This window comes from Amyelois transitella, chromosome 11 (genome assembly GCF_032362555.1).
Source record: "Amyelois transitella isolate CPQ chromosome 11, ilAmyTran1.1, whole genome shotgun sequence".
NCBI classification, from domain to species: Eukaryota; Metazoa; Arthropoda; class Insecta; order Lepidoptera; family Pyralidae; genus Amyelois; species Amyelois transitella.
In genome coordinates, this window is record NC_083514.1 from 1621647 (window position 1) to 1845778 (window position 224132).

Consider the following 224132-nt stretch of genomic DNA (forward strand, 5'->3'; position numbering starts at 1 on the left):
GAGTAGAAGACGAGATCAAGCAACATGACCAAGGCAGCCAGGGGGAGAGTTCACGCAGTTCTCTCCTCCAGCCTCCCCCTGAGGACGAAGCTCGGGATCTTCCAAACGTACGTCAGATCCCGCCTCACGTACGCGGCCCCGGCGTGGTACGCATACTGCTCTGAGACCAACACAAGACTCAGAGCCCAAGAGAACCAAAGTCTCAGAGCAGTTCCGGAGCCTCGCGCTACGTGAAGAACTCGACGATCCTCAGGGACCTGAAGTGGGAGAACCTAGACGTTCGAGAGGGCGGACGCGTCATCGCACGGCCACCTGCAGGCGCGCGGTATCGCGCCGCTCCACACCCGCCCTCCGGATCGTTGGGTGAAACCCTCCCCTCGCCTTGCGGCAGACGTCGTTGACCAGTGACGACGCCGCCGCCGATGGGAACTCCCAGTGTATGAAGACGCGAAGACTCAGGCCGCAACGGCCGCCCCATCGACCTGCCTACAGTCGTAGGCAGCGATGATGCCATTGAAGAGGGCCAAAAGCCCTGACCTACTCCGACTCCCCTAAGGGAGTATGGCAAGACCCGACGACGGCAACATAGTTCGAATTGAAAAATTATTTTTGTGTTGAATAGACCATTTATCGAGGAAGGCTTTAGGCTATAATTATAACGTCTAGCTGCAACTATTGGGAGCGAAGAAATAATGGAAAATGTGAAAGAAATCGGGGAAGGAGCATCCTTAAGGGCTTCAATGATGCCCAAAATAACTATTCCACGCGGACGAAGTCGCAGGCACAGCTAGTATATACATATAATCACGTCTTTATCCCTTGCTGAGTAGACAGAGCCAACAGTCTTGAAAAGCTAGTTGGCTTAACGATAGAATTGAGATGCAAATAGTGACAGGTTGCTAGCCTATCGCCTAAAAGAAGAATTCGAAGTTTACAGGCCTATCCCTTAGTCGCCTTTTACGACATCCATGGGAACGAAATGGAGTGTCCTATTCTTTTTTTTTATTAGTGCCGAGAGCCATACACCATACTTAACTTACACAACAACGGCATACTTACTTAACTTAACAACATACTTATTTAAATAAATATTTAGCCGGATATACAATGATATTGATTTGGAATTCCCTCCCCGCGTTTCTCTTCTTGTATACATAATATATGTAACTTGGGGATTTTCAAGGCAAGAGTGAATGGGCACTATTTGAGCTTGCATGTACCACATTAGGCGTCATCTTGCTTAGATTGTGGTCAAGCGCAAATCAAATCTATTGTACAAAAAAAAAATATTTTACCGGAAACTCAGTATATAATTTAATTTGAAAAAAATATTACTTACAACTATAACATTTTATAGGTTTATTTCTGGTATATTTTTTGAAGTATTAGGTACGATTTTTTTTAAATACTACTGGACGTCCGTGTAATATGACAAATCATCATAATTCCCTTTCCCGCGGGAATTTTGGGAATTCCTCTCTTGTCAAATTTCAAGTCCCTAGACCCAGTGGTTTGAGCTGTGCGTTGATATAAAATAAATAAACAATATCTCATCAACTTACTCAAATTCACTACAAATTCTTTCTTTTACCGAGTCATAGAATTCCATACAGACAAGGTAACTCGATATGCAGTTGACTGTACTAGCTAAATTAGCTAACAAACTTTTCAACTTCCTACTTTTATTTATTTTAAATATTTTTAACATAGCTTTGCACGTAGATCGAGCTCGAAGTATGCAGCGACCGTGCCAAGTGGAAAAAAATGGTTTCTGCCATACCCTCCAGGGTAGAAACGTGATCACATATAATGAAGACGTGATCATATATATAGTATATGTATTACGAGTAGAAATACGTAAAACAACATTATTTTTCCTTTTAAATCTTGCAGATTTCCCTTGACAGTTGTTAAAATGTTTCATGTCGTGTTGTTCTCGGCATTTTAGAATAGGACCACTCCATATACATATTTTCGATGGATGTCGTAAGATACGAGTAAGGAAATTTTGACTAACTTGGGATTTTTGGCATCTGTTCACTTTTTTTATCTCAGTTCCAGAACGTGGCTTTCAGTCTTCTTAGGACTGTTGGCTCTCTACCCCACAAAAAAAAAACCGAACGAACAACCCTCCTTTTTAGAAGTCGATAGAAAAGAGACATTATAATACACTAAAGTGATATTGGTGATTAATCACTGTTACAATCAGTAACCCCTTATCAAACCTTGATCAAACTCGATCAAACCCACATCAGTCCGGCGTCATCCTGTGTCAATCAATGTGAAATTATAATTCCTCGTCGTTATTAACTGAAAGTATTGATTGTCACTTTGTTATTATACTAATTGCAAACGCCAGCCGATACCGTAGAAATTGTAAAAAAAGATAAAAAAAATATATTAAAAAGAATTTATTCGCGAAACACCATTACAAAAAAAAAACAAAGATAAAAGGTTATGTACAAGTTTAATTTTTTTTTTTATAAATAAATATATACAAGACGAATTACATATATTGAGTTAGCCTCTTAGTAAGTTTGAGACTTGTGTTACGAGATACTAACTCCACGATACTATATTTTATAATAAATACTTATACAGATTTTACTTTTCTCATCATGCCCTGGCCGGGATCCGAACCCGGGACCTCCGGTGTCACAGTCAAGCGTACTACCGCTGCGCCACAGAGGCCGTTTTGAAAAATTGCTATAGATGATAGCTGTTGCTGTTGAATTTTGCGTGGAAGAGTTAGTAAAATTTCAGGTTAGAAGTGACGTTGATAAACCTGATGTAAGCCACGTCACGTCTATATCCCTTGCGGGGTAGACAGAGCAAACAGTCTTGAAAAGACTGAATGACCACGTTCAGCTATTTGGCTTAATGATAGAATTGAGATTGAAATAGTGGCAGGTTGCTAGCCCACCGCCTAAAAAAGAATCCCAAGTTTGTAAGCCTATCCCTTAGTCGCCTTATACTTAAATACTAAAACAGTTTCGTATATCAAAGTTGGGGTCCTTTGAGCTCTGGTGTCAGACCCTTCTCCAGACTGCTTAATGAACTTTAATTCCGAAAACATTAATTAATAACAACTGTTCATACTCTTTGTGTTTAAATAAACTTGCAGAAAATATCGTCTCCCTTCTGTTCTTATGAGTTTTTCGTGAAAACTAGCCAAGGGTGTGTCGATCCGAATGCAGTTAAAGTTTCACAATAGTAGATTGCATGAAAACAGCGTACTATTGTAACAAATATTTTATAACTGATTCTGTATATTCAGAATCAGATTTTTTTCAAATAATTTATACATGACATTTTAAAAATAATGTTGTTTTTATTGTTACTGTTATAGTTGTGTTATAACTAGGATAAAACTAACAGATTTGGTTTTGCGCGGATATCCCTTGCGGGGTAGACAGAGTCAACAGTCTTGAAAAGCCTTAATGGCCACGTTCAGCTATTTAGCTAAATGATAGAATTGAGATTCAAATAGTGACAGGTTGCTAACCAATCGCCTAAAAAAAGAATCCCAAGTTTGTAAGACTATCCCTTAGTCGCCTTTTACGACAACCATGGGAAAGAGATGGAGTGGTCCTATTCTTTTCTGTATTGGTTCCCACACGGCACAAGATATACCCATTTATTCTATATCTTCATACTACATATATTCTGTCATACTTTTTAATGTTTGCGGAACTCACTTCTCTGGTTATAGCTTAAATTAAGGAAAATAAATATTTTCCTCAATTTGAAGGTTTCTTTCTCCACGATGTTTTCCACATTTTATGAGTAATTTGAGTATCAACCTATGTCCATTATAAATTGAAGCAAGCATTTGCTTGATTTGATTGTAATATCAAAATAAAACATTAGGAGAACATTTTATAGATAGATATAGATATATAGCCTCGAAGTAGGTAAGTTCGAGACTGGTGTTACGAGATACTAACTCAACGATACTATATTTTATAATAAATACTTATATTAATAAACATCCAAGACCCAAGATAAAAATAAGAGTACCTAAAACATACAAACTGATAACATTTATAGAAACTGGAGCAAATAGAAGTGCCAGATTTTTTTTAATAAAAATTAATTTACACCTAAAACTTCCAAAAATAGGCCATGTTTTTCTATCTCAAAACAAAAATTTTATCACAATATTTATCTCGTTTCAAACGGGGCAGTTGGGTAAAAACCGTTATCTTTTTTAACCCTTTATGAACTGCGGGCCGATTGGCGTCGTGAAATATTAACCCGTTTCGGAACATTTCCAAATAAATCGGACTCGAACCCGTTTCAATTAAACTGGAATCGACTTGGGACCCAATTGATACCTTTTAGGCACCCTCGGTGGTGATAGGTGATCGATAACGCGGCACAGTATTCAATAAAAACGTTTGCTATCTGATGATAAAGCGATCATTTGTTGGAAAAATCATTATTTTTCGGTGAATATGCTAATGAATTTAAATCAAAAACTCCATTTCCCATGTATGTCGTGAAAGGCGATTAAGGAATAGGTTAATTAACTTGGGATTCTTCTTTTAGACGATAGGCTAGCAACATGTCACTATTTGAATCTCAATTCTATCATTAAATCCATCAGTTGAACGTGGCCTATCAGTCTTTCAAGACTGCTCAAATCTATACTAATATTATAAAGCTGAAGAGTTAGTTTGTTTGAACGCGCTAGCTAACCTCTATCAACTCCGTTTAAAGACGTAATTATGTTCACAATGCAATACAATTTTGGACTATTTTGTACACTTACCTACCTTGTACTTGCTGTCGCCTGTCGCAGCCTTGAGGTAATATTATCCATCGATGTGGTTTCGTCCAATGCCCAGGGACCGGTCCTGTGAGCCGTACATTAGTTATTAATAAAATTTCGTGAGGGGTGTTGACGTTGGTATACTTTTAGCATAATTATTTGACGTTTCACGTGAGAGATGCCGTGTGGTTCCCGGCACATATATAAAAAAGGATAGGACCACTCCATCTCTTTTTTCCATGGATGTCATAAAAGGCGACTAAGGGATGGACTTATAAACTTGGGATTCTTCATTCAGGCGATGAGCTAGCAACCGGTCACTATTTGAATGAATCTCAATTCTATCTGAAAGCTGAACGTGGCCTATCAGTCTTTTCAAGACCGTTGGCTCTGTCTACCCCGCAAGGCATATAGAAGTGACTATATGTATGTATGTTCACGTTAGATACTTGGCATAAGTTTGTTTGTTTATTTGTAATATCTTTAATGCATAGAAATTTACACAGTAACAAGAAAATAATAAGTACATATGTAGTTATTATAAAAGAAACAAATCACTTGCCATGGCGGACTTATCCCATAAAAGTATATGGTGACACCGTTTTCAAGGAGGATCATTTTAAGAGCGTTGATGATCGAATCGGTAAGGTGCCCGGTTAAAACGCGCGCGCGCGTATAGGTATTAAAACCGGTAATTTAATTACCGGTTTTAGACCCAGGCCAATCAGTAAAAGTTCTTTTCTCATCATGCCTTGGCCGGGCCTGGATTCGAACCACGCCAGAGAGGCCGTCACCATCACGACCATGTACCAATGGCTAATTTCGAAGTTATTTTCATTAGTTTAAATACTAACCTATGCTCTTATTGTGAGGGAGGGCAGCGGACATCGTGGGGAAACCTGCACATTCAGGCAACTAGATGTGATGATAAGATAGTTAGCCTCGAAGAAAGTTCGAAGCTTGCGTTACGAGATACTAACTCAACGCTACTATATAGTATATCTATAGTAAATTACATTACTATTTTGAAAAGTTTCATGATGATCCATCTATTAGATTTTGTATGTAATTATGTATATTAGAGACTTAAAGCTTCTAAATTAATTTATTTATTTCGTCAAAATCTAACAAAATTTCATCAAACATTACAGACAGACAGACGGACTTTTGCATTAATAACATTAAGAAAGTATAGACGTAGATAAGGAGAAACCCTCCGAATCTATCTACGGACTACTGACAATGCTTAATGTTCGCAATAAATTTAGAAGCCCCAGAAGATCTCGTAGAAGGCACTAAGGTGCGGAATTCAATCCTTTTAGGATTGATCCCTGCCGAAGTTATACATTTTTACACTGAATCCTTGTTGGCTTGTTGAGTCTTTTCGTGATAGTTGCCTCTGTCTACCCCTTAAGAGGTAAAGACATGTTTATATTTAAGTATTTACATTTTACTTTGTTCTTTTACTCATACTTTGTTTTTTTGGTTTTAATTTTGATGTGTAAAATTGTCAAGTTACTGTGTTGTCATTAATTGTGGCATGAAATAATTTTTAACATGTTCATATAACACAATTGTTGGTTATTCTTAATAAATTAAAAAAAAGTAAAAAAACAGCATACATAGGTATTAAAGAGTTTCCTTCGTACATACATACGTACATAAAATCACGCCTCTTTCCCGGAGGGGTAGGCAGAGACTACCTCTTTCCACTTGCCACGATCTCTGCATACTTCTTTCGCTTCGTCCACATTCATAACTCTCTTCATACAAGCTCGGCGATTTCGGGTACTTTTGACCTGACCCTTTACCAGGACGTCCTTAATTTGATCAAGATACGTTCGTCTAGGTCTTCCCACTCCGACCTTTCCCTCCACACTCTCCTTGTATATCTGCTTAGTCAACCTGCTTTCATTCATCCTCTCCACATGACCGAACCATCTTAACATACCCTTTTCTATTCCTGTAACTACATCTTCTTTCACATCACAACATTCCCTTATCACGCTGTTCCTTATCCTGTCACTCAATTTCACACCCATCATACTCCTTAACTCCTTAATTTAAATTTCCTTCGTAACAAGTTCAAATCTATCCATCTTATTCAAGGTCATCGGTTTAAGCTACACTTGACCTGATCTTCCATCAGAACATCCTCAATTCATTGTTTTACCCAATAAGTGTATAAAATATTAAAATTTTGCTAACAAACATACATACACATCGTCACGACTATATCCCTTGCGGGGTAGACAGCGCCAACAGTCTTGAAAATACTGATAGGCCACTTGATGATAGAATACACACTTACTGATTGAATTGATATTCAAATAGTGACAGGTTGTTAGCCCATCGCCTAAAAGAAAAATCCCAAGTTTAAAAGCCTTTTACGCCTTTTACGACATCCATATTCTTTTTTTATTGGTGCCGAAAACCACACGGCTCTTTCCCTAATATTAAACAAATAAGTCGAAACGACCAAGGGCGTTTCAGTTTGTCACGAGCCAAGCCCATGGTAAAAGTGAGTGGAGCTATCAATATACACAGTTTCGTGTACAAACATACGGACAAGCCTGTCAATGACGATATGTACGGCCTGTGGCCTTGTGGAAATCGATCTGCTGTGTGGCTTGAGAACAAGCGAGTTTAACTGGTTCTTGTCACTTTTTATCTCAGGTTAGACGACAGACCTAGACGAACGTATCTTGATCAAAATAAGGACGTCCTGGTAAAGGGTCAGGTCAAAAGTACCCGAAACCGCCGAGCTTGTATGAAGAGAGTTTTGAATGTGGATGAAGCGTAAAACTAGTCCTAATAAAGGTTGTAGTTATTCTATAGATATTTAAATCATCTCACATTTCTCTCACCTGTGACGTTTCATCTAAACGACGCAATTTTTTTATTTTTTATATTTTTTTTAAATTAATTTAAAAAATGTAGGAATTATGTCTTGCAACGCACGCGATTTTCTCCGCAGATATAAGTTGTTAAATAATATGGCGCATCTCGGGCTACTCAAGAGAGGAGCTGAGGAGTAAAGTAAACCTTACCACTTAAAACATACATGACACATTTCTAAATCACGCCTCTTTTCCGGAGGGGTAGGCAGAGACTACTTCGTTCCACTCACCACGATCCCTGCATCATTCCCTTTATTCACATTCATAATTATCTCCATAAAAACTCATCATTTTAGGGTAATCTTGACCTGAGCTTAAAATACTCCGTCAAAAACATAAAAATCTTAAATTGCAGTTGAGTGTGATGAAAGTTAACATTACTCAGAGGCTCGACCTTGCCTTACCGGTCGATCGCAGAAAGTCACACTAAACTTGTGGCCACTAAACTTGCTTATACAACGACAATATTACCCGTTCATATGTTTTAATGCCAACTAGAATACTTATGCTGTGTGGTTCCCGGCTCTCCATCTCTTTCTCATGGATGTTGAGAAAGGCGACTAATACGCTTATATACTTGGGATTCGTATTTTAGTCGATGGGCTAGCAACTTGTTACTATTTGAATCTTATTTCTATCATCAAGTCAAGTAGCTTAAACCATGCCTTTCAGTCTTTTGATGACTGTTGGTTTTTCTACCCCGCAAGGGGTATAGACGTGATTATATGTATAGAATAGTATTGTCATGACTTGGTCGCGTATCATAAGTAATATACTTATTATTTTCGTATTAGATATTCAAACTTCAAAAAAAAAAAAATTGTGAAAAGTCCGCCATTGTACATATTCAACTAAATCCAATAACTGTTTTGTAATTTGTTATATTTTTATGTGCAATAAAGAGTATACAAACAAACATACAATAATAACACAAAAGAGACAGAGATGGTACAAAACAAACATAAAATAACAAAACAAATGAGACAGAGATGGTACAAAGACGGACTTATCGCTAATGCAAACTCTTCCAGTCAGCCTTTGGTTTTATGATTATTTCTTGACTGTACTTTATGACATAATGAAATTAAAATCATGCTTACCAGTGGTGGCATGTCATGGCAGACTTCAGTGGAAAAATAAATTCACTGTTTCTACTTAAATTCGTAGGGCTATTCCACTAATCCATGCTAAAGATTTTGTTTGTCTGTTTGTTTGAACACGCTAATCTCAGGAACTACTGGTTCGAAATGATCACGGAACCACACTTTCGGAAATTTTTGAGGAAGACAGAGACTAAATCAGTTTTATTGTCACGAGGTTCATCGATTTAGGGTTTCGGGTACTCACTTATGCTTATGTTTAGATCTTTCACTAGAACGTCCCCGATTTGATAAAGGTACGTTCGTCTGGGCTAAAATAGATTGTTACGAAATGAGCTTTAGATCAATTGATACAATTTAAAATAAATTAAAATGACATGTAAAGTATTCGTATATGTAATATTAAACGATGTAGGTGAAGAAATGTGCGTGTCAATCCTTTATTAATTACTAAATAAGTTGATATTCAATACTAGTTTTAAACATTAAATAACAATCCCAAAACATAACAAATGAATGTCTTATTCACTAAATGAATCATTAATTTTACTTTAGACAAAGTCAACACTCTTTAAAAAAGACTGAAAGGAGTGACAGATTGCTAGACTATCGCCTAAAAGAAGAACCCCTTTTATTAGCCTTTCCCTTTATTGACTTTTTTTAATCTGCATTTAATTTTTTCTCTTATATAATAAAATTTTATCTCAATTCTATCTTAAAGCCAAATAGCTGGATGTGACCTATAGCCAACAGTCTTGAAAATACTATTGCCTCTGTCTACCCCGCAAGGGATTTAGATTTAGTGATAATATGTATGTAACTATGTACGTACATACATACATACATACATATAATCACGTCTTTACCCCTTGCGGGGTAGACAGAGCCAATAGTATTTTCAAGACTGTTGGCTATAGGTCACAGTCACGGTCACAGGAAATGAGATTCAAATAGTGACAGGTTTCTAGCCCATCGCCTAAAAGAAGAATCCCAAGTTAATAAGCCTACCCTTAGTCGCCCTTAACGACATCCATGGGAATGAGATGGAGTGGTCCTATTATTTTTTTATTGGTGCCGGGAACCACACGGCACACTATGTATAACAAACACATATAACCTACAAATAACCCCACTCCATATAATCATGTACGACACCCTCCAATCTTCCTTTCAGACGCTTATCCGTCTTGAATTGCATATCTTTCGCTGGTTGCTTGGAGAAATCAGGTATATCTTCGCCGTCCACTAAAAGTATTGGCAAAAACCAAACAGCCAACAACAAGCCATAGTCAAGTCGTTCTTTGTACAACCTATCAAAAGTTTTCCTTGAAAAATACAAATTTACATCCATGTCGAAATATTTCAAGAATTTCGTGAGGGAGTCGTGGTAGATATTCTTCAAGTCTTCCAGATGGGCTCGTCGGAATTCTCGGTCGGTCGCTCCGAAGATGAAGTAGAAGAAGTCGTTGATTGGACAACCATATTGTATTAATTGATAGTCGATTAAGATAACTTCTTCTATTGTGCCCTCCTGGAACATAGGCAGTCATTAATTAATTTATAGATATCGTGACCGGAGGGCTGGAAATTATCTGGCTCAGAGAATCAGCATTGCCATTCAAATTGCCAGCCTTCTGGGCACATCCCACAGCTAAATGATGGAATTAAGATCAAATAACGACAGTTTGCTAGCTTATCGCGCAAAGAGAGAATCACAATTTTTTAAAAAGTTTTACCTTTCGCCTTTTGCGAAATCCATGAGGAAGATATGGAGTGGTCTTATTTTACATAGTATAATTAATACAGTAGAATAGACAGACAAAAGTACATTTTAAATGTTTTGTGTTATGTCTTCATCTTTGCGTAAAATAATTATGGTCACCACTTAGCTTCGTGGCTAGGGATCTGTGGATTAAACTTGGACGTTGTAGTTTATGCAAACTTAATCATATAATGTTTAATAATATGATTATTAAATTTATATAAATTTTGTAACTTTTCCGATGGTAGAGATATTTTTAAACAGTAGTAAGATACGTATAGCGTTGTCTCTGGGCAAGACAATAACGACATTTCAAGAGTTGGAGTCAAATTACATAGAAATATACGTTACTTAGGCGAGTAGCTTGCATCAGCTCATTGTTAATGGCTACATGTTTCAAAACAATAGGTTATTCACTTAACAATACTTACGTTCATTTTCATCATGACATTATTAGCTCGGAAGTCACCATGGCTCAAACAACTCACTGTATCAGTTTTTAGATGATATTCAGGATATTTTTTTAATACTACTGGTATTATCTTCTCCACTTTATGTTTCATTTCGTCATCTAAACATTGCATAGAAATTTGAATGAAATTTTCAATGAATTTGTTCCACTCATCGTCAAAAGTAAAACAATGTTTTTGGCATTTAATTTTTCTGTCATAATATTCGGGCTGTTCTCTCTGAAGGACAAAAGATAGGGCATGAAATTTTGCCATCTGTTCAACGGACAACCTCGCAAAATCATATGATATCGGTTCCAATCGATTCAGAGTACTGTACCCATTTTTGTTCATATTCTCCAGAATAATAAATTCGCTACTACTTTCTTCATAACTTTTTACAATTTTGAATCTTTCCTTGTGGGGAACTTTTGCGTCAGTTTGTAATTTATCGTAAATCTTGAGTAGTTCGGTATAGGCGTATACTTCCTTTTTATAAGCGTCAGTAATAGAAATGATGGTAATCATTTCATCGGGCACTATATGCTTCACGAAAATATCTAAATTATTAAAGCCACTTTTAGTTGTTCCATAAATATTTATTTCAAACAGTCTAGCTAAGTAATTGCCTCCGTCCGTAGGAATAACTTTAACCGTAATTTTGAAGTTCGTGAACCCTTCCCTTTTGACAATATCTTTAATACATAGTTTAAGGTGTGGAGATATGTCTTCATCCTTCTTAACTTCAAACCCCTTCTCATAATGGAAAGTATAGTCACACTTCTCTTCAAACTGCATATTGAGAACGTCTATATGTTCTATGAGTTTACTTTAAACAGAATCTTGTTTAGTTTTCTGTCCTTATATATCTTCGATTGCTTTATTGACATGAATTAGTGTTCTGTATTATTAACTTACTTCAAGTCATTCAGCTCTGTCTGTGTCATTGTGATAAAGTGACAGGGTTAAGATAAACATATCTTCATATAACAATAGAACACATGTACAAACTGACCAAAAGTGTTATTATGTGTTGTTAAAACGAAGTAAGTATAAAATGAATTTATGGTGATTTTAATCTTAAAAACCATGACAGTGTCATTTACCATACGATTTATAGTGCTTCATTATAGTTTTGCTGGTTTCATGACATTCTTAGATGCAAGATTTTTTTTATTAGCTACTTCCTATTCCTCCATGCTGGTCAAGTTGCGCAAAGATTGAGAAAGGGCATATAAACTTGGAAGTCTTCAAATCTTTATTTAGACGATGCGCTAGTAACCTGTCACCATCTTTGGATTTCAATTTCTTTTTAACTTATAAAAATATTATTAGGTACCATAGGTCCATCTGTCTACCCCGTTAAGGATACAGAGGTGATATTGTATTGTGTTTATCACATTCTCAGTAAACAATCCTCTTCAGACTTCCTCCACATTTATTATTCGCTGTATTTAATTTTGTCTGTTTGCTTTTGCTTTTGTTTTTTTTTACGGGACAAATTACACAGATTGAGTTAGCCTCGAAGTAAGTTCGAGACTTGTGTTACGAGATACTAACTCAACGATACTACATTTTATAATAAATACTTATATAGATAAACATCCAAGGCCCAGGCCAATCAGAGAAAGTTCGTTTCTTATCATGGTTCGTTTCTCATCATGCCATGACCGGGATTTGAATTGAACCCGGGACTTTCGGTGTCACAGACAAGCGCACTACCGCTGCGCCACAGAGGCCGTGAAAATTTTGTACAATTTTGTACTTTAGCATATTTCCCCCTTAATGTTCCTTTGTCCCAGTCTCCAGTATTAGTTGTATTTTTGTATGTTTAGGTAACGGAAAAACCTTATGTGAAAATATTAAGACGGTAAATGTCACGTCCAAATATAAGGCAAACATTGACGAAAATAAAGGGCTAAATCCAGTTCGTGACCGATTAAAAGCAGTTGAGAAAAGGTCAGGGGGCTCTCTTTTAAGGAGATGATACCTAAATAAATACATGTTTATTGCGTTTAGTTAAGTTGTAGTCTCTGACATTTATGTTTTTAATTTTTTTTTCTTTTTTTTTTCTAGTAGCGTCAAACTTTACGAATGCAGACCGCGATATGATTTGAACGTATGCCAGCTTGTGCTTGTGTTTTTATTCGTGCATATTAATTTAACGATATCTATCCCAACTGTGTCGTAAAAGGCGACTAAGGGAAAGACTAAAAAAAACTTGTGATTCTACTTGTTGACGGTGGGCTAGTAATTGTCACTATTTGAATCTCAATTCCGTCATTAAGCTTAAGCTGAACGTGGCCTTTCAGTCTTTTCAAGTTTGTTGGCTCTGTCTACGCCGCAAGGGATAATGACGTGACTATATGTATGTATTTATGTGCTATGTGGTGAACTTTAAATATGATTCCCACTTGGGAATTTTCGGGAGACTGCGGGAATTTGGTAATACTATACGAACAATGAGTATTATGTTTTACTGTACTTTACTATATATTTTAGGTTATTAACGGTTTGACTGTAAACTCTAAATTTTTTAAGTCATCTGTTGAAATTATTAATTTTGATAGCTGTACATAATATAATATATATAAATAATCAAACATACGCAAGCATTTATAACAATAGGTTTTTGTGTAACGTAGAAACTGATAGTGCACTATATTGTGGATTGTTACAGAAAATTCCTTTGACAGCATTGTTTGAGCGCAGATGCAATGTATATAAATACAATTGTTTGTTTTACTATGTGTACGACCATAGATATAGATCAACCTAGATTTTAAATTCAAAATAAGTAAAGTTTTTTTTATTGTACAAATTGATATTTTTATAATTTTTTTTCGTGATCTCTTCTTTATCATCATAATTTAGATCTTATCAAGCTAAACTTCTTTATATATGAAAACTAGCAATAATAATAATGTATGAAAAAACTTTTTCTTCTTTTTATGTCCGTAACCATTCAAAAGTAGAATAATATTATGTCTAGCTGTGCCCGCGAGTCCGTCCGCGTGGAATAGTTATTTTGGGCATCATTGAAGCCCTCAAGGGTAAATAAATTTCCCCGTTTTTTTTCACATGTTTATTATTTCTTCGCTTCCAATAGTTGAAGCGTGATGTTAATATAGCCTAAAGCCTTCTTCCATAAATGGTCTATTCAACACAAAAAAAAATTCAATTCGAACCAGTTGTTCCTGAGATTAACGCGTTCAAACAAACAAACTCTTAAGCTTTATAATATGAGTAAAGATTTGCGTTGTCGTTATAACAAGAGTTTGTGAGCTCTGTCTACCCCGTAAGGGATAAAGACGTGACTACTTAAATGTACGTACATTAGCCAAACGGGTATTTCTTGAAATAAATTATCCTCATTGTGTGAGGCGCAAAATTACACATGATTAATGAAATGTCGTATGTATGTACGTATTATATTTGATGACAGACGTACTTTAGCTAATTCCTGCAGTACACTCTATTTACAATGTATTATATATACTTAACTGTTATTTGAATGAGTTACAATTTATGTTGATGGTTATTTTACGCTATTAAGCGGTATTCCATTTGCTTATATTTTTAATGCAACGTGTTTTTTTATCGTTTTGTTACGTTGGAAAGAAAAGTCGTGGATCAAAGGAAGTGCTTGGATTAAATAAGGGATGTTTTGGTGAAAAGTCGGATCAGGCTTACTTACTTTAAATCAACAAGCTTGTATTAAAAGACTGAGGAATGTGAATGAAGCAAAATGGTTAAAAAACCCTATTAGGGTATCTACCTACTTAAAATATTATATTGTTCTTATAGGATTTTCGATAAACGACAATGCGCGCGAGCGAAATCGCAGGCAAAAGTTAGTATCACAATATAAATTTGTATCTTCGAAAACTTACGTCGAATCACGTAGAACAAACAAAGTCTAGGCTACTTTCCAAGTATTTCTAGAACAAATTTTCGTTGCAACAAAAGGGGTAACCGGGACGTGGGAGCATGCCAAGAGCAATCTCTTAGACTTGCAAAATATTTTTTGAAGGGGGATCTCTTTGAAAAACATGTTTGCGTAAACTTTGATTGATGTTATTGCCTGATTCGAGAAGTATTTTGGGGCAGATTTTTTATTTTTACTAAACTTTGTATACTTAGACGATATGTTCAGATATGGTTGCATTGTGGATGTGTAGGCGATGGGCTAGCCACGTCTCTATTTGAATCTCAATTCCATTATAGTGGACTCTGTCCACCCTGCAAGGGAAATAGACGTGATAATATGTATGTATGTAAGTTACGATAGAATCTTACGGTGAGGGAAAACATCGTGAGGAAACCTGCACATTCAGGCAACTGGATGTGTAACCATGATAATCCAATACGGGTTAGGTTCTCATGCAAAGGTTGCGGCGGTCAGATGGGAGTCACTTCTTGTTACAACTTGACACCCAATCCAGAATCCATGGTCAAAGGCATACCCCGGGCTCCCCTCTAGGGTGGTGAGGATGCAATCAGGCCTAAAGCCAGGAGGAAGTTTGAAGAAGGATGATACGATAGAGAATAAGATGGAAGATACAATACAATTCGATGTTCATGACTCCCTTCACGCAAGCCCAGAGTATCACCTACAAAATATCAAGCATCTCTAAATGACAGGCGTTTAATTGAATTTAGGCGTTCGCTTGGGAGAGGTAGCTCCCGCGGGATAGGTTTTCTTATTACGCCCGTGTAATTCGGATTAGGCCGTGATTTATTATAATTATTTTTACGCGAAATTAAATTGGTCGTACTTTTTTTTTATCTATTCAATACACGAAGGGAAATTGATTATTTTTTTGCGTTTCATTGCGTTTGGATTGTCTTTAAAAATAGGTATATTCCTTCTTGAGAATGTTGATACATTTTCAAAAGTGGATTCCTGTCAGCCGAACAATGGAATAGATCCAGAATTTATTTTTTAAGATGGGATGTGATTTCTATGTCTTTTAATCACCGATTTAAAAAGTAATAATTCATTTAGATAAATATGAAGCTATGAATGCAATTTTACGAAAGGAGTAGTAACACATTTCTTTTTTTTCAGGTCTTCGGTCATCACAATGAACACACAAATACGAATCATTACTACAAAAGGCAGCAGATACAACTGACCATGGCTCTGAACCCGCAACTGATGTTCTATATGAAACCAATAAGAAAATGGCAACCCCATTTGAAACAAAAGAAAAACAGCCTGAAATCCAAAAGGCGATCTCTCAGTATAATTACAGTGATCATACTAGCTTCACTGCCTTATAGTTCAACTTTGAGTTTACCGAATGGTGATCCCGCCCCTGGCAGATCTCCAGGACCACCTGATGATAATAAAGAAGTAATAATTGATGATGGAATTGATAAATTAACTAACAAAACGCCAGACGAAGTTTACGATGAGACTACTACTCTAGATGAGGTTGAAGTGACAACAGTGAGTGACGTTAGTGTAGAAACTGGTGATGCTTGTGCCTTTGCGAGGATCCCAAGTGACAGTGAAGAGGTGGTGACGGTTAGTGCTGTGGATAGTGATGTGAATTTGACGGTGGTCCACCCGGCGTTTGAGACTGATGAGCTGGTCAGAGGAGTCGTTTATGATGGTGAGTTTAAGATTGGTTTATGTTTTGTTTCAGTTGCAAGTCACCCCGACGTTTGAGGAATTTCTATTGTAAACTTGAGTAAATTTTCAATTCAATATAAGGGTCTTAGCTTGCGAATGCAAACTTTAATATTGCCTTTTCACCCATGTCTTGAAATATCCGGGAACAAAGAGGTAGGGAAGTCTAGGGTTTAGTAATTCCTCAACATTCTTTATCAAGTGTGTAATATGACTTACCTACTCCTAAATAAAAATAAAGACGAAGATGCCGTACTTTTTCGGGGTCATTTTGGTCTTGATGAGAAGAAATCTTTGTTTTGCTTGCATTTGTTCCATATATATACATGAAATCACGTCTCCCCAGAGGGGCAGGCAGAGGCTACATCTTTCCACTTTCCACCATCTCTGCATACTTCTTTCGCTTCATCCACTATGGTTGTTTCTACTCTCTTGTCAGAAGTGCATGGTCCTGATATTTTCTATGCAATCAATGTTGAAGATTTTGAAATTAACATCAAACCATAATACCCTAGGTGTAAAGAAAACACACAGATGTTTGTGGAACAACAACTTTCCGAGGAAGTTCTGTTTGTTTTTGATTAAGCGAGCGATTATTCTGGAGGATTACCTCAAAATTTAAATAATCCACGCAGACTATGATTGTCGTGTAAGGTAACGGGTGGGATTAAATGGGCGTTGAAGCATTTGTAAATGCCATTTTAATAGTTTCATATTTATTTAATGTGACTTAAACTTCATATATTTACCTTGCATGAAGAGTGTGGATGAAGCGAAAGAAGTATGCAGAGATCCCAGCAAGTGGAAAGATGAAGCCTCTGCTTATCCTTTAGGAAAACAGGCGTGGTTTTATGTAGGAATGAACTTTTAAAGATTTTGCCTGATACTTCATATGCGCAAAGAATTGTTTTCTCCAATTCAGTGGTAATGTTATTAAATTTTTCTTCCTCCTGGCTTTAGTCCCGATTTCATCCTCACCGCTCTGGAGAGGAGCCCGGGGTATGCCTTGACCATGGATCCTGGATTGGGTGAGTGAGGTTTCTACACAAAGCTACTTCCATCTGACCTCCGCAACCTTTGCAGGGGAACTTAACATGTATTGAATTATATCGTTGCACATCCAGTTGCCTGAACGTGCAAGGTTTACTAACGATATTTTCTCTTACTGTAAGAGCATCGGTTAGTATTCAAACTATTGTACATAACTTCGGAATATTCCCATATTAATTATAATTTGGTAAAAAAGTTACGTAGTAAGTACTATTTATAAGGTACTCAGAAGCCCATCCTAACTCCAAGGGCCAATGCTTCACCGAAGCTTTGTATAAGAGCTTTTGTCACGAGTGTCAATTGCCTACACTTAAAAAACTCTACTTAATGGTTACTTTGAGATAAATCTGACGTTGATAATTCATAGATTCATAGAAGAATAAGCTTAATTAGTGCGTACATACATATAATCACGTCTATATATCTCTTGCAGGGTAGACAGAGCGAACAGTCATTAAAAGACTGGTAGGTCACGTTCGCCTGTTTGGCTTAATGATATAATTGAGATTCAAATAGTGACAGGTTGCTAGCCCATCGCCTAAAAGAAGAATACCAAGTTTATAAGCCCTTAGTCGCCTTTTACTACGTCCATCGAACGAGATGGAGATGTTCTATTCTTTTATTTATCGGTGCCGGGAACCACACGGCTGTGATTAAATGTTCAGTTTGAAAATATTCCGTCAAGCGAACTCTGATTAGGTTGTTAGTTCGTTTAAGTATCGAAGCGACCAACCCGATACATACTTACATACTGAAAATCGATTGTAACACATCACAAATTAATGTTGAACTAGCATTGGCGCTTTGTAAAATGTTGCGTTTTTTAACATGCATACATACATATGATCACGTCTTTATCCCTTACGGGGTAGACAGAGCCAACAGTCTTGAAAAGACTGATAGGCCACGTTCAGCTGTTTGGCTTAATGATAGAATTGAGATTCAAATAGTGACGGGTTGCTAGCCCATCGCCTAAAAGAAGAATCCCAAGTTTATAAGCCTATCCCTTAGTCGCCTTTTACGACATCCATGGGAACGATATGGAGTGGTCCTATTCTTTTTTGTATTGGTGCCGGGAACCACACGGCACTGCTTTTTAACATGCCGTGTAATTTTTTTTATATAATACATACATATGGTCACGTCTATATCCCTTGCGGGGTAGACAGAGCCAATAGTCTTGAAAAGACTGTATGGCCACGTTCAGCTATTTTTTTATAATATACATAAATTCACGCCTGGGGGCGTCGGTGGTCGAATCGGTAAGAAGCTTGCTTAAAATGCGTGCTGCGCAGAAACACAGGTTCGAATCCCACCCCGGACCGGACCGGTACCAATGACTATTTTAGAAAGTTATGTTCATTATTTTGAAAACTAACCTATGATCTTACGGTCAGGTATAACATCGTGAGGAAACCTGCACATTCAAGCAACTGAATGTGCTACCATGATCGATCCAATACGGGTTGGGTTTGCAAAGGTGTCGCTTCGTCTGAAAAACCTGATTCATCCAATCCAGGATTCATGGTCAAAGGCATACCCCGGGCTCCTCTCCAGGGTGGTGAGGATGCATATTTACATACATATGGTCACGTCTATATCCCTTACGGGGTAGACAGAGCTAACGGTCTTGAAAAGACTGACAGGCCACGCTCAGCTTTTTGGCTCGATGATAGAATTGACATTCAAATAGTGACAAGTTGCTAGCCCATCGCCTTTGAAGAAGAATCCCAAGTTTATAAGCCTATCACTTAGTCGCCTTTTACGACATCCATGGGAACGAGATGGAGTGGTCCTATTCTTTTTTGCGACCGAAACTAAAGTCAGGTGGAAGAAGAAGCACTGCTTCTGTAACTTTTATATTTTGTGATCACATCCATGGTCAAACAATGGAATCAATTTACTGGTTTCATTGTGCCCATCTGCTTGCTCTTTGTTGTTCGATGAGTCATCACGCCTACCGAATAATGGAGAAAATTTCGAATAAATTATGAGGAAAATTTGAATGTTGTCTAAAATACAATTTACTAAGTATAGTAAGACGATAAAATGCCTTAGTTATGGAGCCATATGTTACTTGGATACAAAGATACATATAGTCACGTTTATATAGACGTGACTATATGTATGTGTCACGTCTATATAGACGTGACTATATGTATGTGTCACGTCTATATAGACGTGACTATATGTATGTTTGTATCCAAGTAACTGTAAGCCAAACAGCTGAACGTGGCCTTTCAGTCTTTTCAAGACTACTTCACAAGGGATATTCCTTTGCGAAGTAGAGCCTACAGTCTTAAAAAGACTGAAAGGCCACGTTCAGCTGTTTGGCTGAATAATATAATTGAGATTCAAATAGTGATAGGTTGCTGGCCCATCGCCCAAAAGAAGAAACTAAATTTTATAAACCTATCCCTTAGTCAACTTTTAAGACATCCATGAGAAAGTGATAATTCCCGGCACCAATATTAAAAAATTGGACCACTCCAATTTTATTTATTGGTGCCGGGAACCACACGGCACATTTACTTGGATACTATACTATATAGTATTTACCATCAACTTGACTTTCGCCTTGACTTATTTAGTCATCATACTTAGATTAGTCACCGTAATCTAGATCTTAGAAAAACCTATAAAAAAATTTTGTAGTGTTCTTTTTTGCCACGACAAAGAATTTTCTCCTTAACAGCAAAGTACAGACAGACGTCTCCCGTTCTCGATTAGTTCGGTGTTGCAGTTTTAATGTCATTCTAAATTAGACCTATTTGCGTCTGACTAGACCTCGTAATTGACTAAGGAGTAACAGACGAACACGTTTACTTTAAATACTTTTTAAATAACGGCTTGTATGATTATATTAATGTGGTAACGATCGGTGTAACCCGGTTGAAACGTCAGGGAAAAACGGACAAATAAAGCTCTCTGTCAGACAAAATGGTTGACTGGTAGATAATGCTTCTAGCATTAAGTCCGCCAATTGTGCTATACATTTTAGTTATAGGGTGCTAGCTCGCCCAAAATAAGAATCCCAATTAAGACATCCATGGGAAAGAGAAGGAGTGTTCCTATTCTTTTTTGTATTGGTGCCGGGAACCCCACGGTCCTACATTATTATCACGTCTTTATCTCTTATTATTTGGCTTAATCTCAATTCTATCATTAAGCCAAATAACTGAACGTGGCTATTCAGTCTTTTCAAGACTGTTGGCTTGCTCTTTGGGTTGTCACCGGGTAGACAGAGCTAACAATAAGTGTCACTAAGACTGATAGCCCACGTTCCGCTGTATGGCTAAATGTTGGAATTGAGAATTGAGAGAATTGTCAATTGTCCCGTTTTTGATGTTTTTTTATTTTTTGTTACAATCGGCGAAATAATAGTAGAACGTGGCAAATGTAACATATTTGTTAAATAAATGATCAATAATACAAATTTATACAGAAAAATCTAATCCCAACTAATATTATAAATACAAAAGTAAGTTTATTTGTTTGACGGGCCGGACGACCACTTCACGGGCTACCTCGTATATTTGCGAAAAACCTTTAATCCTTTTTTAGTGGCGCTAAATTCTTCGCTTTTTATAGTTGGCATTTGATTCGTTGTTTTTTGTAGGTAGTCCTAATTTCGTCGTTGGTAGATGGCGCTGGATTCACTCGGGCGAGGCCACGGGAAGAAGCTGGTAAGTGTACGAATCTACGCGTACTTACGTGTTACATATTTGTTAAATAAATGATGGCCAATACAAGTTTATAAAGAAAATGTCTGAGATAATGATCCTGAAATAATGACGGCCATTAAAACATCTCCAACTCTGAGACAAATGACCGCTATTCACTTTGTATTTTCTTTTAACAAATAAATATCACTGATGGAGTCATTAGTTATTCTCCATTTCGCGTTGAAATTCAATATTTTGTTATTTGTCATTGTGAAAACAAAGATGATTCACATTTTTTGGATCCTCTTAATAAAAACACGATTTCTTATCAATATGTAGTATGTATGTCCGCGTGGAATCAATCCCGCGGGAACTCCAGGATAAAAAGTAGCCTATAGGTATGTTATTCTGGGTCTTCAGCTACCTACATACCAAATTTCATCGTAATCGGTTCAGTAGTTTTTGCGTGAAAGAGTAACAAACATCCATACTGACATCCTGACATACTCACAAACTTTCGTATTTATAATATTAGTAGGATAGTAGGATTCATATAATTAGAAGTAAAACTAATAATTCCGAAATTTAAGGTTGAAACTTTATTAACCTTATGTCATTAACCGTTTAGTATTTTAGCTCCAAAAAAGAAAAGATAAATACCTACACATAATCACGTCTGTATCCTTTGGGGGTAGACACAGCCAACAGTCTAGAAAAGACTGATAGGCCACATTCAACTGTTTGATTAAACGAAAAAATTGAGATTCAAATAGTGACAGGTTGCTTGCCCATCGCCTAAAGGAAAAATCCCAAGTTTATAAGCCTATTCCTTAATCGCTATTTACAACATCCATGGGAAAGAGATGGTGAGGTCCTTTTTTCTTTTGATGCCACCGGAAACCACACGGCAAAAATATATAACTAAACTATAAGCTTAATTAAATTTCGCATAAAAGGATAATCCTAAATTAATATAGCCTATTTTTATCTTCAATTATTATTATTATTGTGTCATATATAGGTACATACGACACAACAATACGTCGCACGTAGCTTTATATGAAAACGGATGCAGTTTCAGTGTTAGGGTTTAGGAATCCTAATTATCTCATAACCAGCCCTTGTGGGCAAAGCGTGCCATACCAGCCATGTTTGTCATACCCGCCTGTACTTCTGTGGTATTGTCATATAGCGCGATATGTAGATGAACAAACATACTTGCATTCATAAAAAATAATGGTTAATCAGTTGCCTCTCCATGTCCTTTTATTTTTATTCGTTTTTAAACATACATACATACATACATAAAATAATACATAAAGCGCCTCTTTCCCGGAGGGGTAGGCAGAGACTACATCTTTCCACTTGCCACGATCTCTGCATACTTCCTTCGCTTCATCCACATTCATGACAAATATATATATATATATATATATATATATATATATATATATATATATATATATATATATATATATATATATATATATATATATATATATATATATACCATGAGTTATTTGAACTATAAGTGGCGAGAGGCTGTTGTTTCTGAGATACAAGCATCTGCTTAGTTCAGACACCAGTCTCTCAGATTCTTAACTATGTAATGTACTTACTACTTAAGATTTAAATAAAATATTTGATTTGATTTTGACTTGACTAGATATTGAACACGGGACTCTAAAATCACAGGCGAAAACGTTGCAACTGTGTGAATCGGCAAACAAATACAAAACGAAAAAAAAAATTACATTTTTCTCTATCTGCAAAGCAAACATTCGATAAATCTATTCTCAATGGGAACCTATTTTACCATAAATTGCTTGCTTTATTAAAAGTTACCCAGAGACCGAAGAGTACTGTTCTCGACTTCTAATGACATCAATGAGGGCTTTCGAATGAAAGCGGAAAATATTCTTTGATTCGGTTTATTAGCGGCTATTGAGCGGATTTATTTAAGCCGGAGTTGAAGAAAAAATAAAAATACTTACCTATCTACAGAATTGTGGGGCGCTATTTTTGAACTGTACGACTATAGTAGAATTGAAATAGGCGGAAGTGAACATATTATATATATAATCACGTATTTATCCCTTACGGGGGGGTTACAGAGCCAACAATCCTGAATAGTACGGATAAAATATATCTACCTCATTGTACCGACTCTATAATTTGACTATAAATTGTGTGTGACTTGTAATGCTTTAGATTTGTTTTATGTTTGTAACGATTTTGTTAAACTATATTAAGGTACACATGAGATGGGAAGTGAAAGAAGTAAAAAAGAAGAACTGGAAAAAAACTAATATAGTGTTCTGATCCCAAGTAAAGACAGAAGTAAAAAAGAAGAAAGAAGTGGAAAAAAACTAACATACTGTGCCGAACTCACGTAAAAAGTGGGAAAAGGTTACGCCAAATAAATAAATAAATATATACGGGACAAATTACACTGATTGAGTTAGCTTCGATGTAAGTTCGAAACTTGTGTTACGAGATACTAACTCAACGATACTATATTTTATAATAAATACTTATTTAGATAAACATCCAAGACCCAGGCCAATCAGAACAAGTTCTTTTCTCATCATGCCCTGACCGGGATTCGAACCAAGGACCTCCGGTGTAACAGACAAGCGTACTACCGCTGAACCACAGAGGCCGTCAAAAGAATATAGAGAAATAAAGAAGATGTATACACACTCCAGTAAATAAATCTTTTCATTCTTTTATTTTTTTAGATAAAAATGTAATACTTCCCCGCCTTTGATTGATGATTTCCAGTGGATTCACAACAAAGCGAATTAATTTAAACACTGATAAATTATGCATGAATTTATTAAAATCAAAACGTTAAGCAGATTACAATTGGTAATTTGCTAGAATATGGTAATTTAACACGCAAGGGAACTTGGCGGTAACGGAGCGAAGTGACTTACTTATTTTCAACTTGGGTCTCCTGTGACGTATAAATTTGAAAGTACAGACACTTGCAAAACACCATGTACACTTTTTTTTAGCATCAGTGCCTAATGTTGTAACAGGTTGCAAAAAGTTGTGACAGGTTGCTAGCCCATCGTCTAAAAGTAGAACCCCAAGTTTATAAGCCTTAGTCGCCTTTTACGACATCCATGGGAAAAAGAAGTAGTGGTCCAATCCTGTTTTTTATTGGTGCCGGGAACCACACGACACTAAGCCTTATACCTTGAAAGTAAAAAGTGATTTACCTTTGCCATTACCAGATTAGGTATATATGAGATTGTAAATTAAGATACCATGAGTTATTTGAACTATAAGTGGCGAGAGGCTGTTGTTTCTGAGATACAAGCATCTGCTTAGTTCAGACACCAGTCTCTCAGATTCTTAACTATGTAATGTACTTACTACTTAAGATTTAAATAAAATATTTGATTTGATTTTGACTTGACTAGATATTGAACACGGGACTCTAAAATCACAGGCGAAAACGTTGCAACTGTGTGAATCGGCAAACAAATACAAAACGCAAAAAAAAATTACATTTTTCTCTATCTGCAAAGCAAACATTCGATAAATCTATTCTCAATGGGAACCTATTTTACCATAAATTGCTTGCTTTATTAAAAGTTACCCAGAGACCGAAGAGTACTGTTCTCGACTTCTAATGACATCAATGAGGGCTTTCGAATGAAAGCGGAAAATATTCTTTGATTCGGTTTATTAGCGGCTATTCAGCGGATTTATTTAAGCCGGAGTTGAAGAAAAAATAAAAATACTTACCTATCTACAGAATTGTGGGGCGCTATTTTTGAACTGTACGACTATAGTAGAATTGAAATAGGCGGAAGTGAACATACGAGTTGTTGTCGTTCGACACGAAATTGAAACAGCAACTTGTCATTAAGCCAAGCAGCTGAACGTGGCCTATCAGTCTTTTGAAGACTGTTGGCTCTGTCTACCCCGCACGGGATATAGACGTGATCAAATGTATGTACTAGAAGAGTCGCCTTTTTAGTTTTAAGGGACAGCCGTATAAACTTGAGATTCTTCTTTTAGGCGATGGGCTAGCAACCTGTCACTATTTGATATTCAATCTATTATTAAGCCTTACAGAACGTGGTATATTGGTCTTTTTGAGACTGTTGGCTCTGTCTACCCCACAAGGGATATAGACGTGATTATATGTATGTTAGAAGAGTCTGAATGGAAACGGTGGAGTGGGAAGGGCTAAACGAACGTACCTTAATCAAATCAGGCACGTCATGGTTTAGTGGTCAAGTCAAATAAAGAGTACCTGAAGAGCTTGCATAAAAAGAGTAATGAATCTGCATGAAACGAAATAAGTATGCGTTTCGTGATATAATATTAGATTTGATAGGTACAATAAATTCGTTTTGGATTAATTCATCAAAATAGGTCCCTTAGTTGAACAAGTTAACAAGTTATTCCGCTCCGTGTAGAGAACGTACCTGCTCTCCGAATAATATTTATTGGATTTTTCCTATATAAATTCCTTTTTATTCATTAATATGCTATTCATTGCGGGTTATTGTGTGTGCTTGTTACGCGGTTACAATAGAAAAAAGGCTTTGGTGAATAAAGATTATTTATAAAGAAAATTCTATTGAAAATATTTGATTAGGCACATAATAAGAAAAGATTATGATTTATTGGGAAATTGGGAAACTCAATAAAATTATAATATACATTTTGATGTATACTGAGGGATAGATCTATAAACTTGGGATTATTCTTATAGGCGACGAGCAAGCAACCTGTCACTATATGAATGATCTCAATTTTATCATTAAGCTAAACAGCTGAACGTGGCCTATTAGTCTTCTCGAGACTGTTAGCTCTGTCTACCTCGCAAAGGATTTAGACGTGACTATATGTATGTACATAAACTGAATTATTTTGAAAATTTTCATTTTGCCTCCTCGACTTTTCGAATTTTTTGGGTATGCCCAAAAAATTAAAAGAAATCAGGATTTTAAGTAACAAGTAACACTTTTTAAATGTAGGTATGTATCCTGTATGTACGTCACTCATACGTTATTGCCGTCATTTCCCGAATTTGTAACAGGACTTTGATCAATCACTAATACGTAACATTTTCAATCCAAAAAATGGTTCAAAAGATGACCAAACGAAACCTTGCGTCCATGAATTTGTTTAATCCCCATTCATGCCTACAAAAACTTCTCTTAATTCAAATGGTGAGGAAACTTTGTTCACAAATTTTGTGAGTATGTCAGGATATCAGTATGGATGTTTGTTACTTTTTCACCCAAAACTACTGAACCGATTACGATGAAATTTGGTAAGTAGGTAACTGAAGACCCAGAATAACATATAGGCTACTTTTTATCCCGGAGTTCCCGCGAGATTGATAGGGTTTCCATGCGGACGAAGTCGCGGGCGGCCTCTAGTATAGAAATAAATGTTTTTCTTGTAGGTATGATATGTATCTGCCTGATATTGGGGTACATCGATGCTTACCATTAACATAATTATTGTTTGTTTGTTTGAAAACTCTTTATTGCACATAAAAATAAATATAACAAACAAAACAGTTATTGGATTTAGAAGAATATGTACAATGGCGGACATATCCCTTACCTTACTATTTATTTTTATCAGTGTTTACTTGAGACCATTAAAAAGAACAAGAGACGGCCACCTAAGTAATTCATCTATATTTTCATACAAACCTTTTTTAATCGATTAAAATCAAAATCAGAAATCTTCTGGCGTTTCTATATTTTTTACATAGGCCAAGTTATCGGCGGCCTTGTTCCATAATTCACCCTGATGCCCGAGTGTAGGAAAAATTATGTGTAAGTGTGAAACTTTGGAATTGGGCTCTGTCGTGACAAACAGTAGCTCGCGTGCGAGAAAAATGTTCGGGAATCGTGATTGCTGGTTACTTCGTTTTTGCCGGCACCAATGTAGGTAGGTACCTATGTATTTTTAAAGTATTATAATAGACTAAGCAGGTGCAATTTGTGTCCTTTACCATTTTTTTAACCCACTTAAAAATAGGAGGTTCTCAATCTCGGCGGATTATTTTTGTTTTATGTAGGTAGGTATGTTTCAAGGGACATTGGAAATTTGGTTTGAGTTCAAGATGTTGAAATTACATTATTTGAGCTCATAATAAAAATACATTTTGGGCAACGAGATTACCAGCTTTTATAAATATCTCTAAGTGAGTCAACAAAAACAACTAAAACCTGTTAGAAAGCCTTATTGCGATTAAAATTACCTATTATATTTTCGTCGAATTCCGAAGGTGCTCGAGAAATAATCAGGAACGAGAAATTTAATTAATTAACGTGAACTTTTGATCTCTTAATGGCTGGGTTTAATATTACATGAATTGAAATTATTAGCCCTAATTATTTCTTAATTAATAAATCGAGAAGAGGTCGGAAATAGTTCTTAGATAACCTGGCGTAGGTATCTAGGATATTTTTTGTTAAATATTTTAATCAGTAAATACAAAAATAAATAATTGTAAAAGCATATTTGGGAATCTTACATGGAGTCACTTAGTACGTACGCAAATATAAATAGCTAAAACATTAACCGTGTGGTTCCCGGTACTTTAGAATAGGATCAGTCCATATTTTTCCTACTCCCACGGATGTGAGGCGATTAAGGGAAAGGCTAATAAACTTTGGATTCATCTTGTAGGCCATGGGCTAGCACCTATTTAAATTTAAATTCTATCGTTAAGTTGGGCATTGCCTTTCAGTATTTTTAAGACTGTTCGCTCTTTCTAAGGGATATAGACGTGATGATATGTATGTATGTGCATGTTTGACCATGTTTCTCATGGGAAAGGCTAATTGACTTGAGATTACTATCTCAATCATAATTCCATCATTAATTCATACAGCTGGCGTGGTCTTTAAGTTTTTTCAAGTCTGTGGCTCTGCATACTCCGCAAAGTATAATAAACGTAACATGAAACCTGTAGGTTAAGCAAAATTAAAAGTGGATGAAAATAAGTACAAATATCTCTTCAAATTATAGCTTATCTTTCATTGTGGTAACAGATTTCAGTACATAGGTTTTAAGGTGACCTGCTTTGTGCAGTCACAAAAGGGAAGAGCGGCTAAAATGGTCGCATTCAAAGGTCTTTACAAAATGGACGGCCTTTGGCCTTTGACGGGCACTGGCTCCCAAACTTTATTGCTTTGCTTCTTTTTTTTCACTTAAATAAGTTTTTTTTGTCATCGGCTTTTGCAAGTGAAAGAGTTGGTGAAATATATAACCTTTGTGTGAAAGCCTGTCTGTTTGTACCGCCTTTGGACCTACTTGACTAGTTTTAATCAAACTTGAGCAACTAACAGGGTTCATTTGATTTGAACACCTGTCAATTCGAAGACGCAGAGTAACTTTATACTTTGTTTTGAAGTGCTAGCATGATTTGATTATAAAACAAATTTGATTATAAGCTTTTAGTATAAATATATATAAATGTCATTATACTATTTATAAATACTACAGGTATTAAACGCGCTCGAAACTTACCATCTTGAACGTTATGTTACAATGATATGTGGTCACCGAAAACTAAGTTCGCGTTATACATGTTGCGTTTATAAATAGTTTATTGCAACGAAAAAGTTTAAAATCAATTAAACTTCATTAATACCTTGTATCTTATTTTGAAAAATGAATCTTTTTCTATAAAAGATGACACTGTCTGAATGATTGACTGATATAAACGCGGATCTTGAAATATGGATGTAGGTTCCATATGAGGCAACGAGTATAAATTAATAACAAATTCGCGAGAACAGAAATTAACGGTGTTTTCATTTTACGCCTTCGAAATAGTGGGCGTAATCAAGTATGTAATTACATCATGTTGCGGTTAAATTTGAAACTGACAACAGTTTGAACGACTCTGGTTTCAGCTCGGTAGTATAAAATAGGTGATAAATAGAAGGTGTTGCAAACCGCAATGTCCTGAGCGAACTACAACCTTCAGACGATGTTTAGGATAGATTTGGCTCTGAAAAGATTAGTTTCTATTTGTGTTGTTGACTGATTGCTACATAAAATGCATTTTATTTTATTTTATTTTTATTATAAAGTTAAATCACGGTTGGAGTCAAAAATATTTACGGTTTAAATGAAAACTACTTAAAAACAGTATAAATAATAATAAATAAATATATAAGGGACAAATAACACAGATTGATTAGCCTCTAAGTAAGTTCGAGACATGTGTTACGAGATACTTCTCAACGATACTATATCACTATCACTACAAAGTATAAAACAAAGTCGCCCATTTTGTCTGTAGTCCCTTCGTATGCATAAAACTTTAAAACTACGCAACGGATTTTGATGCGGTTTTCACTAATAGAAAGAGTATTTTCTCCGACAGGTTTTAATATATAATTGAAATACATTGAAACTATATTAGCTGAGTTATAGCGATTTATGTCCAAGAAGTCAGAAAAAAAATCTAATTGAAGATTGCATTTGTGCGTGCGCCGCTTATACCGTTGGATTGTATCCAAGAACAATGTATAGCAAAAACATTGGTCTTTATTAGTTCTACAAAAAAGTCCGCGATGACATATATCCAGCTTTTTTATTTAAGTCACAAAAACTACTTTTCTGTATTAAAAAAACATTTAATTCATTGGGTGATGTTTAACTGGTGATATAACCAATAATACATATATCCTTATCAAAATAAGTAAGTTCATCATCACGAGCATTTAATTTAGATTATTTTTGCAGTTTACAGTGTGTTATTTAGACATATAGTTTAGGAGATATCACGATATTAGTATTGCGGCACGGTACGGGCCGGCCGCGGCGGCGGGGGCAGCGTCCCTATAAAAACGGTACATAAAAAATAAATAATATTAAAAAGTAGGTACTACGACTTTGATCTATACATATAAGACAAAAAAATCTGTACATTACTTAAATATTTTTTCCAAAAACTGATAGGGGGGGGCGATCAAAGAAGAGTCACAGAAACCAAAAAACATTTTAATATTTTAAACGCGGTTAAGGGAAAGAGAAGTTATTGTGAATTGAAAATTAGTATCCAATATGTGTTGGTGCGTTGACTGTATTTGTCGAAGTAGCGGGATATACGCAAACGAAGTTGCGCGGGTCAGCTAGTTTTATAATAAATACTTATATAGAAAAACATCCAAGACCCAGGCCAATCAGAAAAAGTTCTTTTCTCGTCATGCCCTGGCCGGGATTCGAACCCTCCATATTTCCATCAGGTACTTTTTATTAAAAGTAAGGACAGTATATATATTTTTTATAAAAGATTTTAGTGCCTTTGACCTCAATCTGCATGGTGGTAAGCAAGATGATTCCCTAAATAATGACGCTGTCAAACTACGGTAATACGTTTAACGCACAATTTCAAATACCTACAACCTAGAATATAAAAGAGGTGAATCGAGAAAGTAGGGTTCGAATTCTACTTCACGATACAAGATTAGTAGGTGGGTACTTCTCAACTTTATTACTTCTGGATTGTGACACACAACCCCTGGATTCTCCCCAGGGTAAACACGACCTTGCCACGGGAGTGATAAATTTACTTATGTCCCAACTAAAATTATAAATGCGTGTTGGAATTTCTAAAATTATAATGGCAACACTGCTATGTACTATTTCATCTATTGTCTATGATGGTTCTCTATTGCTCAGTTAACGTTCATCCGCTCCCGCGTCTTTCAAATTTTTTTTTTATATGCTTTGTACAGTGTAGTTACTATTGTTGCAGATAAAAAAAATATTGTTCAGATTATTGTGGTTTCCAACTATCCATTATTACTACAGTCCGCTAAATACAACCAATACGAAAGCAAGTTTTTTTGTTTGTTAGTTACCTTTTCACGCGTTATCCACTGAAACAATTTACTTAAAATTTCACGTAGATATAAATAGATAAATAGATAAAACTTCATATTGCACCATAAGAGTAAAACATACAAAACAGCACAAAACAGATAGTGATGGTACAAAGGCGGACTTATCGCTAATGCAAAGTCTTCCAGTCAACCCTTGCGTTATATATAATTAAGAGTCTGGAGAAGCATAAAATCACTTTCATCACTATAATTCTTCTTTTGTAGGTTGCACTAAATTCGCGCGGGTGAAGCTGCGGGCAAAACGTAGTTTCTTCATATCTCGTGATAAACTATTATTATTATTATATATATAAGAAAAAAATACCATATTTGCTTCAGCCATTATGCTACCGTAAGAATTTTTAAAACTGAAATTTTAAGGGTGGACAACCCTTACCACTAAGGGGTATGAAAAATAGACGTTGGCCGATTCTCAGCCTTACTCAATATGCTCAAAAAAATTCATGAGAATCGGTCGACCCGTTTTCGACGAGTACGGGAACGTACATTGTGACACGAGAATGTTATATATAAGACGAGAATTTTATATACAAGATAAGTGTAGATCACGTACAAAATGACAGCATGTCACGACGCTGACATATGGTTCCCAATCTGTTGTGACAGACGCTAATCAAGTGATTGCAGAAGTTGCCAACTCCCGGCTTCAACATTAATTTTGTAAATTGAACGTAAGACGCCGGGAGATATAAGTTATGCCTTCATTACGTTCCTTGTTGATCACTGTCACTTAGAACTGTGTTAATTTGGTTCTTGTTACTGTGATACAAAAGTTCATAATTTATGGAAATTATATTGTAAGGGTGGGTACTGTTTTTAAAACTCGATTTTTTTCATGGCCCTTTATTTCACCTTGTGCTTTTAGAGAGTCCGTCATTGAACGGGTTAGGTTCCCGAAAAAAGTGTATGAATGTACCAGGTTCACATCAAAAGTGAGTTATTGCTAAGCTGAAAGCTACTTCTGTACTTAATTTACTTAATTATTTAAGTATGAAAATGTCTTAGCAAAGTATATAACTATATACTTGTGTTAGCAAAGTTAAATTGTTACAAAAATACGAAATCTTGATTAAATTCCGTAAAAATAAGGAACATTCGTTGCTTTTAATTAATATCGTCGCCGAAAAACTCTGATTCGCTTACAAAGGGGTTTTTAAATTCTGTTAAAAAAGTCACCCTGCACCATGATTTTACCCATAGATATTATCTAATTAATTTACCATTATCCTTAATTTGGAGTCCCATTTATGCTTTCGGAAGCTCTTGATAACGCCCTACAGATGATTATACCTAAATGATATAATAACAGTTAATGCTGTTGGAATCCAAACGCGCTGAAAAGAGACAAAGATATCTGTCAGGTGTAAGTTAGAAAGGGACTGTTAATAATGACGAAAAGGTCTTAATGTAAGCACCAATTTTATTTGCACTCACAAAGCCGTACACGAGTTGAGAACCATTGGCTTTATTGGGAAATATTAACATTTTGTTGATCTCCATTGGCAATGGTTATGGTATTTTTTTTTTATTGGAAATCTCAATTTGCTGTACCTATGGTAAGCAAGATAAGTCCTAAAGCGGTAGCTCAAATAAAATGACTACGTACTAATAAGAAGCAAATTCGCTTTGAATTTGGGTAAGTTGATGAGTTGTTGAATGTACAAATAGCTTTGTACGCTCTCTCTATAATGGATGTTTAGCAAACTTTGTGGAATGAGTTCAGAACATGATTCTGAAGTATCAGAAGCAGCTTTTCTGAAGTCGAGATAACAAAGTTTGATATAACGACAAGCATTAACATATTTAATTAATAAATTTTAATATAATGGTTCGTATTAAAAGTTCATTGTTTCTGTGCAGAATTGTTTTGTTTTAACTTATGTAACTTAATATTTGTTTTTTTTTATTTTACTTTGTAAGTTCAAGTACTGTTTCATGTGGCAGCGTACTTAATTTTTGTTATATGTAGTCATGTCTAAATCTCTTGCGGGGTAGATAGAGCCGACAGTCTCGAAAAGATTGAAAGGCTACGTTCAGCTGTATGCCAGTGTATGTATATATGTATGGGTTTTCGATCAAACATTGGTTTTATAGCCTTAACCGTACTTAACGCTTACAACATTTAGGTACCTACAGACTGTCAATTTTTGATGATCATCGGAAATCAAAAAGTGATTGGATGATTTTCATAAAACTTATCCAAATTCCAAGTAATAACTCTATATAAATAAATAATGTTAACGCGAACGTTAAGTACTACTTCTTCAAAGTCACACTGAAGGTAGGATTTTCGACGGCCTCTGTGGCGCAGTGGTAGGTAGGGCGCTCGTCTTGTGACACCTGAGGTCCCAGGTTCGAATCCCGGCCAGGGCAATGGGAAACGAACTTTCTCTGATTGGCCAGGGTCTTGGATGTTTATCTATATAAGTATTTATAATGAAATATAGTATCGTTGAGTTAGTATCTCGCAACACAAGTCTCGAACTTACTTCGAGGCTAACTCAATTACATTTAAGGCGATATCCTAGCAACCATTTAATATTTGAATCCCAATCCTAACCAGCTGAATGTGGCCATTCAGTCTTTTACACACTGTTGTCTCTGTCTACTCCGTATTTGATAAAGAAGTGATCTTTGTAACATACGTAGCAATACACCGCAACGTCTCGGCGGCACGTTTTATGAGATAACATTACATAAGCAGGACTTATACAAGCAATCAATACAGTTTGGATGAGAGCCAATTCGCCTGAAGAAAAAATACTCCTTTGAGCCTAGTATTGACTAGTGGTCGCCCGCTGGTTAGCCTTGTAACCCTGAAAAAGATTGTTACTTACGCCGCTTTTTGGCGGCCTCTGTGGCGCAGCGGTAGTACGCTTGTCTGTGACACCGGAGGTCCCGGGTTCGAATCCCGGCCAGGGCATGATGAGAAATGAACTTTTTCTGATTGGCCTGGGTCATATTATTAGTATTTATTATAAAATATTGTATCGTTGTGTTAGTATCTAGTAACACAGGTCTCGAACTCACTTCGAGGCTAACTCAATCTGTGTAATCTGTCCCGTATAGGTATGTTTATTAATTTTTTATGGTTTTATTTTTGTAAAAAGGTAAAAATAATTTTTCAAATCAAAATAAACTAGAAGGAATCGCTTATTGACGTCAACATAACTGATTAAATCTATTACATAAATCCAAAGCCTAAGTGTAGAAGAAGCGACGGAATAAACTACACTGCAGCATTTTCACAGGACGTCAATTTGCAAATATATTCCGTGGACGATTACATTGATTCAAATCAAATAAATATTTTAAAATCTTCTATTTTTACCTTTAAACTGTTCAATATCAAGTCAATAAAATCCTTCCAGCCTGGGTAAAGCCAATTGATTCGAGAAATAGGCAAAGATTCTCCTGAATAAATTCGCTTGAAGGCAACTGAGGGTCCTTGCGGTCTTGCTTACCATAATCGACTTTCTCTGTCAGCGATATCAATACGGGAAATGGGATTATGCCGCAGAGATTTCTTTACATATGGGATAGTGCCGTGTGGTTCCCGGCACTAATAAAACTATAATAATAGGACCACTCCATCAGGTTTCCATGGATGTCGTTAAAGGTGACTAAGGAGTAGGCTTATAAACTTGGGATTCCTCTTTTTCAATCTCAATTCTATCATGAAGCTAAACAGCTGAACGTGGCTCTGTCTACCCGCAAGGGATATAGATGTGATTATATGTAGATTTCTTTAGAAGAAAATAGTACCTAAATGGAAACTATTACGTATATTGCAATTATAATAAAATGTTGAATTAATTACTTCTGTTAAACTTGAAATTACGTAAGAAGTTCCTATATTCCATCTTTTCCATGTAGTTAACAGTAGTAAAAAATATATAATACTGGTGTATTATAAAAAATATAATACAAATAAAATAATTTTTTGTAGAATTTTTCAGATCCTTATTAAAATGTTCTTGCTATTACTTAGTCAGTATAATTTATTAATCTCACTAAAGTTTTCAACCACAACTCCAAGTACCTTTTATATTTAATACTACTAGGTGTCCCGGCAAACGTTGTTTTGCCATGTAAATAAATATTTGTTAAGTAATTTCTAGTTAAAAAAATGTGTTAAGGGTGAACAACCTTTATCACAAAGAGGTTAGTGATAAAGCTTGTTCACCCTTAACTACGAGATAAATAGATTTCGCCCGATTCTCAGATCTACTCAATATGCTCACAAAATTTCATGAGGCTCGGTCAAACCGTTTCGGAGGAGTACGGGAACGAACATTGTGACACGAGAATTTTATATATAAGATATTGCTTCTAGTCTTACGAAGTCAAATATCAAGGGTGTTGTAGCCAGAATTCCTCTTTTTTATGACTTGGGCAATAAAAACCTACTCGCAGATAGAGGCTTGCCAAAGTGCTGTTTTATAGTCCAGAGTTGACTTATGTTTAGCATAACTTTAATTGGACTGCGGGAAACTGTTTAAAGACACAGAATTAATTAATAACAAATTAGAACTTAGAGATTACTTAGAGGTTGCCGTATGGTTCCTGGCATATATGTATATGTATGTATATAAAAAAGAATAAGATCACTTCATCTCTTTTTCATGGATGCCCTAAAAGGCGACTAAGTTATGGGTTTATAAAATTGGGATTCTTCATTTAGGCAATGGGCTAGAAACCTGTCACTATTTGAATCTCAATTATATCTTAAAGCCAAATATCTGAACGTGGCCTATCAGTCTTTACAAGACTGTTGGCTTTGTCTACCCCGCAAGGGATATAGACGTGATAATATGTATGTATGTATGTATGTGGGAAGGTTTATATACTTGATATTCTTCATATAGACTGGCAACAAGTCACTATTTTAATCTCAATTTTATCATACAGCTGAACGTGGCCTTTCAGTCTTTAAGACGGCTGACTCCGTCTACACTACATGGGGATGTGGACGTGATTATATGGATAAACTAGCCGTGTATTTTGGGTATCATTGAAGCCCTCAATGATGAATAATTTTCCCTAATTTTTTTCACATTCATTTCACATGTAGCGTGAATTTTCAATTCGAACCACGAGTTCCTGAGATTAGCGCGTTCAAACAAACAAACAAACTCTTCAGCTTTATAATATTAGTATAGATTAGTAAGACCGCTAAGTTCCCGGTATTACGTAGGTCGTCGCCCCCGTATCGATGGCGGGTCGTTGCCCGCCCCGGAAGTGACGTATCTGTTCTAGATTCAGGTTTTGCATTTAGGGCGTAGCGGTAGGTTTTAGGCATAGAAATCGAAATAATTTACCTAAGACTAATTCTATATTGTAGGTATTTGAAACCTTTTATCGATGAATTATTTTAGGAGAGTGTGGAGGGAAAGGTCGGAGTGGGAAGACCTAGACGAACGTATCTTGATCAAATTAAGGACGTCCTGGTAAAGGGTCAGGTCAAAAGTACCCGAAACCGCCGAGCTTGTATGAAGAGAGTTATGAATGTGGATGAAGCGAAGGAAGTATGCAAAGATCGTGGCAAGTGGAAAGAGGTAGTCTCTGCCTACCCCTCCGGGAAAGAGGCGTGATTTTATGTATGTATGTATGTATCGATGAAAACGCGAGTAACTACTGCTTATATTCATCCCTCACGGGTAAGACAGAGCTTAATGACGGATTTAATAACTTGAAAATACTAATGGATAGGCTTATAAACTAGGGATTCTTCTTTTAGGCGCTGCGCTAGCAACCTGTCACTATTTGAATCATAATTCCATCATAAATCCAAACAGCTGAACGTGGCCTATCAGTCTTTCCAAGGCCGTTGGCTCTGTCTACCCCGGAAGGGATATAGACGTGATTATATGTATGCATGTATTATCTTTTGGTTTCACAACATTGGTTGACGTCAAATAAATTACTTAAAACTAAGTTTACTGCCGCTTCCGAAGCGTCAGTGCAGAAGAATGAATTCTCTATGATGAAAAAAATAATGTAGATTGTGACTGCGCATCGATATTTTACAATACAATACAACAAATGTTGTGATACCAAAAGGAAATGAGAAAAGTTGATCTCTGATCTTCGAACAAAATTAATTTCCTAGCTTAACGGTGGTTCAACTTACAATTAGTTCGCGAGCAAATCTGAACAGTTTGTACTACTGAGAGTTTGTTTAATTATTATTTTGCATTAAATATAATCATTCGTGTGGTCTCTGCATGAGTTACGTGTTCTTACATACATACATACATATCGTCACGTCACGTCACGTCTATATCCCTTGCGGGGTAGACAGAGCCGACAGTCTTGAAAAGACTGAATGGCCACGTTCAGCTATTTGGCTTAATGATAAATTTGAGATTCAAACAGTGACAGGTCGCTAGGCCATCGCCTAAAAGAAGAATCCCAAGTTTGTAAGCCTATCCCTTAGTCGCCTTTTACGACATCCATGGAAAAGAGATGGAGTGGTCCTGACTGACGGACTCTGTGGCGCAGCGGTAGTGCGCTTGTCTGTGACACTGGAGGTCCCGGGTTCGAATCCCGGTCAGGGCATGATGAGAAAAGAACTTTTTCTGATTGGCCTGGGTCTTGGATGTTTATCTATATAAGTATTTATTATAAAATATAGTATCGTTGAGTTAGTATCTCGTAACACAAGTCTCGTACTTACTTCGAGGCTAACTTAATCTGTGTAATTTGTCCCGTATATATTTATTTTATTTATATTTATTTATTCCTATTCTTTTTTGTATTGGTGCCGTGAACCACACGGCACTTACGAGTTCTTTTTACGGTTAATACCTCTTTCGGCAGTCTCTGTAGGCCAAACGGAATATTTTGTTTAAAAAAATACGTTTCAGTTTAACGTGAAATACCACAGAACTTAAACCGTAGTTAGTAGTGACGTCACGCAGGAGTTCGCGAGGTCATCGCCCTGCGAATCGGACTGCACCGCCAATGCAACGGATGTTATGCAACAGTTTAAACTAATGTACAGAGAGACTGGTCTTGGAGAAAATTTCTAGGTTAATTTTATTTTAATTTTAATATTTTTGCAATGAACGTTGTAAAAGTCGACTAAGGGTAGGCTTATTAACGAGGAAACTCCTCGGGATTTCTCTTGTCGGCAATGGACTAGCAACCTTTCGCTATTTGAATCTCAATTATAATGGAATTGAGATTCAAATTATGACAGGTTTGATTTGTTTGAATTTGATGAAGCCACAACTAAACGTGCTCTTTCAACCATTTTAAGGCTGTTGGCTCTGTCTATGCCGTAAGGGATAGGATTGTGATTATATTATTATGTATGTACATATTCATCAAAAACTTTTGGGACACAAGACTCAATGTATCCCGTATACATTGAGTCCTTGTGTGCTGGTAAAATATTTGGAAAAGTTTTGACAGAAGTGATTTGACAGATGATTGGGGACATCTTCAGACAAACAAACCCAAAATATTTCAGACAATCTTCGTCTATCATAATTACTTGAAAAGTCCCTTTGGTAAGGCGTAATATACACAAAGTCTACAAAAGCTCTCAAGAGGACTATAAATCAGGTGGTAGTCGAGAGCCATAATGCGCTGTAACAAATAGCCGGTAGACAGCGCCTGAAATTAGTATAAATAGTCAAGATCGAATTATGAAAATGAAATATGTTAATCTATTATTTAATTAATAGTGCCGTGTGGTTCCCGGCACCAATAAAAGAAAAGAATAGGACCACTCCATCTCGTTCCCATGGATGTCGTAAAAGGCGACTAAGGGATAGGTTAATAAACTTGGGATTCTTCTTTTAGGCGATGGGCTAGCAACCCGTCATTATTTGAATCTCAATTCTATCATTAAGCCAAACAGCTGAAGTTCGCTCAGTCTACCCCGTATATTTAATTAAAGGTTATAACTTATTCGAGACACGAATATTTTTAACAAAAGATTTATGGAATTATTTAAATCGAATTGCAATAATTAATCACTCAATTGACTAAATACGAAACAACCGCCATCTTGTCTCATTCGTTCATTCGTACACTGTGCTATAGACGGACATATAGCCTTTTAAAACAATATAATTTTTTAATCTACGTTAACTCCTTTGTTTAATTTCGCCAATAACCGTATTCCCGTGCCGTGTGGTTCCCAGCAGCAATAGAAAAAATAAAAGAACCACTCCATCTCTTTCCCACTGATGTGTAACCATTCTCCAAAACGGGTTCAGGTTTCCCTGTAAAGTAAAAACCTGATTCACCCAATCCAGGATCCATGATGAGGAGGAAATCTCAATTCCGAAGTGGTGAGGACATGAGCGGGACTAAAGTCAGCAGGAAGAAAGTATATTTCATGATGACCACTCGAACAATTCCTCAGACAACAGATCAATTTTAGTATACATATAAGATAAAACCGTGCCTTGTGGTTCCAGGCACCAATAAAAAAAAAGAATAGGACCACTCCATCTCTCTCCCATGGATGTCGTAAAAGGCGACTAAGGGATAGGCTTATAAACTTGGGATTCTTCTTTTAGGCGACGGGCTACCAACCTGTCACTATTTGAATCTCAATTTATTCATCATTACGCCAAATAGCTCAATGTGGCCTATCGGTCTTTTCAAGACTGTTGGCTCTGTCTACCCAGGATATAGACGTGAATATATGTATGTAAAATTTACGGATATGTTACCTTAAGCTTGGAGTTCATACCGCAAGTGATGTATGCCTCTCAAGAGATTGGTCTGCGCCATGCAATGCAATTAGCCTTGGTCTGGTCTTAGGATACCTAGGGACATATTTGAGTAATGAGTGTGGCTGGCAGTGCATTTATTTCAATTAGCATCTACGTACATATAATCAAGTCTATATCCCTTGCGTGGTAGACAGAGGCAACAGTCTTGAAAAGACTGATAGGCCACGTTCAGCTGTTTGGTTTTATGATGGAATTGAGATTCAAATAGTGACAGGTTGCTAGACCATCGCCTAAATGAAGAATCCCAAGTTTATAAGCCTATCCCTTCGTCGCGTTTAACGACATCCATAGGAACGAGATGGAGTGGTCCAATTCTTTTTATTATTGGTGCCGGGAACCACACGGCAATTAGCATCTCTCTCATCTTTGCGTCTTACGGCCGCCTGTACTCAAGACTACGCTTCGAAGCCCTCGTCCGCTTTCCATCACGATTTAGGAAAGGAAACACAGGTTTTTGCGAAAATTGGATTCCCGCCTGAGATGTCCCATTGTCCATACAAATTATTAATAGCAATTCTTCAACAAGAACCACTCTATATCTTTCCCAAGGATGTCGTAAAAGGCGACCATGGGGAGCTTATAAACTTAGGATTGCTCTAACAGGCGATGGGCTAGCAACCTGTCACTATTTAAATCTTAATTCCCTCATAAAGACATGCAGCTGAACGTGGCCTTTCAGTCTTTTTAAGACTGTTGACTCTGTCTACCCCGAAAAGGATATAGAGGTGACCGTATGCATGTATTCTTCAACAATACCTCAGTCAAATGTTAAAATAAATATCTACCAGGGTGAAGCATGCAACGCAGGTCGAGCCAAAGAATAGTTAACAAATTATTTTAATCTATAAGTACTAATATTATAAAGCTAAAGAGTTTGTTTGTTTGAACGCGCTAATCTCAGGAACTACTGGTTCACTGTGTTCAATAGACCATTTATCGAGGAAGGCTATATAACATCACGCTGCAACTATTAGCAGCGAAGAAATAATGGAAAATGTGGAAAAAAAACGGGGAAAATTATTCATCATTGAGGGCTTCAATGATGCCTAAAATAACTATTCCACGCGGATGAAGTCGCGGGCACAGCTAGTCATTAATATTATTTCCATCGAACACGTGACCATTTTTATAATAAAGAATATCTATCAATTCTGTACACAATCCGAAATAATAAAGATGCCAGACCTTTTTTGGACCAGAATTATCAGTTCCAAAGAAAATTTCTTAACTTACCAACAAATTCATTAAGATTAGGTTGTTCAAAAGAAAAAATATATAAAAACGTGAAACCTTACCTTCTTATTAAAAGGCAAGTAATTACTACCATTCTTCTTGTATAATAAAACAAAAGACGCGAAGTGTACCTCAGAAGATGTTTTATAGCTAAAGGCAAATGTAAATCCATATTTGAAGAGGTTGGGGTTGCTATTTGCATGCAAAATTAATAATATCTGTGACCTAGTTAGGATGCACCTTTGTAGTAATTGGACATTCTTCATGCCGTGTTTCCGGCACCAATAAAAAAAAGAATAGGATCACTCTCTCTCTTTACCATGGATGTCGTAAAAGGCGACTAAGGGATAGGCTGATAAACTTGGGATTCTTGTTATTGGCGACGGGCTAGCGACCTGTCACTATTTGAATCTTAATTCTATCATCAAGCCAAATAGCTGAACGTGGCCTATCAGTCTTTTCAAAACTGCCAGCTCTGTCTACCCCGCAAGGCAAGACGTGATTATATGTATGTATGTACATTCTATTCATAAATTGTCTTCCTTGTTAAGTGATTATAGCGATTGCTTATGACATTTAGGACGTGGGTTCGGATACCGCTGCTCTAGTCTACCGGTCCCAGGTTCGATGTCCGGTCATATCATCATAAAAAAACTGATTATTTATAATCCGCCTACATATTTTCTGACCTGATTTTAAGCTGTATTTGCTCAAAAAATATTGTCATGGTGTTTATAAAACCATCGTTTTCATTTATATTATACTAACATTCCTGATTTCAAATACAAATTGAATTGCAGTCACGAAGCTTGTATAAATTCAGTAGCTATTCAAACTGTAGAAATGTTTGCGTACGGAATTTTAATTTCTCCAAAACAATAGTTGGCGCGAACGCTGACTTTAATAGTTTAATATTGCTAGACTGAAAATGTTTTTACCCACACCCGTCTGATCTCCGAAGCTTTACAGGAAAACCTAACCCCTTGGTAATAGTTAAAGTATTTTTGTAGTTATTAAGTAATATGTGTGTCGTGCGGTTCCCGGCACCATTACAAAAAAAGAATAGGACCACTCCATCTCTTTCCCACGGATTTCGTAAAAGGCGACTAAGGGAGCTAATAAACTTGGGATTCCTCTTTTAGGCGATGGGCTAGCAACCTGTCACTATTTGGATCTCAATTCTATCACTAAGCCAAACAGCTGAGCGTGGCCTATCAGTTTTTTCAAGACTGGTGGCTCTGTCTACCCCCCTAGGGATATAGACGTGATCATATGTATGTATGTTATTAAGTAATGGTAGTTTTCTTGCTTCTACCACATATAGACGTGAAATGTAGTATTGTTGATTAAGTATCTCATTACATTTCCGTTACATTATATTTACTTACATGTTTAATCCAGGGCATACAGCTTATTATAGTCGATGTCATACCCTATATAAAAACGATCAGGCTAACCAAATGTGACTAGGAGGAACAATAGAATTTTTTTTCCACGTGAATTTCTTTTGGATCACTTCACATAATTGAAATGTCGAAAACAGGTCGCTGGGAATATAAGAGGTGGTTTTATTCAGGTCAATTTAACCTTTTGTGTTACAGTTTATATTGAAACTGCGGAGAATTCATATTTAGTTCTAAGTTAGTCATCATTATTTTTTTTTTATTTTGATATACCTATATGTTGTGATATACTATACAATAATAAAATTGATTATTAAAATTTCTCAACTATTCTAATAATAAATCTACCTAATTAAAATAATGTAAAATTTTAAATTACAAATTAAAAAAAAAAGTAGGTATCTATTATTATTATTAGTTTGGACCCCTTGTTTCCCATCGCGCATGCGCGCTGTATAGCCACAGCAATACGCTGTGCAAGAATGGACTGAATTAGAATTTTAAATTCAAATATGGAATTTTTTTCCCCACAAAAGCGGTGCCGCGGAAAATCGCTAGTATCAATTTGAAAATAGTGCAGATTCTGTGTGCCGCTGGAATACTTCTAAAAAAAGTGTACAAAGAAAATTTTCACAAAATTCCACAGTGACTTTAGCTCAGCTGACTCAGAATAACGCTAACAAAGTATAACTGCAGTACCGTTGTACTAACCGGGGAACTCTGACCAGTAATTAAATGTAAATATTGCAGGTCCACGGGTTCAGGAAAGGTTTGATTATTTCTTTTTTCTTTCAGTATTAGAGTTTGTTAATGTTTATGTATATAATACAATATCTAAATAACTTAATGTACGTAATATAGTAAATATACGCGGGCGAAGTTGCGGGTAAACACAGCGCATAAAGAAAAAAAGACCCCGTAATTTTTATTACCGTGGGAATTACGGAAAATTCTCTCTTAGAACACTCCTAAGCTACGGAACTTAGATGCCAAAGTTCAGGAGAATTATAGCAAAATATTTTGTAAAATCAGTAGAATGCAAGAATAAGGAAATCACAACCTACTTTCTAGAAAGATCACATTCTTATCATATAAAAATATTAAACAAAAAAAATAATTAAAACATCCAATTAAAACCTTTATTTTACGTTCACACTTTTGTCTGTCTAATATATCCTTATGAGACCTAATATATCCTTATGAGAACTAATAAATCCTTATGAGACCTAATAATATCCTTAAGAGACCTACTTACTGTAAGGTTAAAATTTTCAGGTGAAATCACCAAGACACATTAAGTTCTCAGATTCATTAACTTCCCTAAGAAATGGTTATTTTTTTCATAAACCAGACTAGCGTTATAGCCATTAAAGTACAAACCTGATCAAACTCTCGAAACTAGACTTTATCTACTGTAATCAGCTAGAAGTTCTCACATTTTCCCCGGGACTTTCCCGACCGTCGTCTGATCATATCGTGTGATGGCGCGGACAAATTGGCACTTAGACTTTCACCGGGTAAGCGTATGCTTTCATCGCTCCAAGAACATAATTCAGGATATCATTTTGTTAGGAATTGAGGTCGAGACGTCGACTTTTAGATTGGTAATTATTTATGAGATTTCAGCGCGAAAATTCTCTGTCATCTTTGTGTTATTTGCATTTCGGAGCACGGGAGGCGCCTCGTAAAAAATAATGGATCTCAAATTTTGTGGCAAAATCGTATGTTAGTAAAGAAAACCCTGTCCAATCCACGAGCGTGAAAAGCTTGAGTAGGTATTATATACAGGGTGTCTGGTAAATTGCGTTATATATTAAAGGACAAATCATGAACCCGCTTAAATTAACTTTATCACTACATTTTGTAAAGTTCCCCCCTATTTTCCCTTGTTTTTTTGGGTCTGCATCTTTTAAAGTTCTAGTAAAATTGTGGACGGTTTTTGTTCCTGTTTCAAAATATTGGAAAGAAGGCTTACTGATGAGGGTTTATATCTATAAATACTAACCGTGCGAAACCAAGGCATGTAACAATATAAACACTAACTATAAACACTAGCTAACAGTAACTGGAGAATCAGATCCATATTTAACGCGATGTATTATGGTTGTTCTTCTTGCCAAGGATAACAACTGTTAAAACAATTGAAATTCATAATTTTTATTACTCGTACATATTCTGACAGCGGTAATACGCTGCGACACCGGAGGTCCCGGGTTCGAATCCCGGTCAGGGCATGATGAAAAACGAACTTTCTCTGATTGGTCTGGATCTTGGATGTTTATCTATCTAAGTAGGTATTTATTATAAAATATAGTATCGTTGAGTTAGTATCTCGTAACACAAGTCTCGAACTTACTTCGAGGCTAACTCAATCTGTGTAATTTGTCCCGTACATAGATATTTATTTATATATATACTTACCTATTATATTTCCTTTGTAACTTAATCGGCGACACCACTTCAAACTTAAGCAATTACTTACAAAGGAACGTATTTTTGTTACATTGTATTTTATTATTTGAATTTTAATTCCATGATAGAAAATATTCAACTTGTTAAGCGTGGCTTTTCAATTTGTTCAAGATAGTCGGCTCTGTCAAACCCGTGAGGGATAAAAACGTTATATAAATGCTCTTGTTTACAGGCACAACGACATTTTTGACTTGCAAACATACCTAGATACATGTATCCCTTTCGGGGTAGACAGAGCCAACAGTCTTGAAAAGACTGATAGGCCACGTTCAGCTGTTTAACTTAATAATAGAGTTGATATTCAAGTAGTGACTGGTAGCTTGCTCATCGATCACAAGAGCAATCACAAGTTTCTAAGCTTATCCCTTAATCGCCTTTTACGTCATCCATGAGAAAGAGATGGAGTGGTTCTATTCTAAAGTGCCGAAAATCACACGGCAAACATTTTTAACGTATTGCTTTATTTATGAAACTAAATAATTTTATGCAAATAACAAATGTTCTCCCAAAATGTGGGTCATTGTGAGGGAATAAAAAGAGATTTGTGCTTTACATTCAAAGGTTAAGCCTCCTCAACATTCCAGCGGAAATATTTTAAAAGCCGCCTCATTACTGCAATTCATGGCTTGGCCACATCGGTGCGTTTTCTTTGAAAATTCTCCAGCACGTCACATAGTAATACATACATACATATGGTCACGTCTATATCCCTTGCGGGGTAGACAGAGCGTTCACGACACGTTCAGCTATTTGGCTTAATGATAGAATTGAGATTCAAATAGTGACAGGTTGCTAGCCCATCGCCTGAAAAAGAATCCCAAGTTTGCAAGCCTATCCCTTAGTCGCCTTTTACGACATCCATGGGAAAGAGATGGAGTGGTCCTATTCTTTTTTGTATTGGTGCCGGCAACCACACGGCACATCATCATCACATCACATAGTAATCAGTATTTAAATGTTGAAAACGTCGCTCACACTCGTTAGTCCTTTTGATCGAATACAATTGAAGAGATTTTATCAAATGGCATGAAGAGCATGTATGCTACATGAATTATATGTATTGAAATATTTAGTTTAACATTCATGTTTTTTAATGTAGACAATGTGCACTTGTCCACGATTTAGATTTAAGAGATATTTTTAAATTGACGTCAGGTGGAAATGCTGCAGTGCAGTTTGTTCTACCGTTTCTTCTACACATGCGCTTTGGAAGCGGTAGTAGTTATAATTAGATATAAGTGATGTGATTAAATATATTATTAAATATTTATATAAAAAAATCTTTTCACGAATCAATAAATAAGCTGTTTTATTACTGCTTTGTTTCTGTCTTATTTTCAAATTCTTTACAGTTATATATATTATAATATGCTTACTCTTAAATATAAACTACGGCAACTACGGCAATGTGCCCAAAAGTCTAGAAACATAACGTTGAATGGCAAAAAAGACAAAACAAAATCAACTGAAACATGAATTTAATATGGCTTACACTCTTACGGGATGGACACAGTCAATAGTCCCGGAAAGACCCGAAGGCTTCGTTTAGCTAGATGGCTTAATAACAAAATTGAGAAAATACATCAGCTAATTAATTTTTCACGCATCATTTCAGTCATTAACTGCGCGATTTTCAGAAATTCGTTGTGCACGCTATTTTAAATGAAATCGTACAACACAAATCAATTATTTTCAATTTCTTTCGAAACGCAATACGCATTATGTATCGATACGGGTATGTGATGTTATTTATCTTGAATGAAAAAGTTGTTGCTAAAACCGTTAGTGTTATACCTATTGTTTCTAATGGAATTTTGGGTCCAACGCCTAATCAAAATGATGTCAATCAAACACATGATGATATTCGTGTAGATATTATTAAAAATAATGATAAAGTTTTCGAAACATATGTTAAGGAAGATGATAAAGATAATTTGGCAGATATATCGAATCCTAACAGTCCAGAAGTCAATAAATTCGCAATAGAACGGGCAAGTGTTAATGAAACAACAGGAAATGAAGAAATCGCATTTAGGAAAGGTAAGTATTTCAGAATCTCTTGTGTTAACAAATAAAACTGGAAGACGACTATTAGATTTGACCAGGATTATACTGAAACGGTTTGATGATGTTTTAAAAGATCAAGAGAAAAGTGTAAAGAAAATATCGCGAATGGATGGTTATGTACCATTTGTGGACGAATTCTCAAATTTTGGATAGAAAATTGTATTCAGCTGTACAACTAGTGAGTTTTATTTAGCCTAGAAATTCAAAGAAATCAGTTAAATATATGTAGGTAACATAAGTGGAAAATCCACAAAATTTCGCTCCAGCGGCATACTATGATGGGACAGTGAGAGTTTTGTGCTGAGTTCAATTATATTGCTCTTCTTCTTTGCTATGTTATCACGATCGCCAGGTTCTGAGTGGGCAGCAGGCATTTCTGTCACTGCCACCTCACTAGACAAACAATCCACTCTTACGCATGGCCACATTGATATTGTCAAAGAAAGTAAGAAAGAAAATTATTTTAAATTTATGACTAAGTTCATTAGGCTCATAAACTTGGGATTCTTCTTTTAGGCGATGGCTGGCACTATTTAAATCTCAATTCCATAATTAAGCCTGATAGCTAAGCTGCACGTGGCCTGTCAGTCTTTCAAGACTGTTGGCTCTGTCTACCCCGTGATTATATAAATAAATGACTAAGTTTATAAGTTAATAACGACAATCACTACATATAGTTAGTACATATACACTATATATACATAAAAAACGTACTTAGCCTTATATGTAAATGCTATAACATGTCCTGGCTTAGTGATACGCCGAGCACATTCAGCCAGTATCTATTGTGGTATCACGGACATAAACGCCTTTGACACAGAAAAAACAAAACAAAAAAAGGCCGCATGTCTCTCACCCTTTCTGAATTACATCGTATTTCTTAACCAGCTCTTTTAATGCCTTCGTTTCTTAATGTCCAATTTAATTTATTCATACCAGCGAAAACAAAAACACGATTTAAAGTGCTCACTCCAAATTAATGCACAAAACCACTCCAAAACGTTCCATTCCACCCAAACAGGCATGTTTTAATAACGGAATGCTACCTGCAGCGAGTTTTATTTTAAATGATTCGACGACCACACGTGGCCTATATGAACAAAACATACTAGACAGAATATTGACTTAAACATAAAAAGGCTTTTTTATGAACCTTGAAAAGGCTTATAATACCACGACTCTCATTTTTCCTATCTTTGAAATTAAGAAAGAAATGATAGAAAGAGAGAAGAAACTTAATTGTTACAAGATGCGAAGGCCGCGTAAGTTTGTGGAAAATCAATCAGGGTTATCAACATTATTCTCATTAGTCATATGACTAATAGCATTAACTTTGTACCATTTCATTCATTCATTCATGTAACCTCTAAAATATACTATCTAGTGACAAAATTCAAAACGTGATCAAAGAATCAAGCACGTATATTTACATTTATATTATTCCATCCAGCGAAACTTATACCCAGAGGTCATTGCCTCCCTGAACCGGTATAAACTTGACAAACACCCCTTTTTGGGGCCATTTCATATCGTGACTCTGTCTCAATTTGTCTCCGCCAGACAATATCCATTTGAAGTAGAGTAACATACAAAATGTCGGCCAATCCAGACATTTTGGATGCATTCCAATTTAACTGGGAGCATCCACCGTATCCGATGTTTTGTTAAAACACTGCCAATTCTCCTGGCTTTGATGTAACATGATGTACTGTAAAGATATTTGCTAGACAAAGCTGCGTGTATTTTAGCCTTGTCTAATACTAAAACGAGAAACTGAATCGTTTCTTCATTGTGATTTACTGATGAAATATCATGAAAATAAGATGTAATTTTTCATGAAAAAAAAAGAACAAATAAATTTTTTTACAAGGAATTTAATACCCTACAACCCTCTTTGACTGAATAAAAATTATATTAACTAAACTATATACTCTACCGGTAAAGGTTAGTTAATATAAATTAATCAATAAATTTTAATGGGGCAGATTTTACATATTGAGTTAGCCTCGAAGTGAGTTCAAGACTTGTGTTACGAGATACTAACTCGACGATACTGTGTTTTATAAAAAATACTTTTATATACAAACATCCAAGACTCTTTTTTTTCCGAGGCTTAACATTGGAAACTTTAAAGGCTTCTCTCTAAAGATAAGTTATAAAGTTGAGGCTCCAGATCACTTTCCAAGTTAAACGCTTTATGAAGTTAGTTCGCAAATGTGAGGAAGTAGAACTCAAACACCTATTGGATATGCTAATGGCCTTCTTGAAGTTGTGCCTTTGATTGGATCGCACCATATGAAGACACTAAGATAATACGATGAGAATTTAAATGAAGATTTATTTATTTAAATGTCATGCAAGTAAAATGTGTAACAGGTGAACTTAATGACACAAGGTATTCTCTACTAGTCAAATCTTTGGACCAAACTGAGATGTATGTACGGATGGTGTGATAAATATGGTTAATAAACTTACTTATTATAATAGTTTACACTTTAATAATATGGCTATCAATTTATACTTTGATAATTTTATTAATTTTTAAGATAAAACTTGTAGTAAAAAAGTTTTTATCGACTTGCGGCCTGAATGCGAATCTATCGGGCGCTTTCTGAATAGATTCGGAAAGACAATTTCAAATTCGAAAGGCTTGCACTGGTTTATTGTCGTGGTAGAACACGGTATTAAACGCTCTTAACCTACAAGTTCTAAGCAACAAGTAGAGTACTTGATCTTTGCTCCCCAACTGGCTTGGCTGTTTTGCTACCGGTACGATGATTTTATAGGCATTCGATCATTGCCATAAATCAATATGTAGCCATAGTGCTATTCGAACCTAGGTTTTTTCGTATAGGTATCACACCCCTCGGATGCCACCTACCACCAACACAACTAAGTAATAAAGTACTCAGTAAAACAAAACTTCCACAAAATAACTTATTCCATTACAGGAATTAGTTATTACTAATTACAAATGGCTCAGTATAACTATTATAACGCGACCACTTCTCCAATGAACTTTATCTTAGTTGCAATAAAAGCAAGGCCTGGAATGTAATGGGCCAGACTTAATTAACGCTTAGTGCCTATAGTGGGAACTTCAGCTAAATTGAAATTAACACGTCGCTGTTTATTATACTTTTTTTTTATAAAATACTAATTGTTGCCCGCGACTTCGTCCGCGTAAATTTCGAGTTGAATCTACAATAAATCAATATACTAATCATATGAAATATTAACATAAATATGTGACCTTACCGAGTAAATTATTTTTGACCAATAAAGCAATTCTTTGAGGTAAAGTAATCTCAAAGAATTTCTTGATACATACATACATACATATAATCACGTCTATATCCCATGCGGGGTAGACAGAGCCAACAGTCTTGAAAATACTGATAGGCCACGTTCAGCTAATTGGCTTACTGATAGAATTGAGATTCATATAAAGTGACAGGTTGCTAGCCTATCGCCTAAAACAAATATCTCAAGTTTATAAGCCTATCCCTTAGTCGCCTTTTACGCCATCCATGGGAAAGAGTTGGATTGGTCCTATTCTTTTTTCTATTGGTGCCGGGAACCACACGGCACAGAGCCAACAGTTTTTTTTTCAGTAACATATTATGTATGTATGTTACTGAAAAACACTAAACAAGAAACACAAACAATAGCTTTAATTTAATACATTCGATTGTGTTTGTATTGTGGCCAGTGGCTCGGCCTGCCCCTCGCTAGGTATTAAGTCATATATTTGTAAACGTATATGTGTAACAATGATAACATCAAAAGAGTCAGCATGGCAACCGACTTGTATCTTACATTGTTTTCGAAGATAAATAGACTTCCTTCCACATTAACTCCCCAATCAATCTGAACCCTCGTGTTATATCATTAATTGATTACATTTGTAAGGCGACAGGAGGTGGACATGAGAATAATTATCAGGGTCGGAACAAGAGATGGGCAAAGAGCCGGGAATCGTTAAGTGTTCAATTTTAGTGGTGTAGGGACTAAAATTACTAGAATTACAGTTCAATAAGTGATGAGATTTTCAATAATTTTTTTGCTAGAATTACGAGTAACCCATTGTTAAATATAATTTGGATTTCAATTGGTCCACGAGGAGGAAAACGTAATTCAGAGATAGTGACAGTATACTCAGCTTTAAGAAGAATTGTATATTTATAAGCCTGTCCCTTGAATGGCTTTGACAACCTTTAATAGAAGAGAAGCAGTTGGAACAGAATCACACCATATCTCTTCTTTGCTGCTAATCCAAATTTATTCTTCTTCTTCATCTTCGCCTTTTTCCGTTACAAGGGTTCGGCTTTCCATATCATACGGCGCCAGAATGCTGCTGGAATATTCTTTTCTCCTTCTTTCTCCTTCCTAAGACCTAGTAGTTTCAGGTCCTTCTGGTCATTCGGCCAGGTGGTTTGAGGTCTTCCCCTCCCTCTCTTCCTAGCATCCATGGATAGACGCTTTCTTACCATAAGGTCATCTGTTCTCTTCGATAAAAGACCAATGCAAATATACATACATACATAAAATCACGCCTTTTTCCCGGAGGGGTTGGCAGAGACTACATCTTTCCACTTGCCACGATCTCTGCATATTTCCTTCGCTTCATCCACATTCATAACTGTCTTCAATGCAAATATGGAAGCAAAACAACAATGAATAAAATAAAAGAATTACGATGAAAATTCATGTAAGTTCTCAAACGAGGCTAATTACCAGCAGAGCCAGCTGAATTTGGCACGTCTCCAGCCGTAATATCACCTACATGTAAATGGTACTAAGTGGCTCTTACAAGTTTGCCAGAATGTCATGGAGTAGGGAAACCTGTGCTAACAGTTTGTATGAAAATTTCACCATTTAGTTTTCGTTTTAAAGAGAAGTTTATACGCCTTTTGTAGTCGTTGGTAAGATGGTACAATATGGGTCACTATATAGTTATGCTGACAGTCTAAAATACAAACATACATATGGTCACGTCCATATCCCTTGCGGGGTAGACAGAGCCAACAGTCTTGCAAAGACTGAATGGCCACGTTCAGCTATTTGGGTTAATGGTAGAATTGAGATTCAAACAGTGACAGGTTGCTGGCCCACCGCCCAAAAATAAGAATCCCAAGTTTGTAAGCCTGTCCCTTAGTCACCTTTTACGACATCCATGGGAAAGAGATGGAGTGGTCCTATTCTTTTTTAGCATTGGTGCCGGGAGCCACACAGTCTTAAAATATACACATATACTTTACGGGTTAAAAAGAATTAAACGTCACAACTTTCAAAGGACTCGATTAATTTCAGGACAGAATGTTCTGTCAAAATGTCAAAGTATCCGAAACTGATAAACTTGTTTGAAGAGAGTTATGTATGTGGATGAAGCGAAAGAAGTATGCAGGGATCGTGGCAGAAGAAAGATGAAGTCTCTGCTTACCCATTTGAGAAAAAAGGCGTGTATTTTACGTTTGTATTTGAAGAATACAATATCAGAATCGATTGTTGTCAAAAATGCAATCTCTTGAATATCCAATCACATTGAAGTGTATTGAGGTTAACTCTTAATGACATTCACTTCGTTGTATTTATCTGAGGCGATTTTATAGCGAACGGCCATTGACTAGCCCTTCTCATAAACCTTGGAGAGTGGCAATTAAGGGTTAATAGGGCTTAGGTGAAAATGTCAAGCACGCTTTGGTGTATGTTTTAGAGAAGCAGTTTAATTTTATTTGAGGCATGGAGCATAGATACATATACATATATAATGACAGCTATATCCCTTGCGGGGTAGACATTCTTGAAAAGACTGCTATGACACGTTCCACTGTTTGACTTTATTATAGAATTGAGATTCAAATAGTGACTAGTTGCTAGAACGTCGCCTTAATTAAAGTTTATAAGTCTATCTCTGAATCGCCTTTTACGACATCCATGGGGAAGAAATAGAGTGGTGCTATTATTTTTTCTACTAGTGCCGGGAACCACACGGCACGAGCATAGATGGTTGAATAGTTAACAAGTCCTGCTTTTCTTTCCAGATATTCCCACAAGAGCTAGGCGCTGGGCAAAAGTTTAATTAATCTGCAAAAGACTAAATTATAATTTCTTATAATAAAAAAAAAAAACATTTATTCTAGGTTTCTAGATCGTTGACACAAAAATTACATTTTAATACATACATTGAATAATAATAATAAATTCCATTATAAAAATAATAATAATTTTAATTTAAAGATTATATGCATTTACTTACATGGTTCTCAGAAGGTTCACCTCGTCACATGTAACTCAGTGAACCTCCTGAAGACCGCTGCATCCATCCTGTCCGCTATCATCTTCTTCTTATATTTCGAACTGGAGAAATAATCCCAATTTACCTCTATGCATTTAATCTCAAACCAGATCAAAATCGTATTTTTTGGTCCCTACAATTCTTTTAATGTTTGCAAATTGACAGCTCACATATATGAACGCGCTACGTTGTTTCAGTATAATAAAACCACTGAAACGTTAAAATGTGAAATAAACGCTGTTCTCAAAGCGATTTGCGAACAATAGCGTTGATTGAGAATCCACTGAACGCTTATTCGACTGAATATTGTCATGGAGAATTATGGTAATGTGTGATTATTATCAGGTTTAAACCACGAGGTAAGAGACAGACTGATTTTACGACATTAAGTGTCTTTTACTTATTTTGTGCTATGTTAAACGCAGTGGTTTAGAAAGGGACTCCTTAGCTTTGCGTGTTCGCGGTTGCACCCCCCACAGCGGTGTTTCGGGGCCCGGGGTCAGCCTTCCAGGTTTTAAAAAGATTACATACATACATACATATGGTCACGCCTATATCCCTTGCGGGGTAGACAGAGCCAACAGTCTTGAAAAGACTGAATGGCCACGTTCAGCTATTTGGCTTAACCATAGAACTGAGATTCAACTAGTGACAGGTTGCTAGCCCATCGCCTAAAAAAGAATCCCAAGTTTGTAAGCCTATCCCTTAGTCACCTTTTACGACATCCATGGGGAAGAGATCCAGTGGTCGCATTCTTTTTTGTATTGGTGCAATACAAAAAAGATTACACGCCTTAATTAAATCAAACGTCAAAAATTTCGGTATTAGGAGCCCGGGGTACGGCTTTTATTTGACCATGACCAGGATCATGGGTCATCATTGGTTTTATCATGAATCAACTCTCGGCTGACCTCTACAACCTTTGCAAAGGAACCTGACCTACATAAAGGATCATAGTAAAAAACTGCACTAGATGAATTACCTATTCCCTTAGTTCCCTTTTACAATATCGATGGGTGATCCTATTCTTAAGAAGAAATGTGGATCTTTTACAAGAGCAATATAAAGACGATAACATTTACCGAGCAATGCTGGACTAGTCAATAAATTGTACGATAAAAATGATGGAAGCGTTTCCACGTATTTGGAACATTTCCAGGCGCAAAACTACGACTATTCTCGGGAGACGTGATGCTATAAAACTTGAGCTATGCACTTCTATATATACAGGGTGTTTAGTAAATCGCGTTTCGCATTGAAAGGGGGCACTCAGCATTTGATTCTCATTCCAAATAATTAGAAAAAATAGGGGATTAAAATGTTACCTAATTATTATCCAACAGAAAGTAGGTATGGGACACGCGGGAGGCGCGCTGATGAACGAATTCAAATGACGTATCGACGAGTCTCGCTAGATGTGGAGGCGGCACGGCAAAACAGAGTACAGAGTCCATTATAAGTCTCCTTCCTCCTGGCTTTAGTCTCAGTTGCATCCTCACCACTCTTGAGAGGAACCTGGGGTATGCCTTTGACCATGGATTGAGTGAGTCAGGTTTTACACGAAGCGATTCCCGTCTGACCTCCGCAACCTTTGCAGAACCTAATCCGTATTGAATCAATCATGGTAACACATCCAGTTGCCAGAATGTTCAGGTTTCATCACGATGTTTTCCCTCACCGTAAGAGCATTGGTTAGTATTCAAACTAATGTACATAACTTTCGAAAAAAGTAATTGATACATGACTGTAGTGGGATTTCAACCAGTGCCCATCAGCGCATCATGCATTTTAAGTGGACACCTTACCAATTCGACCACTAGCGCTCTCAATCTGTCCATTATAAGTATTCACCGAAATTTTTTGATGCAAAAAACCGAAGCAGAGATCGTAGCAGGTGGAAAGATGTAGTCTCTGGTTACCCCTCCGGGAAAAGGGCGTGATTTTATGTATGTATTAACCGAAGCGGCGAAGGTGTACTTTCAACGAAGCCACGACCAAAGTACTGCCTTACGATTTTGTACCGAAATTTCGGGGCTTTTCGGGAAAATTGGGGGCTTTCTCACCCAATCGCTTCTCTGGCGACTTGAAAGCTGGGGTGTACCAACACCGCAATTTTAATTAAGATACTATCCGCTTGTAAGACAGTCTTTGAGAGCTTAGGACCTGACGTCGGGGAAATTACTGCTTGTGCAGTGTCGGTATGTACGGTGGGCCACAAGTATACTTTTGTTGATGAATCAGAGATAGTAGACTTTCTTTTTTGGGTCACTGTATAGTAAGTAATAGTATTCAAAAAGAAATACAGAACTGTCGATAAAAAGAGTTTCTCTGTTTCTAAAATCTTTGTTACATATACGACCAACCGTCTCACAAAGACTTACCTAAAAGCCAGGTTCATCTGTATGGCTTAAAGATGGATTTGATTATTTTGAAGATGCAGTAAATACTACAAACATCAAATATGATATACGATAAACAAGAATAAAAAATATCTTTGACACAGCAAAGCTTAAACAAGAATGGAATTAACAAAAATAATCCTTTGAATCACAATGTAAAGAGTAAAGAAAGTAAATGGGCAGCAAACAAAAAAAAAAGTCCTTTCAAAGATCATATTTCACAACGATCTCTCATTTAATCCTGACATGATCCGCTTTATTTTAGTCACGAAACGTTTTTACACGCGTTTTCGAAAAAAATTCTGGCGCACGCATTTCGAATGGACTGCCAGCCCGGGAAAATAGGCCAGTGTTACGTGTGCGCGGTGGTACAAAGAGGAAAACATTGCGCCGTTTTTTTTTTTATAAAATACCAGCTGACCCGGCAAACGTTGTTTTGCCATATGAATTATATTAAATGACGATTGATCTGATATTGACCGGTCAGCTTTTAAAAATAGGGGTTGGTGATAAAAGGGTAAAAATTTAGGGTAGTATGTATTTTTTAATGCGACATAATAAAAAAAAATATATGAAAATTAAAAAAAAAATTAAAGATGGACAACCATTATCACTAATGTGTATGAAAAATAGATGCTGGCCGATTCTAAGACCTCATCAATATGCTCACAAATTTTCATGAGAATCAGTCAAGCCGTTTCGGAGGAGTACGGGAACGAACATTGTGACACGAGAATTTTATATACAAGATGTTTATTAAAATGGTAATAATGTGTCAACAGGATAACAGACATTTGAAAATGTTCAGCTTTATTCTGTTTATATATATGTTATTGTACTACAATATGTCTACCCCGCAAGGGATATAGAAGTGACCATGTATGTATGTACATATTAGGGTTTCTCTGCGAGAATTCTCGAACCGAGAATTCCCGGGAAATTTTGCCTTATTCGAGACGAGAAAACAGTGGTCGAGAAGTCGAGAAATCGAGAAATTCAGTAATAATAATTAAAAACTTAATAACGCGCTTGCACGTGCACACGACTCTACCGCGCGGTGCGTAAGCGACCGACAGCGCCCCCGCCCCACTCCCCGTTTCGTTCGTACACACACGTCACACTTTCTGACTGATGTTTACTGATAAGACTGTCCATTTATAACAAATATTTAATGGTTGATTCATACAAAGACTAAATTAAGGTAGGTACCTTACTCGTAATTGTTAAGTTAGTCTGATTGTTATTTTTTATACCTAATTGAAAAGAAAAGTTTGTAGTATGTACAGACAGAGACTAAAGTAAATTATTTAGTACTGTTGTGTATTATTTAGTAATGTTAGGTACTAACTAAGTTTTGTTGTGGTGCCATAAAGGATGACATTGTTTTTAGAAGATATTTTATTTGTTTTTTCCAAAGAAAAAGACTATTTAATCCTAATTGTTTGTAGACCTAATGATTAAAAGATCTCACTAGAGTTTATTTTGTTCGCTTGATTAAAGTTTTCTATAGTTAATGTTTTTGATTAATAAATGTTGTGTTTAATATTGCGTAAAAAGCGTAGTTTTATTGTTAAATCCACACATTTAAAAAAATCCATATTTCTCGACAACCCGAGAATTCCCGGGAAACAGTTGTCGGGAATTCTCGTGCTCCGAGAAATAAAAATGGTCGAGAAATGAGAAACTCTAGTACATATGTATGTATTGTACTACAATGTGTATGGCATAAATATACGAGTTATGGCTAACAAGTGGAAAGATGTAGTCTCTGCCTACCCGTCCGTGACAAAGCCATGATTTACTGTATATATATATATATATATATATGTTTGCATTATACCTATCTACTAATAACTAGTGAGTTCAACATAATCAGAATATGTAACCTTGTATAATTATTTCAAATAAACAACGTTGCAAAATTAAGCCATTTTGACATTGGAACAAAAGACTTCAGGTATTTTTAATCGCTAAAAAGTGACGATGTTCATACGCGGACTCAACCTATCATTAAGTTTTTCAGACAGTATAAGATCGTTTTGGTCTTCGTCTTTGTGTGTCCTTGACCACCTGATATAAGCAACTGTTATACACTATGTTTGGATGTTAACGGAAAGGGAATTCCAGATTTAAATTCGAAAAAAGATTTGGCGAGTCCCGACATACGCAACAATTATAGCGGTTCTTCTTATTATCTACCCTATGTTTATAACTCGCTATCGCTTATGACTTACACCGTTTCCAAGGTGCCATCAAGCACGAACTCACGTAAGCAATTCGTAACAAAAATATAATATTGAGTGATAAATAAGGAGCCGTTTATGTAATTCAGAACAAATGGGACGCGTGTTGAGCGCACGAGCGATATGATCGGCGCGTGCGGCGGTTTATGCGATAATTGTCGCTGTTTTGTTAAAGTGCTCATAACCACACTATACCTACTTATAATCTATGCTAATGTCAAACTACTTATATAAAAAAGTAGGTTACTAACTAAATTTAAATTAACAAATTGCACAGACCCTGCATAGCATCAACTTGCGGGAGCGTGCCCAGAAGGCTGGCAGTATGGCCATTTTGGCATCCCGTCACGAGATATCTCAATCAGCTTTTTCGAAAATATATAAAAGTTTTACTGTAAATATCCGCATTAAATATGGCAAAAGACCGGACCAACTTTGATGCTTTTTACACTTACTTTTTTTATAGCGTTTATAATATTAAGTTCATAAAATACTTTTAGCAAGATTCATGAAATACAAATTCCTATAATAACATTTTACACAACAATTGAAACTCAACAATTTTGCACAATAATATAAAACATCAAAGAAATATATGGTTGAGAACAGAAATAAGGAACCATTAAAGCTATTAATGCCACGCAAGTGCACATTACACTTTAATAAACCGCAGTGTTGCCAACTAAAAATTGAGAAAATTACGCAAAGAGTTCGCAAACGAAGATAGTGGCATTTAAATTTGGAATATTGCACATCCAGCCAGTGTTGCCAGCCATTTGGCGGGCTGCCAGTGCTCTGAATAAATGAACGTGGATGAAAAACATTTGTTGTGCGCCATTGTTGGACCGTTGCTTTTTTTATGCTCTTTTGCTAGAAACGTTTCGCTTTTCAATAGTTGGATGCAACTTCGAAACTATGACAAAATAATTGTTCTGTTAATAAACTGCATAGCGGAACCGTACAAGAGAGGAAAGAAACATATTATTTTTATATTATGCACAAATAGGTTCAAATTATCACATCCTTATCTTTTAAGGGTAAACGTAACTATATTCTTAACTTATAAGCTTATATAGTAAGACTCGTAAGTCACATTTAGCTGCATAGCATATTGATGGAATTAACATTCAAATAGGTTGCAAGTCCTAAAAAATAAGAATAAAAAATGTAAAGTTAAAAGTATTTGCTCTGGCTAAGCGAGTTAAATGAAAAAATAAAAATCCCAACTTTTACTCGCTTCCACACACTACAGTTGTGGTAGGAAAGAAAAATAAAAATGTGTGTCTGCTTCTTATTCTATTGCATCTTCTGAAAGCCTTTATATCTACTTGAGACACTGCCAGCTGTATCCCTGAATTTCAATTCCATCATTTTAATCCTGATACGTTGGCCTTCGCATCTTGTTGGATTGGCTCCGTCTACCCCGCAAATAAGTCATGGTTTGTGTATGTGTTAGGTACAAGACCGCAGACTCTTTCTTATAGAATGTTAAACGATATCCATCAAACGTGATCAATTTTTTCTGCCGTTGAATGTACCATAACTAATGTTTATACAAACTTGCCACGACCCCTGCAAACTTCTTCCGTTTCATTCACATTCATAACTTTCATTCATGCAACTGTTCTACCCCCGATAAACTATCGCTATTTCACTTTTTGTTATGACGTGAAACTGGATCAAATGAGATTAGGAAAGGGTGTTATATTCAAATCTAATAAACGATTGGTTCGTTTTATAGGTTTGTAATACCCTAATGTTCAAAGTATCTGGAAATATATTTCCGAACTAATCATATAAAAGAAAAACGTTTCATACAACGATATTATCTCGAAAATATCGACAGTTTTTCACGTTGCACTTTGATCTCCAAATAGTCTATTTTTCCGATTCCATTCGTTTGATCCACTCATGTTTACAATCTCGCTAATGTAAACATCTTGGGTGAGCCTACACAATCGTTTGTTCAGATAAATCACGATCTAACGTGGATTTTCTGAAAGAAAATATACCTTATTTGATTTATTTGTAAGAATTCCATTCCGTAATCAAAGTTACATAGACTAAAAGGTTTGTAGTAGTGATTAATTGCAAACACATACTTATAATCACTTACCAGCCTCCGTAGTATGGAACGCGTGATGACGTTTTTATCGCGCGACAAACTATCGCTGTCCTGTTTCATGTCTTAATAAAAAGCGAAACAGCGATAGTTTTTTTAAAGTTTAAGTGTTATGCTGCGGGGGCTGGAGAGTTTAGCAGAGACACTTCATTATTTCATTTGCCACGATCTCTATATACTACTTTTTCTTCAAATATAGAAAAAAAAAACATTTTTTTTTATTACGTTATCATAAAATATGTCGGTAATCAAATCTTGTAAGACACATTTTTCATTATTTTAATTCTTGAAGAATTCTTCTTGCTCGAAAGAAAGACTAAAAAACTATTTATTTGCATTAAATAGGTACAATGAGTGATGTTCTAAAAATATTTCTGAACAGTTCTCTAAAAGTAATCAATTTCAATTCTCCCAGAAAACAAACACTTTCTAAAACTGTCAAGTAAAGTAATCAAAATCTACGATCAACCGCCAAAAATGATTAATTATATTAACCGTAGAAAATGGCTAAAGAAGTTGGTAACACTAACAAATTGGAGGGAACGTCATCAAAATAAATGGCGGCTGGGTAACGTTGAGCGCAATGACGCCTAACTTTTTGAGTAACAGTTGTTTTTTTATTGCTTAAAAACTTAAAGAACACTATAGAATGCTAATTTGTTGACAATTTACTTTAGTCTTGGCAGTTACCCCTTCTGTTTTATTTTTGAGCGAACGAGTGAGGTGTAACAATCAGCTGCTTGGGGCTAAACATTTTTTTTTTGTATCTATGTCTGTTTGTAACGCGAAAGCTTATGAACTGTTAGTTTGATTTTGATAAAAAAATGTAGGATCTGTCAAATAGTTTTTTTTTTTTAATTTGTAAAGTATCAAAATACGTCGAACAATTTTTGAACTATTCACAATTTTACAAAAGATAAAATGTTCGCGAGGTCTAAGTTAGCAGCGAATGACTAGTTTAATTAATCCTTAATTTTTAAATAAAATTATTCAGATAGCTCACTAACCACTTATAATTAACTATTTGTAAAGTGACGTAATTCTGGATCACTCCTCATTCACTCCCATTCCCGAAAGGCAAGGTTCTAATCAACCTAATGACCTGTGAAGTATTCTCATGAGCTTTTTACTAATAAACACTTCCGTTTTTGAGCCGACGTTCTTGTTAATCATTAAATTTAAATGAACTTAGTAACGTTTGTTTACTTAAAACAGTTACTTAATGTTACGTGTATCCAATTCGAAACAAGTCATTGAAATTAACATTGAAATCTTATGAGGTGGTTCATAATAACGGCATCTATACTATCTATTTGCATATCTCTCGACGTTTTAGACTTTTTATGACTTACTTACTTATAAATATAGCAACAACCGCTCGCAACGCACAAGCACAGAGCGTTAGAACAAACTACACTGCCGCCAGTTAACCGATGATACTTTCGCCTTAAAATATGTACTTATCACATGCAACTAAGCACATGTAAACGAGCTACACATTGCCTACTCCGCAGATGTCAGATAGTGTTGTAACGGGCACTTACGGGATCCGCCAGTTTTTAGGTCAATCGATCGCCGGTTACTTTTGTGCCGGCAATGCGCTACTGTTTGTTTTATCCGACACGGTTTAACCTGTAAATGACGTCGGATATCGGCCGTCTAGCTCGGCTATTGATACAATCCAATTGGTGAAGCTTTTTTTTTGTCACCCATATTTTGTGGGAAATGGGAATGTTTGAAAGTGAAGACGAAACGTATCTTGATCAAATTTTCCAACGTTGTGTTGAAATGTTAGTTCAAGAGAATCGTCTAACCGATCAAACGTAAAGATTGATGAATGTGACTGAAGCTAGAGAATATAAATATTAATGAATGTGATTGAAAAAAATTAAGTAAACTTCAAACTTCTCATAAAGTCCTCGATCCTGTGAATCGACAGGCTTCAGAGAAATACCAACTTGAATCATGGTTAATACATTTAGATGCTTGATCATGCAGATTTTCACAAGATATTTTTCCTTCTCTTACATCGGTTAGCATGAAAACTAATGTATCCAACATAACGGCATTTTGAAAGAATACTAAAAATAATCAGTAAGCCCAAACAGCTTATCGTGGCCTATCAGTATTTTCAAGACTGTTGGCTCTGTCTACCCCGCAAGGCATATAGACTATGGACTTATATAAAAGAGTACTTTAATCCATAATTAATAACTTCTCTCAAGAAACAAGTGTAAAAATTAAAGGAAAAACCGACTTTCCCCAGAAATAGTTTCTGTCGACTGCTCGATTTGTATAAAAAGTGGAAAAGTTTGGCTGCGGACTTAATATCGGTCGAATTTGCTCCTTATAGATGCCAGAAAACTTTCACTGGAGGTTTTCGTGGCTGCAAAAATTAATCATCATTTGAAAATTTGAATCACTAGTTTTGCTGATTGTAAATTCAATCAAAAGTAAGGCTAATCATCTTTTTTAGGTAAATAATGAGGTAAATAATCTTTTTTAGGCGATGGGCTAACAACCTCTCACTATTTGAATCTCAATTCTATCATAAAGCCAAACAGCTGAACGTGGCCTATCAGGCTCTTCAAGACTATTGGCTCTGTCTAGCCCTCAAGGAATATATAGAAATGACTATATGAATGAATGAAATGTACAGTGACCCAAAAAAGAAAGTGTACTAGTTGAATCTCAATTCTATCGTTAAGCCAAATAACTGAACGTGGCCATTCAGTCTTTTCAAGACTGTTGGCTCTGTCTACCCCCGCAAGGGATATAGACGTGACCATATGTATGTACATATGTAGTAAGGCTAATAAACTTGTAATTTTTTATATGACTGCCTTGCAACCTCCTTACTATGTGTATCTTGATTCCATCATTACTGGACGTAGCCTTTCCGTCTATTCGTACATACATAAAATCACATCTTTTTCCCGGAGGGGTAGGCAAAGACAACATCTCTCCACTTGCCACGATCTCTGCATACTTTTTTTCTGAATAAAAATTCATAACTCTCTTCATGCAAGCTCCGCGGTTTCGGGTACTCTTGACCTGACCTTTTGCCAGGACGTTCTTAATTTGATCAACTTACGTTCGTCTTGACCTTTCCTTCTATTCGAGACTGTTGGCTCTTTTTATCTTGCAAGAGATAAATAAGTTATATATGTATGTATGTAAATCAATATGTAATTAATAAATTACCATTACCATAGATATTAATGATATAAATATAGAAATAGTTCCATTAATTCTTTAAGTAGTGATAAAACAATCACTTACTCGTCACTCGTATAAGTTACTAGCTGTGCCCGCGACTTCGTCGGCGTGGAATAGTTATTTTGGGCATAACTGACGCTCTCAAGGATGAATAATATTCCCCGTTATTTCACATTTTCCATTATTTCATCGCTCCTAAAAGTTGCAGCGTGATGTTATATAGAGTTAAGCCTTCCTCGATAAATGGTCTATTCAACACAAAAAGATTTTTTCAATTCGAACCAGTAGTACATACATACATACATAAAATCACGCCTCTTTCCCGGAGGGGTAGGCAGAGACTACCTCTTTCCACTTGCCACGATCTCTGCATACTTCTTTCGCTTCGTCCACATTCATAACTCTCTTCATACAAGCTCGGCGGTTTCGGGTACTTTTGACCTGACCCTTTACCAGGACGTCCTTAATTTGATCAAGATACGTTCGTCTAGGTCTTCCCACTCCGACCTTTCCCTCCACACTCTCCTTGTATATCTGCTTAGTCAACCTGCTTTCATTCATCCTCTCCACATGACCGAACCATCTTAACATACCCTTTTCTATTCCTGTAACTACATCTTCTTTCACATCACAACATTCCCTTATCACGCTGTTCCTTATCCTGTCACTCAATTTCACACCCATCATACTCCTTAACGCTCTCATTTCCACTGCATTTATTCTGCTTTCATGCTTCTTTTGCCATACCCAACTTTCACTCCCATACATTAATGTCGGGACCAACACGCCCCTGTGCACAGCCAGTCGAGCCTTTTTGGATAGTTTCTGACTGCTCATAAAGGCATGCAAAGCTCCATTCACCATGTTCCCCGCGTTCACTCTCCTTTCAATATCACTATCATACTTGCCATCTGATGTAAACTTTGATCCTAGATATACAAACTCTTTCACTTGCTCCACTTTTTCTCCTCCAATCAAAATATTACATGCTGTCATTTCTTTCTCCATTTCAAAAACCAGTGTTTTAGTTTTACTTACGTTCACTTTCATTCCTTTCTCTTTTAAAGCTTCATGCATACAGTTTACCATCTCCTGTAACTCCTCCGCTGATGACGCCAGTATAACCTGATCGTCGGCATAGAGCAGACATTTGACGAGTAACTCATTCATCCTTAATCCACTTTTAGACTCTTTCAAATCTGTCAAGCAGCTATCCATAAATAGGTTGAACAGCCACGGTGACGCAACACATCCTTGCCTAACGCCTTTCTCAATCTTAAACCACTCAGTGTGCGCTCCGTTTATCCTGACACAAGCACTCGAATCCTCATATAAGGATTTCAGTGCTCGTATTAAGAGACTGCTCACCCCATGCATAGAAAGTGCTGACCACAATTCATTCCTCTCAACCAGTAGTAGTTTTTGAGATTAGCGCGTTCAAACAAACAAACAAACTCTTCAGCTTAATAATATTAGTATAGTTTAAAATACATCTTTTCACAAAATTATAGGCAAATAGCGTTGTCTTGCAATCATTTACTCTTGCACACTTTAACACAAAGAAACTATATTTCATATACTGTGACGTTTTTGGCGCTGGGGAGTCGTATTTTATCGCTGTGGACTTTTCTTTCGCTTGGCTTATTACTTAATCTTTTGCTTAAGAAAAGATCCGCCCCGTGGTAATTTGTAGAATATCACTACTCCAGTTACATTATTTCTAAACTAGCTTTTAATCTTTGCCCGCGTGAATTTAGCGTCACAGTGAAAAGAATGCAGGTTTTTCGCAAATCTCTCTTTAGACTCTTAAATTATATATATTGAAATTTCATGAAAATTGGTTTAGTCGATAACGTATGAAGAGATAACACACCAACAAACTGACTTTCCACTAGACTAAGGGATAGGCTTGTATACTTGGGATTCATATTAAAGAAAAACATCTACCGAGTCATACATCAGTGTAGCCATCCCTCACAGGAAATTATCGCGGACGTTTCGGCCTGCCCCTGTTATTGGGCGAAAATGGCTGGCTTCCGATACTGATAGGGTTACTATTCGATATAAAGCAGCCAGTAATATAGCAGTATTTAATCTATTTGAGATTAAATTCAGCCTGCAGGTTAAAAAAAGTAATCTACATTATAATCACATATATATCCCTTGCGGGTTAGACAGAGTCAACAGACTTTTAAAGACTGAAAGGCCACGTTCAGCTGTTTGGCTTAATGATAGAATTGAGATTCAACTAGTGCCAGGTTGCTCGCCCATCGCCTATAAAAGAACCCCAAGTTTGAAAGCCTATCCCATTGTCGCCTTTTACGACGTCCATGGGAAAGAGATGGAGTGGTCCTATTATTTTTCGTATTGTTCCCGGGAACCACACGGCACGGTATGTATTTTAAGGGTATTAATCTAATCTTAAACCTTGTCTCACATATTTTGTTACAAGTTAGTGTGAAACAATGATACGGTAAGTGTACTAAACTAAGAGTATTTTTTCTAACTACTAGTAAGATCGCGACCTCAATAAATTCCTTCCACATTTTTAGAACGACAAATCGGTCGGATGTCGCCCCTTTTCGGTCGCTATCAGTGATGATGGGCCCCGTCAGCGGTTCTTCGCAGAAATTGAAGAAATAGAAATTTGATTTATGGTGTCGGAAATGTACGCGTAGTACGCGTATTGTGGTGTGTTTACCGATATTTTTAGTTGCGTTATTGGTTTTGGTTGGATCGTAATTTATATTTGTTTGTTATTGTTACATATAGGTACAAATATAATAAGGGATAGGCTTATAAACTTGGGATTCGTCTTTTAGGCGACATGCTAGCAACCTCTCATTAAATGAATCTCAATGATATCATTAAGTCAAGGTAGACATAAGCAAAAGTCTTGAAAAGAATAAATAGCCACGATATAATTCTATCGTTGTGCCAAAAGAAAAAAGAATAGGACCACTCCGTCTTTTTTTTCCACGGATGTCGTAAAAGGCGACTAAGGGATAGGGTTATAATCTTGGGGCTCTTCTTTTAGGCGACAGGCTAGCCTGTCACTAAATGAATCTCAATTCTACTCGTATCATTGAGTCAAACAGCTGAACGTGGCCTGTCAGTCTATTCGATACTGTTGGCTCTGTCTGGCCCGCAAAGGATATAGGCGTGATTATATGAATGACTGACTTATTTTCCACGGATTTATTTACATACACGTTTCTTTGACCCCAAAATATAATCCTACACATATGAAAGCGGTCGCTTGGCATACGATTAATATTATTTTAGCCGCGAACCCACAATTAACCGGCTACGTTTCATTAGGCCCCTTAAATAAATGGCTGCCATTTGCGGCTCCTCCAACTTTGTTGATACGTGCTAACTGCTAATGTGTAATTTAATTGTTTTGAGAGTTTGCCTAAAGGTTGAAGGAGACATTTTGTATTTTGTTCCCAAGATACGGAATACTGAACATGAAAAATCCATTTACTCGGATCATTATGAAGACATTGCAGCAGCCTGTCTTGGTGCTGTATGTTTTCATTTTAAAGTAGAACCCATCCATATCTTTCCTATGGATGTCGTAAAAGGCGACTAAGGGCTTGGGATTCCTCGTGGGCTAGCAACCTGCCACTATTTGAATCTCAATTCCATCATAAAGCCATGCAGCTGAACGGGCCAAATGAGCTTACATTATGATTATTTTTTGGTCTAGTTCTATTTCAAATACGTGTAAACTAAACAAAACTGATTTATAAATATCGACGAAGTCTGTAGCAAAGGCTAACGTATATATCGACCGTACTTTTCTACCTCAAGTGTTTCATATTACTTACCAGTTATCTTCAACATGCATTATTCCACAACAAAAACAATTAACATACCTTTTCTTTCTTTCCAGTTCATCTCCAATTCGATGACGTCACGCTCCAAGATTACGTCCTATACTCCATCGTGGGCACATTCATCAGGGGCAACTTCACGCCAACCTCATTCGCCGAACGCCCATGCCGGGACGAAACGCCCCTCCCCTACTTCGTCCCGAAACATTCGAGATCCGAACGGTCCAAATTCAAAAAGTGGCACCAAGATTCCAAATTCGAAAGTGACAGAACGTTGGAGCCTGTGTTGCCAGATTTCAGGACAGGAAATTTAGATAGTGATGTGACTGAATTCGATGGTTATTATTTTAGGCCGAGGTATTATAGAGGTGAGAGGTCGGTAGTGAATGGGTTTCGGAGGGGGAGGGGTAGGTTTAGGAGGAGGTTTCTCCCGGCCAGGGTTGTGAGTGGGCCGCTGGATGGCAGGAGCGGCGTGGTCCTACAGTGGTCGCTGACTGATGCGGTGCATATAGGAACAGATGAAACTAGTGTTGTTTTTAGGTAAGCAAAGCAATACTACTTTTTTATTTATTCTTAATGTTTGAATGAATTATTTAATTCTATGACTTTGTTCTGATACAAAATTATAATTATTCCTCCTGGCTTTAGTCCCGGTTGCATCCTCACCACTCTAGACAGGAGCCTGGGGTATGCCTTTGACCATAGATCCTGGATTGGGTGATTCAGGTTTTTACACGAAGCGACTCTCATCTGACCTCCGCAACCTTTGCAGATAAACTTAACCCGTATTGACGAATATCTAATATAAATTTCAATTTCAATTTATTCTTTATGGCATAGACAACAACAACAACCTTGAAACGACGTAAGGAATAGACATTCTGGGTGACAAATAGCTAGATCATTACCTAGATTCAACCACATAAAAAACCAGTCGGCAAAAGCAATTTCTGTTCTAAATTGACCTTAAACAACCTTTTAATTTTCAAAGCACGAATACTTAAGGGTTAAACTTTTAATACAAACGGAAGATGAGCTAACTAAACTCTACAAAAGGTCAACACACTTATTTTTCTCCACAATATTATAGTGTTGCCAACTTGGCGCTTTTTGCGGTTAATCTAGTGCTGTTTGTAGAGTTCGGATCGTGTTTAAAAAGGGCAACGCCGGGCTCCTCTCCGGAGAGGAGAGGATGTAATTGATACTAACGCAAAAAGAAAGAAGAATAAGTGCCCAAAGTTCGGAGTTAAGCTCCCTAGAGCCCATTTTGAGTAATCTTTTTAGGGTCTTAAAAAAAAGAAATGTTTTTAATTATAATTAAAACATTTCTTTTAAAATTAAGAATTTAATGGATATTTTTATAGATTTTTGATGTAGAAAACAGAATAGATAGGAAAATCACCCACACATAGGTTCTCTGCTAAACCCAATGGAAAACTGTTAGATAATATTAGCATTAAGTCCGCCTATTGTAATTTACAAACTGTAAATGCTAAAGTAAAACACAAATTAAAAAATCTTGGCGGCGTTTATTTTCTCGTAGTTATTGTTTCAGACATTTCAAGCGCTTAGATTGGCTTTTTTTTTGGGAGCGATTTATCGTCTTCTCATTGTAGACAGTAGGCGGCAGCACTGAATATTTGTGTGACATTTCTGACATTCTGTTTAGCCAATATATTGTCGTTCTGCTCTCGCAAGCCAAACGTGACTGATTAAAGGCGACCACAAGCGTGTCCACTTGGAAATGGATAGGCAACTTCGTCTCTTTGAGCATTACGTCCCCTTGATCACCTCCAGTTTGATGTTAATTGAATCTTCTGCAATTCACATGCAAGTATTTTTTGATACTGAAAGATGTAGAAACATAACTACACTTATATATATTTTCGCGTAGTACTTAAAGATATATGTATTACTAGCCTTTGTTCGGGGCCAGACTATTGTAATTTCTAGAAATACATACATAAAGTCGCGTTAAATCTCCTGCGGATAAGACAGATCAAACATTTAGCTGTTGCTAGCCGACCACCTACAAGAGAATTCCCAAGTTTATAAGCCTATTCGTTGCTTCTTACAACATCTAAGTGGTTCTAAATGCGGGAAACCACGACCCAACCACTGCACCTTTAAAATGAAGATCTTTGATTTTAAACGAAGTGATAGAAATATACAAAGTGGTGAAAGCATAACAGGATAAATAGACTATTTCATTGTAATATTAGATAAGTACAGGTCTATTTATTAGATATTTTTTAACTCTTTTTTCACTATAGGGAATAAAGATATGATTACATTTATGTATTAACAAAATAAGTACACTCGTTTTATTAATATCTAATTTTTGGCGATTGGAATAGTTGCGTCGTGAACAGCCACCCTTATGTTCAGTCGCGTTCTCAGCAATAATTCAACTTCGCGGCGTTAAACAATCAAAGCACTCTGAACTAAAACTAATCTAAAGTTTCGCTTAAATAGTATTAGGTGTCAAGTTGTAAGTATTTCTGTTATCGTTACCAATGTGAAAATGGTTATGTGAAGGCAATCTGCTGTATCGTGCGTGACTTTTGCTTAAGTACCTATCGTTAGTTCTGTTTTTTTTTTATTATATTTGTTTTAGCTATCGTTATGTTTTGTCACTAGTGTTTGAAATCTTATGTATAAAATTCGTGTTACAATGTTCGTTCCCGTACAAAACGGCTTGACCGATTTTCATGAAATTTTGTGAGCATATTGAGTAGGTCTGAGAATCGACCAACATAGAAAGACAAAAAACAAGAAGAATACTTATTTTAACTTCCTAAACACTATATTTGAAATTACGATATAAGTTTTCAAGCAGCTCGTTTTAACGTTATTTCCCCTGGGAGTTTCAGTTTTACAATGCAAAAAACGGGATTTCTTTGTCTGATGGAGTATTTTCATCCTGGTTGGCATTAAGTACTTATTTTTAATAACGGTAATTTATATGAAACTGTGAGTTGAGATTGGAATTTTCACACATCCGTCTTTATCCCATACGAACTAGACAGAGCCATAATAAAAAAACTTGAAGGCCATGTTTACCTTAATTCAAACATAAATATAATTACGTCTATATCCCTTGCGGGTCTACCCCGCCAACATAGCCAACAATCTTGAAAAGACTGACACGTTCAGAATTAGGATTCATATATGTAGAGACAGGTTGCTAGCCAGTCACCTCAAAGAAGAATCTCACGTTAATAAGCCTATCTATTAGTCGCCTGTTACAACATCTATGGGAAATGGAATGGTCCTCTTGTTTTTCTATTGATCCCAGGAATCACACGGCACTCTAACGGCAATAACTTAATGGATTTATTTTTCTTCAGGTCTTCCTTTGTGAAATTATCTTTTAATATAAAAATATAAAATAGCATAAATGAATCAGTAAATACAACAATTGTGAAAAACATAATAAAAAAAAATATATTTTCGTCAAAAAATCTCCCCGAATTGTACCGGATGGTAAAGTTTATTTTACTGGCAACATTCCCAACTTACGTTACCACTCATTGTTCATTAAAATATGACACCCAATCCAAACAAAAATGTTCTTTTTCTATCACGACCTTACGGGGAATCTAACTCGGGACTCCTATTTTATGCAAGAACACAACAAGTCTATAAAATCAGGTAAAAAAGTAGCTAATTCATTGTGCACCGTCTAAACCACGTCGCCTCATTTACCCCTTTCAATTTCACCAAATATAGTTTAGAACCACTGACGAAGACAAATGATGTTTTTCCGAAGCGCGTGATACACACGGCCCGTAACTTCGATAATGTTCGAAAATAAGAGCTTTGCTCAACATATTCATAATGTATGTTTCTACTACGGTTCTCTATCTATTAGCACACCTTTGTTTATCCTAATAATTGTTACGCATAATATTATTTTGCATAACTTTTTAGGCATATTTTTTTAAGCATACCTAACAAAACCTTTTTTTTTTGTTACGAAGGGGAAATCTATTCACGGACGACCCCCCGGGTTTTCACCCGGGAGAGTGTGGGAGACCTGGCACGGAATGTGCCACAAAAAAAATTAGTCTAAACTATAATTATGCCTATTGAAATAGTATGCGTAACTCGTTATGCCAAACACAAATAGGACAAAAAAATTAGTCGAATGAAAGGGATCCCTGCTACTACATATGTATTTTTTATGGGCAATAAAGAGAATTTGTATTGTATTGTATTGTAATGTATGTATAACAACTTAAAAATCCATTAATCTCAATCCAAATTAATTTTACAAATTTGTTTGTTTGTTTGTTTTTTCTTCACGCCTCATCTACTGTACCAATATTCTTGAATTTTGCGTAGACGCACGTGTATAATTAACCGATTGCCCGTTCATAAGATATAACCATAGTTTTAACAATCGAATTGTTCATATGTGATAATCATCATGAGACTCTCAACGGATTCCCTACCCGTTAAGATTCCGGAGGTGGACATAGGGTACTTTACATCCCGGTAAAAACTATAGTTCCCGTTGAATTTCCGAAAAATCTGTATTCTTTTGTCGGCGGGTAAAAATTTGTATAATAAATGTGAAAGTGTATTTGTCCGTCTTTCAGGTCGAAACTAATGTAAGTACCTACCAATCTTCATAAAATTTTGCATAGATATATAAGTATGGAGTTCGGAGGAGGACATAGGGAACTTTTTACACGAACGAAAGCTAGCGGACCAAAGAGTTTGAGCTAGCCTCAAAATAATTTTAGGACTTGTATTAGGTCACTTACAGGAACAAAATCCTTTTATAAATAGATTTCATTTTATTGCTTAGTTTCAGAGAAGAAGAGTCTTAGTTTCAGAGAAGAAGAATTTCAGAGTCTCTCTGAGCTTGAAATCTTTGATTTATTGAATTATTATTAAACCCATTGTCTGATGAGAAAGTAGAAAATAAAAGAACATGTGACTGTGGCCAATATTGGTAGCGACTTGACACAAAAATACGTAATTTAAGTAACAAATTTAATCTTCTGCGAGTTTATGGCCAGTTATTATGAGTAAGATTTAGAATATTTAATATCTATATTATTTTAATGTTTGATCCGCGGCGATTGTGTGTTCCCAGTTTGTGTATAACGCGTCGTAATTACTAAAACAATATTCAATTCGTCTTTTATAAACTGTTTCACATAAGCTGTTTCGAGACAAGGAATATTTTCCTAGAGGACTTATCATTTTTCTTATCTATACTAATATTATAAAGCTGAAGAGTTTATTTGTTTGTTTGAAAGCGATAATCTCAGGAACTACTGGTTCGAATAGAAAAATTCTTTTTACGTTGAGTAGACCATTTATCGAGGCAGGCTTTAGGCTATATAACATCACGCTGCAACTATAAGGAGCAAAGAAATAATGGAAAATGTGAAAAAAAAAACGGGGAAAATTATTCATCCTTAAGGGCTTCAATGATGCCCAAAAAACTATTCCACGCGGACGAAGTCGCGGCCACAGCTAGTCATATTATTATTCGTCAATATTCAACCATTAGTATTAACTATTAGTTAATAAGAGGAGAATTTAATTACTTTAAACCTCTCTACCTTAGACCGTGACTGAGTGGACTATTGACAACGTGCAGCCGAAAAAATTGGGCACAGAAAGCTAATAATTTGCGAGTACCATGTTTATTAAATATGGAGTTCGAGAGAGAAGCCGGAGATTAAATACATATTTTAAATACATTTAAAAAAATACGAGCGTAAAAGGGCCTTTGAAGTGCTCGCGAGATTTTATAAGCCGAAATAAATATTTTATGAACCTTTTTTTGTAGACATATGTATGTCGCGGTGGGGTTTCATATTTCGGATTTTTTTACAAAGTAGTAGTAAGTTTATCCTTACAATTGGACGTTTTAAATCATAGATGGCGTTAGTATTTATAATATATTTTTTAAAGTTAATACACCTTTTTATTATTCTCTTTAACATTTATACCAATTTATTTAATATAAGATAACACATACTATAATTTTTAGTGTTAGTAACACTCAAAAGAGAGAAATAAATTTCCGTCAAAACTAAAGAAACCTTATAATTAATTCTATTCGATGTTCATGTTCAAAATATTCATACAGCCATGCTCAATAAAATCAGAGCAAATTTTTACAAGCAAAATATCAGAAAGCAATAAAAAAATTTACGGTAATCGGTTCATAAAAAGGCGAATAAAAATCTCGTTATTCGTCCCTTCCCTCCAAACGATTGTCCCGATTGCGACCTCAATAGATAGGAGCCCAGGGTCCGCTTATAGCTTGGACCAACCGTTGTATAAAGTACCTACATAAGTATATTTATTTATTCATTTATTTAGCACCAAACCATAATAATGGTACACAAATAGAAGTGATTTATTTACATACATACATAAAATCACGCCTCTTTCCCGGAGGTGTAGGCAGAGACTACCTCTTTCCACTTGCCACGATCTCTGCATACTTCCTTCGCTTCATCCACATACATAACTCTCTTCATGCAAGCTCGGCGGTTTCAGGTACTTTTGACCAGACCCTTTACCGGGACGTCCTTAATTTGATATAGTACATAAGTATATTTATTTATTTAGCACACCAAACAGGTAACAAACAATAATAATTGTACACAAATGGAAGTGATTTATATATTTTTATAAAACTTTATTGCATAAAACAAAAATGTACAAAAGGCGGACTTAATGCCGTTTGGCATTCTCTACCAGTCAACCAGCTGACCAAACAGAAAAACTTTAAGTTAGCGGTGCGATAAAGTGCACATACATACTGTAAAATACATACATTACGAAAAAAATGCATAAATACATACAAGATACATAACATACATACATATGGTCACGTCTATGTCCCTTGCGGGGTAGACAGAGCCAACAGTCTTGAAAAGACTGAATGGCCACGTTCAGCTATTTGGCTTAATGATAGAATTGAGATTCAAATAGTGACAGGTTGCTAGCCCATCGCCTAAAAAAGAATCCCAAGTTTGTAAGCCTATCCCTTAGTCGCCTTTTACGACATCCATGGGAAAGAGATGGAGGTGGTTCCCGGCACCAATACAAACAAGAGTAGATACATAACATATATTATAAATACATATACATACATAAAATATCAAATTAGGATGACCCATTATTGATCTGCCGAAGAATGAACCCATTCACAGTGATCCAGTTTATAATACTAAAACAGACAAGCCTAAAAGCAAAAATATATATAGTATATAGTACTTATATGACATAACGCCACTTTTCCGGAGAAACAAATGCTCTTAGTCGCCTCTTACGACAATAAAGACATCAAAGATATCTTTATCTAACAGCACCTGCGACGTTTCTACACAGCCTGAATAAAATATTGGTAACACTCATTTTGTATTCACTGAAAGGTCAAAGATACATTGTAAAAATAAAGATTGAGACACACTGGCGCACGTCGACGCGATGTCAGAAACGTCATTTATGCGAATATCAAACATGTTATTAGCGACTAAAATGATACAGTGATATTATAATAAACAAAATTAGTCTTAGTATAAGTTGTACTTTTTTTTCTTGATTATTGTAGGACATAAATAAATTTATAAATAGATAAAATAAAAATATGTAGTAGTGTGCGCCAGCCTCTTCTATCCCGTGCAGATTGTCGAAGTCATACATACATATAGTCACGTCTATGTCCTCTGCGGGGTAGACAGAGTCACTGAAAAGTTTACGTTCAGCTGTATGTCTTTATGATGGAATTAAGATTCAAATAATCACAGGTTCTAGCCCAACGCCTAAAAAAATTCCGAAGTTTATATTTCCGAAGGTTATATCTTAGTCGCCTTTTACGAAATCTATGGGAAAGAGATGGAGTGGTCCTATTCCGGAAACTACACGGCACGGCAAAATTAAAATGGTAAAAGTTAAGTTTTTATTTATATCTCATTTTTTAATCTATTTCCGATTTGAAAACACCTTTACAATTGATTAATGTTGACATTGCATGCTTAAAGTTTACTTACACGTAATTATATGGTATTCCAAGTAGGTAATTTGTTATTACAGCGATGTCGAAACATGTCGATAAAGATACTTGTATTTTTATTAGTTTTCTGAAACGCGTCGTATTTCTATTTATTTAGGCGATCAAATAAAACATTATACTTTCATACATGTTTTCATACATTAATATCCTCTTACTGACTTACTTATTGACTGACATATTAACGTACAACGCAAACCTTTGTATCCGCTAGATTCTAGCTTCGTTATGTGGTCTAGGTGTGTTGTTTAAGATTGTGTTATTCTAATATTGCTTAACACTGAAATGAACATACTTTTATTTCTAGAAATACCCACAGAAGTGAAGTCCGAAAATTTCTCAAAATATATTTACTTGTTTCGTAAACTTTTTAATGTGAAGAAGTGTCATCGCGTTTGAGTCTCCAATAAAACAGTGTTAATAGTTTATTGATTGTTCTACTTAAATTATGCCATCGACTGCAGTTATGTTTCTATAAATATTTAACCACATAATAACAAACGCTAAATGGCAAATCAATAGTCATATAATGCCTCGTTTTATGTTGAAAGTTCACTTGACCGTTTTAAGGCTGGGAACTGCGCGCACCGATCTAAACGCACCTCAAGAGTAGGTACCCGAACTTGCATGAAGAGAGTTATGAATGTGGATAAAGTATGCAGTTAAGTGTAAGTTCGTGGCAAGTGGAAAGATGTAGTCTCTGCCGTCTCTCTCTGCTCCGGAAAAAAGGCGTGATTTTATGTATGTATGTGACTGACCTCGTTCTTTACCTCAACGTTGTCTTTTTATCTATATTTTAAAGATGCTCTTGTTGGTAGAGTTAAGTGGAATGTTCTTCATTCATTTATTTCATCAGTTAATAAAAGAATGTTTCTTAGGATTCTGTCGTGCATCTGTCTGTCTAGGTATTCTTTGCAACAAAGTGGCACTTTACATAAATGAAGCAAAAACATAATTTTGGTTTGTTAGTAGCTTACAATACACTGTACCTACATGTTCAAGGTCGAATGTTTAATTTTTGACAAAAGGAATTAAAAACGTTGTTATTTCCTAAAGGTCTTTACTGTTGTTCTTCATTTCTGTTTTCCTAAGATGAGACTCAAACAGTTAGTTACAACGTTTTATTTAAATAAACCATTTTTACTGACTTTCAATTGAAACTTAACCAAGTACAAAATGCCATCTAAACGAGGCACCTCACGTTAGTCTGTCACTCAGCTCAACACGCGTATCACGGCGAAACCACGAACGTAAATTAATTAACTCCTATCAGACAGCTCACCAGTTAGTTACTCTTCCTACTACTATTATAAAGGCGAAAGTTTGTATGGATGTATGGATGTTTGTTACTCTTTCACGCAAAAACTACTGAACCGATTACCATGAAATTTGGTATGTAGGTAGCTGAAGACCCAGAATAACACATAGGCTACTTTTTATCCCAGAGTTCCCGCGGGATTGATAGGGTTTCCATGCGGACGAAGTCGCGGGCGGCCTCTAGTTGAATATAATGCACCTTTGCCCGCAACTTTGTCTCCGTAAATCCTTATTGTTTAGTTACCTACTCCCCTTGGAAGCGCCAGTAAACTTAGTTCTAAGTAATTTATTTGACGTCAACCAATGTTGTGAAACCATACGTTTTGACAATTATTAAGCGATACGAAGTATCCTATAATAATGAATAAAATTTTGAATTTGAATTTTTGAATTTTGAATTTAGTTTTGCGTTGATAGTTACATTGTCGCCCCTTTTCATAATTTTAGAAACAATTTTAATCTAACAACCCTTAGAAATTTAAACTTCCTTTCACTTGGCGCTCGAGGTGCCCCTATGACCTATGAATTATTCTGGCAAATTCCCACGAATTTCCACGGGAAAACAAAAACAAAATCTACAACAGCCCTTACAAGACGGATTTTCTATGGCTTGCGATTAACTGAACGTGGCCATTCAGTCTTTTCAAGACTGTTGGCTCTGTCTACCCCGCAAGGGATATAGACGTGACCATATTTATGTATGTTATGTATTTTGTATGTATTTATGCATATTTTTTTTCGTAATGTATGTATTTTACAGTAATGTAATGTATGTATGTATGTATGCTATTAACCACAATGTGGGCGACTGAAACACCAGGCAATTGCTAATGTTAATATATTTATACAGGGATCTTGGTAAATCCACTCCGTCAATCAGACGGACACGCCTGATTAGTTACGGTTGATTTAAAGCCAGCCTTCTAGCCTTGACCTGACATTGTTACTTGTATTAAGGTAAACATCAGCCTTTAGCGTTGGCTGTGTACCGTGCTGTTGAGAGCCAGAATTATGCTGTGGGGGGTACCTTTTGGAGAACGCCATTCTATACTGTACTTTATTTAGATTTTATTTTAGTTTTTTTCTTTTACTTGACTTGACTTGATTTCACTTCACTATTTATTACCGTATTATTATCACCTGCTCCACGTTTGCGAATCAAATCGGGCACATTTTGATTAAGGGTCAATCATGGTCCTGGATTGGTTGGATCATGGTAAATCTGCAATATTTTAGATAAATTTATTATTCCAAAGTTCCAAATAGCTACAGAAGTTTATCAGCAAAAAGTATGCTTCGTCAAAAAGATATCTCATCAACAACAAGTTTCGCAAAAAAGTAACGAACTTATCCGCAACATGTTTCGACGAAAAAATATTTGCAACATGCTTTGTTTGTCTGCTTTAATTAAAATAATATTTTCTTTTGTTACAGATTACGTTATAGGAAGATGACGAGTGCCACCATATACCAAGTGTTCTTTACTAAAATTTTAAGACTAGGTAAGTTGATTTCCACTATATACTCGTAAATACATATAGTCACGTATATGTCCCTCGCGGTGTAGACAGAGCCAACAATCCTGAAAAGACTGACAGGCCGCGTTCGGCTGTTTAGCTTAACAAAAGAATTGAGATTCAAATAGTGACAGGTTGGTAGCCCATCGCCTAAAAGAAGAATCGCAATTTTAAAAGCTAAACCTCAGTCGCCTTTTACAAAATTCATGGGAAAGAGATGGAGTGGTCCTATCTATTTTTCTATTCGTGCCGGGGACCACACGGCACTTAGATGTCCATTACTCTTTAATTTATATGTTAGTCACTCACAATAAGGAACATTCATGAATCTTTTATAATTTAACACTGGCTAGTAAAATAATTTTCGTTTTACTTATACGAGTAATATTTCAGATCTGACTTCTGTTGGTACAGTTATGAAGAATGTCTTACTTTATTTCCTTTTTTGTAAACCGCCTTTAAAAAAAATGGTGGTTGTCAGTTTGACCTGTATGAATGTATGTTTGTATGTATGTTTTTTTTGTTCGCGATTATCTAGCATTACGCTGAACCGATTTTGATGCGGTTTTCAGAAACCTGTTTCCTTTTGATAATGATACCACGAAGAAGAAGCAAAAAGAACATTTATGTTTTTAAAATTAATGCAAAAAATTTAACAACATGTGGACTTTATGCCTTAAGGCATTCTCTGCCAGTCGAACCTTTGAACCAAACTGAGATGTACGTTTGTACTGACTAAAGCGGACTTATCCCTAAGTGGGATCTCTTCCAGTCATCTTTTAAATTTTACTTAACTATTTCTAAAACAAAACAGCCAAAGACGTATACAATTTTAAATGGAGACGCGATACCAAGCATAAAAAATGATCACGCAATATTCCTTCAAACAAGCAATATCTATAAATAAATCGATATGTAATAAATATGTATGAAACAATAAGATATGGATCATTTTTGTATTCTTAAGTAAAACTTCGTATATTCCTTTGGGCATTCTCATGTTTACGAATAAAGATAAAGGCTCGTGCAGAAAATTATCTGCTCACTCACAAAACGTCACATCAATCAAATGGCAACATCAACAAGACAAAAAGAAGAGTAGGTAAATAAACTCTTTGTTGTGGACAATAAAGGCTATTTTTGCTAAAATTATGGAGCAATTTCGGCTTATTGAGTGATAGTAACCAATGTGGAGTGTAAACACGCTTTATTTTATAAGAGTGCCGTGTGGTTCCCGGCACCAATTAAAAAAAGAATAGTACCACTCCATATAGTTCCCATGGATGTCGTAAAAGGCGACTAAGGTACAGGCTTATAAACTTGTGATTCTTCTTTTAGGCGACATACTAGCAACCTGTCACTATTTGAATCTCAATTCTGATAGAATTGAGAGCCATTAAGCCAAACAGCTAAACCTGGCTACGTTGCCAGCCTATCGCCTACAAAAGGAAACGTAAGTTTATAAAGGCTATTCCTTACTCGCCTTTTACGACATCCATGGCAAGATATGAAGTTCTATTCAAAAGTGTCGGAGTCCGCACGGCGCTATATAGTCACACCTTGTTATACAAATTCTATAAACCCATTAATCATCAATGACTTGACCTTTCGCTTTTGTGTCCGCTATCAGAATACAGCAAAGTTTTACCGTCATTAGAGTTTTCAAAGAAACTGATATTAATTTGTATCAAGGACATTAAGCTTTGAATTTTCCGGTATAATAACGACCTCTGTGGCGCAGCGGTAGTGCGCTTGTCTGTGGCACCGGAGGTCTCGGGTTTGAGTCCCGGCCAGGGCATGATGGGAAAGAAACTTTCTCTGATTGGCCTGGCCCGTGAATGTATATCTACATAAGTATTAATTTTTAAATATAGTATCGTTGAGTTAGTATCTCGCAACATAAGTTTCGAACTTACTTCGAGGTTGACTCAATCTGTGTAATTTGTCCCGTTTACTTACACACATATACACATACATACAATCACGTCTATATCCCTTGCGGGGTAGACAGGGCCACAAGACAAGTCTTCCAAAGACTGAGAGGCCACGTTCAGCTATTTGGCTTAAAGAAATAATTGAGATTCAAATAGTGACAGATTGCTAGCCCGTCGCCTAAAAGAAGAATCTCAAGTTTATAAGCCTATCCCTTAGTCGCCTTTTACGATATTCATTGGAAAGAGATGGAGTGGTCCTATTCTTTTTTCTATTGGTGCCGGGAACTACACGGCACTGTCCCGTATATTTTTATTTATTTATTTCATGAATTTTCTTTATATTCATTGTTATACTTTTTTCGTTACTCACCTCTAAGGAGTTATCGTCAATATGTCGTTAATGGGGCAACTTATTAGTACTGAATGTGGCTCTGCCTACCCTGTAACGTTGTGATCTTACATGTAGGTAGGTACCTATGTATGTCCTAAAGTGCTCAAGTTATAGCCGTTAATATGTTTAATGTTGCAACTAACTGGTTTGAAACTTTTAGAGAGCATTACATTATGTATGCCAAGGAACTACGCTGTTAAATATACTATCATTAATATTCACTTGCTTCCGGATAAAAATTAACTCTTTGGCAAAAATAGAAGGGTGTTGTAAGTTTCAAACTGTATGTAACATCACTTATACCAACAAGAATAGAACCGCTCCATCGCTTTCACATGGTGTCGTACAGGCGACTAAGGGATAGGCTTATGAATTAGGCAGTCTTCTTATGGGCGATGGGCTAGCAACTATGTGAATCTCAATTTTATCGTTAAGCCAAATAGCTGAACGTGGCATATCAGTATTCTTAAGACTGTTGGCTGTGTCTATCCCGCAAGGGATAAAGACGTGATTATATTACTAGTGAATAGTCGGTAAAAACATAGCTACATATATTGAAATCGTTTCTTTTCATAATATGTCCTCCTAACTAATTACTTTCGCACGAACAATTCTTATATGATACAAATGGAATAATCATTTCATTCTTACGAGTAAAATATGAGTGAGACATTTGACATTAAGGCTACGACGCTCCTACCAGAAAAAATGGAGCACATTCCTGTCTCTTTGTTCCGCAGTCGCCTTTGTTTTCAATGACAATACTTCAAAAGGAATAATAAATGATATAAATTTCATTATATCGTTGTACTCGAGTGTACGTAATTTGTATTTCATAACTTTATGACTAGACACCGCCCGCAGCTCCTCCCGCGTATGACGATAAATCCCGTTAATTTTCGCGGGAATTTCGCGAAATCTCTTACTCCCATGGACCACTTAGTGATACGAATTAAAAATATCAAGCCAGTGGTTTATGCTTTTGGGTTGATGTTGAATCAGTCAGTCAGTTAATTAGTTTTAAAAAGACTCCTTTAAAAATACTATGTATATACGGGACAAATTACACAGATTGAGTTAGCTTCGAAGTACGTTCGAATCTTGTGTTACAAGATTCTAACTCAATAATAGGTACTTGTATTTTGTAATAAAAACGTAAATAGATTAACATCCAAGACCCAGACCAATTAAAAAACGTCTCGTTTCTCATCATGCCCTGGCCAGGATTCGAATCCGGGATCTCCGGTATCATAGACAAATGCACAACCGATACGCCACTAAGATGTGAGTGTGTAATTTCAGACAAGTATTGAAAATGAAATATTTAGGTTTGATCTTCTGGGAAATATAAATGGAAGCAGGTTGACTAAGTGGATTATACAAGGCAGCGGAAAAGGGTTTGGCAAAAGACTGTCAATCAAATCAGGGACGTCCTGACAAAAGGTCAGGTCAAGTGTACCCTAAACCGACGTGCTTGCATAAATGAGGACAAATCAAAAGTAGTAACAGGACCGTGGCAACTGGTTAGTTAAAGTGGCTGCCTACCCCTTCGGGAAAGACGTGTGATCATCTAAAACCAGATCTATCAATGTTATGATTCCATTTTCCAAAGGGGATTATTCCCAAAAATTTTATCGCTTCCCAAATGTGCGCTATCAAAATGACCTTTGGAGTTAACAATATTTTTGTTACTGAAAGCTTTTTGTTGTTACTTCGAAAAGGGCCCGCGACAGTGGCGCCGTACGGTGTTTTCGAGAAACTTTGAATGTGAAATTCTGTAAAAGCAATTTTCAATTCGGGATCTTGTTTGATATTTTATTTGAACAATTTCGGTAAATTGCTTACTGGATATTAATAAACTAGATCTCTCAAGCTCAGAAACTTGAGTTTAATATTTAATTTATTCTTCTTGTACATGATTGCTCAAAACGTATACGCTCAAAATTTAGACTTCTTTATATACATACATAAAACATATTTCCTTCCCGTAGGGGTAGGCAGAGCCTACATATAATTCCACTTGCCACTATCTCTGCACACTTCTTTCACTTAATCCACATTTATAACTCTCTTTATACTAGCTCTGCGGTTTCGGAACCACATTTTGCCAGGACGTCTTTGATTTGATCAAGGTACGTTTTTCTTAGCCTTCCCGTCATTAGTAATTACACATATTGTTTAAGGAATAAGTCCTAATTTTGAAAATGTTTACTCTCGATTCTTTACTCTATCTACCCAGTAAAGGGATATAGACGTGATTATATGTAAGTATAATATGTTGTAGGTCAATAGATACTTCGACGATATATTGAAACAGTTTTCATTTCAAACATACACAAAGGCTGCAATTTACATTTATATCAAAACGGGAAAATATTTATTGAACAGAACGATCCCAATGCGACAAAGGATGAAAAATAAAATAATAAAAACAAAGAGTGTATCGTGTCGTGTGTAAACAAAATGGTCGCTTTTTAAAAGCACACAAGCGCCTTATTACATTTAACTTAAAACTGAGATACATACTACTCTGTCAAGAAAGTAGCAGGAAAAGATCAATAATACACAAACTGTTTGTTATTCATCCAAATTTATTTTATCACCTTCAAAATATGCTCCTTTAGAAACGATACACTTACGCCAACGAATAATCAAATCATCAAAACATTTTTTAAACGCTGTTTCCGGAATTGAGGTCAGTTCTCGCCGCGAATTCTCTTTTATGTCTTCTACCGATTGAAAACGGGTGCCACGAAGTGGTAATTTGAGTTTAGGAAAAAGAAAAAAGTCGGCTGGAGCCATATCTGGTGAATATGGTGGTTGCTCGATGGTATTTGTTGAGTGTTTGGTTAAAAATTCGTTCACAATGATGGCCTTGTGCGAAGGTGCATTATCATGGTGCAAAATCCAAGAATTTTCTTTCCACAAATCTGGCCTTTTTCGTCGGATTTGCTCTCTTAAACGCCGCATAACACTCAAATAATATTCCTTATTTACCGTTTGACCTGCCGGCAAGAATTCCGAGTGCACAACACCGCGATAGTCAAAGAAAACAGTCAACATGACTTTGACTTTTGAACGACTTTGGCGTGATTTTTTCGGTTTCGGTTCAGTTGGAAGGCGCCACTCCGAAGCTTGTTGACTAGTTTGCATGTCAAACTCGTAAACCCACGTCTCGTCACCAGTAACAATGCGTTTCATGAATGTTGGGTCGGAATTGACTCGTTCTAGCATGTCCTCAGCGACTCTCATGCGATTGAGTTTTTGAAAAAAATTCAGGTCTTTTAGGACTAGCCGAGCGGCAACATGTTTCATACCCAAATTATTAGTTAAAATGGTACGGATCGACTCGTGAGATACAGAAAGTTCGGTGGCTATCTCTCTCAAAGTTGAATGAGGATTTTCAGTCACTATTTCCTTCACTTTTGCGATGTTAACTTCAGTTGCAGACGTTGATGGCCTACCAGAGCGAGGCAAATCTTCCATCACATCTCGACCGCTTTTGAACGCTTTGTACCACTCATAAGCACGAGTTTTTGATAAAGTCGATTCACCGTAAGCCTTCTGTAACATTTTCAGTGACTCCGAACACGATATTCCAATTGGCAATGAAAAATTTAAGACAAACTCTTTGTTCGATGTTTTTATCCATTATGAAATTAGCAATACACACTAGATATGATATAACTAAAAATAGCACTGTATTTAATGTAAACAACAGATGCAACTCAAACTCCGCGCCAAAATGGAAAACAGTTGTGCCAATCTAACAACAACAAAAAAAACGAAAATTTGAATTTGGAACCATAAATAAATAATCCATTCCCGATACTTTTCTGACTGAATGTACATACAATTGGGATAAGTCCGCCATTGTAGATATTCTTCTAATACGAACGACTGTATTTGATTATATTATTTTTTATATGTGCAATAAAGACTTTACAAACAAACAAACCAAATGTCTTGAAAATACTATAAGGTCACGTTCGGCTGCATGGCTTAATGATGGATTTGAGATTATAATAGTGACAGGTTGCTAGCCCGTCCCAAGTTTATTAGCATTTACCTTAGTCACCTTTCACGCAATCCATGGGAAAAACTTTAGTAAAAATTAAGTTTCATTGTATTTTAGATTTAATTTGCCTCTGCACGTATGTAGGTACAGATATTTCGAGAAGCTTTCTATATTCCTAGCATGTTTGTCTTACTTTTATTTATTAGAAGTTATACAAAGGTTTACAATTCCAACTAAAAGTATTATAAAAGCAAAAGTATTTTAATTGTTCTTTTGTTACCTCTTCAAGGGTTATAAACTGAATTAATCTTTTGGAAATATCTCGTATATGATTAGGAACCTGTTCAGGACATAGGGTACCTCTCATCCCGTTAAAAACTATAGTTCCCGTGGGATTTGCGAAAAACCTGTATTCTGTTGTAGGTGGCGCTAAATTCGACGCTTTTTATAGGTGGCGTTAAATTCATTGCTTTTTGTATGAGGTGCTTATTTCATCAGTTTTTTGTTAACGGCGTTACATTCGTCGCTTTTTGTGGGTTACGCTAAATTCGACGCGGACAAAGCTGCGGGTGAAAGCTAGTAAAATTATAAAGCAAAATTTACAGTTTTTGTCACAATTTGAAATATCATGAACGCACAAATTCTTTCCGAGTAAAATAACCTATTTCTTTCAGATACCATTCTGACTGGGCTAAACCTAATGTAACTGACAAACAAATACCAACAATATCATTTTCCTTTTACAAGTAAAAGAAAAAGTTATTATAAGCTCCGCCTTTGTAGTTTCACAAACTGATTTAAGATTCAAAAGGTGTCCCGTGTCCGCCGCGGAAGGGAAAGGAGATTGTAGTTTTTATAAACTTTTGCGTTTGATAGAGTGGGGATCATGATCTAAGATGAGTTAGGATCTTCAGTTATTACACGGTCAGACGGGAGTCACTTCGTGTAATTATCTGACTAGACCCCCACCTGAATTATAAAAAGGCTGTCACATTTTAGTCAGATAGACTACTTGTGTACCTATCTATACTAATATTATAAAGCTTCAGCTTCAGCTTTATAATATTGTTTGTTTGTTTGTTTGAATGCGCTAATCTCAGGAACTTCTAGTTCGAATTGAAAAATTCTTTTTGCGTTGAATGGACCATTTATCGAGGAAGGCTTTAGATACCCAAAATAACTATTCCACGCAGACGAAGTTGCGGGCACAGCTAGTGGAATGATGATAAAAAGTAAACTATGTTATTAATAAAAAAAAGGCAAGTGGAAAGATGTACTCTTTGCCTACCCCTACGGGAAAATCGCGTGATTTTATGTATGTATGTTAATAAGAGAATAATCCCGTTTAACAGTGTATATTACCCGAATGCAATAACTCCTGTTTGTGGCTCTAAAACAGCCTACATGTATCACGTCTGACCACACTTTATACTACATTCGTGAAACAGGTTAATTACAGGCTATACCAAATGTTGAGAGGGTATGTGCACAAAGTAATCAAGCCATATATTTGATTTTTTTTTAACTAAAGCAAATAAACATAGAAGTTATCACGCTTTAACATATAATTTTTTAATACAATTATATATCACGTCTTCATATCCTACGAAAAAGACAGAGACAAAAGTTTCGAAGAGACGCGATACGTTCACCTCGATGGCTTAATGTTTTTTTTTTATATATAATTGATTTAAATGCGCTTGACCCTCACTCCGAGGCGTCAGGTGGTGTACGCAAGTCAAATAGTGCCTATTCACTCTTGCATTGAAAATCCCCAAGTTATATGTACCGGGGAAAAGAGATGCAAAGAGGGAATCTCAAATCAACGCGGTTCACATGACAAAAGATTCGGTGAATCGCAACAATGAATGATGGCATTGTTATTCAGACATTAACAAGTTGCCGGCCCTTCGCCTAAAAGAACATACATATACACACGTCTAAATCCCTTGCGAGGTAGACAGAGCCAACGCTCTTGAAAAGACTTATAGGCCACGTTCAGCTGATTCAAATAGCGACAGGTTGCTAGCCCATAGCGCCTAAAAGAAGAATCCCAAGTTTATAACACTAATCCTTAGTCGCCTTTTACGACAACTATATGGGAACGAGATGGAGTGGTCCTATTCTTTTTTGATTGCTGCCGGGAACCACACGGCACTAGTTAAAAATATATTATTTTTTATTAACTTGCATATTATTAAGTTTGCATAGTCCTAATAAAACAAATATTGTAGTCAGCATATGAAGTTGGTTCGACAGGCACGGAATCCAATATCAAATATTAATATTATGATAAACACGCTATCGTCGACCACACTGAATATGTATGGCGCCCCACGGCTGGTATTACGTATTCAATCTGGACTGAGGATAGCAATTGCATCATACATACATACATAAAATCACGCCTCTTTCCCGGAGGGATAGGCAGATACCTCTAACTGCATCATTTTGAAATTTATATACCTAGTTATTTTTTGTGACAGTTCATGTCAATTGAAGTGGTTTTAATAGCTGAACGTGGCCATTCGGTCTCTTCAAGATTATTGGCTCTGTCTGCCCTGCAAGAGATATAGACGTGACCGTATGTATGTATGAAGTGGTTTTATTGATTGAAATCTTTATTGAGCCTTATAGCCTTACCAAACCAATCCACTTTAGTGACCTTTAATCGAATAATATAATAGTGCACAAGACAGTCTCTTCCTTTTTGAAGTAGTATAATAAATATCCCCACGCAAGCCTCTTAAAAATCCGGGATGTATAGACCCGTGCAATCCAAGAGGAGAAACATAATACTACTTCTACTACCTACTACTAATGCTACTACTAGTACTAATAATTTGGTATGCGGTGTAGTTCCCAGGATCAATAAAAAAAAAGAAGTTCCGAGTTTGTAAGCGAGATGGAGTGATCCTATTATTTTTTATTGGTGCCGGGAACCACACAGCACCTAGCTGTCTCGATTACCTAGTTATACACACGTTGTACTATACACAGTTCTACCGTTTAGTCTCAACTCAGTCGTACTTTATCCAAGCTATGTATGGCTTCCTGTTGTGTACTTACCTTTAGGATATTATAAAGGCTTTTAAGGCTTGAATTAATTAAACACATATATACATACATGTATGCTCTTACGGTGAGGGAAAACATCGTGAGGAAACCTGCAAATTCTAGGAAACTGGATGTGTAACCATGTTTATCCAATACGGGTAAGGTTTACTTGCAAAGTTTGTGGAGGACAGATGGAAATGCTTCGTGTAAAAGTCTGACTCACCCAATCCAGGGTCCATGGTTAAAGTCCGGGCTCCTCTCCTGAGTGGTGAGAATGCAACCGGGACTGAAATCGTAGAGGAAGAAGATAGATGCATACACCTTGCTGAAGTGGTTGGCAAAGAATGTTTGTAACGCGACAACTTTCGAACGGTTGGTCTGATTATGATGAAAGAATTTGTCAATGGAATTTTTAAGTACGTGGGTCATCGAAATCGGTTAAATAAACTATCTATTGCCCACGCCTTCGCCCGCATCTAGGTCGTTTTTCGAGTAACTTGTGGCAACTACAATTATCCAGGTCGCCTTTTCGTAACCGTACAAAATCTCAAGAGTTTAAAGACAGTTCCAAGTAAAAATGACTTGATTCACGGAATTGATTTATGGAGTCAATGTACTAACAGTGCTATTATTAAATATTCCATCGATATTGACATTTTAGCTCCAAGTGTTCCAAGAACAGCTGACTTTATTCAAGAATAGACCCGCATTAACTTGAATTCGAAACGACGCTATTTCATGCATTCCATTTTGCACAATGTTTGTCTTATGTACCTACCCATATAGAAATAATAAACTTAATTGTGTAACTCTTGCTATTTAGTTCCAGGTTTGATTCCAAGCGCACGGAATCATTTGTAAGCATTTCCTTGTATGTTTTGGGAGTATAAGTTGACATTGTTTGTGGAATATCACGGTCCTTGCCCACTTTTTGATCACAGTTATGGAAGGTTGCCCAATCTTTTTTTTTTCGGTATTCGAATTCGGAAATTCAAGATTCTACCAGAAAAGTGACCAACAGAATTTTTAATCTGACTGTAAAATGCAAATCTTCCAGATTTTTTTTTCTCGCGACGGCATAAAAGATACTTACAAGAAGTCCCTAAAAAAAGCTTGGCACTTTATTCATTTAAAACTTCTTATTTTATCGTCTCATTATAGTATACTATAATATGACTATAATAAATAGCATTCTTTACAAGTCAACCTTTAGAAAATAGCAAACAGATAAAAAATCCGGTGTTATTTTAAGTCAATGTAACTGTTCTCCCGGGTTCAGATTTCTGATCAACATAGTTGTCAACTTTAATACATGGGATTCTCCAAAGAGATTTCAACTGAGACAAACAAATAAATATGATAATTTGCTATGATAAATTGCTACTATTATGAAACTATCGGAGACAATTCGGGAAATCCTTTCTAAACGCACTCTTAGAACGATAAAAGGAATCTTCATGACATATTTCAAATCCTTAGACCCCTTGAGCTATATGTATGTTGATATGTCAATCAGTTGTTAAAATAATAAGATTATATTGATATTTACTTGTGTCTTGGTAACTCACGATATAACCTTATCCCTTCTGATGTCTATAGCATTGTTCGTACAATTTATTTTCATGTTATTACGAAGTTAAACACCCAAGAAACATTTACGAGCGAGTTTTAATAGCACAATGGCAAAAATGTTTAACTTTTCACCGTAATTTGGCATTATATACGAAAATGTTTCACTTAATAGCAGCAGGAGATTTGGATATTATCCGCAGATGAAAGTAAAAAGGGAGATGTGGCGATATAGCATTGAAACTCAGTCAAGTTTTATGGATAGTGCAAATACGGTAATTCGTAATAGTTTACTTCAAAATGGATACACATAGGTATTACAATATCCTAGAATGAAATACCTACTTAATTTGGCTATTCATTAGTTTCATTAACTGTAACATTTGATATTTACTACTAATACCATATCCTCTCCGTGTCTTTTATCTAAAGCCCTATAACTCCATTGTTGTTTGCGCCTTGACCTTTGCGGAAAAATATTAAATTTTTAAAGCAGCCGTGATGAAACATAATTCTCAATAGGGCACTAAAGCTAAATAATTTGTAACAAAATTATTGCCTTCAACATTTTTACTTGTGTAATAATGACCGTTGATTAATGATTTTTCTGCTTAAAGACACGGTCTCCAAGTCTGCCTGGGAATGTCGTAGAAGACACATACAGTATAATATTAAAATCTTTAGCGTTCAGTTTGAAACCATATCAAAATCATTATATATTTTGTATAAGTGGCACTAAAGTTTTTATTGCACAACTCTGTAGTAACAACGACTAATGTGAAATATATTACGGGAAATTGCTAGAAACTATCTCCTTTATGAGACTATTCGAACATTGTGGAAATGTTGAACGAATTCTGATTGAATCTCACCTTTGTTCCAGAATGTGCGATACAATTGCGAGCGGTGCGGGTGGGCCGCGTCCACTCGGGGCACCTCCCCCACTCCCACGGCTGCCGCCTGCTCATCCCCACACCACCACCAAAAAACGCCTTACTCATCGAACTCCACAAGCTAAACGTCCCATGCTCGACAGGGTTCATCCGCTTCGCACCAAACACGCAGACCCTCTGCGGAAAACTCGAGCAAATCCCGTACCAAAATCGAAGATTTTTATACTCCAGCCACTCGAAGAACCCAGCAGTTGAACTGCACGGCCGGCCCACGTTCGCCGCGACTTATCGTCTAGTGGACCACTGTCATGACGTCTTACTCACGGCAAGAAACGGCTCGTTCGAAGTTGGTCCGGCTGTGAAACTCGCTTGCTCCTACAAAATCCACTTGCCTTATGGAAACCGAGTAGCGTTGAGACTACAGATGGGCACAGGACCAATGACTAGTAGAGAGAATGATCTGTCTAATATAATTCACGAAGATGCTTTAGCGTCGTGTAGAGGAATGGAGTTAAGTTTAGAAGACGGTACGTCTAGATGGAAGCATTGTTCCCAGCCTGGTGACCCGTTGAGGAGTGTTCAGATTGTGTCGGAGGGGAACTCGGTGAGGTTGAACATTAGTGTGTTGGCGAAGAAGAATTCCTCGGCGATGTGGTTGAAAGTGTGGTGGATGGATAAGGCGGTTGAGGAGGTGGTAGGGCACTGTAACTACGGGTGGGTGTTGTCGGGTGATTTCTGCATATCAGCGGTGAGGGAAGCCAAGAAGGCGTGGAGGCAGGCGGAGACGGAGTGCGTGAGGCTGGGCGGTCACCTGGCAAGCGTGCTGAATGAGCGGCAGCAGCAGATTGTGGACAAGTTACTGCTGCATGCGTAAGTTACCTTTTTGTTCTTCAGCTAATTATTGATCTGTCCGACATTTTGTGTAAGTTCAATAAATCTTGACAATTCTACTGGCTCACCTAACACTACGAGAAGCCGATTGATGATAATAATGTGATTTTACATACATACTTAGGTCACGTATATATCCCTTGCGGGGTAGACAGAGTCAACAGTCTTGAAAAGACTGAATGGCCACGTTCAGCTATTTGGTTTAATGATAGAATTGAGATTCAAATAGTGGCAGGTTGCTAGCCCATAGCAAAAAGAATCCCAAGTTTGCCTATCTTTTGGTCGCCTTTTACGACATCCATGGTAAAGAGATGGATTGGTCTTATTCCTTTTTGTATTGGTGCCGGGAACCACACGGCACGTGATTTTACTTAGTGAATATCTGAATAAATATTGATTTTGTCTTTGACAGTTGTACTTGTGACTATATTTTTAGTATTATCACAACTGGTCTGACGAATTGTTTTTGTTCTCAGGCCCGGCGCAGGAGTGGACGATGTGTACTGGATTGGCGCGACGGACGCCGTGCACGAGGGAGAGTTCCGCTGGTCAAATGGTCTACCTTTCTCTTATGCACGTGAGTCAGATTTTTTATTAGATCATTTCTTGTCAATTTTGGACCTGGGTCCGTAATTATAATATAGGTTCTTTACAAACTCACTGGTTTAATGGCACCAACTGTTGTCTGAACATTTAACATGAATCTTGAGATAAAAAAAAACGATATATGACATTGGTATCTACGTAAAAAAAGGCCAATGACATATGTCCTGAAGGGCACACACTACAGCTTTCAATATATAATTGAACAAATTACGAACTTTCTTCGAGGCTAGCTCAATCTATGTAATTTCTCGTGATTATTTGTTTACCTGGAGACTGCATTCTGGATGAGCATTTGATCAGACTATAATAACTTTTTATAATAAGGTAGTAGCCTAGACCGAACGATCATATAAGGCAATTGATAATGATTGATGAATGAATCTTGGTATTTATTTATTACTCACACACGCTTTGATCCTTCACGAGGTGATCAGAGCCAATATAGTAACAAGACTTGGCTTGAAGTACAGAAATAGTGACACATTGTTAAAAAGGATTTCAAAAGGGAATATTTATTCAGTAAATCGAATGAAAATTTATTAAACTTTTTATATTTTATCTAGAACACAGGTGAAGATTCAAATTTTCGCAAATGCTAGTCACTACCGTTCCGTACGCGGACACGGACTTAAAGCCAAAAACCTTATAAATACCGACTTATAACTATCTTTTGTCGTAAAACTTTTACGCTACGAACTTCCACCATTTTGCAAACTTATAATGACTTTCTTGTCTCGCTCATCTTACTGAGGTTGACAGACTGAAACAAACAAAGAATCCTTCTCAAGTTTATGCATACTTGTATTTTGTATAATACAAACTATTATTTTATTCTAAAAAACCGCTCAGATGCGAGAGGGTTTGAGAAAAAGATTTTCGAAATGAACGACGACAGTCGAATCCGTTGGCATAAAAATGAAATTCAAAGCACTTCTCTAGTAAACCTTTATTTTATGGTACTTGTATTTTGTGTATAACGACTTTTTTATTACTACAAAAACTGCAAGATGCGAGTGCGTTAAAGTTATAAATAAAATTTTCGAAATAAATGAAACTCTAACTCTGCCGGCATAAAAATAAATTCAAAGCACTCCACACACTGCAGCAAAGGTATTCGTATATTCTTTACGATTATGTGCCGTGTGGTTCCCGGCACCAATAGAAATAAGAGTAGGACCACTCCATCTCTTTACCATTGATGACGTAGAAGGCGACTAAGGGATAGGCTTATGAACTCGGGATTCTTTAGGCGATGGGCTAGCAACCTGTCACTATTTAAATCTCTACTCTATCATTAAGCCGGACAGCTGAACGAGGCCTTTCAGTCTTTTTAAGGCTGTTGCCCTATCTACCCCGCAAGGGATATAGATATGACTATATAAAGTTATATATGTAAGTATTTGATCAACCCATGTCAAAAAGTAACAATTAACCTGTTAAAAATTAACTAATTCGTGTGTAATTCATATTGTGGTATAAATTAATTCACACAAGACAAACATCAAATGTTGAAACTATAACCTTATTCCGGCTTTTAGATTCGGGTGCTAAATTACTCATGTCTATTGACCTTTGACCCTAAACTGAGTTATGTACATTGTTTTGTACTATTTAGTAAAGTACATAATGGTCTTGAAAAGACTGATCGTCCACGTTTAGTTATTTGGCTTTATGATAGAATTGAGATTCAAATAGTGACAGGTTGCTGGCCTATCGTCTAAAAAAGAATCCCAAGTTAGTAAGCATATCTCTTAGTCGCCTTTTACGACATCCATGGGAAAGAGATAGAGTGGTCCCATTTTTTTTTGTATTAGTGCCGGGAACCACATGCCACAAACCCAACTTATGTGGAAAGAAGATTTTGGGTGAAAGTATGGCAAAAACTAATTTCCCCGAATGTCGAAACCCAGCCGAAACATTACCTATCACTCATATTTAAAATTTTAAAGAAATCGACAAACATTTAAAAAAAACGCAAGTACAAATTGAATATTCAAATATTGCTCAATCATTATTGTAAGACAGGATGAGATAATTAACATAAAACAAACTTCAAGCATCGAAACTAATTCGTAGTCCGGCTTTTAGATTCGGTTGCTTAATTACCCTTTATTAACATTTGACCCTAAACAATTACGGTGATAGATTTACTAACAGCCAGATGTCCCTTGAAACGATCCGTTATAAATTACCAAAACGACCGTATATATCTTGTTAGTACATTAGATCAAGATAAAGTAGCGTTGAGGGAAGGTTTCTTACTTACTTTTATGCTAGTTTTGCATTCAGCTGATGAACTAATTAAAAACTAACACTATTAATAGAATAGAATAGATTTATTTTCAAAATTGAAAAGATACAAGGTATCACTTAATGACGTCACATCACTTAAATCTTATAATAACTACTACCGCTTTCAAAGCGCATGTGTAGAAGAAGCGGCGGAACAAACTACACTGCAGCATTTTCATCGGACGTGATTGAGGAGCATGGGTAGTTGGGTTAAGGTGTCCGACTAAATTGGGCAAATAATGCGTGTGGGGCACGGATTCAAATACTGCCTCGGCCATGTACCAATGACTGATGAGTTATATATATTTACAAGAATGTAAATATAAAAAAAAAATCATCACATAGCAAATAGCTGAGCAGGCACAATCAGAACAGCGCTATTTTTTTTATACGTACAATTGTTTTGTTCTCAAAGACAGTGATATATTTGCTTCTAGGTATAAATAAAACCAATGACAAAACAATAAATAACCCAAAATCCCAAATGATTAATACCTGCGTGGGTAATTTACGAGGACGTAAATGCGATAAAACTAATCTGTTAGAACAAATAATACTGAGACTTAAGTGCGGTGCCTATTCTAAAGATTTTGTGTTTGGTTATGTTTCCTAGTTTACTAAAAAATCCGCATTTTTTACTTTCCCACGCCAATTTTGGGAAAACCTCTGCTAATGTAACTAAAAACTAGGTACAAGCCATTGCATAAAGCGCGAAGTAAGTTTGTTAAATTAAACTAACTAACTATTGAATTAATTAGTTCTATGCTGCCCCCGAAGCAAAACCCGCGCGAAGCAGTTTTGATCGCGCGAAAAACTATAGCTGTTTCGCTTTTTATTATGGCGTGAAACGGGACAGCGATAGTTTTTCGCGCGATGAAAACTGATTCGCGCGTGCCAAAATACGGCCTCTGTGGCGCAGCGGTAGTACGCTTGTCTGTGACATCGGAGGTCCCGGGTTCGAATCCCGGCCAGGGCATGATGAGAAGAGAACTTTGAGAGTATGTCAGGATGTCAGTGTGGATGTTTGTTACTCTTTCACGCAAAAACTACCGAACCGATTACGATGAAATTTGGTATGTAGGTAGCTGAAGACCCAGAATAACATATAGGCTTCTTTTGATCCCAGAGTTCCCGCGGGATTGATAGGGTTTCCATGCGGACGAAATCGCGGGCGGCCTCTTGTAATTTAATAGATTTCTATACAACGGAAAAATATGTGTTACCTAGTTTTTTGTTTGGAAAGCCAACAAGAGTTGATCCACGTTTATTGCCGACCATAAAATTTGTGTTCAAACACATGTTTCATTGGAATAAAAAGCTTAACGAATACATCCAACGACTTTCATGAAAATGTCGCTTTTTGGCCTACAAATAAATGAAAACATACATACATAATGATCACGTCTATATCCCTTGTGGGGAAGACAGGGCCAATAGTCTTGAAAAGACTGATATGCCACGTTCAGCTGTTTGGCTTATCATAAAGTGTGGTTCCCGGCACCAATAGAAAAAAGAATAGGACTGCTCCATCCCTTTACCATAGATGTAGTTAATGGCGACTAAGGGACAGGCTCATAAACGTGGGATTCTTCATTTAGGCGATGGGCTAGCAACCTATCACTATTTAAATCTCAATTCAATCATTAAACCAAACAGCCGAACGTTACCTTTCAGTCTATCCAAGACTGTTGGCCCTGTCTACCCCGTAAGGGATATAAACGTGATTGCATGTATGTATAAGAGATTAGATCGTGAACTTCAACCACATAGAATTATCACAAACCAGTGCCATGTGAGGTCAACAAGTGCCCACCGAAGGGTGACCGCAAGCCTATCCCAGTGACCTTTGACCCTATCGAGGTGACCTTTATAAATAAGGTAAAATATTTTGTTTTTTTTTTGTACAGGAATTGTTTTTTTCGTCCACTTTTTAAACTTGCTTATATGACGAAATAGATACATATATTAGTTTAAGGGCCAACAGTCTTGAAAATATAAGTCTTTTACCTTAATTGATTTCTACAATCTGCATGGAAAGAGACGCAGCTGGGCACACAGTACGTTGCTGAATATAATAATACTAGGTGTGCCCGCGACTTCGTCCGCGTGTAATAGTTATTTTGGGCATCATTGAAGCCCTCAAGGATGAATAATTTTCCCCGTTTTTTTTCACATATTCCATTATTTCTTTGCTCCTTATAGTTGCAGCGTGATGTTATATAGCCTAAAACCTTCCTCGGTAAATGGTCTATTCAACGCAAAAATAATTTTTCAATTCGAACCAGTAGTTCCCGACATTAGCGCGTTAAAATTAAGATTCAAATAGTGACAGGTTGCTAGCCCATCGCCTAAAAAAGAATCCCAGTTTTGTAAGCCTATCCCTTAGTCGCCTTTTACGACATCCATGGGGAAGAGTGGTCCTATTCTTTATTGTATTGGTGCCGGGAACCACTACTAGAATTACTGTAATAAATGCTCATGTATATAATTTTGTGTACTTTAATAAATAAATAAATAATATATCTTCGCTGCCAGACCAAAAAGGCTGAAATATAAAAACCGAAACACGCCTTCGCCTTAATATTTCTAACACGTCCACCGTTCGGATCGGTTCCGTCGGGTAGTTATAAGTAAGGAGTGACCTTGATTTGGGTACGCGACTGTTTTATCGATAGGAGGTAATGGACGATTCAATATCTCGTTCATCACCTTTCGATGTAACTTTTAGAATTTGACGACCATCGATGTCATAAATTTAACCGTGTAGTTGCCGACGCTTTTGAAAAGAACCAGCCTATCTCTTTACATATTGTCCAGGGATATCGTAAGAGGGAAATAAGGGAAGCACATTCATCTAGTCGTGATCCAATATCCATAGGTCACCTTCCGATACAAAGGTTGCGGAGGTCAGACGGGAGTCGCTTCGTGTAAAAATCAGACTTATCCAATTCAGAATCATTTTCAAAAGGTACATAATGAATCAACAAAGAAAGCCAAAAGAAATTATAACGTGTATGAAAAGATTAAAAGAATAGGACCACTCCATCTCGTTCTCATTGATGTCATAAAAGGCGACTAAGGAATAGGCTTATAAACTCGGGATTCTTCTTTTAGGCGATGGGCTAGCAACCTGTCTATATTTGAATCTCAATTCTATCATTGAGCCAGGCAGCTGAATGTGGTCTATCGATATTTTCAAGACAGTTGGCTCTGTCTACCCCACAAAGGATGTAGACGTGATCATATATATGTATATATGCAGAATTAATAGTAGCACTTCAGAACTCATTACAGCGTAGCATCGTCGTAGAGCCTCGTGGCGTATCGTAGCACGTTCGTAGCATTTCGTAGAGCTTTATGGCTATTCGGGGTACCGTGTATAGTTAAGCTGCAGTTTCATAGAAAGTATTTCATAGAATGCATTTGGAGGTTAGTACTTGCTTGATGAGATTCCGTGATATTCCACTGATATTTTTCTTTAAAATATGATATAGGGGATGGGCTAGCAACCTGTCACTATTTGAATCTCAATTCTGTCAGCAAGCCAAAAAGCTAAACGTGTCCTATCAGTCCTTTCAAGACTGTTGGCTCTGTCTACCCCGCAAGGGATATAGATGTGACTATAATTATTTATATATTTTTCTTTAACCTGGATAACTTTATGTAATAACAGACTATTAATTCAGATTTTTTTTACCTAAACTTAAAACTACTCAATCAGATCTGACAAATTCAACTTAGAGAATTAAAAAGGCATTTTTAGATAGCGTGTTTAATCGCAGTAACGGACTTGCACCTTAAAAACTAGTTCGGAATAACGATTGCGTGATCTGATTCCAGCGCATAAAAGATAAAAGTAAAAAAATAAAAAGCGACCGAAGCAGCCTTTTAAAAGATAATGATGTTCGCGAAGCTTTGAATTCTTTTTGTGTTTTTGTTTTAATGAGCTTCGGCAATTGTAATGGAGCTTGTATAAAATACACGTAAGTTTTTATCGTTCATAAAAATATAAATTTGTTGTTCGTGTATTTTTTGCAAAGTTATTGGAATACAATCTTTATTGAATTTATTATGCTTTCAACAAAGATACTTCTACAGTAGCCAATGAGAAAGTATTATACTCAATTTATTTTCAAAATACTAAAGTTTCCGATTGTGTATTTTTACCTATACCTAAGCAATATGTGCCTTCGAAAAAAGTATTTATTTCTAGGGTTTGAACCGGGGTCAGGTCAAAAACCTTCTTACGAATCTTAAGCCTGAAAATATGAAATACTCGTATTACAAGAAAAACATTACTACATTAAAATTCCGGCTGCTATATAGAAATAATTCTGTAAAGACGAGTTTCATTAAGGTATGTTTGTTCAGGAAATTACGTTTCTTCTCCCTAGGGATTAATTGAGGTTCATAATTAAAATCGGAGGCGAGTTTGAATCTCAGAACCGCTTTTATTTTCATAACTAAGGAGCACAAACGATGATTATTAGTTATTGATTTTGGGGTATAAAGTTTCCAAAAACCTACCTACGATCTATTTTAATTAAAATAAGAGAATATTATGATGTAAAATGAACAGCGTCGTTGGTGAACGGGTAAGGTGGCCGGTTAAAATGCGTATGGTGCAAAAAGGCATAGGTTCGGATCCCACCTCGGCCATGTAACAATGATTATTTTCAAAGTTATGTATATTGATGATGATGACGATGCTCAAACGAAGTATGCATGATTCGTGATAATTGGAAGTTTCTGCTTACTCCTTCGCAAAAGAGGCTGCTTTTGAGTCTTTTGTCGAGTTTCAGACTTCTGCTCTTTTGTCTCTGCTGGAAATCATATACTTCTTTGTCAATAAATAAATAAATATATACGGGACAAATTACATGGATTGAGTTAGCCTCGAAGTAAGTTCGAGACTTATGTTATGAGATACTAACTCAACGATACTTTATTTTATAAAAATACTTATATAGTAAAACATCCAAGAACCAGGCCAATCAGAAAAGTTCTTTTCTCATCATGCCTTGGCTGGGATTCGAACCCGAGACCTCCAGTGTCACAGACAAGCGTACTACCACTGCGCCACAGACGCCGTCAAGAGGCCGTTCAAAATTGTAGCTGACTTACGATAAAAAGAAAAACAATTCTTCTTCCAGTGCCGTGTGGTTCCCGGCACCAATACAAAAAAGAATAGGACCACTCCATCTCTTTCCCACGGATGTCGTAAAAGGCGACTAAGGGATAGGCTTATAAACTTGGGATTCCTCTTTTAGGCGATGGGCTGGCAACCTGTCACTATTTGAATTTCAATTCTATCACAAAGCCAAACAGCTGAGCGTGGCCTATCGGTCTTTTCAAGACTGGTGGCTCTGTCTACCCCGCTAGGGATATAGACGTGATCATATGTATGTATGTATGTATTCTTCTTCCACAGACTGGTTCCCCGGTTGGCGCAAGCACAGCAGTCAGCCCAATGACGACGGGACTTCGGGCCAGGACTGCGTGGAGGCGAGGCGGGAATTCCCCCCACGCCCCCCACCAGCGGTGCCCACTTTCATGTGGAACGACAGGGGGTGCAGGGAACACAACTACTTCGTGTGCGAAAGGCCGAGTGTTGAAGGTAAGAATGTATTTTACAACTCATATGAATAGGTCCAATTTTATTCCGATTTCTTTGGCCGGTTTCAAAAAAAATCAAAGGCCACGCTCAGCTGGATAGCCGGATGGCAAGCATAGTTGTTTTAAAGAATGATGGAATTGAGATTAAGATATTGCCGTGCCGTTGCATTGCCGTGTGGTTCCCGGCGCCAATATAAAAAAGAATAGGACCACTCCAACTCTTTCCCGTGGATGTCGAAAAAGGCGACTAAGGGATGGGCTTATAAAATTGCGATCCTTTTTTTAGGCGATGGGCTAGCAAATTGTCGCTATTTGGATCTCAATTCCATTATTAAGCCGAGCAACTAAACGTGGCCATTCAGTCTTTTCGGGACTGTTGGCTCTGTCTACCCCGTAAGGGATATAGACGTGACTATATGTATGTATGTTCTTTGGGGCATATAGTCTCATACATAGATACATATAATCACGTCTACATCTCTTGTGGGGTAGACAGAGCCAACAGTCTTGAAAAGACTGATAGGCCACGTTCAGCTATTTAAATCTAATCCTAATGTATGAGTTTCAAAACATCAATGGTCGATTTCGGGACTATTGGCTCTGTCTACCCCGCAAAGGATATAGACGTGACTATATGTATGCATGTTTAATTACTTTAAACTCGTTGATGTTCAAATTCGTCTTCGTTTTATAAAGTGCTTGTGATATAGCCCTTGGTCTAATAGATCGGCTGATAACCATTACTTGAGATTGCACTTACTCGCGTGGCACTCGCACGTGATTAGTTAAGAGGGAATACCAGGCGCCAATTTTTCTTAAATCCATTTTAAACTTGTACAGTTTTGAAAAGAAAAAAAAAATAGATGATTTTTATAATATTATCTTTATTAAGAATCTGTGTAAGAAGTGCCGTGTGGTTCCCGGCACCATTGCAAAAAAGAATAGGACCACTCCATCTCTTTCCCACGAATGACGTAAAAGGCGACTAAGGTATAGGCTTATAAACTTGGGATTCCTCTTTTAGGCGATGGGCTAGCAACCTGTCACTATTTGAATCTCAATTCTATCACTAAGCCAAACAGCTGAGCGTGGCCTATCAGTCTTTTCAAGATTGGTGGCTCTGTCTACCCCGCTAGGGATATAGACGTGATCATATGTATGTATGTATGTTATCTTTATTCTTATGATTCATTTCTTCTTTTCGCCATCCTATATCCGACATTTTTATGATTTATTTCCTCTTAATCTTATGAGAAAAAAATGGGAATATGATTCGAAAATATTTATCCGTTTTATTCTACGCCTTATGTTCTTTGATCGGCCTTACGATGGAAAAAGCAAATAAACACAAAATTTTAAATTATTACTTCGTAGTCGTGACCTGTCTAGTAGAGATAATATTTTTTTTAAATAAAATAAATAATACATGATACGAAAGACGAAATCGTGGCAATTCCTATGTCTTACCATTCAGTATTGAGGCGTGATTTTATATAAAATAATATGTGTGTATAAAAAACTAATCTGTTTTATCGGAAAGAATCCCTTTATAACCTCTTAAACACCACAGAGCAGTGTAGGTCATATCGGACGAGCGGGGCGGTCGTGCTCTGTGGCTAATGCCTCTCCAGTCACGTGATAACAGGGTACTCGGCCAAATTGACCACTGAAGTTGCTACGCTATGGATAGACCGATTAACAGACTGAGAAAATTGTGACTGCACTGCACAATACAATGTACTGTTTTATGTACAGTCAGGGGTATTGATTGACTTGAAGAAACAGCCTTAAATTAATCAAATAGATGATAAAATGGAAAAATAGGCACAAAATATATACATCCATATAATTACGTCTTTACCTCTTACAGGGAAGACTGAGCTAACAGACTTTTAAAAGTGCCGTGTGGTTCCCGGCACCGATAACAAAAAAAGAATAGCACCACTATATTTCTTTCCCATGGATGTCGTAAAAGGCGACTAAGGTATAGGCTTATAAACTTGAGATGCTTCTGTAAAGAGATTGGCTAGCAACCTGTCACTATTTGAATCTCAATTCTATCACTAAGCCATACAGCTTAACGTGTGTTTAAATTTTTTTCTCTGTCTGCCCCGCAAGGTGTTTAGACGTGTTTATGTAAGAAAGCATTGCGTTATAATGAATGGATTGACCATCCATTAAATTTCAACAAGTCAAAGATTAGAGGGCGGTCCATGTTAGAATTACTTCAATTTGCGAGTAAACTGTTTATTTAAACTGTTAAGTTAGTTTGTGAAGGCTCTCGTTAGCGGTCCGAACGTGGCTATTTGCTGTGGTCAGTTTAACTGAGTTGAAGTTAACTGTATAAATAAATACATAAGACTAGCTCTTTGTTTTCGCTTGATACAGTGTAGCCAAATTAAACTCAAACTTCTTGAATTTTAGTGTATTTAGAAATTATAGTTACAAATTGTTATTTGTAAGAGCGCGTAACTCCGGTCGAAGCCGCCAAAAGAAAAAGTTGAGTTTTTACAACGATAAATATGACAGTGACAGTTAGTACCATTGACAAAGGCAACGCATTTTTATTTTTGGGTATCATTAGTCCTAAACAGTCTTCGCCAGTTAACGATTGAATTAGCTAAACTTCTTCTAAACTCTGTATTTTTCCTCTCTCTCTCTCCCTTTCTCTCTCTATGTAACTTAAAGAATTCGGAATAAAAAATTACCCACTTGTCTTTTCTTCGCGACTGCGTCCGCGTGAAACGGTTAAATCAGACAGCATTTTAGGTATCCATAGCCGAATTGTAAACACGTAATTCTAATAGTGACAAAATCCAGAATTTCTTATTTAGTTCGTCAGTTTGACACATTATCAAATGTCATAAAGGTTTTTAACTCTGAAAGCAATTAAAAACATTATATTTCTTATCTAGAAATGAAAAATGAATACTCGAATAACCTTACTATTATCTATCTTTTTTTAGATTATCTTCTATATAACAATTTATGTTTATCGTGTAAAATGTATAAATAAAAAACTATGCCAAATATATCCTACTACTATTATAAAGGCGAAAGTTTGTATGGATGTATGGATGTTTGTTACTCTTTCACGCAAAAACTACTGAACCGATTACCATGAAATTTGGTATGTAGGTAGCTGAAGACCCAGAATAACACATAGGCTACTTTTTATCCCAGAGTTCCCGCGGGATTGATAGGGTTTCCATGCGGACGAAGTCGCGGGCGGCCTCTAGTAGAAAATATTTATAACGGTTATTCCATCCCCTTTCTTATTTTATCGACACAAACAAAAAATAACAACCCATTTACCCCACAATCTCGATTCCCAACATAACTAAGTTCATGTAAATGCCCAATAAAAGTAATATGACATACTCTTCACTCTTGTACTACCACTAATGCTTAGCTCGTTTGGTCGACACGGCCACATAATAATGCTGTTATTATCCCCCTTATTTCCACGATATAGAGATGATTTTCGGTTACGCTAGTCGTTATTATATCTTGGTGAATAGGTAGAGTGCGTTCCGTTGTTAGAAATAGGTCACTGGGTGTCACAGGCGTCGAAGCAAACGCAGGTACAAAGACCAGTGTACGTTGACCTGTCATTTTAAATGAGCTTGAGGAAAACAGCGCATGATATAAGAGAATAATGGATGGAAAGGGGTCTCGTGTATTGGTTGTGGCGGTTTTCCGGCAAGAATTAGACGTGAGAATGTGTAACGAATCGTTGCTGTGATCATGGTACAGATTCTATCAATCCTACTAATATTATAAATGCGAAAGTTTGTGAGTATGTCAGGATGTCAGTATGGATGTTTGTTACTCTTTCACGCAAAAACTGCTGAACCGATTACGATGAAATTTGGTATGTAGGTAGCTGAAGACCCAGAATAATAATTCCGGAGTTCCCGCGGGATTGATCGGGTGATGAAACCGATGAAGGAACCAATCAGACATCATAATGATATGAAGAATTTAATTCTTTAAATTTGCCATGTCATTATTATCATTTAATTTGCTGGGTGCGATGCGTAGTATTGCATTTGTAAAACTACCTACATTTTATAGATGTTCAACAATGTGTGCCAGTGTACGTTCAAACCCACATATTATGGTTTTTGTTACACTGTAGCAGTTAAATGTATGTAATGTAAAAATATCTAAGTTTAACAATAAAAAAAAAATATTTCATTTTATGCATAAATAATATTATATTTTAAGAAAAGCGATTTAAAAAAGCGTAATAAACACAAAAATAGTACTACTAGATACTTGCAAAAGCACTTCTGAGATAAAAACTTTGTATATATTTGTCATCATAATATAAATGTGTGAGGTCCCCGGCACCAAAAGGAAAAAAGAATAAGTACACTCCATCTCTTTTCCTGTCCTAAAAGGCGATTAAGGGAGGCTTATAAACTTGGGATCCTTCTTTTAGGCGACAGGCTAGCAACCTGTCACTTTATATGCATCTCAATTCTATCAGTAAGCCAAACAGCTGAACGTGGCCTATCAGTATTTTCAAGACTATTGGTTCTGTTTAGCCCGCAAGGGATATACACGAGATTATATGTATATGTATGCATCATATAAATGAAAATATCAGCCCACACTCTTAACGCAATTCCTAAACATTCATTTCGAAAGAATAGAGTGAAACTAGAATCAAAACATTCCCTCATCTTTTACGCCCGAAGAACCAGCAACAAAGTCATCTTAACTGCCCGCAACACACAATAAACCAGTAAATAATGTACGTTACATTCCCCCGGGATCATGGAGCATAAACACAATGGAGAGTGCATCAAGGACGCAGTTATTTCAGCCTAACTACCTTTTGATATGAAATTAATGAAATAAGTGCCGTGTGGTTCCCGGCACCATTACAAAAAAGAAAAGGACCACTCCATCTCTTTCCCACGGATGTCGTAAAAGGCGACTAAGGGATAGGCTTATAAACTTGGGATTCTTCTTTTAGGCGATGGGCTAGCAACCTGTCACTATTTGAATCTCAATTCTATCACTAAGCCAAACAGCTGAGCGTAGCCTATCAGTCTTTTCAAGACTGGTGGCTCTGTCTACCCCGCTAGGGATATAGACGTGATCATATATATGTATGTATGTTAATGAAATAAAATGTATTTTATTGAAATAAACAGATAAATAAACTTAGGGTTCTTTTTTAAGGTGATTTGCTAGCAACCTGTCACCTATTTAAATCTCTATTCCATTGTCAAGTCATACAGCATACATCTTGTGACCTTAATATCTGTATGTAATTAGGGAAATCAGGGAACTTTGAAAACACATTACTTATCATCTTCTTTTCTCTTCTCTATATTCTTTTCAAATCGTTGAGCAAGCATTGTAACGTCTCACTTTTTGGCCCAGAGTCAGAGAAGGAAAAAAAGGAATGACGCGTTCTCCACTTACTTTATTCTCCATGACAACCGCCCCGTTCTTAACCTATTTATCGCCAAACTTGCTAACTGCGATAAAACTATGTAAGCGCGGAGTTTTATTGACGCAACTTAGAAAGACAAACATTAAGTTGTCTCAGCTAACTTGTAAGTTTGTGAGAAAGGGTATCATGCCATGTACCATCAGACTGTTCTTAAAGAAAATAATAAGACGCTTATTGCAAATCTGACTCGTGTAATAAAAGTTTCTGCCCCAGTAATTAATGATCGAATGCCTATGAAATTATGAAATTTTCGTGACGGTACCAAAACGGCCAAGCCACGCGTTTTGACTGAAATGTAGGTAAACTGTTTGTGGAGTTAGCCCTGATAACTTTATAGCGATGGCGCGATGATAAACAATCTTGGCTTTATATGAGATCTGACTACTTTTTCATATATTTTGATTAAGGTGTAGTGCATATCTCTTTCCCATGGATGTCGTAAAAGGCGACTAAGGGATAGGCTTACAAACTTGTGATTACTTTTTTAGGCGATGGGTTAGCAACCTGTCACTATTTAAATCTATCTATCATTAAGCTAAATAGCTGAACGTGGCCATGCAGACTTTTCAAGATTGTCGGCTCTGTCTACCCCGCAAGGGATATAGATGTGACGTTGTAGGTTTAGACCTGTAGTCTTCAGGGCTTTATACGAGACCATAATTTTTACTGAACAAGTTCCGTAGACTCGACTTGGCAACATTTTTATATAAAATATTTTTACCTAGTGTAATTGTATAAACAAAGCAATGTACTAAACCGGATATCCTCTTAAAGTGCGCAGTTTACTGGCCAATAAAAATGGCGTAAAAATCGCGCCCGATTCATGAAATATTTATTTTACTGTATCGACGGAAATAAATATAGATTTTTATTATGTCAATTAATAGTTATCTTTATTTCGATAGCTTGTGTTATCTTATTGCACAGAATAATTTATATATATATTTTACGCTAACTAAAAACAAGTTTTCATCATCAAAAGTGATAGTCTCGGATACGACTTCCTTTAGGTCACCTTCTATGACTATGTACAGTTGCCTGCAGATAAACTTGACACCTTGTGGGACCAAGTCGATCAAGATGACCCTGTTTAGTTTTTTGAATAGAATAGAATAGATTTTTTTTTCAAAATTGGATACTATGTATCACTTATTGACGTCACATAACTTAAATCAAATTATAACTACCTACTACCGCTTCCAAAGCGCATGTGTAGAAGAAGCGGCGGAACAAACTACACTGCAGCATTTTCATCGGACGTCAATTTACAAATATAGATCTCTTGAATCTAAATCGTGGACGAATGCACATTGTCTACATTAAAGTCTACTTGAGTGTCCAATTTCCTCATGATGTTTCCTCGCCGAAGGAATATGAGTTATAATTTTTAATGATTGAAACAAATGACTCTCAATTAAAAAGTAAGTTACCTTTTTACTCCAACTCTTTTACTGTACTAGCTGTCCGTTTATGGAATGCTCTGCCTGTCGATATCAGGAAAACCCAAACTATTGATAGTCTATAGATAGATCTCGTTAGGTCTCATTATCTTTCTACTCTATCCTAAGTATATGTTATTATTATTTATTTATCTGTATTTATGTTTATTTTGTGTATTTATGCGTATTTATATATCTTACATATAGATATATATTCTGTGTGCACTTTTGTTATGTTTAAACATTTATTTATATTGCTCTGCGCCAACGCCAATCTCCTGTTTGGTTTCCTTCCACCCAAAGGTTGACTGGAAGAGATTGCATTAGCGATAAGTCCGCCTTTGTCTGTTTTATGTTGTTTTGTATGTTTTACTCTTATGGTGCAATAAAGAGTTTTATGTATCTATCTTTCTACCTCAAACGAGATGTAAAAGTCAAGAAAACTAAATAAACATTACGTTAACAACACAACCAATTCTAGTTCGTCACAGCCATTTCAGCCCTGAAGGAATTAGTATCGCCCAGTTGGCACTAACTGCTGGGGTTGCCGCCAAGACCGCGGGCTGCCAACTTTCAAATAAGTGACATCACTAATCACGTTGAGTAGGCCGTCGTTATGTGACAATTGTCATTTATTTTTTCTAAAGCTGAACTTTGACTCTTTGAACCCTTAAGTGACGAGCTTATATGAAGACATTGATGAGTGTAAATGAAGCGAGAGAAGAAATAAATAGGAGGGAAATGATGTACGTAATTGAGATTCAAATAGTGACAGGTTGCTAGCCCGTCGCCTACAATAAGAGTCCCAAGCTTATTTCCCTTGGTCGCCATATACGACATCCATGGGAAAGAATTGAATTAAAGATATGGAGTAGTCCTATTCTAAAGTGCCACATGGTATAATTTAAGTTGTAATAATATTTCTAAAAATAAAATAAAATAAAATATTTCTATCAACTGTCTACATAATCGATGACAACAATAAAACAATCTGAGCGGACTGTACCCAACAAAGTTTGGGAAATTTTTCAACTTCCACTGAAACGTATTCAGTGCACGGCCATCAGCGTATTGTCTGAATTCGTTAGCGCATTGATAACTTATTATATAGACTCTACTACTGTATAGGCATGGAGTCTATACAGTAAGTTATCAAATGCTTCAAAGGGGTCATAGAATCAATCTTTAGAATTTCTCAATTTTATCTTAATTTTTTTTTTTCACTTTATTACGTTACTATACATAAAATAATAATATTTTTTTAAAACGAACATAGACTATAAAAGCGGGAACTGACAGACTGACAAACACACAGCTGGTGGTTGTAGAGATTTGAAATTTGGCATGAAGATTTCTTAAGTAGGAGTTTCTTGAAGACGCACTATACTATGATTTCTTAAAATGCACGGGAATGGAAACTTGTGATTTTTTTTAAACACAAGCGTACAATAAGCACATAGTATGACAATAATGTTGCATAGAAATTTATTCTGCCCTCCCTAAAATATGTATATGCAACGTTTAATGCGACCAAAGGTCCAAAATTATCTGAATAATTTTTCTCAATTCTAAATTCTATATGAGTGCAAAGCATTATCAGAATTTGTCGAAACATTGATAATATTATTGTATAGACTATTCAAAGTAAAGTATTCAAGTACTGTCACATAATCATAATATATATAATCGTGTATAGTTTTAATAAGTCAAAATTTATAATGTCCATCTTTTTACTTTATTTATACAAATGCGTGTTCCTGTTGCACCCTACACTGCTATATTTCAATGAATTTAGAACCTCCTTTTTAAAGTTGGTTGAAAACTGTAAACCTATCTACAACTTTGTTTAACAAAGTTATAGTTTTTCAACTCCGTCCAGACAATTCTATTGAATGCTCGGCCATCGGCGTGTTGTTTGAATTTGTTGCTCTGTTCAACCCGTTTTGACATTGACATATTCATTTTGTGGAACAGAATATAAAAAAAGAGAAGTATTTCTTTTTTTTAAACTGTTGATAAACAATCATAAGGCGAGCAGCAAACTCTTACGGCTGCAACATTGGCTTTAATTTCTTTAAGCTGCCAATGCCGTGTGGTTCCCGGCACCAATAAAAAAAAGAATAGGACCACTCATCGATTTCCCACGGATGTCGTTAAAGGTAACTAAGAGATAGGTTTATAAACTTGGGATTCCTCTTTTAGGCGATGGGCTAGCAACCTGTCACTATTTGAATCTCAATTCTATCAATAAGCCAAATAGCTGAAAGTGGCCATTCAGTCTTTTCAAGACTGTTGGCTCTATCTACCCCACAAGGGAAATAGACGTGACCATATGTATGTATGTATGTATGCCAATATCCCGGGGTCTACCTGTTACCAAGTCAAATGACGACACGACGTAATCCCGTTTGACCTCCATAACCCTGGCTTATTAAAAAATTTGTGTTATAACTAATTAACTGGAATGCATAGAAAGCGCATCGTTCTCCGCGAGCTGTCTCAAAACTAGGTGGAGCCATTTAAAAGCTACATAAGTTATCGCAAACTTTGTTTGTCGTATCAACCAGGCGTGCAACTTGTTACAATAGATTTGAATATCTGAGGACAATGGTAATATTAACAATAGAGAACATAAATGAAAGTTGGTGAATAAATTTGTTAGTTCGGTCTAGTGCGACATACAAAATCAAATAAAACGACGCATGTAAGTGACAAGTAATGACCATCTTTAATTTCTTTCTTTTTTTTTTGTAAAGAAGACATAGACAAACATTATTCTTTACTAGCTGTGCCCGCGACTTCGTCCGCGTGGAATAGTTGTTTTGGGCATCATTGAAGCCTTCAAGGGTGAATAATTTCCATTATTTCTTCGCTCCTAATAGTTGAAGCGTAAATTCGTTGACAGTCTCATTCAATACGGAAAAAAACGTGAAGTCCATTAAGAAAGTTTATTATCATTCTTAATGGACTTCACGTTTTTTAATAAAATAGATATTTATTGTTTATCTCTTATTGTTCCAGACCCGTACACAGCATCGAAAATACAATGCAACGAAACGATATCGCTGTCGCACTCGCACCCTCACGCCATAGTCTCGAGCCCGGGGTTCCCCCGCCCGTACCCCGACGATGTGGACTGCGTGACGGAGGTGAGGGCGCCGCCTGCGCACACGCTGAGACTACATTTTGAAGAGTTGCTCACAGAACATGAGCCGCAGTAAGTTTTTTTTTCATTTATCTTTGATATTATGTAACGGATAATTTCTAAGATACTCATACCTGTATCTAGTCACATCTATATCCCTTGCGGGGTAGACAGAGGTAACATTCTAGAAAAGCCTGAAAGGAATGTGGGGGGGGGGGATGAAAGAAATATGCTGTCCTGGGAATGAAGCGTGATATGTATGTGTGTAGTAAGTTAAGACCTGACAATTTCTGCCGTGTTGTTTCCGGTATTTTACAATGGAACCACTCCATATATTCACCATTGGTGTCGTAAAAGGTAACTAAGAGATAAGCTTATAAACTTGGGATTCCTTTTGTTGTCAATGGCTAGCAACCTGACACTATTCTATCATTAGGCCAAACAGCTAAACGTGGCCGTACAGTTATCAAGACTGTTGGCTCTGTCTACCCCGCAAGTGATATAGACGTGACTACGTGTATGTATGTACAAATATTTGAAGTCGGTGACCCCTTAGCCACTTAGAGGAAGTACGAGTACCTACGTGACTTAGAGTAATAAGTTCAGAACTTTAACTTGCTATAACAACAATACACTGTTATTTAGAGCTTTTACAGAAAGCTTAAAACTTAAAAGCTTTAAATATGGAAGTGAAAGGTTTAAGAAATAGGGGTAGACTGAAAAAGATGGATGGACGTCGTAAAGGATAGCATGAGGAGAAAGGGAGTTACCAGTGAGATGGCAATTGGCTGAATTAATTGGAAAAAAACTAACATACCGTGCCGACCCCAAGTAGAAAGTGGGAAAACGTAACGACGAAGAAGAAGAAGAAGACAGATAGGTTTAAACTGTTCCTTACTCGGTATTATGAAATGGAATATGTTTAGTGAGTTTGTAACCTGACTGACTAGACTGACTGACTGACTGTTGACTGTTGTACAAGACTGTTGGCTCTGTCTACCCCGCAAGGTATATAGACGTGATTATATGTATGTATGTAGTTATTAACCTAAATTAAGATAATGACGTCTTAATCCGTGCCGTGCCTTGTGGTTCCCGGTACCAATAAAAAAAAGAATAGAACCACTCCATCTCATTCCCACGGATGTCGTTGAAGGTGAATAAGGAATAGGCTTATGAACTTGGGATGCTTCTTTTAGCCGATGAGCAGCCTGTCATATTTTGAATCTTAATGCTATCATCAAGCCAAACAGCTGAACGTGGCCATTCAGTTTTCAAGACTGTTGGCCCTGTCTACCCCGCAAGGGATGTAGACTTCTTACGGGGTAGACAGAGCCAGTAAATAGGCCTAAGACTGTTGGCCCTTTCTACCTCGCAAGGGATAAAGACTTCTTATGGAGTAGACAGAGCCAGTAAATAGGCCTAAGACTGTTGGCCCTGTCTACCCCGCAAGGGATATAGACTTCTTACGCGGTAGACAGTGCCAGTAAATAAACAAAATTAAAACAATCCTATGGTAAAATACAAAATTATTCACGTGAAAATACAGTCAATCTTTCATTTCCGTGGAAATTGCTTACTACAGGTAATTTGCATTATATGAATATTTTATTAGTACAACATAATGCAGTTTGGCACAGCAGTGTGTGCATCGCGCATTGCATAAACAGCATGTAATACATATTCATTAGTTTGTATTTAAGTAGGTCCAAGTCTCAACCTGCGTCAGATAATAAATTATATTTACATACATATATCACGATATTTTCCTTCACCGTAAGAGCGTTGACTAGTATTCAAACTAATTTATCTTCGGAAATAGTCATTGGTACATGGCCGAGGTTTGATTTGAACCTATGCCTTTCTGCGCATCACGCATTTAAACCGATTTGTCAAATGACGCTCTCATTATCGCTGCCTTCTATAACTTGTAATAAATCATTTTTTTTATACGGGACAAATTACACAGATTGAGTTAGCCTCGAAGTAAGTTCGAGACTTGTGTTACGAGATACTAACTCAAAGATACTATATTTTATAATAACTACTAATATAGATAAACATCCAAGGCCCAGGCCAATCAGAAAAAGTTTTTTTCTCATCATGCCCTGGCCGGGATTAGAACCCGGGACCTTCGGTGTCGCTGACAAGCGTACTACCGCTGCATCACAGAGGCCGTCGAAATTACACACAGATAACTCGGTTGCTAATTAGTTAAACTACGTTAGTCAGCATTTATAGTCAGAAGTTAGTCGTAGACTGCATGCTGTTTATATCTGCGTCGCAAGTTGGTTAAGTTTTGTTAGTTAAGGACAAACTTGTTAACAGACTTGTTTCAGAATATGTTCTGTTTATACAATAGCCGTGTGGTTCCCGGCAGCAATACAAAAAAGAATAGAACCACTCCATCTCTTTCCCATGGATGTCGTAAAAGGCAACTAAGGGATAGGCTTAATAAAGAATCCCAAGTTTGTACTTGGGATTCTTTATTAGGCTATGGGCTAGCAACCTGTCAATATTTGAATCTCAATTCTATCATTAAGCCAAATAGCTGAACGTAGCCATTCAGTCTTTTCAAGACTGTTGGCTCTGTCTTCCCCGCATGGGATATAGACGTCACCATATGTATGAATGTATGTATACAATAGCAATTGTATGACAGTCTAATACAGCGGCTTCGTTCTGATGATGCTTACTAGAAAATATTATTAGGTAAAGTTAATCAAAATTAAATTAATTGAAACCAGAATCTTAACTAAGCTAACATACAACATACACTACATTTTTATCACTTACGGGATAAACAGAGCCACCAGTTTCAAAATGACTATGAAACCACATTCAGCGAAATTGAGATTCAGATGATGTACAAACAGGTAGTTAGCGCATCGCCTAAAAAATTAATCCCAAGTATATAAACCTTTCCCTTGATCTTCTTTTAATATATACGCGGGAAGAGAAGCAACTGACACTATAAAGAGAGAAAGAAAAAAGGTTTATGACACTATGGTTTTTGTTCGCTGCCAGACCAGCTTTTATTTTGATTAATGATAAAGATGAATGATGATGATGATTGGCTTGGGTCTTGGATGTTTAGTTATGTATATAAGTATTTATTATAAAATATAGTATCGTTGAGTTAGTATCTCGTAACACAAGTCGCTTCTTGCTTCGAGGCTTACTCAATCTATGTAATCAGTCCCGTATATATTTATTAACGGACCATGCTAAAACGGAAACTATATATAACAGCTATATTACCAGATGCATCGCCTAATTTCTTGTGATACTATAAAATATGACTACCTTTTGTATTCTAAGCCACCACCAAACGAGTAGGAAGGCGTATATTGGGTTTAAGTATTGATATTTATTTTTCCCTTCCAATTACTTCAATAGCGTGGACTTTACGGCTTATCTTCCAACCCAGCACTGAAACCTAATATGGAAATATTCTGAATCTTCATTAGCGCTTTTGCAGACGAGCGACAAATCTATACTAATATTATAAAGCTGAAGAGTTTGTTTGTTTGTTCGTTTGAACGCGATAATTTCAGGAATTACTGGTTCGAATTGAAAATTTATTTTTGTGTTGATTAGACCATTTATATAGGAAGGCTTTGGGCTATATAACATCACGCTGCCACTATCAGAGCGAAGAAATAATGGAAAATGTGAGAAAAACGCGGTAAATTATTCATCCTTGAGGGCTTCAATGATGCCCGCAATAACTATTACACGCGGACAAAGTCGCGGGCACTGCTAGTACCATTTATATATGTTCACGTTTTACACAACTGCCTCTATAATTTTATAATATTGTAAGTTGTACATATTGTATTTAGGAAAAAAGGGCACATATTGTATCTATTTTAATTTATTTTTTGTAGATTGCTTGGAAGAAATGAAAAGCCATTTAAGCTTTTTCGTGATGTGTAGAAATCCAACTTTATTTTAACTCACTTCTTCTCTTAAATTTAGGAACTAACTCTTGCCGTTAGCTCATTAAATATAAAGTTTAATCTAAAGCGCATGTGTACAATATCAAAAGATAGTTACAAAACGCTAGCTCATTTGTCTGTCTGTCAGCCCCGCGCTACGGCAGAAACTCGGCAACATCCAGGATTCCAGCTTATCTTCGCTATTTTGATTAACGACTGTTACACCCTTTTTTATCACGTCAACGGGCTCTTATACGAAATAGTATTAATGCTGCAATAGTACTTCGGTTTTCCATTTGTTACTTTCCCATAGATGTCGTAAAAGGCGACTAAGGGAAAATCTCATAAATTTGGGATTCTTCTTTTCAAAACTATTGGCTCAGTCTACCCCGCAAGGGATATAAGACGCGATTATATGAATGTATGTTAATATGTGATATATACAACTAACAAAAATATAAAGAGAATTAGAAACAAAAAGTTTCAGGATTCAAAATTTACGAAAAGCCTTAAACCTATTATTTTCGACAAATTCATTCAAGTTATCTAAGAGTTGGCAATTGGCTTTTGCATCTACAGAACCCCATTCAAAATAAACATAGGTAATGTTTAGACAACTTTCGACAAGTCCTTTTCTATATACTTGTATCCAGCGAAGCAATCTTTAACTTGTGACATATTACTTTACCCACTGTCCACTTTATCGATGATCCTTTAGTCTGTCACAATAAATCACGTCTGCAGCATCCGTAGTGGGAGCGATATATCTACAATTCTTTTAAGCACTTTAGAAGTGTTCAAAAGCTGCTTGGCTTAATGATAGAATTGAGATTCAAATAGTGACAGGTTGCTAGCCCATCGCCTAAAAGAAGAATCGAAGTTTAAAAACCTATCCCTTAATCGCCTTTTACGACATCCATTGAAAAGAGACGGAGTGGTCCCATTCTTTTGTTTTATTGGTGCCGGGAACCACAAGGCAGATATAGTGATAATTCTCATTTACCTTGTTAACTGTCGAGATCTCAACAGATACTAAATTACCTATTATAGGCACAGTCAAGCAATTTAGATTAATGTAGATACCTTGTTGACTTAGGCAGACCGGTTGAAATCCATCGTATTTATAGCGAGCATAATCGATAACCATCAATGAGCGATTATACATTGGGCGATAAATATTTATGAGGTCAGATCAAGAGTACCCGAAACCGACGAACTAACTTGAAAAGAGATATGAATGTGGATTTAGTGAAACATACATACATACATATGGTCACGTCTATATCCCTTGCGGGGTAGAGAGAGCCAAAAGTCTTGCAAAGACTGAATGGCCACGTTCAGCTTTTTGGCTTAATGATAGAATTGAGATTCAAATAGTGACAGGTTGCTAACCCATCGCCTAAAAAAGAATCCCAAGTTTGTAAGCCTATCCCTTGGTCGCCTTTTACGACATCCATGGGAGAGAGATGGAGTGGTCCTATTCTTTTTTTGTATTGGTGCCGGGAACCACACGGCATAGCAATTATACACTGGGCGATGGACGACGAACTAACATAAAAAGAGATATGAATGTGGATTTAGTGAAAATTCAGGGAATTGCAAAGATGTAGTCTCTGCCTACCCGCAATTCTCGTTTTATGAAATGTTCTTGTGGTTGCCTGGAAGAGGTCCGTCAATATATAAACGTTAAAAAAGATGCCTCAAAAAAAAATTACCAAAGGCTTAATCAAACATGTTTTCACACAACAATTACAATTTAATTTTATTGAATCTTAAAGGCTGATACGCACATAATGTTACCTACACTACCTACAATATAATTTTTCAATGACACTTATGGTTACCTTACGAGTATGACGGCAGGCGATCGGTTTTAATACTAAATATGGGAATTTTCTTGGAAGCCTTAATCTATACATATTATAAAACAGTAAAAAAATTTTGTCTGTAAATTTAGTATTTTTGACTGAAATGGATAGAGGGATGCTTAGAATGAATAATAGAATGCAATTTTTTTTTGTCTGTCTGTATGTATGATCACGCTTATCTCCGAAAGTACTGACCCGATTTACTTAAAACTTTCACCAATTGCTTTGTTTTAACTCAGAAAAACATTTAAAGCTTGTTTCATTAAAATCGGTTCACTAAAGAGAAAGTTATCGTCATTTGAATGAACTCAAGGCATTAGTTTGCCTGCAAACAAGTTTACGCGGAAAAATTCGAAATTTACGCGGACAAAGTCGCGGGCAACAGCTAGTACTAAATATGAGAATTTTTCTCGAGGCCTTAATACTTACTAAATATGATAAATTTTTCGAGGCCTTAATACTAACTATGAGAATTTCCCTCGAGGCCTTAATACTAAATATGAGAATTTTCCTCGAGGCCTTGATACAAAATATGAGAATTTTCCTCGAGGCCTTAATACTAAATATGAGAATACTCGCCCATTTCACTCGAACACTTTAAGCCTTACACTGTCAACCATTAATTGATAACTTTCGCAAAGTGTCGAATCCATCAAAGTACGGCCAATCGAATACAATTAGGGTTGAACTTATTGACAAGGGATGTTCCTCATCATGTATCTTCCTCAAACTTTGGATTGGCCAATTATGTCGTCTTAATTGAAAACGATACGAGTTATGTACGCTTGTATCGAGGGCCTGTTTGAACCAGTTGACGGATGCACCCCTCTGAACAAAAAGGGGGGTCAGGTCGTACATACATTGAGTTACGTCTATATCCCTTGGGGGGTAGTCATAATTAACAGTCTCTGTTTACCCCGCAGAAGTTGTGAGTACATTTATTTATTTAGCAGCTATCATTTATGTTAATAAAATATTATATTTATACATAAAAATATATACAATATATAAGGAGATATACAAGGAGAGTGTGGAGGGAAAGGTCGGAGTGGGAAGACCTAGACGAACGTATCTTGATCAAATTAAGGACGTCCTGGTAAAGGGTCAGGTCAAATGTACCCGAAACCGCTGAGCTTGTATGAAGAGAGTTATGAATGTGGATGAAGCGAAGGAAGTATGCAGAGATCGTGGCAAGTGGAAAGAGGTAGTCTCTGCCTACCCCTCTGGTAAAAAGAGGCGTGATTTTATGTATGTATGTATGTAAAAATATTTAAGCCTACTCGTATTAGTAAGTACCTATATATTTCTCTCTTATAAATTTACTGTTTATATGCTTGTGAATTGTTATCTAGTTTTTCTAGTATAATTTATATTGTTGCATTGAGGTAATAAATAACTTGTTGTGTATTTCTTAAAATAATAAACACGGCAGAGTGCCGTCTGGTTACAGGCACTAATGAATAGAAACACATCCTAAAGGAAAGGCTAATAAACTTGGGATTCTTCGTGTAAGCGATGAGCTCACAACCTGTCGCTATTTTAATCTCAATTTCATCATTTAGCTATACAACTGAACGTGGGTTATAAGTCTTTTCAAGACTGTTGGCTCAGTCTACCCCGCAAGGGATTTACGTGTTTATAGGGATTAACGCAAGACGTATTTATATGTATGAAATAATAAAAAAAAGGAAAGCGAGTTAATTAAATAAATCTATCAAACAAAAATATAAAAAACAGCCTTTTTAGCAGTCGTAAAAGGTAAACATGTTGAACTCGGATAAATATAATAGTTACTGCCCTTAGTAAGCCTTTGTACAGTCCCGTTTCGCAACTGTGAACATTTTATATACTTATTCAAAACATATCTTTGTTATCTTTGTGTGAAACTAACATTGTAATATAATAAAACGTGAGCCAAAGTCGGAATTCTTCGCTTCTTTTGTTACCCAGACAGCGATAAGAGGAATCTATCTCGTGTTTTATTGCCATGAAAATCCATTATGTTGATTTGTTCACTGTTTTGAATCCGTCTTTGTTGTAAGATAGCAAATTGTATAATTTACATTTATGATCTCGTGTCTACATAAAACTTTAAAAAAAAATAGTAGTTGTTTACACAGAGACGACAATTAATACACGAATGCGTTTTGTTACTAGAAGTTTTTATTTTATCTACTAAATCTTTATTTCGAATAAATAAACAAAAGTCTTGTTCAACAATTGCAATGTTACCTTAGCAAGATAATTTATACTCGTATAATAAATTAATTGAATGTTACAAAACTTTTGAAATTTCTTTAGAAATAAGTATGTAGTGTCATTGTTCAAAGTTTTAATGGTCCTTTTTCCTTGATAGTAAATATAAACGTTTAACAAGATAAAATTAATTCGTTAAATAAAATAAATTAAAAACAAATTATATAAAAAATTTATCTTCTTGAAATTTAACGTGATAAATAATTAAGAGTCCGGAGAAGGACATAGGGTTTCATCCCAGCAAAAACTTAGTTCCCGTGGGACTTGCGAAAATCCTGTATTCCTTCGTAGGTGGCGCAAAATTCGCGCGGGCTAGTTAAGCCAAGAAGAAACAAATATTGTACATCTACTTTTTGGTTTCATGTAAATGACTCATTAATTACCTAGTCTCTTATCGTAGTTCTGAGTAGATTATACCATCAAAGTCTGCGAAGGACGATCTAAAGGGTCTTATCTGCCTTATCTCAAACGTAATCTTTTTCAAGCTATTTAATTCTTTCGCGGTTTTCTTTGACTATAAGGATTTAATTGTAACAAGATTTTTGTTTTTTACAAGCGAAATTACGAAGCATTTTTAAACCCTGTTTACCCTAATCCTATCCATACATACATAAAATCATGTCTTTATCCTTTCCGGGGTAGAGAGAGCCAAAAGCCTTGAAAAAAATTGGAATTGACATTCAAATAGTGACAGTAACATTTCTCACTTAGGAAATAATTTAAAAAAAAGTGAAGCGACTTATAGTCGGTTATTCTTGTGTTTGTTAAATATTTTGTAAAGATATCTTAAACCTGTATGTTTTATGTGCACCGAGGGCGAGATCTGACAGTGGTCATAAACTCGCCGCAAATCTGATCAATTTTTTACATTTTCATCAATAGGATATAGTCACATTTACATATTTAGAGGCGTGGACGTACGTTTCCTCTTGAGAATACGCATATATGGTAGAAGCTTTCGGGACAGACTATCTGCATATGTGTGATATTTGACATATTATCTAAATGGATATGCTTGCTTGAAAAAATGGATGGAGGCAGCCGAGGAGTTGTAGGATTGTAGACAAATCACACGGACATTTTCACTTGTAGTAATAAATGTGCAATATTTGTTAAAGTACCTGGGAGACCGAGCTGTGCTACGATTTTACCCCTTACGAAGTAAACAGAACCAACAGTCTTGAATAGAAAGACCAGGCACGTATGGAATTAAAATGGGAAGATGATGGTGTAGGACTAAAATAAAAAAAAAATCACTTAAGAAAACTTTTTAAATTACAGATAATGCAATTCACTCCACATTCAGGGCAGCTCGAACACAAATTGTTGACACATTTACCGTATTCCGCTCGCTTTTTCCTCTGCTAGCAGGTCATTACTGGGCGATTGATGAAAATAAAACTAAAGATACGGCAGAAGATTATAGGGAACATAAAAAGTAATAATTAGGTTCCGTTATGACCGAAGCTGCGGTGAACTTGTTTCGCGTTATAATTATACACATGTACACACAGACATACATGAAGACAAGTCAACGGTATTGAAAAGACTGAAAAGCCACGATTAGCTGTATGGACTAATGATGGAATTGAGATTCAAATAATGACAGTTTGCTAGCCCTAGTCCAGTATTGGAAAAAAACGGACACACGTCTTTACATTCTCTTCAGAACCTTATATATACAAATGTTAAAAACAATATCAGTATCAATCAATAAATAGCACGACATTAAGCAAGCATGAAACTCATCTTTTATCCGACCACTGAATGTAGCCACATTAGCAGTTAGACAAGGTCTACCTATTTTTCATCAATGCCATTTCTTTGTTCAAATCCCATAGTCACGGTACAAATGGCGAGTAGGAATCGACACTGACAAGACGTTAAACGGAACGCAATAAAAAAACATTAGTTGTATGTTATCGGCTATGATGACTCGGCGTTTGCAAGGGTGGAACGGAACGTCTTGTTTCAAGATGACTCATTTGTAAGTGATATTTTGGACAGATCTTTGAAAGATTAGAGTTTAAAGGGTCGGTTCTTGAATGTTTTTAAGGGATATATCGTTTTCGGTCTCTGTTCTTAGCTGGTTAATAAAAATAAAATCAAAGATTTGAAGATAAATAAATATGCCTTGTCATGGTATGATATAATTTTAAACATAGGTATGCTAACAATCATAAATAACCCCACAGGATAGGTAGATATACTAGACTTTCATACCTTTTTCCGAGAGATTTTCCGAAGTTTCCAAAGATAGTTCTTTTTTCAAGCTCTTAACTATGCAGTCAGCACATCGCATTTTTTTTTACATTAACAATGAACTACATTGAATTTTGATCCCTGTGTATTTTTTAACAAGGTTAATTTTTCACTGGAGTTGAGTGTACTTTTAACTGGCACATATGCGACTAACGACATTCACTCACAAAACCCTCGACAAAGAAAAATGCGCCGGCACAGCTGGTTTATGATGCCGAATTGAAAAGCCGAACTACTATACACTAGATCTACGGAATATTAATATGCTACACCCGTTTAAAATAGATTTCCAAGGAAAACGTTATCAAGATTCGAAAAAGGTACCTACGTTCCCTGCCAACATAGCTGTCATTCTTACAATAATGAAACAATCAAAGCCTCCTATGTATTCCTGTCTGTTAAAATTCCATGTTTTTTAAATGATGCTTTTTCAAAACCGAACCAACCATCTTATATAATTTTTTTACAGTTAAAAGTAAGAGGTCCTATTTCCGATTAAGTCTTTGACCCTAACTTCGACGTAGTCACTTCAAACTTTCGAAGTCCGTTTCAATATTAACCCAATGGGACGCGGAACACATTTTCTCAAAAGAAAGCCTATAAAAGTTTCATTAAGTAAGTACTACTTTGTAATAAGCCAAAAACTTTTGAGTATTAACGATTGGAACATAATTTCTTAGATTTTCAAATAAAATTGAAACACAGCATAGATTTTTAAGGACGTAATATAGCCGAAATGGAAGTCTTTCAAATGACTCAGTACTCAAGTCGTCCCTTGCAAAGAAAAGGTTATATGTATAACAAGCGGCCCACTACAACTTTACAGTATTAAAGATATTTGCCGGATAACAACATTTTTTTTATTAATTATTATGGAATATTTCAAACATCACTTAATAATTGTCATATTTTTTAGTTTCACAGCATTGTTAGACGTCAAATAAATTATTTAAAATTAAGTTTACCGCCGCTTCCAAAGCGTCAATGCAGAAGAAGCGGTACCAAACTGCATTGCAGCATTTTCTTTATAACGTGAATCTTATAGGTAATATCGATATACTAATTTCGTAGGTACTTCGAGCCTAGCTAAATATGTGTGATATGTCTGTATGTGCCTATTATTGGTATGAAATAAACGAATGACAGACTAATCAAAGCGAAATTAATATGAATTACGAACAAACGGACAAAACAACACAAAGAGATTGGACTGCTGTTTGTGAGCCGAAAATCGGACCGGCGCGGCCGCCGGATCCGGCATGAATATCGGAATTCGCAATTTGCAAACACCGGGTCGTTTTCAACCCGGATTTTACCGTGCATCAATATCAGTGCAGATTGAGTAGATATGGTCAGCAAAAATAAAGATAGAAACATATATATATATATAAATATAATTATTTATCCTACTACTATTATAAAGGCGAAAGTTTGTATGGATGTATGGATGTTTGTTACTCTTTCACGCAAAAACTACTGAACCGATTACCATGAAATTTGGTATGTAGGTAGCTGAAGACCCAGAATAACACATAGGCTACTTTTTATCCCAGAGATCCCGCGGGATTGATAGGGTTTCCATGCGGACGAAGTCACGGGCGGCCTCTAGTTTTGATATATATACTTGTACGTTATTTGTACATAGTGCCGTGTGTGCCGTGTGATTCCCGGTACAAATAAAAAAAGAATAGGACCACTCCGTCTCGTTCCCATGGATTTCGTAAAAGGCGACTAAGGGATAGGCTTATAAACTTGGATTCTTCATTTAGGCGATGGGCTAGCAACCTGTCACTATTGAATCTCAATTCTATCATAAAGTCAAACACCTAAGCTGAAAAAAAGCTGACAGGCCATGTCAGTCTTGCAAGACTGCTGGCTCTGCCTACCCGACAAGGGTTAAAGACTTGATTAGATGGATGTATTTTTTTTTATACATAATCAAAGAGCGTCAAATAGGTAAGGTGCCACACGCATTTTAACCAAACATTAAATGCGTGGTGTCGGTAAAATAATCCTACTAATGTTATAGATGCGAAAGTTTTTGAGTATGTCAGTATGGATGTTTGTTACTCTTTCACGCAAAAACTACTGAACCGATTACGATGAAATTTGGTATGTAGGTAGCTGATGACCCAGAATAACATATAGGCTACTTTTTATCCCGGAGTTTCCGCGGGATTGATTTCACGCGGACGAATTCGCGGGCGGCCTCTAGTATCATATAAACATACATGAAACCTTATATTAAACTGCCAAGAACAGACCACACAAAATCGACGTTTCCTCCACATTATATTAGTGTGCATATCCCAAGAATTTTCAAATATAGAATTCTTGCATTTTGAATTTCGAAATTCCATTTCCCATTTTAAATAACGTTTTAATCCCCGTTTTTCCATAATGTACTTATCGGAAAATCAGTTTCTACGGCTACCTATTCACACTATGTTGAATCGTAAAAATGAAATATTCGTGAAGCCAGCGTAAAATGCAAGTTAGAAACGTGTAGAACGCATTGTGACTGGAAATTTTCAAATAAAATATTCTATTTGTAACGATTTTCAACTTTTTTTTTATTTGTTCCTAATACCTGAGAATTGTTGTAAAAGTTCAATACTCAATACTCAATCATTTATTCCATCTCATGTGTTTACATAAATTGAACATATGATATAAAAAGTACATTAGTTCAAACATGAACCCTGTTAGGGCGCAGCAAATTAAATTAATTTAAAATTATACAAGTTTAACAAATTAATTTCCATGCATGTGTCAGTACGATTGTCAATAAATAGTAAAATTAAACAGTCAAATTATTAAAAAAAAGTTAAAATTCAAGATTATTTTTGCAAAAGTGAAAGTACAGTCTATTCACTCCACGGACGAATGTTATGACATAATAAATAAATAAAATCCAAAAATTAAACTGTTTAAAATAAAACATTTTCCGACGTAACGAGTCAAAGCTACTATTTAATATAGCTAAACATCAGTCTAAAATCCGATTTACAGCCATCAACATGAGCTAACCCGCTTTGATACAGTGATTCCCAGCCGGCCCCGACCGATTTAAGAATTTAGACACTAATCGTAACTACGAACACTCATTATGTCAATTGACTAGATCCGCCGAAGCCGTGTGATTCCCGGCACCAATAGAAAAATGAATACGACCACTCCATTTTTTCCCATAGATGTCGTAAAAGGCGACTAAGAGATAGGCTTATAAACTTGGGATTCTTTTTTAGGCGTTGGGCTAGCAACCTGTCACTATTTGAATCTCAATTCTATCATAAAACCAAATAGCTGAACGTGGCCTATCAGTCTTTACAAGACTGTTGGCTCTGTCTACCCCGCAAGGGATATAGACGTGATTGTATGTATGTATGTACTCGACATATTTCGAGAGGTAATTAGTTACCTGAATATTTACAATCAGCGAAATCAAAAACTTCTATTTTATTTAGAAAATAGGCCTCCGCAGCCACTTTTTCACGTCATTACACGAGCGATAATTAAAAAAATATCGTATACCTTCGCTTATCGTTTCCTTGCTGGTCACTGTTCGTTTATGCTGTGTGAAGCATTGTTTCCATATACACAAACGCCAATAGCGATTTAGTAACAAAAAGATCAATTTTTGAACAATCATGAGTCAATCTCAAACATACAACAACAACTAATATTATAAAGCTGAAGAGTTTGATTGTTTGAACGCGCTAATCTCAGGAACTTCTGGTTTCAATTGGAAAAATTATTTTTGCGGTGAATAGACAATTTATCGAGGAAGGCTTTAGGGTATTAAACATCACGCTGCAACGCATAAGGAGCAAAGAAATAGTTGAAAATGTGGAAAAAAACGGGTAAAATTATTCATCCTTGAGGGCTTCAATGATGCCCAATATAACTGTTCCACGCGGACAAAGTCGCGGGCACAGCTAGTGTTTTATATTTTTAATAATGACTGACTTCGTTCGAAGTCACGAGTCGAAACTACCACAGTTTTTGACTGAATACAGCCGCCAAACATTACTCTAAAATCCGATTTACAGCCATCAACATGAGCTAAGCCGCTTTGATACAGTGATTCGCTGCCGGGCCCGAACGATTAACGTATTTAGTCACTAATCGATTCGCTACGAACACTCATTATGTCGATTGACATGATCCGATTGGATATATTGATTGCTATTGTTGAATCATTGGGTATGACTTGATTTTATTTCGCATTTAGGTGTTGAGCGGAAGCTGTGATATAATTAAAAAAGCTGAATTTCATTTAATACAATAGTAGGTACCACCGTACCGTGTCGTTCCCGTTACCATTAGAAAAAAGAATAGGACCACTCCATCTCTTTCCCATGATGTCGTAAAAGGCGACTAAGGTATAGGCTCACAAACTTGCGATTCTTTTTTAGGCGATGGGCTAGCAACCTATCACTATTTGAATCTCAATTCTATCATTAAGTCAAATAGCTGAACGTGGCCATTCGGTCTTTTCAAGCCGGTTGTACCATATGTATGTACAATAGTACATATGTATGTACAAACGAGCTTTTTCCCGAAGAGATAGACAGAGACTACATCATTCCCTTTGCTACGATCCCTACATACTTTCGTTTTACCACTTTCATAACTCTCTTAATGTAAACGCGGCGGTTAAGGGTACTCTTGAACTGACCTTTTGCCAGAACAAGCCCACGTTAAGCTTAAGTTAAAAAAAAAAATTTAAAAATTTTGACGGCCTCTGTGGCGCAGCGGTAGTACGCTTGTCTGTGACACCAGAGGTCCCGAGTTTGAATCCCGGCCATGACATAATGAGGAAAGAACTTTTTCTGATTGGCCTGGGTCTTGGATGTTTATCTATATAAGTAATTATTATATAGATAAACATCCAAGAGTATCTCGTAACACAAGTTTCAAACTTACTTCGAGGCTAACTCAATCAGTGTAATTGGTTCCGTATATATTTATAAAATTAAATATAATAGCATATTAATATCGATATGTTTTGTTATTTTTATAGCTTCGTTGCGATAAACTCAATTACATGTTAATGAGCTCTTCTGCCCCATTATCATTAACCGCTAATCAGGCACTATGGGAGTGACCCGACCTATTTTGATACTATCTCCAACCCCACATCACGTGACTGGATTACTGACCAACTTAAATAGGCCATGCTATTTTCGACAGCATTAAATATAGCCTCATGATGGAACAGAATTCAGCTCTTACGGAAAACATAGTGAGAAAACCGGCACATTCAGGCAACTAGAGGTGTATCTAATCATAATCAAATTTGACGGCCTCTGTGGCGCAGCGGTAGTACGCTTGTCTATGACACCGGAGGTCCTGGGTTCGAATCCTGGCCAGGGCATGATGAGAAAAGAACTTTTTCTGATTGGTCTGGGTCTTGGATGTTTATTTATATAAGTATTTATTATAAAATATAGTATCGTTGAGTTAGTATCTCGTAACACAAGTCTCGAACTTACTTCGAGGCTAACTCAATCAGTGTAATTTGTCCCGTATATATTTATATATATATAATTTGGTATAGGTTCATTCGCAAAGGTGTAAAAGCGGATGTCACACGGGAGTTGCTTCGTATAAAAACCTGAATCATCTTATCCGGGATCACTGTCCAAGGCTTACTCCAGGCTCCACTCAATCATAATGATGTCTTAACTATTTCTTTGGATCTGAGGCGCTACACTCGTGATACATACATACATATATATCATCACGTCTTTTTCCCTTGCGAGGTAGACAGAGCCAAGAGTCTTGAAAATCTGACAGGCAACGTTCAGCTGTTTAGCTTAATGATTGAATTGAGACCACACCAATATAATTTTAAGGCAAACCACTGCCACCACCACACGTGTAGTATTGCCTTAAACATCCCTAATTCGAATACAGCCTTAGTATAAACTAGCTGTGCCCGCGACTTCGTCCGTGTGGAATAGTTATTTTAAGCATCATCGAAGCTCCCAAGGATGAATAATTTTCCCCGTTTTTTTCACATTTTCCATTATTTCTTTGCTCCTTATAGTTGCAGCGTGATGTTATATAGCCTAAAGCCTTCCTCGATAAATGGTATATTCAATGCGAAAAGGATTTTCCAATTCGAACCAGTAGTTCCTTAGTTAATTAGCGCGTTGAAACACACAAACTCTTCAGCTTTATAATATTAGTATAGATAATTATATCTTGTTGCAGTTGCGCCTACGACTTTCTGGAGATCATTGAAATCGGTGCTGAAAATTCGACGGATTTGGCTCCGGAGGAGTGGCTTGTCGAAGATCATCTGCACTCTTATGGCTCGGAGAATGAAGTGAGGGTCTTATAATGAAATATTAACTTTAACTCGCTTATATAAAGTTATTACTTATAAGCAGATTTAAAGGGCATCGGTAGTCGAGCTGTTGAAGTATTTAACTTTAAAAATATGATGAGGCACACGAATAATACAGACAGTGTCGATAAGTCCGCCATTGCAAGTGATATGTTTCTTTTATAACTATGTACTTACTATTTTCTTGTTACTGCGTAAATTTCTATGCAATAAAGATATTACAAACGAACAAACATGATGTGCAGATTCGAATCTTGACGCGATGTTACATACAAATGGCTCTTATCTAAATTACGTTTGATTTTTCTGATCGAAGCTCTCATGGTGAAGGTATTTACCCAAAACCCAATATGGGTTAGGTTCCCATGCAAGCTGGCGCAGGTCAGACTGTCATTTGGTGGGAAAACCTGACTAACCCAATATACTAAATGACTAACTCAATATAGGATCATGGTTAGAGGCGCACTACTGCCTTCTTTCCAAAGAAGTATCGAATATACAACCGAGACATGACGTGGGATGAAAGCTTCTCAGATTATTATTATTTACTAGAGGCCGCCCGCGACTTCGTCCGCGTGGAATCAATCCCGCTGGAACTCCGGGATAAAAAGTAGCCTATATGTTATTCTGGGTCTTCAGCTACCTACATACCAAATTTCATCGTAATCGGTTCAGCAGTTTTTGCGTGTAAGAGTAACAAACATTCATACTGACATCCTGACTCACTCACAAACTTTCTCATTTATGATATTAGTAGGATTTCTTATTTTCTTTAACAGGTCTGGGAAGAGTCAGAAACGCAAATGGCCGAGTCGGACTCTGTCAGCGCGGGGTGGTCGCGCGAGTCGCACTCAAGTCACGCGCGGCGACTCTGCGGAGACTGGGGTGGGAAGCTGAAGCTACTCCGCTACCAGTCCAAGGGCAATGTCCTCAGGCTCAGATTCAGGGCTGACCACTCCCGCCACTTCGCTGGGTACAAAGCGAAGATTACCGTTGCTGATTGTAAGTTAGATTTAAAAAAAATTAACTATAACTCGCCAAAATTACATGTTGTAATACAGATCATTCTGAAAAAATTGGTGCCGTGTGGTTCCTGGTACCAATAGAAAAAATAATAGGACAACTCCATCTCTTTCCCCTTTTAGGCGATGAGCAACCTGTCACTATTTGAATCTCAGTTCTATCATTAAGCCAAATAACTGAACATGGCCATTCAGTCTTTTCAAGACTGTTGGCAAATGCCCGAGTCGGACTCTGTCAGCGCGGGGTGGTCGCGCGAGTCGCACTCAAGTCACGCGCGGCGACTCTGCGGAGACTGGGGTGGGAAGCTGAAGCTACTCCGCTACTAGTCCAAGAGCAATGTCCTCAGGCTCAGATTCAGGGCTGACCACTCCCGCCACTTCGCTGGGTACAAAGCGAAGATTACCGTTGCTGATTGTAAGTTAGATTTAAAAAAAATTAACTATAATTAACTCGCCAAAATTACTTGTTGTAATACAGATCATTCTGAAAAAATTGGTGCCGTGTGGTTCCCGGCAACAATAGAAAAAAGAATAGGACAACTCCATCTCTTTCCCCTTTTAGGCGATGAGCAACCTGTCACTATTTGAATCTCAGTTCTATCATTAAGCCAAATAACTGAACGTGGCCATACAGTCTTTTCAAGACTGTTGGCAAATGCCCGAGTCGGACTCTGTCAGCGCGGGGTGGTCGCGCGAGTCGCAAGCAAGTCATTCGCGGCGACTCTGCGGAGACTGGGGTGGGAAGCTGAAGCTACTCCGCTACCAGTCCAAGGGCAATGTCCTCAGGCTCAGATTCAGGGCTGACCACTCCCGCCACTTCGCTGGGTACAAAGCGAAGATTACCGTTGCTGATTGTAAGTTAGATTTAAAAAAAATTAACTGTATCTCGCCAAAATTACATGTTGTAATACAGATCATTCTGAAAACTTTGGTGCCGTGTGGTTCCTGGTACCAATAGAAATAAGAATAGGACTACTCCATCTCTTCCCCACTGATGTCGTAAAAGGCGAAAACGATTCTTCTTTTAGGCGATGGGCTAGCAACCTGTCACTATCTGAATCTCAATTCTATCAAAAAGCCAAACAGCTGAACGTGGCCTTTCAGTCTTTTCAAGACTGTTTGCTCTGTCTAACCCGTAAGGGATATAGACGTGATGATAAGTATGTACGTATGTATCATTCTGAAAAGGTTAATTTTCATTTAAGCTGAGGATCAAATACGGTACTAGGCTCAGAGATCTGAAGTAACAAATATCACAAAAGGCCGTCTCTAAATTTATTTATAAAGAATACAAAGGAAAATTACATACGGTACGAACCAACAGTTATGCAACGCTTATATCATATACTGACTGACATACTTTAACTGCTCTTGGGTTTAATCCAAAAAATATATGTTTGTTTACAATTTCAGCTTTGCCATTCCGAGTGACATTATGATTTTGAAAGGCTGCTTCAGGAAATATTACACAAACGACCTTAATACCGATACATAGAATACAAATTCAATAATCGTTTACGCTTGGAAATGTACACGGCTCTATTAACCGTCAATGAACCAGTTTCAAAAACATTTCTATCTTGTCCAATTAATACTGAATTGAAGAAGAGAATTTCGACTCTATTTCCGCATATTAGAGTACATATTAGATTAAACTGTAACATCGTTCAGGTTGCATTATTGAATTCAAATGGAATACTTTGAATCGAATTTAGCTGTTTATGTTTTGTGTGAAAGTTCGCGTGATTAATTCTAATTATTCATGCAGAAAATAGGATTTTGGTTTGGGAATTTGTTGATTATAAAAATTGATATTGAACAAGATATATGTATTTGAGTTTCGGTAACGAAAGCTGTGCACGAATTTATTTAATAACAATATTTTTTTATTGATATTTTTCATTTTTGCAAACGTTTTTAGAAAAAAATGGTTAAAAGAAGACATTACATATACCTACAGCGGAGATCGATAAAATTTGAATCGCAATATATGTTAAGGTTTTTAACATAATAATGGCAACATTGCTATGTACTTTTTCATCTATTGTCTATGATGGTTGTGTATTGTTCAGGTTATATCGTTGTCTTTGTTTTCGCGCCCCTTTTTTTTTCAAGCTTTGTACAGTGTTGAAGACAATAAATTGTACGTAAAGTTATCAGTTTCAAATAGTGACACTATTTGAATCTCAATTCGATCATTAAGCCAAATAGCTGAACGTGGCCTATCAGTCTTTTCAAGACTGTTGGCTCTGTCTACCCCGCAAGGGATATAGACGTGACCATATGTATGTATGTAACGAAGTCTGGACAATGTACGGAGCATAAACTCGCTGCCGAGAGCATTTAGAAATTCAAACTTGTGGAGTTTAGTTCGTAACAATGTTACAAACTACCTCAATGGGTCTATTTCTCTACGTCACGTGTCCGAAAATGCGTCGCTAAAATAGTTAAGTCAACCCGACTATGGTAAACACTAGAGGAAGGGTCATGTTCAGCTATCTTTATATAAAGAGCCTCCGGTCATTAGTCCTGGTTGTGTCCACTCTTTTTGAGGACGTTAGTTAAGGGTTGCATGTTTAGCAACTCATTTTTTATGATAATTCTTCCATCCTCTGATCGTTAGTTCTTAGGTTCCTTCTGGATTCATCTTTGATTACCTAAATCAGATTTTACGTCTCTCGACTCACGTCTGACTTTCGATACTTTCACAGGGGAACCTAAGTCTTCTTGGATTCTATCACCTTATCATCGGATGCATTAAACTCTACTCCACAATATTTTTTCATCATACGAGCACAAAGATACTCAGTCAGTTTAAACGTTGCATTGTTCGCAAAACATTAGCTAGGAAACACTCTTTGTTCCGTTCCGACACATACGAGGTTTTTTATTATTATTATATTTTTAGCAACAACGTGCTAGGAATTTGTGGAGTCGACGGCTAAATTCACAAATTAACTTTGCCCACAGACATGATTAGATCTAGTTAGATACCGCATTTCTCGCATCTACGAAAACAAAAAAGTTCAAAAGTTTATTTTATTTTTTACTTTAAAGTTGAAAAGGCGAAATCCAAACTAATATTTGTATGGACAAAATAATTTATGTGTTTAATAAATTGTGTTGAATTTAAATGAAATTTAATTCAAAGATACTCCGGTGTAACTTCTTCTATCATTCTTGGATAATACATACATACATACATACATAAACTCACGCCTCTTTCCCGGAGGGGTAGGCAGAGACTACCTCTTTCCACTTGCCACGATCCCTGCATGAATGAGTTAAAATGAATAAATAATAAAATGTTCCTTTATTATATTTAGAACATGCTTAGAATTTTAGAAAATATTAGTGTTATTCATGTAACACTTCAATATAATGTACATTGTTCAGAAATAAATGTAATGAAATGAAATTCCCACAGTAGTGAAGGGTCGAAGAAATCTAATAGGTTTTTTTTTTGTAGATATAAAAGACAATTCAAAACAGCTCGATTACATATTTGTAAATTTTCACACTCACATTAAATATCGATTTGAAGAGTTCCAAAAATTTCCCGCAAGTGAATGCATTTCGCCATACCATTCAGCAGGCGAGATACTGAAAAATTACGGGGTCTAACTAAATCTATGTCTGTGGCTTTATTTACCCTATACCCAAGTAAGCAAACACTAAAATTGGATATCTACGGTTTTAAAGAAATTCCTTTTAGCTGTATAGTAAAATTAAATGAATACAGCGGTGGATAATTTTAATCCACTCTTTTGTACAAGGAAAGATTATTTTGAAATATGCTTTGCCGCACTCCACGTGAGAGCTCAATTTTCAGTCGCCTTTTGTTTGCAATGGCGGCGGATTATGTACACGAAATTTAAATTACACGAAGTATACACAATAAAGTAATTGTTTTGCAGATTTACGCTTGTTTTGGTGAATTTTCTCATCGGGCAACACTGTGATTGCGTTTATATTTTCACTTGGAGAGGGAGCGTTGTTTCTGGCTCGACCACCAAAGGGAAGATTTTCCGCCAGATTAAGTGTAATGCCTGGGGAACCGCGACTCCGATAATGTTAAATCGGAGTTTGTTATAATGCTCCAATCCTGATTAGCATACGCGCTGTGATTGGCTGGTGCCGTATGACGTTAGGAGATGTCGCCACACATTTTACAAGCGGCTTCTCTCGTTGTCGTTTATCACAAATCTCACGGGAACGGAAATAGGATAACAGATAACCTATTAGTCTTTTTAAGATGTCGCTCTGTCTACCCCGCAAGGGATAAAGACGTGACTGTATGTATGTATAACATATGTCGTTCACAGTTCCCTTGTTTTTGCAAAATAATGCGAAGATTAGAATGGTCAAGTTTGTGAAGTGAAGTGAACAAACAATAAATATTTGTTGAAATTGAAAAGTTGTACATGAATCGCTTAATAATTTACAACAATTTCTTCGGATCGTTTTGAAGAGATTAATATTATATTAATGTTTATATTAAGCGTAATTAACTAGCCATTTTCTAAGAAAACATTTTGTAGCTGATTACTTTTCCTTTTAAGGGAACAAATTGCGTGAAAATTTGATTTAATTAGAATAGAATAATTAATTTGCCTACGGCATTCAGGTTTCTAACAAGACGGTAATTATAAAAATGAGAAATTAATTTCTGAATGAATTTAGTTCCACTATAAATTCGGTACAAAAATTTATATGACAATACCTATCTAATTGAAGTATCAATCAAATTAAATTCTTGCTCTGCGGAGTGACTGACAGAAAAAGTACAAATGAAACTAGACGACGTAGGACAAGAAATAAATGATTATGGTTAGGAAACTGGAGTTTAGCATTATTAAGTGTATCCCTTATTTATTTATTTATTATTTATTATTTATCCTTTGGGAGTACATATAAGGAATTATTAAAAGAAAAGAATTTAATTTTGATTCTTGTGTTTATCAGTCTCGATGTTTTCTGTGTACATAAATAAATAAATAAATAAATAAAAGATTTCCTACTTGTTCCAACTTTTGGAGAGTTGTGTAAAACGTTAGTTTTTACATAAAAATTGAAGACTTTACTGATATCTCAATTCGGATACGGTTACAAAATAAAATGTCTCTGCCGAACCCCCGGGAAATAGGCTCCATATTCTGTTTAGATCAACGACAAAAAAAAAAAAAAATTTCATTGCCGAATCCATACGAAAATAGTTACGCTTAAGTATCACAAATCTTAATTCTTTCAGTCTTAACCGAGCTCAAAAAACCCATTTCACAAGTACACTTCACAACGGCTCTGGCAAGCTTCGGCTAATTAATTTTAACTGTTATTGATATCTAAATGCGAAAAGTTAGTGTGTTTCTCGTAATCAAAATATGAAAATTTCTTAATTGAAACTTAAAATAGAATTTATGACAGCTTCAAAAAGGTTTCAAACTCCAAAGAAGGGGTTAAAATAAAGGAATTCTTTTATCGATTGGCTAGCAAACCTGAAAGAATTTTTATTCTTTTATTATCTTATTAAGGGACAAAGATATGATTATTCATATCTTTGTCCCTTATAATAAATTAATATATGGGCTTATATAATTCGGATTTCTCTTTTACGCGATGGTCTAGCAACCTGTCTCTATTTGAATCTAAATTCTATCATTAAGCTAAACAGTTGAAAATGGCATTTCAGTCAGTCTTTTGATGACTGTTGGCTCTGTCTTCCCCGCAAGGGATATAGACGTGATTATATGTTATGTGTGTCCCTTTAGGCTAGCTAAACGTTTAAGTATTGCTTAGGTATCCGCTACTGTGCACTTAAACCGACTCAACATTATTGTAGTTAATTCAAGGACTCAATATTGACGTATGTTTACTAAAACCAGTGCAATGTTTATTGGCAAAATCAACACGAAGTTGCGAACAGACTCCGCTAATAATTTAAGGAGGTTAACTCCAAAACACGAAACAACGGTGAATATATTATTGAACCCATAAACTTTTATAACGTTATAACACACGGGGCGCTTTCCGGGCGCGCATTGCAACCGACCTTATTGCGTCGTACAGGCAGCCATGAAATTAAACGAAAAAAATGTTTTGATACTAGCTTTTTAGAACCCGAAAGCTTTAGAAGCCGCTGATTTTTTTTACCCTTAATAAATAAGTTTTTATGTTTTTATTTTTGGTTGGTATAATTGTACTTTTGTGTTATTGTCGTAACTCTGACATATATGTATTTAAAATGGCAACGATATGGTGAACAACAAGAGTATAAGTTTCTTACTATATGTGCTGTGTTGTAATGTGCTACACATCTGATGGCTACGCTAGTGTAGAGCGTCGTAGCTGTGCTACACATCTGATGGCTACGCTAGTGTAGAGCGTCGTAGCTGTGCTACACATCTGATGGCTACGCTAGTGTAGAGCGTCGTAGCTGAGCTACACATCTGATGGCTACGCTAGTGTAGAGCGTCGTAGCTGTGCTACACATCTGATGGCTACGCTAGTGTAGAGCGTCGTAGCTGTGCTACACATCTGATGGCTACGCTAGTGTAGAGCGTCGTAGCTGTGCTACACATCTGATGGCTACGCTAGTGTAGAGCGTCGTAGCTGTGCTACACAATTCAAAGCTACGACGTCTAATTAATTCAGGTTTGTAAGATTTAGTTACAAGAGAATTCTTGATACTTTTAACAAATATACATGTATATATAAAATCACGCCTCCTCTTAGGTGTAGGCAAAGACTACATCTTTTCACCTTCCACGAACCCCACATACTGTCTTCTTCCAAATTTATCGATTTTGGGATAAATTTGACCTATTCTTTCGTCCTCGGCCTTTCCATTTCCTACATATAGTAGTAATACCTCCCAAATAGATCCTATTGACAGATGGTGGGAGCGGAGTCACAAAGACCACATCCATCCATACCGAAGGCCGCGCTACTCGCCATTTTCCGACACGGGTCATTACGCACAAACTGCTTTATGAATTTTTGTTACGAAATATTTAGTGTGCAGAGGTACTCATGTTATATTAAGAATACTGGACAAAAGTAATTTGAATAAAAAATTATATTTGACACGCTGCTAACTTTACAACTCATGGCATTCTGGTTTGTATAAATACATTATATCTGGCCAATTTTTCATAAAGGTAGACAGAGCCTATAATTATCTACTTAGCTGCGACTTTTACGATTACAAGTCTTTACACAGCAAAACATTTCAAACACTGATGGTAAATATTCTAAAAGTAAAAGACACCCCTTCCTCTTGGCTTAAATCGGTTAGTTTTCAAATTAACATACATAACTTAGATAAAAGTCATTGATACATGGCCGAGGTGGGAATCGAACCTGTGCCTTTTTGCACTACATGCATTTTAACCGGGCACCTTACCGATTTGACCACCGTCGCTTTTCTAAAAGGAAAGACACATTTAAAATCTTAACGTTCTGTACTCACGATAGTTTATGTTTCTCTAACTCATGATCGGCATCTTAATAGATTATAAATATTTTATGACCGACTCAAAGCGAAGCAAGGCTTTCGTATTTATGTCTTCCAGGTGAAACGGACATTTTGCGATACAAACACGTCTGTATATTAATACGGTGAGTCAAAACAGAGAAAAAGCTGTATTTGACGTATATGGTGCCTGGAGCATTGTTGGTATTTAAAAAAAAAGCTTATGTTAGACCTCGGATAATACAAACGTACATACATATAATCACGTCTTTATCCCTTGCGGGGTAGACAGAGCCAACAATCTTGAAAAGACTGATAGGCCACGTTCAGCTGTTTGGCTTAATGACAGAATAGAGATTCAAATTGTGACAGGTTGCTTGCCCATCGCTTAAAAGAAAAATCCCTAGTTTATAAGCCTATTTCTCAGCCGCCTTTTACGACATTCATGGGGACGAGATGGAGTGGTCCCTTTCTTTTTTTATTGGTGCCGGAAATCACACGGCTCCTCGGATTATTAACTATTCATTAACACACAATGTCATCAAAATTGGTAAAGTGGTTTAACAGTGAAAACTTATTTACCGCGACTTCGTCAGCATAGAAAAGTGACACCAGACAGCATATACTTTCTCTGATTGGCCTGGGTCATGGATGTTTATCTATATAAGTATTTATTACAAAATATAGTACCGTTGATATAGTATCTCGTAACACAAGTCTCGAACTTACTTCGAGGCTAACTCAATCTGTGTAACTTGTCCCGTATAGGTACATATATTTATTTATAAAGTGTTCCAACTATTTAAAAAAAAAAGAAAAAAGAATAGAAAAAAAAAGAAAAAAAAAAGAAAATAAAAAAAAGAAAAGGAACTTAGAAGCTCAGTTAATAAAACTTATAAAAGACATTTAAGAGATCTTTTATTTGCCTTCACCTGAGTTAAAGTGATGTACATGGATCACAGACATTTCTATGCAGTATAATTTATTTTTGTTTGCAGCCCAATCGTGTATGGACATCAAGCAGGTTTTATTTGACGGCCACTGTTACCTCTTCTCCGGCTATCCCAAGGCTTCCTGGATAACTGCCAAACAGGTAAGTTGATTATACCTCGGCTATGTACCAATGATTATTTTCGAAGTTACGTATATTAGTTTGAATACTAACCGATTCGAACACTCTTACGGTGAGGAAAAACATCTTGAGGAAACCTGCACATTCAGGCAACTAGATGTGTAGCCATGATCGATCTAATACTGGTTAGGTTCCTCTGTAAAGTTTGTGGAGGTCAGACGGGAGTCGCTTCGTGTAAAAACCTAACTCACCCAATCCAGGATCCATGGTCAAAGGCATAACCTCTCCAGAATGGTGAGGTGCTATCGGGACTAAAGCCAGAGAAGGTTAGTTGATCCCAGCGGAGCAGGCTCTGGAAGGGAACTTTGAGACCTAGATTTTGGGTTTCAATAATAACAGACTTTGGTTTAGACTTAGACTTCGGACTTCCCACACAGTTCACGTAATCTAAATAATCAATAAGTTAAGTGTGTTAAACACACTTCTTATTCAATATAAAGTATCCAAAATTCTAAATTAAACAGTTTTCTACACTTTAAACCGACTTCAGCTGTGTGGAATCGGCTGAAGGTGCAACTGGGCATACGCTATGATGAGCAGGGCTTTAAGTCTGATCATAAAGTCGACTGATCACTCATCTATTGACCTTGTCATCCATCCTCCATATATACATCTGTAGTTACAAATTTTTGTTTATATCAATCATCTTTTGATGAAAAAAATCAGAATCTTTAATTTAATGTTCAGTGGAGTTTGTAAAAAGCGGTATTAAATTAATTTATAAATCATTAAAAGTACCCAAACGTTTTTTGGTATTTTAATTGAACTACTTAGAAATATTTAAATTTATCACTGATTCTAGGCATTATTCATTTGACGTATTTCTATCAAGTCGTAATTAGATTTTGGCGAACAATTTTGAGACCTTACCTACTTAAGCCCAGCAATTTTAATCTTTAGGACAATAGAAAATACCCGTTTCGCTGAAAATTATCGCAGAAAATTTATATCCACTGATCGCGATCTCTCCGACACAGTGCAAAGATGAAGATTTTAACAAGGCGGAAAAGTTTTTGTACAAAATTTGCCCAGTTTCATAAATTTTAAAGCTAACATTAAAATCCTTTCCGTGATTACATTTCTTGACGCGACGCTAAAGGCGCGGTCACACAAATTCAATTTTCATATCAGAACAATTTGTTTTGTTTTTTGAAATATTGATAGTGAACCAGATGAGAACATGCCGTGAAAACTGTCAAATGATTTAATGACATGTACATACTTAATGTATTACTATTTTTATTCTGTAAAACCAACTTATGCCTCTTTTGGATTCATTGACAATGGAAATCTTTTGCAGAAATAAAAGTTTGACCGTAGATAACTGATATATTACAAAATTGCATAAAAATCAGTTAAGTTGTTTAACCTTAAAAACACCAGAGTAACAGACAGACTTTCATATTTGAATCAGGCATGATTTGAATCATTAATTGATTCAAAACATGCCTAAACAATGCCACCACAGAAACAACCATCCATCATTAGCTTTATTAAAATCTTAATATCATTCTTAATCCATCGCAACGATACGCCATCTTGTTCCTCATCTCATTTCATGTAGCTTTAGCCCGAGAGATTTATGCCGAAAACATTTTGATTAATATCATTTTAGTTGGTGGAAAATTTTTCCTAACGAATAAATTTCTGATTTCTGATTCAATGACTTGAAACTCTTTCAGTATAAGTATGAATTTTATTTGACATATATATGTAATTATTTTTAAAGAAATATGAAGTGCCGTCTGGTTCCCGGCACCAATACAAAAAAGATTATGATCACTTCATATCTATCTCATGGATGTTGTAAAAGACGATTAAAGGATAGTCTTAGAAACTTGGTATTCTCCTTTTAGGCGAAGGCGAAGCAACCTGTCACTATATGTACTCGTATCTCAATTCTATCATTAATTCAAAGAGCTCAGCGTTGCCTATTTGCCTTTTTAAGACTGTTGGCGCTGTCTACCCCGCATGGGATATAGACGTGTTTATATGTATGTATGTATTTTTAAAGAATAGTTTCGAAGTGTTTGTTCTTATATATAAAGCTGTAAAATTAAATGCAAAACCAATCTAAATGTACTTATTCAATCTAAGAAATTAATAATTTGTATTAACCAAAGAATATTAATTGAATCAAATTGTAAAATTTTAGTTTTATCATCGCCGGCAATATGGGCGCCTACGCATATGACAACTTCCGGGCGGTTACATCACATTCCTCTGTAGTGTGTATAGACTCCCGCTACCTCACCTCCTCATACATGCTATATTAAAAGGTTTCCTAGCGGGAGACTATACACACACTACACCATCATCCGACCTCTTAGCGTTGTTCAAATTTGCATCTTCCGCTGTCTGCCCAGAGTTCACTATGACCTCTTAGTCTGACTTATTTGATTGGTTAAAGTTCTTCTTTACTTATTTTTTGTTTTTTATTTAATACTGCTCAAAAACAAAATGTACAAAAGGCGGACTTAATGCCGTTTGGCGTTCTCTACCCGTCAACCAGCTGACCAAACAGGAAAACTTTAAGTTGGTGGTGGGTGAAAAACTTACAAAATATTCTGGGAACATTCCTGGAGTGGATACCTAAGTTGTATGGTAGATTCATTCCTAACTGGCAACTTGGTCAACTAATTGGTTGATGTGCTGGTTTTCTCAGTTTTCCCTGACCGTTGACAAATTTTCGTGGTTAAATTCTAGGTGTGCGAAGGCCTGAACATGCAATTGTCTTCCGTCCATTCGGCTGAAGAGGAGAGGTTCATCGTCACTGGAATCCGACAGAGCAGTGACTACAGCGCAGGGTCCGTCTACTGGCTGGGGGCTCAGAGGGGGGTGGAGGGGAAGAAGGAGTTCAGCTGGTTAGATGGGAGTCTGGTAGAATACCAAGCCTGGCCACCGTATAATGACACCGAAGATTCGATGGATTCTTGCTTAGGAGTGCAGGTACGTCCATTAATTTTTCATCAGGAAGGCTTCCATCTTTTTGCTGCCGAGCGGGCTCAGTACCGAGATATGGGCTAGATAAGGCCTATAGGAATACCAAGTTTGGCCGCAAAAAATACCACTGATGATTCTATAAAGTCTTCTTCAGGATTGCCGTTATTTTTGTGGTTTTCATTTTGCTTTGACGAGAGTTCCATCTATTGGCTGATGATAAACCCTACTGGTAATTTAGTCGAATCTAACTTTTAAGGAGACGAAAGAACTATATCTTTGGCTTACTCTGTTCTTTGAGTGCCGATCAAGTTTCAACAAAAAAGGGATAAAGCTTCCTTATAAATCACTTAAGCATATCATAAAAACCTTAAGCAAATAGCTCAACAATGTTTATTCTTTTCAATCAGATAGATATTAGAAGTTTTTATAATAATGTGATCATTCTTCACAGTGGAAATCATCACCAGTGCCATCTCAACCGAGCGGCCTATACTGGACCCTCCACAAATGCATTGCGACCGGAGGCTACGTCTGCAAGAGGAGGCTCAACGCTGAGCATATCGTGCAGAACAGGACTGTTGAAGGCACCTCAGGTAAGGTTTTGACGGCCTCTGTGGTAGCGGTAGTACGCTTGTCTGTGATACCGGAGGTCCCAAGTTCGAATTAGTTTTAAGTAATTTATTTGACATCAACCAATGTTGTGAAACCGAAAGATTTGTCAATTATTAAGCGATATGATAGTATCCAAAATAATGAATAAAAATTTTGAATTTGAATTTGAAATCTGATCTAACCAATCAAGATCATTGTTTAAGGCACAGCACTCAAATTAAATTCAAATTGCCGCCTTTTGAGAGAGCTGAGGACACAACAAAAGCTGACGCTAGAAGGATAATGATTTATATCTATGTCTATGTCTTAGGTATCCTATCGAGTCCAAACCATCCGAGGCTGTATGACAACGACCTGGACTATTGGGTCCACGTCACGGGCCCCCAGGACACAAGGCTGGTCTTCGTCTTCCACTCCATTGAAATGGAGTATCAGAAGGACTGTCTCTACGATTTTGTCGAGGTACTAAATACATTTTAATTTTTAAGCCGGTAATTGTTATAGAAATTGGGATATTATTAAAATACTAGCTGCGCCTCGAGGCGAATCAATCAAAATCTCCAGCAGATTTTGCGTGAAAAAGTACTGAACAAATATACATCCACACATCCTCACAAACCTTCGCATTTATTTTATTAAAAGTATAGAATTATTCCAAGCCATTCAGCTGAACGTGGAATCTATTCAAGACTATTGTAGTGCTGCAGTGTAGTTTGTTCCGCCGCTTCTTCTACAAATGATGTGACGTCAATAAGTGATACCTTGTATCCAATTTTGAAAATAAATCTATTCTATTCTATGCTATTCTTTTAACTCCCTTGGTCTACCCCGTAAGAGAGAAATACGTGACGTCCGTGTTTGTTTTATATATAAAAAACCTTCTAGTTTATCAGATTTGACTTCGGTCTTGAATACCTATTGTTTTCACTTTAAAATATTCCCTTAGTCTCTGCGACCAAAGTAAATAAATAATGTTACATTTAAAAATTTTGTGTCTATTCGATACAAACATACTATAATCACGTCTATATGCCTTGCGGGGCAGACAGACCAACCGTCTTAAGAAGACTAATAGACCACGTTCAGCTGTTTGGCTTAATGATAGAATTCCCAAGTTTATGAGCCTATCCCTTAGTCGCCTTAAACGGCATCCATGGGATAGAGTGGTCCTCTTCTTTTCGATATCCGTCCCATCTATTCGATATAATTTATAATGACAGGATCGATACTGATCGCTATTCATATTTTCTATTTTAAAATAAAACAATATTTCCTCAAATTCAATTACAAGGGTTCGAGAAAATTCAGCCTGAATAGAAAAATAGACAATCTGATTGGTGGGTGGACAGGAAGATTGGTGGAATAAAAATATTTGCATACATATTGATTTTGCTTTACCGGGAACAGTGAAACTCAATTGTTTAACCTTTTTCCCCTTTTTGCGTAACATTCAAAACAATGTCTTTGTTTTATTTTACTTTCGTATCGTAGTAGTTAATGAATGCCAGGTTTGCACGTAAATTTTGCCCTTTTTTTTTCAAATATTTTGTGTGCAGTTGAGTCTACTTTTGCTTTTTTTTCCAAAACACAAACAATGATCATGGTCAGAGTGGCATAGTGTTTAATTTTTAGTACAAGAAATCAATAGAGAAAAAAAGGTTAAATTTACTCGAGAATATGGGGACTGGGCCAATATGGCTCTTAAGATAATTACGAGTCTTATATTATATTCAATTCTAATTCTTTTCTTCGCCTTAAATTAATTTATAATTTATGATTACATGTAATATAATTAAAATTTATAATTAATTTCACTGAGGTTTTCATTAAAATTTCAGCTGCGAGACGTGAAAAGTTTGAAGTCGTCAAGATACTGCGGATCTGTGAGCGAGACTCGATGGGTGGCCAGCGCCAACAAGGCTGTATTACACTTCCATTCTGATTACAAGTGAGTCTCGTGACATTTTGTATATAATCGTCAAATAACTGCGTCTCGGTGGGTGATACGCAAAAGATGGCCAGTGTCAACTGGGCTGTATTACACTTCCATTCTGATTACAAGTTATCGTGACATTTTGCATATAATCGTGATATAACTGCGGCTCGGTGGGTGATACGCAAAAGACGGCCAGTGTCAACAGGGCTGTATTACACTTCCATTCTGATTACAAGTGAGTCTCGTGACATTTTGCATTAATCGTCAAATAACTGCGTCTCGGTAGGTGATACGCAAACGATGGCCAGTGTCAACAGGGCTGTATTACACTTCCATTCTGATTACAAGTGAGTCTCGTGACATTTTGCATATAATCGTGATATAACTACGGCTCGGTGGGTGATACGCAAAAGATGGCCAGTGTCAACAGGGCTGTATTACACTTCCATTCTGATTACAAGTGAGTCTCGTGACATTTTGCATATAATCGTGATATAACTGCGGCTCGGTGGGTGATACGCAAACGATGGCCAGTGTCAACAGGGCTGTATTACACTTCCATTCTGATTACAAGTGAGTCTCGTGACATTTTGCATATAATCGTGATATAACTGCGGCTCGGTGGGTGATACACAAACGATGGCCAGTGTCAACAGGGCTGTATTACACTTCCATTCTGATTACAAGTGAGTCTCGTGACATTTTGCATATAATCGTGATATAACTGCGGCTCGGTAGGTGATACGCAAAAGATGGTCAGTGTCAACAGGGCTGTATTACACTTCCATTCTGATTATAAGTGAGTCTCGTGACATTTTGCATTTAATCGTGATATAACTGCGGCTCGGTGGGTTATACGCAAAAGATGGCCAGTGTCAACAGGGCTGTATTACACTTCCATTCTGATTACAAGTGTGTCTCGTGACATTTTGCATTTAATCGTGATATAACTGCGGCTCGGTGGGTGATACGCAAAAGATGGCCAGTGTCAACAGGGCTGTATTACACTTCCATTCTGATTACAAGTGAGTCTCGTGACATTTTGCATTTAATCGTGATATAACTGCGGCTCGGTGGGTGATACACAAAAGATGGTCAGTGTCAACACGGCTGTATTACACTTCCATTCTGATTCCAAGTGATCACCTGATACTTTTCTAGAAATTGCTTGCTTCGTAATACCGCACTCATTATTAAACTCCATTGAGTTCTACCGTAGAAAGGCGATTTTTTCGTGATCTATTCTATGTGAAGGGTTTGTCATGAATAGGGTTTAATTGCATTGTTTGAACGGTCGATTAAAATCTTAGACAGCAAACGTAAAAGGTTAACATAATTATTTAAACTAGCAGTTTTTCAACCATTAATGAATATTCCATGTTGAGAGAGAAAGAGACAAAATTATATCCGTATTATCATATCATCAGATATCACAATTGTCCAAATTTATTTGCTACGCATATGAAAATGTAACTGTTATTACAGCACACAAGGAGCGGGGTTCTCTCTGACCTGGCACGCCGTGGAACTGCCGGGGTGTCCATCACAGACCTTCACGTCCAAGGATCACGGGGTTCTCCGAAGTCCCAACTACCCGCACTTTCTGCTTCCGGATTTAGATTGTACCATCGATATACTTGCTCCCACTGGTAAGTACCTCATAAGTGTAGCTCAAAATACATACATACATACATATGGTCACGTCTATATTCCTTGCGGGGTAGACAGAGCCAATAGTCTTGAAAAGACTGAATGGCCACGTTCAGCTACTTGGCATAATGATAGAATTGAGATTCAAATAGTGACAGGTTGCTAGCCCATCGCTCAAAAAAGAATCTCAAGTTTGTAAGCCTATCCTAGCTCAAAATGTTCGAATAAATATTTGCTGATAATACTCATTCATATTTAAGAAATGTCCTCTCTCCCTCCTCTCCTAGCCTGCCGAAAACTTTACAGCCAAATAGCGAGTAACTGCGATTCCTATAAGTATTATTTTTCTATTCCAGGCAAACGTGTGTTCCTTAACATCAGCCATTTCGACTTTGGCTATGGAACATTCCATAAGGGTGTTCCTATCAACGTAACGGATGTTATTCCCGAAGATACATTTCTGGAGGTGCAAGTTGACCCTCAGACGGTGCCCATTCGACCATTTCTAAACTCCAATATATTGACAAATGGTCTTTTTGTATCAACGTCGGAAGTATTACGACTGAGACTGAGGACTGGCGAAAATGTGACGGGTGTGGGGTTTTTGGCGCATTTTAAAACTGGTGAGATTTTTTATTTTTTTTTGACAAATTACACAGATTGAGTAAGCTTTGAAGTAAGTTCGAAATTTGTGTTACGAGATACTAACTCAACGATACTATATTTTATAATAAATATTTATATAGAAAAACATCCAAGACCCAGGCCAATCAGAAAACGTTCTTTTCTCATCATACCCTGGCCGGGATTCGAACCCGGGACCTCCGGTGTCACAGACAAGCGCACTACCGCTGTGCCACAGAGGCACCGCTGCGGAAAGGTACCGTCCATTTCAACATCACGCTGTATCCGAAGACACGTTCCTTTTTCTGAACTCCAATATAATGAAAGCGTTTTAAGTGTTTAAGTCCACACGTTTTATCCACAAAATATCAAACTATTTCTTTTTTATTTTCATCACAATTACCATGTTAATTAACAGTTATAGTTTCGTATTACCTACCTCTTTCTTCGAGACACAAGTATTTTTGTAATGGTTCACTTAATTATTAGTTTTTTTTCCATAATTTCTCTTTATTGGCAGTGAATTTCGTGAACGTGAGTCACGTAGTCGAACTACCGAACGCTAGAGGTGGTCAAGTCGTGGCGCCAAACTGGCCCAGCGCAGCCCCGCCCCGCGCCATGTTGCGGACAAGACTCCTGGCGCCGCCTCAGCATACGTTGGCTCTAGCGCTACACAGGGCAAGGTTGGCAATTGGAGGGGAGGAACATCCTTGCGGCGAAGGGAATGGGTGGATTCAGGTAGGTAGATAGGAAGATAGATAAACAAAGATGAGTGGATCGAAGTGAGTTGTTGTTGGGATGGTATAAATAGTTGTGAATATTAGTTGGTTTACGAGGAAAACGTAGAAAGTAATTGATCCTCCATCACTCTGATGGTTTGGCCTATTCTTGGGATGCAGTTCGGGTGCTACTCACGATCCAACAGTTAGAAAGTCTGACTGCAGAACTGACTGCATTTTGACTTCACTGAACCTGATAACCTGAAGTCCAGATCTTGGGTATAAAATAAATTAATTTTACAGAAAATGTTACACTCCACTTGGAGTAAGCCGTTCTTTTCCTTTGCTAGATATACATTAAAATATACCTGTTTCCCGAAGTGGTAGGCAGAGACTACAAATTATATTCTTTGCTATACATTTTGGTAATTATTCGTACCAGTTTATCCACAACATTCCAGGTCAAAGACAGCTACACAGACAATAACGGAACACAGTGGACCCTCTGCGAGGTGGAGAACAACAAACGCAAGTTGGAACCGAGCGCCCCGCTCATCATCAACTCTTACTTGCATTCCCTGCTCGTGACGCAATATTCAGGGAATCGGGTCGGAGGGATCAATGTGGACATCTCGCTAGTTGTCAATAAAGGTAAGAAATTGTTTACTTCGTGCCTTCAATGCAATACTTTCAATGAGACTGTGTTTCTTAAATAAACAAATATTGATTGCTGAAAATTAGAGATACAGGTCAGTTTTCAAAACTTCCAAATATCCAATCACTGCTACACATCAGGAGAAAATTTCGTTTAAAATATATATCGGAGTGTGTACTACTAACAACATATTCTATTGATACGCTATGATTGTACTCCCTCAAGGTAAGGAAGAACAAAAAAACTAGCCGCAGAATGGTCAAATATTTTTATTTCGAAGTAACGACTGAAACTTTAATACTATAAATATTTCTACCATCATCAACACACACTTCTCCTAGGTGTGCAAAAATAACATTTTCTTATCTAATGCTCCTTCATTTGTACAGATCCAGAGTACCACAGCAAGCTGCTTCTGATGTCAGATGACACAAACCTTGAATCGTGCTACCCGAATCCTTGCCTCAACAGCGGCGTCTGCGCATCGGAAGATAGTAAACGATTTTGTCAGTGTTCAGGCTATTACACGGGTAAGTTCTGATAAAAGTCTTTGAAGCTAGTATTTTCTAAGACACTGATAAAGTTGGTCTTTTACAAAAATCCCACTCTCTATCCATGAATTTCAGTGTATACCTATACGAGTTAGGATAACGCCAAAAGTGGTTACTATAGAAGAAGTTTTGTGACATGCAGAGACACTATCAAAATGGAGACAAAGTAACGAGTGAGCTGAAATATGTCCCACTATTTTTAACATAATTGCCAATAAAGCACACAAGCATTCTACTACTGACGAATTGTGCAACTGGTCGCTCATAATAAACTTTTTATAACCCTATTTCAGATAAATACGATGACGTTGTTTTTCCAGGTGTTTTCTGCATGCTAACTGCATGCGAGCGTTCTCCTTGCGTATTCGGCAATTGCTCGTTATCTCTAGCCAATGGGATCGCAGCAGAAGCGTACACGTGTGCGTGTGCGCGCGGGTGGAAAGGGAGGCGGTGTGGGGAGAGAGTGCGGCCGTGTGCTTCTAAACCGTGCAACAATAGAGGCGCTTGCATAGAAAGAGACGGCACTTTTTTGTGTCAGTGCAACCCGTCGTGGAAGGGGAAAAGGTTAGTTAGAATAGAACCACTCCGTGTCTTTCCCATGGATGTTGTGAAAGGCGACTAAATGATATATAAACTTGGGATTCTGCTTTGAGGTGACGGGCTAGCAGCCTGTCACTATTTGAACATCGATTATATCATCAAGCCAAACAGCTAACGTGGCTTTCAGTCTTTTTAAGACCGTTGGTTCCTTTCTACTCCGCAAGGGATATAGACGTGATTATATGTACTATGTATGTATACTAAATATAAAAGTTTTAATTACTTCTCAAGATTTAAGCTTCATTTGGGTACAAGGCGTTGTAGAGATAATGAGATTGGTTCTATCAAATGTAGGACAAAATACTAATGGCATCTTTCTAGCGTTTGACCACGATTCAGGAGTGGAAAATATATTACGTGAAGAGATTGATGTTGTAATTGCTGCCTCCTTCATGGCAGTGTATGTTAATGTTGTTGCCTCAATGTAAAATCATCAATTAGAAAAATTACGCAACTTCTCTCCCAACAGATGCGAAGCCCCAAATTTGAACATCGTCGGTCTTGGCATCCGTATGCTCCAAGAGCCGTTTTGGCTGTCTCGCCACTGTCTTCGTGGTTATTTGTATAATCTTCCTCATCAGCATCGGTTGTATCAATAGACATTTCCCCAAGGAGATCGAGAAATTCTCTTGTAGTGTCCTAAAGATATCTCTCAAAGTAAAAGCATCAATTGGCATTCAATGAATTTAAAAAATTACACCAACAGATGCGAAGCGCCAAATCCGACTCCCAACATCGTCGGCCTTGGCACACGTATGCTCCAAGAGCCTTTCTGGCTTGGACTCATCACAGTCTTCGTAGTCCTCGGCATGATCGGCCTCATCTGGTGCGCCAAGAGGCATTTCCCGGAGAAGATTGAGAAACTCTTAGCTGAAGAAGCCGACCGCTGCGCCAGACGTAAGTACTGCCCCTGCTAGGTCAGAGGTGGACAATTTTTTAGGCCTAAGACATGAAGTCTATGAATTTAAACATATTAAAAGTGAAACTAATGGGTGTACAAGACATTTTGATGTTTCCTGCCCTGAATCTATTTGTCATGAAGAAATGCTTTTCGAAAATGATGTTTAATTGATTTAACATAGAAAAATATCTAAACATTCGTGTCACAGTTATCGAAATCGAAGGAAATGGTGATAGTGACCACAATTCTTTCTGAACGAGACCATCGAAGCGAAGTGGACTGTACACCAATTAGTGGTCAGAACAGCACACAACGCGTAAAGCTTGCCACGATCACGTAACTAAAGTAATTACACGGATTTTGTAAAATACGTATTCTGTCTAAAACCAACGATGCAGTTGACTCACAGTAACGAATAATGCTTTTTAAACTTGTCAGATTTTCTGCTATACTCATGTATTTTCTTGAAACGCACTGTCTATGGGATGGTAAGGACACGTTTTGCGTACTTTCTTTTTTCTCCTCTTACTGTTTCTCTATGTTTAGTACAACGGGTTCAGAAACTTTATAGCGAGACAAGCATCTTAGCTGTTGCTCCCGTTGCATGGTTAACGTTAGCTTAGATGTTTTCCTTATAGAAGCATCTGCGGTTTCTGGACTTCGTACTGCGCACAATTCTTTTAACTCTTTTAAATAAATAAATGCATACTGAGGTTCGAAATTTACCTTATTTTTCTTTTCAAGGGAAAAAACGTCTATTATTTAAAATTTGTTGACTAGTTCGAAATCGTTAAATATAAAAATTTCACAACCCTTCTATCAAACAATAAGTTAAAGTAATTGTGGGGTGTATTGGTATTAGGAGAAAAGGACTGTCAGAAAAGATTTCGTCCGGACATAACCTTAATGTTACTGGCAAGTATCATCTAGAAAATAAAAAAAACGGTAACCCTCGACTCGATCGGGCATGTCCGGGCGACGAGAGGTCTGGCAATCCTGTGTGTGTGGCGCTAGCGGCGCGCGGCCGGCAGCGGTACGCCGCGGTGCCGCAGGCGGAGCGCTAGCGGCGCGGCTGCACGGCGCGGCGGGCGCGGCGCGACTGAGGTGTCGGCGTTTGTCCACAGCGCCGCCGCGGGAGCCGCCGCCGCACCGCACGCTGCTCACGCGGCTGGGTATCCGCAAGCCGTCGGTGTCGGGGCTCACGGCGCATCCGCGAGCCGCGCGCACCTTTAGCTTGGACGATCTGTTAAAGCCGCCGCCCGGACGTAAGGAGTGGAGCGAGTCCGGAGTCGGACGCCGGGCCCGACCTATAGAGCATGGCGCTCTCCGCATCGACACGCGATTCATTCATCACATTGTTTATTTTTGTTCTGCATCTTTGGATTAATACATTTTGTTTGTTGTTACTTTGTTGTTGCGAATATCGTGTTAAACTTGCACTGTAGAGTTATGTTCAATAACAAACGTTATGACATTGAATTTACCACCCATTTCAGTAAAATCATTGCAATGGATTCAAATTTTTCTGATTTGGACATCATTACCTTATGCCCATTGGACACTATCTCAACCAACATTCTGACATCTCCATTACTAAAATCACGCTTACTTCAAAACTGATTTGCAACTCGCAATATCGTTACATGTTTCGTCTTTGCGGAAAGCGCGGTGCCTCCCAGCACTGGTGTTGCCTGTTCACTTTCTGTGGAATGCTACCCGGCAATTGTCTTGCTGTTTCCTACTTCAATCAATGTGTGCACCCTTGACTATGCACAGAGCTCGATTTAGCCGCTCCTTCCTTCGTTACACCTTTTTAGATCGTCCAACTATATGATATCCAATTTTTATACCGTAAAGTTTCTTCAAAATTATGTTTCTTACTTTGAATCTCTATTTCTTCTTTATTAAGTTCTTTTTCTCTTTTGATACGGTTCGAAAGTTGGATGACGACGTTTAGAAAAATGTTGCTTGAGCATGCATTTAGGACACTGTTATGCATTTTAACCTCTTCTTATTCTCAACCTTTTCCAACTATCTTGTGTATGGTCGGCACAGTGTGTACCTGTTTTAACTTAAAATAAAATATGTATCAGTTATTCCACAAAGCACAACACTGTCCTTATAAACAAATATAACTAGGTTCTAGACAAAGACATGATTGCTTTTAGTGTTGCTTTACAAGTGTTACTATAAATATACGATTAACCGTTAAACTAACATAATATTCAACAAAAACACTTGCAAACTGACTTACACGATAATACACTCGTGAATTCTACAAATTAATTGGCACGTTTAACAAAATTTCGAAAATGTTGTACGAATGGCACTCCTTAAGAATTGGCTTCCATTAGCTGCACACGAGATCAAAGGCATGATGTTGATCTTGAAATCCTAAGCATATCCAATAACTGTTGGTGATTAAAACCGTTTTAAAACTCTTAATTGTGTAGCTTTTGTCATAAATTCGATGTCGTACAAAAAACGCTTCTCTAGAATAGTTTGCGCTGGTAACAATTTTTACATTGAAACGTTTCTGGACAGGAACACCATCGCCACGGAAAAAACGCAACAATTCAACGCCAACGAAAAAGAACGCAGCAGAAAAGAAGCAAATACTACAACAGCTTATAAGTCCAGCGTCAGCAAACGATCATTCGAAGAAAATTACGATGGGAGAACTAATTCAGATGTCAGAGAAAAGAACGCTAAGTACGGTGGAAAGTGCCCCTGCTTTTGTTGATTATGGGATGGATAATAAAGAGACATCGTTTGCCAGTGAAGCATCGACACCGTCCACATCACCATCGATGAGACATATATCTGATCCAAAGTTGGAAAAGAAAGTTACTTTTGCTAGATTGCTTAACAAGGTATCAGCAGAAATGAGTTCTAGCTCTGACGTTGACATGGTGAATACTATAGCAATACCAATGGCTGTGATAGCTGATAGAGGCTTGAGAGCAAAGGCGTCAAGTACGCCCCCCTCTCCAGGAGTGGAAATTAGATCACCTCATAGCACATCCAGTAATCAGGGAAGCGATTCCATGTCCAGTCTTGATCTAACTTTGGCGAATGCCGCTTTGAAAAAATACTCCAGGTACGACTCATATAGGTACGGATATACCCATTAAATAACTAATAACATTTCTTTAACTCTGTCTTACTTCTTCTTCGTTAACCTGTGGGTGTCAGATCAACCAATATTGCACTTTATTAAAGTGCCTACCGTCTACAAGATTAGAAAAAACCTTTTCACGTGATAACTGAAAACGACTACGCAAAGAAGTTGCCGCCAAATTCTAACTTCGATACTTAACATCAAATTTTAAATCAATGCTTTTAATTTCCTTTTTCAAACTTACATGTAGTTATTATAAATTTTCGAGATTTCGTTCTTCAATACTTTGTTTCAGGCAACCGAAAATTTCAAGCGCTGATTCAATTCTTGCAATGTTCCGCAATTTCTCATCGTCATCGGCAGCCATGGTGTCACGAGCATCATCTGGAGGTGTCTCGATGTCGAGCACACCGTCTGCATCATCTCCACAAGATGATACAGTTGACGCAGATGACATATCATTAGCATCCTCACATATACCCTCACTAGCTCCAGATTCTCCGGTGACAAGGCCGCATAATACAATAGAAATACAGGTAATCAATTCATCTATGTCGAAACTAATTATTTACATCTAATTTGTTGTTATAAAAACCCCTTTGTCAAATAAACGTCATGTGTATTTTTTAGGTTCTGGACCCTCTTAGTGCTCACAAGTCAACATCCTCTGGCAGCAACTTACTACACCCTCCTTCCATACTTCTTGAAGTCCCCAGTACAATAAATAAATGTCTATCACCGATCCGAGAACTTCCTACGCCATTACCCACTCCTCTCCCGACGCCTTTACCTACTCCATTACCTTCCCCTCGCATGCCTCGGGCTAGTATGGAAGCAGATGCAAAGAGCGAATCTACAACTACTTGTATATCGCCAAGCGAAGACGAGTTGGATGAGATAAAATTCGAGAACAAGCCTGAAAGATCGATATCCGGATTAAGATTGAAGGTATGTTAGAATACTGTTCCTTTTGCGGACTAGGGAGAAACAACCAACGTAGTGATCTTAGATACCTCCAGGCTCATAATGTCGAAATCTGAAGAAATATACTACAATTACCAGTGTCATTGACATGATTAACAAAAGGGTTCCTAAAATACCTTTTTTTATTTACAGCTGAGGCAACCAGCTACCAGTACCGATACCCCTACACCTTCAACGCTGGTGACAGATTCACCGAGTCCTAGCTTCACTCACAGTCAAGATTCTGAACGGGAAATGTCTTCTCCATCCCCCGCTCCACCAGGATTAAGAGTGCCAGTTCTAACTATAGAAAGACCCTCTCCAGGTTCACCGCCTCCTAGACGAACACCACCGCATTTAGAATTCCAACCGCCACCATTGATAACAGTAACTTACAATGCCAGTGAAGAATCAGATGAACCAATGTCACCCAGACCTCCCCCACCAAGTGGAAACATGTGTTACTTGAGCCCTTTTTCGATGTCTGCAAGAGGCGAAAGAGCACCATCTGAATCCAACTTATCCTCATCAGGGTACAGTTCCATGGCCAGTCCTGGACCATCGAGGTGTGGCTCTAGTAATCCTCTGTGTCCCTCGGAGATGGAAGATCCCGGGTCTGGTGGAGGACCGTCGTGTTTTCAGTCGAGAAGACGACCGTTGATGAAAACCAACTCAAGCCCAACTACAACTTCAAATGACGACGGCAATGAAAGGAGAAGGGGACGATCGGATTCTGAAACCTTATCAGATGATCCGTTACTAGAGTCTAACGATGAAGGTATAGGAACAGATGAAAGGGTTGACGATGTACCAACCAGTGCTAAGGAATTAGAGACGTTAGTGGTTTTGAAAGAGACGTTGGATGTGCCTCAAACAACACTATGTTCGCCCAGCGGCGTGACTAAATGTTCGATAGTAAAATGCATAAGCGTCGAAAGAGGTTTAGATGAAAAGGCAAGTTTAAGGCCTCCGACGTTACTGACCGATTGTAGTAGACCGTTGAGTCCAGTCAGCTCTAGAAGCGAAAGTCCTTTGAGTGACAAAACAGGTCTGGGTCGGTTTTCTCCTCAGTTTTACGGCCGGCAACTGCCTTTTACTGATTCCGATGGATTGTATGACTTCCCGAGTTCGGAGTGTGTGAAAGGAAACAATTGTAAATCAGGGACCAACACGCAGAAGAAAACAGGGAGGAAACGAGACAGAAGAACGACGAGGACTGCGTCTCACGAAGTGGCGGGGACAACAAAGTCAACGCTACCTCATATGCCGCATTCCATGCACAACTTGTTGGAGGTAAAATTATCATATTTCTAGAAAACTCAATGACTACGGTTATCGACCCAGCAATAGTTAAAAAAATGTATCTTTTTATTGAAAATATACTACATGCCACATTTTGTACATTTTTCCAATAAACATAGTGCCGAGTGGTTCCCAGTACTTATAGGACCACTCCATATCTTTCCCACGGATGTCGTAAAAGGCGACTAAGGGAAAGGCTAATACACTTGGGTTTCTTCTTATAGCAACAACAGCTAGCAACCTCTCACTATTTGAACCTCAATTCGATCACTTAGCCATCCAAACGTGGCCCTTCAGTCTTATCAAAACTGTTAGCTCTGTCTACCCCACAAGGTTTATAGACGTGACTATATGAATAAAGTAGCTACATCAGGATCACAACTAAAATTTGATACTGTTGCATGTCGCCATTTTGGTTATCCTACGCTTAAGTTTTCATACAACGTTCTTGATTTTAGTTTACAAAAGATACGATAGAAATTCACCTTAAATATTAAAACTTGAAAAATCACAATCTAATATCATTTGTTTACTTAGAGTAAAAAAAGTGCTTGAAAAATCACAATCATCTTGTGCTTGAAATATAATTTGTTATCATACGTAAACAAGTAAAAAAAAAATAAAAAAAAAACCTTTTTTACTTTCTTTTTTTTACTTGTTTACTTAGAGTAAAAAAAAAGTGCTTGTTGTAGGTAGTACAAGCAATTTTTATAAAGTTTTAACTCACCCTGACCAGGTGCCGGGTTGCCGGGACGCATGTTCCCGCGGGCGCAAGGGCGGCCGCCGTCGCTCCCGTTCACAGGCTCCAGCGCCAGCGTCCTCTTCATCATCAGAAGATTCCGTCTCCAACGCGTCAGTGGCGTCCATCGCCTCCGCCAGGGAGCTTCGATTGCCGGATTTGGAGATGCAGGTTCGTGATGTTCAAATTGTTTCTCAGCTTCATCAGTTTTAGCAAGTTTCCTGTGGATTTTTCGAGAAGAAACGAAAATTGATGTCACGTTATTTTTGAATTTTATAAACCTTGTAAGATGCTACTTTGTCAGAAAACGACTGATAACTTCAGGCATACTATGAACACGTAGGTATATCATTTATTATATCAACATAATTAGATACAAAATGAGCTTTCTTGGACAAAAATCTTCAAATTACAGGACACATTGAGGTACATAACAATAGACTGTGCAATTTCACACCTACCTATATATAAATATACAATAATTGAGTACTATTAGTAAAGTGGAATACATAGAAAGGTACACCATCTATCGTAGACTTATCATAATGGTAAACTTTACTCCACATTTTGGCCCAATGTACATAAAATAATACTGCCTTATGATGTGAACTAAGCAATGTAATCCTAACATGCAAATCTCTTTCTCTTGCTCACCGCATAATGCTTTGGATCTTTACGCAATTTCTATATGGCATCGCTGTAAATTACGCTTCGCTAGAAAAGTCTATTGTTTTCAGCAGGCTGAGCCGTGTCGGCTGAGGAAACCGCTCCGCCGACAAAAGTGCCGTAGCTCTGAGGTGATTGTAGGGCGTGGACGACCTCCCGTATTTGCTCGTGTTGTTAATTTTAGATGAAGAGGGAGCTGCATTTTTAATAAAGGAGGCCGATTCTATAATTAATTTATTTGGAACTCGAATGAGCTCTCTTTTGAATGAACTGTACAAGTATCTCAAGGTGAAATTAATGCTGAACGCATTCTCCCAGAAAATTGCAATCCAAAGGTATCAATTTGAGATCCAGATAAAGAAAAAGAGTAATAAATATTTGTACTTTATAATCAGGAGGTTTGAAGCCTTCCAACGGAAAATACACCTTATTAAAAGTGCAGCGTTCTCTTCAAAGACATTCAGTAGGTACCGAGTAATATAAAGTTGTACAAAATTGAATGTCTTCGTTTAGTAAACGCTGTAATTGTTTGTCCTGTATAACAATATACATATGTAGGTAGTACCTTCCATCGTCTTCAACTGTTACTGGACAAGTCATTTTTCATTCATTTAGGAACCTGAACAAACAATATATACATACATACATTATGAAAGTTTAAATAATTCGTTGTTTAGTAGTTAACAGTCTATTAGGTCATCCAAACATAACCTATAGGACTAGTTGAGTACAAATTATTATTTGTTGTAAAGGCCATGTTCATTTATAGCTTGGATCCGGAGTAGATTAGTGTTATCCACAGAGCAAAATCATGCATCGACCAGGCGTCCAATGCTTTGTGGTGTTCTGGATTGGATTCTTTGAAATAAGCATGTACCTAATATTTGTGTCTGCGCGTATTGATAACTTTGGTCAACGAATTCATACGAGCAATATCTTGTCTTTTCTTTTATCTATCAAATTACGGTGAAATTTTAGGATCCCGCGGCCAAAATTTGAACCAATAATTTAAAAATATCACTTCAATATATTCAGACACAACAGTTTATTGAAATATTTCCTTTTCAGCTAGAAAAATGGGGAATTAGAAGCATGGTATTGCTAAATAGATATTTTTTTTTGCAATTAACGAAGTCAATGTTTATTTCAGGATACCTCGTCCAAAATCTCGTCGAGTTTGGACCTCACAGAAGACACGAGAAAGCCAGCGAAAGTCAACAAACTGAGAACTATCAGTAATCAAATCAGGTGAACTTTGCAATACTACTTAATTTATTGATAGAAAAAAAGAAAGTAAGATGTTTATTTCTCTTTAGAATAAAAATAAAATCCTTCTTGTGATGATGAATCTGATCAATGTGTATAAGAGTGGCATAAATTTAAACTTACGTCTCGCAAAACAAGATAAGGAGATGGAGCCTACGATGAAATCTTAAGGAATTGATTGGAGTGAAGTATTTATTTTAAGTTGTTAGTATTGTGGCAAATCACCATAGAACATACATACATATTATCACGTCTATATCCCTTGCGGGATAGACAGAGCCAAGTCTTAAAAAGACTGATAAGCCACGTTCAGCTATTTGGCTTAAAGAAAGAATTGAGATTCAAATAGTGACAGGTTGCTATTCCCATCGCCTAAAAGAAGAATTCCAAATTTATAAGCCTATCCCTTAGTCCCCTTTTACGACATCCATGGGAAAGAGATGGACTGGTGGTCACCATAGAAATCGTAAAAAAATAAACATAATTCCGATGTCACTGCTTACCTGCATCATTAAGATGCTCTTACTCATCATTCCTATCACAACAGATTCCTGCGTCGACTCGAACGTAGCCTGAAACTGAAAGAAAGCTTCCCAGCCCTCTCTGACGACGAAGGAGACGAGTCCTCCAGCGTCACATCGCCACTTCTCCAAGGCAGAAAGGACCTAGCTCGAGTGCCCACCCACGCTATATCAGCCCCTCTGTTAGGAGGCATAAGGCCTAAAATCACGAGGCAGAGACGCTACGATAGGTCACTTCAAGGCGAGGAAACTAGAACGTTGAACGCAGTCTGTCTTGATATCTCCGATTGACGGTATACCATCGAAGACTGGGATTTCTAAACCAGCAACGTATTCAATAAATCTTGCCAAGAAAAAAAAATATAAGCGGTATTATTCTGGGAATAAGATGATGTATTTAAAAAAAAATCTCTTATTAACAAAAAGTCAAACATCGAACCGTTAATTGAATTTACGCGTTATTGTTGTAATTACTAAAACAGAAAATTAGAATAGAACTGTTTGAAAAGACCTCTGGAATGTGACGGTAAAGTTACAAATATCGACAAAACTGACTCTACCCAAGTTCGATCTGTAAAATCTAAGTAAATTTACACAAAAATTCTAATGTAATGTGATATAAAAATAAAAGACACGAAACTGTAGTGAATGTTGATTTTAAGTAGCTGTTGTTTAGAAGTAGGGTAGTTATGCATAATTGACATTTGAGAGTTTCATTTCCTTCAGTTTGACTTTTGATGTTTCCAATAGATACTCCTGTTCTTATATACTCGAGGTGTAAATATTTATCTCATAGCAATAACTTGTTTTAGATACATCTTTTACTGTAGCCAATGAATGTTGCTAGTTATAATTAGGGCACCGTAGTGTATTAGAATAATTTAGGCGTTTAGAATTTATAAATACTAATATTAGATTTATTTCAGACCTTGTTAAAATTTCCTGTTTTCTACTTATTTCATTTTCGCCACTTCGTATAGATTTTTTATACTATGTAAATATGCTTTATGTAAATATAATTAACGTATTGCTCAAATGCATATTTTGTGAAATCGTTTTTTGCGCACTTTTTGCTGTTTTGTAAATAGAAAACAAAATAACGTAATTAGTTATTAATTGTAAATAACGGGATACGAGAGAAAATGTCGTTTTCATTTATATAATATGATATAATAATAATACTTATATATAATTGTTTAAAATATAAGAATTAAATTAAAACAAAATGAAAGGCCCAAAAAAATCTGTATACCAAATGCACAATTACTTCTTATGTAGGTAAAATTGTATGTATGCATGTACGGGTATAGGAACGCATATGCAATAAGACATTTATTATAACCTTAACAATAATATGTATTGTCTAACCTGCTGCACCAATAGAATAGTTACTGCAATAATATAGTAAAACTATGTATTTCTAACTCCTTAAAGCATAAATCAGGGTTATTGGTGTTAACATTTAGCCATTTTATGGTCACTTTGAAATAACATAGGCACACTCCTGATTAATATATTATCTCCTCAAATCGTGACAATCCTGTTATAGCATTAATTAGTAACAGTAATATTCCATAGAGAAAAATAGCACTTGTAGTTAGCATAATATGTAAACCGATTTAGTCATTTATCGTCCTATTTCGAACTTTAGTTTATAATATTATAAGTAGTTATCAATGATTATCATGTTTTCAATGATTTTATTAATAAATACCTACATATATTGTACTCCCACTATTTTAACACTAGGTTCAATCGATTTGCCTTATTTAGCACCCATACGTAGTTTTTTAGCTAGATGCTTAATGTTAACAGTTTCAGCAATAATTTTATGTGATTGACTGTTCAAAGACTGACGTTTAACTTTGTGTGCACGAACCAATTTAGCTTCTGTGTCTTCGTAATATGATATGTAATCGTTAAGTCAATGTTTTAATGTATAAATGTTACGTTGTCGTGCATGATTGACACAACTTTATAAATGTCCGTTAAATTAAATTTCACACGAATTGCAAGGCATAAATAACGCCATACACGTTTGGAAATCGGGCGAATGGCAAGTAACCATCATTTGTTTAGTTTTGATATCAATCAGGAGCGACTGTCATGCCTCCATTTTGTGTAGCGGCTTTAAAAGGTTGACAGGTGAACGAACTGACAGGTGAACTATGGCCGGAGAAATATGTTTGAGCTAAACTATTTAATAGTTTAGCTTCGCTTCGAGATCATACATAAGTAGGTTAAATCAGGACGCTGCTGTTTACAAAGTAAATGGTAAAAAATTAACCTCACCCGCCAGCCAAGACCTTAGTCTGTAACAGCGACAAATTATATTATTGTATCATCTGCACTTTAAATTTTTAAAGTGGCCAATGATACAATGATAATGACGAAATGGCACAAAAAAAAATATTCAGACATTTCCTTAAATTCCATAGTTTCCTTCGATGACCGTAACATTTTATGTGCCTTTTTTTTTTTAAAACAAAACAATCCCTTTGTTTACACTTTTTATTTTTAATTGTGAATTTAACGTTAACCATCCAGCCAGTCTTATCTCGTATTCATTGCTTAAGAGGCGTCGGTGTAAAATAGTGTGTAACTCGGTAAATTTATGATGAAAAATATAATGGCCTGTTCATTGAGACTGAACTTAACTTTTAAAATGTTAATTTTTTTTCTCGAATGATAAACCTTTATTTGGCGAAAAAAAAAACTAATTCGTTACTTTAGAGTTACGTTTATAAATTATTGTTAAGCAATGAATACCCTTTTCGTACATCAGGAATACTTATACAGGGTTCTCTTATTATTTTGCCTCTGAATATTAAAGATTGAAAAATCTTAAAAACTAAATAAGTTTGTACTAATATATATATATATGTAATTAGAAGCATCGTGAGAGCACACAAGTAAGCTAAGCAATATAAATAATGTAACGTTAAGAAATGTTAAAAAAAAAACAAGACACAACACTGTGATTGAACTCGCAGCTCAATTGTACGTAATAATACCTGTAAGAAAAAAACGCAAGTACTTCTGTTATCCAAAGGTATAAAATATGATTAAATTAAAAAGAAGTCGGTTACCTCCAAAATAGCGTGAATATTAGGAAAACCCTCTTCAAATATTTGCAAGAAAGCTGTCTAGACAAAGCATTATAAACTATTTTCAAAATAATAAAAAGTTAACAATAACCTAGCCGATTATTTTAAGTGACTTCAATTCTGCAAAATACAGATTATGAATAATAAAAAAACTACGAACTTACAAATTGTCTATGGCGGAAAACAAAGAAAAAGTTCTCAATCGATTCTTAAAACACTTTATTTTTATCATTATTTATGTGTGTAAAAGAGGAAAAAACGCGTAGTGCGGTATACACACTAATATTATTAATTTATTTTTATTAATATCGACTTCAAACATTGTTACTTAGCAAATCTCAGTAAGAACTTAAGACACAAGCTATTATGTAATATAAGTACAATATTTACGTTTTACATTTAAATACCTAATAGTTAAAATTATCAGAATTTTGATTTGATCAAACTCAATTCATAGGACCATTACGTAGTGATTATATTTCACTTAAAATTAAATGCACCTTTATTGTAGAAACAATGAAATGTCTTATGATATGTATGACTTCGAATTGGATGGTGTTCAATGATTGTATGTTGTCTATATACTTAGATATCTTTTAAGTGATGAACTTTGTGTGTGATACGTGACAGTTTTCCGTATTTCAGATATACCTAAGTATTTGCACAAAATTGTAACATAAACTTTATCTAAATGATACAATTGTTGGATTTAGTAAAAAGATTTTCTCAAAAGACTTTGATAACGATCTAAATATGATCTCTCGGTATTAACCCTTTGACCGCCATAAGCAAAACCGACAAACGTGTCACCGACGCCACGGGTACTTTTTGCGAAAACGGCGGCACTTTGAGGATAGGGTTGGGTAAATAGTTATCGAAAAAATATTAAAAAAAAAACGAACCTTATTTATTCCTTGTTTAATTTTTCCCGTTACCACACATAAACATCAAACAATACATATTACTTGATTTTAACCAAAAATAATGCAATTCAAATATATAAACACATAAAAAAAACCTTTTTAATGATTTCAATGACATCGATTTTTCACATCACTAGGCGACTCCTTTAGTCGTCCGTGGCGTCAGTGGTGTATCTTTTCGGAGATAATTTATTAAATCGATAGTGTTGTCCACGAGCACGATAAAATTATGATAGCGGTAAATTTCGATTACCTACTTAGTAGTGTAATTTTATCTAATTAGTTCCAGCGGAAAATTTGATCACATTACACCAGTAGGTACAGCAAATTTTGACATCGCAACACTTTTTTTGAATAAAGACAAAACCAATTTTACCTATATAAGTACCCACTTACATAAAAAAAGTATTTTGTTCCATTATAGATTTGTAGGCCTTTGCTAACCAAATCAATAAATATATAAATAAAAGTCAAAAATTAAGTTTTTGACTTTTATTTATATATGTATTGTCTTACTTAACAACACCAACAAAAAATAAAAATTATGAATAATTATTTTTTTTTATGATAAAGCTGGAAACATGGAACTACGCAAAGTGCCACTGTACACACTGCACACATGTATCTGGTGGTGCGTCGTTTTTTAGATCGAGCACAAAGTTTACATCGAAGTTTCTTTTGTTTGGGAACGTATGAAGGCATATGTCGAGCTCCGTCTCCGGGCAAGAATCGCGTAGGTTGTTCTAAGGCACGAGATGTAGACGGTAATGTTTTATGAACTGATTGCTCACCATATTTCTGAACAAGCTGTTCTATTAATACCAATTGGTATTTCCTGAAACTAGGGCTAAAATCGTCTTTGCAAGTTATTTTAAAGATATGATACGAATTCAGCAAATGTAAGTCTAGGATGTGAAAAAATAGTTTCTTATACCATTTAATGGTTTTTCTTATGCATTGTAGACCGCTTAACATCATATCACAGACATCCACGGCACCCATATTTTTATTATAGTCAATGATACACTCAGGCTTCAGTTTAGGCAAACCAGTCATTAGGTCCATTTTTTCTGTTGGCCCCATTTCGTCTTTATGAATAGTTGTTAACATATGTATATTTTTTTTATCACGCCATTTCATAGCCATTATAGGGTCAGAATACAAAGCTTCTCTATCTCCTTTCTTTAAATTCTTAAATTTTGGCATTTCGCTTCTATTCGGCTTTACTGTACCACGTGTATGTATACTTCGTTGCTTTAAAAATATAGACAATTTTGGACTTGAATACCAATTGTCAATGTATAATTTCCTATTAACACCGTAATATTCTTCTAGAAGTGTTGCAACTACTGAGCCACTTGCGCCTAAATTATCAAAATGTGTTAATTCCGTGTCTTTGCCGCAGTATACAATAAAATCCAAAATTATTCCCGACAACACATCACATAAAACGAAGAGCTTGATACCAAAACGATTTCTTTTTTTGGGAAGATACTGTTTAATAAGAAGTCGCCCTTTAAATGGTACAATACTTTCGTCAATGCAATTTTTTTCGTATGGTATAAAACTATTCTTAAATGTCTGACGAGCATGATTTACTGGGTAAATAATTTTTGACAATATAGTTTCTTCCTCAGTCCTAGGGCCTGGTTGGCAGAAATGCAACATGCCTAAAATTGTACAAAACCGGTTTCTCGACATAAGACTACCATATATGCCGGAATGCAAGTATGGGTTAGTAGACCAGTGTTCTTCAATCGTATTCCGGCTGTTTCTTGTCATTAGCATACACACAGCGAAAAATGTATACATTTCAGGAACTGTTACAGGATACCAATTTTTTAATCTTGAATGAAGTTTTATATCAATATGTCTAACAACATATTGCTGGTAACTATTAGTAAATTCAACAATTTTTTCTACATAAGCTTCATTGCAATAATGTAAAAAAATATCCAATTCTGATGAGACCGACGAAATCATTGACGGCGAAATACCGCTAAAAAAATCATCAAACGGCTCGTTTTTAATTTCGAAGGCTTCGGACGACCATTGAAAACTATATTCTCCAGCAGAAATGTTTTGACTTTCCTCAGTAGTCGGGTCCTAAAAAACACTTCTACATTAAGTAGGTATAATGAAAAAAGTAATAGTCATATATGTAGCTATTAATTTATAACCTCCTTATTCAATAAAATTATCAAACGTTTAATAAGCCTATTTTAACTAAAGTACGTTTTGTCACTTTCTTTCAACGTAAAATTTTTAAATGTGAGGTAAAGACAAAACATACTTTAGCTAAAGAAGGCTTATTAAACATTTGACAAGTTTTATGAATACGAGTGTAAGTAATTACTGAAACTTACCTCAAAATCTGATAGATCTGAATCTTCATCAGAAATAGCAATAAATTGTTCGACATTCTCCACTCCTTCCAGAATTGCAATAAGATCGTCATTTTCCATCGTAAAGTTAATTTTATCCACAGGAAATGCTACATACAATATGAATATAAACCAACAAATGATTCACGGGTATTTCGATATATTTTATTTATTTTTCTACCCACATCTTGCAAGCACTAGTCGATAAATTGCTTTCGCTTCTGACGTCACAAGCGGGCGCCTAAAGGTGTCCGTGGCGTATAGGGGACGTTAATTGTAAAATTATCTAGAAACGTCCGTAATTTTTATCGATAAAATGAAGGTATATAATTATAATATTGAGATTTTACGAAAAAGATGAATAATTTCGTTACTTAATAATTATTTATGATGCTAAATATTTAGAGGTTTAGGAAATTAATATATTATTATTTATTATTATATATAATAATATTAATTAATATAAAACACTCTTGTATACGAAACTTCAACAACATTAATATTTATTTATTACCGACGATTTTATTACAGAGCTATATTGAGTGGTATTGATTGTTCTTCTTCCGTTTCTTCTCCTTCACTTTCACTTTGGATTGGTACAAATTCTATGACTTGGTCCAAATCAGGGTCCCCTCTCAACAATCTTATAAGATTTAAAATTTGCGGATATGCATTTGAACGTTTGTTTTCCGGCAAACGCTCTAATTCAAAAGCCACCAACCTTGCAAAGTCTTCATTCCTTTTATCGGACGGTCTTCTATCGTCGAAATTAACATCGGGCAAATGACGAGTAGAATAAGAAATATTTCCTTCTTTTGTAGTTTTTCTGTACACCATAGTGTCTGTAATAGTGTATTCTGTTTGTGTCTGCTTATTATTAGAATTTTCTGTTTCTCTATACTTTCTTTTACGACTTGAGAATCCGAATAATATCGACGGCGAAGATGGCCTCTCTTCTTCCATATTTAGGCAATGACAGTACTACGACTAGTTCAGATCTCATATAACTGAGAGCAATAGAAACATGCTTCAATGAATACCCACTACAATAACATAAGGAACATTAAATGTAGGTACTTGTAAAAAAACTACAATTTCCCATCACTACGCGACACTTAAAGGTGTCGTTGGCGCTACTTGATAGTGTATTTTCATTAAATTTTAGGTAATTGTAAATTAAGCTTTAAATGGGTGTTTTTATATTTTTTCTTCATTCCGCCTCGGTTAAACCAAAGTTTGACGAATAATCAAGCTACCTATCGATATTATTTCAATAAGATTAGTATTAAAGTAAAGTTTTTTTTTGTTTGAATGTGATACGAATCTCGGCTACTTAAGAAGTCGTCGGCGTCTCAAGACAGTTTCCGCTGGACGCCTAAAGGTGTCCACGGCGGTCAAAGGGTTAAATGCGCACGTAACGTACCCTTTATATTACTTATCTCGGACATTTCGAATCATGTTACAATGATCCGCGGTTACCGAGCGATTGTATTATTTATAAAAAGTATAACATACATACATATAGTCACGTCTATATCCCTTGCAGGGTAGACAGAGCTTACAGTCTTGAAAATACTGATAGACCACGTTCAGCTTTTTGGCTTGATGATAGAATTGAGATTCAAATAGTGACATGTTGCTAGCCCATCGTCTTAAAGAAGAATCCCAAGTTTATAAGCCTATCCCTTAGTCGCCTTCTACGACATCCATGGGAACGAGATGGAGTGGTCCTAGTCTTTATTTTTATTGGTGCCGGTATAATGCAACGTGAAAGTTAACAATCAGCCTAGATTTAATTTAATTTCATAATTTTGTGCAAATACATATATTAAGTCTGCCTGTGTCAACGTATCGTCTTAACTTCGGTTTCAAATTTTCAAGTGACGTGTAAATATTTTACACCATACGTATTGTTAAAGTGTAAATTCATTATTTAACATCTTATTCACAAACAATGTAAAGAATAAATAAAAATTTTGCTTGTTTGTCACTACTTTTATTTAGCAGACCCATTTCATGTATATTTCTGGCTTCCACATAACATATAATCACGTCTTTATCCCTTGCGGGGCAGACAGAGCCACGGCCAGCTACTTGGCTTAATAATATATTAGATTCAAATAGTGGCAGGTTGCTAGCCAATAGGTCTCAAATAATCCCAAGCATATAGATAAGCCTATCACTAAGTCGCCTTTTACAACATCCATGGCTTTCACAAACGAGTCAATTACTTTTAGTTATAATTTATTCCTCAATTCGACGAAAAATCATTTCGACGATTGAACGAGAAAAAATAGTCTATTTCAATCTAATCGATTCGAAATAGAACAGTCTGCTCGAAGAGAGAGAAATAAGCAGAACCTGTGTACTATTGTTTCTTGTGTTTATGATTCCTATATGTTTTCTTAGTACTAACTTTTTCTGATTGGCCTGGGTCTTGGATGTTTATCTATATAAGTATTTATTATAAAATATGGTATCGTTGAGTTAGTATCTCGTAACACAAGTGAGGATATTATTTAACTATTAAAAAAAAAAAAAAAAAAAAAACCATTTCCTATATTAGTCATATGGGGCACAGCATCAACTCTATACACAATAAAGTAACTGTAAACTTAGTTTTAAGTAATTTATTTGACGTCAACCGGTGTTGTGAGGTATCCTAAAATAATGAACTAAAAATTTTGAATTTGAATCTATTTCCAAGTAAAATACTAAATCTTAGCGATGCCGTTTATTTAAATCACAAAATTATAATATGCATTCACAAAATAAAAAAAAAATCACATTGAATCACACGATTTTTGTTAATAAAACATATTTTTTATAATATTTACAACTTATGTACACGTTCAAATCAAAAATATATATATTCAAAACAATATCACGTTACATTAACATAAGAATCCGCAATAATGTTATAAATGTGAAAGTGTGTTTGTTTGTCTGTTTTTCAAGCCAAAACTACCGAAGCTATGTCCGTGAAATAAATGTACAGTACTGAAGACATACGGTATTTACCACGCGGGCAAAGCCGCAGGCGAAATCTAGTATTTTAAATAAATTATCAATCTTTGAACGCGTATTGGCAAACATTCGCTCGAAAAATATTTTATTGACACAGAACTTAAATATGAGACTTGTGGCGATATTTACATAACGTTATTATGTTTGTATAAACCAGGACCTTAGATTAATTATTATCAGTATAATATTTAAATTATTTATTATATAAATTATACTGTATACAGTATAATTTTAGAATCATTAACATCACCTTAAATCAAATCCTACCCAAAATACCATAAACATAGATCTAACTAGACCCTGCAACTGATGCCTTCTAATTGTCGACGTGTCAAATAGCGTAGCAAAATGGCTTATTGGTCTCTTTTCCAAAATGTTAAATTTTAGCCGGTCAAAATACTCAGGAAACCAAAACTTGTTTGCTTATAATTTCAGTTTGGAATCTCGAGATTGAGGTGTCCAATTTTCTGTGGTATTTTTATACTTTGAATCAAATTACAAAACAAAATAAAGGTACGTTACGTGTGCCTTTAAAACCTGTATTTTTTATAAATAGTATAATGCATCGCGAAAGTTTAAAATCAGTAACTAAACAAAATTTTTCCTTGTGACTTTCCAATAAGCAGACCTTGGTACGGTTTGTTTTTATTGTTATGAGTCAAATAGCAGTATCTAGCTTGATCTATGTCTGTGCAAAAAACACAGCCACACCATCAATTGACCAGAAATTATGCTTGAGTCATCCCAAAATTCTATCATAAAAGCTACAATAAATTACTACATAATATGTACATTTTAGATAACAATACCTACATAATGTACTAAAACCATTCGTAATGTTTAAAATCACAGTAACTATATTACTCAAATTAAATTACAAAACTAATATTTGTGAAGGAATATGATTAACTTTTTTACAAAATTCTCACTGTAAAAGAAAATAAAAATGACATACAAATAATACTGGTCGACTCCCAATGCGATTATTTTCAAAGTTATGTAACTTTATGAATTGTTATTAATTACTTGTTCGAACTTAAACAAGTCATTATATACTTTCACCTTTCAGATCAATAATATTCGATTTTATTATACTCGTAATCATTTTGCAAGGCTCTACGGTATTTTTCTTCAGCATGACTATCTTCTTTCATTCTAATTTCAAACTGCACGCTTTGGCTTCATCATCACCAAATTTACAAAAATGGATGATAATTAATATCAAACAATGTACCTTAAACACAAATATCTTAGGTGTCTTAATAAAAATAAATAATTATCACTTCCAATTTACTAAATCTCAGATAATCAAACCTAATAAATTTATACCATCTTTGAAATTTCACATTACGTCTATATCCCTTACGGGGTAGACAGAGCCAACAGTCTCGAAAAGACTGGAAGGCCAAGTTAGTATTTTGTCGAGATTTGTACAACGTTTAAAAACTCTTTTTTATATTAAACATATGTATTTATGCCATAAAAATCTTTAACTACTACTAAGGAACTAAGGGATATGCTTATAAACTTGGGATTCTTCTTTTAGGCGACAGGCTAGCAACCTGTCACTATTTGAATCTCAATTCTATCATTAAACCAAACAACAACGTGGCCTATCAGTCTTTTTAAGACTTTTAACTCCGTCTACCCCGCAAGTGATATAGACGTGACAATATGTACTTATATAAATCTTTAAAACATACCATCGTGTATCCCAATAGGTACTAGAACCGCAAGAAAAATTGCGAAATTCCTCAACACTAAACGCCAATCGTCCGGCACAGCGTACGGTAATATAACACCTGTCAATTTATGAATCTCATGCGCAGCGCATATGAATATATACGATGTCAATATCAAATTCAGTATCGGAGCGCTGGGTATCAACACGAGAACGCCGTGGGTGTCCGCAGCCAACCATATATGAGACTGGCTCGCGAACAATTCCAATGTTATAGTACCAAACCACGAGAACATTGTAGAGTGTCTCATTCTCAAAGCGCCTGATACGTTTCTGAGTATGATATAACTGACGATAGGCAGAAACGCGACGTAGCTGTGTATTTCGTTGCAATCGAATATGTTCTTGCATAGAAACGTGAAGGTTACGTAGCTGCCTATCCCTATGAAGGCGAGCAGGGTGGCGCTGAGGGATACTCCTGGCGTGAACAAATTGCTGTGGTTATTGTCGTCGAGGAAATTGTACCGCTGGGCGAGGAGGTAGGCGGCGGCGAATATTATGCCGTATGTCATGGAGTATCTGTAAGGAAACAAATTTTATTATATTTATTTAAGTATTTTAGAAGATGAATTTAAGTATTATAGAAATGCCGTGTGGTTCCCGGCACCAATACAAAAAAGAATAGGACCACTCCATTTCTTTCCCATGGATGTCGTAAAAGGGATAGGCTTACATACTTGTGATTCTTTTTTTAGGCGATGGGCTAGCAACCTGTCACTATTTGGATCTCAATTCCATCATTAAGCCGAGCAGCTGAATGTGGTCATTCAGTCTTTTCGGGACTATTGGCTCTGTCTACCCCGTAAGGGATATAGACGTGACTATATGTATGTATGTATTTTAGAAGAAGACTTCACTCATAATACTCGACAAATTTATAAAGACCAATCCATTAAAATGTAACATTAATGCTAGAAAGAGATGCGTGATCACCTGTCCCGCTTCCACTGCAGCCACCACTAGAGTTGAAGATATTTTAGAAGAAAACTTCGATCCTAATACTCGACGATTTTATAAAGACAAATCCATTAAAATGTTACATTAATGCTAGAAAGAGAGGCATAATCACCTGTCCTGCTTCTACTGCAGTCACCATTAAGCTAAAGATATTTTAGAACAAGGCTTCGCTGATAATACTCGACGATTTTACAAACACAAATCAATTAAAATGTTACATCAATGCTAGAAAGAGATGCGTGATCACCTGTCCTGCTTCCACTGCAGCCACCACTGGTGTATGTCGTCGTCGGAGTTCACGAACAGCGCCTTCCACGGCCTCGTCACGAAGATCTTCTGGAAGAACACCTCGCTCATATACAGCACGGTGACTATTGTGAACAGACCGATCACTTTCAGAGCTATGTATAAGTATTGATAAGGTTTAGATTCGAGTGTGTGCGTTGATGATTGGGTGATGTGTGGCGGTAGGGCGAAGATAACGAACATCTGAAATTAAAAAAAAATTGGCTGTATGAGTAACAATCTCTAAGTACAGCACTGTATGAGTAACAATCTCTAAGTAAAATAACCAATTTTTTTTTTTAAGGAGTGGTTCTATTCTAAAGTGCGGAAACCAGACGGCACTCACTTTCAACACTATGGTCATTTATAGACCTAAAAGTAATCTTACGTTATGATTTTTTTTTAATCTCCCACTCTATCTTACTCCAAAAAGTATAGTCTATGCCAAACCAGGTCATTTCTTTAAAATAGATAAAAAAAATTAAAAAATAAAAAAAAAACTCACCAGCGTATACCAAAAGGATACCAGCGGTATAAAACTGTAGAACTGGTACGGCCTATTCATAGTTAGGCACAACACTACCGTCAGAAAATTCAAACGGAATATCACTCGGAAATATCGTACTAGCCCTGTATCGCCCGTCTTCCAAGTATAGTAGAAATGGCCGTATCCAGTGAGGAACAGGTACGCCGATACTAGTGCGCGTACTAGCATGTATATGGGTAGTATTTTACTAGCTCCGGTAACTTGGTATACTAGTATCACGAGTTGCATCCAGCCTTTCCATTCATCCGTCTGTTGACGATGGAGGACCCTGAAAGTTAATTTTGAGTTTAATATACAGGATGACTTTAAATTCACCTGCCTAAATTAAACTGTTAAGTGTACTCATCTAAAGGATATTTAAAAACGTTAAAAGAAAAATATCGGTTCATATTTCAGAAAGTACGAAAAAAAATAAAAGTATTAAAAATTTAATTTATTTTTGTATTATTGGTCTTTAATAAAGCGTGTGACTTAGTTTTTGAGGGTTTTTTAAATGTGAAAATGATGACGTTTAATTTAAATAAAAATAGGCTCAAACGGCTCAGAAGCATGGGTATAGTCTATGTTTAAAAGGATGCAGTTGTTTTAAATGTCACCCTGTATATCAATTTATAATTTTCAAAAAATTACCTTTATTTAATAATTTGGTGAAAATTTTGAAAAATTATAAAACAAAATCATAATCCGCCATTTTGTTACGGCAGTCATCTTGGATTAATAATATGTACTATACTAAATGCATACCTAAATGCTATGATAATTTCATATACTTAAATTTACTCATCAGATCACCAGCAAAAGAGGTCAAATTCACTAAATTTGACCCACACAAATAAAAAGAGCAAGCTTAATAATGAAAACAATTTAACACTTACTTGCTAGACTTGGAATCGTCCGTAAAAAACAGCCCCAGCGCTATCACATATCCGACTGGCAGCCAGAAACTCCACTCGGAATAATACTTATTCTCCTTCATAAAGAAATTAGTTCTATCGCACAGATAAAAATACGTCATAATCATTCCCAGTTTCGCCAGGGCCGACACAGGCGAGGTTGGGACCGGGTTCGCGGGAATATTCCCGCTTCCCGAGACCAGAGTGTAGCCCATAGAACGAGTTTGGAGGCTCCGTGACCAATGCCAAGCGTATTTCAGTGCGGCAAGCACTGCGCTAGAACAAAATATGGACTTTTAAGAATTGGTGTATCGTACATACATACATACATAAAATCACGCCTCTTTCCCGGAGGGGTAGGCAGAGACTACCTCTTTCCACTTGCCACGATCACTGCATACTTCCTTCGCTTCATCCACATTTATAACTCTCTTCATACAAGCTCGGCGGTTTCGGGTACTTTTGACCTGACCCTTTACCAGGACATCCTTAATTTGATCAAGATACGTTCGTCTAGGTCTTCCCACTCCGACCTTTCCCTCCACACTCTCCTTGTATATCTGCTTAGTCAATCTGCTTTCATTCATCCTCTCCACATGACCGAACCATCTTAACATACCCTTTTCTATTCCTGTAACTACATCGTCTTGGTGTATCGTAATTACTTATAACTCTTTGATAAACAGAAAGTTAAAGAAATAGATTAATTTATTGTGTAGCGGGAGTGATGATTCGGCTCGACCACCACCAAAGGGAAGATCTTCCGCCAGTCTAGGTGTTATGCCTGGGGAGCCGCGCGACAGACGATGTTGTGTGTATACATACATATATTTGACGGCCTCTGTGGCGCAGCGGTAGTACGCTTGTCTGTGACACCAGAGTCAGCCGGGCATGATGAGAAAATAACTTTTTCTGATTGGCCTGGGTCTTGGATGTTTATCTATATAAGTATTTATTATAAAACATAGTATCGTTGAGTGTGAATCTCGTAACAAAAGTCTCGAACTTACTTCGAGGCTAACTCAATCAGTGTAATTTGTCCCGTATACCTACATATATTTATTTATCAAAAGTACCCGAAACCGCCGAGCTTGCATGAAGAGTTATGAATGTCGATGAAGCGAAGGAAATATGCAGAGATCGTGGCAAGTGGAAAGAGGTAGTCTCTGCCTACCCCTCCGGGAAAGAGGCGTGGTTTTATGTATGTATGTATGTATATTTATTTATTTTGTTTAAATGCTCCAATCCGTGAAATCTTTGCTTGCGCGATTTAGATGTGTGGTATATGTACTAATAAGTGTTATGTGTACTACACATACAAATATAGGCTTATCTCAAAAAGAAAAGCACGAACAACACTATACACTGGGACTATACAGAATCTGAGCAGAGTGTCTGAGCGCGCTCAAACTGAGCCCGTCATCAAATGTCTAACTCTACTAATCCCTGTAAATATACACACTAACATCGTTCCCCTTCACATTCCTATACACAAAATGGCGCGAAATTCCAAACACTTGAGCATGATAAAACTCACCATAGAACAAAAAGCGCGAACGTCACAATCTGCAGCTGAGTATACGGCTCGGGCTGAGCGCAACAAGAGCCGTCGTTAAAATTCATATGATCGTTGCAGAACATATTGAGCAGAATCTGAGCGGAGTGCCTGAGCGCCGTGTCGCTCAAACTGAGCCCGTCGGCAGATGTCGCACCGCTCGATACGAGGCGAGGGGAACTCCAGATTTTCGCGGAGCTGTGGGTCAGAATCTGAAAATGAATACAAATTCACACGTCTATATCCATTGCGGGGTAGACAGAGCCAACAGTCTTAAAAAGACTAATAGGCCGCGTTCAGCTGTGTGGCATAATAATTGAATTGAGATTCAAATAGTGAAAGGTTGCTGGCCCATCGCCCATAAAAAAAAAGAATCCCACGTTTATAAGCCTAACCCTTAGTCACCTTTTACGACATCCATGGGAAACAGACGGAGCGGTCCTATTCTTTTTCGTATTGGTGCAGGGAACCACACGGCACTAATAACTTATTCATGTAACAAGTTATTCAACTTTATTCACCTCAACGGCCGCTCTGTTATAATTATCTATGTCCGCATTGTTTATCCTCGCAAAGTCATTCTTCAACTTGTTAGTTTCCACAGATTCAATCAACTTCCATAGGACATGCGTGTTCCTTGCCGCAAGGGAATCTATGGCTTGCACCAAGTGCGTAAGGTTCCTTTTGTATTCTTCCAGAACTAGGTCGGTGGTGTTACGAGTTTTCAATAGTTGGAGACCTGTTGTGGCTACTATTACTGATGGCGGTTTGTCGGAGCGTTGCCTGTGAAAATAAAAAAAAAACGTTTAAAGCAATTTCTTTATTTATTTATTTATTCTTTATTGTAACAAACTATTCAAATCTTAATTCTATCTTAAAGCCAAAATAGCTGAACGTGGCCTTCAAGTCTTCCCAAGACTGTTGGCTCTGTCTACCCCGCAAGGGATATAGACGTGATTATATGTATGTAGGTATGTCTTTATTGTAACAATTACAATTTGTGAAGTACAATAGACGGACTTAATAATGCTAATGCTAATGGATTTATTTAACAGTCTACTATTCACAATACAAACATACATCACGTCTTTATCCCTTGCGGGGCAGACAGAGCGGAAGGGATAGGACAGAAAGTTAAACATACATACATACATACATAAAATCACGCCTCTTTCCCGGAGGGGTAGGCAGAGACTACCTCTTTCCACTTGCCACGATCTCTGCATACTTCCTTCGCTTCATCCACATTCATAACTCTCTTCATGCAAGCTCGGCGGTTTCGGGCACTTTTGACCTGACCCTTTACCAGGACGTCCATAACAGAAAGTTAAAATTTTCAAGAAATATCCAAAAGTTACTCACCACTTCCTGAACTGCTCCACCATGGTCCTCGACACGTCGTTACTCCATATGAAGGTGACAGACAGCCTCAACTTCGTGTCCAGGTAGGTATAATTAGGAGATCTGTGGTCCATTGTGGAGTAGGAGGAATCCAGGTCTAGCCGGGTCTTCAGGACTCCTAAAGATTGAGAGGATTCCAAGTGTTGAAGCCAAAAGTGAAAATTAATAAGCTTTTCGAGATTATAATTTGCGAGATTAGTGCATACTTATATAGGTACATACGCTTACATACATATAATCACGTCTATATTCCTTGCGGTAGACAGAGCCAACGTCTTGGATATACTGAAAGGCCATGTTCAGCTGTTTGGCATTTAAATTCAAATAGTGACAAGTTGCTAGCCCATCGCCTAAAAGAACACTCCCAAATTTATAAGCCTATACCATAGTCGTCTTTAACGACATCCATTCTGGTCCTACTCTTTTTTCTATTGGTACCGAGAACCGCACGGCACCATACCGACAGAGAAAATAGAGCTAATTTATAATATGTAGTGATACATATATTACATGTAAAAATAGGTATACTCTTGCAATTTCTGGATACGTCTTCCCTGGTAAGGAATCCGGGGATCCCGGGTCTGTCAATGACCAGGATCAAGGGATGCGTAAGGCCGTGACCCTGTTAACAGAGAAACAAGGAGAGCATGTCTTTGTCTTCCTTGATTTCTCAAAATAAATACTTTTTGACATTTTTTGATCTACCTCAGCTTTAATCAGCACCAAAGTGTTTTTATTTATCTTAGTCACCTCTTACTACATCCACGAGAATAAATATCAATGCTATTTTAATTAAATTCACATGTGAAGTATCACTTCTCTAATATAAAGCGAGAAATACTCTACGATGAAGGAAAAAGAGACAAATAAAACATCCTTATAAGTTCTACATTCATTCATGTTTTTTAATGTAGACAATGTGCATTCGTCCACGATTTAGATTTAAGAGATCTATATTTGTAAATTGACGTCCGATGAAAATGCTGCAGCGTAGTTTGTTCCGCCGCTTCTTCTACACATGCGCTTTGGAAGCGGTAGTAGTTATAATTAGATTTAAGTGATGTGACGTCAGTAAGTGATACCTTTTATCCAATATTGAAAATAAACCTATTCTATTCGTTGTTACAACAATTATTTATTTACAGACAGGTCAAATAAATAGCTCATATGACATAGTTTTCTTGGTAACATATGACCTCACTCGCGATAATAAATAAAGAACACGTGACACTGTGATCTTCGCTATCTGTTTTAAACCAGATTTAGTGTCGTTTGTAAATTTGTATAAATTCAGATATTTAAAAATAACTGAAGTGACGTAAGTTAATGGTCAAAGATAACTTTGGAAGAAAAGAGTTGAGATATTTGTCCTACAGTGGAAGTAGGTTAAAAAAAATCTGATGAATAACCCTTTATACGGCCAAGCATATTATTTGTTATAATAGACAAACAAATTAATGGTTATTGATTATTTTGGGTTTACGAAGTAAATTAATTCGAATCATTTCGACTTCATTTATTTCGTAGACCCGGTAAAAGGAGTAGAAGGATTTATGAATGTAAATAAACTTTAATAAATATATACTTTTGTCCTTGGAATGTATTCTAAAACAGATCTTAACTATGAATTATAACAATTTCTTAAAACAGGAGGTAGGTACCTATGTAAGTGATATTTAAATTATATATGCCTGACAACAGGATTTTTTCCCCCAGATTTAACAACAAATTTTTAGAAAATATTTTTTTCACACAATTGAAATAATACAACAAAATATAGTTAAAAATTTTAATTATTACATTAGATACTCAACACAGAAACACAATCACGCGTAAATTTCAATCAGGAACCTATAGCCCGAACCCCTTTCGCTCTTCAGTTTTATATTCACGAAATCGAATCCGAGACCTCCTCTGTTTATCGACGGCTCAGCCAACCCATTGTCCAAATCTTTGATCGCCACACCCTTTATCTTTCTATCCCTTGTGGGGTACTCGAAATACACTTCCTCCTCTCTTTTTATCAACGGAATCGCTGAAGCTTCCACTGTTTTATCGTAAACTTTGACCACACCACCATTATCGTATACTTGGCCGACTAACACGCTTTTGCAATGGACTAGAGTTAGTACGGCGAGGAATATTAAAACTTTAAGCGACATATTGACGTTTAATGCGTTGAACGACTGAGAAATACTAGATGTGCGGTAGGTGGGGAGGTCCGGTGTGAGGTCAAGTAGTTTTGTTTACGCATTTAAAGCGCGGTGTACATTCATACCTACTCGTAAAATCGTGTATTTTAATATAGGCTTGCCTTGATATTTTATGTCACCTACTTTTGAATTTTACTTCAAACTCAAATACTAAGAAGGTTCTTAACGTCAAGGTAAGCTTCTTTGAATTTTTATATTGATAATAAATTAATCAAATTCATCTCGTTTAAAAACTTGCAGAAATATGAGTGCTTGATGCAATGACTTGATTGAATTCACACTTCACTTTTTACCGGACTGCAAGGATTATGGTTTTGATAAAAGATGAACTGAACGATGCAGAAAAGATAAACGTATTTTAAGATGATACTTCAATCAAAGCTGCATTCACAGAAGCGATAACAATAAAGGTAAGTAAAACTTTTAAAAATATTCGCTAAATGAATATGTTTTTAATCGTTTTATCAAAGGAAGCATTGAGTCCGCGAACACAGCGCCAGAATCTTCGTTTTATATCGAGCTTTTTTAATCCATATATAACTACGCGTACGACCGTGAAATTTGTAACATTACAACATGAATCATATACAAGTAACTGATTGTTCACACAAATATTTCAATCAGGAACTTAAAGAATTTCGCTCCGCTCACTTTGACGGCATCGTGGTCATGACCAACACCACCGCTTGTTATAACCGGTGTCGCGTATCCATCCTTTAAATCATTCAATACAATGCCGCTGATCTTTTTTGCAGCTTCTTTAGGAAAATGGAAATATAACTGTTGCACGTTCTCAGCCAAATCTCTTGCTTCAACATTTTTTTATATATTTTCACCAGTTTAGTACCCTCTTTGACTTCTCCCACCGTTAAACTTTTGCAGTGAACTGAGATTATTAAGTATAAAAATATTAAAATTATACGACACATCTTAACTGTAATGTAGTCATGTAAGTATTGGGAGAATGGTCTCTCAATTTCTTAATGTGTAAAAAATGTTTTCCTTTTTAAGACTACTTCACATAATTGTGTCATTCATCTTATCAATAATATTTTCTTTATTTTGTTAAGATTTAAAAAAAATTTAAACTTTACTCGCATAAATATCGTAAGAATTAACTCATGGTTTTGTCGTACTTCTTCGTCGTAATTTTTGAAAGAAAACTTAAATACAGTAAATATATGAACTCCAATATATTCCCCATAAAGTATTACCTATTGTTGTTTAAACCTAGGTTTAGATTGTGTGCAATAAATTATTAAATAAAAATTATTTTTATACCAAAAATAAGTTTTAATTTTTTACATTTTCCTACACTCGCCTTTAACACATTTGATTCGCGTTCTTGATACCAAGTACTGCCTTGAAAACGGACTGTCTTCGCTCCTCAAAAACAAGTCTTATCTGCACCGCATACGGCTCATATTATTATTCATAGAGTTCAATTAAATTATTGTCGAATCTTCCGTAAATGTTTTAATACCTACACTAATAAATATTCTGTCTGACATTCTTTTTATTACATGTTTTGACAAAGTGGCTTGTATTTTAAAAATTTCATAAATTGTAAAAGATTTTAGTATATTGGAATAAAAGTGGAGAAAAATATCGTGAGGAAACCAGCACATTCAGATAAGTGGATGCATCTATGTCTTTTCAAAACTGTTGGCTCTGTCTACCCCGCAAGGGATATAGACGTGACCATATGTATGTATGTATGTATCTATGATACAAGCTAATTAGGAAAACATTATAAGTTAATTAGATATGTCTTGATTAAATGACATTTCCACTACATAATATTAGTCAAGGCAAACCCTGGTCTCCTCACGAGAATGCAACTGGGACAGAAACCTGAATAATATTGCAATCAATATTGCATATCAATTTGCAATGATGTATTATTGTATGCACAGCCCATTGAATCAATAAAATGAAACCTGGTACAAATATTGTTTAGACCTTGAAAAAAGAAATAGGCTTTTTCTTTTAAGTAATTCCTACAGGAACGGAAAACACTGGTGTTTAAAGTTTAATTATTGAAATGAAAACATAACACACTATTAGAATCTCAATTCCATCAGGGAGCCATACAGCAGAACATGACCTTTGTCTTTTGGCTCTGTCTACCCCGCAAGGGATATAGATGTGACTATATGTATAAAGAAGCTACATCAGGATCACAACTAACTGTGGATTCAATTGCATGTTACCAATTTTTTTTTACATACGTGGTTTGTAATACTGTACGGTCAAGTTTTCATACAACATTCTTTACGTTTTCCAAAAGATTTCAATGGAAGTTCGCCTTAAATATTAAAAGTATGTATAACACATCTGTCACTAGTTGGTTAGTAAAATACTTACCTATGAAGTATTCATACAGTTGCTCCAGTCTCGAGTCTCCTATGAATGCGAAGCTGTTGTACTTGCCCCAGAAGGCCAGGTATCGAAGGCACCGCCTTGCATCACTGTTACATACAAACATACATAAAATATTTGAACAATGTAACATGTGACTAAAGGATTAAGCGCTTTATTCTAGTGGAACAATCATGATAAGCTTCCATTAATAAAATGATGGATGTAGATTAAGCCAAAGAAGTATACATGTTTTATTACATGACTACTCACATTACAAAAGCTATTCTACTTAAGACAGTAGTTGGGTTTAGATAGAATAAATAAAAGTTAACTTACGTTTTGGAGTATCTGTGCAACATACAACCATACGGCTGCCACTCATGGTCACCTTTGTAACGACCGGATGACAATAACCAAGTGCATGAATCAGGACCTATAAAGACATTTTTTTATAAGTGCTATATAAAGAATATGGGAGGGTTGGTGGTTGAACTTTTAAAGTGACCAAATAAAAAGCCTGATGGAACATGCAGGTTCAAATCAAACTTTTTTTTAATTGATGACTCGATTTATGTAGTGGTGTCATATTTTTTTTTCTTTTTACAAGATTTCTTTCTTAGTATGAGCACTATGCTCTTATACATACATACATAAAATCACGCCTCTTTCCCGGAGGGGTAGGCAGAGACTACCTCTTTCCACTTGCCACGATCTCTGCATACTTCTTTCGCTTCGTCCACATTCATAACATGCTCTTATCTAGAGAGAAAATGGCGAGGAAACCTGCATATTCAAGCAACTGTATAATTAACCATGACCCAAGGTTGTGGAGGTCAGATGGGAGTCACATAGCAATATTTTCAATCAAGGACTAGCCATGTACTCTTTTCTTCTTAGACTACACATAAGTTCGATAGGAACAAAATCGTTAGGGGCTTAGAAACTGTACTTTTTAGTCGGTTTTTACCGTATCTTAAATGAAGAACGCCGTGGTAACCAATAAAACCAATAACCAACACAAACGCCAACAACTTCGCATTTTCTACGTTCAGTTGGTCTATAAACCATTCAGCAGATGATTTCTTGAAATAGGACACCATTGTGACCACTACTTTTTTATTTTTAAATAGTTTTGCGGTCCAGGTTCACTTCACCGAAGAGAGAACCACTTGTTTACATACATCCATACCATGACAATAAACACTAGTAAAAAGAATTATGGACAAAAATAAATATTAAGGTCATTAGGCATTATTCTAAACTAAAATGTAATTGAATTATTGCTTAAATTCTTGTCAAATGCAAACAAATTTTAGTATTCCAGTTTTTGTTTAGCAAAACATTAGATTTGAGAATGAGATTCGATTGAGTGCAATTCTCTCTGTCAATGTCATGTCAATGTCGGAACGGAAAACAAGTGACAGATTTTTTTAAAAACAAAATGTAGACGAAGAATCAAAGACGAATATGTCCAACGCTTTTTACCTACATCTAATAGTCATTAAAATGTTTCTCATTTATTGAATTTGTGATTCCTTTTATAAAAAATATAAAAAGCGATATATTTTTTAAGTACAGACTCTAAATTTATCTACAATAGAAACCTTAAAAGTACTAATATCTTTTGGTTCACGGTCCACGTTAATTTAGTCCACTCTACCAACTTACCCTCTGGGATTTTAATGGCAACACCATACGTCTAAATTGGATTTACAATGGCGGCTATGTCCCCGTCGCAGGTGAGTAAAAATTAATTATTTTACATGATTTCGCCAATTACAATGAGATAATGTTTGCATTAATACAAATCTATACATATAATGTTCAATGTTAAATAAAAAAAAATCCCAGTAGTGCTCATTAATAATGAATTTAAATGACAGATTCGATGGTTTTTTGTCAAAATTCTCATTGTTGTGTTGTCGAAATACTTACGTTATTTGTTACAAATTGTGTTCTAAAAGATTTTTTTGTTATTACAGCGGAGATTACAGAAAGAACTAATGTCGTTAATGAAGGAGCCTCCTCCAGGAGTTACCGTAGACGGAGACCAGGCCAGCCAAAATCTGACACTGTAAGTTTCACTTTGAATATGATATGTGGATTGGATATAATATTTTTTGTGTTAGCAAAAATTGTTTCATAACTTGTCAGTGTTGTAAATGTATGTAAATAATTGTCTGGAATGCACAGGATGACCCCTGCATATTACTGGCTATGTTTACTTGTCATTTAAATCAAAAATTATGTACTAATACTATTGTGAATTTCTATTTAGTTTTAATTTTTGCAGTACCTTATTCTTTTGTTCCTCTGGAAATCACAACTAGCACAAAATAAGCTATAGACTAAACAGATTACATCAGCAACAAATGATTCAAATACAAAGTTTTTAGTAATTTGTTCTTTTACAATGCAATGTAATCTACCTACATAAGTTATATATATTTACAACTTAAGACACTAATTAGATTTTTATTTTGCCAGGTGGACTGTTCACATGGAAGGGGTTCCCGGCACACTGTATGAAGGAGAGAAATTTGTATTGCAATTTAAATTCACAAACAAATATCCATTTGACTCCCCAGAGGTAAGATTGTAATACATACTTAAATTGAAAGTATTATTGTAAAAGATTATTTTTTTGTTTGGGTAAGAATTACAAGTTCAGTCACAGGGCAGGTATAGTACATTCTTACTAAAGAAATAAAAAGCTGATTAAAAGTCACCACACATGTAGAACATTTAAAAGAAACACTAACAACTTGTGTGGTTCCCACCATGTGGTCATGGCAGCAATAGAAAAAAGAATAAGACTACTCCATCTCTTTCATGGATGTTGTATAGGGCGACTAAGGGATAGGTTTAAAACATGGTATTCTAATTTTAGGCGACGGGCTAGCAACCCATCGTTTAGTCTTTACGTTTGTGTATCCCATAAGGAATAAAGGCATGATTATGTGTATGTATGTATACTATACATTGTCATGTTATATTAGTCATATTAAACTTATCTTTTCACTTTGAATATAATCACATATGTATATAATGTAATTACTAAACATAAAAATCTTTAATGATAAGACTAAAGTGTATATTGGTTTAACTTTGTCATCTCATGAGACATACAATAATCATTACCTTATCGGTCATCTATCAAATGAAATGAGTCTTCAGGACAAAGTCATAAAGATGTGAATGAGATTGTCATGAGATCATTCCTACTTCTATTACTATATTCCTACTTCTATTACTATTTGCATTCTTGTTTTCACCATCTAAGTGCTGGTTTAAATGACTGTTATTTCCTTAATCCAAATATCATTTGAGTCTTTGGAAGATAGTTGTCCTAGAAGAATTTATACAGGGTGTCAGTATTTATATAAGTTGTGAATTCTTTAAGGTTTAATTTCGAAAAATCCTCTCATATCTCAGCACTAAGTAGTATCATAAGGCTGATGTTTAAATTTCAAGTTTGTAGCTTCTATGGTTTTAGGCTGGCTATTGATGACGCAGTTTTTATATACATATATATAAAAACAGATTAATAAAAATGCAAAAGTTTCAAAGTAAATTTTTTATTCGTTTCACGTAAAAAAAAATGGACGGATATTAATGAAACGGTGATATTATCTCATCCTTCAAATAATCACAGGCTTTATTTTATACGCGCGTGACGCCGCGGGCGGACTCTAGTATTATTATAAAGTTATTATGCCTGTAAGCGCTACGTCTTAAAATTAACATGGCTATGCGAAAAATAGTAAACTGGTGTATGTAAATACATGCTAAAAACAGATAAGTCGCGATAAACGTTATCCCAGTACACAAGTAATGCGATTTTATCATATGCATTAAGTATTAAGATCTATACTAGTACAGTATAGTAGGAATATGCACTAGTATCTATCATACTTGGTAAGTACGGTGACTTGATCTTATGAGAAACCATGATTTTTGATGTGCAGTGTGGTTCCCGGCACCTATCGATAAAAGAATAGGACCACTGGATTTCGTTAAAGGCTATTTAGGGATAGGCTTTTAAACTTAGGATTCATCTTTTAGACTATTTGAATCTCAATTCTATCGTTTTGCCAAACAGCCAAACGTGCCTATCAGTCTTTTCAAGATTGGGATAGGATAGAATTTAGATAATATACTATGGAAAAAAAAATGGATAAAATATGTCCTTCTAATAATTATGTGTATCCGAAATTATAAGATTGGTTAAGTACACAAAATTACTGCTGTCATCGCGTTTTCCTTAAAAAATAAAATACAGAAAGGAAAAAAAATAATAGTACCTACACGTCTTTATTATTCTTGGACATGATAAACTTATATCCAATTTTTAATCTATTCTTCAGTATTATCAAAGTGTATCCAAAATGTAATTAAACAGGCGTGGGCTTGTGGTTAGAATTAATTGAGGAAAATGAATTATTTTTATTAACTAGGTATGTCACGGCAGTATCTTTTCTTGGCCATGTCAAGGATAGTTTCATTTCCTCATAGACTTTCCCCGTAGAAGGTGGTTTCCTTATTGTTGATAATAAAGAATCTGAGATATTTTGAGAATCTTTCTAATCTCCTGGCTTTAGTCCCGGCTGCATCCTCACCTCTCTGGAGCCCAAGGTTTGCCTTTGATCATGGATCCTAGATCGGGTGAGAATCTTATATTTGCGAACAAAGGAACTTGGCGAATAGGCTTGAATTAAACCACTGGTACACTTTTGTTTAATACTTCATTGATTCTGGTGAGAGGGCACAGTTCATATCACGTAGATTCTAATCGATTGTATTCTCTGGCTGTTCAAAGCCAGAATCAAAGTCGGAATCCGCTTAAGAATTATGTTAGTACCACACAGGGTAACCAAAGAATATTTTTTTTATTAAATGAGACACAAAAACTTCCAATATTTTTTTATCAGAGTTTATCCTCAACATACAGCTTAATGTGACCTTTCAGTCTTTTCAAGACCGTTGGCTCTGTTTACCCTGCTAGGAATATAGATGTGACTATATGTATGTATGTTCAATCTTCAAATTTCGCCAAACCATTTATCATGTGGTCACAAAGTTCCATGGGGTGACTGGATGGCTGGAACTTGAGGTTTTTAACGAAGTAATAAGGAAAGCCGTCCATATTTATCTGGAATATATTGGTAAGAGCAGGAGAATGTTACTTCATACCTACATACATATAGTATCGCCTATATCCCTTGCGGGGTAGACAGAGCCAACAGTCTTTTAAAGACTGTAAGGCCACGTTCAGCGGTATGGCTTTATGACGGAATTGAGATTCAAATAGTATATTCTCCACACACTACACAATCTCCTACACAAGATGCCTGCCTTCACTCACGTCCCTATTTAAATACATTTTTGTTTTCAGGTAACATTCGTAGGCAACAACATACCAATACACCCGCACGTTTACTCCAACGGCCACATATGCTTGTCTATACTCACAGACGACTGGTCGCCTGCACTGTCGGTGCAGTCTGTCTGCCTGTCCATCGTCTCTATGCTGAGTAGCTGTAAGGAAAAGGTATAAAATAACTTTAGATATAATCGCGTCTATATCCCTTGCGGGGTATACAGAGCCAACGGTGTGGAAAAGACTGGTCAACTGTTTGGTTTGATGATAGAATTGAGATTTAAATAGTGACAGGTTGCTAGCCCATCGTCTTGAAAGAAGTATTTCAAGATTAAAAGCCTATCCCTTAGTCGCCTTTTACGACATCCATGGGAAAAAGGTGGAGTGGTCCTATTCTTTTTTTTTTATTGGTGCCTGGAACCACACGGCATCGTTAAATAACTTTGTGAATTATTGGACCGGTTTTATACATAAATACTACATTAAATCTTTGTAGGCAGAGACTACATCTTTCCACGTTCTCTGCATACTTTAAATGTTGAGGAATTTTATTAATATAATGAGAACATCTCTCAATATTCAACAGAGGTTACAATGGCGTATCAATTTATCATTTGATTGGAAACATAATATATTGAAGGATGAGAATGGACAGAACACAATTATTATATACTTTGACTGTCATTTAATTAATATATCGTCATCTATTTTTGTGGCCAACTGTCACTATCTCAATTTAAATTCCATCGTTACATGACACTGCTTAACTTGGTCTTCAGGCGATGTTGGCTCTGTCTTTCCTGTAAGGGATACAGACGTAATATATTATGTATGTTTGTAATTAATCTCTTAGTGACTGGCTGGGGAGGAATTTGGGTCTATGACCGACCATGATGTAGAAGTTAGGAAATCTGGATTTAAAACCTTTGCTTTTAGATAGTTATATTTGATTAAGATTTTTTGCAGTCCCACTACTGTGAAACTTTGCGTGGTCTTTAAGTCTTTTCAAGACTTTTGGCTTCCCGCAAAGGATATGAATTTGATTATATATGTATATGTGTATGAAGAGCAATGTTTTTAATATTCACGAATTGATCTGTTTCAGAAACGGCCGCCGGACAATTCGTTTTACGTTAAAACTTGCAATAAAAATCCTAAGAAAACAAAATGGTGGTACCACGGTGAGTAGTGTTTTTTTTAATAGAATATTTGCTAGTGAAAACCAAAGGACTTAAATGTGAGGCTCTCCCTAAAAACGAGCTTAGTCGAGAGACTGAAAGAGGACCCTGGGCTCTAAAGCATAACATTAGGATATACTTACATACTGCAATTAGTTTGTTCCGCCGCTTCTACACATGCGCTTTGGAAGCGGATGTAGATAATTTTCTACATTTATGTGACGTAAATAAGGGTACCTTGTTTCCAATTAAAAATTCGAGTTATTAAGTTGACTAAAAGCGATCTCTTCATGGGATAAGTCCGCCATTGAAAGTGTTTTATTTAACTTGTGTTAATTTCTGTGCAATAACGATATTATAAAAAAAAACTAATTTGAAAATAAATTATTCTATTTTATTCTATTGTACAATCGGTTGTCCGCTTTCAATCAAACTTTCACGTTTATAATATTTGTAGGATAGGTACTTAAATTATTAAATTAGATGCGAGATTAAACATGGGCTACATTTTATTTGAAAATTCCCAACGTGAATAATAGCCATTTTATTTCAACGCGGCCAAAGGTGCTGGCAAAAGCTAGTACATGGAAATATTACAAGAAAACATACTTTTGTATATGTATTTATGTAGGAGTAAAAAATTGTTTGAGTAGCAAATATTGTTCGTTGGAATTACTATTTAAACTTACCGAGATCAATATTTGCATTCGCCTTGTCCAGGGGCATCCATTTTAAACAAACTAGTGTCCATATAAAGCTGACTGCAGACATAAGAGGTAGTTAGGTAGGTTGGAAAAGATTAAAAAAACAAATGTGTGGTTGTAAATGTTTGTGTAGGTAATTACTTTTTTATTTGTTAAAAAATCTATTTGAAAGATTCCACATTTGAAATATTGTTATTTTTAATTTCGGTTTTAATTTTTGATCAAAAAAAATATTTGTATAGTTGATTTTTTTTTAATTTAGCTATTTAATAACTTAAAATATATAAAGGTCGCTGAAATTTTTTACATTCATGTAACGGTTTATTTTTGATCTTTGAAAAACCTTAATAATTACATACAAAATAAATTCTAAAAAAATATTTTTTTGCCATTTTCCAGACGACTCCGTGTAACAAAACGTCGCGGCGCTGTATCGAGCATGGACGATAAAATCTCAGTATGTGATAAGTGTTATATATCGACATGGGTGTGTGTGAACATTGTTTGCGGCCCCGGGGCCCTGGTGCGCGGTCGGCCTTATGGCGAGACGAAATTGAGAGTGTCATAGCGAAGTGACATCTAGTGGCGAGGCGTGGGTACTATGCTAACTGTCAATTATGGACTGAGGTAAGATTCAAGATTTCATGATGTCGGAAAATTTTGAAGGATGGATTTTATTATGAGGTTCTTATTTGGTCGGAACAGAACTTTTCTGTTTTAAAGTAGGTAAACCGTAAATGTGTCTATTGAATTTGGCAAAAGATTGTTGTATAAATAATAATCAGACGTTTTAACATTGAAGGTATTTTGGTATCACCATGAAAAAACGAGACTTTTAAACTTAATCATTATTTTTTAGTATAAAAATTGGCAGTTAGTTGTAGTAGCGTCTTATAAGTGTCTAAACAAGTGACTGTCTACGCCCTGTGGAGGGCAACGGCGCGAAATTAGGATTTGATAAGCAATCTAATGGCTGAATATACAAATTCATTATTATAATGTTATTGTTGAGTACATGTAAACACGTAATTTTATTTACGAACAGTGAGCATTAGGAAAAGCTGTTATCTTATCAGTTTGTAAACTTGTTAGTTGTCCACTTACGTTCATCAGTGTTGTATGTTAAGGTCGGGTTGTCTGTCATTCCTTATATTTAAAGCATAATATTGTTTATTAAAAAAAGAAAGGCGTGCCCATTTTTTTTTTAATATTGTTTGGTCTATAGAAAAAATTAAATGTGTAAAATTGTATGACCGGATGTAATCTAAGTAATTTATATCAACTTAGAATCTGTATAAATATGTATGAGAACCCATGAATGGTCCATTCGAGACTTAAGAACATTTGTTAAAATAATTAATTAAAAACTCTTGTAATAACATAAATAACACATTGTGAAAGTGAAACTCCATATTTGACAAGCATTTTCTGTTGTGACAAAAAGTCATTAGTGCACAGTCAATTTAATTTTATTAAAACTTATTTCCAGTCTTTCGTTGTATATAGCTTTTTTTAATTTGTATAGTATGTAATTTTAATGGTAATGACTGCTTGCGATCATCAGAATCATTTAAATTAATTTCGGATAATAATTCGTTACGTTTAGTTTATATCCTCATATTGATGCAGCAAAAATAGAACCGTTTTCCACCCCAAAGGGAAGAAAACGATTATTTTAGGACGTGCCGAGGCTTGACCTTTCGGAGATTAACCTTTGTTACCCTATCTGTATGCAGTGTTCTAAAGTACCAACTTACGTCTGATAGCGTGTGAAAGGCGCCGCAGGGCAGGGAGCGGGAAGCTGCGCGGTGTGGGGTGTAAAGCTCTCCTCCCGCGCCCCATGCCTGCGAGTCGACGGCGCGCGCGACGTGACGAGCTTTGACAGTACCAGTCTTCGAAAAGCCGGCAAGGCCCTTACCCCAGGTCAAGCCTCGGCACGTCCTAAAATAATCGTTTTCTTCCCTTTGGGGTGGAAAACGGTTCTATTTTAGTGCCGGTGCCTTCGGCTTGACCTTTCGGAGACGTGCACTACCATCTGCCGGCGCCTCAAGCGTACTGTGACTATTCTAGCAAGGGAACGTTTTCCAAGGGAAAAGCAGACAAATATACTCAAATTAGACTTTAAAGTTTATTCTTAATTATAATCACAGCTGCTCATAGTGAGATCGGGTAACTAAACTTACAAAATAAATTCAAATAACATTAAAAGAGCTGTTCAAGGCATTGCCACTAGAAGAGCGGGGACAATCTACAGTTTTACAATAATGCTTAAAGAAATTACTGGAGCCCCGCCAGTTACCTCTCGACAGAATCCTATCTAGTGGAACATGATTTACAAAGTCGCTCGATGCCACAGCTGATCGTATAGAACCCGGACTACAATCAACCCCCAAGTCCCGAAAAGCAGTTTTGAGCCAACCAGCTATTACTGTTCTAGAAGCAGCCTTTACTTCTCCCCGGGTAGTAATAAAAAGATTACACAAGCCTTCTCGGGCCTTCCTCCTCTCTGAAGAGCATTCAATCAGGCATTTTACCCATCTAACCAAATCCAACGAAGAATCTCCTGAAGAAACCAATTCCCAACCTGACTGCCGGTTTTTTATACCATCCGTCTTTGACCCAAAAGCCGGCCAGAATCGAACTGATTCTTCTAAAATTTGGCAGTGTTGCTCATCTATCTTAATGAGAGTCAAATCATGTATTCTTCGTCCTGATGCCAACAACAAAAGCAAGGCTACATGACGAGACACTTGAAAAATACTGTCAGCAGGTGGAACATTTCTCTTCAACCACTCTATAAGATCTTGCACATTCCAAATCGTGCGGGCAGATGACGAAGAAGAACACTTGGATGTGCCTATTCCCTTCAACATCGTAGTTATCAGGGGATGTGAGGACAGACGACTCTCCTGAGATGGATCAGCCAAGGATACTATCACTGATTTATGAACCAAGATTGTGGCATAGGCAAAATTTCTTTCTCTAGCTAAGTACCCTAAATAAGACGATAAGTCCAGTGGACGAGGCCGACTAGGATTTACCCCATTCTTCCTTCCCCACGAGACCCACTGTTTCCAGGCTGAACCATAAGTCCTCCATGTTGAGTTCCGCCAAGCGGACTGCAATAAATGTACATAATCAGGCTTTAAACCGGATACCAACTCTGCCCACCCCGTATCTTCCAAACCTCTAAATGAAGTTCCTCTACTTTCTCCGGACAGCGATTGGATGACAGGTCGATCAAGTGCCGATTTAGATCTCGAATCTCGAAGGGGGCTTCTAAGGCTCTGTGTTTCAGAGGTCCCCTCCAAAACGCTTTCTCCCATCTTGGCACCACCAGCAGAAAAACTCCTGACGCCCTGTTGAGATGTTGGAGAACCTTGGGAAGACCCAAGCCAGGTTGAAGTGCCACTCCTGACTGAACGCATTTATGAATTTCGCCTCCGAGTCCCGCGCATCTATCGTCACATAACAAGGAACAACTCTGGACTGGTGAGTAGCGAAGAGGTCGATTTGAGGCACTCCCCACTTTCTGAAAATCAGACTTGTTATAGATTCGCTCAGATGCCAGTCTGGGAGAGCCATGAACCTGGATAGACGGTCTGCTACTGTGTTGTACCTGCCTGGTATAAAAAAGGCTTGAATGGTGACATCCAGGCGATCTGCTAGCAGCAGTAACTCCCGAGTCACTTCCAGAAGGATCGCTGACCGTGTACCCCCCTGGTTCCGCAGGTATGCCACAACAGTCTTGTTGTCCGACTGAAGCATCAGTGACTGGCCTTGTACATCTGTTTGAAATTTGGACAGGGCCATAAATACCGTGAATAACTCTTTTCTGTTTATATGCCATTTCTCTTGGTCCCTTGTCCAAATTCCCGCCCGATGTTGTTGACCCAGCTGAACACCCCAGCCGGCATCTGACGCGTCCGTCGTGACAAAAACAGTAGGATCGGGCATGAATATCTTTCCCGGTTTTCGAACATTTTGAATCCACCACTGACAATCGGCCCTGGCTGGAGCTGGCATGACCAGCTTCTTGAAGGGAGTCTCTTCTTTTAGAACCTTGGCTGCCCTTTGAAGGTTTCGAGTATAAAGTCGCCCCAAAGGAGTTACCGAAGAAGCGAATCCCAGCTTCCCTATCAACGAAGTTGCTGATTTCCAATTCCAACAAGGATTTTTTAAAATTCTCTGGAGATCGGACATTAGTTGTACTATCTTTGCCTCTGGCAAAACTTTCTGGTTGACTATCGTATCCCACATGACACCTAGAAATTCTATGCGATTGGTTGGCTTTGTTATGGACTTTTCTAGATTCACAGCCCATCCTAGACTTTGCAGAAATCTCACCGCTGAATGAACCTGATCCTCGAGCCCTAGAGGATCCTGGTGAGCGAACAAAAAATCGTCCAGGTATACTACTACTCGAATGCCTTTTGATGTTAAGACGCTTGCAACCCAATTCGTGAGGCGAGAGAAGGCCAGAGGCGCGCTCGATAAACCGAACGGAAGACTTGTCAACTGGAACAGCTCCCCTGCGTACGAGAAGCAAAGGTATCTTCTGTGGCTTTCTTTTATCGGGACGTGAAAGTACGCCTGGGACAGGTCTAGTTTCGCTAGATAATCTGAGTGAAGGAGAAATTTGGGAATATGATTTTGATTTATTAAACGGAACTTCCGGGGATTTAGGTAGGCATTTAAACGTCTTAAATCGAATATCTGGCGAACCTTCCCGTTTTGTTTGGGAATGAGAAACATTCGCGACAGAAAACCCGCTCTTGCTGTGGAAGGTTCCACGACCCCCATTCGTCGCAGCTCCCGAATTTCCTTGGACATTAAGGCTGAGTTTCTTGTCGCAAATCTTTCTATCAAGCTTGCCTGAAAACATACTGTAGGAGGCTTTTTGTAAAAGGGAATAGTGTATCCCGAAATTGTACTTAAAACATGCTTTGGGGCCCCCAGTATTTGCCACTGAGATATATGGTCTCTTAGTTGACCCCCGCGAAAACCGTCAATATCTCTTGTTACTGGGGCGCTGCTTCCCCGATTTCTTTCTAGGGCTGTCACGTTGACTCTTTGAAGCGGAAGTTCGGGATGTTGATGGCCGAGGCGAGGGCTGGAAAGAATTTCTCTGGCGACCGTGACCTGCAGATGTTTTTGACTGATAGAATCCAGTAGCAGATGGCTTTCGAAAGTTGGAAGTCTTCTTGACCGGAAATTTTCCTTGTTTTGAAGTGAAAACTTGTCCAGTCCCACCATTGTCCTTAATAAAAGTAGAAAGTATCTTCTCTTCGAATAAGTGGGTTGCGGAAGGGGGAATCTGATGAAGTGCTGTGGTGAGAGTCTCATTTTTGGCCTTAAAGCTTTTTCGCCGATTTTCAATTGTTTCCGCCCTGTGGGCACAGACGAACTGCAACAGATCATCTGACAAGGATTTAAAATTCGACTCTTTTAAAATCCTTTTAACTTCACCCCCTGATGCTGGGTACTCCCTGGCCAGCGCTCTGAGATCTTCTGCAATGGCTCTTCTTTGAAGAAGTAACCCGTGGCATATAGTTCCGAGCAAACTATCCTGCTTACCGAGCCAGCTGAAATCACGAGCCACACTGCTCAGTTCGGTGTTAATTTTTAAAGCGCTGAACACCGGAGATGCGTGCAATTTCTTCTCCACCTCTTTATAGCGAATCCGACTCCAACCTGTGGTTCCTAACCTTTGACATCCAATGCCCTCTTCTTTCAATTCTGGAGAAGGCTCCGGAATCACGGGGTCAGCCTCTTTAACTTCAGGACGGAAATCCAGATCGTCTAAGGATGCCATATCTGTCACTCCACTGGTGTCAAGGGCAGGAGCATGCCATTCCGAATCCGGTGAAGGCTCCCTTTGACTATAAGGTTCAGATTCATTCTCAGAATCTTCCTCCGACTCATCTGACTGTGTAGGAGGCTGTCGAATCTCACAAAGAGATTCAATCTTTTCCGCCATAAATGCAAACATCCTTTCCATTTTCTCTTCCAGCATATCTACCTTACTTCTCTTTACTGGGCCAGACCGATCTGATGTCATCGAGGTACTTCTTCTCTTTCTGGTGCCCTCTTCTAGAGCACCAGACAGGATCTGGTCCACTTCCCTCCTTGGTATCATTACTTCCTTTAGTGGAGCTATTGCCTCCTTGAATAGTTCGGTCCTAGCCGCGGAACCCCGTATTCGGTTCGCGATTGCAGGAGGTCCCACAATAAGCGCTCGCGTGAATGCCCAGTCTAGTAGTTTGAGGCGGATGTCTCTGTAGGCCTTCTCTGACAGGTGATCCGCCTCCGGGTCGAAAGCCTTCACCAGTCCCATTGTAGGAATGGCAAAAACCAATTTATTTAGTGTGGCCACTTCCACACTCTCGCCAAAAATTTCTTCCTTGGAAGATTTCTTTATTTCCCATTTCGTCCATCCTTCGGGCAGGCTCTCCTGTGCCAACACTTTCAATCTTCCTAAAATCTCCTCATCCCTCTGCGAATCACCCTGCTCCTCCAGCAAGTCACCCAGGGTTACGAACCCACCACCATTTGCCATCTGAAGCCAAGCGAAAAGCTTTATCAGTAAAAGCTCATGGTATTAAGAAACACCTTAAAGATATGAAATTGTGATTTTATCAGTATAGAATTGCCGCGCGCCTCGGCTTAAATGAGCCGCGCGTCTCCTCTCAGCCATGCGTCTCAAACTTGTTGAGCCGTCTCTAGTTTCGTGAGCCGCGCGTCCCAATATTTTTGAGCTGCGCGTCCCAATATTTTTGAGCCGCACGTCCCAATTTCTTGAGCCGCGCGTCCCAATTTCTGGAGCCGCGTGTCCCAATTTTCAAGCCGCGCTTCCCAATTTTGTTGAGCCGTACGTCTCAATTTCTGAGCCGCGCGTCTCGATTCTCGAGCCGCGCGTCCATATTTTCGAGCCGTGCAGCTCAATTTTCGGACCGCGCGCCTTAGCTATCACCGTCTGAGCGGGCACATAGCATAAAAAAAAAGACATGCTGTGGATGTGGCTGAATGGCCGACATACCAACATTAAGCATAAATTACAACCGTCACAGTTGTAGTCGTGTGGTAGCCAACCGACACCTTCAAAGAAATATTTTACTATCGCCACACTTCACACACTAAAACAAACATTAGTTATAATAAATTTAAGGTACACTTACCATATATCGGTATATAAACACAAAATCCGAACGTTACAACAACGTTTAACAAGACACTTCAAAAAACACAACACACCGGATAGGTAACAAAAGCGTACTGTCAAAGCTCGTCACGTCGCGCGCGCCGTCGACTCGCAGGCATGGGGCGCGGGAGGAGAGCTTTAGGCCGTGCGCTGCGTTAAGCGGGTGCACGGCGCGGGCATCCGACGCGGGCATCCGTCGCGGGCATCCGCGTCGTGCTCCGTCGCGGACAAATAGCCCGTCGCGGGTATCCGCAACGACCTCCCGCTAAACGCAGCGCCGCCAGTACAATTTTAGACGTGCGGGTGTACAGTCGATTCATAATGGATTATTTGTTGATATACTACCTAGCCAAAAGACGACGTAGACAACAGCGGCAGCCAATCAGCCCATATGTCTCGTCCAGAATGTTGTGTGGAGAATTTGTAACCAAGTTTACGCTATTAAGAGAAGATGAGAGGAGATTTTTTAAGTATTTTAAAATGTCAACGTCTACATTTGATGAATTATTTTCGAAACTTGAACCATATTTGAAACATAGTGCTAATACTCTAAAAGTAAGAAGTGTATCAATTATATTACCAATAGAGAGGTTGGCAATAACGGCAAGGTAAGTAAATAAAATGTTTTTCTTGATATAAAATATTTTTATTTTGTCAGTCAAGATCACGCATGTATACAACCAAATCAGTTATTGGACTTATCATAATCATAAGTAACAGTAAAATCACAGTGATTGGATTTATCACTTATTATAATTAACAATATTTTAATCTACAATTACTTTAATGAGAACTAAGTATAACAATTTGGTAGTGTAGGTACATACGTAAAGTAAATCAAAATCACAGTCATTGTAATTATCATAATTAACAATATTATAAGGCTACTTCCAATCTTTGTCTTTCTTCAAATAGAGTATAAATGCAGTAAATAATTGATAATAGGATTAATGTTCTGCTTGAGTGTCATTTGTCAGTACGATGTTCGATAAATCCTCCAATGTAATAACATTTTCTTTTTCAATGTCAATTAATAAGTTTAATACCTTTGATCGAAACAATAATTTTTGATATGTAGACAATTTTTTTATGTTTGGCATAATAGATTTAAAAAATGACAAGTCTTCATCATTTTCTTCGTCCTTTTTGTGTTGTATGGATTGTAATAATTGTATTTCAAAAGGAGTCGGCGACGACGCCTTTTTACGCTTTGATTGTTTTTGCGTTTCTCTGCTTGCTGTGTCATTTTCATTTCCAGATGTACTGGTCTCAGGTATTAACACCTCACTAGTGTCAACTATTGGGTGTTGGGACAATTCAAGTGTACTTGTATGACCCGAAGAGTCGTCCTGAGAATTTTCCAAAGATTCTTGTCCTTCTACTCTTTTGTTAGAGTCCAGAAAAGTCATAATATTATAATAGCTGTACCCTTTTCCTTTTTTAGCACCAGAACCAGACTTAAGTTTCTTGTTACTAGCTTTGACTTTCGTATAGCAATCTCTCGCGGTTTTCCATCGCGCTTGTATTTTTTTTTCTGAAAAATGAAAAATAATACATACTTAAAAAATAATTTTGTATTTTTCACAGGTACTTAGTAAGTGGACATACTTTCGTGGATATGCACTTGGCGTACCATGCGGGACAATCTACCATCCGAAAAATTGTTAATGATGTCTGTCAAATTATATGGCAAAGACTGAAAGAAGAATGTATACCAGTATTTACACGTATGCGATGGGAAGACATAGCAGAAGGCTTTTTAAGCAACACAAATTTTCCTAACTGTTTAGGTGCTGTAGATGGAAAACATATACGGATTATAAGACCACCTCACAGCGGATCACTTTACTACAATTACAAACATTACTATTCCATTGTCTTGCTTGCAATGTGTAACGCAAACTATGAATTCACCTACATAAATGTTGGAATACAAGGTAAAGAATCTGACTCTTCAGTTTTCACCAACAGCACTTTATTTCAACAGATGCAGGATGAGCTATTAGATATTCCTCCTCCAAAATCATTGCCAGTGCTACAAAATAATAAACCAACCAATACTGCAGCTACCACACCAGTGCCATACGTCATAGTTGGAGATGAAGCGTTTGGACTGTCTACACATCTTATGCGACCATATGCGCGGGCTATTGCAATGGATCATAGAAAGAAAATATTTAATTATAGATTGTCAAGAGCTAGACGTTACATTGAATCAACCTTTGGAATAATGGCCAATAAGTTTCGAATACTTCATCGTCCACTTAACGTTTCTAGAGAACATGCCATTTGTTTCATAAAAGCAATTTGTATAATGCATAATTTTGTACGAAAAAGAGACGGATTCGGTAATATCAGCGATGTTGTCATAACACCCCGCCATATCCGCGATATCACAAATGGATTTGGGCTAGTTCAAAGAAACTCGTATACAATACGAGATCAGTTCGCTGATTACTTTGCCACAAACGGTAAGGTATCGTGGCAAGATCGCTGTATTTATTGATTATTTACTTAAGTTAAAAAAAATTTGCTCGTGAAGAGGTCACAATACAATAGTTAAATAACAATTAACATAAGTAAATACAAAATGTTTACTAAGCCTAAAGGTGGGTACAGACTATGTAACATATTACATGTTATTTTAACATGTTTTATATCATTCAGTGTCCACATTATCTGAAACTTGTTATATAGCAATGTCGTATAACATGTTATGTTATATAGTCTGTACCCACCTTAATAAATGAAAGAAGTAAATAATTATGTAGTAAATAAATTTATAAAGTCATAATAAAAAGTAAGAATTTACCTGTTGACTTTTTTTCTGTGTCACTGAAGTCCTCATAATTTTCGTATAATTCTTTACAAATCTCGAGCCATGCAGCTTGACGCGCATCCCTGTCTTTATACAAGTTGTTAGACAGATCCCATAAAGCGGGGCGACATTGCACTTCTAAAATAACACGTTCCGTATCAATATCACTCATGTTTATCAACTTGATTGTACAAGCACGGCGCGTGCGACACGGATAACGCAGCGGCGCTCACTGATTTTCTAGAAACATCTCCGCTCGCGTGCTCCGTCGCACGGACACGCGAGCGTACCCCCGTCGCCCGCGCCGCGTGTGACGGGCGTTCCGCCTTACGCAGCGCTGCTCTATGAATTTACATGAAACATCACGCCGCGCGGGTGCCCGCGCCGTGCACCCGCTTAACGCAGCGCACGGCCTTACACCCCACACCGCGCAGCTTCCCGCTCCCTGCCCTGCGGCGCCTTTCACACGCTATCAGACGTAAGTTGGTACTTTAGAACACTGCATACAGATAGGGTAACAAAGGTTAATCTCCGAAAGGTCAAGCCGAAGGCACCGGCACTAAAATATACCATTATATTTTTACATTTATGTATTGAAAGTAATCCTATAAAAGTTTCAAATTGTTCCTGAGTACCTGATAGACCTTGACATTGTACTACTATGATTTAAATTTATAAAGGTAGATTTGAAAGTACGATCGCGTTCATATCTGCAGTCATAGTTTTAAAATTCTTACGGGTTAAAATAGCGTGCACTGTGGTTCCAATAGATACACACACACATGCATATTTAAAAAGAATAAATATTTCATCAAATGAATACGGTCTTTAAAACCAATGATTACTAAGAAAAACAGTTTATTATTCTATGACATATAACATAACAAAACAGAAAGAGACGGTAATCAACGATGGCCGAACTGGGCCCGATAATTGTCGATCGAGATATCGTCGTCTCTCATTATTTGCATAAGATTTGCCTATAGATGGAAGCCTGCGACTGCCAGACTTATGACATTTCAATAAGGTTGAAAGTTTATCTGCACACGACCCTAACGTAGGTAGTGGTTCCTTTGAAAGTTATTGGGTAGCAATTTTATTACTTGTGTGAGCAAGTGAGATCTAAGATAATATTAGATAATCTCGCTTGCTCACACTCGCTTGTTCTAGTTACTAGCGTTACTTGGATTTCGAAGTTATTCAAGGAATTTTTTTTCCAATTAAAAAAAAAATTGTGTTACTGACAATTTTTTATGTTTCAAGGTGCCATTTGAACTAAGTAACTGACTGACTAACTAACTGATATCTAAGAATTACAAACACGGAAAGTTGTCTTCAAACACGGAAATCAGCAAGAAATATTAAACAAGAGGGAGAAAATAAAACATTCAATAATTAAAATTAGTAAATTTTATTGAAACAGTTTACCTATAGTTTTGTTTACATATTGATGATTATATAAAGCTATACATACAGCATATTACACTAATTGTATCATCTACTTATCTCCTGTTATTAAGGTTACAGCTTAATTATTCATTTTCATAAAGAAAAGATATTGAAGCTGTCCTTAAATACTATCTAAGTAATTAGTAGTTTTAATATAAACTGGCAGAACCTTTCACGCACTATATGGACTCGATGCACAGGGCACAAATGATATTGTTGGCATATCATCAATCGGATAAATATACCGAACAGTTGGTAACATGGTTTCTTCCAGCACTTGCACATAATGAGCAGCTATAGCGCGTCCTGCTATTTCCCTGTTCCCCAGGTCCAGCAGCACTCATCCAGCCCCACATATTTACAGATATGTGTCCAGACTCCATATTTGGCACAATATTTTTTTCTTCATACCGAGTTGCATTTCTTCGCCATAAATGAAGTCTACCGTGTAGTGATGACATAAACGAACTTTTCGTCCGTAAATATCGCTTCTTTCCAGGCAAAATCCAAATACTGCCCAGCAAATTCTAAACGTCTTTGCTTATTTATTTCGGATAAATACGGCTTTCTTGCTGGCTGTCTGTGGTGTAGTCCCTCACGATGCAAACTCGACGAACAGTAACCACTTATGTGTCGAACTGTTCCGCAAATATTCTGGTCGGTATGAAGCCATTATTTTCGTACTGTTCCACCATGGATCTCCGCTGTGTGGCTGTCGCTGTGTTGATTATTAGCGGACGACGGTCGCTGCGCGGTCGACTTTTTACACTACCCTCTTCTTGATGGCGCGTTACCCAACGTTTCACCGCTTGTTGTTTATTGTGTTATTTGTGTGAATGTGTGAGTGGTAGCAGTGGTGCAAGCTATAAAGTTTTGCGAACTATGACTGCAATTATGAACGCGACCGTACCTATGTCAAGAAATTCAATAAGAAATGTATTAAAAGTTCTTAGCATTAAAGATTAATTTCCGGCACCGTGCCTCTAGGACTATTTTGCAACACAATAACTCAATTGGTAAGATGATGATTTTGATTGTAATGTATGCACATTTTCCCAATTACTAATCTATTTGCTATGTCAATAGTTACTAAGCGAGCTTCCAATAAAATTTATTAGTGGCGAAATTTTTTTTTTTTATTGTGTATGTTTACAAACGCGCTTCATCTTTTTTAATTTAACGACAGCCCGATCCTAAACGTGTGTGAACCGTTTTTTTTAACAATCGCCTTATTGTTTTGTTTTGTACTGTATCGATTTTTTTCTAATTTTATTTATTTTTTCAAAAAACCATAGCGTCTACAATCTGTATTTTATTATGGAACATAAAAATAAGTGATATCAATAATAATGAATATAATTACCAAAATTATTCTCCAAATTTGATTTAAAGACATTTGAATAATGAATTTATAAAGAATTGTAATGAGAATTATTTGTAGAATTTATATGGCTCAACCTGTTGATAGACATCCTTTTGAAGCAAACCTTTTTTTTTATTAAAAATGGGTGCTATTGAAGCAATGTGTATATTTTATTCACTAATATTTTAGCTGTTTCAAGACCAGCAATTTGTAAGCTATATTCGATGGCGCTTTCTTTACGGGGTTGACGTAGACTCGAGCCGTCTAACAATTTTATCAGTACATGGATTAAATAAAAATGGAAATTACTGTAATAAACTTTTTTTTGTTTTGATATATTTAGACACGTACAGTAAATATCTCGCAGATTTTTCTGAAATAAATAGTTGAAGGCTTGACTACCTCATGTAGATAAATAGCGTTATTGAGTATAGCTTACATCTGAATGTATCGGACAATCGTACTGGCCAACTTGCTCTGTGCCCGCGAAAGAAACATTCCTGAGATCAGAAATTGGGGGTAACGCCGATGTGATTGCTTCACAATATAAAAGGCATTAATATTGTATTATGAACCGGAACCCGCTTAATTTATTAAAATAAAAATATAGTTATAAACTTACTTTTATCTTTTATTTACCAAATTATTTGAAACTAGAGGCCGCCCGCGACTTCGTTCGCATGGAAACCATATCAATCCCGCGGGAACTCCGGGATAAAAAGTCGCCTACATGTTATTCTGGGTCTTCAGCTACCTACATGCCAAAATTCAACAAACATCCACACATCATATATCACAACATCTTACTGACATCCTGACATACTCACAAACTTTCGCATTTATAATATAAGTAGGACAGGATTCCTACAGTCGTGGCAAGTGGAAATGGTACTTCCATGTGAATTGCTCATCATCATTATGGCTTCTTCTACACATGCGCTTTGGAAGCGGTAGTACCTAGTTATAATTAGATTTAAGTGATGTGACGTCAATAAGTGATACCTTGTATCCAATTTTGAAAATAAATCTATTCTATTCCACGCTGGTCTGGTAGCAAAGAAAAAAGTTGTGTCAGTCACAGCGTATTTACTGCAAAGCTGAGGACACCAAATGCAAGTAAGTTAGTAGTTAGTAATACAAGAAACTCCGAACTCCGCACATCTTCAGAGTCACAGTGTCTACACTTGCGACATTATGTTACTACACTCCTGAAATTAGTTCTACATTCATTCATGTTTTTTTTATGTAGACAATGTGCATTCTTCCACGATTTAGATTTAAGAGATCTATATTTGTAAATTGACGTCCGATGAAAATGCTGCAGTGTAGTTTGTTCCGCCGCTTCTTCTACACATGCGCTTTGGAAGCGGTAGTAGGTACTTATAATTAGATTTAAGTTATGTGACGTCAATAAGTGATACCTTGTATCCAATTTTGAAAATAAATCTATTCTATTCTATGCTGAGTTAGGGCTTTTTCACTGTCCATCATTGTCCGTGGTACATTCACCTATATTATTAGGTACTGTCAAGTATGTAACCAACAAATGTAGGTACTTATTGTGATACTGAATATAGCTTTTATATGTCTATCACATCAAATTGAAACGAAGGCCCGCGCTCCAACTGCTCTGCCGCAGCGCCACAATGTGACAACTTTAAAAGAGTCTCTTGTATTACAACTTGGGGCGGGCCCGCTTACAAACTGCGTTGCTTTTGACCCTGTCGAGTGCTCGGGACTAATCTCTTCCGCCACAGATTGTTAAAGTAAGGAGGAAAGGCTTGTAAACTTCGATCTATCGCATTTTAGTTCCATGGCGGGACAAGTGAGACGATTTTATCCGAATAGGTAGGCGATCTTAAGGTCTGATTTAAAAGGACAAAGGCTAGCAACATGCGTCTTTCTCTTAATCTCAATTTCATCATTAAGCCAACCAGGATGCGGTCTTTTCTACCCCTTTGTTAGGGCGCAGCCAGCGCAGCGCAGCGTTTGTCACGGCTGCATCCTTTCTAGGATCTCTCCTAGAACGGATGCATACAAAGGATGAGGACCTACATATGACCTTAATGCAAAAATTCGCATAAAAACCTCACTCGCCCAATCCAGATGTCCAAAGGGGCACCCCGGGAGAGCTGAGACAAAGAAGAGACACCTTCGAAAGACCATATACAACTGTTGAGAAAGTAGGATTCCTACATGTGACTGCAACGTGACCAATTCACCCAAATTGATTAAAACAAAACAGTTCATTAATTAACAGGATTGTTAACTTTAATTACACGATATTTACAGGACCTTCAAAGAGGAACAAAACAAATTATTTCATAAAACTTGCGATAACTGTATGTGTAATATCTGGGTCTATTGAAGAACGCCGACAAGGAATTAACGTTCATGAAAAACTTAAACGATGGTTTACAAAGTTTTAACACAAAATATTGATGCGTGACATTAACACGTCGTGATAGTTGTAAAATAAAACCACAATAAAACGGACATTTCGAGTAACACATGATAAAGAACATTATACTACAGTAATAGAGTCTGTATTAGGTTACAACTATGATGTGTGTAGTTTATATGTACATTGTTATCTGATGTCAAAACAATAATAATAATAAAAATGCTAGATTTTTGTCAGAATATGTAAATTTTTGTACTTATGCGACTATTTAATAAATGGAACACTTAACAAAACTGTCCTTAAAACATTTTGCAAAATAAACAATATCGTTTGCATACACGTCACGTCAAAGGCAAACCCCGGGGCCCTTTCTGGTTATCAAAGGTAAAACACGGCCCCTCGGGAGACTGATTGAAATGAAAACTAATTGACTGAAATGAAGACTTATTTCAGGAGGATGATTACTTTTTCTATGAAACTTCTTCTTTATTTTAAACTAGCGACCCGCCCCGGCTTCCCACGGGTAGCATTTATAAATCGTCCTCAGAAAACCAACATTTCAAACAGGAACCAATTCCGTACACAACTTTCCGAAATTAGCGCATTTATACAAACAGAGAAAATAGGGGGACTTATTTTTTAATTTAATAATGAGCAGAAATTATGCGAAAAGTACAGCACCATTACACAAATACCTACATATCTATATATATTATATTTTTTTTACATAATGGAAATTCGATATTATTAATATGTACATACCTACATCCTTAATTATAGATTGCACTAAAAGTAAGAAAATTTAATATAAATAATCATGTTTATCGTCAATAATGAAATCCAAATAACGATACATATATTTCCAATAAGAAAAATAGACTAGCCTGTTTTTACTTCTACTTATCAAACAATGGTCATATTCAGACCTGTGGCACAAGCGCTTTTTTTTTCATCACGGACGAAAGACATAGATTTCACATACACGGGGCTGAAAAAAAAGCTAGTACGACGCCATGACGAAAAAAAAACGCTCGTACGACTAAGGCCTTATACAGATTCACAATAGTCATCAATCAATATTGGCACATTCAAGGCATCGCCGATAATATTTTCGGCATTTTACTCAAATAATAATCGTGATCGAATAATGAAACTAGAAGGCCGTCTGTCACTTTCACATCTCCTTCTTGAAAGTATTTTATTAATTCTCCCTTAGCGGTCGTCATCTTACCGTCTGCTGCCCTTATGAGGGCGTCTCCCGCGCATAGGTCCCATTTTTTTATTGCCGTGGCGTGTAGGTAAATGTCGTAAGTGCCATTAACGACCCCCACGACCTTGTTGCCTGCCCCGGCGGCGGGAGTGACAGTAGTCTCTGAGCCGAACGCCTGTTTTGCCATTTCGGCCACTTTGCCCGGGTGTGAGCGAGACACAACTACTCTCGGTTGGTTTTTGTTTCCTTCTCTCTGAAATGTTCATATTGTTTTGTTAAGTATATAGTTAGATAGGCATGTGTTATAAATTCACCAGTCTATCTCAATACACTACATTTAAAGTATTTTGTCACGCAAAATTTTATATACATGTCAATTTCAATCTCCTAGATAGAATGTAAATAAATTGATGGTCAATGCCAAAATCTGACCTTAAAATTAACACAACTATCTTTAGGAGTAATTTATTCACTACATAACAGGAAAGCAATAGATGGACAGTTTAAGTGTGGTTCCCGGCACTAAAGTATAGGACCGCTCCATCTCTTTACCATGGATGTCTTAAATGTCGATAAGATGTCTTTGTTTTTTTTTTGAAGGCGATTTACTAGCAGCCTGTCACTATTTGAATTTCAATTCCATTATAGAGCCTACAGGTGAATTCAAATTTAAAATTTTTATTCATTATTATGGAACATTTCAAACATCACAGCTAAATATGATGTGAAATATAAAGGAGAGAATACATTGTCATGATTAAAAGATTTAATCAATATTTAAATATAACTGAATGTGAAATCTTTTCGTCTTTTCAAGACTTGGCTCTGTCTATCCCAAAAGGGATACAGATGTGATAATATGTACGAATGTACTCTTATGTTACTAAGTGACTAACTATAAAAACAACTTCAGCCATAACTAGAGGGTATATAGGAGATTGAACTTTATTAAAGCACTAATTTCAATACCTAAAAAACATTTTAAAAAAAGTTGCAAACAGAAATGATGATAAGGCATTAATATATGATGCTATAACAACTGATCTCAAACTTATCAAATGCAAAATATACTCACATGAACAACTGGTTTTATATTTGAAGAAGTTCTCTTCAACACCCACCCCCAATATGTGCGCGGTGGGAACGGATAGTGGATCACACCTATCACTGGGTTCCCGTTTACTGCCACACAGACCATTGTAGTCACATACTGATACAAAGTCTCTGTAACAATATTAATGAATACAAACATATGTATTTCAAATCATATATTGGTAAATTTCAGAATCTAATTTATGATAATAAGTATATATTTTAAAATTAAAAAGTTCAATGTGAAATGAAACATTTGAACTAAACCAACACAAAATAAATTTAGTCCACATTATACTCGTATTGGAGGTTCTTACTGAAAATATTACTCTCACCGGTATATTCCATGGTTGCATCTAAGGGATCAATCCATATTGTCACATCTTTAGTAAATATGTGTTCATCATTTAAATATTCAATAATTTTGTGTTCAGGGGGTGATTCGTCAATCTCCAATGGTTCCTGTAGCTCACAGGTCTCATCATTAGTAGTTTTATGCTCTTCTGACACAATAGCTACTTTCGGAAATGTCTTTTTTAAGCCATAGTACATAGCACAGTGTGATGCATAATCTGCATCGGTCACTGGATCGTTCGCTCCTTCTAAAGTTTTCCCTTTACTTCTCACGTTCAACTCATGATTCTTGCCTTCTATTATCTTCTTACCACCTCGCTCAGCAGCATATATAGCTGCTTTCAACAAACTTTTTAAATTTACAAGATCATCTTTGTCAATCGGATAATTTGAGCTACCAGATCGCCAATATATTATCAAAAATAACATGAAAACTAATGTAAAACAAGCGAATTTATTTATTCTTAAGGTTCCACCGAAATTCATCGTAAAATTTTCAGGGAATATTTTTTATTTATAGCAAATATGATTACATTTGCAGTTTAACAACTTCTCTGTAAGAGACCACAACACACCTGATGGCATTGACATATTTCAAATTGACGTTTTTAATATCATTGTGTACGTACATAGTTTTTGTAATTTTGTTGATTGTTGCTAACTTAGAGTAGGTAGGTATCGAAGATGCTAGCGATGTGAGTTTAGCTTTGTTAGTCTCTGCCTACTGGAAGAAAAAGACTTTTAAGCATAAAAGTTAAATAGGGTTGTGGCCATGCTAAATAAATTTCAATAAATACCGTACCGCATAATTATCTGAATTTCTCTCACCAGAAATAAAATAAAAAAACAATGTGTCATAATTTGACATTGATAGTTTTCCTTCCCCTCTCCCCTGCTCTCCCAAACTGAAACTGAAACTGATCCTGAAATTCCGAGCTAGCTGAAATTCTGACTGAGTCATTTTATATTAATATCTGCGGCTGTAATCATCACAAAACATTGATAAAAAATCAGTCGAGTCGTGCTCACGTGCGTGATTAATTCCGATTCGACGAGGCTTACGAAGGTTCACTTGATTTACATCGTTGTAAAATGATTTTAATAAACATTTCGGATATGGTAAGCCTTTCATATCTTTTTATAGGCACCATAAAATTAAACCTTGTACAGCAATCAAACTTTATCCATTTAACGCAACTTTTATATTTCCCTGACCTCTGTTTAAATTGGTTTATGGGTTTGCCTTGATACAGACTTGCAAAAAAAACTATGGCTCTATTATTAGTTCATGTTAGAAAGAAACTTATGATTAAGATATAAATCAAAAAAGTTTTTTGTCAATCATGAGTGAAGATCAAATCCAGGACCTTTTGATTCAGAGGCAAGAATACTGACAGCCTAATGATGGGGAAGAGCATTTCGAAATAATTTAAAAACTATTTATATACCAGATACTTAGTTTAATCATAATTTCAGGCTAGTTGGTGGACACTAATTATAGGTGTACAAGTGATATTTATATCATCATACTTTTTTTGGGCCAAGAAAAGGTCTAAGAAAAGTTATGATCCCCTATGTAACGGTAAACCAGTAGAATGGAGGCCGAAACCACTAGTGGAACATGACGTGATTGTTGAAGAGCCACAGTTAATGGGAAAATTAGATGAAAATGTTTTAAATATTGGAGCTACAAGCTTTTTGTGCATCGAGAAAGAAGATTCTATAACGAAAAATGCCTTAAAATCCTTGGAAAAGTATGGGGTGGGATCTTGTGGTCCGAGAGGCTTTTTTGGCACTATTGATGTGCATTTGGAGTTGGAAGAGCGTCTTGCTAAGTTTCTGGAAGTAGAAGAGACATGTGTATATTCTTATGGCTTCACAACCATATCAAGTGCTATACCGGCTTATGCCAAGCGCGGTGATATTATATTTGTGTAAGTAAAAGTTACTTTATGCTTGCTTAGTCAACTAATTGCTTTTAGTAGAAAATCTGTAAGTCTCAATAAAAAAATACCTGATGAATCATTCAATTATGAGCTGGCGAAAAAATAATATTGATAACTTATTGATAAGACATTAATTTGGTTTTATTAACTTACTAATATAATCTTAGTACTACTAAATGAATCTTTAGTTTTACTTGAACAAATCCCTGACGAAAGCTTGAACACACATACAATTACGTCTTTATGAGTTATTTTAATTTGTAGAGATGAAAAAGTTTGGTTCGCTATACAAAAAGGTTTAGATGTCACGCGCAGTACTATCCGATACTTCAAACACAACGATATGGAACACTTGGAGCAGTTACTCTCGGAAGCAGCGAAAAACAGAGAGTTGAGTCCGAAGAGACGAGCGTTTCTTATTGCCGAAGCAATATACTTTAATACCGGAGAGATGTGTCCTTTAAAAAAGTTGGTGGAATTGGCAAGGAGGTACAAACTAAGGATAATGTTGGATGAGAGTCTGTCTATAGGGGTAAGTTGGTATAAAACATACATACATATAGTCACGTCTTTCAGGGTAGACAGATATAGTAGATAGTAACAGATTATAAAACGAGATACGAGAACATATAGAGATAGTAAAAAACGTTAGGGGAAAACTGATGTACTAACAAACTTACAGTTGTATGCATACACAAGACATCCACAGGTCACGTCTTTATCCTATAGGGGTAGATAGAGCCAACAGTTTTAATGATGGAATTCCGATTGTGATCGTCAGGATGTTAAGCAGAGTCACTAGTCTTGAGAAAACTTAAAGTCCACAATTAGCCTGGCTTAATGAATATAAATATAAAGAATTATATATAAGCTTTTTTAATTATTTCAATACTATAATCGATATTTACTCTCTCTGTAAACCCATAATTACAAAAATGTTGTCAAAACAATGCAACATTCTTACAAAAATGTATGGTATTTAGGGCAACCTTTGTGGCCGTTAACATATGTAAGTTTCTTTATGATCTGTCAATTAACAGACATACACAAATTTAATTGGCCTGTGTTGTAACGTAGCAATGTTTGATGTATGACTTGCACCTCTTTTCTTTGTTTTGTAAAATGAAAACATGTTTACTAATCAATACTAATATTATAAAGATATTTATTTTTTTAGTTTATCTGCAACAAATCAAAATCTACTCAATCAAGTTAACAAAGGAAACTATTTTTTTTTTAATTTCCCCACGAATGTAGCCTCGCGCAAAGGCCTGTCTCTATGTACGTTCTCGCAACACGCGAAAAATATTGCTTCGATTTGAACGCATTTTTCTCAGATATATTAGATTTTGTCCAAATTAAAACCGTCCAAAAATTATAATACCCAATTAATATGGGCAAATAATAAGTGACTTGCTTATAAGGTTAATTTATTTTATTAACTTCGTCAGGTACTGGGTGAACACGGGCGAGGTCTGACCGAACACTTGGGTGTCCCGCGGGATGAGATCGACCTCATCATGGGCTCCCTGGAGCACTCCTTCGGGACCATCGGTGGGTTTTGCGCGGGATCCCATTTCATTGTGGAGCATCAAAGGCTGTCTGGGTTAGGTATGTAATGCATACATACATACATACATATACACACACTAGACACTAGATTTGATCCTGTCACTATAAACACTCATTACATTTATCTAATCAATACATACGTATAAGTACCTACTATGTACTTACCTACTCACTACATACATACATACATATAATCACGTCTATATCCCTTACGGGGTAGATAGAACCAACAATCTGGAAAAGACTGATAGGCCACGTTCAGCTGTTTGGCTTAATGGTAGAATTGAGATTCAAATAGCGACGGATTGCTAGCCCATCGCCTAAAAGAGGAATCCCAAGTTTATAAGCCTATCCCTTAGTCGTCTTTTACGACATTCATGGGAAAGAGATGGAGTGGTCCTATTCTTTTTTGTAATGGCCGGGAACCACACGGCACACTACGGCAATTCTTAGGAGGATTTCATACAATTGACAAAGGACACTATAATGCATCTAACAGCGGTGGGTCTCTGGAGTAGAGACAACGATATATTGTTATGACTAGCTGTGCCCGCGACTTCGTCCGCGTGGAATAGTTATTTTGCGCATCATTGAAGCCCTCAAGGATGAATAATTTACCAAGTTTTTTTGTTCACATTTTCCATTATTTCTTCGCTCTTTTTAGTTGCAGCGTGATGTTATATAGCCTAAAGCCTCCCTCGATAAATGGTCTATTAAACACATAAATAATTTTTCAATACGAACCAGAAGTTCCTGAGATTAGCGCGTTCAAACAAACAAACTCTTCAGCTTTATAATATTAGTATAGATTATAGATTGTAGATTTATATTTTGGTAGGTTACTGCTTCAGCGCCTCATTGCCGCCGATGCTAACACAGGCAGCCATTTCTGCACTCGACATCATGGAAGAACGACCGGTTATATTCGAGGAGCTTCAAGATATCTCGAAAAAACTGAGCAAGTAAGTATTTTTTTTTATATAGTTATTAAGCCCTTTTGAGTTGAACGCGGAGTTTTCGAGGCTCTGTCTACCCCGTAAGGAATGATAACGTAATATATGCATGTTAATCTGGTTCAGATTCAGATTTCTGATCTCAGGTTTAAAAAAAATTGTTTTAGGTGTTCCACAGGTATGCGTTTTAGGCCCTTTACAAATTTGTTACAATTTACAACTAATACTTATCACAATTTTTTTCAGAATGCTGTCTAATTTAAAACACTACAGATTCAGAGGCGACCCGCTCTCACCTGTCAAACACATTTATCTCAACAAGGAGGATCTGACCGACCGTCTCAAACAAACATATCTTCGGAACATTGCCAAATATTGTTTAGAAAAAGGTATCGCAGTAACTCCTGCGGCTTATTTAGTTGACGTAGAAATCAATTGTCCAGAACCTTCGATAAGGCTGGCTTCAAGTAGGAAGTTGAATGATGACAATATGACCTTGATCTGTACGCTTTTAGATGAGGCGTATGAAAATGTAGGGCCTAAACCAGATATAAGACCGCTTTAAGTGATGCCTGAATGTTAGGCTGCGACTACACTGAAGCGTAATGGAGATTTTTTGAGTAATAGATACATATACCGTTGAACTACAGAACATTGTTTGTTATTGTTCAGATATATTTCATTGTTAAAAATATATAGTAGGTAAATTAAGTGCCTAATGTTAAATAATGGATTAAAGTTTAAATTACTAAGACCAGGATAATACTGTACGTCTCCTCTACGCCGATGTGTGTTATACTGTATTTGCATTTTTTTTCCATTCAATTTAATTTAAATAAGATCATCGAATAATTTCGCTGGCAAAATTATTGTACTCTACTTAAATTAAACATCGTTGTTACATTTTAAGGGTTAATTATTTATACATTTTTAAAATACTTAATTGACTTATGCGTTTGTATGTCACCATTTCTCTGGCTATCAGCAAATAATTAGTGAGATTGTTTTTTTTTTAAATATTCATCGTCAATTATTCGTTTAAAGGTCAAAGGTTAAAACAAATAGCGTTGTTGGTCATTTTGATTTTATGAGGAATCAGATGATTACATAACAAACGACTACTGTATAAGTATATAATATGATATAACTCCAATTTATCTGTATGATAATTTTTTACTCATAAAAAATGGATTATATATGGATTTATAAGTAAATCAATCAAAATGTCATATTTGTACATCATTCACCAGTATTTACCACTTCTATAGACTTATATTATTATCAATTCTATGGTTAAGTTCTGTTTTGCATAAGTATGTATCTATCAAATGAATATATTTTCATGAATGTTTTATGTTTTTATCATTCCAGTATTAAAGCTAAGATATTTTTATTTTTATTAATCATTTAATATAAGAATAACGAGTATTTAATGTATTTTATTTTGTTTATTAATTTGTGAAATAATCAAAAGAGCCATTTTTTGGTAAATTATTTATTTGTCAATTATTGTACTCATTTTATCGAAATATAATATATTAGGATATATCTTGCATTTACACAGCTGCATTTCCTTTTATTTTGTTTACATATTAAGTTAGGTATTTCATTCAATGTAAAACTGCATTTTACTATCAATAGTAATTTTAATTATTGAATATTAATATAGCTAGGCAACAGTCACAAATATTAAATTATGTGTTAAAGAATTAAAATGTTATATAATTTGGTTTCAATACTACCTATAAATGTAAAAGTGAGTTTGTTGATTTTTATCACTTTGAAATCCAAATTTATATTATTCTTATTATATTAGTATGTATCATATTTAAAAAAGCTTAGATAACAAACAAACATACTTTATATGATTCATCAGTATAAATTGCTGAAAATGTTGATATATTTAATAAAAATCATTATAATTTGAACTATTTGACATTTTATTTGATCAACTATTGTACATGGAGTTTTATGTAAGTATACATATTTTCTGGTACATATATTCTAATAAATGTGAGCTTAAAATCTACTGAACACTTTTGGTAAAATATTCATTGCCTTCCCGCTTTTATGCGTAGGTAGGCCCTTATGTAACGTGCATTGCATTTTATGCGTGCATTAAATTTCAGTAAATGACACTTAAAATCTATATACCTATACTGTTATTCTAAAATCATGGGAAACTTTGTGGTCCAGTTAAATCATTATATAGTGTGTGCCAGCTGCTACTCCCGTGCAGATTGTAAAAGTATATCAAGGGAAAAGCTGGGGATTCTTTTTCGATGGGCTAGTGGCTATTTAAATTTTAATCTATCACTAAGTCATACAGCTGAATATGTATTCTGGCTCTGTCTACCCCTTAAGGGATAAGACGTGATTATAATGTAAGCAATTTAGTCTATTAAACTTACATACATATGGTCACGTCTATATCCCTTGCGGGGTAGACAGAGCCCACAGTCTTGAAAAGACTGAATGGCCACATTCATCTATTTGGCTTAATGATAAAATTGAGATTCAAATGGCGATGGGATGGGCTAGCAACCTGTCACAGGTTGCTAGCCCATCGCCCTAAAAAAGAATCCCAAATTTGTAAGCCTATCCTTTAGTAGCCTTTTACGACATCCATGGGAAAGAGATGGAGTGGTCCTATTCTTTTTTGTATTGGTGCCGGGAACCACACGGCACAATCTATTAAACTTATCTGTGCTATAGTTTCTACATAGGCACAAGTTCGTCGGCCATATGACAATAGCCGACATTTCTCTTGAACTGAGTCTCTTCCGGCCCGTGTAGAGGTTTGCGGATCTCAATCAAACGCCTGTCTGTCTCCAAGGCCTGGTTCTTGTATTGCAAGTCTTTTGTTACCCTCTGGTGGTGGTTGTACATGCCGTGGTAGGTTTTTCTGTGGGGATAAAACGAAATGTGGATAGCGAAATAAGCACCAAATATCATCAGGGTTTTCACATTAATAATTTGATGAGATTAATAGATAATTGACAAAAAATGGCCTTTTATAACAAATGCACGAATCTTTCATATTAACTACTGGTGAGTTTTTGGTCCTTCGGGCCGGATAAATCGTGTAACACAACAACCAAAATCTGTGATAATACTTACAACGCATCTTCCAGCTTTTTTTCCAATAGATTACTGCTTGTATGTACTCTTTCATATTCCTCAATCAGTCCACGCATTGGTTTGTCCTGAAAATACGTGGTGTTAATTATTTAACCTATTTACGTTTTTGTTTTTTGGTCTCTTAATAAATATCGTACTCACATTAACCCTCTCCAGCACTGGTCTCCTAGTTCTGGTCTCTAGTCTCGTCTCAACTAGTTTGGTCGGATTGATTTTATTCGCGACTGCGGCGCGTAATGTTTCTATTTCTGTATCCAATTTCTGCATACCGGATTCAAGCTAGGTACAAAAATACTCAATGATTATTTTATTCCAAACGCCAATAGGTTTTCAGATTGATTTGATGTATAAGCAAAGTAGGTACACATAAATAGCTTTACTATGATTTTACTAGCTTCACCCGCAGTATTATAAAAAACAGTTATAAAATAGTTTAATATTGTCCGTTAATAGATGGCGCTTCTCTAGTCGGTAAAACAGTCTACGCGTTTAAATATTCCTCTCCTATCCTTCTGATAAAAACGGTTTAACTTATTACAGTTCGTAACATACTTAACTTACCTTATACTTCTGCCATTCCATTTCATTCCTTGCCCTCTGTATGTCGTAAACTCTTCTCCGCATTATCATCTCTACAACCTGACACTGCGCGTACATCTGATTTCGCGCCTGTTCCCGAGCCTTGAACATCGCCTCCCGGAGAGCTTTAGATTCAGCCATCAACTGCTGTGCAATTTGTATCGTGTTTTCTATACATTGCACGTAGCTTTCTTCAGACATTGTGCTGTAATACAAAAATATATATATATATTATATATTCATGTCCTCAGTACTATGGGAAGTTGGCAGTGACTGCATATTTTCACTTCTTCACTTCATAGTTCAGAATAATTTTTGATTTAAATTACTGCTTAGCTCAGGTAAGCCAAATTAAAATCTGAATTATACCTTAGTTACTATTATATATTAGTTACTAGCTTATAGCTACTCTCTTTTCTGAGATAAAGAAACCGAAATTTGTGTCATTCTCATATAATCATCGATAATAAAAAAAATCCTAACAAAACTATTTGAACTATGGATAAGGGGAGTTTTAACGAGTCTTACTCAGGCGGAATTCTTGTAGGATTCAACTTATAGGATATCCCTGAGCTGTTCCTATCCAGTTCTTTCACGTGATACTCCAAGTCCAAGGCGTCGTCTTTGTTTTGTATTTCCCGTTCCAGTCTACAGAACACGTTCGTCAATTCCTTTATTTTCTCCCATCCCATCTGGCATATATCTGTTAGATTGCGTTTGCTGTTCTCTATTATGTGGAGCTCCTGAAAATTAAACGCTTCAGGCTAGGCTCTTGCAGTACTTATTTTAAGTCTTTATTTATTTTTTTATTTAGATCAACATTTTAAATGGTACTAAAGTTATCTTTGCCCGCAACATTGTGCGCATATTAACTATTGTCGATAGTATCTTTGGAGATATTTTGGCGTTTTCCTACACTGCAAAGGGAATCTACATTCTAAATTTCACAATGTTTCGGCTTCGCGAATGTGTAAATAGAAAAGAATAAAATGAAGTCTAATAAGGGGTATACTAAAGGACATACCTACATTACTATACATTGATGACATTGATACTAATGGTTAAGACACTAAAACTTTATTTTTAGGGAAAACATTATCAATCTTATTTTTTTACTGGAACTGGAAATTTGTTGTAAGTTTATCATAACCAACTGAGTAAATTATTTTTGCGTTAAACTATTATTAAATACTACAGGTATTAAACGCACGTTACGTGCGCGTTTAATATCTGTAGCATTTTGTATAAGTTTACCTTTTTAAGTTCTTCCCCAAGCTGATCCCTGGTCAATTCAGGCGGCACTCTCTGGTCGCGATTTGAGAGGCACTGAGACGATACCATGAGAGGAATTTGCAGTGACTCCAAATGTAATTCCGTGGAGTTTTTTTCCTCCTTCAGAGCTCTTATTTCATCTCTCACACATTCACGGGTAAACCTCTGCTTCTCACGCCAGGATTGGATTTCGTGAATTCTATAATAAATTATTTCGACTTAACATCGAGTGTTTTGGACAATCAGCTTTTTCGTTTTCGAGTAAATAGTGCAAAATTGTTCAGGTCCCGTTAAAAGAGAATTTCATTTTTATCCCGTAAACGCCGTAAGAGGTGACTAAGGATACTTTTACCCTTTCACAATGGCACTAGTCAAAAGTCGCTTCGTGCAGTCACCTAGGGTAACTTGGTCACACGCGGACCCCGGGCTCCTCCAGAGGGCACGGGACAAACGCCAGGATGATATTTAAAATTTACAAATTCCTTACCTATCTCTCAACAATTCATTGTTAACATAATTGTCCCATCGCGTGGTAACCGCAGTTTCATTTCGGAGCTGATTAGCTTTTTGTCTCAACTCGTAAGACTCGAATCTTCTGAGTCTAGCTTCATTCTGTAGCCTTTGGATATTTCTAGTCCAATCAGGCATGGTCAAACGAGGAAGGGGTTTCTCAAATACAGGGATCGACGCGTCCATGATTTTTGTAAAACAATTTTGGGGCAACGTACTGCGACTATTCTTCAAGTTTGCTAAGTTTGATCAATATTATTACGGGCGACGAAATAGCGATCTGTGTTACATACAGGGCAGAATGAATGTATATGTATGCTTAAAAAGAATAGAGTTATGTACTGGATAAGTATGTCCTATAAATATTGTAATTTAAATTGGCTAAATCGAATTTTACGATCTAAGCTTTAGATTAATTTGGGCTGCCTATCAGTGTTTCTTTTTTACGATCACGGCACGCACTCCGGGCAATAATGTAACTTGCCTACGCAAAATAGTAATCGAAATAATACAATTTTAATTTTATTGTCTAAGAAAAAATAAGACAAGTACCTATGTATGTATGCACGCTACGCATGCACTTCGTGTACATTTATATTTATTGTACCCCGTTCTTATAAGTTTAACTTTCGCGCCATGTAGTGGGCTGCGGAAATTCAATGTAGTGTTGTCATTGCATTGAATTTTCGTTGCCATTGACGTGATATGTACCATAGACTAGGTAAGAATTATAGTGACTTGCTGATTGCCGTCGATCGTCGATAATGAAAATGCTACCAACCTAACAGCAACCTTCAAAAAAATAATTAATATGGCGCCGGCTTGCTCTTCTTGAACTTTCGCCAATTTTTGTTATAGTAAAATAATAATCAAATATAAGCAGTGAAAACAGTATTATTTAAATAAGTTATTGATAATCAGGTTAATAGTGAAGTAAAATTATCTAGCTAGCAGAATGTAAGTTGTTCACTTTCGCAAAGAAAATTTTGATGTGGCTTCGTTTTGTGTTTCTAATTTAGATTTGTGCATAGGTACGACGATAGACGTGGTGGTCGTGGCTCCAGTCGAGGTGGTGGGCGTGGTGGGGGCCGCGGTGGTGGCCGGGGTGGATCTAGAGGAGGGTCCAGATCTGAAGATAGAGGCGGAAGCCGTTTCGGTGGCGGCCGCGGCAGAGACGGCGGTCGCGGTGGTGGCAGAGACGGCGGCCGTGGCTTCGGAGACCGAGGTGGCCGAGATGACTTCCGCGGTGGAAAGTTTAAAAATGATCAGCCTGGAGGAAACCTGCGGAAAGTCCGCTGGGACGGGATTACTCTGACGCCATTCCAGAAGAACTTTTACGTTCCTCATCCAAATGTTCAGAGACGTCCACCAGCAGAAATTGAGGCTTATCGCAGCCAGCATCAGATAACAGTGAAAGGGCGCGATGTGCCCGCGCCTAGTATATATTTTGAAGAGGGCGGGTTCCCAGATTATGCTATGAAGGAAATTTTAAAGCAAGGATTCCCAAATCCTACTCCTATTCAAGCCCAGGGTTGGCCTATAGCTCTGTCTGGGCGAGACATGGTAGGGATTGCTCAAACAGGGTCAGGAAAAACTTTGGCCTACATTCTGCCTGCAATAGTTCATATTATCAATCAGCCTAGGTTGTTGAGGGATGAAGGACCAATTGTTCTAGTTTTGGCTCCAACCAGAGAGCTTGCTCAGCAAATACAACAGGTAATATTTATAAGTTATTGTTACTTTTTAATTGAAATATTGTAGGGATGGCCTGCCATTTTTATTATGGGAAATATACTTCAAATTAATATTTCTTTTTTTGTAATAATTTTTGTAACTTGACACAGAATAAGATTAGTTTTTGTTTTGTGCGTTCCACATCAGGCGTTGATCTCAATGAATGGGATAGCGGCGGAGATGATGGACACCGATCAGAACAACTTGGATATAGTAATTGATTCAAATAATATGTAGATGTTAGCTTATTATGGCAGGCTATGTTCGAAAACCTTAATGTTTGGGATGCTTTTCAGATTTCTTGATTGTAATGTTCCAATTTCAAAATTATGTTAGGGTTGGTTTCTGAACGTAACCTTTATAGTTTCTGTTGTAGCACTTTTGGTTTTATCATATTTTACTAGATATTTAATATATCTGTCTATTTACCTTTATTTTGTCTAAGTAGGATTAGATCAATCACCTATCTATTACTTATTATATATGTTTTTATTTTAAATTTCGCTAAATAAGGGGAATGTTAATAATTGACTGATGAATGTTTTTGATGTCATTAAATCCTTTCCCCTCTATTTGTGTCATTAATTTCTTCACAAATTTTATTGATACAGAAACAAAAAAACAGTTTGTATCAGTAGAATTAATTTATTTGTAAACACTTATTTTTTTCTTTTCTTTTTCTTCTTTTCTAAACAATCAGGTAACTATGTTGCCATTAATGATTTCATGAAAATATTTGCAGGTGGCCAATGATTTTGGTCAGAGTGTGCAAGTACGTAATACTTGCATCTTTGGTGGAGCCCCAAAAGGGCCCCAGGGTCGGTGCTTGGAGCGTGGAGTGGAGATTGTGATCGCTACTCCGGGTCGGCTCATTGACTTCTTGGAAAAAGGTAAACATGTCAAATCAGTTACAGCAAATTGGTTTAAATTTGTTTCCTTTCAAGCCAACATATTAAAAGTTGTCGCGGCTATGCTTAATGCTTGGAAATGTAGACATTATGTCAAGTGGTTATTTTCTAAAATGCTAAGGTACACAAATTATTTGATTTTCTGCACTGGATTTTGTAATATAATGTATCATGATCCTGGATTCTGGATCCTGGTGGAAACAACATCTGTGTTATCCATTGATCATGGTAAAACAATATATGCTTACACAACATAACTGGTCATGAATTGTTTGTGAAGGTACTACGAACCTCCGCCGCTGCACCTACTTAGTGTTGGATGAGGCTGACAGGATGTTGGACATGGGCTTCGAGCCTCAGATCAGGAAGATCATAGAGCAGATTCGACCAGACAGACAGGTGAGTTCCATACAAACCAGACAGACATGTGTGTTACATCTTTGTAGAAAATATATTACTTATTATAAACTTTTCTATGTGACTGTACAAGATATTGTCATAATATTTTCTAAATAGCATTTTTCCCTTTTTGCCTTCGATCAACTATAAACAACTAGATAAACAGTTCCGAGCAAAATAAAACAAAATATCTTCCTCACCTCAATACGTAATTATTATTACGCATATTACTACGACTATTTGACAAAGTCCTATGTCCAAAAACAAGTGTATTGAAAATTGAACCTTAAATGTTTCACAATAAGGCACGCAATCCTTAAAAAACGTAGTTTGGTGTGACATGGTATTAACTCAATGTTTCATTTAGAACAAAGAGGCTAGTGGAGTGGCTTTGTTATTTTAAAAATTTTACCTTCACATTGTGCGACGTTGTCACTCGTGGACGGACGAAACGAGACTAGCCAAGAACTTTACTCACTTGAGCGTTGAGTAGAGTTTTGCCGCGGACACTTTTTTAGCGGGATTGTGAGTCTAGTTGTTTATAGTACGTCAATGCTTTTTGAACATAAATTAATTATAACCAAGAAATAAATAATATCAAACAAGTGCAGAAATTTAAGATGGCAAGCAAATACACTGGAATAGGTACATTCCCATATAAAGTTAAAAAATTTAAGGTCACAAATTTTTCATTAATTCAAAGTAAGTAAAATTCATTATTATTAGTATACATTTTTAAAATTGTCTATCAGGTTCTCATGTGGTCCGCAACTTGGCCCAAGGAGGTCCAGAACTTAGCTGAGGAGTTCCTGGATGACTACATCCAGATCAACATTGGCTCTCTATCACTGTCAGCGAACCACAACATTCTTCAAATTGTCGATGTTTGTGACGAGTGGGAGAAAAATGAGAAACTCATTACTCTGCTTAATGAGATCTCTTCAGAGGAGGAAACTAAAACTATTATATTTGCTGAAACCAAGAGGAAGGTATGTATAACAAATCTCAAAGATAAAATAAGAAACACTCTTGGGTCATAACATTCAATCTTATTCACCTTTGCGAAATTTCAAATCTTCTTTTCTTCAACGAAATGTTCTTATTGAAAAGGACAGTTATTTAATAAGTTTATTCATATTACACATTTTTATCTCACAAGTTCCATAAATTTTAGGTTGATGATATTACAAAAGCTATAAATCGCGCGGGCTATCGCGCTCTCGCCATTCATGGCGATAAAAATCAACAAGACAGAGATTATGTACTGAATCAGTTCAGACAAAGCCAAGGCGGCATATTAGTCGCTACCGACGTTGCAGCTCGGGGACTTGGTGAGTTAAACCAAGGAAATAATAATACGCGTAAGCCCGAATCGGTGTGTGGTTTGGGATGCCTTCATAAGGCTCCAACTCTGGCTTGAAGTAGACTTTTAACACTGTTGACTTGCCCAGAGGTTGACTATCTTATGTTTGTGCCACCTTATTGATATATTTGTTCGTTAAATTTAAAACGGTGGTGAGATAATTCCCGCCAAGTGACAGAAGGCATCAAACAAAAGATTATTAGATAACAGTCGCGAGGTCTTTTTAGTATGTTGTTAAATCATCTCGCGCTGTTTAACCGGGGTGTTTCAAAGGTCTAAGAGATGTCAGGAGCGTAGAGGAGGTTTTGGTGCCATTGCTAATTGAAATTGCGATTTTTTATTCAAAACGCGTTCCAGTATTCACGAATTACCTTCAAGCGCGTCGCACTTTTTCTTTATTAGGTTGGAGAATTGACTAAGGTTCGATTCCTTAGACATTGGAATGTAAGCCTCTGTAGACTATGAAAATAGATTGTATAGGTACAATCAAATAAGTGAATATTGGAACTTAAGCCACCAAACAATTTACAAATAACTAAGGCAATGGTTCAACAGTACCATTTAGAATTCTCGGGCCACGATGCGAATCTTATGATGACTACGACCATGTATTTCAAGACAAACAAAGAAGAAATTATCTGTAAATCTTTAGATCTGTTGAGGGATCCACTGATTGTTTATGATGTGATATAAGTTAGCCTTCGCAAAGTAATAGTGTGGTTGTGTTGTGGTACAAGTCATTCGTATGGTTCTTCAGATCCTAGCCCGATGATAATAAAAATTTCCATGACTGACTTCGCATTATTCTCGATTGTTTTCATTTCAGAGGCGCATGCGTGCAGAGATAAAGGCTAGCCTAGGGTGTGTAGCTGACTTACTCATTCACATGATATAAACCTTTATTGACTGCGTTTTTTGTCCGTCAGCGCACACTGTTTGAATTTTGATGAGCATGCTGCCTCTATAAAGACTAATGAAGGGATGAATTTTGGGGAAAGTGGTCATTTTACTTTTAAGTTTTCTTAAAAACATGTCACAAAATGTACCTAATAAATATTGTCATGTGACAAAGCATTATCAGACCACAAAAATATCAATTCATGTTTATTCAAATGAGCAATATATGCTTGGTTAACTGTCATGAGAGATTTGATAACTAAAAGGTCCTGCCCTACGCCACCTGACAAATTCTAATTAATAAAATACGACATGACGGCGTATAAGTCAGCTCACATTCGACTCTTGGCCTACAACACTCCGGGCCACTGAAGGGCATAATACAGTTATTTCCAGCAGTCATCCACCAGCAGAAATGCCATAGATAAGGTAAATACCTATCATATTTCAACTTGAGGGAATAGTACTTATTTTAGATTTGGTTAATGCTTTTGATTTTGTTGACATTATATTATGTATTTCTTTTATTGATGTGATTTTGATATCTTGCTAGATTTGCGTGTGTAACTGTTGTCGTATTATGTATTTACTGCATTTTTACGCCAAGCTTATATATTTTGCAAAATTTCCATAATAGTGTTTGGTTATTTTGTGGTGTTCCTCAAGGGTCGATACTTGGACCTCTGCTAAGATTCTTCCCTCAAGCAATATTTATTGTGTAACTAACTTGTTCAGAATTATATTTTTTCTTCAAATGAAATTTTATTTGCTTTTAAGTAATATGTTTTTGTTCCCTGTATAGATGTGGAAGATGTGAAGTTTGTAATAAATTATGATTATCCAAATAATTCTGAGGATTACGTACATCGTATTGGGCGTACCGGACGTTCGCAAAAAACTGGTACCGCATATACTCTCTTCACTCCTAATAATTCGGCCAAGGTAAAGATAGCAAATTAGCCAAGAGTTCTTTTTAACTCGTTTCAAGATATTTATTAAATTTGATTTATCTTGATTATTATTTTCGCTTAGTAACTAATAATAATAATTTCAGGCAAAAGATTTGATGTCAGTACTGCAGGAGGCTAACCAAGTGGTAAATCCTAAATTGTTGGAATTAGCACAGTGTGGAATGGGATTCAAAGGAAAATATGGTGAGATTTTGATAGTTCTTTTATTAATATATTTTTGTGAAGTTTAATTTTTCATTTAAACAGTAATGTTGTTCTGTATCAATTATATTACATTAGGTGTATAATCTGAAATTTGACAATATTAAATAGATATGGTTTGAACCAAGAACATTTTCCAACTTTTTGGGACAACATCAAAATTCGTTAAATCCGATATTGTAACCCTCTCCAACACTAATGCTTGTCCGCAAACACTTAATAATGAATAGTCCACACTTAAAAATCATTGATAGTCCATCAAACACAAATTTTGGAAAAATATAACAACACAGAGATTGTGGCAAGTGGAAAGAGGTAGTCTCTGCCTACCTCTCCGGGAACGAGGCGTGATTTTATGTATGTATGTATAACAGCAGCACAGACAACATGACGTTTGGGTTCCCGCCAAAAATGCAGAAGTTGTTAATGGAGTAATAAACATTTTTTTTTTTTTTTTGCATCAGGTCGCGGGCGTTTCCGCGATCGCGACGAGGAGCCCCGCGGCGGGCGCGGGCGCGGGCGCGGCTCCTCTCGCGGCGGCTCCAGGTTCGGTGCCGGGGACAGGGGTGAGACTTGACAATTTGTTGTTGTGTTCAATTTTCTATTTGAACATAATTTGCCATTTTTAATGATATACAGACATGGGGTGAGTCTTGACAACTTGTTGTTGTGTTTAATTTTCTATATGAACATCATTTGCCATTTTTAATGATATCAGACATTGTATTTGTTCTTATGCTGACGTATTCTTACGAAAGTTGACGAGTAATTAATAATGTACAGACATTGCACTTGTTCTTATGGTGACGTATTCTTTCGAAAGTTGACGATTAATAAGGCCGCCTGCAGTACTAAGTTCACTTTTGAGACATTATGGCACGGTTAATAATGATAAAATTGTTTACATGTATATAATAGTCTTCTGTAACATGAACCCTTCTTAATACAGATCATACAGTGGGCCTCATATACAAGTAGGTATATACGTTTCGTGTCTACAACTTAAGACTAGATAGTCTAATATGTAGATATTAGTGCCTTGTGGTTTCCGGCACCAATATAAAAAACGATGGGCTAACAACCTGTCACTATTTGCATCTCAATTCTATCATTAAGCCTAACTGCTGAACGTGGCCTGTCAGTGTTTCAAGACCGCTGGCTTTGTCTACCCCGCAAGGGATATAGACGTGATTATATGAATGTATGTAAATATACATTTTTTGATTATTGAATATTAATTATACGATTTACTCCAGGCTCCTCCCGATGGGACAATTCGAGCAACAGCTACGGAGACAACCAGAGCTCCAGCTACAGCCGCGGCGACAGCTTCGGGAACAGGCAAGGTGGAGGCGGCGGATACAATAGAGAGAATAAGTAAGTAATGTTAATGTCCGGTCAGTACTTGTATGAGTGATTCGTTTAAACATACATAGATACATAAATTAAGCCTCTTTCTCGGAGGGGTAGGCAGAGACCACATCTTTCCACTTGCCACGATCCCTGCATACTTCTTTCGCTTCAACCACATTCATATCTCTTCATGCAATGTGTTGGTTTTGGTTTCCTTTTGCTAGAACATCTCCGATTTGATCAGGTTTATAAGACTGTCTCATTCACACTTCCATTGTATATTTGCTATTTATTTATTTACGCCAAAAAACAATGGTTTCTAATACACCTCATAAATTATGTAGCAAGATATCTTTAATAGCAAAATGTAATCTTGACAGTCTTCATTTCAAGTAAACAATGAAAAAAAAGTCTATCCTGTAGTCGCTTTTTACGATATCCACGGGGAAGACATGGAATGGTCCTATTATTTTTTACAACGGTGCCGGAAATCACACGGCACATATTGAAATCATTCGTTTTATTGCAGCTTCCGACAGGACGGCGACGGCTACCGCGGGCGCGGGGCCCGCGGCGGCGCCCGCGGCGCGCGCGGCTTCCCGCCCGCGCACGCGCCGTACGCGCCGGCGCCGGCGCAGGGCTACGACCAGGCGCAGAGCTTCAACAGCCCGCCTCCCACGAGCTACTACAACATGTACGCGCAGCCCCCGCCGCCACCCGGCAACAAATTCGCAGCCAAATAAATATAAAGAGCATAAATTTCAAGCCGTGAAACGGATTTGCTATTTAATAGATTCAAGTGGCATTGGAGTCGCTCCGCTATTTAAACTCGTAAAGATTATTTAGTTAATTATGAACTTAGTTTTGTATTTTAAAATCGAAGAAATGTTTTTATAGTGAGCTGGATTTTGTTCTTGCTCTTGCGCCTCAAATAGTGATGTCCGTATAGAAATTTCTATAAACCCTGTTCTTTAAAGTTCCGTAAGCCTACATATCCTAACATTCCTGCATCACTGTGACAAGGTGAAATATTTCAGAATGTGCAATTTGAATAATAAAATGTGATTATATATGACTGTTTTTCATTTAGAGTATTGTATTTTATTACCAGAAAAAATATTATCTTTTGCCAATGGTTAAATGGTAATATTTTTTACTTTATTTCTATAGAAGTTTGATATTTATTTTAAAATAATAAATTGAAGTGTATTGTGAAGTATACCTGACTAACTCAATCCAGAATGATGCAACCGGGACTAAAGCCAGGAGGAATTAGATTTTATGAAGTACATATACCTATTTAGAAATATAGGTAGCTAACTTAAGCACTTAAACCCTTTTTTCACGCGCCGTTTTTATACCGAGAAAAACTGTCACTGTGCCATCACGTCAATAAAAAGCGAAATGATTGCCCGCCATACTACAAGGGCTGCACATTCAGGCAACTCGATGTGTAATCACGATTATAAATTAGGTTCTGTGAATGGAAGCAGAGATAAGGCGGGAGTAGCTTTGTTTATGAACCTGACTTATCCAGTCTTAGACAATAAATCGTAAAAGGCGGACCATAGACTCTTCTGAAGAGGTTGCACTAACGAGATGAGGAAGAAGAGTTATGTAGTAATCTAACCTAAAACAGGTAATTGAGAAGAGAAAGTGTCCTATTATAAAGGCCGAAGAGTTATGTAGTGCCAGTAACCACACGGCACTCTTCTACGGTCTTTTAATGACAAGCATATATGATGTGATTGAAAAACCAATTAAATATTTATTTCACTTTACTCCTAATTATTAACAGAATTCATCTATCCTTCCTTGATGTAACTGGTGAATAAATATTACGAGTAACATTGTATCAAGGAAATGCTCGATTTAGATTTAGCTTAGTGGGCTGCAGGCGCATTGGGGTCTTCTTTCCAATTCTCTGGCTGATCCTCCGGAGTGTGGGGCCAGAAGGTAGGCCTGTTGATCGGGTCCAATGCTTCGTTGGGGTAAGCGTCGCGGTAATCCTCCATGGTCATCTGGTCGTACGGTAGGAGAGCCTTGGTGTCATTGATTTCCTTTTGGTACCTGAAAAGTGCCAAAAAAAATTATGACATTTTTATTTGCTATCATCAAAATGAGTCCCAAACTTTTTTAAAGATAGTAGACATTATATATTTATAATATGTTGACATCAGAAAGGAACAACTTGTATCCTATTTTGAAAAGAAATCTTAAATTTTGCATTAATTTGTTACTCAAAAACACATCTTTTCTCTTTAGAATATTAGTTAGGATACAATATTGTGTTAACAACTATCATGTCAGGGTCACCAATGAAGAATCCTATGGAACATGACCTAACAGTGTAGATATCGCTATTACAGCAAGAAAATAGATAGATTTAATTTAGATTAAGAAAGACAATTAGGCAATCACAAAAATGGATAAGTATAAAAGAAAGGGTAATTTAGAAGGGTATGTGAAGATGGCTTGGGCATGTAGAGAGGATGAATGAAAGCAGGTTGACTTAGCAGATATACAAGGAGAGTGTGGAGGAAAAGGTCGGAGTGGGAAGGCCTAGACAAATGTATCTTGATCAAATTAAGGACGTCCTGGCAAAGGGTCAGGTTAAGAGTACCCAAAACCGCCGAGCTTGCATGAAGAGTTATGAATGTGGTTAAAACGAAGGAAGTATGCAGAGATCGTGGCAAGTGGAAAAATGTAGTCTCTGCCTACCACTCCGGGGCGTGATTTTATGTATGTATAAAGGACAAAAATAGCAATATTCCCTGAGCATTTTGGTAGATCACAAGGAGTAACTGGTAGGTATCAACTGCTACAGGTATTATATACAGCTAATAATTGCCAATAAGATTTTATATATTACAATAAGAATAATGCTGTGTGGTCTCCACACCAATCAAAAAAGAATAGGATCACTCCATATCTTTCCCATGGATTTCGTAAAAAACGACTAAGGGATAGGCTTATAAACTTGGGATTCTTTTTTCAGGTGATGGGCTAGCAACCTGTTACTATTTGAATCTCAATTCTATCATTAAATCAAACAGCTGAACGTGGCCTATGAGTCTTTTCAAGACTGCATGACCTGTCTACCCCGCAAGGGATTTTGTCATGATTATATGTATGTAATAAGAATAAATCGACTGTTTCTTTGTGGTTAGGCCATAGATTGTTCACTAGGAATTAAAAACTTCAAATCAAGAATTTAGAAACTGAATGACTCACTTTGCGATATTAGCATTTGATGCTTGGATGAAGCTCTCAATCTGCTTCTTGATTTCATTCCATTGCGCTTCCACTTGAGAAGTCTGGGTGTCTGCCGGGTAGGGAATTTTCAATGCTTCGTATTGTTTCTGGAAGGTGTCTACCATGCCAGGGATAGGTACCACCTGTTTATACTGAGCCCAGTTAATCTTAGGCGGTTCGGGGGGGTTCGCCATGACCCTGGAAATTAGTTTTTTTTCATTACCAAACGTTCTAACAAGAAATTATGTAACCAATCATCTTGATAAAACTAACCTTCGCAGGTATGCATCGGACTTGGTTTTGAAGGCTGTTAGACTGCCCCTCTGCTCGGCTGGGACCCTTTCAGCCAAGGCAGACCAGTTTACGGAACTTGTTGCGATTCTTTTCGCCATTTCTCTAAAATTCACAACTCAGTTCTACGACTCCAAGGCGCAGCGAGTGGATAGACAATATTTTAAGGTAATGTCACTGTCAATTTGACAATATTCTGGCCATAGACTATATATTTTTTAGTGTTACCACAAAGTTGTTATATTTTCTACTATTCAAAAACCACTAAAAGCTTGGATTTTTATAAGAGAGATGGAGTGGTCCTTTTCTACACTTATCTCATTCCTTACTTCCACCATACCACCTTTCCTAATAGGATTTTTCAGTATGCCTTAGATTATATGTTCAAACAAAAATCTCTTTATTGCGGAAACATAGGTAGAAAAGATGTTAAAGTCAGTTCGGGTCACAGTGACCTGTAGTAAGGAAGACATTTATGTTTTTGGACACGAGTCGCCTCCGCACTTGACGAACGCATTCGTGGATCTTAGCTATTTCGTAGAGAGGACGCGACCTGGGCAAACACCAGCAGAATGATGAAATGGAATAGAACAATCTTACTAGACACATAAAGTCATGTCCACATCTTATATCGGAGTAGAAAATGCCTA

General features: G+C 36.6%; 12 protein-coding genes across 12 annotated transcripts; 5 read left to right on the forward strand and 7 right to left on the reverse strand.

The window, feature by feature from the left end:
- Positions 1-9891: 9891 nt before the first annotated feature.
- On the reverse strand, positions 9892-11783 carry LOC106133389 (uncharacterized). The gene is made up of 2 exons (XM_013333097.2): positions 11025-11783; positions 9892-10305 (listed from the first exon to the last, which is right to left on the reverse strand). The coding sequence occupies exons 1-2, from the start codon at positions 11781-11783 to the stop codon at positions 9892-9894; spliced, it is 1173 nt and encodes a 390-aa protein (XP_013188551.2).
- Positions 11784-16125: 4342 nt separating this feature from the next.
- On the forward strand, positions 16126-155878 carry LOC106133387 (uncharacterized). The gene is made up of 32 exons (XM_060946635.1): positions 16126-16344; positions 16408-16606; positions 67360-67537; positions 67619-67840; positions 78102-78169; positions 90037-90916; positions 91414-91514; positions 99267-99452; positions 109385-109580; positions 126058-126172; positions 126973-127195; positions 135685-135779; positions 138525-138767; positions 139213-139354; positions 139684-139835; positions 141212-141321; positions 142795-142958; positions 143316-143582; positions 144104-144321; positions 144764-144953; positions 145347-145487; positions 145829-146072; positions 146815-147005; positions 148134-148274; positions 149554-150109; positions 150426-150666; positions 150761-151078; positions 151247-152386; positions 153132-153305; positions 153872-153931; positions 154951-155048; positions 155614-155878. Exons 1-32 carry the CDS (start codon positions 16126-16128, stop codon positions 155876-155878), a joined length of 7737 nt encoding a protein of 2578 aa, XP_060802618.1.
- A 10505-nt stretch (positions 155879-166383) lies between these two features.
- On the reverse strand, positions 166384-178361 carry LOC106133393 (N-acetylneuraminate 9-O-acetyltransferase). The gene is made up of 10 exons (XM_060946601.1): positions 177952-178361; positions 177321-177417; positions 176988-177091; positions 172369-172525; positions 171528-171789; positions 170989-171218; positions 169434-169727; positions 168517-168826; positions 167974-168215; positions 166384-167288 (listed from the first exon to the last, which is right to left on the reverse strand). The coding sequence occupies exons 1-10, from the start codon at positions 178082-178084 to the stop codon at positions 166721-166723; spliced, it is 2397 nt and encodes a 798-aa protein (XP_060802584.1). The 5' UTR covers positions 178085-178361; the 3' UTR covers positions 166384-166720.
- LOC106133423 (uncharacterized) lies at positions 174183-174615 on the reverse strand. The gene has a single exon (XM_013333145.2). It carries the CDS (start codon positions 174567-174569, stop codon positions 174234-174236), a length of 336 nt encoding a protein of 111 aa, XP_013188599.1. The 5' UTR covers positions 174570-174615; the 3' UTR covers positions 174183-174233.
- A 299-nt stretch (positions 178362-178660) lies between the features above and the next one.
- On the forward strand, positions 178661-185877 carry LOC106133419 (ubiquitin-conjugating enzyme E2 W). The gene is made up of 6 exons (XM_060946664.1): positions 178661-178723; positions 178967-179058; positions 179472-179574; positions 182380-182535; positions 183470-183545; positions 184646-185877. The coding sequence occupies exons 1-6, from the start codon at positions 178700-178702 to the stop codon at positions 184657-184659; spliced, it is 465 nt and encodes a 154-aa protein (XP_060802647.1). The 5' UTR covers positions 178661-178699; the 3' UTR covers positions 184660-185877.
- A 5712-nt stretch (positions 185878-191589) lies between these two features.
- LOC132901730 (uncharacterized) lies at positions 191590-194258 on the forward strand. The gene is made up of 2 exons (XM_060946454.1): positions 191590-192055; positions 193035-194258. The coding sequence occupies exons 1-2, from the start codon at positions 191769-191771 to the stop codon at positions 193951-193953; spliced, it is 1206 nt and encodes a 401-aa protein (XP_060802437.1). The 5' UTR covers positions 191590-191768; the 3' UTR covers positions 193954-194258.
- Positions 192186-194677, reverse strand: LOC132902226 (uncharacterized). The gene is made up of 2 exons (XM_060946455.1): positions 194260-194677; positions 192186-192981 (listed from the first exon to the last, which is right to left on the reverse strand). The coding sequence occupies exons 1-2, from the start codon at positions 194435-194437 to the stop codon at positions 192395-192397; spliced, it is 765 nt and encodes a 254-aa protein (XP_060802438.1). The 5' UTR covers positions 194438-194677; the 3' UTR covers positions 192186-192394.
- A 5529-nt stretch (positions 194678-200206) lies between these two features.
- Positions 200207-202731, reverse strand: LOC106133399 (putative inositol monophosphatase 3). The gene is made up of 3 exons (XM_013333108.2): positions 202119-202731; positions 201767-201915; positions 200207-200944 (listed from the first exon to the last, which is right to left on the reverse strand). The coding sequence occupies exons 1-3, from the start codon at positions 202621-202623 to the stop codon at positions 200570-200572; spliced, it is 1029 nt and encodes a 342-aa protein (XP_013188562.2). The 5' UTR covers positions 202624-202731; the 3' UTR covers positions 200207-200569.
- Positions 202732-203064: 333 nt separating this feature from the next.
- LOC106133394 (serine palmitoyltransferase 1) lies at positions 203065-208283 on the forward strand. The gene is made up of 6 exons (XM_013333103.2): positions 203065-203256; positions 203614-204071; positions 204348-204615; positions 205535-205694; positions 206494-206617; positions 206855-208283. The coding sequence occupies exons 1-6, from the start codon at positions 203230-203232 to the stop codon at positions 207171-207173; spliced, it is 1356 nt and encodes a 451-aa protein (XP_013188557.2). The 5' UTR covers positions 203065-203229; the 3' UTR covers positions 207174-208283.
- A 1043-nt stretch (positions 208284-209326) lies between these two features.
- Positions 209327-212296, reverse strand: LOC106133386 (tektin-B1-like). Its single transcript, XM_060946636.1, has 7 exons — positions 212088-212296; positions 211583-211799; positions 210857-211071; positions 210311-210533; positions 209891-210028; positions 209729-209814; positions 209327-209513 (listed from the first exon to the last, which is right to left on the reverse strand). Exons 1-7 carry the CDS (start codon positions 212294-212296, stop codon positions 209327-209329), a joined length of 1275 nt encoding a protein of 424 aa, XP_060802619.1.
- Positions 212297-212886: 590 nt separating this feature from the next.
- Positions 212887-221008, forward strand: LOC106133408 (uncharacterized). The gene is made up of 11 exons (XM_060946503.1): positions 212887-213067; positions 213142-213826; positions 214587-214734; positions 215033-215151; positions 215904-216140; positions 216326-216482; positions 218214-218353; positions 218466-218565; positions 219048-219149; positions 219840-219960; positions 220466-221008. Coding segments are annotated over exons 1-11 (2025 nt in total). The 5' UTR covers positions 212887-213065; the 3' UTR covers positions 220680-221008.
- A 688-nt stretch (positions 221009-221696) lies between these two features.
- Positions 221697-223662, reverse strand: LOC106133411 (ATP synthase subunit d, mitochondrial). The gene is made up of 3 exons (XM_013333124.2): positions 223465-223662; positions 223171-223389; positions 221697-222006 (listed from the first exon to the last, which is right to left on the reverse strand). The coding sequence occupies exons 1-3, from the start codon at positions 223581-223583 to the stop codon at positions 221820-221822; spliced, it is 525 nt and encodes a 174-aa protein (XP_013188578.2). The 5' UTR covers positions 223584-223662; the 3' UTR covers positions 221697-221819.
- Between the last annotated feature and the right edge of the window lie 470 nt (positions 223663-224132).

Coding starts and splice junctions, on each gene's coding strand:
- LOC106133389 (XM_013333097.2), bottom strand. CDS start 11,783: ATGCAGTTTGAAGAGAAGTGTGACTATACTTTCCATTATGAGAAGGGG. Junction 10,306..11,024: donor ATCATCTAAAAACTGATACA/GTGAGTTGTTTG, acceptor CCTATGTTCCAG/GAGGGCACAATAGAAGAAGT.
- LOC106133387 (XM_060946635.1), top strand. CDS start 16,126: ATGGCTCTGAACCCGCAACTGATGTTCTATATGAAACCAATAAGAAAA. Junction 146,073..146,814: donor CCGTCGTGGAAGGGGAAAAG/GTTAGTTAGAAT, acceptor TTACACCAACAG/ATGCGAAGCGCCAAATCCGA. Junction 150,110..150,425: donor GCTTTGAAAAAATACTCCAG/GTACGACTCATA, acceptor ACTTTGTTTCAG/GCAACCGAAAATTTCAAGCG.
- LOC106133423 (XM_013333145.2), bottom strand. CDS start 174,569: ATGTCGCTTAAAGTTTTAATATTCCTCGCCGTACTAACTCTAGTCCAT.
- LOC106133393 (XM_060946601.1), bottom strand. CDS start 178,084: ATGGTGTCCTATTTCAAGAAATCATCTGCTGAATGGTTTATAGACCAA. Junction 177,092..177,320: donor TTGCACAGATACTCCAAAAC/GTAAGTTAACTT, acceptor TGTATGTAACAG/TGATGCAAGGCGGTGCCTTC. Junction 172,526..176,987: donor ACTGTATGAATACTTCATAG/GTAAGTATTTTA, acceptor CTCAATCTTTAG/GAGTCCTGAAGACCCGGCTA.
- LOC106133419 (XM_060946664.1), top strand. CDS start 178,700: ATGGCGGCTATGTCCCCGTCGCAG. Junction 179,059..179,471: donor GCCAGCCAAAATCTGACACT/GTAAGTTTCACT, acceptor TTATTTTGCCAG/GTGGACTGTTCACATGGAAG. Junction 182,536..183,469: donor TGAGTAGCTGTAAGGAAAAG/GTATAAAATAAC, acceptor GATCTGTTTCAG/AAACGGCCGCCGGACAATTC.
- LOC132901730 (XM_060946454.1), top strand. CDS start 191,769: ATGGATTATTTGTTGATATACTACCTAGCCAAAAGACGACGTAGACAA. Junction 192,056..193,034: donor AGGTTGGCAATAACGGCAAG/GTAAGTAAATAA, acceptor TATTTTTCACAG/GTACTTAGTAAGTGGACATA.
- LOC132902226 (XM_060946455.1), bottom strand. CDS start 194,437: ATGAGTGATATTGATACGGAACGTGTTATTTTAGAAGTGCAATGTCGC. Junction 192,982..194,259: donor CACAGAAAAAAAGTCAACAG/GTAAATTCTTAC, acceptor TTCATTTTTCAG/AAAAAAAAATACAAGCGCGA.
- LOC106133399 (XM_013333108.2), bottom strand. CDS start 202,623: ATGAATTTCGGTGGAACCTTAAGAATAAATAAATTCGCTTGTTTTACA. Junction 201,916..202,118: donor TGCAACCATGGAATATACCG/GTGAGAGTAATA, acceptor ATATTGTTACAG/AGACTTTGTATCAGTATGTG. Junction 200,945..201,766: donor ATATAAAACCAGTTGTTCAT/GTGAGTATATTT, acceptor TGAACATTTCAG/AGAGAAGGAAACAAAAACCA.
- LOC106133394 (XM_013333103.2), top strand. CDS start 203,230: ATGATTTTAATAAACATTTCGGATATG. Junction 203,257..203,613: donor TAATAAACATTTCGGATATG/GTAAGCCTTTCA, acceptor TCATAATTTCAG/GCTAGTTGGTGGACACTAAT. Junction 204,616..205,534: donor ATGAGAGTCTGTCTATAGGG/GTAAGTTGGTAT, acceptor TAACTTCGTCAG/GTACTGGGTGAACACGGGCG.
- LOC106133386 (XM_060946636.1), bottom strand. CDS start 212,296: ATGGACGCGTCGATCCCTGTATTTGAGAAACCCCTTCCTCGTTTGACC. Junction 211,800..212,087: donor AATGAATTGTTGAGAGATAG/GTAAGGAATTTG, acceptor AATTTATTATAG/AATTCACGAAATCCAATCCT. Junction 209,815..209,890: donor CAGTGCTGGAGAGGGTTAAT/GTGAGTACGATA, acceptor ACGTATTTTCAG/GACAAACCAATGCGTGGACT.
- LOC106133408 (XM_060946503.1), top strand. Junction 213,827..214,586: donor TTGCTCAGCAAATACAACAG/GTAATATTTATA, acceptor AAATATTTGCAG/GTGGCCAATGATTTTGGTCA. Junction 219,150..219,839: donor GTTCGGTGCCGGGGACAGGG/GTGAGACTTGAC, acceptor GATTTACTCCAG/GCTCCTCCCGATGGGACAAT.
- LOC106133411 (XM_013333124.2), bottom strand. CDS start 223,583: ATGGCGAAAAGAATCGCAACAAGTTCCGTAAACTGGTCTGCCTTGGCT. Junction 223,390..223,464: donor TCCGATGCATACCTGCGAAG/GTTAGTTTTATC, acceptor ACTAATTTCCAG/GGTCATGGCGAACCCCCCCG. Junction 222,007..223,170: donor TCAAATGCTAATATCGCAAA/GTGAGTCATTCA, acceptor GGCACTTTTCAG/GTACCAAAAGGAAATCAATG.